General features: G+C 38.9%; 1 protein-coding gene across 10 annotated transcripts; it reads right to left on the reverse strand.

Annotated features, from left to right (window-relative positions):
• Positions 1-23,377: 23,377 nt before the first annotated feature.
• Positions 23,378-216,895, reverse strand: AHI1 (Abelson helper integration site 1). 10 transcript variants are annotated; one of them, XM_079780929.1, is made up of 25 exons: positions 215,677-216,219; positions 212,778-212,865; positions 210,490-210,576; positions 208,886-209,010; positions 205,425-205,981; positions 201,998-202,176; positions 198,881-199,103; positions 197,703-197,895; positions 194,365-194,460; positions 193,306-193,491; positions 191,227-191,379; positions 187,702-187,834; positions 183,426-183,549; positions 176,554-176,783; positions 174,466-174,572; positions 173,111-173,229; positions 169,611-169,741; positions 167,958-168,098; positions 151,279-151,475; positions 144,180-144,294; positions 125,662-125,717; positions 92,850-93,012; positions 89,070-89,170; positions 65,960-66,015; positions 23,378-23,557 (listed from the first exon to the last, which is right to left on the reverse strand). In XM_079780929.1, exons 3-25 carry the CDS (start codon positions 210,515-210,517, stop codon positions 23,485-23,487), a joined length of 3,486 nt encoding a protein of 1,161 aa, XP_079637055.1. In that variant the 5' UTR covers positions 210,518-210,576; positions 212,778-212,865; positions 215,677-216,219; the 3' UTR covers positions 23,378-23,484. The 10 variants fall into 10 exon arrangements, with proteins under 10 accessions (XP_079637055.1, XP_079637057.1, XP_079637056.1 ...); XM_079780931.1 differs by lacking the exon at positions 23,378-23,557 and adding an exon at positions 51,896-52,555; XM_079780930.1 differs by lacking the exon at positions 23,378-23,557 and adding an exon at positions 51,896-53,487.
• Between the last annotated feature and the right edge of the window lie 18,554 nt (positions 216,896-235,449).

Consider the following 235,449-nt stretch of genomic DNA (forward strand, 5'->3'; position numbering starts at 1 on the left):
TGGTGTCCTACGTTTTGTTTTGAGTTCGGCCTGACTGTTCCTTAATTCAGATGTTATGTGTTTGATCAGCATTCCCCTTGGTTTTGAAGTGTCTGGTCTCAGAACTGCCACACAGAACCTGTGTTTGCAGCTGGGCCAGAGAGACTAGGGTCCGGAGCCAGTAGCTGCCTTAACAACGTTTGGTACAAGATCACTAGCACTGAACTTTTGATACGACAATGTACTTACTGCCTTGTAGTGAAATAAAGCTGTGCCCTTATTTACTTACATTTGACTTCTGTCTTACTTGGGGTTAGTGGATGTTCTTATACTTTTTTTTTTTGTTTGTTTGTTTGTTTTTTTTTGTTCTTATACTTTTAAGAAAAGGGAATGAACTCAGAATTCTTTCTTCTGCTAATTTTCGCACCATCTGAACTTCACTTGAAAAAGCCAAGAGTCATTACTTTGAAGAAAGAACAAGAAAACCAAGTTCAGTAGTTCACAAATAAGCATGTGTGCAATGACAGCTGGGAGGACTCTTGCAGTATCAGCAGAGTTCCAGCGGCATTTGAATTGGGATAATCGGAGGGGAGTTCATTTGCAAGAGTCCTGATACCACGGATGTGAGCACGGCATAGGAGGAGTGCATGCCTAAACTGGAGAACACCACCCCGTGCAGGGGGAGAGTCATAGAAAGCAAGAGGCCTTGAGAGGACCCACAACCTTTGGGACCTTACAGGGAGATCCAAGTGGAATCCCTAACTTTCTTTCCCCTACCCCTCCTGTCTCTGCCATGGGTCCTCCTCATTGACAGAACCAAGCAGAAGTTAGAGGGCAAGGGAGCACCTCGACGTAAGGCAGCCGGCCAGCCTCCTAGGGCAGAGCCAGAGGACATCTGTCGGGGCAAGGACAGAGTGTCCCCGCCAGTCATCCTGTCCAAATCCCTGTTTTACAGATGAACTTCCACTGGCTGCCATCTCTCAGCTCAGTGTTCTTTTCACTGCTTTACAATATCCCTTGCACACGGTTCCTTATAATTTCCTTTAGTCACTCTTTTCCAACTCAGACTTGGAATTCTCATATACATGATGTACTTGGTGCTCCTGGAGCCAACGATTTGTTATTCATCTTCAAGACTGTATAGTGTTCTTTGATCATATTTCTGATAGGTGATAACATGCCATGCCAGTGTTAGAAAGCTTGTAATATTCATGCACTCTCAAAGTATTTTCCAGGTGCCACTTACTAGCATTTTGAACTTGGTTGGACAAGTCACTGACCTCTCTTGTGCCTTGTTTCTACATCTGTGAAGTGAGTTCATTCTTATAATGAACTCTTGTTAAATAATGCACTATACAAATGTTTGTTATTACATATGCCTTCCATAATTAAGTGGTGCATATCATGTTGTACGTTGAATGTTCATCTGGCTGATAATGTGCATTGTCAATTACAGAGTTAAACTCAGTGGTCATAATACAACTATTAAACTAATGGCAAGAGTGAACTCAGCATTATACAGAACTGAAGTAAATATTTACTTTTCCAACAAGTACATAACCCAATAACTAGAAACTAAAAACTTAAACTAATGAAAAAGTAGTGTAAATTTACATTTTATGTACAAATACATTCACATAACACCCATTTCACAAGCATCTGTAAAACATTTATTTGTCCTGGTCATTTTTTTTTTTTAATCCTCCTGCTTTATACAGCAGAGATTCCAATCCTAATATATAAAAAGTCAGGGGCCATCATGACTGAAACAACTGGACGGATGACCAAACAGCAGGCTGCATGGGGCAGTTGGGGTTAACCAGACCGGTGTGGGGGTGTGGGGGGGGCAGTAAGGGGTGACCAGGCCGGCAAGGGGGGCTGTTGTGGGCAACCAGGCTGGCAGTGGGGGGCAGTTGGGGGCAACCAGACCGGCAGGGGGGGAGTTAGGGGCTATCAGGCCGGTAGGCAGAGGCAGTTAGGGGTGATCAGGCTGGTGCGGGGGGAGGGGGCATCTAGGGGTGATCAGGCAGGCAGGCAGGTGAGCAATTAGGAGCCAGTGGTCCCGGAGTAAGAGGGATGTCTGACTGCCAGTTTGGGCCCAATCCCAGCAGTCCCAGATTGGAGAGGGTGCAGGCTGGGCTGAGGGGACACACCCCCCATGCATGAATTTTGTGCACTGGGCCTCTAGTAGTAAAATAAATGGAAACAGTATTACTGCTCAGAGAAATGTTACCCTTTGAGTCACTATGTGTAAAGCTTGTGTCCACATGTGCACATCAGGAGAAGAGGAGAGACACTGAGAAGACTCTGAAGTATCTCCCAGCCACTAGTGAGACTGATAACCCAAGAAGAGAATAGGTGCAGTGAGGAACTTTGTTTCTTTAGAAATTATCCAATATTAGAACTAGAAAAGACCTTAGCCATCATAAGGGGCTTATGATAAGGGGCTCGTCACATTGCTTTCTTGAAAGTAAACCCATTTTGGAGTCCAACCAGTCTTGGTTTAAATTCAGACTCTGCTCTTTACGAGCTCTGTGATTTGTATGACCTTTACTTAATCTATCTAAGCTTTGTTTACTTATATTTTACTTATATTGGAGATAAGCTCAGCCAGTGTTGCTCAGTGGTTGAGCATTGACCTATGAATTAGGAGGGCACAGTTTGATTCCCAGTCAGGGCACATGCCTGGGTTATGGGCTTGATCCACAGTGTGGGGCATGCAGTAGGCAGCCAATCAATGATTCTCTCTCATCACTGATGTTTCTATTTCTCCCTCCCCTTTTCTTACAAAAATCAATATATATATATATATATATATATATATATATATATATATATATATATAATTTTTAAAGTACATCTCAAGATTGTTGGGTGTTGTGAAGATCATGTAAGCTACTACATGCATTCTTGCATCTTTGTAAAATGTCATAATACTTGTTGATTGGGCAAGTCACTCTGATGACTTATAATCAAAGGAAAAACATGTCTGTTACTTAACAACAGAGAGGTGAATATCCCTATTGACTGTGTGCTAACTTTATTATTTGTATGAAAACTAACTTTAAATCTAAGTTAGGTCTTCTCAAAATATTCCTAATCATTCTAACATGTATTTAAATATGCGGGGAATATGGAGTATGTTTTTTCTTAAACTTGTTGGTTTCTAATTTGAAAAAGAAAAACTACTTAGTAGGTAAAATGTGATGTGCAGTTCTACTACACATTTAAATACAAGTTTTGGTGCTTATTTTTCTCTTTTTACCATTGCTACTATCTGATAAAAATCTTCCTTAATCACCACTTTTAGAGGATAGAGTTGAGGAAAGGAAGTCGGCTAAAATGCAAACCTCTTTTTTAAATTAAATTTATTGGGGTGATATTGGTTAATAAAATTATATAGATTTAAAGTGTACAATTGTATAATACATCATTTGTATATTTATTGCATTATTTGCTTACCACCCAGAGTCAAATCTCCTTCTATTGCCATATATTTGATCCCCTTTACCTTTTATGACCTCCTCCCACTCCCTTTCCCTCAGGTGACCACCACACTGTTGTCTGGCTTATTTGTTCATTTGGCAAAACTTAATAAAATGAAGTTGACTTGTACACTATCATACATAGTGACTTTGGGAACTGCAGCAAGAGGATCTGAACTATAAGTCTCAAGGAAATTGTTAGTGTTTTGGTAATAAATAGGTAAGAATTCTTTTAAAATAACATTCAATGCAAATGTTCTTGATGCTAATGTGGAAATTGGAGACATTGGCATTTGCCCTGTGGGCCATATTTCTTTTATTCAGTTAGTATATGTTCAGCACCTACTGTACGCTAAGTGCTATGTTTGAAGTTGGGGTAGAACTTGAACAACTTAGATAAGAAAGTCCTTGCCTCCTAAAACCTTATGCTCTGCTGGCAGATACTGGTAAGTAAGTGGATTACAGTGTGGTCGTAACAGAGGTAACGGAGACCAAGGAGAGCATCAGATATAGACTTGGAGGAGCAACACAGGTTTCCCACAGCGCTGGCATCCAGCAAGACTAACAGATGAAGCCAAGTTAAAGTAGGGACTGGAGTTGGAGGGCGTAGCAGGGTGAGGTTAGATTTGACATTTGCTGGAGGAAACACACCCGAATACCAGTATAATGGCTTGTCTTATTTCAAATTCATGATGACAAATTGCAAATGGCATTCAGGCAATTCTGCCTGAGGATATTCTCTAGTGTATTCTTTTCCCCATGCTCCAGACCACATTTTCACACCCCTTCCTCTCAAACCTCTCCATCGCAACTCCACCCAATTCCCAGCTGATAACCTCAATTCATTCATCAAGGAGAAAACAGAAGTATTCACCTTCCTACACCAAAGCCATTCACAGACCTGCACAGGTACTGAAGTCCTTCCCTTCCCTCTTGTTAGCATAGAAGAGCCGCACTCATTGGCCACCCCTTCCATTTGGCCTGTACAAAGCCATCCCCTTGTGTCCTTCAGGGCCTCATACTGCAGATACTATCTCTTTATCCCATGTTATAATGTCTTCCTCTCTCTGAAATGATTCTTATCTCACGAACACGGTCTATATCTCTCAGCAGTAAAATATAATCCTTTATCCCCTATCACCATCATAGGGCTCTATTTATCTGCTCCTCTTCTCAGCATAACTGCTTAAGGGATCTACGGTCGTGGTCACCACTTTCTCTCGTTGCCTCTTCCTGCAGCCCACGCTGCATGCACTTTCATTGCCCCTACTCCATCTTGCTTGCCCTTGTCAGTGTCACCAATGGCCTCCATGTGGCCAAATTCTGTGGTCACTTCTTAGGCTTCATTTTACTTCTCCTGTTTGCAGCCTTCAACAGAAGTGGCACTCCCGCTTTCTTGAGCCACTTTCAGAGCACCACTCTTGCAGTTTTCCTCCTTTCTCACTGCTTCCTCTGTTTCCTACTCCACCTCCTCTTGGCCTTGAAATGGCCATTTCCACTTTCTCTCTATATCATTTTTTTTCTGAGGGATTTCATGATTGCTGTTGCTTTAAATACCAACTCTCTCTTCAGTTCTTACCCCCTTCTGGGAATACAGACTCCTGTCTCCTATTTCATGTTAATATCCCCTCACATATGCATCTTAAATTTAGTCTAAACAAAAGAAAATTTGTAATCACTCAGTGCTTTTATTTTTCTCATTTGTAATAATTAGCTCTAATTTCTTAATTAATTTTTTTTCATTTCTCAAGCCAAAAATGTGTCATCTTTGATTTCTCCCTTTACCTTATTACCTCTCTTACACACAAGTACTCAGAAACACTTGAATACTCTGCCTTGAAAATATATTTTAAACATGTCCACTTTTCTTTATTGTCAGTAATAATATTATTAGTAATGAAACAGTATGTATTAAGTGCTTACTATATGCTGGGAAGAAGGGAGATGGGGGGAAAGTTTGAGAAGAACAATGGTGATGTCTGAGAGGTCAGAATGAGGAGTAACTGAAAGAGAAACCGGGGTGGTGTGGGGGAGATAAGAGGCTGGAGAGGGAAGCCCTATAAATGTTCTTCAAGAGTTTGAGCTTTGTCCTGAGAGATATGGGGGCCCATTAAATGGTTTTGGGCAGGGAAATAAAGTGATTAATTTATACTGGATTTATATAAATAATTTTGTTCATATCCCTTTTTCATATATAGTATATAAAATTAGACCTCAGGTTAGCAGGGCCAGATAATTGCAGAGTCTGAATTTTATACCCAGTTAATTGGATTTTACATAATACATTTCATACTGCTTCTTAATGTCAAAAGAATGTGCTTAATTCCAGAAAATCTTATTGAAACTATCCTTTGATCTGAAGTATGCAAGAGACTTTTCATGTTTTATAGTATATAAATTAGTACAGGAAGAATTGTTTGCATTAAACACTTTTCTTCTGTAAGAGCAGAATATTTCAACCAATAACCAATAATTTATCCACAACCTTCCATGTTTTCTAACCCCAAACCTTCCATTGACTTTTAAAAATGTGGCATAAGACTGCTGCAACCATTATGGAAAACAATATGGAGTTGCCTCAAAAAAATAAATATGGAACTATCCAGTGATGCCACTTCTAGGAATATATGTTAAGAAACCCAAAGCACCAATCAGAAAGAATGTATGCATCTCTATGTTCATAGCAGCACAATTTATAATAGCTAAGATCTGGAAACAGCCCAAGTGCCCATCAGTAGATGAATGGATAAAAAAGTGTGGTATATTTATACCATGGAATACTATGCAGCAGTAAAGAAGAAGAATCTCTTACCCTTTGAGACAGCATAGAGGGACCTGGAAAGTATCATGCTAAGTGAAATATGTCAGTCAGAGAAAGACAAATATCACATGATCGTACTCATATGTGGAATCTAAGTAACAAAATAAACTGATGAATGGAGAGGATCCCAGAAACATGGACGCATAGAACAGAGTGTGGAATGTCAGAGGGAAGGCAGGGGAGAGTGGGTGGGTGGGAGATAATCAACCAAAAACCTTGTATGCATATATGCATAACCTATGGACACAGACAACAGGGTGCTGAAGGCATGGGGTGGGGGGTGGGAGCAGGCTGGAGGGGGTAAATGGAGAAAAAGGGGGACATATGTAATACTTTCAACAATAAAGAATCCTATAAAATAAGAGAAGAATATGCTAATTATCCATTACACCGTGAGGCGTAACGACCGACCACATAACGACCAGATCATGGATCTGCAGGAGGGTGGGGCAGCGAACTACAAGTAGGCAGCAGAGAGCTATAGGAGGGGGCAGGGCAGCAAGCTATGGGGGAGCAGGGGGAGCTACAGGAGGGCAGGGCAGCAGGCAGAGAGCTACAGGAGGGGAGCAGAGAGCTACTGGCACACGGATTCATGCACAGGGCTACTAGTTATGAAATAAAAAAATAAATGAAAATGTGGCATAATCTTTGATTTGCCTGGTATTTTGTCCATTAAGGAATCATGCCAATATTAATTCTTGAAGGTATCTTCAGCTTTTATATTTATTTTATTTATACTCTCTAATCTAGAACACATTCTTATAGCCAAATGGTTTTCAGACTTTTGGGGGCATTAGAAGCACATTGGGAACTTGCCTAAATGGAGAGTCTTGGCTTCATCCTCAGGGATTCTAATTCATGAGTGAGGTGTAGACCTAGGAACATTTTAACAAGCTTCCAAATGATTCTCCTGCAGGTGGTCTGAGGGGACCACACTAAAATACCTGCGTTGGGAAAAATCTTTGACTCCCCCAAACCTGTGCTCTTTTTCTAACACTACCCATGTCTTTCAATTCCTGTGGAGTCCATAATTCATTATATTGCCCACCGGTCTATAGAATATTAGAAAAACATTAAACCCATAGCTATAAGTAGAGAATTTCTTAACTCTAGGAAATCATATGTTACAGATATTAACTAAGGCTAACCTTGGCCTTCAGATCCATCTTTTTCTTGATTTTTACAATATGTAAGGAAGCATATTTTTACACACAACATATCTCTTTATTGATATGGTTTTATTGCACATGATTTATCAAAAGGGAATTTATATCTCAAGAAGCTTAGCACATAAATAAACCAAAACTAAAACAATGTTTTCATCCAGAAGTCCCTGGTTCTAAACCAGTCTCTAATCAACTTGCAGAAAAACCCTTGTTCAACTCACTTTGCAGCTCTGTGCTTTGGGATGTCTATTTAAATGGAGGAAGTATTTAATCCTGTATATAGTCACAAAGCACATGGAAGTCCTCAAATCAAAGACAAAATTCAAGTTAGCCCTAAGACATTGGAATAGTTAGAATTGTGAGGTTTTCCTGCTGGAAAATATCCTTGGAAATAAATTTGTAAGTAAATAAATTACCTGTAGCCTATGGGGTAGATGTTAAGAACAGAACTAGGATTTGTTTTCATTTGGTCAATTTTCTAAAGAATGTAAATCCATCCACCTATTCTTTAATGGCCCAAAATACCTAACAATGGAAACATTCTCACTGTTCCTTCCTTGGTCAGTTTCTGAGTCAGTGACCAGGGAAAAGGCACACTAGGAAGATGATCATTGGGTAAGATAATACTTGTCTTTACTCAAGTCATCTCCAGTCAATTTCCCTCCCCTATTGCAAATCAGCCAAAATGAAAAGACATTAGAAATGTACTCTGGTTAAACATAGTGCATTGAAGACATGAATTAATGCCACTCCATCAGGAAATTCCAGCAACTGACAATGAAGGGGGAAATAAAGGGCATAAATATGTAAGTTAAAGAGAAAAAAAAATGACAGGTAAAAGATTATTTGCCAAGAACCTAACTTACTTATTCAACAAATATTTATTGAGCACTTCCCATGCAAGGCAGACTTAAACACTATACATAATTTGATACATATAATTTTTGAATTACTAGTAGAGCAATATGGTCTTGGATACCCCCAAAGTACTAAGAAAATGGCCTGTTTCAGATTTGCTGTTTTAATAACTATCTTTCTAAATCTAACATGTCCTTTTTCATGTTTTAACATTTCTGACATCAGACTGTATCTTTAACATAGCCTGACTTTTATTTGTTTGAAAATTGTTGGCCCTGGCTGGGTAGTGCAGTTGGTTAGGGCATCATCCTGATACACTAAGGTTGAGGGTTTGATCTCCAGTTAGGGCACATTCAAGAAGCAACCAATGAATGCATAAATAAGTGGAACAACAAATTAATCTCTTTCAAATCAATAAGTAAAATTTAAAAAATTGTTATTAAATCCATTGAGCCTTATAATTGATGATACCATAAAATAAAGGAAGAGCTTACAACTTATAAACATAAATTTCAGAAAGTACTCCTAGCTTTTTATTAGTAATGAAGACAACAAATGTTCAGCCCTCCACTTTCCCCAGTCACATCAGAGCCACCTGCTTAATTATTAATTATAGGTCATGGGTTGGTGTGCCTCTAAACTAATCCAGGTGGGAAGCCCATTTTTTTCTCCAGTATCTAAACCAATGCCCCACATGTGGTAGGTGCTCAAAAAGTATTTGGAAAACCCATGAAAGAATGTGAGTGAGCAACCCTACATGGTCTCATCTCCACCTATCCATGTGACTATGGTCAACCACTTCATCTCTCTTGGTCTATGTTTGCTCAGCTATAAAATGAATTTGGATAACCTCAGCTATAGATACCTTTCAGCTCTAACCATCTCTGAGTAAGTGAGGTCATTAAGACATGGAAAATGGGACATCATGGTGATTTTAGAGGATTGCTCATGAAGGTAATGCATCTGATAATTGTTATGGGCTGAATTATGCCCCCACCCCAAACTCATGTGTTGAAGTCCTAACCTCCAGTACCTCAGAATGTGATTGTATTTATAAATAGGGCCTTTAAAGAGGTAATGAAGTTAAAATGAAGCCACATAGTGGGACCTAACTCAATGTCTTATAAGAGTTTAGGACATAGACCCACACAGAGAGACAATGTGAAGATGCAAGAAGAAGACAGTCATCTATTAGTCAAGGAGAAAGGTCTTGGAAGAAACCAACCCTTCCAACACCTGGATCTCAGACTTCCAGCCTTCAGAATTGTGAGAAAATAAATTTCTGTTGTTTAAGCCACTCAGCCTGTGGTACTTTGTTATGGTAGTCCTACCAAACTAATACAATAACATTTGCTCAATACCAATTGTATAAGAAGGGAAAGGAGTTGTCACATTTCAGGGCTCCTTCCATCTCTGTCCCCAAGCCTCATAATGGCTGCTTAACTGGGAGTCCTTCTAGTTCAAAGAACTCAATACTTTATTGTAGCACTTGAAAGCTACTCAACATATGGAAGCTCTCTGTGTCTTACAGCTACTTCGAGTAACTTTACCTAACTCGACTATCCAGCTCTTTCATCATGCAAAAGTCTTAGGCAACTTACACGTATTCTCTAGCACTCTTGTGGAAAATCCATACCATAGAGCTGGGCTTGGAAAATGATGGACTTTGGCCAAATCTGGCCCACTGCCTGTATAGTAAATACAGTTTTATTGGAACACAGCCTCGCCCTTTCACTTACACATTGTCTATGGCTGGTTTCCCACTATGATAGCAGAATTGAACAGTTGCAAGAAAGACACATGGCCTGCAAAGTCTAAAATATATATTACCAGGCCTTTTGCAGAAAAAGTTTGTGAACCCAGACCTGGAGGAAGAGTAACCAAAAATCATAATAACAATTATATTATTAGTGGTGAAGATCATGGATTCTGCTTCAGTTACACAAACTAATTGAGCTTATTGATTTCTTGATATCCTCAGAACTTTTGTTAGTTACATGCCATGACTGTTTTGTTTGGGAGTTGAAAACATCTATTAGGTTAAATCATATATAATTGCCAACATTTGACAAATTTTGATCTACAACAGTGGCAACTTTATGTGACTCAACCTAATACTTTGGCCTCCTTCAGTGTGCTCAGTTTCCATATATATATATTAATATAAATTGATTAATAAATAAACAACAACATGATATAACAACAATCTGTGCACTGGGCCACTAGTATATATATATATATATATACTAGTGGCCCAGTGCACAGATTGTTGTTATATCATGTTGTTGTTTATATCATGTGTGCACAGATTGTTGTTATATCATGTTGTTGATTCCTACACATTGAAAGGAAATTAATTAGAAGAAAGATTCGTGTGGTAATTACATTACTGCAAAAAAATTACATGTCAAAATAGTATATATAATATAATATTATAAAATTAAAATACAATATATTTTAATATTTCTATTAGCCCTTTCTCTATAATAGAAGTATCAGAGATGAAAGAAAATTAGTAAAATGTATATGAAAATAATATATAAATTGATTAATAAATAAAAACATATAAAAACAACAAAGACATGATATAAAAATAATAAAAACATGATATAAAAACAACATTGATAAAAACAATGATTGATAAATTGATTAATAAATAAACAACAACAAGATATAACAACAGACATGATATAAAAACAACAAAAGCATGATATAAAAACAAAAACATGATATAAAAACAACAAAAACAAGATATAAAAACAACATTGATAAAAGCAATGACTGATAAAATTGATTAAACTTATTCTAATATCTCCCTGTACACCACATTAAGAGTAAAAACACTTTCAGAGTGCTTGACTAATTTCCCTTGTGATGAAGTATTTACAACTTTAACTTTAATGTCACACGCTCTTCGAACTTGAGTCAACGTTTGTTTTTAAATTGCCAGTGCGCGTCATATGTACCAGCTGGTCGGTCAGACAGTTGGATGGATGGTCGGTCACTTAGCCTTTTATATATAGAGATTTTTATTTTTATTGATTTCAGAGAAGAAGGGAGAGGGAGAGAAAGATGGAAACATCAATGATGAGAGAGAATCATTATCTGGCTGCTTCCTTCACACTCCCCACTGGGGATCGAGCCCTCAACCTGGGCATGTACCCTGACCAGGAATTGAACCATGACCTCCTGGTTCATAGGTTGATGCTCAACCACTGAGCCACATTGACCAGGCCAGTGTGCTCAGTTTCAATCCCATTTCCCCTTTGTAGTCTTCCTACTATCTCAGGAGTTCTCAACCTTGGCTACTTATCAGGTGGCAACATACAAGGTGATGCTTATGCTGTTGGTTCAAGATCCACACTTTGAGAAATACTGTACTATTGCCATCTTCCATGGGCACGGTGGGTGCCTAGCTCATAATGTCTTTAATGAATGTTTATTGAACATATAAATCGGAGAATTGAAACAGAAGGTAAAGCTGGTGAACTCTCTATGTTAGACACACAGCCTTTGTCTTCAAGGCAAATATGCTCTATGGAGAAATACAAAACTTCAAGGGTAAATATCAATACTGTAAAAGGGAAACAAGGAATACTTGGCAGCACACAGAAATCCCCTAGCCTAATGGTTCCCAGTCCTCTGTAAAAACCCTTTTAAATTTCATGCTGTTAAGTCCTATCATCACTAGATCAGCCGGAATTCAAAAACAGAACACTCCCTTGGGAAAAAAGATAAATAGATAGAGATGAGAGAGGGAGGGATGGGGAGAGAGAGAGAGAGAGAGAGAGAGAGAGAGAGAGAGAGAGAGGAGAGAGAATATGCTGTTTAAAAAAGAAGAAGAAGAGCAAAATGTATTTGACCAGTAGTCAGTAGTCAGATTTAGGTTCCTACTTTGGTCTTATTACCACTGCATTAGTCAGCGTGGGCTGCCATAACAAACTACTACAGACCGAGTGGCTTAACAGAAATTTATTTTCACACACTCTGGAGGCTGAAAGTCTGGGATCAGAGTGCCATCATGGTCAGGTTCTGGTGAAGATTCTCTTCCTAACTTGTAGATGGCCACTTTCTCGCTGTGTTGTCACGTGACATTTCTGTGTTGTGTGCACATGGAAGGAGCAAGAGATCTGTCTTTCTTTTCCTCTTCTTATAAGGCCACCAATCCTATCTGATTAGGACCTCACCCTTATGACCTTACTTAACCTTAATTACCTCCTAAAAAAAAGTCTTATCTCCAAATAGAGTCACGTTGAGGGTTACAGCTCCAACAAATGAATTTTAAGGGTATACAATTCAGTCCATAACAACCACTGATTATAAACATAGCCTATTAATCAACTATAAAACTATATTATCTCTAATATGTCTAGGATCCTAATACTTTCTTGGAGGAAAGACATGGAGTGTGAGAGATTACATAGCTCACCCCTCTGTTCCTCTCACACACATACAGAGAGCACCTTAGAATAAAAGGAGGTCTCCATTTTCAGTTCTTTGAGTTGCTTAAGATTAAAAGACCAAAGACACAATCAGACTTACTAGTAGGGCTTGTGGAGAGATGAGGGTTGTCTGGGATATCATGGCAGTTGTGATGCTCCAATTGCCTCAAGTAGCCTTGCATTCCCACAGCTCAGCTGCTGCTCCTCCTGTCCACTGTGGTTCTACAGCCCTTCCCACCACAAGTGCCCCTGCCAAGCCCCCGTTCATCTCTCTCTCAATGGTCACAGCCTCATACTATCTCCATAACCAATTAGGATGACATGATTGTTTTCATCTTGAGCTTAGTTTTTGAATTCTTTTCTACAAACTATTATTTGACACTCTTATTTTTCAAGCCAAGGACCAAGTAATCTTGTCCATAGGGAAATCCATAAATAATGTACAGACTTAGATGAAGTAGAATTTTTCCTAACTCTTCACACAGTTGCTTAAATGCCTCCAAAATGTCCTCTTTCCATTCCTCTGATTGCTCCCTTTTGAGTGCTCGCTAGGTAGGTGGTATCATTCTGTTAACATCTGCTTATCCCCAAATCGGGTGGCTGTGGTTCACAGGGGGAGGAGAAGTCACTGGGCTTCACTTACTGGAGAAATTCCCAGCAGCCAGAGTCAAGCAGCCACAGGACTTCCCCCACCTGATACACAAAAGCTGTTAGCAAACACTGGAATGTGTGGGGCTCCCAAACCGTTAGCTTTCAAATCCTTTGGTTCAATATTTGTATTAAGAGAGTGAGAATAAGGCATGGCATAGCATGTTCCGGGTACAGAAAATCAGTGATCGGGACACATGGTAGGCATTATGGCTTGAAACTAGTAGAGGGGCATTTCCAGGGACCCTTTTCCAGAAACCCCCTCCCACGCTCACCCTCCCATGGCACATATTGACCTCTCTTCCTTCTAACATCTATCTGTATCACTCTTCTGGGGTTGCTCGGCCTCTTCTTTCCATCACTATACCTGTTTTTTCAGTTTTCTGTGCTCAGTGACTTTACCCTTCATCTATCTGGGCACCGGGCCCCTTTGGCAGAGTCACAAGATGGTCTCCTGCCTTCTACATACCATGAGTCCATGATTCCTTCCATGTCTTATTTTTATTTTATTTATATCACAATTGAGAGGGAAGTCCCAGGCGAAAAAGGAAAAAAAAAAAGGGGGTGGGAAAGAGAGAGAGAGAGAGAGAGAGAGAGAGAGAGAGAGAGAGAGAGACCCAAAATATGACTCAGAACTGAAGCTGCAGTAAAGGAACATTCTCTGGGCCAGTGGGCAAGAGTTGCATTCTTGCCAACCCGTCTATCAGCAGGCAGGCAGTGCCTCCATTCAGACTATGCAAGTCATTTTGAAACTGACTACAGTTGGTTCTTTAATTGGCATCCTGACTTTCAGATCATCAGTGGTTTTGTCTGCAGACCCTGGTGCCAAGGTGAAGTGACAAAACTTTGCTCACAAACCAATATTCTTGACAGTGTTTTCTCCTGGGCTACTGAACTGTCTAACTAAAAGGTGAATACAGAAGAATTGGTAGATGAAGAGGAATAGGTAGATGGGTAGATGATATGATAAAGCGAGTATTGCAAATTAATGATAGAATCTAGCAGTGAGTATATAAGTGTTTGCTTTAAAAATTCTTTCAACTTTTCTGGATGTTTAAAATACTAGTAGTCACAAAATGTTGGGGGAAAAGATGAACACAATGTCAGCAGTGAGGTTAGTGGTAGATTATAAACACTTGAAAGCTGAGTGTGCAGATAAGACTGTAGAGGTTCAGTGTGTGTGTGTGTGTGTGTGTGTGTGTGTGTGTAATTAAATGACATTGTTATAGTTAATTATCTTCCTACTCAATATTTTCCAAATTAAAGACATTAATGTTATGCAAAAGGAGAAGTGATTAGCATTTTGAAGCCCTTAAATGAAACATACTATCAGATTCCAAACCACTGATCATTTTTTAACACATGGAGGAAGCATAGGTTTTGCTATCAGATGGGAAAAGGAACATGCTGTGCCTCTTCCGTGAGGCCAGATTCTCTCTGAGCCTTGGTTTTCTCATGTGTAAAATGGAGGGAGAAAACAGTGGGGAAACAGGGAGTTAGTTAAGGTTATGAGGCTTAAATGTTCTATAAAGAATAAAGTTTATAAATATTACTTATAAAAAGAATGAAACAACTTTTTTTTTTTTTAGTTATCCAGATGTTTCAGACAAACAAAGGCTCCATCCCCAGCTGCCACCCACCCCCAAATTTGACCAATGCTATGTGAATAGCACCACTGGAGCCTTTGAAAGTTTGGAGATCCAGGATACCCTCAATTAAATCCCTTCTTTTCTTCTGAAGCCCCTGAAACTCATCATACATTTAATGGTTTTCTTTTTCACTCTTAAGGGAGAAAAGATGGAAACACAATTTTGTGACATACTAGTAACTGTACTTCTCAAGTGAATTACACAAAATTTGTGTGTACCTATCACAGAAAGATAATTTGCTCATTATTGAAACAAATGAAATATGTCATGCTGGCAAAGTTCCTGTGAGAAGTCTTTGTCCCAGATCATTATTTAATGTTGCTACTAAAGAAGAGCGTGAGACTTGGCATTTTAACTTGTCCCGGAAGAGAAATGGAACTATGATAGTATAAGGCAACCCCAAACTTAGTTTCTTAAAATGACAGCCAGGAATTATTTCTTGTGAACCTGCACTTCTGCTGCTCTCAGCTGGGTTTCCTTTAAGCACCTGAAATGCTGGCTTTGGTGCAGGGTGCTGCGCTTGCTCACCTGGTGGCTCCTCAGAGCTCCAGAAGAACAGGCAGATAGGCACAGTCTCTGGAGACCAAGGCTCAATCACCTCTTTTTTTTTTTTTTTTTTTTTTAAGGATGTGTTTTATTATTGATTTTAGAGAGAGGGGAAGGGAGAGGGAGAGAGAAGCATTGATGTGAGAGAGAAACATTCATCATTTGCCTCCCGTACTGGCCCCCACTGGGGATGGAACCCGAAACCTGGGCATGTGCCCCAACTGGGTATTGAACCCATGACCCTTAAGTGCACCGGACGATGCTTCAACCAACTTAGCCATAGCAGCCAGGGCACTCAGTCACCTTTTTTGCATTCTTTGGTCAAAGCAAGCCACAAGGTCAGCCAAGAGTCAAGAGGAGGGAAAATAGGCTCCACCTTTCAATGGGAAGAGCTACAAAGTCACAATGCAAAGGGAGCCATGTTTGCAGACATTCTATCACTCACTTTTACCCCAGAAGATACTACTCAAAATGGTCCCCACATCTTCCTCTTTAAAGCAGATGTGCAGCTGTGGACCAAATCCTGTTTTAGGATCGTCCATCAAAGGTGAGAGGCCTGAAACAAAGATATTTTGTGAACTATGGAAAACCAATGTGATAATACCTGAATATTCTATATAATAAAAGGCTAATATGCAAATTGTCCCCTCAACTGGGAGTTCCACCAGGGGGCTGGGCTGGGCCGGCCAACCACCCAGAGCTCTTCCCCCCAGCCAGTCGGACCCCACCCATGCACGAATTCGTGCACTGGGCCTCTAGTTTTATAATAATACTTGGGACAGAGAATAATATAGCAACAGATAATCTATTGCCTAGTCTCTGAGTTTCTTAATTCCATGAAATTGATGTCTTGAGTTCATGGTTTATCTTTAAATAACCACAATTAGATCTAACTCTGCATTATACATGAAAGAACCTTTCCAATTTGCCAGCACCCCGACATGCATGTTATAGTGGGAGTTCTGGCAGAATCCTGATAAACGCTTCTCTTTAGTTGAGACTGTGACAGACCTGGGAGGCCTGGTCTCCACAGGCCTCACCGCCTGAGCTGCGCTGCCATGCAGTCTCTGGATTCCTTGGCTGGAAATAATCTTTCTCCCCTCTGACTTCCCAAAGCATTTTCTTCTTCTCTCTCTTTTGACACTTACGAATTTCTCCATTATCTTTACATATGTAGCTCATCTTCCTCACGAGATTTTCATGTCAGATCTTTTTGCATTTATCTTTGTATCTCCCATAGCACTTTGTAAAGTGCCAGTTAGATATTGAAGCACAGCAGGCTACTATTTATCTGCACTGGACACTCATGGCTAGCTGTACCATTGGCAAATGTGCATGTGTGCGGACACCACACACACACACACACACACACACACACACACACACATACACACACACACTTGATTAATTTATAAAGAATCAATGGACATCATTGAATCCATCATTATGGGGTCCATATACTACAAAGTACTCTCCTATTAAAACATAACTAGTTCTTGTATAAATTTGAACAAGCATGGTTTTAAATAATTTTTAGTCTAACAAGAAAGTAGGAGGAATCTCTAAGTCCCCAACGCCCCCAACTCAAAGAAGACAAGATGATGAAGCATAGCAGACAAAATCTAAATGGTAAGCAGCAAGTAACTCCAGAAGCAGAAGTTGCCCCAGGAGGAAATACTCACACCAGCCTTGGAATATGGGGGCTTCCATGTGAATATAAGACCCTCAGAGGGAACTGAAGTGCTTCTAAGTTTGATGTGTGGTAGGCATAATTCTAAAGATGCCCCTTCCCCCAAGATTTCTGCACCCTGGTTACGCAATCAAACGCTGGTCCTAGTGCTGCTAGGGAAGGATTTTGCAGCTATAGGTCCTAAGTCAGTGGACTGTAATAGAGATTCTATTGGTGGGCTTGACCCTGACAGGTAAGTCTTTTGAAGCAGAGAATTTTCTCCAGAAAGTAGAAGTGAAAGTCAGAGAGATTTGAAATGTGAAGGGGACTCACATTGTTGTCATTGAAGATGTAGGGGGTCCTCATACAAGGACCATAAAGAATCCTCTATATTCTAGAGTCTATAAGCTGAATTGTCTCTACCTAACAGCCAGCAAGAAAATGAGGACCTTAGTTCTCACCAATCACAAGGAACTGAATTCTGCCAACCGCCCGGATGAGCTTTGAGAACCTCCAGATAAAGGCTCAGTCCGGCCAACACCTTGACTTCAGCTCATGAGGCCCTGAGCAGGGAACCCAGCCAGGCCCTGCTGGATTGTGCACTAATAAATGGGTGTTGTTTGAAGCTGCTATGCTTGTGGTCATTTGTTATGCAGCAGCGTATGACTATGTAGTTAAAAGGTGTGAAGTTTAAGGAGGAGAGAGAATATGAGCAGTCTGTTCTTGAGAACTGCTTGTAAGGAAAACTGTCATCAGGCAAAACCGAGTTCCAGTTAAGGCCCAGAGATGGAGGCAGCATTCAAGTTTAACGTGTCAAAATGAGAAGCTGATGTGATTAACAGAAAGATGCCGCAGATTTCATGATCAAATACAGGGTGTTGCTTTCTTTTCTTTTTCTTTTGTAAAATCAAGGGGTATATAAACATACGTCTATATGATATAAAGATAGCTTTTCATAAAGCAGGGGATAACACAGTCTGAGGGAGGTAAAGCTTCCCAGGTTCCAGAAAGTTCCAAAGTTCCCCAAGGGATACATAGCTACAGCCGTGGACTGTACTGCCATCCTAGAGTGGGGAGTCGGCCAGGCATGAAGACCTTCCTTGTCCCCTCCTGGCTCCGGCTCCTACCTGACACTGTGAAAACCCTGCCTTCCTGCCTGCTTACCAGGGGCGGGGATCTAGTGCAAAACAATCCCAGAACATTCTCAAATGCTTGCTGTGGGATGTGAAGACAAATGTCCCAAGAGCATCCCTCAGCAGGCCGGACAGCCTAAGGTCCCACAAGAGTCCCTTCATTAGAGGGGAGCGCCTGAGGGCTCAGAGCAAGCAGTCGGAGGCTAAAAGAGGAAATGTGGGTCCTGTACATGGTGCTGCCATTCTGGGCCTGGTGATGTTAGGCCACGTAATCCTTGTGATACAATATAGTGTGTGTGAGGTGGGGACAGGGCTGCTGTGGGGTGCAGGGCAGGGAGAAGACAACAGCTCTTCCAACTCTCCTAAGAGAAATGTATTGTTTTGTTTTTCATTTAGACACATGGGGGAATTGATAAAAATACATTAAAACAGGTAGGTGAATTGTGCAGCATAAATCATGATTCTATAGATCTTGTTCCAGTGTAAACTTCCTTTTTCCTAATCAAAGAAATACTACCATCACTTAGATACGGCTCAATGTAAGATGACAGCTCAATGATACCATCTCTCCCTGTCCTGCCCACTCGTTCTCATGAACTTTCAGTTCGCGTGGACACTTATGCATCCTTGAATAGGAACTCTCTTTGACAACATACTTTTTTTTTTTTTTTTACTTCCTTATTCATTGACTTGATCAGTTGTGATTTCTAAATTGGTCACTGTGTTTATTTGGGGAAATATCCGAAACAAAAGTCCTAGTTACTATTTTTCTCAAAAATGTTTAAGAGATTACCCAGGAAGGCAAGCACAATTACGAGGAAGAGTAAAAGCCAAACTGTGAGTGGTTAATCCTCATAAAATCAGTCGTGCCCACGTAATTCTAACATAGGTGGGGCTAACAATAAAGAATTCAGGAATGTGAACTTCAGAAATGATATGCAAAGTTTTGAGTAACTGTGCTGTTTTCTTTCCATACAGAGGGTCTTCAGCCTTTGAGAGCTTTGCAGTCTCCATGACATTAGTTGGGATTTTCTTGGATGTGAATGACAGGAATCCAGTTTAACTGCCTGAATCACACCTTCTATGTCAATCACACCTTGGAAGGTTCCTGAGATGCCTCCAGGGCAGCTGGAAGCAGGGTTTTCTCTGCTGCTTTCTGTGGGTGACTTTCTTTCTCTCCAACCACCAGCAGCTGCCGGGGCACCCTGACATGCTTTCCACCTCCCAGCTCCAGGCACAAACATCTCAGGCAGAGACACTGACCCGGCTGGAGTCCATGCTGGATCGGGTCAGGTTCCCTAGGAGCAGCCCTGTGAAGAGGCTGTGTGTTCATCTTTCATAATGAAAGTGCTCTCAGGAGAAAGGGAACGGAAGAGCGGGACAGGAAAGGGGAAAGAAACCAAACCAGGGTGCTATTTAAGGTCAAGTTTCTGGCTTCAGTCTAATCCTGCAGGGAGCTCTGGAGTGCAAATGGCTCTCAGAGCTTGTCCACACACAAGGCAAGTTTGCGGCACTTTCAAACTCCCGCACCAGCTAGTCCTTGGTTGTAGGCCACCTCAAAAGCATACATTCCTCATGCTCTGATACTCGCACTTGCTGGCAGATGCCGTGGAAAGCAAAGACTCTCCCGTAGCACAAGATAGGCCTCCAAAGAGAGTCACAGATGTGAGCTCTTGCATGCAAAGCACATCAAAGCTCAGACACAGGCACTCAAAATAGATACCCGAGGGACCCGTGCAAAGAACCAAGAATGGCTTGTAGTTACACATGGCTTTTGGAGGATCAAGCATTACTAGTATATGGATCTGGAATCCTCTTCTTGGCTATAATTTATGTTGTCCTCTTAAATCCATCTCTGCTTCAGCCTGCTCATGAGCAAAAACTCATGAAACCCATTTTGGCTGAGGACATCCAATGCTAAATTATTCTAGTCACTTTATCTAGTACAAGAATTTCTCAGGTTTAAAGAAATCCCATCAAGTCCCATCACGATATTTTAAAATCTGATACCATGATTTTAAATTTCATTTCAAAGACTAGGCTAAAATATCATGTTGGTATTATTCTAGAAAATAAAAGCCTAAGAAGGGGAGTCGGCACTACACTCTATTAGCAACAATAAGTACATGTGTACAGCTGGGCTCGGACAGTTTCAACAGTAATAAGAATTTAATACATTAAAGGGAGATCTCATAAAATGACCAGGAAGGCAAGCAATAGTGGATAGTGATTAGTAATTGGAGCAGAAAATCCATTGATACCTGTATCACCCATTATATAATACAGTAAAAAAACTAAATATTTTAATTTATAGAAAAAGAGTTGAATGTTTATCAAATAATAAATGCTGAATTGCTTTATTAACCTTAGAAGAGAAAGACTAAATCACAAACTATCAGTTAATAGATTTAGCTAAAGAGTATGAAAGACTTCATATTTCCAAAAATAAAATAAAAAATCTTCTTTAACCAAAGTAAAAAAGCATATAAAAGGCGGTAAAAAGATGTATACAGAAAATATGATAAATACAGCACATCCTTTTATACAAATTGGTAAGATAAACAAACAAAATCTATTAGATATTAATGATTTGAACAAGAGGGAGCATAATTAGCAAACAGAAAGACTTAAAATTATGAACCTCCTTCAAAATAAAAAACACACCTAAAAATAATGTTATAGCAGAGGAAAAGCTAGAAAACTTCCAGGACGAGCGGAATAGGGAAATTGAGACAGATAGTTAAACAGCAGTTTGTGTCCACCTAGTACATCCTCCTTTCCCTAAACCAAGGACACTTAAGAGTAGTTTGCACTTCTCCCCAACCAGAGGGTAAATAGCTTAGATCACCCTACTCTGGGAGACAGCAGAAATCCAATTAGTGCCATTTGCCAACCACACCCAAGGACAGACAAGTTAAGAGAATAAATGTCATTTTGGTACATCAGCTTAAAAGCTGATAAATATTCTATTGATCTGCCCCTCCCCTAAGACCTCCCCTAAATTCCCATCCTTTGAAAGTCCTGAGAATTAAGGTCCCAGGGCACTCTTCCTCCAGGGAGCATGCCCATGCCATTCCCTTAACCCCTCACCTCCCCCCACAGTCATGTGTCTCCTGACCTCAAGGGACCCCATGAGACTTGCAACCAGGGGAGCAATGGGCAGCGGCAGCTCCTCCCAGGCTAATTCCCCGCCCCCTCGCCGAACCTGTCTCCAAGGCCCCCTTTTCTCTGACTTCCTAGTCTAGACTCTCATGTTGCTTATATGCTCTTCCTTGATTCGCTCTCCTAAGTATATTTTTTTGCTGTGGTCAATAAATTCTTGCTTGCTTTTCTATACTTTGTCTCTTGATTGAAATCTTTCCCTGAAAAAAAAAAAAAAAAAAAAAAAAGAACCAAGGTCTCATAGTTTCCCCTGTAACAATGAGTTTTTGTCAATTCAAACATACCTCAAGCTGTTAGGAGTAGCGTGTGGAACTTGATCCACTCATCTACAATAGTTGACTGTGTGACTTGCTACAAATATTTTGGATAACAAGTTAGCACTACATGTACAGAACAACCAACATTATCACATGTCTTGACACAATGACCTCATTTCTGGAAGCTTGGTGTAAAAAAGCCAAAATAAATAAGAAGCAGTAGAATTTATGACAGGAAGAAAGGAAGACAGAAAGGAGGGCAGGAAGTTAAGAGGTTGGAAGTAGGAAAGGAAGAAGACAATAGGATATTAATTAAATTAGGGCACAATGCAGCCATTTGAGATAATGTGTAAACTACAAAAAGCAAGTAAAGCAGGGTACATCCTTTGCACATATGAAATTAGCTACCATGCAAACATTGGGCATGACTACCATTAGCATAAGAAGGGCATTTTCAAAGGCGGAAGTAGTTGGGATTTGCTCTCTCTGTCTTCCAAATGCTCTTTACAGCTACTGTATATCCCTCACAAGAGCAGTAAAGCGCAAGCAATGCTGAAGAGAAAGCCCACACAGTCACCAACTCTTCTAGGCCAGCAGGCAGCCCTAGTCTTCTTTGTTCATAGAGACGTGAGAACAGCTTTTGATGGGCCCTGGAAGATTCCGGGAGAGGGGTAAAAAAGAAAAAAATATGTAGAAACAAAACCCCATTTTAATTTACTTATTTCTTTAAGCCAGGAGAGGCCTAAGAGCATCCACTTTCTATATGCAAATGAGAGAAGATTATGCAGGCAAATGATTATTCTCGTATTTTCACAAAAACTTCAAAAGAAGCACTTGATAACATCTCCCAGATAGGGACTGAGTTTTGAGTCACTAATGGGCATTTTGTTGTACTAATCATCACCATCAATAAACAATTAGTCCCTCTGTTGCACAGGCCACTACACTGGCCTTTATCTGATAGCCGTGCAACCACCCTAGTAACAGAAGACGTTTTTTCTAAGAAAGAGGGAAAATCTGGCCTTTGGACGGGCTTTCTCCCATGTCATCCGTCGCACATTTGTCTGAGCACTTTGGTTCCCGAGTTTGGTCAGAGAGGAGGGAGCAGAGAGACTGCCTGCCCTGCTGGTATCAGGGAACAGGCTTTCCTTTTTAATGATTAATAACAACATGGTGGGGTTTTTCTAATCTTCAATTGTCATTTCTAAGCTTTCCATTGCTGTCAGCCTGCAGCCAAAATAAAATAAAATAAAAATTAAAAAAAAAAAAAAAGCCCTCTATCAACCCCAGAAACCACGGCTCTGGCTCGGGATCAGTGGGCCGCAGAGTTTCTGAAATGACAACTTTAGGTGGAAGGGATGTCAGGGTTAGAGCCATACCTGCTTTTTTGCCTCCTGAACTGTGAAAAGCTACAAGTGCCTGTTTCCTTTTAACACCTAAGCCCCAAACTACAGCATAAGAAAAAGACTCCTACTTCCTGCCTCCCACTCCCAGAGTGGCACAACTGTCTTTTTGACATGTTATTAAAATCTTTAAAGTTGAGATGTGGGGTGTGTTTTGGATTTTTCTTTCTTTTTTTTTTTTCTTCTTCTTTTTTTTGAGCACTCACATTGACGGTTTTAGAATATCTTGAAAAGCAGGGTACGATCGAGCTTTCTGAGGACAGCGTTCAGCCGCACAGCTCTGTCCCTGGTTTCCCAGAATGCCACTGGGCCCTGAGGTGGAAATTCCAGAAAGGAGCTCTGCAGAAAGAGTTGGTTATTAGTTAGCAATAAAAATTTTATATAAATAACTAACTGTAGGCCTTAAAAATAGTTCCAGTACGGTCTGGCAGACAGCATTTGCAGATCTATGTTGTATAGGTGATATGATTTGGGTCTTGGTAAAGAATTCACTCCCTTACAGAAACTGATAATAACTGGACAGTAACTAGAACAGGGCAAGCAAGAGTCCTGACTGTCTCAGTACAGGCTGTGGCCAGGACTATTTAAAAATCCACGTACATATTCAGAGAAAAAGATGAAAAATTGTGTTTTATATGTGGAATATTGGGTGCAATTTCTTTTTAAAAAATTTGATTTTTAGAGAGAGAGGAAAGGAAAGAGACTGATAGAGAGAAATATTGATGTGAGAGCATAACATCAATCTGCTGCCTTCTGCACGCCCCTGACTCTACTGGGAATCTAGCCCACAACATGGGCATATGCCCTGACCGGGGAATCGAACGGGCAATCTTTTGGTGCACAGGGTGACACCTAACTGAGCCGCACTGGTCAGGGCTGGATGCAATTTCTTACCTGCTTCATTGAGGCAACCTATTTTTATAAAAGCGCTTTTAAAAAGTTGATTTATTGTCCTTATTGTTTATGCAAATATTTCATAACATAGCAGACACTTTTAGGCAAGAAGAAAAATTTCCAAATGGTATCGTGACACTAAAGAGAATTAAAAATGGTTTTAAGAAATCTTTAGGTCCACATAAATATTACTGCAACTTTAGACAAAAGCAGTTTAGTTGGCAGGGACTGGCTGCAGGATGTGCCCCTGACAGGACGTCTTGGCAGCCTTTACGGGTGGCTTTTTCACCGAGGGCTGATGAGTACCTGCCTTCACTTGGGACCTTGACAGCTGATACTCCGCCTTTCCAGGCTCCAAATTCTTGCTCCTGGAGCCACCCTGGCCAAGCTCTCCAAGAAGAGTATCAGGGAAGAGGCCCCAAGAGGCAGGAGTTCCCAGGATCTGCCTCACTTTAGGGCCTGTTTCATGATGGATTTATTTCCCATCTTGTTTATGTTTTTTCCTGACGTAGCCAGGTCTCAGTTTCCTCTTCTGTAAAATGATGACAATAACTCTTATTTCATGGGATGGTTTTGAGGAATAAAGATGTTCAAATGAGTAGAGTAGCTGGCACAGTGTATTGCCAATGGTAAGGACTAAACAAATGACAGCTAAAAAGAATGAAAAAACTTAAAATATCATAATCTGGTTGTGATTAACCAGTTTAGTTAGGAAATCTGATTTATATTTTCCACATGTGATAGATACAGATCCTTTTACAAATCTGGAATATAGATGCAGTAGGTTCCAATACATACATTTATTCATATATTCTATACCTAAACCTAGGATCCCTTGGATTAATATGGAAGATTATGCAAAACTATATTTTATTACCAGGGTCCATATCTCCTCTTTTCTTTTTTTCAAATGGAACTTCAGAATCCAGGAACGGCTTAAAAATACACAGAACTCTATTCACTGATGTCCATGTATTTCCCTATTTGTTTTTATTCTATCCTACAAAGTCATACAGATTTTGCATGAATAAAGGAACAAGTGGGAGTCCTCCCTTATAAACTCCATCACCCAGGCCTGGTCTCAGCTTGGAGATATGAGAGTTCCACTAAGTTTGACCTCTTTCCTACCCTTCCTGCTCTGCTAACCAAAGCTCATTCTCAGGCTCTCGCTGATAATTTATAAACTTTACAGAGCCTCTGGGATTTTAAATACCTCATTTTTTGAGGATCATTTTGATATCAAGGTTGAGTTAGATTTTAAGTAAATGAATTCTGTAGTTAGTCATTCTGTGTTTTAAACTCCTTTAGATATGTTATTTTCTCTGGAAAAGTATTATTTGGTTCACTGTCATTACATTTAAATTATCAATAGTTAATACTTAGAAAAGAGTGCAACATATAGAATGTTGAGAAATATTATTAATAGTACATATAATAATTAAACTTGTATTCATACTTCCTTGAGGTAGTTCTAGAAAGTAAACAGAGGTTAGTTAAGTTCATGTTCCCTCACCATCTAGTGGGACCCACTTGTAGGCAGAGTCCTATTTCAGTGACTGTGGGAAATCACCAAAAATGTGGGGAAAATGATCCCTGCACACAAAGTGACTCATATAAATTAAGAAGGGTGGGGACTTTCAGGAGATCTTGCTGTCTGGGTTCCCAGTTTCTAGGTATGTCTATAGTTGTGTCACTAAGTAAGTGATGTAGCTCAGTTTTCTCAAGTCTGTGGATTGGGGAACACTAGTGCTTAAGAACCATATAGGATTGCTCTGGAGTGAATGAAGCAGAGCAACTGTGTGTGTGTGTGTGTGTGTGTGTGTGTGTGTGTGTGTGTGTGTGTATAAAACACTGGACCATGATTTTATATAAATATTAGTGTTCAAGAACCATAGGATTGCTCTAGAGTGAATCAAGCAGAGTAACCCTGTGTGTGTGTGTAAAATACTTGATCATGGGTCTATATAACTTCCAGATTCTTTAGCAAAAGAACTTCCTCTCACCTCTCTGGCCTCTGGCATTAGAATTACCTGTGTGCAGACCTGCCTTGAATCAGGGGATAAACACCTTAGGAAATTAAAGGTCTGTTTTCACTGTTTGACGGACAGTGAAGAAATGTGTCAGCTGGCACAAAGGATTTGGTTTTCTGGTGAGCTCCTTAGTGGGCCCAGCAGGCCTATGGGGAGGCCAGCAGCAGGTTCTTCTAGACATCAGGCCTGAGGATGTGGAGGGGGCACTCCCAGCAAACAAGCGAAGCTTCTCCTAATGAAATGTGACAGTGTTCCTACTGGTGGGAGGCCATGGGGACAGGGCCAAGAGAGGACTGGTAGTTAGGGAAGGATTTGCATAATTACATTCACCTGAGGGGCTCCATTTACCCAACAATGAGTCTCATTGTGGTAAAGCCTGCAGCTGGCCATACTGTAGAACAATATAAGCCATGGCCTTATTCTTCCAAAACAAATGCCTGGACTCTGAAAAATGACAATTAGCATTTCAAATGCCAGACAGCTAAAATAGTACAAAATGTTAGCATGGTGTGTAATACTACAAATTTGGGGGCATGCATTGATATGTGATGCATGTATTATTTCATACCATAGCAGAAGAATTACTATTAATAATACCACCTTTACACATGCACTACCTATACTGTACATGTGCATGTATATTAAAGTGTTAATGTGTCCATGAACAGAGTGAAATGACCCTTGAAGTATACGTTTTCTCTTGATGTTTGGAAAAGAATGATGTATTAAAGGCTTTTCCTGTGTAGGGCACTTTCTGTGTTAAGTTCCGGCACAGTGTCTTTTGTTCTTTGATTCCAAAAGCTTACAAGGGATTTGAGAGATGCTAATCAGACTGAGAGAGGAGGCACTTGCTGGAAGAGGCTGCAGGCTCACACACAGCCTTGCTCCATGGCTGGAGGCATGTTTACCTAAGACTCCAAATAGACCGAGTAGAGATATGAAGACAGCAAATATTGTGCCCGGCTCATTTCCTGGTATTGCCCACATTTACATTAAAAAGGGAGGTGCAGAGGGTGGAGGTTGGCTGGTTTAGAGGCTGTTCCTTTTAGTAAGCCCAGTAATTGTTATATTTTGTCCCTCAAATTTAGAGCACAGGAAGCAATTCCAAGTGGAGAAAAACCACTAAATGGGCTTGCCTATTCTCAGCTTTAATTAAGTGCACATTTAAGATATAATTTTGTAAGCACAGCAGCATCCAAATTTCATTTCGGCGTTTTACTAGAAAGTAGGGAAATATTGGAGCACTTCAACTGGGAAGGGGAACCAGTCTCCTCTTTTGAAACTTAAAAGAAACTGTGCCTATTGACTGCAATCTCCTGACTATCTCATGAGACAGAAGCTAGAAGCTAGCAGGAGCTGGAGTAGGTCCAGTTGGCCTTGACTCTGCCCTGTCTTCCAGAGATGGTGTCCTGATCCTGATGAAAGACAAACATGCTGGCTTTTATATTCCTTCAACAACAGGCGGTGGAAATTACATGCGAAAGAGACACCTTGCAGCTACAAAAATGGTCACTGCAAGGGAGACAAGGGTAACACACAATGGCAGCACGATGACAGATGTGCACACACACACACAGGAAACCTCAAAAGACACGTGGCTCAGGCCACCATCAATTCTCATGACCAAGCCTTGCCCTCCAATGTCTGCCCCATCAACTCACCACCACCCCATCACTAAGGTGAGCTTTCTAAAGCAAACAACAACAACAACAACAACAACAACAACAACAAAAAACACATTTCCTTGAAATTCTTCTGGGGCTCATAGTCCATGGCAGTGGTCACCAGGCCTGGTGGCACATCAGAGCCATCTGGGCATGACTCCACCCCAACCTTCAGACAAGGGTAGACAGACACAACAAAGAAATCTGTATTTATACTTTTCAATTCTTCCAGCTTTTTGGAATCAGAGGTATACAGAACATCCTCAAATAACATAATTTTGTTCAAAGTCATTTCATTATAACAATGATAACGTTAAGATGTTATAGGAACTTAATTCTTGTTTGTATCAATTAGCCTGTGGCAAAATTTGGTTTCGTGAAGTCATTTCACTTGAAGTCGCAAAACCAAGGGACAATGTTAAATGAGAACTTGCTATAACTCTGACTACATGAAGGAACTCAAGCTTCCATGATATAAATTTTCAAAGGAATTTTATTTCCCTCCTAAATTCTTCTGAGGTTTCCTGGGTTAAAGGGGAGAGAGTTCTCGTATTTTCCGTGTTTTTTACTCTTCTCATTACCCAAACTTAGAACTCCTGCCTTTGACTTCTTCCTTTGATCAGTTTGGTAATCTTCCTGACTTGTCTTCATCTCACTTGACCCCAAGTCACCACTACCAGACTGATACTAATTAGTGGATAATAAGTCTTAACTAATGAAGAGAGGAAGACTAAGAAGAGTGCAAAATAGGAAACAGAGTAATATTCAATATTAGACATCACTGCTCCTAAAATGACTTGGCCCTTCCCATCATTAGATAAGTAACTGGGTGGATATCACTGTTCTTATGCCTTGACCTTACCTGCCCTCTGCCCCAGAGACCCTTTGTCCCATTTTCTCTTCCCTCCCCTCCCCCAGTTCCAAGTTCCTTCCTGCTGTCAACCGAAAGTTTCTGTCCCCCCAAATTCATATGTTGAAGTTCTAACCCCTAATGTAATGAGTATATATTTGGAGGTAGGGCCTTTGGGAGGTGATTAGGGTTAGATGAGGTTACGAGGATAGAGTCACCATGACGGGATCAGTGTCCTTATAAGAAGAGAGACTAGATTTCTCTCCCTCTCTGTCTCTTTCTCTCTCTGTTTCTCCTTCTCTCTTCCAGGCAGGAAAAACAGCAAGAGGCAATTGTCCACAAGCCAGGAACTGAATCCACTGACACCTTGATTTTAGATGTCCCAGCCTCCAGAACTACAAGAAATAAATGTCTGTTGTTTAATAAATGTCTGTAGTTTCCCCCACAATGTCAGATTTTAAAATTGCATGTATCTCCCTTGTTGAAAAGCTTTCCAGATGATTCTGATGGAGCCAATCCCCTGACCATGTCTGGGAACCATGGCTGTCCTCTCTGTGGAACATCTTTCTGGGAACATCTAACCATCTTGGAGAGTCCTGCTTACCCCAGAAGAGTCTCTCTGCTTTTTTCCTCCCAGAAGCTTTCTGTAACTTCACCCAAAGCAGCTTTTCCTTTTGTCACACCATTATACTTTGTACTTGTCAGTATGAAAGTATTCATCATGTGGTAATGGGATTTGGGTGTGTCACTTCAGACTCCCCTACTGGTCCAAGGGCACCTAGAAGATAAGTCTTGCTCATTATGGTGTCTGGAATCCAACATGCTTGATGTAGAGTGGAGTGTATTGTGGATACTGAATGAAGATGTGGAATAAGTATGGGTTGGATTAGGAAATTAGGAGGTCACTGGTGATGGTGGTCATGCCAAAAGAAATACTCACTGGGGACAGACTATACCATTTGGGCTTCAGACTGGGACCTACACCCACGTGCTTTACTGATAGGGCTGGCATGAAGGAATCATACCCACCATCCACTCTCCTCTGGCTGGTGTGCCTCAGCCCAGTGGAAGAATGCCATTTACTAGTACTTACTGATCTATCCAGAGTGTCCAATTTCTGCAGCTTGTTAGCTGGAGGCACTGCATGTTCTAGTACAGTTCCTGCTGCTGTTAGCTCCTGCCTCCTGAGAGTGGAGCCAGCGGTTGGAACCCTACTGAGTCATTTCATTCCTGTTTGTCTGTGAAGGGTGAAAACCTACCACAAAATTAATTGAAGTACTTAAGATATTTCTATAAGTACTTCAAACTGAACATGTGCAAAATGGAAGTCATCACCTCTCCTGGATGTCTTCTCTTGCATTTCCTTCAATGGGTGCATCTAGTTGCCCAAGCTAAAAGCCTTCCTGCAGTCTACTCACAGGTCCTACTATTGGGTTCACTTCAAAAAATTAATTCCAACCCTCTCCCATCCATTCTTCAGCCACTGCCCTGCTTCAGTCCATCATCTTCTCTTGATCATATTATTTCAATAGCTTCTTTTCATCTCCTGTTATCTGGTCTTTTCTCACAAGTTCATCTTCCAGATGCCCTCCAGATAATTTTCCAAAAAAAAAATTTTGTTCTCCTGCCTAATGCCCTTGCATGTCTCCCTGATACTCTCATCCCACTGGATAAGTCCAGATTCTAGTTCGGTACACAAGTCCATTCACTTCTGTTCCAACCTAGCATTCTGCCCTTTTTGCTCCATACCATGCATTAGTCAGTTTCCTAAGGGTGTCATGTTCCATCAAGCTTTCTTGGTTTGCACTTGCTGTTCCTTTAATCTGTGCCTTCCCCACCTTTTCTGTCAGATTCATCTCCAGATGAATTTGAATCCCCCTCCAAGTTCCTGGTCCTTCTCTGTATAACTGTATACTCCTATATGGAAGCACTTCATGATCAAATGAAATCATTTGTTTAATCTCCCCCACGGGAACTTGACCTTGACTTCATCAAAGGTAATGTGTCATTCATTTTTCTCACCCTGGCATTAATTAAAGTGTCTAGCACTTATTTTGTGCAAAGTAAATGTTTGTTGAATTGAAAGTCTATCAACAGAGACATCAAGAGCTCTACCATGGAATAACATGCAACCACTAAGAAGAATGAGTTGGATTCACCCATACTGATTATAGTCTTAGAATGATATATACACACCTCTATTTTTTTTGTAAAAGGTAGAAAAAATAATTCTACTTTTGTTTTTGCCTAGATGAATATGACAAAGTGGATGGAAAAAGTCCTAAATGTAATCCTTGGTTAACCCAGCAAAGAAGATTGTGTGTGTGTGTGTGTGTGTGTGTGTGTGTGTGTGTGTGGTGGTGGTGGTGGTGGTGGGGGTGATTTCCTTTATAGTTATCCAAGTTTGACTTGTCACAAAGAGCTTATCTTGCTTTGTAAAGTTGATTAAGGAAAATAAAGTAAATGGTTGATGAATGAGTAAATAAGCTCGAGGGAAGAAGTTTTCAGAAAAGAGAGAATATTGTTACTGTTGTGCAAACCCGAAGAAAATAAGAAGAAAATAAAAACATATAAATGGAGTATGATTATTCACATTGTAAAGGATTCTTCTCTCCTCCGAAAGATCTCCACAGGCTCCTTTTTTTTTTTTTTTTTAAGGCAATTCCCTGAATGCTCTTACCCATTGTTAACAGATCATTAACTGTAGTGCTTGGTGGACTGGGTGGGACAGGTGGGGCCGAGAAAGGGACAGTTTTAGGAGTCGGTGCCAATTGAAGGTCAATTAGAAAGGAAGATAAGCTACATTGATATTAGAATGTAATTATCAGGGAAATTATTACATTGAAAAAATTCAAAGGTCATAGCGTTCTTCTGGAGAAAGGGCACCCAGTGGTTCAGGGAGAAGGAAAAGCGCCTAACTTCCTGGGGTGGGGAAGATGGACAAGGCCATAAACGTGAAAGCACTACCCTCTCTTGGCAGGTAGGGCATCCAAGTCTACACCCCACTAAGAAAGCAAATCCCCTTTTAGTGTCTGCAATTAGTCACTAATGCGGAGAGGTGGGTGGTAGTGGGAGAGAAGAAATCTTTTTTTCTTTAATAAAGGAGATAAAAAGTAAATTAGACCTGGCCATTACCATGAAATAGAAGAAACTCTAAGAACACTGTGCCATTAGAATGATGTGGGCCTATCTTATACTTTTGTCATTGAAGCAGAGAACAATGAGAGCTACTGAGTCACTTTTGGTATTTAATAAAAGAAGAAAAAAAGCAACTGGGCTTGCGTTAGTGACTAATCACATGCTTGTCACCAAGGGATAATTAAATTCTTTTTCTACCAAAAGAAAGAAATCAATCTATAGGTCTCTTGGACTCCCACCCACGTTTTTATACAGTAAAAATCAACTTAAGAACAATAAGAGCAGCCTTGAGGGCGGGAGGAAGAAGGCACAGAGTGGCAATAATACATTTGACTTCTCTGAATCACATAAAACAGGGAAGGCAGACTTTTTCTGTAAAGAGCCAGATAGTAAATATTTTAGGCTTGCTGTGCCAAGGGATAAAATCTAGAATATTATGTAGGTGCTTTTATAACAAGAGGGGAAAAATACTTTTTCCACTACTTTTTTATTTATTTAAAACTTTTTTAATGGATAGTTGAATTTGAAGTTCATATTATCTTCATGTGCTACAAAATAGTATTCTTTTCAAAATGTTTTCAACCATTTGAAAATGTAAAAAGCATTCTTAGTTCTTGGGTCATACAAAAAAGGGTGGGCTAGAGTGTGCTGATCCCAGACATAGAATATTGCTGAGTCATGACAGGGTTCGCACTCAGTCAAGGCCCTAGAAGCTTAAGTTGAGTTTAAGCATGACTTCAGAATCCTTCTCAACACAGCAGGGTTGCCAGTGACAACCATAAGTAGTGGGGAAGGGCAGCCTCCCTGCCATGCAGTAGCCATTTCCTTAGTGACAACTCAAAAAACAGTTAACTCAGATATCAGCTGGGTTCTCCTTTACCTTTCAGATCTGGGAGCAAGTGACTCAGTCTTCCATCCCCAGCCTCAGGAAAGTCGAAGATTTGGGTTAGTCCTCAAGAAGCTTGCAGGCATGTGTCCATGAACATTGCTTCTACTGCATGAGGTCAGTTTATGGATTTGCTTCTTGTTTGCACTACCATTTCAACCAGAATCGGTAATTCAGTTATTAGTATCTATATTAATAAAAGGCCCATGGGTAACGCCGTCACGACCAAATGAGCAGCAGCTCTCGCAGTGGGCAGGGTGGGGCATGAGCAGCAGCTCTCGCAGTGGGCAGGGTCGGGGAGAGCTATGAGCCGCTGAGAGCTAAGAGCGGCAGAGGGAGGGTCAGCCAGCTGAGGCAAGCGGAAGCGAGCTACTAGAGGCCCAGTGTACACAATTTCGTGTACACTGGGCCTCTAGTTTTAAATATTTTTTAAGACAAACCAACAGACTTTTAGCTGAAGATCTAGGGAGACAATGATGATTAACATGGCAGCAGAAACAGTAGCTGCTCAACATCAGCATCATAGCCAACATTTCCAGACAGCTAGCTTGTTTTGTCAGACACCTTTCATACATTATCTTATTTAATCTTTCAACAATCATTGGAAATATACTATTTTAAAAACAATTATTATTCCATTTTACAAAAAAATAATGAAGCTAAAAGAGATTAAGGACTTTGTCAATCACAGAGCTAGTTATCAGTAGAGCTGAAGAGTCAGCAACCCAGATGCATGTTCCCCAGCACTTCAAGTGAACATCATACATGTTTGTCCTTGTAATTCCTTCCTCCACCTCAGACCACCTTATGGAGTATCGTGGCTTCCAGCCATTTTCCTGGCCCCCTCTCCTCACCCATGTCTTTCTTACCCCTTCTCCCAGATTGTTCCCAGGGACTTCCAGTACCTTGATACAATTCTTTAGAGTAATTAGCTCTTGTCAGCTCATATTCTCAAAATGAGCCCTAGAAAAAGTCTTTGAGAAGTGATGTCATTTTACAGGAAGAAAACCTTGATAAGCCAACTGTTGGATATGGAAAGATAAGATGTGGTCAAGGTAGAAGGAATGAAGTACATTAGGAAATTAGAAAATTAAAGAATTTTCTTTCCTTTCTGAGAGAGAGGGGCAATGAATAAACAAGAAAGAATGAGATCAGGGATTGCTGAACTGAATGGCAGAGAAGATACAGGACTTGTGTGTGTGTGTGTGTGTGTGTGTGTGTGTGTGTGTTTTAAGATTTCCTTTGTATGTAACTGTTCAGTAGATCTTTTATGCATAAAAAGGCCTTGTAAGAATATGCAGAATGTGCAAAATCAAGAAATGGAGATGGAAGGTAGAAAATGAATAAAAGCTCCTTGAGAATTTAAGGAGATTCTATAGACTTTCCATATTGGATGTTTGACATTGGATTTCCCACAGTATGTGCTAATGTTATGCAAATATTTGGAAACAGGATGAATCAACACAGTGAAGTGTCAGCCCACAGGGAAGAGGACAATTCTATCTGAGTGGGGAGTAAAGAATGTAGAAAAACATAAATGTGTAGAGGGTAAGTTAGTGTTCATCTTATAACCATCTTAAAAACCATACAAAGCGGGCCTGTATAAGGGTAGGATGGTGGGGCTGGAAAGGATGGGATAAATATGAGAGAGATGATAGCACTGGTTGAGGTTCTGGTGCAGGAAACAGTGACTTCTCTGGTATTTTAACAAGAAAGGGACATAATGTAGGAAATTGACTTCTTTCAAAATTTTTTGCAAGGGCAGAAGAACCGATTCTAGGACAACCTCTAGGAATGAGCAACAGTGTAGAGTGGCCAATGTGGGGGTTGTACCCCTGTCTCAATAAGAAAAGTGGGGAATCTAGAGGCCACCTTCAGCACTGTAGAATTCAGGAAAGGCCCACTGTACCTGTGACAGGAGCTGCAGTACCTGCAAATAGTGGCTCTATACTGTACCTGCTCCATCTACAAGAGCAAAATGTGCAAGCCCAGCCCATGATTTGCAACCCTCACTCCAGCAAGTGACTGGATGCTGGAGAACAACTATGCTTGCCAACCGAAACCAGCTTAGAAAGATACCTTCCACCTCATTTCTGCCTTTCAGACTTCACACAAATGCATCTTATTGGTGGAAACTGATTACATTAAGAACCTAGTACCATGCCAAGCCATATTGGAGATAAAGGCAAAAGAAAAGACCAGTAATATCGCATTATATTTTAATTTTTAAAAATACTCCATTAACAAAATTTATCTTAATTGCTGAGTTTTTTGGATGCACCCTTAAATTGTGTGTCTGAGGTGCCTTACTTGCCTCAACCTAATCTCTGCCCTATTAAGAACCATAGCTGCAAGGGAGTCTTAGAAATACAGCTTTTAGCTTTTCGTTTTCTGCAGTACAGAAAGCACACTGGAGAAGTTTGAGAGGGAGACTGAGAGGCATCTGTGACAGTCAGTTGAATGTGTTAACTTGGCTAGGGTATGGTACCCAGTCTAGATGTTGCTGTGGAGGTATTTTTTTAAGATGTGATTAACATTGAAATCTTTGTCTAAAGCAGATTACCCTCCATAATGGGGGTCTCTTCATCTCTTGAAAGCTTTAAGAGAAAAGACTGAGATTCCCAGAAGAAGAAATTCTGTCTCTATAATTATGTGAGCCAATTCTTTAACATAAATCTCATATATGAGTATGTGTATATCTGTTCACATATATACACATACACAGCAGCAACTCTCTAGGTATTTCAACCAGAAAGGGACATAGTGTAGGGAATTGGTTTTTTTCAAGTGTTTCTAGAAGGTCATGAGAAGCAGACTCTTACACATTCTATTAATCTCATTAGTTCCTTTCGTTGGAGAACCCTGGCTAATACACTTGGAAGAGGTAGGGATGGAGATAGAGATCAGGTCCAATAGATCTACCATTATTGAGGTAGAAGAAACAATACTCAATTATAGTGACAATGTACAGGGAGAGAAAGAGAGAAGGAGGAGACTAAGTTGATTCCCAGGTTGCCAGTGTGGATGACCAGCTGGTGCCCCTGACTGAGGTAAGGAAGACAGATACAGCACCAGATATCCCCATGAGAAAACGGAGCACATGCTCGTCATCCTTAGAAGACACAGTTAACATCTTCCAAATGCAGCCATGCTCCAGTGCATGAGATCCACCCCATACATGTCACAGGTTGCCTGGGACAGGTGTTTTGGTTGTTCCCTCATTTATTCATTCACTTTCTCATCTGTTAGATAAATACAAGGGTAGGCAAAAGTAGGCTTACAGTTGTTCATATGGAAAATAATACAATATTTAATAAATAATACTATAAGAATAAACTGGCGCACTCATAACTGTAAACCTAATTTGCCCATCCCTGTATTTCAGTGTCTACCAGTGTCTGGTACTGTTCTGAACTTAGAAGGTAATATGGTGAACTAAAGATGAGTTGGCTCCTTTCATAATGTTTTCATTCTAAATTAGGAAGATATGATAAACAAGCACACAACTAAACAAAGGACACAATTCCAGACAGTGAGATGTGCAGTGAGGACCAGGAAACGGGGCAATATGATGGAGAGTGACAGGGAGTGGGGGATACCCCGGACATGGTGATGCAAGTAGAATACACCTGGACCCCATATGGAGCTTAGGGCGAGGGGAAAGCTGAGCTGCTGTGTGTGTGACTCAGCTGGAATGAAAATAAAGAACTCCAGACTTATGTGATGAGTTATTAAAGGGATCTCAAGCACAGTACAAGTGTTTGTAATGCCTTCCTTGGTTCCCCATACTGAAATACAGTAGATGGTAACTGGATGAGCCTGTGTAAGGTGAGAGATGGCGAGCTGGACAGCAGGGTTTGGGTTCAGGGCTGAGTCTAAGAGCAGCATCTGGATTCCGACCAGAGGCTCCCCGGGGTTGTTAAATTCTCAGAATGACAGTGCTTCGGCACATGGTGGGTCCTGTATAAATATTGGTTGATGAATTAAGGAACCCCTTGACTCAAGATGGAGGGAGTGTCTATAGCCGTATCAGGAGCCTTTGCATTCTGTGTGATTTCTTCACACTTGGGAGAAGCATTTGGCTCCCTCCATAAAACAAGTCCCAGAGATGTCTCTAATTCTGTGCCTTCATTTCAGCACTTGCTATCCACCTGGGGGACTGTGACTTGCTTTTTAAAAAAATATAATTTTATTGTTTTCAGAGAGGAAGGCAGAAGGAGAGAGAGAGAAATATCAATGATGAGAGAAAATCATTGATTGGGCTGCCTCCCGGACAGCCACAACCAGGCATGTGGCCTGACCAGGAATCAAACCGTAGACCTCCTGGTTCATAGGTCGAAGCTCAACCACTGAGCCACACCCAGCTGGGCTGTGATGTGCTTTTAATGCTCCTGCCATAGTCTGGCCCCAAATCCTTTCCTTACAGTTGCCTCTTTAGTAGCTGAAGTAGCCTGGGAATTCTAGAAGACTTTCAATGTTAAGGGAGTAGAAAAGATTAGTGAACCAAGAGCACAGAGGAAGAACAAGCTATCAGGTTTATATACGCTATACAGTTTTCTGATCTTTCTAGACCTACTGGCTCTGGTACCACATACTATGTAGAAAGACTGCTCACATCCAACCCCAAAAGATGGGTACAGTTACACAAAGGACAAGACTCCACTGTAGGCCCATCTCCACAAATGGAACAAATCTTACTTCCTCTCCACACCGATGCTGGTATCAAATAGCATTACAGACCTAGCAAATAAAATTTCAGGGCACCCAGTTAAATTTGAATTTCAGATAAATAACAAAGAATTTTTTTAGTATAAGTACATTTCAAATATTGCATGTTCCAAATGTTGCATGTGACATACTTATATTAGGAATGATTTGTTTGTCTGAAATTCGAACTTAACAGGAAGGCTCCTATTTTACCTGGCAACCCTAGGTAAGACCGCGAACGAGATTTGAACCTGCCACCTGATAAGGCTTTTCCACTGGATCCTTATTCTGGGTTCCAGCCTGGGGTCTCGGGGGAGCTTTGACAGAGTCCTGGTAAGTGATTTCTCCCTTTCAGACCCTACCCACTTTCATTTCTGCATGCACAGGGGGTCCTGTCTGTCTGGATAGATTCACAGTATCTGAACAGGTCATGAGCATGTCATCCTCACCACAGGAATTACACACCCTGCCATGCTTTTATCTGGCAGCATACAAGAACTCGGTGCCTTTCGGTGGGCATACTGAACTCAGTTCCCCAGGAGCCACGCTAAAAAATCCCGAGGACAGTAAAGCTTCACGGACAGTTGGTAGATAATCAGACTAGAACACTTCCATTTCTCTTACATGTCAGGGGATTAAATAGTCAGCCAACCATATGACATGCCTAGCAGCTATTTTCAGCTCTGTTTTAACCTGTTGAACTCCGGATAGCAACTTCTGTATTTTTATCTTCCTTCGAGGCAATAAGTACGGGGCAGTCAGGTTACAAAGACATAACTAACAACTTGCAAGAAAACAATCTAAATTAAGCACCTGTGTTGTGATTATAAAAATACACAGATTTCCTTTGCTTCTGCTGGTAATGCTGGAGCCCACACATTTGTGATGTGCCCGCACGTGATGCGCGTTTACCCACACAGTTCTTTTCCATTTAACCTTTTAGGTCAGATCTGTTAGATTTCCTCCCTCCCCCGCCACCTGATTGGTGCGGGATTTCTTGCTTTCCTCACAGTGAAGCAGAGTGATAAGACTGTTTAACCCTTCATTCAAAATACAAAGGCTAATGGCCATGTGTGCTGTCACAAAAATATGCCCCCGAATGAGCTGGAATTCTTGCTCCTGGGGCTTTGGCTAACTCCGGTTGTCTAGGCAATGCTTGGAAGTGCCACCAGTCACCTCCCTTTCTCCTTGACTTGAATGGACACGAGGCTGTGCGTTCTTCCAAAGACTGCAAGTTCACCGGCACCATGACACTGTCTTGTTCATTGCCGAAATCTTTTGCTAGGGCCGCCAGGACAAAACACCACAGACTGGGTGGCTTGCGAAATAGAAATTTATGTTCTCACAGTTCTGGAGGCTGGAAGTCCAAGGTCAAGGTGCCAGCAGGTTTGGTTTCTTTTGAGGCCCGTCTCCTTGGCTTGCAGATGGCCGCCTTCTCCCTGTGTCCTCACATGGCTTTTCTCTGTGCAAGTCCTGGTGTCCCTTTGTCCAAATTTCTTCCTATGAAGACACAGTCGAATTAGCACCCACCCTAATGGCCTCATTTCTAATTTAATTACCTCTTTAAAGGCACTATCTCCAGATACAGTCATATTTCGATATTCTGGGAGTGAGGACTTCAACGTATAAATTTTGAGGAGACACAATCCAGCCCCAAACAGCCACTGTATGTCTAATCACTAATTTAGTGGCTGCCACCTGGTAGGCAATACATGCCTGTTGAATTAATACAAGAACTTTGATAATGTCATTGGCGGGGCACGTCCCTTAAGAGTTTCTTGTACGAATTAACCCAGCATCTGATTTTTAAGCTTGTGTTGTACCTGCGCATTTTACTGGTCATTTGACCGTAATCTGACCAGACTTAAAATCGGTGACATCGAGCTTCCACAGAGATGAGGCTGCATGTCAGGGCATCCCTCCCACTCCCAGGCCCAGACCTTGTCACTTCCATGTCATCTCCACCTGCTCCCCATCAGGCTGGGATGGCGGCCGACTGCAAGCGCAGTGGCAGTAATGAGGCTCCCAGCTGTCATTCCCCGGCCTCCTTTCAGCAAATGCTTGACCTCTCCCTGTGGAGGCATGCATCTCCCGCTTCCGTTATTTCCTTCCAGTTGGGAAGAAAAAATATTACTCCCCAAAGATCTCCTGTTCCTTTTCCAGGGGAGAATGGGCATCTCAACAACATACCCATTGTCTGATCTGAGCTTTGCTCTACTAGTCTTTCAGGGGGAAAAATAAGCCCCAAAACTTTGATCCCCGGGGAGGTGAAGCGGAAGTTGATCTTCACCATTAAATTTTTTTATAGATAGCAAAGTCCACGCTTCCACCTGCATCCAAAGCATAGAGGCAGGCAGCTGGCAGAACAAAGCACCAGGGAACTAGCTGGCCAGAGTCTCTTAAATTGCCCATGTACAGGTGCAGCTTGTTTTTCATCTCGGTGGCAGTCACTAGTGATTGACAATGTTTTACCCAGAGGATTTAACCCCTTTTTCTCCTAGAAGAAGCAGAGTCAAGTCTCATGATTTAGAAAACAAGTCTGTTTTAAAGAAATTTAACCCAAATGGATGGAGACCGTGTTGTGAACCAACGTTACCCTCCATGAAAAAAGGAACTAAACCATTTCAGACAAAACCTTTGAAAAATGTCCACTAGGTCTTTCCAGCTTTGTTGCCAAGGCTGATAGACACCCAGCTAGAGATGGCGCGGGAGGGATGCTCCTCTAGAATGTGAGTGACCTGGGCGTTGGATTTGCTGGATGTTCAGTAAGACGTGAAGTACCTGACCTAGAAAACCAATTCCTGTTTGCCTTCAGCTTTTTTCCATTACCATCAAACAAGCTATTTTAGAGGGTTAGCAGCAGAGAGGAGAGACACTGTCGTGCAGCCAGATTTCAAACTTTCAAAGATGGTGAACTCAGCAGTCTCTCTGGTTCTGTGCTGGTTTTTCTGTTTCTCCCCCGATGACTCCCACTGCATCTCAGGTGGGGTTCCTTTTCAGAGTTGGCACAAGGACATGAGCCATATGGGGAGTCCTCTGGAGGGGGTGAATTGATGAAGAAGTCCAGATAGGCCATTGGCCTGGTGCTCTCTCTGGCAGTCTTTGGAGCTTGCATGGGCGATGAACTGAGCGGTCAGATGGGGATGAGGGCAATCTTTAACAAATGAATGAGCAAACATCGGGAGGGTTGCATGAAAAGCTCTTAGAACCTCCACAAGAACAGCTGGAAAGAGGCCAAGTGCACAGGGGGAATTATCTCCTAAACTGGGAGCCTCGGGGAGTGAGAAGGGAAGTTGGTTACTGCTGGTTACCAGGTAGCACTTCAGGGGAAGGCTCCAGAGTCTTGGAGTGGACCCTTCGGTTCTCTGCCTCCTCAGCAGGGTCTCGAGCCAAGGGAAAGAGATTTGAATAAAGTGGTCGTAGTGTAGATAGGGTGGTCTCGTGTTCTGGTAGGTGCACTATAAATCACCTCCGCTTAGCACAAGGAACCTCACCGGTGAACACTCCTGATAATTTAAACGCCTGGAACACACTGTAGCATGAGCACAGAGTGTGGCCTCAATAACTCTCACAGCCATGGAGCAATGGTTTAATTTCTGAATGGAAAAATGACAAGCAGACAACTCCGACACTTCCTCTGAGAGTCTCAGTACATTTCCAATGACCACACATGCCCAAGGAGCCTTCCTCTCTGTATCTTTGGCTTTGACCTGGCCTTTGAAATGCTCGGTGGAGGGCATCTGTCCAGTTAATCTGGAAGTAAAATAATCAAAGGAACTCTGTGGCCTGAAAACCAGTCTACGTCATTCATAAATCAAACCTTTTGTATGTGCCTTGATATATCTACGTGGCCAAAAGCTATCGAATTTAAACATTTTGTATTTTTACTAATTGTTTTGATCTCAGACGTACATAACAGCTACTAATGGTTGTGCATGAAATAAAATACCAGGATTACTGCAGAAATTAAAGCCTCAGCGCCATAGTGATCATCTAATGAAGCGAAAGCTTGGATGCATGTCGGCTTAATCAGAACAATAGTGCTGTCAACCAGATAGGGATACTGTAGGAAGTAATGCCTCAGAAACAGCACGGTCTAGGATTGGGCAACATAGCTCCTCTCCATCTGCATTCATAGTGGGCATATGGGATATGCTTCTGCTTCGATGTGATTGACAAAACCTTGTGTGTGAGTGGTGAGAATAAATTCTAAATTCGGCTTCAATATTTACTCCTCTCACTGGCACTCGTGTCACCACCATGATCTGGAAGCAGGAACTCGCAGGCCCGGAGTGATCCCTGGGCAGCTGAATGCTGTGACTTTTTCACTTGGGTCCTTCCACGGGGGACGAACACTTCCTAATCACCACACACATTCTAACACACTAGGCACAAGGGGTAAGAGACAATGCTCTAGATTATGGATATTCTTGGCCTTGGGAAAAAAATTTATTTTCCCCTTAAAGTTTGTAAAGGTAATTACCATTATTTACAGTGCTGAGGGCAAAGCCCCACCCTGGGCTTCGGGCCAGGGGATCTCAGACTAGAGTGTAGTGAGGTGAGCCAACTCCAAGACAAAAGCACAATTATGTTCACACAAAAACCAGCACTGGTGGCAGTGGGATGGAGGAAACACCCACGCAAGGGGGAGGCGTGTGGAGGGAGGGGCTTCCTTTGAAGTTTTGCATAAATCTGGTAATTTCCCCCCTCCCCCCACAGTGCTGGGAATGGAGATTCTGGGTTTTCATCTTGGGTCTCTTATTAAGCCGTGCCATAAGGAAACGGACTTCCTCCTTACTTGATTTGCCAATTTAAAAAACTGAACTTCAAATAAAAGGATTTTGGGAGAATTAAGAAAACGGGAAATGTTGTGCAAGGTGTTGTGAAGTTTTCTTCATTTCTTGGCAGAAAGGAACTAAAGTAAAACACCAAAAAGAAGGCATCTTTGCTTTGTAAGCCCACCTCCCTTGTCAGGCACTTCACTTTCCCTTCCGTTCTGATTCACGTCCATTGTCCACTTAGGAAAGTTTCAAAGCTGTGGGGTTGGGAGAAGTGTTGCCACATACATCGGGTTCTTCCAGTCAGAAAATAATTAGCTAATAACTGCTCGCACACTTTACCTTTTTGTTATATGTTTTTCTTCCTGCCAGGATTAGGGCCAGATGATTATTTGTGCTAATGGTGTGAATCAGTGACAAGAAAAGCGTGTAATGGAAGTGTTGACATGTCTTGAGATACCTGGGCCTCACAAGGGAACCACGGGCAGTGACGGGAAGAATCGGGACCCACTGAGCACTCCCCACCTGGCCCTAGACTGGCTGAATGCCCTGGTTCCCAAAGCCCAGACTTCCAGGTCATCTATAGCTCAGTTGTTCAGGAGGAAAACCATAGCAAGTTGGATTTTCTCTTTAAGTCCGGGAGGAAATGCTCTTTGGGAAATAGATGTGGACATGTGAAGACCTTTGGCCATGACCTCGGTGAAGCCGAGGCTGAAGGTATTTTGGAGCACTAGCCTGCCTCTTACTCCTGCACAGGGCAGAGGCAGATACCTGACAGAACCCAGCAATCAGCTCCGCACACCCAACTCTCAGTTCTGGCAGCAGAGAGGAAAGGGGAATTACAGGCGGGCTGGACTTGAAACAGTGCTGTGGCCCCACCTGAATTTCAGGTGCCCCAGGGAGTGCTTTCAACCACCTGGAATGGAGGCTGTTTCAGGGTACAGATGCAATATGTGTTTGTCTTGCTTTTGTTTGCACCTGAATGCAAGTACCAGGTGGAAGCCAGAAGGTGTGGAGCATTGCAAACAATTTTGACTGTAAATAAAGAGAATGTAAGCGTTTAAAAGCCTGAGTTCTGGAGAGAGAGAGAGGTAGAGAGAGAGAGAGAAAGAAAGGAGGGGGAGGGAGGAAGAGAGAGGAAATGAGAGGGTAGGGTGGAGAGAGAAGAAAGGGGAGAGGAAATAGATTTACTATTAAAGGCAATAGGAAAATACACAGAGATTTGTAATGGTGTGATACTGCTACATATTTTCCCATGATATGTTCATATCCCTGCATACAACTCATCCTCACTTTATCTATATATAGCTAATAAGCCCTTGGACCTATGATCTGCCTTGTTCAGTACAGAATGTGCCTACTATATACCAGGCACTAAAGTAAACACTAGGAATAAATGATGAAAGATTGTCAGATAGCAAGTGAACACTTATGATGTGATGGCTGCTATGGTGATGTTCCACGGGCCATGGCAACAAAAAACCCATCTATGTATCCTTAGGACAGTGAAGGAAGACTGACGAGGAAACACATCAAAAAGGAAGATCTTACATAAACCTCTTCTTTCAGCCTCCGAAGCAACCCCAACAGATACAATTCCCACAGCCATGAAATGTGTTGGTGTTTTAGGCCTTCCTTGTGGGTAGGGCTTGTCTCTGTAGTATATCAAATTTGGAAACATAACCTTTTACTTTAATGCAAAAGGCTGATGTGAATATTTCGAGGGCAATATGAAACTTCGAGACTCATTTTTGATCATCCTATTTTGTTGAAAATTGTTCTGCAAAAGGCATTTGAAATTTGGAAAATATGAAATGTTTAGCTCTCTTATTTTTTAATAACAGAAAGTTACTTTTTGTCAACTGTGAAAGAAAAAGGCATTTTGTAAAGTAAGTCCTTGCATTTTAAAATAAAATACAGTATGTATTATGGTTAAATAGATTTTTGAGTGAGATGACCCAATAGTGCTGAAGAATAATTTACTCAATAGGATACATGTCATCCTTGCACTTCCCTGGCTATGTAGACAGTGAGTGTCACGGCGAGGTTACCCACAATGGCCTCCATTCTCAAGAACCTGACCAGGCTAATGTTTATACTCAGTGGTAGTTACACTAATCCTAAGGGGACTTATAAGATCAGAAGTTGAAAGCACATCAAGACTGAAAGTTAAAGGTGTTCAACAGCATCTCTAACATCAGTCGAACAGAAGTCTGAGTGCAAAGTGTCATGACCATAAGCAGACCTGACGGAGTTGGACCCATGCCAAGAGATGTGATCCCCATCTCTCCCTCCAGCCCGCCCAGTCTGTGTGTGGATTCCCATACCTCTGCCTCGGGGTCCTCAGGGGGCTACTGATACTTCTTATGTAAACACTACTCCACAATATTGTGTTTGCTTGTTGAACAAAGAGTTTTTTGAAGCTTTCAGACTTTTTTCCCCCCTGTAGATGATGAAAATATGGGTGATGAAAATGACTGGATTCACTTGACCGGCATGAAATACATAACCCAAAAAATCCTTAGGATTAGACACTCAGACTCAGCATGAGTGTGTCTGTGGACTTTTGTATATGAGTCTAGGAATCTTTTCTCTTAGAAAATTATGGAAATTTTAAGAAAAGAGAGTCAAGATATCCGATTCACAGACCACAGGATTCAGATGCACACATTTTAGAATGCTGTTGAAGGCTTTTTACCCTCAGATGATGGGAATGCAAAATATTATGCAAATCAGACTTAATCTTCTGAATGATTTGCCTCAATAAAAAAAGTTAAAGATGCAAAAAGAAGACTATATCCACATTTTTAGGTTGTGTTTTTTTTTTTTTTGCAAATAAAGTGTTGCTCAGAATATCTTGGGAGCTTGAGCAGAGATATCTAGTCACTACCCATGGGTCCTCCAGGTTTCCTTAGCGTGAAGAGCAGACTGAGATGAGATGAGTAATGGTTAATCTGAACTCAGTGAGTGCCACTGGCTGATGTCAGGCTAGGAAGAAGAAAAAAGGGAGTCAGAAGACAGAAGAAAAGGGGAGTGTGAAAAGGGAAGCGAATGAAAAGAGACGACAGATGTGACCATGACTAATGACATTTTCTTAGATTCCTTCCGTAAATTCCCTATTCTTGCCCGACATTTACAATTTTTAAAAAGATTATATTCCACTTGAGACATCCTTTGATATCAAGCACAAGCAGATTTATAAAAGTTATCCCAGGCACACCAGAAATGTTAACTAACACACTAACAGATTATGTGTTAATTTTTAAATACATTGATCAATAGATTGTCAGTTTCCAAGACATGTGCTCAGTGCCTTTATGAGAACACAATTACCCATCATAATTAGGAAAGGAGCCTCAGTGCATGCGACATTGGGGATGAAACTCGAGTGGCAGTATTCAACAAAGGCTTTGAGAAAAAGATTTTCAAGTCAAGGGCTTGAGTAGCCATGGTCCTGGGGGGAGAAGCATGTTCTTGCTGCAGTGGGAACAGAGGAACACCACTGCCGTCATGAATGGGGACCAGAAGCAGGGGACAGATCATGTAATCCGTTCTTTGGGCCTTCTTTCAGAGATGAAGTAAGTTTCTTAGTTTTGCTGTCATTTCCAAGGCAACTGGATTTCACCTGAGAGTTTCCTGTGGTATCAGGAAATTTATAGAAATTCTTTTTTTTTTTTGTACTTTCTAAAAATAATTTTTATTGATTTCAGAGAGGAAGGGAGAAGGAGAGAGTGAGTGGGAGAAACATCAATGATGAGAGAGAATCTTTGATTGGCTCCTTGTTGCATGCCCCCTACTGGGAATCCAGCTTGAAACCTGGGCATGTGCCCTTGACCAGAATCGAACCTGGGACCTTTCAGTATGCCGGCCGATGCTCTATCCACTGAGCCAAACTGGCTAGGGCTATAGGAATTATTCTTAAACAAAGAGTTAAAGTTCAATGGATTCAGTGGTAATGGATGGGGGCATCAGTGAAGTTCTAAGCAGGGCACGATGTGGTCAGGTTTGCATTTCAAGAAAAGTTCTGTTACTAGTATATTTGCAAGACCGTCAGTTAACTGATGAAGTTCTAGGTCAAATGGAAATTTGTTGTTCTTTAATAGAAAAAGTAATTAATTTGATGACTTGAACAATAGTCATTTGGTTTGAATATATAATGCATGAAATGATTTTGTTTTACTTGGTTTACAAGAAGTTTTGGAAAAGGGATTCTGGCATTTTCTGCAAACCTCATTCTCCTCTGTCTACAAAATAAAATTGAAATTTTTTTATATGCTGTTATTTGGATTCTGACACAACTCCACATTTGTTTCTTGTATTTTAAAAATATTTCTAAATATAGGATGGCAGCACAAACACAAATACCTTATAGTTGGCTACAGGAGCTCATAAATTACTTCCGAAAGACACACATCCAAATTAGTATTAACTTATAGTTGTCTCTTGCACAGGGAACATATATTGGCTTTCCACATATTTCTACATTTCCAACATCAGAAGAGTATTCCTGGGTGGAAAGGACACAGTGCTGGGAGGACAGCTGGACTCTGATCAATAGTTGTTGGGCAAGTCATTTAGTCTCTTTGTGATTGGTTTAAAATATGGGGTAATAATATGGCCTTTTCTAACAAAGGTTGTTATAAGCCTTAAGTTTGCTAATGTATGTGCAGGTGCTCTGGAAATCACGATAGGGTACTGGTGGCCGTTGACGTGACAATTTCAAGGTATTAGAGTAGAGGCTTCCAGTTCAATGGTCCATGTAGCTCCTGTCCAATGCTTGGCAAACAGGTATTCGATAAATAGTGTTGAATAAGTGAATATCCACGTACACGCATTTAAAAAACATTAAAAGTGTTAAAACTATTGATGATCCTGAATTATAAAAATATGTTTAAGGAAGTAGTTAATAATTCTAGCTATTGATATGTAAATAAAATCAGTCCCTATCTCAACCCAGTTTTCAATATAGTAAAAAAAAACACACACACAAAAAAAACAAAAATCAAGGCAACCCTACTCCCTCCCATGCATGCATAGAAATGTCACTTTTCCAGACCCGATGCCTTGTTTACATTTTTCCTACTTTTAACCCTAACTCATTTAAATTCATCACTTGTTTTGAATTTAAAATAAAATCACCTAGTTTTGAAGGGGAATTTATCTGAATGTAGACATGCTCCATATAGGACTTTTCCTTTTAATTGTGGATGAGGTTGAGAAAATTTATGACTTGTTTTGAGAATTAGGATTTAAGGCTGCAGCTTTCAGTTCAGTGAGAATGTTCTCTAGTAATGGCAGTAGGAGTAGAACCTGCTCCTGGTTTGTGATTCTGGAGAAGTCACTTACCTGGGGTGCAAGAATGGTCTTTGCTTTTATTTTGGAGGGACACACACACACACACACACACACACACACACACACTCCATCCTATTTCCAAGTTGTATGTAGAAGAGGTCTGAAAGGAGCATTTCAGATGGAGGGCAGTGGAAGGATATGAAGGTTTTTCTACATTCTATTGTTCATTTTTCCCTTGGGTTATTCAGTTTGGAGTCCTGCTGTTCTTTTCTTTCTTTTCTTTTTTTTAACTTAGGCCCAAGCAACAGACTGCTCAGGTTCCCTGAGAGAGGATCCATTTTCAGTAGCAAGGATAAAGAGAAAGACTATTACTAGAGAAAATACAATGAATATAAAGTGTTTACAGTTAGCCTTTAGTAACCGGGCTGGAGCCATTAGCCCTTGCCTGGCTTCTCACGTGTTTCCTTTGAGCAGGACCCAGCTTATTCTCTACCACCGGGGACCTTTCCCCTCACGCTGAAACTTCCAGATCAAGGTTCCCAGACCCCTCTGGGTCCTCCTGTCTGTGGACATTGATACAATGTAGATTTCACTTTTTAGGGGGAGGTATCTCTACCTCCCCAGCAAGAAGGAGTCTGTTTACTGTGATCCATCCTGAACATAAACCACTGTAAAACCTGTATCAAATTACACACAAGTAAACAGATCACTTTTCACACTGATATGAACTGACAAAGAACTTACTGTTATATAGAAATATCTATTCTATTTTGACCCCAAAAAAGTTACGTTTCTTTCTTTCTCTGGATTGGAAGGGGTTGGAGCAGATTTATCTGTGTTCTAAATTTGCAAAATGGCAGGACTGTTTCCAGAAGAGGAGACACAGATGGAGGAGATGGTCTTGTGAGTGTTGTTTGTAGGAAAGGATGTGTTCCAGAGGCTACCAAGAGAAGTGACCTTCAAATCTCCCTGGCGAGAACCCCGTCCTATCTAGCACTGGGCAGGCGTGCTAGGGGCTGACCAGACTCTATCAACCCCCTCCCCAGGCCCATCGCTCTTCAGGAAAAGACCACACAATCCAGAGAACAGACCAAACTCGTGGTCTCAGGCCAGGATCTTTTCTATATCCTAGATATTCTTATTTTGAAATTCAAAAGTGACAATGGGTGGGTCTGCCTTTGGCTATAGGGCAATGTAAACATAATAGTTCTATATTCATGTTTGCAAGAAAAGTCTACCTTCACTTTATGTGACTGTAGGATCTCCAGCAATAGTCTAGTATGAAAGTCTGTCGCAAGTGTATTGGATGTTTCGGTTTGCCAGACCTGTCAGGATAAATTAATTACAGGATGTTGCAGACATGGCAGAGCTCCAGCAGCATCTTGCATAGTTTAATATAGCCCCGTTTCCCCATTTCAATGTATCTGTGGTTAGATAAATCCTCAGAAATTTACAGCTGCTATAGACGAGTTTATTATGTACTCTGCCTGCACACATGATAAGTACAATAAGAATTTGTGTTCTTAAGGTGCATAGATTTTACTGACATTTCTTTACCACGATGGAAATATTTAGTTGCTAAAAGTAGCATCTGCAGATACTTTTGAACATTAACTTCTGTGTAACAGGCAGGGATGGTTAAAAACATTACCATGCTCAGCCATCTTCCCTTCACTTTAAATCGAAGAACTGTAGCTCAGAAAAAAAAATTACGTGAGCATTGATATCAAATGGTGCCGTGAACACACACCAAAAAAAGAATTACTATTAATTTTCAGTTGAAAACACTGAAAAATAACAAACTGAAGCTACCCTGCTTTTCTCCAGGGAAACTTCTTCCTTTGGTCTCATGAGTACTTTTTCACAAGCTTCAGTTGTTCATTTTTGCTCCAGCAACAAGTCATTTTCCTAATTTTCTTGCTTTTTTCTCCTTTTGGACTCTATTTTTTTCTTAACTTCATTAAGCAAGTCATGTCCATTCCAAGCATTTTAAATGATTGACAATATGTGTTTATTAGATAAATGTTGTAGAAACAAACCATTCCTACATTTTATGCTACCATATTCTTTCAAATTCTTGAAAGAATCAAGTGATGATTTAAGAAGAAATGAACTAGATTAAATAAAAATCAGATTCTTCAGTACTTTTAGAAATGACACAAGTATATACAGCTGGACAATTCTGACATAGTAGAGGTAGAACATGCATGTTATAGATATTTTTTAGACTGAGAGCAGAAATTAAAATTGTAGAATCTTAGCAGTATTATTCTAAGTTTTCAAGACAATAAAAAATAACTCATCTATAATCAGAATGAATTTGAGGTGTTAGAAGAGCAATTTCAGAAAACAGAGGGCTCATAACATATGCTTGATGTAGATTTGAAGAGCATCATTAGAAAAAAAGTATTCTTTGTGTTTACAAAACAAATGTTTTTATACTATCTAGTTCCTGCCTTAACTTAAAGTATTTCCTATTCACTTTAATAATTAGAGCAGAAGTATATGATGAATGAAGGGCCTCATTACCAAGTTTGCTTTCTGGGTCTCTGCAGAGAGTAGCTGTCTGCTTTTGCCTACTTGGTCCATTGTTAACCCTAAATGATACTGACATTCAATTCTCCTGCAGATAATTGGGTCCATCCATAGACTGAGTTTGCCAGTCAACAGAACCTTTTGATTGACATGATGCTTGATGTTTTTATTATCTTATATGACTGGAATGGCGCCCTTTGCTGCTTCTTGAATAATATGCTACTGTATATGTATTAGTTTGATTCCACAGAATCTATTTCTTAAGAAAATGTAAAAATTATAGCATGGAGTAAAGATTTATCAAAGTAATTATGAATGAACAAATTACCGGTAAAATGAGTAAACAAAATACATCGGTAAATTTTTTTTTTATTCAGATGTATTTCAATTTTTTTTAATTCAGATATATTTCACTGTTGCATTAAAGACATAATAGATGTTTCTAGTACCTGAAAGTGGCTATAGGTACATCCAAATTACTTTTTCAGTGAGTCTTGCCTGTGCTGGAGTGTCCAACTACCACCACTTGCTGGCTCACTCTACACAGCGACTGAGACCCAGCACTTCAGAGACCTCCCAGTGGACGAGTCTGACAAACCTCCACTTACAGCCAGCACTCATGTATACTGGCCAAGTGCCTTAGCCTCCAAAGTCTTGGTTTCCTTATTGGCAGGGCAAAAAAGATTTTATCTACCTCTTGGGTTTGATGTGAAGAGTAAATGAGGTCATGCACATAAATTGAAGATTTGTGGATATTTTCTGTAGTTAAGTTCAATGAAAAGTGGGATTGTTGAAAAATGTTCCCATAATTTACTTAATAGAGATGGCCCTCAGATGGAAATCATTTAAATATTTATAAAAGTGTAAGGTCACAGATTTTTGTTATAGTTTCTAGAATTTTCTAAATATCTCTGAGTTAAATAAACAACTAAAGTGATGTCATATAAAGCTATAAAATGATGTTATTTCCCAGATACAGTCCTGTTGAATTTTTTAAGGAGAAAATATCTTATAGCTTAAGAATAAAATTAATGTCAACTATTTACTTTTATGGAAAGAAACTTTACACAGAATTTCAAAAGCACCAAGTTTAAAAACACTGATTTTTGAAATGTACATTTTAAACATAAAATTGCATTTATGATATAAAATATTTCATGCTTTAATTTTTTTAAAACTTGATCTTTATTCTAGTTTTGCAAATCCAATTCATTGATAGTTTTGATACTGAATAATCTTTAATCATCAAGATAGAGTAGAATCAATAATTGGGAAACAAATTTCTAAGAATGCTTTAAAATATTATTTCGATGTAGAAAAAGTATCAAATTGTTACTTGTTTGGAGAAAAAAAAGACTTCAAAAATGGGATAAAATTCATTAATTTCAGAATGAAGATAAAATAACAACAAAAAAACCCACTTTTTTTTACTAAGAAAATGTATGGCTATCATAAATCTTCAAATGGATTATTTTATCTGATTCCTCTACTTGAGTATAATTTGGAATTATTACTCAGAGGGCATGCTTATGATCGCTCCCATCCTATCTCATCTCAGAGAATGAGGTAAAGATGTTTTTATTAACCTATCTGTGAACATAACCCAGTCTGGCTTTGTTAACAGGGACAAAAAAGGACTGGGCTTTGAGCGAAGCCAACTTTTCCTGGTGTTTGCCTCAATTGTTATTTTTGTCTTCAGTAGTTGCAATATAAAAATAACCCTTTATTTTTCTATGAACATTGAAATCTCAGTATATGTTTAGGTACCCCAACATATTATTTTACTTGGCATTATTTAAAATTGTCTACAATGTGTTGAAATTCTGTGTGATTAAAACCAAAATCAAAGAATCAATACATATTTCAAAACTATGAGCTGAAACCGTAGAGAGACTGAAACCATAGAGAGACACATGTTTTTATTTCTTAATTACCAAGGGCAGTCACAAGACAGAAAAAACAAGCTTGTCCAAGGGTGACTCAAGCTGGCTGGGCCCAGCTGTACCTGAAGCACAGACACCCACCAGAGCACTGAGGACCCAGCTACCAGAACAGACCTCTGTGCCGATCGCCGAGGCGTCAGCCGCCGTCAGTGCCACCCACCACTTTAAAAAATGCCCCCTCCCATAAGTTCTGCACAGCAGGGGCCTGTTTACCACTTTTCATGCCGCTACCACATGTGCAGAGATGAGAGCCAAATATGTTTTTACTAGAAGCTATCTCACATCGGGCATACATCTGGACAAATTCACACCTCAATGCCCAGCACTGTTTTCTCACTTCTTATTTTAATGGAATCAATTGTCTAATTTGGTAAATAAGTTTTCTAATTTTATATTAGTTTTGACCTTTTTGGGGTTAAATATTTCATTGAGAACCTGGCTGGCATGGCTCAGCGGTTGAGCTTCGACCTATGAACCAGGAGGTCACGATTCAATTCCCAGTTGGGGCACATGCCCAGGTTGCAGACTCGATTCCCAGTGTGGAGCATGAGGAGACAGCTGATCAATGATTCTCATCATTGATGTTTCTATCTCTCTCTCTCCCTCTCCCTTCCTCTCTGAAATAAATTAAAAAATATATTTAAATATTTCATTGAGAGACTTATAATTGCATAGCTGAGAAAGGAAAAGATTATAAAAAAAGGAATAAACTTTCCTATTATAACATCACACTTCAAAATATATAGTAAGTTAGTAATGAAAACCATTATTCTGAAACTTAATAAACCGTTATTCTGGAAGTAAATAAATAAATAATGCAATGTAATAATTTAAAAACAAATATTAAGACTAAAATACATATTAAACAATGTTAGCCTAGAAATCATTTATATGCTTAATTATGAAATGCTTTTTTTAAAAGTAAAGGAACACTGTTGCCAGTGTAGCCAAAAGACATTTTGGTTTATATGTATCAAGCTACATATATGACTCATTACAAAAATTTGTTCCCCTTTAATGCCTTTCTTACTGGAACCATTTTGAATGCACAATATTCTCAAACTGCTTATGTTTTTAAATAAAGTTAAATTTCAAAAGCAGATACTTCATATTCTGAGCATAACATCACACATATAATCACCTGGAAGATATAATAATATTAAACAAATACATAGTAAACATCTTAACAATGTAAACACTTTTTCTTAATATTTGCTGGGTAGTAATTATGGTTTTCACTTTACTGGTTTTGAACAGTGGTAATGTAATTTTGAGGCAATTACCAATAAATACAAGTACCAATACTTTGTTTAACAACAATCAAAATGGTTTATAACAATTAAGCTCAAAAGGCCACATTTATTTTTCCAAGCATCCCTTGCTTCTGATATTTCTAGATTCTTTCATAAGGACAAGAATACTGGATACTTTATTTCTTCCTTAGTTTCTGAAAATTCTGAATTCTGAAGAGAAATTCCACTTGTTTTAATTTGTCATTTTATTTCTGTGTATTTGGTTCTTTGTCTCTTCATTCTTCTTCAACTGTTTACTAGGAGAAAAGTACACAAAGTTTACTTAATGAACTTAATGTCTTTTGGCCACGATCAAATCTTGGCATGCCCAAGCACAATGGCACAGGTAATAAAACACACTGTGCAATGCACACACACACAACTACCCAAACATTAAACACCCATCTTCTAGTTTGCCTTGTGACCAACATTTTTTGGTATCATCGGCAATTGCTTAAAGCCTGCTCCAGCATTGGCAAGTCAATATAAGCAAAAAATACACTTCTCAAAAACAGACACTAAGTACTCCAAACCCTGGATAACTTCCAGAAATTAAGAGTAGGCAATCAGAGGCAATAATTTATAAAATTATTCATTCACTGGGAAAAAAAATTGTCATGGATCATGCTTCACAGTCAGTGACTGAAAAACATGTGGGCCATTTTATTAAATAGCATTCTTTCATTTAGTCTATGGCTGTGTTTAGTTTTACAAGTGGGCAAACTATTATATATTTTTTCAAATAAATCCAAAAACTGTTGTGTGTTATTTTCGATGGGCAAAGATAGTGATGATTAATTATGCATCTAGATGCAGCTTTGAAATAAAACAAATCATACCACTAATGGACTCCAAGAATCAATAGAGAGATGAAACAAGAAGTTGCTACTTTAGAGACACGTAGTAAGCATTCTACAACTGAGGGTGATAAACTAGTGGGGTTGAACCTGAAAACGTCAATGCAGTTATTCATACACTAGTGATGAACAGAGGTATCTGGACTTACACAAAAATGTTGTCATTTTTCTAAACAGAAAGGGCCTAACACTTGGTTGCTCTTAGAAAACAAATGGAATCCTAAGAATGATGGCATTCTGGTTAAGGTGGTCGTCAATTCCATTGATCACTCTTGATAAAAGTAAAGCCTAAAGCAACATGGCAAGACAGGGCAGGACAACTACTTCCTCGGGGCCTTCCTGGTGGCAAAGGAGGGTTAGGGAACATCTGTGCCTTTAGGGACAGACAGTTCCAGTCTTAAGTAAATGATTGCGCTATATTTTCATATGAAAAACATTTACACATGAGGGAAAAGAATCCTGTTAGTCCTTATTTCCTATTTTAAATTTGTTAAACAGAACTACCACAGATAAGCTGGTATCAGACAGAGAAGCCCAAAAACGTTTTAAGTGAAGCTCACGAAAGCAAGTGAAGTAGCGGATAAAATGGTACAGGTATGGTGTGCATAATTTTTGTCCCTGTGTGGATACAGTTCAAGTACATAACACATGGGAAAATTAGGGTCTGATAAAAATGGGAAAGACAGTAGTAAAGGCTCAAATGGATGCTGGGCACAAATCACCCAGAGACCCTACAAACATGTGCAGGGGTAGTGAGGATGGTGAGGATCTCAGAGCACCAACAAGGCACAGCAGAGGGAGAGGAAGTTCATGACAGTGGCAGGACAGAATCGAAAAGGGAAAGGGTGGGGAGAACAGCTGGAAACAGTGAATCTTGCAGGTGCAGAAAGTGTAGGGCAAGTTAAATTAACCAGGTGGAGACTGCACTGTGAGAGGTTAGTAAAGAAAGAAGCCAGGAGGACCCTTGAGGGAGGGAAGCCGAAGAGAAATTTAACTAGGAAAAGCTGAAGTAGGCAGTAAAGATAACATCTTTAAGGGAAATGAATCAGACAAGAAGAGGAAGGAAGACGGGATAGAGAATGACAAAGACTGCCCACGAAAGGGAGAAAACAAAAAGAATTAAAGGAAAACGAGAAGACATAGTCAAGTGTACACCTCTGACAACGAGGGAAAAGCAAGAGTGGCACACGTTATCAAGTAGAATGGTGACAGCATAGAGACTGGAGAGTTAAGAGGCAGATTTGCTGCAAGAGGGAAGGAATGAAAGACACAGAATAAATCCAAATCCAGTCTCCTCCTAAAGAATCCCAGTAAGCTAATGGAGGAAGAGAGTAACAAAGTCTGGGCTTCTTTTAAAGGCAAATCATATGAAAAGAAAAAGAAAAATTGAACAGCAAGATTTTGAAAATGAATATGAAACAAGGTTAGTGTTTGTGTGTATGGTGCATGGAAAAAAAGAAAATTCATAAAAATACTGGGTTCTACCCCACAAGAAATTCCATCCAATAATATTCCCTGAAGGTCTACTATTTGGCCTTCACCAGGCTAAGTACTGGGGAGAAAAGTGGGAGCATGTTCTAATCCCTGCCTGCAAGCACTCACCAGAGTTAACCAAGTAATGTGTTAGAAAAATAACCCTGTATTGCATGTAATATTATTATATTTAAAATCATTTTTTCTTGAAATATTAATGTTTATTGCATGTAACATTACTATACTTAAAATCATTTTTCTTGGGGAGAAACCAAGATGGCGGCATAGGTAAACCCCTGAAATTGCTGCCTCGCACAACCACTTCACTTCAAAACTACAACTAAAAGACAAAACGGATATTATCCAGAACCACAGGAAGGCTAGATGAGTGGAAATTCTACAACTATCAGGAAAGAGAAAAGCACACTGAGACTCAGAGGAGGTGCGGAGGTGCAGAAGTGAAGTGTGGAGGTACGGAGGTGCACACGGAAGGGGGCTGGCAACTGAGTACACTGTTGTCTTTTTCAATCGGGAGGGAGACACAAGCTCCCGACTGCTCTGAACTCCAGTTCCGGGCGAGACTCTGAGGATCCAGACTCATACGGTGAGAAACTGGACTGTCTGGCATCGGGCCGGAACACGAGGGCAGATTTCTCTCAGAGGTGCTTGCAGCGATCATTGTTCCTGCACGGTGCCGCAGGACACGAAGACCCGGGGAACTTTTTGGGGCAGGGCTGACAGTCAGCCGTTGATGTTTGCACTGCCCTGGTGATTCCATGAGACCCAACCCCACCCAATTTACAACCCCTCCCAAGCTGTGTGCAGAGGCTTTTGCATATGAATGGCCTGGCCCTTTGCAATCTAAAACCTAACATACTGTAGCTGGGTCAGATAATCCCAGAGCTTCCAAAAGAAGGCCCAAGGCTCCACAGCAGCTTGCATTGATTCACAGCTGGGCCTCATCTGGGCACCTCCAAAACCCAAACAAAGAGGAGGAATCTGCAGATCTCTCTGTAGCTCCTGCTGGGTGGCCTCAGGCAGTGGCTGACTTTGCACCTCCTTGGAGATCCAAGAGCCAGGGTACCCAGTAGTCAGAGTGAGACCATCCAGATTACAACTCTTCAGAACCATAAGAGACACACACTCAGGCGGCAGACTCAGTGAGCACCAAAGCCCCACTGAAGCAAGTCTTGCCCCATAAGGGTGTCTCTAGCACAGAAGTTCTCCCATCATAGACACAACTGATCCTCACAGTCAATTGGCCTGGAGGTCAATTCCTCCCAGTGATACCAACAACAATCAAGGCTTAACTACAACAAGACTCTGCACACAGTCCACAAAGGGATGCACCAAGAGTGTCCACCTCAGGTAACTGGGGAGGCTGAGCCACTGGGCCCTATAGGACACCTAGCACACAAAGCTACTCTATCAACTCAGGGAAGCAGCCAAAATGCAGAGACAAAGAAACAGGTCACAAATGAAAGAAATGGATGAAAGCAAACTACTGGATATAGAGTTCAAAACCACAGTTATAAGGTTACTCAAGAATCTTCTAGAAACCTCCGAGAAATTTAGTGAGACCCTCAAGGATATGAAAAAGGACCAACTAGAAATTAAGCATACACTGACTCAAATAAAGAATAATATACAGAGATCCAACAGCAGACTAGAGGGTCCCAAGAGTCAAGTCAAAGATTTGAAATACAAAGAAGCAAAAAACACCCAACTGGAAAAGCAAAAAGCAAAAAGAATCCAAAAATATGAAGATAGTGTAAGGAGCCTCTGGGACAACTTCAAGTGTACCAACATCCGAATTATGGGTTTGCCAGAAGAAGTGAGAGAGCAAGATATTGAAAACCTATTTGAAGAAATAATGACAGAAAACTTCCCCTACCTGGTGAAAGAAATAGACTTACAAGTCTAGGAAGCGCACAGAACCCCAAACAAAAGGAATCCAAAGAGGACCACACCAAGACACATCATAATTAAAATGCCAAGAGCAAAAGACAAAGAGAGAATATTAAAAGCAGCAAAAGAAAAACAGTTAGTTACCTACAAGGGAGCACCCATACGATTGTCAGCTGATTTCTCAACAGAAACTATGCAGGCCAGAAGGGAGTGGCAAGAAATATTCAAAGTGATGAATAGCAACTTACAACCAAGATTACTCTACCCAGCAAAGCTATCATTTAGAATTGAAGGTCAGATAAAGAGCTTCACAGATAAGAAAAAGCTAAAGAAGTTCATCACCGCCAAACCAGTATTATATGAAATGCTGAAGGGTATTCTTTAAGAAGAGGAAGAAGAAGAAAAAGGTAAAGATAAAAATTATGAACAACAAAGTGACAAGAAATACATATCTATCAACAAGTGAATCTAAAAATCAAGTGAATAAAAAATCTGATGAACAGAATAAACTGGTGAATATAATAGAATCAGGGGCATAGAAAGGGAGTGGACTGACAATTCTCAGGAGGAAGGGGGTGTGGGGGTGTGGGAAGAGACTGGACAAAAATTGTACACCTATGGATGAGGACAGTGGGGGGGGGGGTAAGGGCAGAGGATGAGGTGGGAACCCGGTGGAGGGGAGCTATGGGAGGAAATAAGAGGAACAACTGTAATAATCTGAACAATAATGATTTATTAAAAAAATCAAAAAATCATTTTTCTTGAAATATTAATGTTTATTGCATATACAAAACAAAAAACAAAACATAATAATAACCCTGGACATGGAGCCAGAAGATCAAGGCCTAGTTTAGGCGCATTTTAGCAGTGACTCAGACCATGATTTCTTTACAGGTAGAAAGAATAGGCTGTGGAAAATTTCTGAAATTACTTTTATTTTAAAACAAATAATCAAATAGTACATATCAAATAGGTTGGCCATGCAAACACATTTTGTCCCACTTGATTCTCTCAGTGAGAAAGTTCCCCCCTCTTGTTTCACATTCTAATCCTGTATTTCCTTAGGTCCCCTGGGACTTCCCTCTTTTCGTATACCTTCAATGTCTCCTCTCAAGGAACTCTTTCCCGTTTGTAAATATTCTTCTCATTCCCCTCTCTATAAAGACCTTCTCTATCTCCTGAGCTTTCTACTAGTTACTGCCCCGCATTTCCTTTCCTTTGAAGTCAGCTTCTTGGAGAAGCAATCTCTTCTGACGGTCTTGGTCCTTCTCTTTGGGCTGGAGACAATCTGACTCATGCTTCCAGGACTCTCCATCAAACCATCCTCTTGAAAGTCACAATTGCTGCTTCTCAGTTATCAATCCTGAAGGGCACTTTTCATTCCTGATTTAACCTCTCCTCTCTTAGGCATTTGTCACTGTTGACCATACTCTTCCAACATCTTTTCCTATCGACTCGTAACACAACTTTCTCCTAGTTTTCCTCTTACCTCTACTAGGGTGACTTTTCGGCCAGTTTGCTCATTTTTCCTCACCTGCATATCCACGGCTCTGTTCTTTGCCCACTTGAGAACTACAGGAGGGAAAGATCAGCAATAGGGAGCCAGTAAGAATGCTGCTAGCTCTTATCTAAGACAGTGGCAATGGAAATGGGAAGGAAAATCAGTGGGAGGCCCTGAGAGAAAAACATTTGACGGACTATAAGAGTGATTGTATGGGGGGTGGGGAGAGGCGAGAGACAGGGAGTTGCTCAAAATAATGCAGACATAAAACTTTAACTGGTTGGGCTCTTTCTTAACCATGACAGGGCCTTTAAGGAGGTAATTAAGTTTAAATTAGGTCATAAGGGTGGGGCTCTAATCTATAGGACTGGTATCCTTATAAGAAGAGGAAGAGATGCCAGAAATCTTTCTCTTCACACCTGCACCAAGGAAAGGTCACATGAGGACACAACGAGAAGGTGGCCACCTGAGACCCTGCTGGAATCTGGAATTTACAGCCTCCAGAACTGTGAAAACATAAATTTCTGTAGTTGAAGCCACCCAGGCTGTGGTATTGCCATGGCGGCTTGAGAACACTAATGTGGAGATGTATAGGTAAGTAAAATGAAGTCAGATGACTGAGAAGGAAAAGGTCAGAAATTATAAAGATGAAAGAATGAGTAAAGTATATTTAAGAAAAGAGTAGACTGATGAGTGAGAAAGGCTGAAAATGAGTATGACACCAGGTTAGTGTTCTAACAGCTCTGAGAAAAGGACTGATGATTTACAATCTTAATCAGTCTGAAGTCCACCCTTTCGGCCTATCTCCGGGGAACCTATGCTGTAACATTAAAGTAAACTCAAATGTCTGTGCAGGCCACAGTGTAAGGTGAATGAAGGAAGCTACAGACAATACAACAGCACTGTGACAGGCTGGAGGTGGGCGACCAGCCTCGGGAGCAGCCCACTGTCTCAGCTTCAGCTGGCGGATGTCATGGAAGAATGCACAGTGTGGATTATTTTCAAAAGAAGTCAGAAGTCTGCACTTAGACTCTTTTTATACTTGGACAACTAATGAAATGACACACATGCACAGTGGACCCAACCAAAGATACCAGGAAAGAAAACTTGAAAAGACATAAAACATCCAGACCTTTGATTGCAGCTAACAAAGTAACAGGAATCAGATTTACCTCTTGCCTAGAACAACCAAAAAAACTGGACAAAATATATGAACTAACAATTTTCAAGACACTAAATCAGAAGCAACAAAGAATAGCGTTCCCCAAGATATGGAAAATAAAGGAGATGAGCCCTATAATGGGCCAGTTTATCACATGTTTATCACATGTTTCCAGGCCATGGCACCGGGAGATGAAACCTGCATGGAGCCTGGTGAGAACATGAGTAAGAGCTGACAGTCTGGGAAAACTAAAACGGGCAGAGTTCATGAATGCCAGAGGACACAGGCTCCTGGTGAGCAAACCTGAAGACCTGCAGAGCACTGATGAGCGCATGTATCTAGAAAATTCAGGAGCAGGGCCTGTACCCACCAGCCGGCTTGGAGAGCCTCACCACTCAGAGGGCACTGGAGAGGGATCGTGTCAGTAGTGAGGAATTAAGTAGCCCTAGACCAGTGGTCGGCAAACTCATTAGTCAACAGAGCCAAATATCAACAGTACAATGATTGAAATTTCTTTTGAGCCAAATTTTTTAAACTTCTAACGCCAATTCTTCAAAATAGACTCGCCCAGGCCGTGGTCTTTTGTGGAAGAGCCACACTCAAGGGGCCAAAGAGCCGCACGTGGCTCACGAGCCGTAGTTTGCCGACCACGGCCCTAGACTAACCAAGGTTCTAGTCCCACCCTAAAGCCAAGACCTGAAAGGATTACACAGTTTTCAAGCAGCTTAACCACATTCCAGACAGAGCTCAAGAATATTTCTGGGAATACAAAAATATCTAGCAGCCAATGATAAAAATTTCAGTGTGTGGCATCCAATACAAATTTACCAGGTGTGGGGGGCAAAAACTAGAAAAATATAACCCATAATAAACACACACACACACACACACACACACACACACACACACACACACACACAGAGGGAACTAACTCAGACATGACACAGACGTGAGAATTATCAAAGACATTACCACAGTTGTAATTGTATTCCACCTGCTCTAAAGGTAAAGTAGAAACATGGAAGATATATAGAAGACCCAAACTGAATTTTTAGAGATGAAAGTTAAAATGTCTGAGATGAAAAATATTCTGGATTAAAGGCAGAGTAGATATTGCAAGGAAAAGATTAAACCACTTGGAAGACATAGCAATAGAAACAATGCAAGATGAAACACAGACAAAAAGGAGTTTAAAAAATAAACAAAGAATTAATGAGCTGTGGGACATCTTTTTAAAAAATATGCTTTTATTGATTTTTTTTTTTGAGAGAGAGAGAAACATCAATTGGCTGCTTCCTGCACGCCCCCACTGGGTACCGAGCCCATAACCCAGGCATGTGCCCTGACCAGGAATAGATCCAACAACCTCTTGGCACATGGATGACGCTCAACCAACTGAGCCACACTGGAAACATGGGGCATCTTCATATGGCTTAACATACATGTAATTGGAATCTACAAAGAAGAGGAGGGAAACAATTGGGCACAGAAAAAAAAAAAAGGCCGAAGAAAAAGTGGTTCCAAATGTTCCAAACTTAATGAAAACTATAAACCTACAGAACCAAGCTCAACTAACCCCTAGCACAAGAAATATGAAGAAAATCACAACTAAGCACATCATAATTAAAGTGCCCAAAACTAGTGATAAAGAGAAATCTTAAACATAGCCAAAGTGGGGAAAAACATGCTATGCAGAGGACCACAGATAAGCATAACAGCCTATTTCTTGCTGGTATCTTTCCAGTAACAAACAAACAAACAAACAAACAAACAAACAAACAAACAGCAAATCTTTCAACACAGAACTGTATACCAGATGAAAACAGCTTTCAAAAAGAAAGATGAAATAGACATTCGTAGACATGCAAAAAGTAAAGGTATTCATTTTTAGCTATCCAACACTACAAGATATGTTAAAGGGAATTCTTTAGGCAGAAGAAAAAAGATAGATGGAAATGTGAATCTACATAAAAGAATGAAAAACATTGGAATTGTAACAAAATGGGCGAATATGTTAGATTTTAATATTTTTTATCTCTTCAAAAGATGGCAGTTTAATCAAAAAGAAAAATAACAGTGCAGTGAGTGGCTTATAGGATATATAGAAATAAAATATATGAATACAGCAATATATACATATCTTACCTAATAATAGATAAACATGTAAATTGACTGTACCTCCACTACGCCCACAGCCAATCAGAGTGAGTATGCAAATTAGAAGGCCAAAGATGGCAGTCGCCCAGCTGCTCCAGGCGCTGAGTGGCCAGGCAGGGCAGGACGCCTGCTATGAGAGGGAGGGCGGGGGGCGGGGGGCGAAGGGATCTATAGGAGCGGAGTGTCGCAGTAAAGACAAGATTGCAGACTCTGGAGTCTGCAGCGAAGATGAAGATGGCAGACTCCAGCTGGAGTCTGCAGGGAAGCAGCGAAGATGAAGACGGCAGACTCCAGCCGGAGTCTGCAGCGAAGACGAAGAAGGCAGACTCTGGCCGGAGCGAAGGCCTGGGTCCCAGATGCTGGAGGAAAACCGGTGCTGGAAGCCAAGGGAAGGAAGGCCTATTGCACGAATCTCTTCATGCAACGGGCCTCTAGTTGCCATGTATAAAGAACTATGGGGAAATATGAGAAAACTGTCTCACCAAAAAGAGAATATCAATAAAGAAACAGAATTTACATAAGAAAGAACACCAAATCTATATAAACTATTCAAAAAAACTGAAGGGATGGGAATTATTCCCAATTCATTCCATGTGGTTAGTTTACCCTGATAACAAAACCAGACTAAAACATAACAAGGAAAAAAACTACAGACCTGTGCTCCTCAAGAACAAAATGCAAAAAATTTTAAATAAAATTTTAGAAATCAAGCCAATTCATGCTAAGAATGAAAGTTGGTTTACTATTTAAATATCTATGTAATTTACCACATTAAAAAACTCATATGGGTATCTTAACATGCAGAAAAAGCATTTGACAAAAATCCAACATCCATTCCTGATACAAACTCTTGGAAAACTAAAAAATGGAGGAAACTACCTGAAAGGGCATTTATGAAAAAAAGCTCTATAATAATATCATAATGAATGGTAATAAAAAGAGACTGGATGCTTTCCCACTCATTTTCCATAAGGTCAGGAAGAAGAATGTCTCCTCTCATGGTACTTGGGTTCAATGGACTCAGTTAAGTTAAAGAAATAGAGATGACTTTTTGGTACATACTGGGCTATAAATAGTACTCACTAGCCTATGGTTTTCAAGTCATGAGAAATGTATCTTAATTCCACCTTATTCTAAGAAACTGTGAGTACAGGGAAAGCCCAAAGGCTTTAGATGAACTGGAGCATTTAGACATATCTGAACTTCTCATGAAAACTTAGTTTCAGAAGCTCCTCAAACACTCTGTGTTCGAAAGGAGAAGGCAAGCTGCTCTGACAGCCTTGAGAAGCTGGGATGTTTGTGAGGTTTTCTGAACTTGAATCTGGAGAGTATGGCAAGGATCTCTGTATCACTTGGAAACAGGTATCCAACGTAGTCAGAGTGACTGCAGTCTTTCATTCACATATTAGGTAAAAAGTTTTAAAAACCTGTTCAAGCACACCACGAGTATTGTTCCCATGATATATTAAATGTGGTCATTTTTTGTTGTTGTTGTTGAAATAGAGTTTGTCCTTATTGTTCCAGCTTTTTTAAAAAAAAGATTTTTTATTGATTTCTAGAAAGAGAGGAAGGTCGGGGGGAGAGAGAGAGAGAGAGAGAGAGAGAGAGAGAGAGAGAGAGAGAGAGAGAGAGACAGAGAGAGAAACATCATGTGAAAGCAAAACATAAATTGGCTGCCTCGTGCACACCCCTTTTTGGGGATCGAGCCCAAAACCTGGGCATGAGCCCTGATGGGGAAATGAACTCGAAACCCTTCGGTGTATGGGATGACACTCAATCAACTGAGCCACACTGGCCAGGGCCAGTCTATATTTTCATATGTGTAATCTCTCATTGAGTATAATCTCCTCAGGGCCAGTGACTGTATTATCAACTATTATGTACAATTTCAATTATTCAGAGACTGGAACTGAAAACATACCTGAGAGATAAAAATAAAAACAAAAACCAGAAAGACCTGGGATGTGTTTGGACCTTTTGACAGATAAAAGAGGGAAAGCCTGAAAAGAAACGCAGATGAGGAAAGAGAGGGCTTATGATCTGGTACCAGATCACAGCCTCGCAGATCTTGTTTCTCCTCATGGAAAAGAGGGTTCAGAATACTGGTCTGCCTCTCTCCCAGGGCAGTGGGGAGACTCAAATGTGATAATGTCAGTGACTGTGCTCTGAAGCGATACAGGGCTGTATATAGTGAATGGATTTTCTCTGCCAAAAAGAAAGATTTTAAACTTACAGCAAAATGGTATGTTACTAAGGAGCCTGACAACACTGAATATAGTTACACACACACACACACACACACACACACACACACACCTGGGAATCAGGAGACATAGGTCTTGGTCCTAGGCTGACATAAATGTGCCCTGTGCAATTTGCACAAGACCTTTCCTATTAGTTTTCTTGATTATAAAATGGGGAATACAGAAAGAATTTCTAAGTCATCTTCTAGGTCATGATTCGGTGACTCTTTTAAATGTCATTTAAAACTCATGCTTATCTCTTGTCTATAGACTGAAATACTATCTTGTAAAATAATGCATGCTTTCATTTGATAATTCCTGTAAATTAGACTGTAATCTGAATCAGAATTTTTGAGCCGGAAGACATTATTTTTCAAAATGTCAACGTGTGTAACAGGGTTAACTTGAAAAAGTATTTCCCTGAAAGAAACGCAGCAGGGATTATCTGTGTGCATGTGTGTAAGCATTCACTCATGTGTTATGGGGGTGATGGAAGGGCATGACAGATAGCTAATTTGTTCTAGGTATGTTTGAGGTATGTGATAGTTTGCTAATAATGTGTGAGTATAAAGTTTGGGCTTAAAATTAGGTACAAAATAATCTGCAATGACAAAAATTGAGAAATATTTGGGGAATGTTTCGATGTGATTTTTTGAATTTAAAAGAGGGATTTTCTATTTATGTATTAAATGATTCAGCAAGTAGCAAATAAAAATACAAAACTTCCTAAAGATCTTTTAAAATAAATACCTCAGAAAAGATTGCTCAAATACATTAGACATTTGTAGAAAATGTACAATGGTAGTGTTCTGGGTACTACCTTTTTTTCCTTAATGCCTAAAAATAGACATTTCATAATTTTTTTTACCGCATAACCTACTTGTTTTCAGTTAATGTCATTTCAAAAGTTACTTAAACTAAGATAAATGGCAAAATGGGTCCACAGAAAGAAAACTTTAGTGTGATATTTTAACTTAATTTTATTTCTTACAACTTTTCACACACTTCCTCAACGTCCAACCATTAAAATATTCTCCTCAAAGCAGCTAAGCTCTTTTATTTTTTAATTATTTTTTTTTTGTTAATCCTCACCCGAGGATATTTTTTCATTGATTCTTAGAGAGAGTGGAAGAGAGACATCAATGTGAGAGAGACACATCGATTGGTTGCCTCCTGCACACACCCCGACAGGGGTGGTGACTGAGACTGCAACCAGGTACGTGCCTTTGGACCCACGACCCTTCAGTCCACAGGCCAATGCTCCATCCACTGAGCCAAACTGGCCAGGGCAACAGCTAAATAAACTCTTTTAAAAATCAATGATCTGAAACTTAACAAGAGTGATGTTTTGAAAAGGAAAATGAGAAATTGTCCTTAATAAAAAACAACTATTTATCACTAAATTATTTAGGAAGAGAAGTTGCTTACTGTGTCATAGATTCCGAGCCCCATCTGAAATCCTGAGATTTGTCCTTGTTGACTGACTGTTGTAAAAGAAGAAGAAAAAACAAACAAACAATAAGTCAAAAATTAGAGAATATGACCAGGTAATATTCACATGCTGAAAACCCACCAACTTGCTGAAGGAGAAGAGAGCATGCCAGGTTCTGAACACAACTAAACTAAGGTGACCAGATTTTAACATTGGTAAAGCGGGACACCATTGACCACGGGGGTGGGGGGTGAGGGGTGTTTCTTTTTTTTTTTTTAATATATTTTATTGATTTTTTACAGAGGAAGAGAGAGGGATAGAGAGTTAGAAACATCGATGAGAGAGAAACATTGATCAGCTGCCTCTTGCACACCCCCTAATGGGGATGTGCCCACAACCAAGGTACATGCCCTTGACCAGAATCGAACCTGGGACCCTTGAGTCCGCAGGCCAACGCTCTATCCACTGAGCCAAACCGGTTTCGGCCCGGGGGTGGGTTCTTGATTAAAAATTTGGTCTATATTGTAATCGCTTTTGGTTTTTTTAATAAAAGGAAATTCACTTCTTAGATCATCGTTGAATTTGCATCCTTTTTTCTTACTCATTATGTTAAAAATCTAAAAAAAATAATTTAAAATTATATTATAAATTATTACATACATATTGCTTAAAAACACAGTAGGTACATAATTACATGAACATATTTTATTGTTAGTTTATAAATTAAATTAATTTGATTGTTATAAAGTAACTATATTTTAAAAATTATTTTAATCCTATATTTCTTTCTAAATAATAACAATACTAACTTGTATTATTTTTCCTCTGAATTTGCCGTAACGTAAGTCATAAGTGTCACTTTCAAGGCCGGCGCTAGACTTTTTGCCGCCACTATAAAATATAAATAATACGAGTACTGTCTGCTAAATTGAAGAAAATTTATGTATTTATGAAATAAATAAATACATTACTTGCCTAAATTATCTGAATAGCTGATTTGTAATGACATCACTTGTTTAACTAGCTTACTAGCACGCAGTACAATGTGTATCGTCTGAGAGACAGTTACAAAATGTTTTCGTCGTTGCCAATCCCAAAAAATGCCATTGTTCATTAAGTCCAAACAATGGTGGTCGAATTCTAACAACTGATCAACAATGCGAACTTTGATAAGCAGTTCTTGATAATCAGTTCTCAAAAATTATTTGTTATTATTAAAGTTTAACATTATAAAATTAACAAAAATAATATAAAACTCATATCCTGTCAAAATAGCCACATGGCCGCCGAAAACCGTATATTCCCTTCCCATTCTCCCACCGTTCCCTAGCTTGTCGTGTATTCTTTCCAAAAATCGGGACTTTTTTAAGACGCCACGGGACGCGGGACAAATTGTTAAAAATCGGGACTGTCCCGCCAAAAGCGGGACGTCTGGTCACCTTAAACTAAACCAACAGTTCTCTTAAGTGCTCTGTAAGGAAAGCCAGCTTACAGGTGCGTGGCAAACAGAGTCCTACAGCATCAGCCTAAATCCTATCTAATAAAAGAGTAATATGCAAATTGACCGTCACTCCAAGACCCAAGATGGCCGCTCCCATGTGGTAAAAAATGGCTGCCCCCATGTGGACACAAGATGGCCACCACAAGATGGCCTGCAGGGGAGGGCAGTTGTGGGCAGTTAGGGGTGACCAGGCCAGCAGAGGAGGGCTGTTGGGGGTGACCAGGCCAGCAGATGAGGGCAGTTGGTGGAGACCAGGTCAGCAAGGGAGGGCAGTTGGGGGGGACCCAGGCTTGCAGGGGAGGGTAGTTGGGGGGGACCAGGTCTGCAGGGGAAGGCAGTTGGGGGGAAAATCAGGCCTGCAGGGGAGGGCAGTTGGGGGGGGGGGGGAACAGGCCTGCAGGGGAGGGCAGTTGTGGGTGATCAGGCAAGCAGGGAGGGCAGTTAGGGGTGACCAGGCCGGCAGAGGAGGGCAGATGGGTGAGACCAGGTCAGCAGGAGAGGGCAGTTGGTGGGGACCAGCTCTGCAGTAGAGGACAGTTGGGGGGGACCCAGGCCTGCAGGGGAGGGCAGTTGGGGGGGATGAGGCCTGCAGGGCAGGGCAGTTCGGGGGGACCAGGCCTTCAGGTGAGGGCAGTTGAGGGGGGAACAGGCCTGCAGGGGAGGGCAGTTGTGGGTGAGCAGGCCAGCAGGGAGGGCAGTTAGGGATGACTGGGCCAGCAGAGGAGGGCAGTTGGGGAGACCAGGCCAGCAGGGGAGGGCAGTTGGGGGGGACGAGGCCTGCAAGGGAGGGCAGTTGGGGGGGACTAGGCCTGCAGGGGAGGGCAGTTGTGGGTGAGCAGGCCAGCAGGGAGGGCAGTTAGGGATGACTAGGCCAGCAGAGGAGGGCAGTTGGGGGCGACCAGGCCTGCAGGGGAGGACAGTTAGGGGTGACCAGACTGGCAGGGGAGGGCAGTTAGGGGAGACCAGGCCTGCAGGAGAGGGCAGTTAGGGGCAATCCGGCTGGCTGGGGAGCAGTTAGGTGTCGATCAGGCTGGCAGATGAGTGGTTAGGGGGTGATCAAGCTGGTAGGCAGAAGCGGTTAGGGGCAATCAGGCAGAGGCAGGCAAGCAGTTGGGAGCCAGCAGTCCTGGATTGTGAGGAGGATATCCAACCACCCGTTTAGGCCCGATCCCACTGGGATCGAGTGTAAACGGGCGGTTGGACATCCCTCAAGGGGTCCCAGATTGGAGAGGGTGCAGGGGCTGGGCTGAGGGACACCCCCCGCCCCCCGTGCACGAATTTCATGAACCGGGCCTCTAGTTATTCTAATAATACTATATGGTTTGCTACTTTAGTTCATTGCATCTTGACTTTGCAATCTCTTCAGTATACTCTGTATTTTCACAGTCTACTCACTCTACTATATGCAAAATATTGAATCAGACTTCTTTGAATTTTCTAAAAAAGAGGTTCCAAGTATCTTTTATTAATGACACCACTGTGAGAAAAACAAATACGTAAGTGCTCTCAATGGTGCCGAATTATACTCTGAGTGTTAGATGGTTCCTCAAGAATATGAGCATTAATTCCAAATGCAAGTATACTGTGGGAAAAGGGTGTTTGTTGTAAGACAGTTTTTTATAAATTAACCCAATGTTGCCATAAAATAGATTGCAAATGTTTTCTATAGAAAATTCTATGTTATGAAAAGGGTCTATTTAAAATTCACATAAAAATGTAAATTGTTACTCTGTTCATGTTTTGAATTACATACAAATTAAATCTATACTAATAAAAGCCTAGATGGCATCTCGCCCTTGCGTCATCACAAGATGGCCACCCCCATGTTGTCACAAGATGGCTGCCACAAGATGGCCACCACAAGATGGCCGGCAGGGGAGTGCAGTTGTGGGCAATCAGGCCAGCAAGGGAGGGCAGTTGGGGGCGAACAGGCCATCAGAGGAGGGCAGATGGCGGCGACTAGGCCGACAGGGGAGGGCAGTTGGGGGCGACTAGGCTGGCAGGCGAGGGCAGTTGGGGGCGATCGGGCCTGCGGGCGAGAGCAGTTGGGGGTGACCGGGCCTGCGGGCGAGAGCAGTTGGGGGTGATTGGGCCAGCAGGGGAGGGCAGTTGGGGGCGATTGGGCTGGCAGGGGGGCAGTCAGGCGTCAATCAGGCCAGCAGGGGAGCGGTTAGGGGGTGATCAGGCTGGCAGGCAGAAGCGGTTAGGGGCAATCAGGCAGGCAGGCAGGTGAGCGGTTAGGAGCCTGAAGTTCCCGATTGTGAGAGAGATGTCCGACTGCCGGTGTAGGCCCAATCCCACAGGCAGTCAGACATCCCCCAAGGGGTCCCAGATTGGAGAGGGTGCAGGCTGGGCTGAGGGACAACCCCCCAGTGCACAAATTTCGTGCACCAGGCCTCTAGTTATATATAAATGAAAGAGATATGCCATATCTACTTACTTAAACAACTAAAAAACAAAACCCCAAATGAAAGAAAAGGAGTACAACCTTCTCTTTCCATTTTAACTTGTTTGAGTAACTACTGCTTTCCCAGTCTTATCTCTACTGAAGCTTGTTTTGCCTTTTTAGATTTCCTCCTTAACAATTAAATTTCTGTAAGATCATTCTTCAGCAAGAATGGATACTGAATGCCTTTAAACAAATATTACTTTTCTTATAAAAAAGGTTTTAAAAGGATATTGTGTTTTTCTGGACCATAATTATGTTATACTAGAGGCCCGGTGCATGAAATTCATGCACGGGGGGTGGGGGTGTCCCTCAGCCCAGCCTGCACCCTCTCCAATATGGGATCCCTCTCACAATCCAGGAGTGCTGGCTCCCAACTGCTCTCCTGCCTGCCTGACTGATTGCCCCTAACTGCTTCTGCCTGTCAGCCTGATCACCCCCTAACCACTCCCCTGCCAGCCTGATCGACGCCTAACTGCCTTCCCCTGCCAGCCTGGTGCCCCCCCAACTGCCCTCCCCTGCAGGCCTGGTCTCCCCTAACTGCCCTCCCCTGCAGGCCTGGTCACCCCCAACTGCCCTCCTCTGCTGGCCCAGTCACCTCTAACTGCCCTCCCCTGCAGGCCTGGTCATCCCCAACTGCCCTCCTCTTCTGGCCCAGTCACCTCTAACTGCCCTCCCCTGCAGGCCTGATTGCTCCCAACTGCCCTCCCTTGCAGGCCTGGTCCCTCCCAACTGCCCTCCCTTGCTGGCCTGGTCCCCCCCCCCCCCCCCGAACTGCCCTCCCCTGCGGCCTGGTCCCCCCAACTGTCCTCCCCTGGAGGCCTGGTCAACCCCAACTGCCCTCCCCTGCAGGCCTGATTGCCCACAACTGCCCTCCTCTGCCGGCCATCTTGTGGTGGCCATCTTGTGTCCACATGGGGGCAGCCATCTTTGACCACATCGGGGCAGCCATCTTGTGTGGTGGAGTGATGGTCAATTTGCATATTACTCTTTTATTAGATAGGATTATTGCTAGCTGTACAGCATTAAATCAAGCATATAATAAAGACAAGAATTGAAGAACAAGAAGACTTATGACGAAAGAATGTAGTAAGAGACCCAATTCCAGAGAATACTAAAAGGAACAATAATAAACACTTAGATTTTTTTCTTCCAGCGAAGATGATCCGACTCAGTTAAAATGTGTTTGAGAGGGAAAAGTACAAAAATATGAAAAATTCAAATTCAAGGAGTAATTCAGATTACAGAATAATTTGCCTGCTTTCAACCCAATAGACTAAGAAGCTAAGAAAACCATCAAAACCTAGTTCAAAAAGCATCAAATATTTCTTCAGTTTTCTATAGACTTATGGAATAAGTGCCAAAAGTAGCCATCAAATTAAAGGTAAGATACTTTATTCCTTTCGTGGTCTAAGTATTACTTCTATCTCTTTGTCCATGGCAAGATAAGCATCTTACCATAAATATACTTATTTATGTATGAAATTTTCATAAAACTACTGGATTAAAAACAAACAAACACTTAAACAATAGCTCTACTTAGAATTTGAATTAGACCAGAGGCTGAGGAGACAGAAGTCAAACTGAATTATACATCACTAAGACAACACTACTTTTAATTACTTGATGTGACCTTGACAAATGAGTATAACATACTATCATGTGCAGGTTTTACCAAACCTGCTTTTAATTGTCTGTTCATGGGAAATGGATGCTGTGCCATCCTCAGAAAGTTTGTCTTATGTAGGTTAAACATTGTCTCTGTCATCTTCCTTATTGTATTACTGCATTACTGTAACTGACATATCCAAATGTGCATGATGCAAAGGTGGCTTGTGTTCAAACCCCGTAAAACCAAATTAGTAGGGTATCCACATTACAAAGTTTTAACACTTATTTGTAAAAGGACATTTAATTACGACCAATACTTCACTTCTAAACACCTTTATTCACTCATTCCTTGGTCTCAGCAGTAGCACGCCATATAGTTAGTCATGGAGGCAGAAGGAGAGGGAAGGCGGTGTCTCTGTGAGCTGTTTTGTTTCATCACTAAACAAAAAAGCCCCCAAGGCTACAATGCCATCAGCCCATAAGCACCCCCATCATCAACAAGGCCAAGGAGCATGACTGCCCTTCTTTCCCGCCTGTCCACACAACCTCTCAGACAGTTGTTTCGTGACTTCCATTCCTCTTCATGGATACCCTGATTTGGAGAGGAAGGGATGAAGAGAGGAAGAGGAGCAAAGCAAAAGAGATGAATAAAGGGATGAGAACCTCGAGACTCCTGCTTCCCCAAACCTCTCAACTTCTTACTGATGCTTTTAAATTTAGATGCAGCGAGACTTAAACATGAAAGGAATGATTAGCAGAATGATTTTAAGTGCTCTTACTGATTACATGGAGATTAACCAAGAAGAAAATAACGCATAAATAGCTCTGTAAAAGAGAAATGGGCCATGCAAACAACTCATCCCAATATTTCTTATACACTTGAAGAATGAATGGAAAATCAAGTGTTCAATTAATGCTTGCTGTAACTAGCACACCAGCTTTATTTTAAAGCAAATTTGATATAAAAATAGTATAGCCCTAGTTTTACATGCTGTTTATATAATCCCGATATCTACCTTTTCCAAATAATTCAAATCCATAATTTGTTTATATCCACTTTGTAGGAGTTTTTTAAAAAGAGAGAGAGAAAAACAACAACAACAATCAGGGTTGGTGGTTAAATTCTAGCCTTGGTTCTGTTATTAGTCCTCTTTGTGACTGAAGTAAGCTGCTTCTCTTGGGGGTCTGTTTTTTACTTGAAAATGGACAGCAGGGGCTCAGAAGGGAAGCATGAACTATCACAGCACCATTCTCTACTTTACAGATGAGGAAGTGGAGGCCCAGAGTCACCAAGGGTATAGAAGAAGCCTGAAGGTTACGGTCCTGCCTTTCAAAATGATTTAACAGCAAAACAATTTTTCAGTACAAATTTGTTTGGAAGCCTCATATATAAACACTTAAAGGTAGAGGTACTCTAGGTAAAGCAAGGTTTGGTGGCCTGGCCCATCCTAGAGCTGAAGAATCAGGAGCTACACAGAGTTCGCAACTGGACTAGACAACTTCTTCAGGTTTCCTCTATTGCTCAAGTTGTGTTTCCAGGAGCACAGTTTTACAATTTTAAATAGTCATATAGATTTGATGTTGATTCTTTGATCTTAAAATTTATTATAATATGAGTTGTATTTCATGCTAAATCCTCCAATTGCAATGCTTTCACTTAAGGACAAAAATACTCTTCTGTATTAAGATGCAGTTTCTACAAATATACTAAAAGGTGAAGACCTTCACTGTGATGCATGATTTTGTAGTTTTGGATACTAATATTACCCATTAAACAACACATACTTGTGGAACACCACTCTACCAGTGAGGCACTGCACTGGACACCAGGGATACAAAGCCGGGAGGCTCAAGGAGCTTATACTCAAAAGGGGACAGGCATGGACACAGCTAACAAGGCAGAGGGAGATAGATGCTATGACAAAGGTGAACAGAAAATGTGTGTGGAAAAAGAACAGAAGACTTGAATTGTAACTGAGGCTTTTGAAGAAGGATTCAGAGGAAGGAGCATTTTGTTAGATCTTAAGGGATAAATTGAAATTCTGATAATTGGAGAAGCACCAAAAACTACATAGTTCGAGAAAAGGGGTTGAGCAAAGGTTTGAGGGCTGTGTCTGCAGGGCGGCATGATCAGGAGGCTGTTTTGGAGGATGAGGAAAAGTAGGTCAAAACTTCTACTGGGATCTCAAAAAATTCATGAAATTTGGACTATGTAGACAAATGTAGAGTCAACTAAGATTTCTGAGCTGGTAAGTCATGACTTGATTTCCATTTTAGGAAGGTTTCTCCAGCAGGCAGGTAAAAGGTACATTGAAGGCTGGAGCATGGAAGAATGAAGACTGCTGTGGGCAGGGATCAGGGGCTGTTTCATAGCAATGCCCTTCCCAAGCTCTTTCCCCTCCAAAAAATCTGGAATCCTTTATTGGCTTCTACTCTTTGTCCTATTCACTCTTTATACTTCATTATGCCCATGGATTCACCAGCACATTTATGCTAAGGACTTCCAAATCTATACAATGAACTCAAATCTCCTGTTTTCTTCATAATGATTTGGCAATCGTTAGTTTTCACCAAATCTTATAAACATAGTAGTTTTTCTAAAACAGCTGGATCCATAAAATTTTATCAAAAGTGCCCTGTAAGTCTGAGTTCTCTCTTTTTTTTGGCAAGAAATATATTTATTGATTTTTTTGGAGAGGAAGGGAGAGGGATAGAGAGATAGAGAGATAGAAACATCAATAATGACAGAGAATCATTGATCGGCTGCCTCCTGCAATTCCCACACTGAGGATCAAGCCCGCAACCCAGGTATATGACCGGGAATCGAACCGTGACCTCCTGGTTCATAGGTCGATGCTCAATCACTGAGCCACTCCAGCCAGGATTAAGTCTGAGTTTTCAAATCTCTCCTGAGTCCCATAGAAGCCTTTAAGAGATCTGCAATTGGCTGCTGTACATATACTCAAACTTCAACTGTCTCCAAAGTGAAGTTCTTATTTTCTTATACATAGAGGTGTTCAAATTGGAAACCTAGAATTCTCCTTTTCCTGCATGTGGATTTAGTTACCAAATCCTACTTTCTCAATGTTTGGCTTGAATTACTCAATAGCCCTTCCTGCTCTTACTTCTTGACCAGTACTGCTTTTTCCTAGTCTTTTTAGAGTTTCTAGAATGAGCTTTTGAAAGAACCAATTTGATGTCATCTTCCATGCTTTACATCAGTGGTTCCTAACCTTTTTTTGGCCATGTCCCACATAAGCATCTCTAAAATCCTGGTGTCCCCTCCCATGACATATAAATCTTATTCAAAAGTGAACTTTTATTCATGTGGAGGAAGCCTAAAAGGCCATTAACTTGGTCTAAACAAGCTTTCAAAAAACATGGCATCCATGAAAGAGAAAAATAAAAGAACAAAAGGACAAAGTACTAAGGAAGAAACCACTAAGAAATTGTTAAAAAATAATAATATGAAGTGATATGAAAAATAGCAAATAAAGTTTCAAAACATATAATAGAGAACTAAAATGCATAAATATGCCACAATATGTATTGATATCCTGTATATAAGGCTCCTAGGACCATAAGAAATGCAAAAAATTCAGTTAATAACTCATTCTTGAATTGCTCCCCTTAAAAATCAAATTGTCCCCCCTGTGGGGCATGTGTCCCATAACGGGAACCACTGCTTTACATCCTTTGTTGTCTCCCTACTGACCTTTAGGATAAAACCCAACTCTTAAACATGCCGTACAAGCACCTTCCTGATTCTGTCTACTTACTTGTTGAGGTTCAGCTCTGTTTTTAATTTTGCATCCTAAGCTTCAGCCATGATGAAATATCTGTGGTGGCCCAAGTGTATAATCCCTTAGAATATATCTGCTCAGTTTGCCTCAAAGTCACTCTCTCCTACAAAGCTCAATTTAGAAATGAACTTCTCTGGAAAGCCTTTGCTGATTTCATTATGCTTAGGTCAGGGACCATTTCATTTGTTCCCCTAGCATTTAATATAGAACTCTATCAAAACATTTCTATTATACTGTAAACCCCCCTGATGTTTGACTATCTACCTGCTATTTTAAGAGAGAATTACAGAATTACAGAAATACAGAGAAGGCAGGCATGAGAAGCTGAGGCAATTAATGTTGAGTATCTTCTCTTTAAGAAAGCATGAAGACAAAATCAAGTTGGAGTAAGAGCTTAAGAGCTTGAGAAAGGTAGACATTATTTTGACCAGCCAGGCACTATAAGGAATGGGATAGGGAGTCAGTCAGGAAGAACAATGAATGAATGGTCAAGACCATGGGCCTCATTAAGGCTGGAATCAGAAATATGACACAGACAACCAATACAATTATGTGACTTCCTTCAGCAACGATAAAATTCCAGAGTAGAAGTGAGAAAAATGGATAACTGGTTTACCCTCAGGCCTGGGGACTGGTAAGACAGGTGTGCAAAGTCACATATACCAAGCACAATGTATGCATCTGGCATCAAACAGATAAATAATTGCTTCCATGCATTTATTTCCTGGTGGTCTAAATGACCTGGTTTGAGGAGAGTGAAAACTGATTGCAGATAACCGAGAAGGCAGAAACATCAGAATACCACCCCCCCCCTTTTTTTAAAAGAATGTTTTTATTTATTTTATTTTTTAAATATATTTTATTGATTTTTTACAGAGAGGAAGAGAGAGGGATAGAGAGTTAGAAACATCGATGAGAGAGAAAGAAACATCAATCAGCTGCCTCTTGCACACCCCCTACTAGGGATGTGCCCGCAACCAAGGTACACGCCTTGACTAGAATCGAACCTGGGACCCTTGAGTCCGCAGGCCGATGCTTTATCCACTGAGCCAAATCCGTTTCGGCTGTTTTTATTTAGAGAGAAGAAGGAGAGGGGGGAGAGAGAGAGAAATATTGATTGGCAGCCTCCCACACACCCCTTACTAGGAATTGAGCCCACAACCTTGGCATGTCCACTGAACAGGAATTGAACCGTTGACCTCCCAGTGCTTGGGGTGATATTCAACCAACTTAGCCACACTGTGTAGGCCCTCCCCTCACCCCCTTTTGAATTTATGCACACTGAAGAATCATTTGGATCACCCAACTTATCTTTTAGACAGAACTATTCCCTAGAGATGGGAGATTAGGGAAGGACCTGGAGACACTGGAGGAGACCTGGCAGTTTTATGAAGTCCATTGTCACCCTCTGTGCACTGCTGAACATCTGCCTGTGTGCAACTCCATCACTGCTGATGTCCCCGACAGGGGTCAGGTCTGACATCAGTACAGCTGCTGCTATTGGTTTACCCAATCCTTTATTCAGTAAACATTTATTTATACCTGCTTTGCACCTGATCCTGGTAATTCAATTTTGAACAAAACAGCACCTGTCTTCAAGGAACTTTTAGCCCTTCTACTTCTATCCAAAAAGAAAGAAAGGAATAGAAGAAAAAAGTCATATGCATGAGCCATGGGAGGAGAAGCAATAAGTGATGCTTTTCCTTTTGACCTAATTTCCTTTACCTAATCTTTTCCTTCTTCAATCTTCATTATACTTACAGTCTGTCAGCAGTCCAATCTAAATGATTCCTTATTCTTCATCATCTCAGTATGTGTACATGTGTGTCTGTCTGTCTATCTATCCATCCATCCATCTACCTACCTATTTATATTAGCTTAAACAAAATTGTTTGGCCAGGTGGCTTTTAAATTTGTTCTTCAGTTGCCTTCTTTAACAGCTTTATATCTAAGCACAAACCATTTTGTTTTATAATATTTATAACATACAAATTTAGCAGCTATAACAGACTAACTAATTACACATGGTATTTGTGGTAATTATAAAAGTTGCAATAAAAAAACCTTAATCCTGCCAGTGAGTTTAAGGACGGGGTAATATGTAGCCTTCCTGATCTTGGAGGAATGCTTTCCCACAGTTATCCTGAGAATGATGCTGCTTTCTAGTCAGTGACTCTGAAGCTGGCTTGGCAGGGCAGAGAGCATGTTTCACAAAGGAGATGCCGACCTTTGGAGATACAGTCTACATATCTCCTTTGTGTAAGGTACACCAATGTGTAAGAGGGTGCTGCTTAAGCACACCCATAGTAATGGGGAAGCAGAAATAGGGTAAAAGGAAAGAAAAGACTCAAGTACAACAAAGCTCAGTAAAAGAGTGATAACAGCAAATCTGTTGTACTATGTTGAATGAGATCTTTTATGGTATGTGTGGATAACAGAGACACTTAAGTAAAAAAGGTTCTTCCTTTTTATGTCAACTAAAGGAGAATGGCATTAACACTAGAGGCCATTATAACACTCTCATTGTGACTGCTCAATAATAACAAGAACATTAGCATACAGTTCATTTTCAATGGCCTATGGGACGAGTAGCATACAGTTAATTTACCAAGCAAAGGAAATAAATGGTAGTCAGGAGCTATTTAATTAAGAGAGATTTTTAATATAAACTCATCATGTTGAGCCTCGCACAGCTGGCTGGATACATCTCTACGTGAATCTGCTGTTTTAAAGGAGGGCAGTCTATAGCTGCAATACAAATATTTACATATTTGCCAGTAATGAAAAACATGAAAGCAAAATTTCATGAACAGGATCTTAAAATAAGGAAAATTTTTATTTAAGGAAAAACATATATCCACACACAATATTAGGTACTTAAAAAAATTAAAATAGAACAGTTCTCAATGGTGTGTGTGTGTGTGTGTGTGTATGTGTGTGTGTGTGTGTGTGTCAGAGAGAGGTTTTGAAAATTTGGCAATGTCTGGAGGACACTTTTCAGTATTATAACTGGAGGGCGTTAGTGTTTCTGGCACCTAGTGGGTAGAGGCGGAGATGCTGCTAAACATCCTACAATGCACATTCCCCCCAAACAAAGAATTATCTAGCCCCAAATGCCAATAGTGCCAAGCTTGAGAAACCCTGAAGTGCTTGACGGAACAAGAGGACAGCAGATTAGGGTGTCCGAGAACTTCTGAAAAAAGGTCATCCTGATTGTCGAGTCAGAAGACAGGGTGACTGATAAGCATCAATTCTGCCACTATCTAAAAGGACAATTTATAACTAGGAATGACTGGTTGGAAGCTCTCCCAATAACATCTTTCACATTTTAGATCTGTGATAGATTGTGAGAGGAATTTACTCATATTTAGGTTAACCTCTGAAAATATAATCATGAAAAGCAAACACTGTATCACTTTATAAAACAACACTTACAGTCACTGTCAGAAGAGTAGTCTGAACATTGTAGAACATTGGTTTGATGCAGCACATTACTTATTTTATACTTTTTGTACACTCATTATTCAAAGAATAAAATCTATACTTGACTTCTCAGAAGAAATGTCCTACAAATACTTTCCAATGGTTTATTGGAACAATTATGAACTCTTTATTGAGAACTTATATTATTCTCTAAACTGAGTTTTCATGGAAGGTCTGTATAAGAAAACTAGAGGCTGGGCTCAGAGCCTCAAATCACCTGAATAATCAGTGGGTTGCTAAAATTGAAAACAATTTCTCTCTTTTATTTTGTAAAAATATTAAGTAACTTAAGTTAGAAAGACATCAAGGAAATGATACATACCTAGTTTTGGGATGGAGACTGAAGAGGTATTCTCTCACAGTCCATTTATTTCAGAACCACTGGCAGTTATCTAGCGCCTACCCCAGGTTAGGTAAATTGAAAAGACAAGCAGCCTGGGAAGGGGGGTTATTCAGTTTGTTGAGGGTAATGGGGTCCTGAAAACTTGGAGGGGAATTGCCCAAAGGAAACTGGAGGAAGAGACAAAGCAGGGGCAGAAGTACACATGTCAAATACAACAGCCGAGGCAAAGGTATAAAGAAGAGAATAAGTAGCAGAATTGGTTCCCAGACCTTTAAGAAAGTCAAGACCTAATGAGTTCCTTTCAGGGTAAGAGAGATTGTGAAGGCTTTTAAAGTTCCTTTGAGTAACATGGCCAATGAGGCTCAATAATTGAGCATCAACTCATGAACCAGGAGGTCACGGTTCGATTCCCCATCAGGCACATGCCTGGGTTGCGGGCTTGGTCCTCAGGAGGGGGTGTGTAGGAGGCAGCTGACTGATGTTGATGGTTCTCTCTCATTGATGTTGCTATCTCTCTCCCTCTCTCTGAAATCAATATATTGTTTAAAAGTTCCTTTGTGTAGAGCAGTTAGAGACTATACTGTTGGGATCTGTGGTGTGAGGTGATTTGAGGCTTTGCTGTCACATCACTGGGGTCCCACACACTTCCTTTGTGGGACAAATATGTTTCAAATGTAAATGACATTTTTTGAAATCAGTATTTTTTCCTCAAAATATTTATGTTATTGAAACAAATTATGGGGAAAAGAAATACATATCAGTGTTGCCTATACTGAGACTCTTTATGGGATACAAATAAATTCTTTAGTTTTACTTAAAAGATTTTGATTTTGGCCGAAACCGGTTTGGCTCAGTGGATAGAGCGTCGGCCTGCGGACTCAAGGGTCCCAGGTTCGATTCCGGTCAAGGGCATGTACCTTGGTTGCGGGCACATCCCCAGTAGGGGGTGTGCAAGAGGCAGCTGATCGATGTTTCTCTCTCATCGATGTTTCTAACTCTCTATCCCTCTCTCTTCCTCTCTGTAAAAAATCAATAAAATATAAAAAAAAAAAAGAAAAAAAGATTTTGATTTTGTCCTCTTTGGATAAAGAAAAAACATTCAATTATTCCTGAAATTTAAAAGCAAATCCAAGCATAGATTAATTTTATCTATTTAATATATCACATAACTGTTATTTTCTTTGATAAAATTACTAAACTAAAAAAGATATAAATTGATATATAAAGGAGGCAATGCTAATTATAATTGCATTTTCAATGGTTCAGTGTACATTAACTAACTTCTAGGTATTTGGAAAATCTATTTTGCCATACCAAAAATAACCACTGTCTACTATAAATTTGTTGTTGGATTTAACACAGTAATAAAATCATATTATTCCTCTGGTTAAAAATAATTTAGATGAACTCCTGGTATAAGGAACAGGAGATGGAAAAACATTTTTTTTCTATATGAAGTGATTTTTTAAGATAGTGAAATATAGCACAATTAATCCAGGCTTTAATAAACTGTCTACTTTTGAGATGAAGAGGGCAAATGAAAATTAGACATTTTGTGAACACACACATGCTTACTGTTTTTCTGAGAGGTTGACAGAATTGCCAAAGTAAAATTTTGTGTGCGTGTGTGTTTGGCTGGAAGCAAAACCACCATTGTTATCTGATCCTTTTGGGTTCTCTCCTCTTGTTCTGTACTAGACAAAAAAGCAGCTGGCCCTTAATAAGTGGAATATGCACGCTGGTTTATGAACCAGCTCTCTTTTGAATTGACCCAGCCTGTTCTCACTGACTACATGCTAAATAAAAAACTGAAAATAATTAAAACTCTTACCACATGAAGAGATAAGTTTTAATGGATATTTTTATAATTGTCTTAGAATAGCAAAACTAATAACTATTATTCATTTAGTGAGTTTTTAGATAGACATAAGCAAAAGTATCATAGGAATTTCTCTACATTCACATATATAATCTAACATTCCTGTGCATAATTATTACTATACTAGAAGCCCGGTGCACGAAATTCGTGCATGGCAGGGGGTTGTCCCTCAGCCCAGCCTGCACCCTCTCCAATCTGGGACTCTTGCAGGGATTTCCAACTGCCCGTTTAGGCCCGATCCTGGTGGGATCGGGCCTAAACGGGCAGTCGGACATCCCTCTCACAATCCAAGACTGCTGGCTCCCAACTGCTTGCCTGCCTGCCTTCCTGATTGCCCCTAACCACTTCTGCCTGCCAGCCTGATCACCCCCTAACCACTCCGCTGCCAGCCTGGTTGATGCTTAACTGCTCCCCTGCCAGCCCGATTGCCCCCAACTTCCCTCCTCTGCCAGCCTGGTCACCCCTAACTGCCCTCTCCTGCAGGGTTGATCACATCCAACTGCCCTCCCTTGCAAGCCTGGTCCCTCTCAACTGCCCTCCCTTGCAGGCCGGGTGCCTCCCAACTGCCCTCCCCTGCTGGCCATCTTGTAGTGACCATCTTGTGTCCACATGGGGGCAGGATCTTTGACCACATGGGGGCAGCTATATTGTGTGTTGCAGTGATGATCACTCTGTATATTACTTTTATTAGATAGGATAGAGGCCTGGTGCACGGGTGGGGGCCAGCTGGTTTGCCCTGAAGGGTGTCCCGAATCAGGGTGGGGTTCCCTTGGGGCGTGGGGCGGCCTGAGCGAGGCGTCTGTGGTGGTTTGCAGGCAGGCCACGCCCCCTGGCAACCCAAGCAGAGGCCTGGTATCTGGAATTTATTTTCCTTCTACAATTGAAACTTTGTAGCCTGGAGCGGAGCCAAGCCTGCTGCTCCCTCCGGGGCGGCAGCCATTTTTGTGGCAGTTAATTCACCTTCTACAATTGAAACTTTGTAGCCTTAAGTGGGTGAGTCCGGCCAGGGTGTGCGGAAAGCTTTGCTTCCCCTGTTGCCGCCGGCAACCCTGGCCTGCTCTCTCAAGCTCCATTCTGCCGCCATTTGTTTGAATTTGTTTACCTTCTATAATTGAAACTTTGTAGCTTGAGTGGAGGCTTAGGCCTGCAACGGCTATGGAAAGCTTGGCTTCCTCTGTTACCTGGGAAACCTTGCTCTCTGTGGCTGTAGCCATCTTGGATGGGGGTTAATTTGCATAGTCGCCCTGATTGGCTGGTGGGCGTGGCTTGGCTGGTGGGCGTGGCTTATGTAGCGGAGTGATGGTTAATTTGCATATTACCATTTTATTAGAGAGGATGTCTGGTATTTAAAAAAACACAACTTGGTTTTGTCAATTTTTAAACATTTATAGAAGATAGAGGGTAATTTTCTACTTGGATTTAAAAAAAATGTTTTTATTGATTTTAGAGAGAGGGAAGGAGAGGGAGAGAGAAACATCAATCGGCTGCTTCCTGCATGTCCCTACCAGGATCAAGCCAGAAACTGGGGCAACCCAGGCATGTGCCCTGACCGGGAACTGAACTGGTAACCTCTCAGTGCATGGGATCACACTCGATCAACTGAGCCACATTGCCAGGGCTGGGTTTTGTTTTTATAACAATAAAAAGAGGAAACCAAGCATTTTCAGAAATTAAAAAAAAACACCTGGGCATTTTAGGAATTAAAAAAATAAAAGAAAATTTGCCATTTTAGTAATTAAAACTGTTAAACAATTGTCTGTGCTAATAAGAAAAGATATCCAAAATATATTATGAACAAAAATCATCAGAATATTAAGTATGATTCTAGTTTCATCAAAATATAGACATGAATTAAGACATGTATATTTACATGTGCAGAGAACATTTTAAACAAGAAATGCAAATTATAGTGGACATGAATATTAGGACAGAGTTTTATTTTTTATTTACAGTATTCTTTATTGGTTGAATTTTTAAAACTATGAGCATATATTACTTTAATAGAACAACCTAAAATAATTACATTTAAAAAAAGGAATTTAACAAATTTCCTCCCCAAATAAATGAATGATATAGGTATAGCAAATGATATAGGGTAGCAAAAAATAAAAAGCTTAAAAAAATATCCTCAAAAACAACAACAAAAAATCCCCAGAGTTGTGAGCATGATACATATTTTTTAAAGCTATCCTCCCAGATAGCACAAATATTCTTCCTCCTATTAGATCCAAATTTATAGCACAGTGTGATAAAAATGTTCTGGAATGAGCCTGAGGACAAGTCTCCTACTCTCATGTCCCTGTGGTATAGACAGTTACTGATTCGTTTGGGGATTCTCTAGCCTACGGTGGAGAATCACTAACTCAAGCCTGTCCCTTCCCCCTGCAGTGGGAGAGCGAATGCTTCCATCACCCACTAACATTTCAATGAACCAGATGAAATGTTGGAAGGGACCTGGCACATTTAGCAACAGAACAGGTGTGTTCCACTTGGAAGAACTTAATAAGATCCAGCAGCTGCCAGGCTATTAAAAGGTATAATTTTACTTCTCATTCTGTAGTTTGAACAGAAATAATTTAAAAAGAAAGAAAACAATTCAAGAGGTTTCTTTCCTTTTTTCCTTAAAAGATATAAAGACTAAAATCCTAAAGACTTCCACATGAAGAAGGGTACAATTAAACAAACATAATACAGGGATGTGAAAAATCAATGTTATTCAAAACGTGGCTAGCTGTCCAGGTGACAGCTGTCGGTGACTCGGTGACTCGGTGGTGGAGGGAACAGGGCTGGCCAGAGAACATGGGGCCGAGCTCCTAGTTAGGAGTGGTGTTTTGAACGTGACTCTTACAAACCTCTTGGATCTCGATTTCCTCATCTAAAAATGAAGGGAGTTGACTAGAATCACTGGGGATGATCTTTAGGTTCCTTCTATGTCACCAATTTTCTAATTCTATGAACTTAGGACCCTCCTCCACTTTAGTCACTTTTCAGAGACAACTTTTCATGTTCTTCTTTTTTAAAAAAACATATCTTGCATATGATAATAAAAATAAAACTTACGTATGAAATTAAACATGACAGAATTTGTGGTAGGTTTATAAGGCAGGATCTTGATAAAATCAAACCATATATATTCTGATAAAGAAAATAAACTGAAGACATGCAACTGTGCCAGGTGCTGAGGAAGCCCAGTTACACATTTCTCAAGGGCTGGCTGTTTACGACATCACTCAGAGCATACCTGAGGCATTTCGAATACCTGGGACAACATTACCGGTTCTCAGGGACTTCTTTTTACATAAGTGTAGATCATTCTTTATACTTTTCCCCACAGGGAAGTAAAACATTATCAAACTCTACAAGTGGTAAATTCCTAAGAGGAAAAATATATGTAGGAGTCTATTATAATGCATGGATTCAGACAAAGCAGACCAAATCAACAAAAGAAATTATGTATCTTGAATGTTAAAAGTCCAATCTGAGTTCCATCTCCTCCATGATAACCTTTCTACTCCCTTGCCCAAATGGATCCTATCTCTGCAACTCCCTTGTGTTACCTGTTTCATGTTTTTCAATGTTTTACTTTGATATCTGTTAGAATCAGGGTTTGGACAGCAGTGGGTTAGCCTGAAGCACTCCTTAAGGGTCAAGAAGAATTGGTCTGCGGTGATATGGATATAAAGGTGTATTTTAAGCATGAAGATCAGTCTGTGAGAGGAAAAGGCACACAATACTATGATGCAGTGAGTTCTAAGTAGAGGAGTGGCATAGGCAGTGAGAATTGGGAGTCTTGGAAGCAGGTGAGAGGTCTCTATCATGGTAACACAGGAGCATCAGGAAGAGGAAAGGGCAGTGCCAACTGCAGAGGCAGCCAGTAAGAGTTCCTTATATCTCCTCTGGCTGAGTCAGAATTAGTTCAAGGCTATTGACCAGGAACACACAGTCGGGGGTTAGGTTACCCCAATGTCAAAGATCAGCATGATACAGCATCAGGGATACTGGTAAGCCACTGCACAGGAAGACTGTATCTACAGCCCTAGCCTGTCTGGCTCAGCGGATAGAGCTTCAAATTGCGGACTGAAGGGTCCCGGGTTTGATTCCGGTCATGGGTATGTACCTTGGTTGCAGGCTCCTCCCTGGCTGGGCCCTGGTCGAGGCACATGCAGAAGGCAACCAATCGATGTGTCTCTCTCACATCGATGTTTCTCTCTGTGTTTCCCTCTCTCTTCTACTCTCCCTAAAAATCAGTGGAAAAATATCCTCGGGTGAGGATTAACAAAACAAACAAACAAACAAAAAGACTGTATCTATCATAGCCTCTCATGCAGTTCCTGACATAGACTACAAATATCATTAGCTGTCTCGATGACTACGCCAATGTTATAGATATTTTGAAAATTTATAATACCATTTTCCTAAATTCTTAAATCTGGTGAATTCCAAACAGTGGATAATATTACATATATAGCATTTGACCATAGTCAAATTCCTTGCCAATCCTTTCAACATGTATCCCAGGCTGTCAGAGGCAACCATCACGATATATCCTTGCTGTATGTGAAACTGGCTTTTTATTGAGAAACCATTTTTCTTTCAGTTCCATACAGGATAGGCTGTTCATGCTCACATAATCCAACCATGAACCACTGGGACCTGGAGTTAGCCCTGGCCTCTTAGCTCTCTGTTGCTGATTTCAGGCTGTTATACATTCAAAGCACTCCTCCTTGGCTGCCTTCACACCTGGCTATAATATCCTCTATCTTTGCAGCTGTTAACCGCAGACATTGTGATTGTGGTCACTCTGATAATGGTTGTCAATGTTGGCTGCACAGCAAAATAACCTGGAAAGCTTTTGAAATCCACCCAGACCAATTAAAACAATTTGTGGGCATGGGGACAAGTACCAGCATTTTTGTTTTATTTTATTTCTTAGGCGATTTCAATGTAAAATCAAGGTTGAGACATCTGTACTACCACAAGAATTAAGGACTTCAACTCTTGGTTCACCCCAACTTTTGCAATCATTCTTGAATTTTAATATCAAAGAGAAGATCTATGCAACACTTGGTCCTAGTTCCCTGGGCAGGTCCTTCAATTTGACTTCAACTCTTACATTCAACTCCATAAATTTATCATACCCTTGAGCTGCTTAACATCTGAAACACTAATTAAGCAGGTTTCTTGACTTACAGGCCAAAGTTCCAAGGTAATTCCTTTACTGCATGACACTGCCTCCACCTGGGAATGGGTAGTTTATGGCAACCTTGCAGAGAACCCTGCTTTCTAAGTTGACCAGTCTCTCCTGATTCCACATCCTTTCTAATCCGGCTGATCTTCCATAATGTGTCACTCCAGCGACTCTCTAACCAATGATATCAAGTCTCTAATCCTCTTGGCCTCTATCACACCAACAACTCCAATTATATATCAAACCAAATTTGTCTTCTCCAGTCCTATGTCCTAGATGCTGAGCACTACTGAAGAAAACCATCCAACTACATGTAATTATGTCCTCCACATTTTCATGGTATTCAAACAGCAGCTCCCAGAACTACTCAGAAATCTCTTTATATGTCCCAAATGATCTCCTGCTCCTACTGTCCTCAAGGTATTCTAACAGTCACTATTCTTCTTCCTGCCTCACACCTTTTGCCCTCACATTTGAAGTGAACCTTCATTTCTGTTTTTGAAAACATAAAGGCATTCTTAATTTCTAGACTCCCACTTTATTAATTTATCTGCATCCTCATTCATATTTATCTGTCTCAGCGGGGTACTGCTCTAAGGCAATATTAATCTATCAACCTGTTTTTCCAGTAAAAACCTCCTGCTTTCTCCAAGATCCATGTGTGCTTTCTTTATCTGTCTCAAACCTGATCATGTCCATTGGCTTTGTCTTTTTAGAATATAATTGTATGTGTCACTCCAGTATTTAAACAGTCATTTCTGGAACCAGGTCTCCCTCCAGTCACTGCTTGACTTCTTTTAAGTGAAGCTCTGGGAAGACTTCCATGTGTTCACTTGCTGAGTCCACATTCTACTCTCCAATCCTTGTCATACTACTGATGCCAGTGCAGAGATGCCAAGGTCCTCTTCATTACCAAATGCTTAGACAACCTCAGTGATCGGCCATTTCTCATACTACGGACTATATACTCTCCTTGAACCTCTCCTCTCTCTGGCTTCCATGGCACTTTTTTTCTGGATCTTTCCTTCCCCTTTGACTATTATTTCTTAATCTTCGCTTCCTTTGATTGTCCCTTAAATACTAGTGTTCAATTGGAATTCTGTCCTTAGATTTTACTCTCAGAAGTCTACAGTGTCCACTCTATCTCCTTCATTATGAGCTTCAACTCTACTGATGCAATACACAAAGAATACACTAGCTCCTTCCCTGTTTTATTTTGAAGCCCTATCTTCTCTCAAATTCCAGTTCTGAATGTCTGGCTCCCTAGTGAATATTTGCACCTGGGAGCACTATAAAGACTATTAACATATCAAGATATCTAAAACTGAACTCATTACATCCTACTCCCTAGCATTCCTTATTTCTATCTTCCCAGATCTTCCTTATTCTTTTATTATTTCTGTGGTACCACTATCCATTTACTTATATAATAAGTCAGGGCCCTCAGCAAAATTCCTAGATTCCAATATCACTAATCACATCCAATCAATTACAAGATCCTGTCAATTATACCCTTCCCCTTTATCCCGACTAGCTCAGGCTTTTATACTTTATTTTGAACTTACTTTCTTGTCCCAGGTCTTAGCTACCTCTAATTCAATTACTATGCTGCCGCTAGAATATTTTTAACATGCAGATCTGTATATGACACTTCCTGGATTCCCTTCGCCAGGGGATCCACTTTGCCTGAAGAATACAATCTAAGCATCTTAGCAGAGTACACTGGGCTCCTACATTTCTTCTGTCCTTCTCTCCATTTGGCCCTACACTCCACAAAATAATTACACTTTATCACACCTTACTCAAGTTGTTCCCTCTGCTAGAATGCTTTTTCTAAGATCATCTACCAAGCACATACTTTTTCATCCTATAAGCCTCAGCTCAAGCATGACCTCTTACTGGACCCCCCCGCCCCCAAGGCAGATTTAGAGGGTTTCTTGCTGTGTGCATTCTCAATACACCATGCACATATCTTCACTATAGTTCCTACCATAGTCTGCTGGAATTGTCTACTTGTAGGTGTCTCACCCACCAGCCTCAAAGGCAAGTGCTTTGTCTACTCAATCTTGTTTCAGTGAGGACTAATGCTCAGCATGGAAATACTAGTAAGCATTCAATAATATAGGCTGAATGACTAATGATACATGATAGGTTCAATTGTTAAAAAACTCTATACACTACTACTTCATGTTATTAAGGAGTGAAGTTATTCCATCTAAGGCAAAAGCTAATGTCACAGAATAAAATAAGTTCAATAAGTAATATATGTGATATGGCACATTGCTTATTAAACTTTGCACCAAAGTATTACTAATATCAGAAGAATACTGACTGAGGGATCTGAAGGCCCAGGCTAAAAAAACACATGACATTTCTCTGGCAGATAATATATCCATATTCATTTTAATCTGAAAATATTTTAAATTTCTAGCAAGTAAAAGGAATGCTCCAGGAAGATAGGACATCTTTATTCTGTGGGCCCAAATGACCTTTAGCACACATGTGTACTCCTCAGGTGGGGCTAATAACAATGTCAGTATCGTCATTACAGAAACAAGTATAGGATGGAAATAGCATCACACTTGAGGTCACAAGTTCTACTCTGGATCCTTATCCCATTACTTGGACTGTGACTTGAGGTCTACTTTAATCCCCAAGCCTTCTCAGTTTCCTTATCTGGAAAATGGCTACAGTAATATTTGCCTTACATATTTCATAATATTGGTGCCAATATTACAAGAAATAATAATGTAAACAATAAAGGATATAAGCATGAAAAATAAAGTAATATTTTATCCAGAGAGAGTGAAAATCAAAGTATATATGCTATACATTTTCTTGAAAATATTTACCTTTTGAGAAGATAAAGAAGGTTTTTCCATTTTGGTGTTTTCCTTGGGGGTTAAAGGAGGGGATCGTTCCTTAATCTCTGGAGGCAGTTCTCGGTACAGTGCTGGAATTGAAAAAGAAATTCAAATAATCAAATTGAGAAGCACTATTTCATGGGGGAAAAACAAGAGTGGGGGCAGATAGAAAACCAAAGAATTTGGTGTAAAAATAAGCTACCTGATACTTACTGTTAAGGCAATTTGAAATCTTACACATTAATTATCCAAGGAACATAACTTACAATTGTAAAGTTTTGATCAGCAGGATTTCAGAAATGTAGAAGGTGTCATTTCACTTATTGTGTGGTCATGCAGATGCTTATTTCATTTTATCTTAATATACATTAATCAGGAACCTGCTATATGCATGTTATATGCTAGGTACTGATGGACGAGACACCAAGATGATCAAAACAGTCTTTGCTCTCAAGGAGCATACAATCTGGTCAGAGACAGAAGTTCACAAGGAACTATAATATAAAATAGAATGTAACATTACTTAAAAAGAGAGAATAACAAAGACAAACTCTGATGTGGGGATGGTAGATGCTTAATGGAAGAAACAGTAGGTGTGTCAGATTCTGAAGAATGGGTAGGATTTTGTCAGGTAAAGGTGTGGAAAAAGGATAATTTGGGAAGATGGTATGAAATAGATAAGCATGGGGCAAGGACTATACACAATACTGAATCTATTCAGAATGCTGAATCTGGGGTTCTTATAATGTAAAACTAGAGGCCCATTGCATGAAATTCATGCACGGGGGGTGGGGGGGTGGGGAGAGGGGGTGTCCCTCAGCCCGGACTGCACCCTCCACAATTCGGGACCGCTGGCTCCTAACCGCTCGACTGCCTGCCTGCCTGCCTGATTGCCCCCAACCGCTTCTGCCTGCTAGCCTGATTGCCCCCTAACCACTCCCCTGTCGGCCAGATCGCCCCAAACTGACCTCCCCTGATATGGCAGCCTCCTCCATGCTGTGTGGAGCCATGGGACCCCCATGCCTCACCGAGCAGAGTGACTGCCAGGCCCTGCCTCCAAAAAAAAAAAAAAAAAAGTTCCCTTGTGGCGGCCATCTTTGTGGTGGCCATCTTGTGACATCGCACTCGAGGGCATGAGGACCACCTAGGCTTTTATTAGTATAGATTATAATCTACATAATCTAGTTAGTCTATACACAGTGCAGAATCTAAAAAGTCAGGTGGGAATTTTAAAGGGCTAAAAACAAAATCTATCTTGGTTAAATGACTTGAACAACTTTGAATTGAGAGAAATTGTTCAAATACACCTAATCAAAATTCATAGATTATGAGATGTATTAACTGACTTTGTGTATGGGTTGATTTCATTATTGGCTTTCTTTATCTCTTATTGGAAAAGACGTGATTAAGCAAAGCTGATCATGCTTTTCTTCCAGTGCCTTAATATACAAGGGAAGAAGTCTTTATAATAATGGAATACCAATGTCTTCTATCGTAGTCCTTTAGCGGACCTGGCTCTCAATTGAACAGTTGGTACAGATTCTATTCAGATATGTACTCCCTTAGATCATTTGTTTTGTATATTCAGCTTTGGATAAAGATAAAGGACTTCTACTATTTTTAGAGTGAAATATGCTGTTGACAATAATTTTTTCTCTAATGTTAAAACAGCAGGCAAGATTTTCTTAAATTCAGGTAAAAGGTAGGGTAAAAGGAGAAAAAAAAGTCCCCAATGAAGTGAGAATTCAATTATATTCTCAGGTATCTGAGGATTTGTTCTGTTTGTTCTGGCATTTACAAGACTTTTCCCACAAGCAATAACTAATGCCAAAATAAAATATCAATTATTTTGGGATATAATAAGGAATTATGACAGTTGAAGAATAGTCACTATGTGAGACCATTAATTTCTGTACACATCCACTAATCATTACAGTATGCTTTAGAAGTCTCACTTGGGATATCATGGAAGAAAAATTGATTGGATTTTTAACCCACTGTAATCAAAATATCTATAACTTCTCCAGATTTGGAAGCCTAAGAGGTTATTTCTGCAAACTAATTAGATTATAAAGTTAAAGCACCTAATACCATCCTGCATGGAAATACATAATCTTTTTACATTGTCAAGTATAAAACAATTATGCTTTCATTTGTATCTGGATTAACAATGAATGGTAATATCTAGTTAAAATGATGGATATACCCCAGAATGACTTTGATTGTTTAGGTACCTCTTGATTTAAAGGCAGAAGCTGAATTCCAGGTATTGACCATGTGGGAAGGAGAGGGAAGAAACCTGGATATTATTTGAGACAATCTGGAAGTTAGAAGTGCAGATTTTTTGGGAGATGACTGGGTATTAACTTGTCCTAAAATTTCTTCTACATTGCCTGATGTTTTTTCTCCATTATGCATCTTCTTTTAAACATAAAACTATACCTGCAATAGAATTTCAGAGCTATAAGTCATTTACTGCTCAAGGAAAGAGAATTAAAACAATGGCACAGAGGAACTACAGAATTTTGTTGTGTGAGAGAGAAGTGGGTGATTTTTGAGACATTTGGAACTTTTGAGGGGAGGAGTTTGCTGAAAGCAGCAGATAAGCTGAGGAAGGAAGCTGCAATGAGACTGGGAGCCCTTGCGAGACTGGGCAGGGGAACACTGGGAACTACTAGGGTGCAGACAAGGTGGTATAAAGTGCCAAAGAAAAAATATTTTATCTGGGCTTAAGCCAGTGCCCAGTACTCAGGGAAGGAAAGAGTTCTTCCTATGCCATCTCCTTTGCTCTCAAAAATTCAGAACTTAGTTTAGGAATCAATAGTACTTTTGTTCAGCCATTGTTTGGGTTAAATGGGGTTTCACAGACTAACCTGAAAAACAACTATTATCTACAATAATTACTTCTTTGCAGAAGCAAAAGACTGAATAATTATTCAAAACAGTAATCTTTAGGCTTCCTATACTACATTTTAAATCATAACTAAATGATTTTAGTATTTTTTGGGGAAAAACTTAGCGATAACAGAGTTCAACTTTCTCACTTTATAGGAGGAAACTGAGGCACATCGGTAATAGCTGTGGAGGAGCTAGGATTAGAAATCAGTTTCCCTGACCCCTGAGCATTGTTTTTCATACCACATGATGAAGTTAACTCCTGATAAAAGGATTCTTCTGAAGAAGCATTACTGTATTTCACCCCTTCCTTCTAGTCTTTCTTCGCAAGCTCTCTGTGTTCTATTTTCATCTTTGAAGGTGAAATCTACCACTTTCAGAAACTGTATTTAGAATTCCTTCTCCAGCTCCTTTCTTTTCCCTTTCACAAATGAGGGCTTAATTTTCTTGAGAATGCAACAATCTACTGTAGGTAGGTAATAGGTAACAATTAGGCCTGCGATATATAAAGTAAAAGAATGGAAATTGGGGAACTAGAGGTTCTTAAAGTGCCTGTCAACTGAGTCACTGTGGCAAGAGAAGAGCTGACATACTAGTAATTGTGCTTGAAGGGCATGAAGCAGGTGCAGGGGAAAGGGGCTGAAGAAGAAGGTTGTAGGAAGATGGGCAGGTCCCCTGGGATGAATGTAATAGCTTCTGGTGTACTAGTGCCTCCCCTTTTATTTCTTTTGCATCATGAAAATGAAAAGCAATACCCACTGGTAAACATATGCAAAAGTTACAAAGACAGTAAATTAAAGGGTACAACATGATAAAATCTTGTACTATCAGTTATACCATTCTAGTAAACCAGGAAGGGAGCATAAAACTTACTTTCACTAGCCACATGATTAGCTGGAAAATAACCTTCCTGTCCCTTTCCTACGCTGCCATACCACCAGTCTTCATTATCTTTGAAAAACACTCGGATAATGTCTCCGCGATGGATGGTTAGTTCATCTGATCGATTCGCTGTGTAGTCATAAAGAGCCACTACCTAAGAGAGAGATAAGACCACCACAGCTTTATCACAACTGTACCACAGAGAAAACCCCCAACATTCACTTCCTCTTGCAGAAGAGCAGCTGAAACCAAAGCAGTACTTTGGTAAGTCTGAGGCGGTCTCAAGGTTTGCTAATGGGATCAAGGGTGGTGGGAACACAGCAGGAGAAGCAAGATAAAAGGCTGTGGGATTGAGAAATGGTTAAGAGCATTCAATACACTAAGATTAGCTTCAAAATAGCAGATGTTATTTTTTTAAAATAAATTACTTGTGAAGCAAATTAAAAACAAGGTCACACAACATTCACTTTCTTAGAATTGTTTTATACTACCTTTAGTTCCCATTCTCTGTGCTAAGCAGATGCATCTGGGGGAAAAAAATCCTTCAGAATGTCAACAATTTTATAAAAAGGAAAGCGCAATGGAACAACCCAATTACATAACTTCATCGTGATCACTTGTATATTGTTAGAGAGATATATTTCTCTACAAATATATGTTTCTGATATTTTATATCAACAATCGAAATCTTCTGACTGCCTTTTAAAATCTCTCATAAGCTCATTTTCACCAGACAGAAATTTAAGAGGAAAAGCCTTTCTATGAGAAATCTCTTCTCTGTGTTGTTACAATAGTCACTATATTTGATTTTTCGCCCTTTGGAAAAATCCAAATCAAAATGAATGACTACAATGGCATTTAAAAATTCCCTTATAGCAATTATAAGAAGGAAGCAGACATGCACCCATTTTAAATGTGATACATTGTATGAAGTGGCATATAATATAAAGAATAAACTACTTCTACTCTTTTCTGTTTAAATGGGATTTGAAAATTTATAGGTTATACAATAATATATGCAATAAAATTATAATATAATCCTTGCATTCAGGCAGAATACTGACTCATTTTTTTTTAATTGATTTTTTACAGAGAGGAAGGGAGAGGGATAGAGAGTTAGAAACATCAATGAGAGAGAAACATCAATCAGCTGCCTCCTGCACCCCCCCACTGGGGATGTGCCCACAACCAAGGTACATGCCCCTGACCGGAATCGAACCCGGGACCCCTCAGTCCGCAGGCCGACACTCTATCCACTGAGCCAAACCGGCCAGGGCAGAATACTGACTCATTTACTTAAGTATTTACTGAATTCCTAATGAGCCTGCTAGTGGCTAAATATACAATGATAATTTCTGGAAGGGATTACAATTAGGCTTTGCAGAAAAATAAAGGATAATCAAGAAAGAGCCAGGTGAAGAGATCAAAAGTGCATCTCAGACCCGACTTACTTGAGTCCAGAAAAGAGAAACCAAAAATAGTGCAATATGGTGGGAGCCGGGGAGTAAAGGTAAGAGCCCAGAAAGGTGGGGGAAGTTGAGGCTACGGAAGAAAGAAGTGGCCAGATCGCGCATGCTGAGAGTTCAGAAGCCTCGTAATATGGGCAACAGGAACACAGAAGACTTTTAAGCAGAGGATTCTAGAATAGTTTACAAGACTCTTTTCGGTACTTTTTAATTTATGATACAGCATTTGTGAACACATTAACCAGGAGATTTTGTTTTCTTTTGTTTTGTTAATCCTCACCCAAAGATATCCCTCTTCCCCCACTGATTTTTGGAGAGAGTGGGAGGGGGAGAGACAGAGAGAGAGAAACATGGATGTGAGAGAGACACATTGATTGGCTGCCTCCCACACACACCCTAATCAGGCTCAGGGATCAAGCCTGAAACCGAGGCGTGCCCTTGACCGGAATCGAACCCACAACCCTTTAGTCTGTGGGACAATGCTCTAACCACTGAGTCAAAGCAGCTAGGGCAACCAGTAGATTTTAATGGGTAAATTTGGAATTAACTACAGTCACTATATTGTGTAAGGGCAGTAATGATACTTTAATTCAAATGGTACAAATGCAATTCCTATTGTACTGCTTTCTTAGCACAGTCTCTAATTTACAACATACTATGCAGGATATTATTTAAAGATTACAAATCTTTTATATCTTTTAGTATATTGATTCCCAGTTACTTATGTAAAAGTGGAACTTTTAACTTTTCCCTTTGTTCTCCAAATCTCTTCTCCTTTATTCTCCTACCTGGTGCTATCATAGAAGAGGAAAGCAAATTAAAATGTTTCGAGTGCCAGCCATGTTCTATGTACCATGCTAGTTGCTTATGTAAGTTATCTCACTCAACCTTTATGACAATCCTGGCCGGGCATAAATTACTATTTCAATTTTATAAATGAGAAATTTGATGTACAGAGGAATTTAATTACTTGCCTAAAGTCAAGTAAACTAGTAAGTTGTAGAATCGGGACTTAAAGTGAGTTTTTTCCAAAACTAAACACATTTATAGGCCTTGTTTATCTAGCATCAAACAGAGGGAAGAAGCAAAAGAGAGGAAAAAAATGAGGAACAGGAAATCTTACTCACTCATGAAAGATAAGACATATTTTTGGGTAGCAGTGTTAAAGTAGTCAGCTGTGCTGAGATCAACTATCCTCAGTCACCTGCAGGCACACTGTTTTCCTTTCATGATAAAATCCATTATCAGAAAACTGGGGGTTTGTTCCTATTATTCCTCTGTCTGGATTTGGTATACTGAGACAGCACGACTTTGATGACCTTAAGCAAGTATGAGGTCAATGTATGCTTATTTATCTGGAACCAGAGGTGGCGGCTGGGAAGGAGAACAGGAGAGATCCAGCTTAGGCAACAGATTCATTCAGGAAGTCCCACATCAGGCTTAAACGCTTGTGTGGCCTACTGACAATCTGGAACTCGTCCAACTGGAGTCAGAAAACTTTTCCTGATTGCTCACCAGGCTCTGTTGAAAAGGAGCCCCTTCAGAGGTACAGGGGTCCAAAAGACCTATGACTCTACAATTTTCTTATTAAAGTATCCACTGATGATCCTTGTTACACAAATACAACACACTACTTTCACATGGCCCTTTAGTCCTTGAAAATATGTTCCATGCTCTGCGTCCCTGTCGTGGACTTAACTGTGTAACACTCCTCCCCAAATTCATAAATTGAAGCCCTAATCCCCAATGTTTTTATATTAGGAGATAGGACCTTTAAGGAGGTAATTATGATTAAGTGAAGTTATATGGGTGGGGCCCTAATCCAATAGGACTGGTGTCCCTATAAAAAGAGGAAGAGGTATCAGTACCACACATGCACAGAGGAAAAGGCCACATGAGAACACAGTGAGAAGGCAGTAGTCAGCAAGCTGAGGACAGAGGGCTCAGAAGAAACTAACCTTTCAGCTTGTAGAACTGGGTCAAACGCATTTCTGTTGTTTAAGTCTCTTATTCTATGGCATCTGGTATGTCAGTCCTGGCACCCTAATAGTCCCACAACCCGATGGTGTCAGATGAATTGCTCATTACTAGCCCATGTTAGTACTACCAATGGGCAATGCCACACTCATACCCATTATAGGTTCCCAGCTTACGTTACTGTGTTCTTCACTATTACAATGCTACCTCCTGGTACAGAAATAATGTCCTTGTCACCAAACTCCACAACCAACATCCAGAAAGGTGATAATTGGGAGGTTATATCCCCCAAAGCAAAGGAACAGTCTTGAGAGCATGTCACCATCATACCATTCCCCACATTTAAGTGCAAAACTGCTATACAATGAGGAACCAGTGTGTTTCACATGCCGACAGTCCACATCTGGCAGTGCAGTTATGACCATTCTCACCACACTGACGGAAGCCACGTGGCTCCTGAGAATCTGCTTGTATTCTAGTGTGTGTCTCATTTGAAGACCAATTAGTCTCTTCTGAGCATCACTGTACACATAGTAACTTCTTTGCTTATTTTAATTTGGCAGTGGATGCTGCATAAATCATGTCTCCCCCATCTCCAACTAGAATTTGTTGTTATCGCACTGTTTTAGGATAACTTAAAGCAACCCGTAAAATATGTGGGAAACGGCAGATGGAATTGGAACCTCTGGCTTCAGCTTGATCAGGCTTCTCTAGCATTACCTCAAAGAACAGGGAGCCCGGGTGTCCACCCTGAGGAAGTCTGCCCCATAGGACAACAGACCTGCTTGGCCCATGATGCTTGGTTCTCCCAAGACGACAAATACTCTCTGTACTGAATCATCAAGAAATGTTTTGAGGTGCTGATGACCCAGCAACCATGCCCTGTCCTTAAATTTCATTTTTGTCTTGCTGCCTGCTACCCCTCTGAGACTTTCTGAAACTAAGATCTTTGATCTGTAAATCTTGAAGCCTTCTCACCAGCCTTGCTCTTTGGAATCTGGTATCATCACCACCTTTAATCATGCTTGTGTGAGACAACTGTATTTTTTACTCACTGCCTGGTTATTAAAATGACTTGAAAGGCAAAAAAAGTTGGGAGACACAACTATTTCTATTTTCTTCTTATTCTGCTAGGTCTTGTCATAGAAAACCTGTCTTGACCATTCTCTTGATCATTATCTTCTTTATTGTATAATTCCTTGCACACAGTAGTCTAACATTGTAGGTATGACAGAATATCTTTGGCAATATGTTACAGAAATCTTTCTGCAATATAAGTTTAAAATCAAGAGTTTATGTGCCCATGTTGGTAATGACAGGTCTGGGAAATGAGATGTTCCATAAAACCCACTTGATCAAATTTTGCCCACTCTTCACATATTTGAAACAGAGTTCCTTCTCTTTCTCAAAGCTTGCCAAGTTGCTTGGGCATAATCATGGTGGAAGTGCCATTTTTTTAGACATACATTTTTCAGTCTTCCTAGTAGTGCTTGCCAGATACTATTTCTTGGTTTAACCAGGCTGACAGGCTGTTATAAGCCATTTAAGGGAATTCCTCTTTGTAATGAATGACGTTCTGAGAGATTTTTTCATCATTACAGTTATCTCTGAAGAATTCTCAATGGTTCTTGAAACTAGTGTACTGAAGGAACATTAACCAGTACTGTTCAGCAGATGTTCCCTACATGTTTATCCATAATCCAATCCAAAAATCAATATTCATAATGGCCCCAAGCCATTCAATAAGCTACATTATGTTGAATAAGCTCCTGTGTTTGGTACTTTCTCCTCCAGCACTGCTTCAGGTGGGCCCATGTGGCTGGGGAACTTCCAGTAGCCAATGCGGCATCTGGATCACACCACTTTCCCTCTGCTTTCTCCTTGCTTAACTTAATTTTAGACGCTGGCCTCCCGAGCAGTGAGAGGATAAATTTCTGTTTTAAAACACACTGTTTGTGGTAAGTTGTTACAACAGCCCTAGAAAACTAATGTAAGTGAATTTTACTTTGGTGACTGCTGGACTCTCTTGTATTCCTTAAAAGAGTGCTGGACTTTTTCTTTGGCATGTACTTGTAGTTACCTGAGATCATTTTGAACCTTTCCAGGTTTGCTTTTAAATTTTGTTAGAGCAGATTTAGAAAGACTTTCCTCCAGGATTCAATAAACCCCATTTCAAGTGTATAAATTATCCTCTTGGTTATTCTACTTGATGCCCTATATATTAGGAGGTTTTTCCATTCTGGATGTCAGGAATGTGAATTATTCCATTCTGTTGTGCAGCTTACTACTTGTTTTTTCCTTATGGAGTTTTATTCTATGCATATGCAGATCATGGCAGTGCAGTTAGGTGCACCTCATCCAAAGACTTGTTAGGTCACTACTTATGGTTATTGGCAGGATTATCAATCAATATAAGGTGAAAGAAAAAGTAACATCTTAGTAATTATTCTATGCCAGAAGCCTTGCTACAGTTTAATTCACATTAACTGAAATGTGTACACTTTTTGTGTTCATGATAAATGCAATTATAACCTTATTACACTTTTGGCATCCTTTAAGAAAGCATATTAAGGTTCAATATAGAAGTATTTGTTACACTTAACTTGTGCTCAATAATAAAACATTTGTTTATCTCATATATTTACTCCTCAGGTATGGCCCATCTCCTGTGCGCTTGGAGCAACCTTTGGTTTCGTGACTGGCCCTCTCGACATACTGGAATAGAAAGCAACTTACATACAAAAACAATTAATTGGAGAAAAAGGAGAAGCTATTTTTTGTGTGCAGATTACATAAAGACTATGCAGAAACGTGTATGGTCAAGCCAGGCAGTTCCATTTATAGCATGGTTTGTTACATTGAACATGATGTGATTGTAGTTTTTTTTTAAACTATCAAACCCTTAAGAGATCGTATACCTTCTGGTTGAGATAAAATATTTATAATAGATTGTGGTTTTAGATTCTGTTTGCTGCTTCTTGGACATTTAGAAAACATGCTTAATGAATTCTATAGAATTCTGAGGACAGCCCTCCCTCCCCCTTCAAGTTTTAAATTACTTCATTATTTATAAGAGGTCTGGGTATAACTTGTAGCATTTCGTATGCCTGCCCAGAGAAACAGACAATTTCCTTGGCCAATAATGATGTTTCTCACGCAACCAATCAACCGTTTCTACATCTTTTTTTTTTTATTATTTACTAAATAGCAATTATTTTATTAAGAGCAGTTTGATTGAATATAGGTCATGTCTGAAAATTTAGATTTAGTTATTTGTGATATGTTAATTTTAAGGTCAGATTCTAAGTTCAGTTTATTTTACATCGTTTCTACATCTTGATCCTATTTTTTCCCCTGTGTATTTCTTGAGAGTTAAAATGGTTTAGGCAGCGTCACCAAATACAGTCTTCAGTCTCTTCTGGGTTAAAGCACAAAACAGCATGCTCCTGTCTCGGAACTGTTTCTGTTCTCATTCCACACATATAGGTTTTTCTTTTATATCATTTAGTCTTGCTAAAGTTTCGGAGTCACCCCAGAGATCAATCTGAGTTGCTATTAATAAAAGAGTATATTTAGGACATATTCCTTAAATTCTGATACCTACTCCTTTTACATTGAGAAATGAGGCTAGCCTGACCACAGAGAAGCATATAAGGAAGATATCAGTCACTGGATGAGATAAAGGTCTCAGACGATTACAGTCTTCCTGTGTGATCATAATTTTCTTGTCCGGCTGTGTTCCAGAGTCCCGGGAGGTACTGCTTGACTCCTAATGGTGATGCTGATTGTGTAGCAGTGGAAGAAGGTGGGCACTTACCCCGCTGGGAAGGCATCACTGGCATTGCTCATGAGTAGCTCGTCTTGCCCACTGCCCTGTGTTGCCAACCACCACACACTAGACTAGAGGATCACTGTGCATGGCAATGAGACATGCTGCTACTGAACAGTTTCTGAGCATAGTATCTAGGCATGGTCCTAGTTCCCACCCCAGCTGTGCCTGCTCCTTGCCCCTCAGTAATTACTTAATAAGTGAAATAAAATGAACTTCAAGAAAGTCTTATTTCTCAATAATGTCAATAAAGGAATATTTTGTCTTTACTATTAAAATAGAAAAAATACAGCAAATAAAAAAGTTACTAGAAAACCAAATTTAACAATAAATCCTGAGTTGTACAAAAGACCATCAGAACATTATTAAATATTCAAATTACTCCTCTATTAGTGACACTGGGACTATATTTTATTTTACCAGAGGAATAAAGAAACATACAGCCCTATTTCTAGCATCATGTGATAGAAATATATATAGTCTCTTATAATTACTTCCATGAATACTATGTATGACGACCCTAAACATATTTATAAAAAAGAAACCAAGGTCCTGTAATTTTTAATTGATCTTATCTAGATAATAATAGATTAAGACAATAGAGATAACGAAAGTAAATAATTGCATAAAGTTTATTGTCTCTGTACCAAACTATTTGTTCTTATCCTGCTGTATAATGCTAGTATATGTGAACCTTAAACACTTCATCAAACAAATATTTGAAAATATTTTATTCCAAATACCTTTTGGTAAAGTAAATACCAAGGTTAATGGAAAGAATACCAAACTAGGAATCAAGACAGTGAGTTTCCAGTTCTGTCTGGGCCCCCAAAACTAAAGTATATCACAGAACACTCAGACTGAATGTCTGTAAACTAAAGGGAGTGCAGCAGATGGTAATTTGGTAAAAATTCGATCATACCAAGTACTCTAAAAACTATCCCACAAGAATAGCATTTATAAATTTTAAAGGAAATTCAACATTTTAACCTAGTGGATAATAGTGTGCTGTATTATCTGTAATCATAAATGAATCAGAAAAGCTAGCTTGACTGCTGCAACACTACATAGGAATACCTTGTAGCAATAATTAAAACAGTAAGGACAACGCATTTCTTCTGAATTTACCATGTGGAAACACTTCTTTCTTCTTTGACAAACAGGAATGGCCTGACCTTTGGAGATCACAAATAAGCTGCTCATTTTATGTGGTGATTAGTATCAATTAAAGCTTTTCTTACAGAAATCACAATTCACATATGATGTTATAGTGAGTTATTCGTGCTAATGTGTATCTTTATTGCTTATTTCCTTAAAAAAATCAAGACAATGATGCAGATCTTTATAGGCTAGACTATATATTTGTTTTTGTTATTAGCAAAGAAAAATGATAGTGTACTTTAATTTTTTTATTAGGAGGGTTAGTAAACAGAGGATTTTGATCACTGGTTTACATTAAAGTTAGGTTTCCAGACCACAAGTGACACATTACCTGGAAACTTGTTAGAAATGCAAATTCTTGGGCCCCATCCCAGACAAACTGAAATCATATAGTCTGAGTTTTAACAAGCCTTCCAGGTGATTCTGATACCTAAAGTTTAGTTAATACTTTATTTCAACATATTTTATAAAACATGTACATTATTTTTTGCACATATTAAGTGATGCAACTGAATGAGTAAGAAACAATTTAAAATATAAAGCCAAATCTTATAACAAATTGTTACTGGCAAAACTTAAAAGTAAACCTGTTCCTCCTTTCCTATTAGTTTTACTTGCCTTTCTTAGTTTCCCTCTTGTCTCACTGACGTGCTGACCGGCTCTAGATTTGAGTAATTTGACATCGACTTTGTCATTTTTTCAATGAGGTCATGCTCAAACTGCAACCAGGAGTCATAGTAATCATTTCTTAGGTTTTTTTTTTACAACCTCTTAAGGATTAGAAAAATTTTTTAAATAGAAAAATAAGCAAAATTGAAAAATTAAATCTGTCAATCCAGCAATAATTATTAGGTATCTATTGTATCTCAGCTACTCTTACAGGTTGGGAAGATAGTAGTGGATAATACAGACAAAAACCTCTGCCCTCAGGGAACTCCCATTTATTGGATGTTTCATTGTTTTTTGTCTGGAGGCCCTTTAAAAAAAAGCAATACCTTAAATATTTGTAGTAATTACTCTTCAGTTTCTCTACTTAAAAAAATATGTTGTTATTGATTTTAGAGAGAGAAAAACATCAATGTGAGAAACATGGATTGGTTGCCTTCCAAGTATGTGCCTTGACCAAGGATTGAACCCACAGCCCAGGTATGTGCCCTGACTGGGAATCAAACCGACAACTTTGCGGTACACAGGACAATGCTCAACCAACTGAACCACTTTGGCTGGGTTGTTTCTCTACTTTTAAGTTGACAATGAATAGTAACAGGGTGCACACTAATATTGAATATTAAAATAATTTATAAACAAAAATAAATTCAAGTATTTGCAAGTATCATATTCATAATTTGTAGATACTCAGTTTTAGTAGTTATAAATTTTATACTTCATATGCAGTGGTTCTCAACCTTTCTAATGCCACGACCCTTTAATACAGTTCCTCGTGTTGTGGTGACCCCAACCATAAAATTATTTTTGTTGCTACTTCATAACTGTAATTTTGCTACTGTTATGAATCGTAATGTAAATATCTGTGTTTTTCGATGGTCTTAGGCGACCCTGCTAGCAGTTCTCAACCTGTTGAGACCATCGGAAAACACAGATATTTACATTACAATTCATTAACAGTAGCAAAATTACAGTTATAAAGTAGCAACGAAAATAATTTTATGGTTGGGAGTCACCACAACACGAGGAACTGTATTAAAGGGTTGTGGCATTAGAAAGGTTGAGAACCACTGGTTTAAAGCAATGATTTATAGAGATTGTGCAGAGAAATATATTCCTTATAACCAATAAAAAATATATACATATGTGTGTGTGTATATATATGTATATATTTGTGTATTTATATATGTATATATATGTATATATTTATATATGTATATATGTATATTTATATATGTATATATATATGTATTTACCTTACTGCATTTATTACTTGGTTTTATTTACCTATAGATGCTACTTTCCTGGCCAGGTCTTTTCCATAGCCACAAGTGTTGTTAGAGGTAGTAAAAACTTTAAAAAAAAATATATATATATATATACATACAAATTTGTAAATATTAAAATACAAATATTGTCAATTAAAGTTGGTTAAGGATATAAACATATGAATAGATATATATTAAAAAACAAAAATAAAATATATATAGATATGTAAGTTATGGAAAGATCTTCAAAGAGATAGACTTGTGGTATTGCTACAGAACTCCTTTAGAAAAGCCCTTTCTAAAATTGAATAGGTACTTATAGGAACTAAAAAATGTCTAAATGAGTTACAATTTCCATTGTTCTCTTTTAGAGTGAGGTATGGGTCTATTTCTCTGTGGTTAAATACATAAATAATAGAGATAACAGACCTATTACTTAAAAATAACACGAGGTCTGGAGACAAGTCTTTTGAGAATAAAATTAAATTTCTCAGTTGCAACTTAGGTGGTGATACAAGATTTCCTGAAAGAGCATTCCTAATGACATTTTAAAAATGTATTAACAGAATTAATTAAAGTTATAAACAATTTATAAAAACATAAATTAACATCACATTCCTATAATAAATATCTCCAGTGTGTGCCACACATATGGCACTTCACAAAGATAGTGGGGGAAATAAAGACATAAAGAATACAGTGTGTGACCTACAGGATATAATTAAGAAAAATATGTTGTTTCAAATATTATATTCTTAAAATACTTATTCTTAAAGTTTAGCATAAATTAATACCTTTATAATTATCTGCTTTGTTTTATGAAATATTTTGTTTAAAAACATCTCATTTAGATACTTTATTCAACCAAGGTTTTAAAATACACTAGTTCTAAAACAAACATATAAATCTTAGTTTGTGTTTTTCTCAGCATCATGTACATATACTGTTATTATGTCCATACTACCCAAAACAATCTGTAGATTCAATGTAACCCCTATTAAAATACCAACAACATATTTCACAGGACTAGAAAAAATACTTCAAAAATTTATATGGAATTAAAAAAGACCCCGAATAGCCACAGTAATCTAGAGGAAGAAGAACAAAGTTGGAAGGATCATAACACCAGATATCAAGCTATACTACAAAGCCACTGTAATCAAAATAGCCTGGTACTGGCACAAGTAGAGGCATATAGATCAATGGAACAGACAGAGACTCCAGAAATCGACTCAAGCCATTATGCTCAATTAATATTGGACAAAGGAGGCAATGGAGTAAAGACAGTCTCTTCAATAAATGGTGTTGGGAAAATTGGACAGGTACATGCAAAAAAAAAGAAAGAAACCAGACCACCAACTTACACCATACACAAGAATAAACTCAAAATGGATAAAATATTTAAATGTAAGTTATGAAACCATAAAAATCCTTGAAGAAAATGTAGACAGCATATCAGACCTTTCACAGAGCAAAATTTTCACTCATACAATGCCTAGGTCAAGAGAAACGAAGGAAAAAAATAAACAAATGGGCTGCATAAAAATAAAAAGCTTCTGCACAACAAAAGAAACCATCAACAAAATGAAGAGAATTCAATGAATGGGAGAACATATTGGCCAATAATACATTTGATAAGGGGATAATTTCCAAAATATATAAGGAACTCATACAACTCAACAAAAGGAAGACAAAAAATCCAATTAAAAAATGGGCAAAGGACCTAAATAGACACTTTTCCAAAGAGGACATAAAAATGACAAAGATGCAGAGAAAAAGGAACCTAGTACACTGCTGGTGGGAATGCAGACTGGTACAGCCACTATGGAAAACAGTGTGGAGTTTCCTCAAAAATAAACAAACAAACAAACAAACAAATAAATAAATAAATAATAAAAAATGGAAGAACACTGGTCAAAATAAACTTTTTAAGAACTCTGACCATTAGCCAAAAGTTTATGATAATCCAAAGAGCAATTCAAGAAAAACAGTTAAATTTTGATAAACACAGCAAGCTCTGTGGAGTTTAAACCTGCCCTATTCTCATAACCCTCTTGCCAGATCCATGGTAGCCTTAGAAATCAACAGACTCACAACTATGGTAACTCTGAAAACCAGCAGGCTAGCAGTCACAGGAGAGGGCAGAACAGGTTCAGAATGCCCATCTCCAGAGAGGTACACTATATGACTATGTGGCAACACCTCCATTCTCAGGACTTGTCTTAAATTGATGTGACTCAGAGCCAGTTCAAAAGTACAATATTCAACAGAGTGACTAGCTCAACAGTAGTTCTGAATTGGCAGAGGAAAGAATTAGTGAAGTTTTAGGATAAGCAAATTGAGATTATCCAGTCTAAGGAACAGAGAGAAAAAAGAATGAAGAAAAAATGACAGAAGCCAACATCCTTTCCCAATAAAAACACTCAACAAAGTAAGAATACAAAAGAACTTCCTAAATCTGATAAAGGCTATACAAAGGATGGTGGATCTTGTGAAATGGCTTTCCAGGTATCTGTTGAAATTATTGTGTGAATTTTTGTGCTTAATGATTAACTGCCTATTACACTGACCAATTTTCATATATTAAATCTTCCCGTCACTCCTAGGACAAATCCTATTTGGTCATGATGTATAATCTTTTTTACATGTTATAGATTATGTTTACATGTTATAGATTATGTTAACTAGTATTTTTACTGATGTTTTATATTAGTATTCATAAGAGATTTTGGTCTGCAGTGTTCTGGTCCAGTTTTGGGATTACAGTAATGCTGATTCATAAAAGGAATTGGAAAATGTTCATTTCTCTTTTAATTTTTGGAAGAGTTTGTAAAAGATTGATGTTTTCCTTCTTTAAAACATTTGGTGCAATTCACCAATGATGCATTCTGTGCCTGGGATTTTCTTTGTGGGAAGGTTTTGCATTGCTACTTCAATCACTTTACTCTTACAAATCTACTCAGATTTCTTTTTTTCTTTTTCAGTAAGTTTTAAGTTGTTTTTTTTAAATGAATTTATGTCCCTATCATATTATTTAATAACAGCACTCCTTTATCATCCTTTTTATTTTTCTAAGGTCAAAAGTGGTATTTCCTTAATCGTTCCTGATTTTATTAATTTGAGTGTTACCTATTTCCCTTTATTGGATCAGTCTAACTAAGGGTTTGATGATTTTCTTAATCTTTCAATAATCCAACTTTTGGTTTAATTAATTTTCTCTATTCTCTTTCTATTTGCTATTTTATTTATTTCCATCTTAATAGACCTGCTAACTTCAATTACATTTCTAAAAACAAAAATTTACTTCTACATTTGATATAAACTCTGAATCCAACATATACATATATAACAGATATTTAAAAAGTATATCTAGCATATATAATTATATAGTACTAGTAAAATATAATAATTTGCAAAATTAGAAAATGGGCAAAGGATTTGAATAGATTCTCCAAAGAAGACATACAAATAGAAATTCCAAAGATGTTCACATCATTACTAACTAAGGAAATACAAAACCAAATTACCAGATACCACTCCCTTCCCACTAGGATGACTATAATAACAAAGATAATAACCAATGCTGATGAGGATGTGGAGAAACTGAAACCCTCATATTTGGCTGGTGGGATTGTAAAATGGTCCAGAGCCTCTTCAGAGGACATTTTGACAGTTCTTCAAAATGTTAAACATACATGTAACATGACACAGCAATTCCAGTACTAAATATATACCCAAGGGAACTGAAAACATGTCCACATAAAAACCTGTATGTGAATGTTCATATAGCATTATTCATAACAGCTAAAAATGGATGCAACTCAAGTACTCATCAATGGATTAAAGGATAAATAAAATGGTGTCTCTAAATAATAGAATCTTATTCAGCCATAAAAAGGAATGAAATTTTGATGAATGCTACAACATGGAGGAACTTTGAAAACATTATGCTAAGTGAAAGAAGTCAGATAACAAAAGGTCATAAATGATATGACTGCATTTATATAAAATATCCAGAACAGGCCAGTTCATATAGACAGAAAGAAGTTTAATATTTGCCAGAGGCTAAGGAGAGAAAGCAATGGAATGAGGGTGACTACTAATGAGTATGGGATTTCTTTTGGGGATCATATTTAATATGTTTTAACATTAGAGTGGTAATGGTTGCAAAACTCTGTGAATATATTAAAACCCAATGAATTGTAGACTTTAAATGGGTAAATCTGATACCATGGTGAATTATATCCAAATGAAACTATTTAAAAAAAAACATTATAGAAATCATGGCTATGAGAGGTGAAGTTGGTTATAATGAATAAAGAACACAGAAGAGACCATCTCTCCTCCAAGTCAGAGAGGAGAGCCTTGATCCCAGCTATAAAAATAGAAATATAACACAATCAGAAAGCACTATCCTATATAATAAAGAGGTAATATGCAAATTGACCCTCACACCCTCGCACAAGATGGCCACCTCCATGTAGTCAAAGATGGCCACCACAAGATGGCTGGCAGGGAAGGGTAGTTGTAGGCCATCAGGCCAGTAGTGGAGGACAGTTGGGGGTGACCAGGCCTGCAGTGGAGGGCAGGTGGGGGGGACCAGGCATGCAGGGGAGGGCAGTTAGGGATGACCAGGATGGCAGGGGAGGGCAGTTGGGGGGGGGGGACCAGGCCTGCAGGGGAGGGCAGTTGGGGGCGACCAGGCTGGCAGGGGAGGGCAGTGGGGGTGACCGGGCCAGCAGGGGAGGGCAGTTGGGGGCAATCGGGTCAGCAGGGGAGCAGTTAGGCGTCGATCAGTCTGGCCAAGGAGTGGTTAGGGGGTGATCAGGCTGGCAGGCAGGTGAGTGGTTGGGAGACAGCAGTCCTGGATTGTGAGAGGGATGTCCGACTGCCGATTGTGAGAGGGATGTCCCACAGGGATCGGGCCTAAACCAGCTGTCAGACATCCCCTGAGGGGTCCCAGATTGGAGAGGGTGCAGGTTGGGCTGAGGGACCCCTCCCCCGACCCAGTGCATGAATTTCAAGCACCAGGCCTCTAGTATAAGAGAAACAGATATACTTCACATATCACCAAGGTTGTGCTGGTAAGAACTAAGCTGCTGGTAGTACCCCTGACAGAAAATTAGAGTGGAAAGGCACAATGTAGTTCCTGGGGAAGACAGCAATTTTAATGAACTGAACTCATGTTTAGTTTCTTTGGGTTACCAAATGGTTAACAGCCTAAATGCTTATTATAAATTTGTTTTTCTAATAGAAAAAAAGAAAGAATAATTAAAATTAGAAACATCAACTGAGAAGTCATTCATACTTAGGTCAGTTGAAACTGAAGGGTATACAATGAGCTTTACAAGTAGGCTTCAAGGGAAAAGTGAGAAGCCCAATCATCTCATTCTTGGGTGATACTCAAAATTACCTTCTCATTCCTCCACTCCTGTTCTTCAAACAGCTGTCTGTGGCATGTGGGTAGAGTAGTTTGAAGTGTAGCAGGTGTTTGTAATTTCCTTTCTCAAGGTCACAGGTGACTCTGCCAGTGCACTAGAAAAACCACAGCTTCTGGGCCGCTTTCTTCCCACCAAACCCCCAAATCCCCTTCTCACATCCAGATTACTCTCTGCTACTTATGTCTTTTACTCACCTCACAGCTATTAGAATTGAAGTGCCATTACTCTTAGGATATCTACAAGATTTTATCCACTAACCTCAAAACATATCTGATTAAAATTTCTTGGTGGGTGAATGGGATATTTTCCAAGAAAAATTTTTGAAACTGGCTTTCTTAGATAATTTCCATGGCAGATCTATTAAGGGCGGGGGTGGGGGGCTGCTGCATTGGGCGATGTCCCTTCTCAAATCAAGACCTTCATGACCCTTTTCATCTGTCATTCTGGTCAGCCTTTCCAGGAGTGCTCCGTTATCTACACCCTTCATTACCACTCCCTGCCTAGCCCCATACAAGTTACAGTGATGATATAAAGATCAGAAGAGATAACATACAGTATGTAGCAAAGATTTTAAAACTATAAATTGTTTTGATAAGTGTTAATTGCTTTCAATATTACCTGAACTACTCCCAATTTCCAATGAATCTTCTTTGTTCCACTGAGTAGCATTACAGCTTAATGGTTTATTCACATAAACTAATTCTGCTTTTAGGGAGTTAATACGGTTGGCTCAGCTATTATAATGCATTAACACATTCAATTTAAATGTTTCTAAGGAGATCCTTAAAGACCTTTTGTGTTTCAGTTTCCCTACAGGGAAATGATGACACTTTTATCTTAGAGAATTATTATGACACTCAAGTGAGATAAGCTACATAAAACACTTTGCACAGTGCCTGGTACAGAGTAAGTGCCCAATAAATGTTACATGTAATTATTATTAGTCAATTCCTAAAGTTCTTTGTGTCATCATAGAGAAATGGTGCTTTGTAGTAAAATATTTATATACTAGTAAAACACTCATCACTATAAAGATGACCATATTTTCCAAACAAAATGTGGATCTAGTAACATTTAATTCTATTTCTGAAAAAAAAAATATTTCTAGTTTTGACATTGCTCTGAATAAAAAACGTGCCCTCAGAAAAGTCTGCTCAAGTTGCCATAAGATATTGCCAGACAAGAAAACTTTATGAAGTTTCATTAAAAACAGAACAAAAAGTTTCATTTCCTTCAGGAATTTCTCTCAATCGTTACGCATCATACTAACCTGTGACCCAGTTATGTGGTTATACCAGGAGGTGTCTGTGTTATTGACTGCTATCTCTGCCAAAGTCTGATCTCTGGGGACACTGAGATGATGGCAGAATCAAGAGTATCACAGAAAGAAGAAGCTGGGTGAACTCACAGACATTTATCAGGGCAGAAAAAGAATCTACGGAGCTTTAGTAGCGGCAGCTGGTAGATGTTCAACTACGCAGGAAAAACAGAGCACTAGTTTAATAACTTTTTATTAAATTTCTCCCAAAATGGATGATGAGGGTTAAAGTCTTTCTTTTCTAAATGATTGTTTTCTTCATTTTATGTCATGATCTACTCAAGTTTTAGTTTCTTCTATGGGGTATATTAATGCTTCCTTAAAGGGGTCAAATTTTATATTGATAGGCAGAAAAATTTCAAATAATCAAATCATATTTTAAAAACTATGCAAGTAAATGATTTGATAAATACAATGCCATGCAACATTGTAATAGCTTTTAAATAATAATACTCCCCAAACAAAATGACATAAAAACTTAAATTACCCACAGGTAATAAAAATTTTACTGTGTTTGGATTCACTGTTTAATATTTTTCTAGTGTTCTGAATAAAGATAATTAATAAGGGGCATTATTAAATTTGTCAATGCTACAGAGCTATTATCATACTATAAAAAAGCCAAAAAAAACCCAACTAAACAGGATTCAAAATAATTTTTACTGTCTGTATAATGAGTCAAAAATAAACTAATGAGCCCAGCTGGCATGGCTCAGTGGTTGAGCATCGATCTATGAACCAGAAGGTCACGGTTTTATTCCCAGTCAGGGCATATGCCCAAGTTGCGACTTGATCCCTAGTGTGAAGCATGCAGGAAGCAGCTGATCAATGGTTTTCTCTCATCATTGATATTTCTATCTCTTTCTCCCTCTCCCTAACTCCGTGAAGTCAATAATATATATATATATATATATATATATATATATATATATATATATATATATATATATAAAATTGATGAAACTCAACAAGGAGAAATGGACAACTTTGCACTTAGTGTTCAATAATATTAGCTGAGAGATTACTGTTAGTGTTAGACATGTACTTGAAACAACAGAACAACACTAAAAAGTAGATATTATTATTATCTCCACTCTGGAGATGAGCATACTGAGGTATAAATTTATAAAGAGTGGGAAGATATGCCTTGATAGCACATCTTCAAAACATCAAGGAGTTATGGTAGGTCAAAGTTCAATATCAGACACAGTTACCAGATTACAGGAATCAATGATAATACTACATTTTTCATATCACAATTAGATTATTAACTCCAGTTCTGGATGCCCATTTTTCAAAGAATATGAACAAACTGCAACAAAATCAACACAGATTAAGATAAGTGAATAGATATGATATAGATACTCTCAAACCTCGTAACTGCTGCATTTATGGAAGAAAAAACTGATTAGTTCTGGAAAAAGAGTAAGCTAAGATACTAATCATTTGTAGTCAAGTACAAAACCTGAGTAATTAATGAAAACAGTGTTTTAAAGTAGAACTAGTTTTTGTTTTCCAGGAAAGGAAGAATCCACAAGTAAAGGGACTTTTTCTTTAGTAACTGTTGACACATCTTTCTCTTATGTTGAAACTGAATGACTGGAAATGTGTAGAGATTAGAAATGCCTCAAAACTCTTCTAGCAATATCCCATTATTAGCAGATAATGTAGTCTTTGGAAAAGGTCTGAGGCAAATATCAAGAACTCCAGAGGCTCTTAGGTAGCATGTTAATTAAAAAAGAAAAAGAACTCCTGACACTGTGTTTATTAACTATGTGATCCTAGGCAAGCCTCTTCACTTTAGGAATAATAATACCTAGCTAAGAGTTATGCAGGTGAAAAGAAAGATATATTGGTAACATAGTAAGTATTCAATACATGTATACCATTAATCTTCGGAAAAAAACATTAATAAATTAAATAACAATTATATTATTATGATTAGCTTATTCAGGGTCGTTATAAATACTGGGACTATAAGAATGGTTAGTAATAATATATGCAATGCATTGTAGAGTGCTCAGATCACAGTGCTGAACAGGAAGGAGCATGCAAAATCCCTCTCTTGATTGAGTACACATTTTACTAGGGGAGACATTTACTGAGATCTAAAGAAAAAGAATTAGGAAGGATCACGAAGACCAAAAATGTGTCATTACAGACCAAGGCAAAGATAATCCACACCCTCATACAATTACTATGTGTAAATGAAGAAGGCTGATAGGGAAAAAATGATCCATTTGAAGTATGGCATTAGAGAAGAGCTCTATGAGTACCCTGGACCATTGGAAAGATGTACAATTGGGTCCTGGAACAAATTAAGCTTGAAACATGTCTGGAGGCGAAAATGACAAAAGCTATCCTACTTTGGGTACATCAATGAGAAGGTGGGGTTCTTTGCAAAAGACAATAATGCTAGAAAAATAGAAGGCAGCAGGAAAAAGGAAACCCAGTATGAAATGGATTGACTTAATAAAAGAAGCAACAGGCATAAATCTACAGAAGCTGAGCAGGGCTGTTAAGGACAGGACACTGTGGACATTGCTCATTCACAAGGTCATCAGGAGTTAGAACCAACTCAACAGCACATAACACACACACACACACACACACAGAGCCTTTTATGCACAAGGATGGGTATATTCCTGGCAGAGAGACCAAATGTTCACAGGTCTATGGGTGACTAGGTAACAGCTTGATGTTCAAGAAACTTAGCAGAGAGTATCATAAGGCAATACTGAAGAAGTAGGCAGAGATCAAATCATGAAGGCCCTACCGGTTCCTGGGAAAGGGTTTGGATTCTATTCTAAATGTAGGGAGAAATTATTGAAGAATGTTAAGCAGGAGGAAAACCCATTTTAAATTACATTTTAAAAAGATCAATCTGGCTGCTATGACTTATTAAATTCATGAATAAGGTGATCACATGTAGGATTGCCCATGATAGTTCTAGTTTATGCCTATTATCCTGGTGTAATTGAACTTCTGCATTGATTCCAGGCAAGAGTCAGAATATGCAATCTATATATATAAAAGCCTAAGTGACCATTACGACCGGACAACTGGACAACTGGCTGGTAGCTATGATGCACACTGACCACCAGAGGGCAGATGCTCCAAGCAGGAGCTATCCCCTGGTGGCCAGTGTGCTCCTACAGCCAACCTCCCCCCAGCCAGCAGGCCCCGATTGGGACTGAGTGAGATGGCCCCGATCGGCCCCGATCACCGGCCAGGCTGAGGGACCCCACCTATGCACGAATTTGTGCACTGGGCCTTTAGTAAATAAATAAGTGCATAATAAAACAAGCTTTATAAAATAAATAAAGAGAAAGAAATAAGGTTGGTCAAGACACAGGCAGGCCGTTGCAGCAGTCTTCATCAGATTTCCTTGTTCCTCATGTTCCTGACCTATTTGGGACCTTGGGGTCCTCCCTTTGGTTCTTGACCTAAAATATCTTCTCAGGCTTGGGCTATGTTCTTGTCCTTATTATATGGTGATCTCTTGTGATTAAGTATGTAATAATATCTACTACACAGAAATATACTGAGTGGGGTGCAATATGTCTTAACTCATCCCTTGCAACAATCCTTGAGGTAGGTATTACTATCCCCACTTACAGGAAACTGAAGCACAAAGTCACATGCAGCAAAAGTTGCCAAACCAGGACTTGAAGCCCAGTGATTTGGTTCTGCACTTAGTATTCTTAACCCCTCTTCTAATATTCCCGCTCAGTGTGAAAAACCCAGGGAACCGCAAGTAGCTCAGAGTGCAGAGTGAATATTGAGGAAGAGATGGAAATAAGTTTAGAAAGGTAGCACAAGGGTTCAAACGACATGCTAAATAGCTTACTTTTCAATAGGTAGGAGATGGGGTGCACCACAGGATCTTGAATGCATGACAATATTTATGTTTTGGATAAATAAAATAGCTATAATGGATTTGAGAGGTGAGTAGGGAGAGATTAGTTCCTGGCTCAGCTTTTTCTAAGGACTGGATATCAGCCTCCTTCCTGGATGGGGAATTTTGGATAACCCTCTTATGAAGAATCTGCTTGCTCCCACCCATGATAAACAAATGACTTCCCACAGCTGAAGCCCAAGCCTTCTCTCTACTGGGTCTCCCTTCTGCATCTATAGAGTGTGGCTTTATCAAGCATAATAAATTTATATCTTCAAACTCATCCTCTTTTCTGAGATTCCAGCCTATATTCTCAGTTCTCTGCTGGGCATTTCTATTTGTTCATGGCCTTTGGTTACCTGAAATTTAACTTCGAAAGCAGAATGTATTATTCTCTAAAAATCAGCCTTCATTCCTGTTTTGAAAAATAATGTCAATGGAGTCATCATTCAGTAACCTATGTCTGTCTGTAGTTTTGGAATACTCTTTTACTACTTTTCTTTTGAGTCCCTATTATCAGTTCTAGTCTCCAAATATTTCTCACAAATATACCTCTATTTCCATTTCCATTGCCCTTTCCTTAGTCAGACTAGTAGAACATCAAATGTAGATTATGTAGTTTCACAACTCACATTCCTCTCATCTCCATCCATCTACAGTTTCATGAGCTGCTCTTCATTATTCACAGATGACATAATATTGTACATAGAAAATCCTAAAGACTCCATCAGGAAACTACTAGACTTAATAAATGAATTCAGAAATGTAGCAGGATACAAAATCTACATCCAGAAATCAATGGCATTTTTATACACCAATAACGAACTCTCAGAAAGAGAAACTAAAAAACAAACAAACAACAACAACAAAAAAAAAACAACCAAAAAAACAAAAAACCACCCACATCCCATTTACCATTGCAACAACAACAAAGTAAGATAGCTAGGAATAAACTTAACCAAGGAGGTAAAAGATCTGTACTTGGAAAACTATAGGATATTGAAAAAAAGACATAGAGGAAGATACAAACAAATGGAATGTATACCATATTCATGGATTGGAAGAATTAACATCATTAAAATGTCCATAATACCCAAAGCAATCTATAGATTCAATGCAATCCTATTAAAATACCAAGGGCATATTTCACAGAACTAGAACAAATACTTCAAAAATTTATATGGACCATAAAAGACCCTGAATATCTGCAGCAATCCTGAGAAAGAAGAACAAAGTTGGAGGGATCACAATACCGGATATCAAACTATACCACAAAGCCACTATAATCAAAACAACCTGGTACTGGCACAAGAATAGGCATATAGACCAATGGAACAGAACAGAGACCCCAGAAATTGATCCAGATCATTATGGTCAATTAATATTTGACAAAGGAAACAAGAACATACAATGGAGTAAAGACAGTTTCTTTAACAAATGGTGTTGGGAAAACTGGAAAGACACAGGGAAAAAGATGAAACTAGACCACCAACTTACACCACGCACAAGAATAAACTCAAAATGGACAAAAGACTTAATGTAAGCCATGAAACCATAAAAATCTTAGCAGTAAAATCTCAGACATCTCACGTAGCAGAATTTTTGCTGATACATCTCCTAGGGCAAGAGAAACAAAGGAAAAAATAAACAAATGGGACTAGGTGAAAATAAAAAGTTCCTGAATAGCAAAAGAAACCATCATCTAAATTAAAAGGGAACCCACTATATGGGAGAACATACTTGCCAATGATACATCTGATAAGGGGTTAATATCCAAAATATATACAAAGTACTTATACAACTCAACAAAACGAAGACAAACAATCAAATTTAAAAAATGGGCAGAGGACCTAAATAGACACTCTCCAAAGAGGACATACAAATGGCCAAGAGGCATATGAAAAAATGTTCAAAGTCATTAATCATCAGATAAATGCAAATTAAAACCAAAATGAGATATCACTTCATACCTGCCAGAATGGCTATCATCAAAAAATCAACAAACAACAAGTGCTGGAAAGGATGCAGAGAAAAGGGAACACTAGTTCACTGTTGGTAGAAATGAAGATTGGTGCAGCCACTATGGAAAACAGTATGGCATTTCCTCCAAAAATTAAAAATGGAACTTCCGTTTGATCTAGCAATCCCACTTCTGGGAATATACCCTAAAAACCCCAAAACACCAATCAGAAAGAATTTATACACCCCTCTGTTCATAGCAGCATTATTTACAATAGCTAAGATTTGGAAACAGCCCAAGTGCCCATCAGTAGATGAATGGATAAAAAAGCTGTGGGACATTGACACAATGGAATACCATGCAGCTGTAGAAAGGAAGTATCTAATACCCTTTGGGACAGCATGGATGAACTTGGAGAATATTATGCTAAGTGAAATAAGCCAATCTGAGAAAGACAAATATCACATGATCTCACTTATTTGTGGAATCTAATGAACAAAATGAATTGACCAACAAAACGAGACCAGAAGCATGAGGGCATGGAACAGACTGACATACCTCAATGTGAAGATAGGGGACGAGAAGAGATAAACCAAAGAACTTATATATTTATATGCATAGCCCATGGACATGGGCAGCAGGGTGGTGAAGACCTGGGGGGATGGGTAGGGGCTGGGCGGAGGGAGAAAGATGGGAGACATCTGTAATACTATCAGCAGTAAAATATAAATATATATATGTGTGTGTGTGTGTGTGTGTGTGTGTGTAAGGTGGAAATGTTTTTATTTTTATTTTTTAAATATATATATTAAAAATAAAAATAAAAACATTACCACCTTACATATATATATATATATATATATATATATATATATATATATGTATGTATACACACACACACACACACACACACACACACACACACACACACACAATGGACTATTACTTGACCATAAAAAAATGAAATCTTACAATATGCAACAGCATGAATGGACCTAGAGGGTATTATGCTAAGTGAAATAAGCCAGACATAGAAAAACAAATACTATATGATTCCACTTATATGTAGAATCTAAAGAAAATAAACAAATGAACAGACTGATGGATGCCAGAGGGGAGAGCTGTTGTGTGGCAGGGTAAAATAAGGTGAAGGGATTAAGAAGTACTAATTGGTGACAACCAAAATTGTTCCAGGGATATAAGGTAAAGAAGGCATAGGGAATATAGTCAACAGTATTGTGATGACTGCCTATGGTGCCAGGTGGACTCTTGAATTATTGGAAGGAACACTTTGTAAAGTATATGAATGTCTATTTGCTGTGCTATTCATCTAAAACTAATACAAAGTAGTGTTAAATGCAAACTGTGATAGAAATATAAAATAACAAAACAACATTACCATGTTGGTCATATTCTCATGCTCAACTGCCTTACTATTGCTTATATTGACTTTATCTAAAGTCCAGTGATCTTTATAAATCATGCCCAAATTATCTTTTTCTAATCTTCTAGTTCAGTGGTTCTCAACCTTTCTAATGCCGCGACCCTTTAATACAGTTCCTCATGTTGTGGTGACCCCCAACCATAAAATTATTTTCCTTGCTACTTCATAACTGTAATTTTGCTACTGTTATGAATCGTAATGTAAATATCTGTGTTTTCCAATGGTCTTAGGTGACCCTGCTAGTGGTTCTCAACCTGTGGGTCGCGACCCACAGCTTGAAAACCACTACTGTAGAGCCTAAGACCATCAGAAAACACAGATATTTACATTACGATTCATAACAGTAGCAAAATTACAGTTATGAAGTAGCAAGGAAAATAATTTTATGGTTGGGGGTCACCACAACATGAGGAACTGTATTAAAGTGTCACGGCATTAGAAAGGTTGAGAACCATTGTTCTAGTTCATGTTCTTAAATACTCCGCTTCACTCAAACTGTCTATCCATCTGTCAATTGTGTGCATTTTCCTTTTGTGGGTCTTTGGTCACACTGTTACTCTGGTCTAAAATATCCTATTCCTTTTTAAATCACATCCGTCCTTATTATCCAGTAGCACCTTCCCAAACAGCCTTCTCTAAACAGCCTTACCAAACCACTCTAGTCCTGGGAATTCTGATAACACTCAAGGCCTAACCCACATTCCTTTACTTCAGCACAAGCTGCCTTGGTGACTGGCATCTGCTTCATATTGCTCTGAACTTTTATCCATTTCATGTATTGGGATTTTATTGTTTACAGCTAACTTTTCTAATGAGACCAAGAGCTACTCAGAGACACAAAGCATGTTTTACTTTTTTTTTTTTTAAATTTCTACTTTTCCCTCTCATACCTACCTGGTGCTTGATGCTATACTATCCTATGCATATACCTAATGTTTACTGATAATTTAGAAAATAAAATCAGATTATGCACTGTTATGTTACAGTCTTCAAGTAATCTAAAATTTTCAGCATTTTAAAAGTTTGCCAGGTGGAAAAATTTAGAATTGTCAAAAGAGAATTAAGGTGAAAAGTCTGAAATACATAAATGTTAGTGGAGTGTGTCAATGGGAAAAGTCAACATAAATTTCATAATTTACAATGTCTGGATAAACAAACCACTGTGCAGATACTTAAGAAAAATGTTATATTATGGACAACTTAGAGTGGTCTTAAAGAAGAATCTATTTTGTATTTATATTTGAATTTCAAGAGAACTGCTTTGAATTGCTACTTCATTGATAAGTGAAAACAGATTCTTTTATGGCTTAAGCCATAAAAACTTATAGTTTATCAGTTCCCTCTCCACCCTGCAATTACCTACAGGAAGAGATTGGCCTTAGGTTTCATTTTATGAGTTTTATAGGGATACATGTACCCCAATTCACATACTATGAATTCCTGGAAAATGCTACAAATTGGAGAAAATAAGTGCTTCCTTTGGATCAAAGACATTCCATTTGAACTCATGCATTTATCCATAAACAAGCTGCCCCAAATATTAAGTTAAAATGTGAAAGATATATTTTGCATGCCTACATGCATAAAGTATATTATACTAATGTGTAATAATGCAATATGGGGTAATTTGTAACCCTAGAGAGTGCGCTAAACAATAACAACCTAATAACAAATCAAAATGTGGTAGAATAGCTACAGAAATCATAAAAATTAAAGAATCTCAGATTAAATTTACAGAATTCAGATGAGTACATTTGTGAATAACGTTAGTGTTAAGGGCAAGCAACATCACAAATATCTCAGATAAATTTTCAGAATAGTAAAACACTTTAAAACGTTCAAGTTTATCATTAATGAAAAATTACATGACAAAAATTTATCTATCAAACCCTTAGAAGACCTAGAAGAAGTATAATTGCAGAATGAATGAATAGCTTGCTAATGGGTTGGTCTTATAATGAAAAAGAATAATGAATCAATATTTAAATTTCCAATCAAGCTAGGATATTTTAATTCCTAACAATTCAATACTTAGGTGAATGGCAAGAGTGTTCCAGGAGACAGCCTGGATTTTGTTTCAACCTGTTGTGGTAAAGGTGAAGGCTTCTGTGAAAATGCAAGCTGCAGTTTTATAAACTGCCAGAAAATCCACTTGTTAAAAGAAAAATTGTCCTCATTAAATGGGGGTTGTGTAATCACTGAATAAAATAAGAAAGAGTAATATTATTTAGTATTACAAGTTTGGAATTAAAGAAGCTTTACAAAAATCAGTGACTTATACAACGGGCCACACTGATGCTATTTGAATTTTATCACACCTGTTTTCATTGGAAGACATTCAAAAATAATTATCCTCAAGTCACAAATAGTTATTTATATATTCAGTATGGCTTACCATGCTTTAATTCCACCAGACAATATGAAAAGCTATGGGAACTGCTGCGCATATGGTTGAAAATTAAAGGGCAGGTATGTTTTAACTATATTCCTCATGTAATCATCTCAATTAAGAAAAGACCAAGCATGTAAGAGAAGACTTCCTTAAGCTAGTTACTATTTCTCTTTGATTTGCAAATAAGTCCTTCATTTAAGGCAAATATGGGACTCAAGCCTGTATTGACTTAACTATTAACTAACTTTTATACTGCCTTTCAGGGTTCAGACAATGTCCTCTGATTAATCTGTCTGATAATATCCTTAATTTGCTGTAGGCTATAAGCAGGTGCACAACTAGTTCTTAAAGTGGCATGTTGTAACTATTTTCATATAATCGAATATTATGATTGTTTAATGTTTTATTTGCTTTTCCTATAGTACTAAAATGTCTGAGTGAATACTATTCAGGACAAAAGTCAGGGAAAAGGAAGCCACGCATATAAACATCAGATCTGAACTAGAACATTAAGAGTGCAGAATGAAAAAAAGAGTAGTGACTGTGACTAGTAAAGAAGAAAGGTTTGCTTGTTTTTGATGGCAGGGGGCAATGCCATGTGGAGATATTTATTTTACTTTCTATCAAAGGCAAATCAAAAAAGATATGGTATTATTTATGTCAGAAAGAAAAAAATTCCACACAAAAATATTAAAGTTCATATAATAAATGAAAAGAAATGAAACAAGTAAATTAAAAAGAGAGTGAGAGAGAACACAGAATAAAGGTACAGAGGTGGTTCTGTCTTGCTATAGGATCAAACAATTCTCTGTAACCATACTTTCAGTGAAAAGTTCATCCTAACTTAGATTGTCGAGATACGCATCTTTCCCTGTTATAGAGGCTTGAGAAAGTCTCATTTCCCTCACCTGATGCGTACTTGTAGCTACCATCTCACATGCTCCTAGGCTAAGGTGACCAGATTTTAACATAGGTAAAGCGGGACAACCATTGACCGGGGGGTGGGGGGGTGTTTCTTTTTCTTTTTCTTTATTAAAAAAATATATTTTATTGATTTTTTACAGAGGAAGAGAGAGGGATAGAGTTAGAAACATCAATGAGAGAGAAACATCGATCAGCTGCCTCTTGCACACCCCCTATTGGGGATGTGCCCGCAACCAAGGTACATGCCCTTGACCGGAATCGAACCTGGGACCCTTGAGTCCGCAGGCCAACGCTCTATCCACTGAGCCAAACCGGTTTCGGCCTGGGGGTGGGTTCTTGATTAAAAATTTGGTCTATATTGTAATCACTTTTGTTTTTTTTAATAAAAGGAAATTCACTTCTTAGATCATCGTTGAATTTGCATCCTCTTTTCTTACTCATTATGTTAAAAATCTAAAAAAAATAATTTAAAATTATATTATAAATTATTATATACATATTGCTTAAAAACACAGTAAGTAGGTACATTATTACATGAACATATTTTATTGTTAGTTTATAAATTAAATTAATTTGATTGTTATAAAGTAACTATATTTTAAAAATTATTTTAATCCTATATTTCTTTCTAAATAATAACAATACTAACTTGTATTATTTTTCCTCTGAATTTGCTGTAACGTAAGTCATTAAGTGTCACTTTCAAGGCCGGCGCTAGACTTTTTGCCGCCACTATAAAATATAAATAATACGAGTACTGTCTGCTAAATTCAAGAAAATTTATATATTTATGAAATAAATAAATACATTACTTACCTAAATTATCTGAATAGCTGATTTGTAATGACACCACTTGTTTAACTAGCTTACTAGCACGCAATACGATGTGTATCGTCTGAGAGACAGTTACAAAATGTTTTCGTTGTTGCCAATCCCAAAAAATGCCATTGTTCATTAAGTCCAAACAATGGTGGTCGAATTCTAACAACTGATCAACAATGCGAACTTTGATAAGCAGTTCTCGATAATCAGTTCTCAACAATCACTTGTTATTATTAAAGTTTAACATTATAAAATTAACAAAAATAATATAAAACTCATATCCTGTCTAAATAGCCACATGGCCGCCGAAAACCGTATATTCCCTTCCCGTTCTCCCGCTGTTCCCTAGCTTGTCCTGCATTCTTTCCAAAAATTGGGACTTTTTTAAAATGCCACGGGACGCGGGACAAATTGTTAAAAATCGGGACTGTCCCGCCAAAAGCGGGACGTCTGGTCACCTTATCCTAGACCCAAGCCACTCATGGTGGTACCCGGAGCAACAGGAAAGTGGGGTGATAATGTGTAGAGAAATAAGCTGGAAATTGCTAGTTAAGTACAGGGTAAGGAAGTCACTCAGGGCCCCAGACTCAGCCATTCTGAAATCCTACTACACTCCTTTTCTATTTTTTTTCTTAGACCCCAGTAATATCTCTCTTTTTTGGGCCAATATAGTACAAAGTTTGAACTTACAAATAACCCATCTTAAATTTTTGGACAGTCTTTTTCCTATATCGTCTATCTCTAAACATTTTCTCATCTTAATCCCTTTAATGAAAATAAGAGCATATAGTACAGTCGTTCTCAACCTTTCTAATGCCGTGACCCTTTAATATAGTTCCTCATGTTGTGGTGACCCCCAACCATAAAATTATATTCCTTGCTACTTCATAACTGTAATTTTGCTACTGTTAATGAATTATAATGTAAATATCTGTGTTTTCCGATGGTCTTAGGCGACCCTGCTAGCGGTTCTCAACCTGTCGGTCGTGACCCACAGGTTGAGAACCGCTGCTGTAGGGCCTAAGACCATCGGAAAACACAGATATTTACATTACAATTCATTAACAGTAGCAAAATTACAGTTATGAAGTAGCAAGGAAAATAATTTTATGGTTGGGGGTCACCACAACATGAGGAACTGTATTAAAGGGTTGCGGCATTAGAAAGGTTGAGAACCACTGATATAGATCCAAAGGGCTGAAATTAGGTACAATTATATTTTCTGTGAAAGTGAGACTTTACTTTCCAGGACAATGGGTTATGAACACACTTGTGATCCTATTTAGAGGTTATGGAGAAAGGGACAAAGTTAACTGTCAGTAAGCAGGAGGACCCTGGGGAAGAGGGGGAGTAGAATATGCTTAATTTGCAGCAATGACAGAGGAGAAGAGTTTTAAAACACACAAAATGGAAGCTTGACTCAAGTCAAAACCGGGATAACTGAATGTTTGGGGAATGCCTGTATAGTATATTAAAACTTATTGATTGCACAGAGTGGAAATGTTATTAATAGGAACTACCATTTAATAATCCAACTGGAAAAACATAATCAAAAGACCAACAGCACCTGAACTATTATTATTAGCTACTAGAGGCTCGGTGCACAAATTCCTGCACAGCTGGGGTCCCTAGGCCTGGTCGGCAATTGGGGACCGATTGGGGCATTCTTGCTCAGTCCCAATCAGGCTGGCTGGTGGGAGGAACCGTGGGAGGTTGGCCAGCCGCATGAGGTTGGCTGTAGGAGCGCACTGACCACCAAGGGGCAGCTCCTGCATCGAGCATCTGCCCCCTGGTGGTCAGTGCATGTCATAGTGACTGGTTGACCAATCGTTCGGTCACTTAGGTTTTAATATATACACTAGAGGCCCGGTGCATGAAATTCGTGCACGGAGGGGGGGGATCCCTTAGCCCAGCCTGCACCCTCTCCAATCCAGGACACCTCAGGGGATGTCCGACTGCCTCTTGCAATCCAGGACTGCTGGCTCCTAACCGCTCACCTGCCTGCCTGCCTGATCGCCCCTAATCCCTCTGCCTGCATCCCTGATTGCCCCTAACCACCTCTGCCTGCCTGCCTGATCACCCCTAACTGCTCTCCGGCTGGCCTGATTACCCCTAACAACCTCTGCCTCGCCCCGCACCTGGGACCCAGGATTCCCTCCTCCGGCCGGTCGCAGGCACCCGGGACCTGGGCTTCCCTCCCTCTGGCCAGCTGCAGGCACCCAGGACCCAGCCCAGCTTCACCCGGGCCAGCTGCAGCCACAGGAGACCACGGGGCGGGCAGCTTGTCCCTCTCCCGGGCCGCAGCCACAGATGCTGGTGCCCAGGACTGCAGGGTGGATGGTTTGTCCCTTTCCTGGGCTGCAGGTACAGGTGTTGGTGCCCGGGACCATGGGGCGTGCAGCTTGTTCCTCTCCCAGGTCACAGCATGGCTGGTCCTCATTCTTCTCTCACGAGCTCATTTGTGCCTGGCTGGTCCCCATTTCTCTCTCACGAGCTCATTTGTGCCTGGCTGGTCCCCATTTCTCTCTCATGAGCTCATTTGTGCCTGGCTGGTCCCCATTCCTCTCTTGTGAGCTCATTTGTGCCTGGCTAGTTCCCATTCCTCTCTCCCCAGTGTTGAGTGTCTGAGCCTTTAAGGCGTGATGGTGTGACAGCAATTTGCATATTAGCTCTTTATTATATAGGATAGATTGTTCCTAATTCACTGGAGTTATTTTGAGATAACTACTGAAAAAGTTAATATCATTATTTCTCATGAGTTCATGAGAATTCAGTTCTTTTATCATTTAATTAACATAGGCATCTATAATTAGCCCACAGGTTAAGACAAAAAAACTCTGCCAGGCTGTCCTTTTCTGAGTTCCAGAATATACAAAAAACAAACAAACAAACAAACAAACAAACAAAAAAACAGAAATGTAAACACCAGTGCCACAGGAATGCCTACATGAATAACATAAATTTCAAAAGTATGAAAAATAATCCAATGATTCAAATACATTAAAATAATTTGTTTTCCATAGTTATTATCTTTAATTTTAAATGTTAAAGAATAAAATTTATAAAATGTTACTGCTACTAAAGATAATTGGAATATACACTATAATCAAGTATTTTTTATGATTACACTGATTAATTCCTAAAACACTAGTCTTTTCTGGAGCACCACATAGTTAGTCATCAAATATGTTGAATTAATCATATGGATTTATTACAAATAAAAAATGGAGTCAATTTTCCCTAGAGAAAAATATTAATTATCAATAAAACTCAGATATAGTAGAATATTATCTTCATTTTCTTAAAAAGATATTTTTAGTAGCAGAAAATGAAGAGCTGTATTGAATAGAAAGGACAAGAAGTAAGATTATGCTTTGAGAAGAGGAAGATATACTCTAGTCTATATCATCTTATAAATCTGTCTAGTGGGAACTATCAATTGATATATATTTCATATAAATATTATACTCAGATACTAATTTTAATCATCTCCTTTCTATATTATCTTCTATAATTATTTTTAATATAGTAAATGATACTGTAATTGTTAAATGCCTTTTGTTGCCTGGTAGTAATATAAGAGGGATAAAACACAGGATTTTACTTTGATAATAATAAAGCCTAGTAATATATAATAAAATGGAAGCATAATTCCACTATTACAAATCATTCACTCTAAATGATGCTAATGCTCAAAATAACATTCATTTTAAAAAGGGTGTAAATCAATTTCCATATATATATTTGCATTACTTTATCAAAAGTATAAAGTATTTTTAATATGTTTTTATTGATTTTAGAGAAAGAGGAAGGGAGAGGGATAGAGAGACAGAATGATGGATAAGAGAAAAACATCAATCGGCTGCCCCTGCACACCCCCTACTGGGGATGAAGCCCACAAGCCAGGCATGTGCCCTGACCAGAATGGAACCTATAACCTCTTGGTCAACACTCAACCACTGAGCCACACCAGCTGGGCGAAAAGTATAAAGTATTCTTAAATTAAAAAAACATTCCACATATAACATTAATATAAATAAGTACCTGTAAAAATGATACAGATCTTATTTTCCTATATCGTGGCAAAAATTAGTAAATTTTCTTCATTAATTAAAAAACACGAGGAATATAACTACTGACAAAAGGGAGGATAAGAATTTTGTACAATGACATTATTATAACCAGTATCATTGTAGCTTCTTATCAGTTTTAAAAATTCAGAAATAGACTGCCTTACCGTTGGTGCTGTATCTTCATGATGGTTACAAGGCATTCTTTCTATGTTGATAATTCCTGTGAAAAGAAAAGAGTGTGAATATCTGCTTATTATACCTACCCATTTTATTTTGAAGACATTTATGTCACAAAGACACGACTCCTACAGCTTACATATAAGAAAAAAGCCTCACTTGTATGGCAGGATCCTTTAAAGTTGTATCATGAATACTATGGTCAGAAACAGTTGGAGAGTTTTTAGCTAAGACACCTGACTCAAGGCGAGCTAAGCCAGTTTTTCCATTCCAGCAATAGAGCAAGGTGTGTCCATATCCCGCTCTAGGCTCAAAAATTATATATACCATTATCCCTGCTCTGCTGCATTTCTTCCTTGAAAGATTTATTTCTGACTTGAGGTCATCAAGTTTTCATAAAGAAGTATCACAAAGGCTAGAAAAGAATCACTTCATTTTCTCAAAAAGAATAAATAAATCTATTTGAATTTCTCTTTGACCTGGCTTCCTTCTATGACATATTGTGCTGTTTCTTCATCACCATGGAATATCTAGAAAATTAAAAATTCCCTTTGATTCTCTCCTTTAAATGATAATAGTGACTGAGAAACTTGAGAAAAATCCTTTTATCATGTGTGGATTTATCTTTTGGTTCCCAATGCACTTTACTGCATTTCTTTGTAATAAACAGTTTATAAGGATATAACCCACTGCATCTCATCTGCAAATATACTGGTTCAAAGTCAAGCTCAAGTTAAAAATGAACACAGTGTGGGTCTCATTTACTTTACAATCTCTGTTCATCAGCAAACCATTGAGTTAGGATCTCAGAAGAGTTTGTTCAAATAATTCTAAAGGCTATCACATGCAGGGCTGGTTAGAAGTGAGAACTGCAATGTACTATTGGTATCAATTAGCAAAATTCAGAGTTGAAACAAAACACTATTCCCTCTCACAGGGATTTAACTTATTTTTCTTAAAATATTATAGAGATCAACACAAAACAATCTTTTTTTTTTATCACTTTGTAACAGTATATCCAAAATGAACACAGTACCATAAAACATGATTTAAAAAAAAGTTTTTGGTTCATTTAAAAAATTCTCTCAACATCTACTTTTAGCCAGTGAAGGCCAATACTACTTTTATCCAATCAACTAATATTTATTGAATGGCTACTGAGCATTCAATAATAAAAGATAAATTATAAAGGATAAATTATGATTTCTGACCTCGAGTCTAGGAAAAAAGATATCCTTTTCTGAATAAATATCACACAGCAAATGAATAGTTTTGTCTTAAGTGTAATAAATCTTTAAAGTAATTTTGATGGGCAGACACATTTTTATACCTACATTAACATTGGCCTTGAATTAAAAAAAATTAAAAACCCAAGTAAAATATATTGTAAAATATTCAAATAATGCCAACTCTTAACGCAAGATTTTAATAATATTTTAGTATATACAACAAGTGGTGAAATTCCCACTTTCCCAGCCCCACATCTCTCTCTAGCTGCAACCATTAAGAACAGTCTGGCACGACACGCTGGCTTTTAAATGAAAGTATTCATAATGTTCAGGAATTAGCAACATCTTACATATAAGAAAAAAGCCTCACTTGTATGGCAGGATCCTTTAAAGTTGTATCATGAATAATATGTGGTACTATTGTAATCTGCTGTAAAATTAACCTAGGCTGATTACTTATTTTTAAATTCTTATCCAATTACAAAGTAACTTCAAAATGATGCAAATCAACAACAACAAAAACCCCTATTCTATTATTTTTAGTTTATAAAATTAGGGGGAAAAACCTACATATTTTACAGTTTCAATTTTGGGATGTGTTAAAAATAGGTTTTAAAAGTGGATTATCCAGCCGAAACCGGTTTGGCTCGGTGGATAGAGCGTCGGCCTGCAGACTGAAGGGTCCCAGGTTCGATTCCGGTCAAGGGCATGTACCTTGGTTGTGGGCACATCCCCGGTGGGGGGTGTGCAGGAGGCAGCTGATCGATGTTTCTCTCTCATCGATGTTTCTGGCTCTCTATTCCTCTCCCTTCCTCTCTGTAAAAAAAATCAATAAAATATATTAAAAAAAAAAAAAAAAAAAAAAAAAAAGTGGATTATCCAAAGATATAATCTTAGTATTCAATTTAGATTGCCTGTTGAAATAATATCTTTTGGAAATACAATGATAAATGTCTGTTCAAACTTTCAGTAAAGAATATACAGAAAGATATAAGTTTAAGTAAAAATAGCAGTTTTATGTAAATTTTAGCTGAAGAATCTGTATTTATCTACATTTGTACCTTATTTCACTTTTATTAAGGTGAAAGCTCATAATGAGTAGCTTGCTGTTGTAGCTATTTTTATGTGCCAACTTGACTAGGCCACAGTACCTGGATATATGGTCAAACATCTCAGATGTTCCTGTGAAGGTATTTGTTTTTTTTTACTTTATTAACATTTAAATTAATAGAGTCTGTGTAAAGCAAATTGTGCTCCACAATGTGGGTGGGTCTCATCCCAACAGTTGAAGGCCTTAAGAAACACTGACCTCCTAAAAAACAGGGAATTTTGCCATTAGACTTCTTTAGAACTTGATCTGTAACTCTTCCCTGGGTTTCCTGCCTTCCAGGCTATCTGAAAATTTTGGACTTCCTAGCCTCCACAATCCTATGAACCAATTACTTAAAATAAATCTATCTATATATACATCCTATTGGTCCTCTTTTTTTGTAGAATACTGACTGATATACTTTCTTTATGGAAAACATCCTACATAATAAAAGCCTAATATGCTAAGTGTCCGGTTGACCGGTAGGCCGTTCAACCAATCAAAGTGTAATATGCAAATGATATGCTAAGGATGCTCAACCGCTTGCTATGACATGCACTGATCACCGGGGGGCAGACAATCAACCAGTCGACCAGTTGCTAGGACGTGCACTGACCACTAGGGGCAGACACTTCAACCAGTAGGTTAGCTAGCTGCTGGGGTCCAGCCGATTGGGACTGAGTTAGAAGGGCTGGACACGCCCTGGAGCCCTCTCACAGTCCCTCCCCAGCTGGCCTTCTGCGTCCCTCCCCGGTCCCGATTGTCCCTCCCCGGCCCCAAACGTGCACTAGTGGGGTCCCTCGGTCTGGCCTGTGCCCTCTCGCAATCTGGGATCCCTCGGGGGATGTTGGAGAGCCGGTTTCAGCCCAATCCCGGAGGCCAGGCCGAGGGACCCCACTGATGCACTAATTCGTGCACCAGGCCTCTAGTTAATAAAATAAAATAAAACAATTATTTGTATTTATAGTCTAATTTAAATTTTCATTCACTAAATATATTAATAATGTGGAAGTATAGTTAAAATGTACAATTTACCCTGGGTATTTTAAAATTAGAATACCTCAAAATGAACTTAAGAATATATAATACCTATAGAGTAAATCAATCTATCATTAAATTAAATAAATAAAAAATCAGTTTCAATAAATATTTACTGCTATAGTGTCTAGTCCAGTGATGGCGAACCTATGATACGTGTGTCAGCACTGACACGCATAGCCATTTCTGATGACACGCGGCCGCTGAGGCGGCCGCATGCCGAGGATGAAACATTTGCTGCTCCTAAGGATGAAACATTTGCGAAATAATGTTTTTTCCTCAAAGTGACACACTACCCGAGTTATGCTCAGTTTTTTGGCGAAGTTTGACACACCAAGCTCAAAAGGTTGCCCATCACTGGTCTAGTCTGACAATCTGTGTGTTTTTTTTTTTTAATATATATATATTTATTGATTTCAGAGAGGAAGGGAGAGGGAGAGAGGGACAGAAACATCAATGATGAGAAAGAATCATCAATCAGCTGCCTCCTGCATGCCCCACACTGGGGATCCAGCCCGCTCCCCAGGCATGTGCCCTGACCTGGAATTGAACCATAACCTCCTGGTTCATAGGAAGTTGGATAAATATAAAATAAAAAGGTTCAATAACTGCTATACTATCTATACATATAAAAGCCTAAGTGACCAAACAACTGAATGAATGGTCGACAGGTTGCTATGACGCGCACTGACAACCAGGGGGCAGGCACTCAATGCAGGAGCTTCCCCCTGGTGGTCAGTGCGCTCCCATAGCCAACCTCCCATGGCCGGCCAACCTCTCGCGGTCCCACCCACCTGCCAACCTCCTGCGGTCCCTCCCCCCACAGCTGGCCGGCCCTGATCAGCCCAATCGCCAGCCAGGCCGAGGGACCCCACCCATGGACAAATTCGTGCACCAGGCCTCTAGTGCATTTATAATTGCCTTTAACATTGGCTTTTAAAGTGTTTTACTTTCAACTCTTTGTTAAATCTTCTCTTGAAAATACATAGATTAAAAGATGGAGATGACATTAAACATCAAGCCTCATAATGTTACTATAAAAATAAAGAAGGAAAAAAGAAAAACAAAAGACAACCTCCCTAAAGCTCCCCTCCTCCCCATGGCAAACTTTGTTGATTTTGAATTAGCCAAAATATAAAACCTATTTGGCTCACACAAAATTTAACAGCTATGAAATGTGAAAGACTCGATTCCTTTCAAAAGCGGGGTAAGTATACACAACACACACACATACACACACACACACACACACAGAGTCAGTCGCACACATGAATATGAAAGAAACTGGAGTGCTTTATAATTATTCACTCATTCCCAGAATATCAGAACACCCCTGGGAGGCAGGTTTGAAGCATGTAGCATAGTAACTAAAATTATTACAGGACTTCGGACATATTAACCTGCAACAAAATCCAGATTCCTAGTCCTAAACTATCATTTGGAGGAGTTCTAAATGGACAATATTGTTCTGTATTATGTAGACAACAAAGAATTCTGAGCAGGGACATGAAGTATAATATATTTAGTCAGATTGATTCCTTTCTCTGTGCTCTGTGTTTTGTGCTTATCTGCTATTGAACTCAACCCCATTATACTGTAACTATTTCTTTGCCTGTTGAATTCTTCAACTAGTCTGGGAGGACTTTTGAGGGCAGTCTTTCATTTTCCATTTCTCCAGGGCTTGGCTTAGTCCCTATTACATAGTAGACTCTACAGAACATTGGATGATGAATTGTATGGATTAATTTTTGATAAAGTATAAAAAGGCTTTTATTTTTTAAAGTGGGTAATAGCTTTTGTTAGGGTGCTTTTACTAAAATAAAGTAAATTTTTGGTCCTGCTAAAATAAAAGAGAGCTGGATATTAGTCAAGAATCATTTTCAATTTTTATTCCTTGCAAAATTATAGTTGAATTTTTATAGTGGAGAAATTTGAAAAAGTAAATTGCCTGAAATTAGAACAATGTTCTACTTTTTACTTAATGAACATTTACAATGCAAAAACTTCTGAAATTATTTTTAAAAATGACCAGTCACTCCATTTACTCATTTTTGTAGTTTCCATATTTATCATAAACTTTGCTCTCAAACTCATAGGCAAGTTACTAAGAGCAATACCGAGATAGATTTTTTTTACATTTTCATTCACTTTTCATTGAAGGGAGCTTCCTGCAATCACACATTTAAAATTCTGGAAAATACAAATCAACATTACCTAGTAGTCTCTATCATCACCACAAGGTCTGGTCCTTAAACCTAATTTCCATCGTTAGCTGACACTTTCAATAAGTGGTAGGTATTCATTTTCAGAAAACACTGCCAGTAAGTTCTATGATATCACAGTCTGCTCGCTCTCCAGACCAAACTGACTAAGCCACTAAACGCAAAAGCGTGCACTTAGTTAGTCCAAGGGAAACCTCAAGGCTATTCTGACCACAGTTTCAGAAAAGTATAACCTAACTAAGAGTAAATGAGAACTTGGTTTAAATAGCCCTTTCCCTCTGAATTTCCAGGGTCTTCCTCTGCATTTCTAGGGCCTTCAGGAGACACAAACCAAAAAGTTTGAAAACTAAAGTGTTTCTTGTCATAGATTTAAATTTTAAAAAGTTACTTTGGGACATAGTAATTTACAAAGAAAACAAAAATTATGATTTTTACAATATAAATGGTATTTTATTGTTCCCCTTGACCAGGGGAGGGGAACATTAAGGGCTACTTCTTTGGTTCCAAGCAATGCCCATCTGAAGCAGAATTAGTATAGAAAAAATTATTTCTAGTTTAAAAACTCGTAACTTTTCACAGAATCATAGAACTAAAGGCTAAAATGGACAGTGATTTGAAAATATATAAAGTGTTAATGTGCAAGTATATACAGGGAAGGAATGAGTATATGTGATTAATAGGGAGTAAATGTGACCTTTTATTTTAAACATGAATTAAAATATTTTTCATTATCAGAGATGTGGTCAACATTTTGATGTACATATGTATTCCTTATGCTGATAAACTAAAGGAACCATAATATTTAGCAATTGAAGAAAGGCTTCAAAATTATGGAATACTCATTTTCTTCAAGACCATATATTAAGTTATTACCAGAAAAAAAATTATGGGAAAATATATTTTAAAAACTACATATTTGGAAGTATACACTACATTAATATTTTATATGCCCAATTGTCTTAATGATTAAAAGTTGTCAATTTCAGTTTGAGATTATAAAAACAGTGAAATGCATCATATGGTTGATATTAAACAATATTAAATGTATTCTTACTCTCAAACTATAAAAACAAACAATAAAGGAGTACCTGATAAAAAATAATTTGGCCATTTTATAACCTACTCTCTCCTCTTGCCTGCTGCAGCCATGTAGTTATTGTAATTCTTCCTTTAATACTCACCTTTGAGTGAACTGACGCACTGACAGTTTCATTTTAACTTGGAGGCACAGCAGTAAATTCAAAACTTTCACTATTTTCATCATGATATAAATAATGTTCTGATAAAGACGTTGAAACCTGCAAAGTCTCGTACTTTAGAAATCTTATATAATAAAGCCCTAATGTGCAAATCGACCGAATGGGGGGAACGACCTGCTGAACGACTGGTTGCTATGACATGCACTGACCACCAGGGGGCAGATGCTCAACACAGGAGCTGCCCCGATGTTGAGCGTCCAGACCCCGAGAGGGAGGCAACCAGAGGTGGCGATGGCGGGGGGGGGGGGGGGGGGGGGGCGGGGGAGGGGGGGCAGCCAGTTGCCAGTGCCAGATCGCAGCCAAGGCGGGCGCCAGCGGGGGCTCCCTGATCACCCTGCCTGCGGTCATTCCATAGATAAGCTCTGATCACTGACCAGGCTTAGGACCCTGCCCTATATATTCTGAACAGTCTCTTAGATTTAAAAATTAAAACCTGGCAAGGCTACTCTAACACTGAAAAAACAGGATGATGCAGCGATGACATGCATGGACTCTGCTTGCACATTTTGTGGTCAGCCCTGATTCTGACACTTATAACTGTGTGACAAAGCCAATTACTTAACTTCTCTCTGCTTCAGTTTTTCCACCCATATGATAGGGAAAATGGTACTACTGCCTCAGAAGGATCATGTTATATACTACTTTTTATAATCAGGGCAAAAAATATACCTGCCCATACAACAGCAAGATGCCTTTTACCTGTATGAAAAGTATGGTCACTGGTGCATGCAGCATCCTGGATTGCGTGAGAGATGTCTGACTGCAGGTTTAGGCCCGATCCCGGCAGTCGGACATCCCCCAAGGGCACAGGCCAGGCTGAGAGACCCTCCCCCACACATGAATTTTGTGCTCGGGCCTCTAGTCTATAATAATAAAAGCACAATATGCTAATTAGACTGGACGTCCTTCCTGACGAAGCCAGGGCTGCAGCCACAAGATCGAGGCAGCTGCAATGGCTGTGAAGGAGGGATTCAGGCAGCTGCTGTGGCTGCGAAGGCCTACTCTTGTAGAATTTCGTGCATCAGGTCTCTAGTATATTATAAAAACCACTATTATCATGGAAATGCTTAGTGGTATGCTTAGAACTTACATTTTGAAAAAGAAATGCACCAGAGGAATATGGATATAAGACATTCACTAAGTTTGATTCTAAGAAGACTGTGATTTTTCTTTCTAAAATTTAGTGGGAAGTTGGATAAATTTAAAATAAAAAGGTTCAATAATTAAAATAGTCCTGCATATACTCAAAGATACTATCATTCTTATTGCATTGTAAGTCAAACACAGGTAGGTATTTGAAAACTTTCACTGGCACTAAACACTTTCCTCTATTTTCAAATGACATGCTCCCATATGAAATGACTTGCTCCCAGTCATAGCATAAGTAACAGAATCTGGATCTAAATTCAGGTGTCTCCAATTACTTGGCTAAGTGTTACTACAACATCATGTATGGCTAAGTGTTACTACAACATCATGTATTGATTTAAATACAAAAAAATAAGAAAAATTTAGAGTCCCTATTCAAGTTAAAATTGCTTTTTAATACTTCTGCACAATTATGATGCTGAAATCTGAAATCTTTTTTTAAAATATATTTTTATTGATTTCAGAGAGGAAGGGAGAGGGAGAGAGATATAGAAACATCAATGTTGAGAGAGAATCATCAATCAGCTGCCTCCTGCATGCCCCACACTGGGGAACCAGCCCGCAACCTGGGCATATGCCCTGACCAGGAATCAAACCATGACCTCCTGGTTCATAGGTCAATGCTCAACCAAGAAATCTTCAATATTATTTTGTAACTATGTATGGTGCCAGTTGTGGTACTGGAAATATCAAGGGGAACACTATGTAAATGTGACTTTCTAACCACTAAGCTGTACACCTGAAACTAATACAAAATAAAATTGAAAGGAAAAAAAAATGAGTGTGGTTAAGGAAATAGGACAACTGAGAATGTGATGTCCTGGAAACCTGTGTATTAAGAAGTGATCAAATGTGTCAAATGCTGCTAATAAGTCCAGTAAGATAAGAACAAAGAACTGAACATTGGAATGTGCAATGTGCAAGTCACTGGTGAGCCGGGAAAATAACAGATTAGAGATGGAACAAATTTATGGAAGATGAGAAGTGACTCAAAACATATCTCTGAAAACATTATGATAGGCTGCAGTAGATATAGGCTCTATCTGACAATGAAACTCAGAGTGCCTGTGGACACAGATTCAGCACTTTGGGTAGACAGCAAAACAAAACAAACCCCAGGAGAAATAACTGAAGGTCTGTATATAAAAACACGTAAGCCAAACAAGATGTAGATTCCACATAAAATGGATGATGCTGAGCATTCACCCTAGATTTTAAAAAAGTAAAAAAAAAAAAAAAAAAAAAAAAAAGTGGATGCGTCTCTAAAAATAATACTGAACAAAGCACTTGGGAAGAGTAAAGACTTCCAGAACTGTTGTCCCACTTATTCTCATTCTGACAAGTGTCCGACAGCCTAACTCATTTATCTTGCCTGTTTACCCTAAATATAAGCTGCCAGTTAATATGTCTTAGCTATATATATGAAGTTCTCAACAGACTTCCTGGTAAGGTGAACAAAACAGTGAGATTACAGAGCTACTTACACAACAAAAGAGGAACACCATATTTGTACCGGGTCCTTCATGAAAGAAAGAAAGAAAAGAAAGAAAGAAAGAAAGAAAGAAAGAAAGAAAGAAAGAAAGAAAGAAAGAAAGAAAGAAAGAAAGAAAGAAAGAAGAAGGAAGGAAGGAAGGAAGGAAGGAAGGAAGGAAGGAAGGAAGGAAGGAAGGAAGGAAGGAAGGAAGGAAGGAAGGAAGGAAGAAAGAAAAGAAAGAAAAGAAAGAAAGAAAGAAAGAAAGAAAGAAAGAAAGAAAGAAAGAAAGAAAGAAAGAAAGAAAGAAGGAAGGAAGGAAGGAAGAAAGAAAGGAAGAAAGAAAGAAAGAAGCAAGATGCCAAGGATCACCAGAAAAAAAAAAAAATCCATTGGAATGAAAGAAAAAGACAGGATACATAAACAGATGAGAAAATTGAACACAGAGGAAACATCAATTCAGAGAAAAGAACTTTACTTTGAGATTTAGAAAGATGTAATGACATCTACAAAACCATGATACTAGAAAACAGGACAAAAAAAAAACAACCATAAAGATTAAAGGGATGATTGGTGTCCTGGCTGGTGTGGATCAATGGTTAGAGAACTGGCCCAAACACCTAAGTGTCGAGGGTTTGATTTCTGGTCAAGGAAACATACCTAGATTGTAGGTTCCATCCCTGGCCCTGGTGCAGGAGGCAACCAATTGATGTTTCTCTCTCTCTCTCCCCCTCCCTCCCTGCTACTCTCTCTAGGAAATCAATGGAAAAAATATACTTGGGTGAGGATTAACAAACAAACCAACAGGATGATTGGTGAAGAGAGATTGGAAATAGTGAGAAGACTTTGAGAATGACTAGTTCAAAAAAACAAATGAGAAGGAGGAGTCAAAGATGCATCCAGTTTCCACCTGAAAGAAGGGTAATGCCATCATCAGAAATCAGAAGCGTAAAATATAGAAGCTTCTTTCAGGAAACTTAGGCTCACTCATGAAAATGATTATATTTCTGTCAGACGCAGGACAAAAAGTGGTTAGCTTATCTATCTTGCTACACAATTTTGAGGATGAATTATCGTTTCTTTGATTAGATTTCATACTTCAGAGCCATATATATGACAATAACTCTCAAAAATTTTACATTTGAGCCCTAACCGGTTTGGCTCAGTGGATAGAGTGTCGGCCTGCAGACTGAAAGGTCCCAGGTTCGATTCTGGTCAAGGGCATGTACCTTGGTTGTGGCCACATCCCCAGTAGGAGGTGTGCAGGAGGCGGCTGATCAATATTTCTCTCTCATCAATGTTTCTAACTCTCTATCCCTCTCCCTTCCTCTCTGTAAAAAATCAATAAATTATATATTTTTTAAAAGTTTACATTTGACCTTTTAAAATAAGATGCTATATGTAAATAATTCCTATAAAATTCAAAATGTAAAAAAGACAAATTAAGAAGTTGTTAAAACATCAGAATATCTCTAAAATACAAATTGAATAATCGGGCATATATTTTGGCTACATTTACATTAAACTATATAGTTTTCATATTCATTAAATTTTAGTTTATGGTTTCAGTTACATTTTTTCTTATTTTCACTGAATATGAATATAATTATTTTACTTTTAAAATTTATCTTCTGGGCAAATGCTACATATGCTTGGACAACCAAATTTAGTAGGTTCATAAACCCAACACACACACACACACACACACACACACACACACACACACACACACAACACACAGAAATGTGACTGAATAGCTTCAAGTAAGTTTACTGTGTTTAATAAATTGGAGAAAAGGGCTGAAAATTGTAAGGTTGGAACTATATATACTATATAAATATCATATAAAATAACTCCTTACAAAATAAATGGCTAGGAAATAGCAAATTTAAGCTCATTCACATCAGAAGATTAAATGAGAAAAGTTGGCATTCATATTCTCCCCTCAAAACATAATAGGTGAAATTTCGTATCTCAACGGGGACATTAATACTAAATGCATGTCCCTGTGCATGAAGAAGCATTCATTACAATTATTAATATTTAATAGAGTTGATTAAAATGATTTTTAAATTAGGGAGTAATAAATATGTAGATATACTTTATTAATAGGGCTCAGAACAATTTACTAATTCATATGACATTATTTCAGTAAATAAAAGGGCTTTTATTCCAAGTGAAGGTTTTAAACTTTAGTAAGTGAATTAACTTAGATCACTGGAGAATATTTAGAACAGTACTGATATTGGTTACTAAAATGGTACCTTATAATTTTAATTTAACAAATATCAATTTTAGATCATCTAATTATGAATGATACAAAAAAAGTTGAACAAATGAAATCTCAGTCTTTGTGGGAGGGAAATATAAAATAGTCATATGTTAAACGAAATAAATCCAGAAAATAGTCCAGAAAAATCCAAATATGAAAATAGTTCCACCTGCAGGGTTTTCATGTTGACTGGCATTTATATGGAAAACCAAAGTTTCACAAGTGGGTTCTAGTGGATTATTTAAAGTTTGAGATGCTTGTTTGAAAACTTTCCTCTTAAAATTATTTCATCTTAATGTCTTTTTTGGCATGCTTCTAAAAATCCTATGTCTATTATTTGCTTCTCTGACATGTTCTTTTTTTCTATAATAATCACTTAACATATTTTATCAAGTCATCTCTTAAGATTTCCTCCATTCTTTTGGGCACAATGCAAATTGCATAATTTCAAACTTAAAAAAAAATCAAAATAATCTCCCATAAAAATCTCATGTTGTTTAGTCTCACAATATCTTATGCATTTCAAAGTATTTAAAATATTTTTCTGATCCTCACAATTCTATGAAGTAGTAAATTCAACTTACATAGAAAATAGAGACATTATGCCTGGAGAAATAAAGTCAACTCCCAAGATAATACAGGAAGTGGCTAACTAGGACTCATGCCCAACCCTTTTGGCCTTCTGAACCCAGGTCTACTGTGTTTTCCACCATAATGCACATGTCCTCAATTCATAGTCAACAAATTCTTGCTTTTAAAAATTGCATAATAAAAATATTTTTCTGTTTAGTACCATAAAGTACATTTAAAGAGATCTGTCTATAGAAAATCAGTTAATTCTGTATTAAGTAGATTATATTTATTGTAATAAATTCATTCCTTTCACCCATCCCAATATCTACACTTACATCATGAATTTCTGGAGGTTTGAAATCAGCATTCAATAAAACATTCTTTTTCAATTAACAGTTTAAAGTTCATTACGTAATACTAACAGAACACTCTGCCAATTCTGATGCGATGAGAAAGATCTTTGAAGTTCATTTTAGCTTCCTTAAAATGGAAACCCCCTTTTAACATCAACTGTGTTTATTGAGAGTCATTCTGATTCCTAATTTTTGCCAAAATGTTTTCTTTTCTTCTTCTGAAATACAAGAATCATCTTGTTTCCAGCTTTCTTGTAATCTACCTTCTACAACTGGTTATAATCGCAGAATCTCTGGTGAAATTATGACCAAGGCAGGATTCATTTTACATTTTAGTAAATTATTTTAAAAGTTTGTACTTCCCTATAAAAATTAAATCTTAAGAAATACTGAAATGTTGAAACCAATAAAATTTAACTAGAAAAATAACTCCTAATTTTAAGAGTTAATTTTTTATTCCTGGTCAAAGGAATACACACACACACACACACACACACACACACACACACACACACACACTTGGCAAAGTAAATGGAAAAATACAGCTCTTTAAATAATATTCAAAATGTAAAAGCATGAAAGTTAACTGGACAGATCTAGTAACCAATACTGAAGTCATTAGAATGATGTTATGATGTTGTCTAAGTCAAGTGTCTTATCCATTTAGGATGTGGTAAAAGTTAGATTTAATGACTGGCTATCAAGTTTAATACCTGTTTATATGATCTAATGGAGAGTGCAAAAAATATGAAGACAGAAGCTATTGGTTGTTTTTAAAAACCATGTTACACTCTGCCTCCCCCATCAAACTCCAAGTCTACAACTAAAAAAGGTAATATGAAGATTATGCTAATAAAGTCATACTAATAAAATGATTCATTTCATTTTGTATCACTCATCTATTGAAAATGAACTGAATGTCACACAATGCTGTGAAAAGATATACCACGTTCTTAAAAATGAGACATGCTGTCCTTTAAATACAAACACGCAAAGATGATACAATTCCCCCACTGCTGGCTAATTACCTCCCGCCCCTCCCCCTATTGATTAATTATATTTTTTACTGAATAACTCACATTTAAAAATTTACTCCTATTATAAGAACTCCTGAGATGATTGAATGGGTTCTGAGATTTTGACCAGCCGTCACAGAACAAAATTCCTCTGCAGAGAACTTGAATTCATTGAAGATATAGTATAGCATGTTCACTACATGCTGATACAGTATAAGCTATAAATCACAATTTAATGTAAAATGTTAAAATTACAATTCTTTCCTTTTTCCCTAGCTTTATTAAAGTACTAGAGACCCGGAGCATGAAATTCGTGCACTGTGGGGGGGTCCTCTCAGCCCAGCCTGCGCCCTCTCGCAGTCCAGGAGCCCTCGGGGGATGTCCGACTGCCAGCTTAGGCCCACTCCCCCACCTCCCCAGCAATCATACATCTGAAGCTGGCAGTTGGACATCCTTAGCGTTGCTGCGGAGACGGGAGAGGCTTCCGCCACCACCCCTACACTCCTCAGCCATGAGCTCGGCTTCTGGCTGAGCTCCTGCGTTGAGCGTCTGCCCCTGGTGGTCAGTGCATGTCATAGCAACCAGCTGTTACGCCATTCAGTCGATTTGCATATTAGCCTTTTATTATATAGGATATTTAGAAAATAAAAGTATATAATTTTCTTTCTTATACAAATTACTCATGATAGATCGTATTTTTGCTTTTAATAGGATTAACAGATGTATTATTTTCTAATTAAGATAGTGACAGCCTAATGAACAGTTCCTAAAGTATCTCTTAAGAGTTGTATCCAGATTTTTTTCTCTCTACCCCACCCCTCATTCAGATACCAGTTGTATACTAGTATATATTTTTTTAAATCCTCACCCAAGGATATGATTTTTAAATTGACTTTAGAGAGAGAGGGAGAGAAATATTGATGTCAGAGAGAAACATCGATTGGTTGCCTCCCATACGTGTCCCAATCAGGAATTGAACCCGCAACCTTTTTGGTGCATGGGACAACGTTCCAGTCAACTAAGCAACATGACCAGGGCAGCAGCAATATTTAAAACAAAACAAAACATTTTATCATCTTTTTCATACTCATACCTTTGGAGAGTCTATATTTTTAGAGAGTAAAATGTGAATTCCTCAGCAGGGCACAATTTGACCAAACCTACCTTTGCAGATTCAGTTTTTCCTAACACATCTATCTCACCATTTCCTTCAGCTAAACTAAGACTCGAACCATTCCCCAGCTATGCCAAGCTCTCTTCCAGGCGTGTGTGCTTGGTTACCCGCTTCTTGGCTCTGTGGGCTCTCCTGAAACCCCACTTTGCTGACGAGGCCTATGATGAAGACAAAGGCAAGGCCATGGAAGGTTTTACAAGACAGGGGAAGGACTCTGGAACCCATTCTAATTGTGACAGCCATTTAAGCAGGGTGGTCACATGATCTGATTCATCTCTCAAAGAAATGTGTTGGCTCCCGTGGGGAGAATAAGCTGAGAGACAAGAGTGGAAGCAGGAAAGTGGAGGGAATTAGGAATGGGTCCTAGTTGTACCTAAACAACTGGCTAACTGTGCTCGGGCAGGGGAAGTAGAAGTGAAAGGAAGGGTTTTAGGGGCAGGAAATCAAGAGTTCTGTTTGGACATGTAAAGTCTAAGAAACCTCTTAGCTGCTCTGTCCCTCTATTCAGTGACACTTTATTTATACTGTGATTTCAGAATTTATCTCACTCTGAAATAATTTGCTGCATGCTCACTGTCTCCCCAGCCACTGTAAGCTTCCTGAGAGCAGAGACTGTAATATTTAGTCCACATTCTTAGATGAGGGCTTTAGACAAAGTAGTCACTTAATTTTAGAATGAATAAAGGTAATATTCTAGAAACTCTTACAAATACAAACCAAAGGAAGAAAATACTTTATTAGCAGTTTACACTATCTAGAACTCACCCTGAATAAGGTCAATAGTAGTTACAACAGAACACATACCATAAACCCACCTTCCTTCTAGCATATAACACACACACACACACACACACACACACACACACACACACACACACACACACATCAACCCCTGCTTTTTAAAATTTATCTTTATTGTTGAAAGTAGTACATGTATCCCCCCTTTTCCCCACATTGACCCTGTCCTCCCCACTCCCTTCCCCTCCCCAGGCCTTCACCCACTATCGTCTGTGTCCGTGGGTTATTCACATATGCATATAGCTTCCTTGGTTGACCTCCCCACCCCCCACCCCCACCGATGCCCATTTCCTCTGAGGATCCTCAGTCTGTTTCATGCTTCTATGTCTCTGGATCTATTTTGTTTGTCAGTTTATTTTGTTCATTGGATTCCACATGTAAGTGAGATCATGTGATACTTGTCTTTCTCTGACTGACTCATTTCACTTAGCATATTACTCTCCAGGTCTCTCTCAACCCCTGCTTGTAAGCCTCTAGCAAGATGGATAGTGGGCTAGCTCTATGTAAACAGCTTTTATTTATACTGTACAAAGCCAAACATCTACAGATATCACTTGAATATTTAGATGGATGTTCAAAAATAAAAATCTTACTAAAAATCTATTTCTATTCTTTGTTTTCATAATCCTATATTTAAGATTCTAATAGATTTCTTGTAGAGTTGAGAACACTTAACTACTTATCCCCTTTTAAAACTGGTTTGACTATTAAATAGAATCACAGAATTTTAAAGAGAGAAACTCACGAAATCCAGAGCCCTTATTTACCTGTAGGGATAAGAAAACTGAGGCCTGAAGGAATTACTCAATACTCTATGATAATTTAGAAATGGAGTCAGTTGTAGAAACTAGTTCATCTGTTTCCTAGTGCAAGATTTCCCCCTGAAAAGATTGGCTTTTTCATGAATAAAATTGATTAACTTGGCAATTTTGCAACAAACTACATATTCTGCTTTTATAACTTTTCTATGTGTGATATATCAATAAATTTTATAGGAAGGATATGCCTTAAAATGAGATCAGGCATATAAACAACTAAAATAAAATCAAGTGAAGTGTTGTCATCATGTATATAACATGGCTTAATGGTAATGCTTCTGAGGTAGAGAGCACATGGAGGGACATGCATGATATAAATACCCCAATGCAAGGCCTATTTGGCCAGAGAAAACTGAAGGCAAGTGGAGCCAATCCTATGGACAATGGTGAAGCTTGTAAGGCTTGTCTTTATCATACCCAGCTTTCCTTTTATTCTTTTTCTTTATTCTTTATCTGTCCCACTGATAATCCCTCTTCCATTTCAAAGGCTTTCCTATCTATCCTCTCTTCTCTTCCCCTTTACAGAAAAGAAAGAATTTCATATCTATCATTTACACCTTGTTGGCTGACAAACGTAAGACACTACTTGAATGAATTACATTAACTCAACCAAACATTTCTGTTCCATGCCTTTAATCCTAAAGTGTGGAATGAAAAATTTGTTCCCAGAAGAATTTAGATTCAGGAGAAAGATGATAGGGTTCAAGTGGTAGAAACAGATTCTCTCCCTCCTAGTCATTAAAATGACATGGTCTGAAGGCAAACCAAGTACCTAGCTAGGGTGCAGAGAAGGAGTCTACTAGGAGAGCACATGATGTGCCCCCCAATGTACATAAGAAGGACCAGCACTTTGCTCCAAATTCTAGCAGATATCTGGAACATTAGAAATTTAAAATTGCTAATGTTTGGGATAACTTAATCATTATACTGATTTGAAATTAGAGCACAATGTATTTTCAAAGCTAGCTTACATATACTCATGTTTACAGTTTAAGTATGTTATATTTGTATAGTGCCTTATGCTTACAAAGTGTTTCGTATGTGCTATGTAATTTGAACTTCAACAGAATGTAATGTAAATATCATTTCTACTTTCCAAGTGAATATTCTTAGGTTCTCAGGTAATAAGTTATAATAAAAGGCACAGCCAGGAGTGAACATAAGAATTTTTAATGCAAATATTTTCCCACCATAATATGTAACTTATAAAACAATATTAAAATAACTTGTATATGTAAACTGCAAACACTTTCAAACTAGAAAAGTAATATTGTCCCCAAATTTCTAAGTAAATTATGTCAATCTTTTCAAGCTAATGTTTCTTATTATAATCTTTTTATTGAAGATAATTAGGTGTTCTCAGTTGCCTCAATTTTTAAAACAATTCAATAATATACAAAATACTGTCAAAAACATATAGCTAGTCAATAGAAATAGCCATCTTTCCATCCCCAAAGTCACATTCTCACATAAATGCTTTATTTTTGATGTCCTTTGAAAACCTTATTCAAATTATTTTAAAACATTAGCCTAAAAATTTGCATTGTATAGTTTATTTCAACTCAGTGATTCATGTAGATTTTTACAACTAGCTCCTTTGCATATCTGATTAATTTGCCAACTTTGAAGAAACATGATATCACTGACAGGTTGGAGCCTGTTTCTGTCAAAACACATTTTACCTTGAATTCCTTGAAGCAGATTATAACATATAAAATCAATTATGGTTCTTTTACCTAAGGAAAACAGAACCAGATTTAACAGTATACATGTTTAAAACTCACGTTTTGCTATTTTTAGTTTGTTATCTGTTCAATGGAATAGAGGTTGAGAGTATTTACCATTAAAGTTACCAAGTTCAAATTTGCGTTTGAAATAAATTTAGTGATTTTGAAGAAAAAAAAAAGATGCTTGAATATAATTCAAGTGTGAAAACAGATCATTACAATGCTATGAGCTATATTTCTAAAATGAAATAAACAACACTCATGAAGAAAATAGCATGTGAACATTTAAAAGAATAGTCATAAGAAAGGGGCTCACCAGTCTGAGCGAAACCAAACTGACGCAGAGGCTGAGTGTCCAGCAAGTCTGACTGTTTTAACTTAGACTGTTGTGAGGAGGCTGATGTTGAAGTAAACGAGAGATTTTTGTTGACCTGTAATAGGAAAGGCAAATCAGAAACAAAAGCGTAATTTCCTGGGTTACTGATGCAAAAGCTGTATGAGAAAGATTTGCTTACAATGCAAACCATGACACATGGTAGGTGAAAGGGAGTGGTAATGATTTATATGCTTGATTTTCAAAGTTTACAAAACAGAATAGTATTTTTATCAAGGAAGGAAAACAATGGCAATGAAAGTGTAACTATATTAAAGTAAACCAGACTTATTAAAGAAAACAAGTTAGCTTATCATGGAACTGACATTATTCATAACGCAAAATGGAGTGGTCTTAACAGTTACGCAAAGAAATGCAAAAAATGAAAGTGACTCCTTGACAGCTTTCAATTAAGAAAGAGTTAAAATGTTTCAGACCCACATTTCTCTAGCATTTGTGAAATAGCAGGTACTTCCTTTAAAAAGCCTGCACAGAAAACACCTGTAATATTCTTGTTTATATACATCATGGTGACATAGATAACACAGCTGCAACCTAACCTGCCAAGTGAAACAATTTCCACTGCATCGAAAAGCCTTATTCTTAAGACACTATTTAAAAACAGCATTAAAGAAATGATGAAGCAATATTTCTGAAATAAAAACAATGTTCTATAAAACAAAAAAAAAACCTGAGTACAATGTTCTCACAGAAATGAAATGCATAAAAGTACGATAGTATAACTTCAGGAAAATAAGAATAGCTCACAAAAAATGTATTAAATGTTTATTAGTAAATTCATCTTATAACTTACAATTTTGGCAATGAGCTAGTTTTGTTCATTATTAATAAGTTATTCATTATATCTTTATTATTTTTATCACTTTCAAAATCACAAGAAAATGTGATCTAATTTTGAAAAATCTGAAAGTTTGAATTTCTAATTTTACTGACAAAATATAATTTATGAATTAACAAAACATTAAATGGAAGTTTATGGTATATAAATCCTTGTATATGAAAATAACTGGCTTTTTTCTCACTTTTCTTAAAAATGATCAAACCACACAGAAGACTTCCCTGTATAAGCATTAAAAATCTCCTTTTGATGTTTTGTATTAAATAGTAGATTGCGGTTACATGCCCTTTATCTGACTCATTATTTGTAAACACTTCTCTTCTTTCAAAGTGATAGTAAATGGTATTTCTTAGATTGAGATTTTCTCATGAGGCAAAGAGCTATTTACATAGTTGACAAAATAGTCAACTAATTAAGACCATATAATAATATAGACTTAAAGTTTTTAAACTCTTATGATATCATCTCATAAAAGAGAAAAATATTTTTCAAGGTAGTTAGATCAGGTCAAATACCACATCAGTGCTAAAAAATTATCCAGCTTTAAAAATTCTATCAAGCCCTGGGCAGGTGGAATGTCATCCCATACACCAAAAGGTTTTGGGTTTGATTCCCGGTCATGCCACATACAAGCAGCAACAATGAATGCATAAATAAGTGGAACAACACACCAATGTCTATGTCTCTGTCTCTGTCTCTCTCTCTCTCTCCCTCTCTCCTCCCTTGCCTCCCTCCCTCCCCCTTTTCTCTCCATCTCTAAAAAAAATAAATAAATATGAAAAAAATTAAAAATTTTATGAGGAGCCATTGAAAAAATATATTTTTATTTATTTCAGAGAGGAAAGAAGAGGGAGAGAGATATATAAACATCAATGATGAGAGAGAATCATCATCAATCTATCAGCTGCCTCCTGCACACCCCCCACTGGGGATCGAGCCTGCAAACTGGGCATGTGCCCTGACCTGACCTAGAATCAAACCGTTACCTCCTGGTTCCTAGATTGATGCTCAACCACTGAGCCATGACAGCCAGGAGGAGCCATTATCAAACACTGATCAAAGTTAATGTTGACTATTTATATTAATATCATACCTAAGGTAACAATGAAATCATCTAACATTTTTTAGGTTTGTTTTCCATCTTTAAATGGAGATAATAAAAGTAGTATGTATGCTTCAATGGGAATGTGCTGTGGAAGCAATAAAGATGAACTGGATAGAGTGCTAGTCACATATGCTAACCATAGAGCACTAGGTAACATTAGAGAAGAAATAGATTAGTCCTGGAGGTGTGGCTCAGTTGGTGGGTGTCATCCCATTTACCAAAAGGGTGCCAGTTTGATTCTTGGTCAGGGAACATGCCAGGATTTCAGCTCGATCCTCAGTGGGTGGTGTGCAGGAGGCAGCCAACTGATGCTTCTTTCTCTCTCTCCATTCCTCTCTCTTTAAAAATCAATAAAACACTTAAAAAAGAAAATAAAAGCAATGGATTGAATAGAGCATGTTGGCAAAGGAAATCATAAAGTGCTATGCAAGTGCTATATAAATATTAGTTATGAACATCACTAGAAGAGTAATGAGATACCTGTAATGCAGTATGATGATGCAGTAAATTTTCAGAGAGCTATACTTTTAAATGAAACTACTATATACAAAATGACATATTTATCACTTAATTCTTCAGTCCACTTCTCTTTTTAGAATCATTTTTCAGTTTTACTTCTGTGTTCTTGAAAATTTTTATCCTACATGGCAAACAATGCATTTTGAAATCTGGTGCAAAAGAACAGGTGTATTCTGGGGACACACACACACACACACACACACACACACACACGCTTCAATCTTCCTCTTCAGAAGTTTACTCGCGTTAAAGTAAAAAGAACACCAGGAAGCCTAGAATAGGATACTTAAATGCTTCCACTCAAACAGAAAGACTTGTCACACTTTTTAAATAAATGCTGTTTAAAAACCTCAACTATAATAAACAATTATATGTTCTTCCTAAAGCTTTTTTTTTTTTTTTTTTTTTGCTAATTCTGCTCTTTCCTGACACATTTCTTTAGAGACTATCAAGTGTTCAGGATGAGTGGCAACATCCAGCAGATAATTCATTTTTAAGGTCTGAGATAACTAAATATTATAGTGATTTGAAATTAGAGCTCAAAGTATTTTCAAAGTTAGCCTACATATATTCACTACTTCATTTAGAGGAAGAAAAGTAATAATAACCATTAAAAAGAGTGAAGCAATCTCTATTTTTGAAATACATGCTGTGGAAAAGAATTGCTTAATAATTTTACAACAACAGAAGCATTGGCTAAGATAGTCTACCCTACACCGATCTACCCTCTTTTCACAACGCACTTTTCTGCTTGCTTCATTCAAAACCACACTCTGCCAGCGTCAGTTTACCACCTCCATGTTGGGGAAACTAAAAGCATACAAATTTAATCAAATTCCCAATAGAGAAAAAGGGAAAGAGATCACCTGAACTTCTGCCAAGTTCATTACAAAACTGTTTTGCCTACTCTTTCAGGGCATAAGTACCTTTGCACCAAACATGCAAATACTAATTCTCTAGGAGGGGAATCATTTTCATGTTAAAAAGGTTAAAACATGCTAACAAGTAGTCTCTTTTTTAGTGATTAAATTTAAAAACATTTGGGAGAGATATTTCATTTTATATATACTTATGTGGGGGCTCAAAAGGTAATTTTCGTCCCACATTCTAAATCCTCCTGACTGGCTAATAATCGAAGTAACGGGAGAAAAGTGCCCACTGCACGGGCTGCCCTAAGAATGCGACCCAGAGAGGCACTGGGCAGCGGAGGCGTTATGGGCCCTTAGGGACCAAGGAGAAGGAAGCAGGGAGATGGGAGGGGAGTTCACAGGGAGCAGAACAGACCCGGCACACATTCCCAGAAACCATGCTGGACCATCCGGAGCAGCGATCCACAGGCGCCCCTTCGGCAGGAAAGGGGGAGGGTCCGAGGGTCTTCCTTCGTTTTTTGTTTCTTAATAACCAGCTAAAAATCAATAGCCCAGAAGGCACATTTTGGGTGGCAAACTTTGCTCGCCTTCACTGACAAGACTATCACTGTAGCTGACTTTAGGTAATATTTACCTGAATTTGAGTTTCTGAAGTTTCAAGCTGCAAAGAAACTTCAAATTAGTTTTAAATTTTAACGGAAAAGATGCTTATACTACCCATATAGGTAGGGTCACAAACATGTCACCCTCCCTCCAGGTGCTGTTTTCCACGTTGTTCGGAATGAGTCCATTTTGTGGCGTCGCACATGGCCGTGAGCCACGTGGGAGCCGGGCACAGCCCCTGCCACAGGAGCCAGGGAGCCCCGGGGTACAGGCCAGAGGCGAGAGGAGGGAGGAGACGTGCTTCTGCGTCAAGCATTTTCAATATTCAGTTCTGCATGCTGGCAGTGGTCGCCCTGCTCTGGCCCCTCTCACTGCCAGGCTGACTGAGGAGCAAGCACCTCCCTGTCACTCACACCTGACTGGGCATGCGCCCTGACTGACTCTGTCCCCCCTCTCGCTCACTCCGCCAGTGGGACAGCAGACTTGGAGTGCTAAATGCAGCTTTTTGGCAAAGCTGTGTAAGTGGCATGCCTATATTAGCTAGTCTTCCCTTTAATCCTTTTCTGTTAAATAGTAACCAGATTATTACAATGTTATCAAATCTACTTCCAAAATATATCCCAAATCTATGACCTGCATCTTCATTTTTACCAATGTTAAAATTAATTAAACAAGGATGCCTTAGACTGAGCGTGAGAATAAACAAGTAATCTTTTTGTCAAAGAATAGTTTAGGCAGCCGCCATTTTGGACTGCTGTGACTTGGCAGCCATGTTGGCTACATGACTTGCAGCTCCCTGGGGGCTGCCATCTTGAAATGGCAAAGGCCAACCCATCCCTTTGAATTAGCCAATCCCGAAAGACTGTGCGCCTGAGCTCCAATCAAGAGTGAGGGACAGGTCAAGTGAGTCAGGATTAAAAAGGGGAGTGGACTGGACCACCTGCTCAGTGTGCGCATGCTGCCAGACCATGTGCTGCACACCCTCCTGCAGGAGTAAAGAAATTTGCCTTGCTGCCTGGCTCCGGAGTGTGCTTTGTGGTCTACCAGGATCCCTGAATTTGGGGGCTCACCTTATTTCTTACACTGAGACAACTCTAATGCTATGACAGTCTCCATAAGCAAACCAAAATCTGGTCCTATAAATGCCTCAAGGTTACCAAACTGAACCTAAGGATAACCAATCACAAACAGCTAATTAATAATTTCTTTGCTTTGCTTACATCTTTACCCAGTTCTTGTAGGACCGCATTTAACCATTTCCTGTTTGGTGCTGCCCAATTCAAAGAGACTTTTGCTCAAATAAACTCTTAAAATGTTCAATATGCCTCAGTTTATCTTTTAACACCACCCTAGTCCAGGCTAACCTCCTCTTTCTTGGACTATATAACAGTTTGCTAATTGGTCTCTGCTTAGAAGATTCTTACTCTCCTTTAAAATCCCTGCTCACATTTTCCCCAGCCTAACTCCTCAATGGCTTGTATCTCTAATGAAAACATCCTAACTCCTTAGTGAAGGGTAGCATAATATGCCAACCACAACATGCCTCTTTGACATAAGGGTTATTTTGAGAACTTGAAGTATAAAAGTGTTTCCTCCATATTCCAATTAAATCTAAACCCAGGGCCAGAGTGTAATCTGTGCTGTGATATACCTTAAACTCTCTAACTTTCAAAGAAGCAAAGGAGAGAAATAAGAAAAGTATAGTCAGAACTAATGGTGTCTCAATGTAATTCCTTGTATATTTGGTTTAAAACTGGTCAACAACAACAAAAACTGGTCGAGTCCTATCAAAGGAGCAGGGGAAGGGATAATATTTATTAAGTGCCAGGCACTGTGCCAAAAGGTAAGAAGACAGCGAGGCACAAGCCTGCAAAGTCCCTGTCTAAGAAGCTCAATGCTAATTCTAACTAAAAGGACTATTAAGATCAAACATCATAAATATTGTTAAGGACTCAAGCTTCTCAATACATTTTATCACTTATCTTTGAGAAAGATTTTATAGTCACTTGTCACTAATAGAATACTACACTAATTTTAACCTAGCATCCTCCTCCTTATTTTCATTAACTATTTTACAGTTTTATAGGCAATACCTGGTTTCTAAAGTACTTCTATTCTTAGTAGTGAGATAGAACTTTTAAGTATGTTTATGACACATTCGAATCCACTCTTTTAGGAAGTACATGTTTCCTTTATAAGTTCTTTGTTGAAGTCTATTTCTCTTTGTTTTTACATACTAAGGCTGTTCCTTTATGTATATACTAGAGGCCCGGTGCACGAATTCATGCACAGGTGGGGGTCCCTCGTCCTGGCCAGCAATCAGGGCTGATTGGGGCCATCTCGCCCAGTCCCGATAAGGGCCGGCAGACTGGGGGGAAGGGCTGAGGAAGGTTGGCCGGCTGCAGGAAGTGGGCTGTAGGAGCGCACTGACCACCAGAGGGCAGCTCCTGCATTGAGCATCTGCCAGTCATTCAGTTGGCTGATCATAAGAGTCACTTAGGCTTTTATATATATAGATTTTCCCAGGTTAGCATTTGGTGTGTGTGTGTGATGTACATATGCACACATATACACACTGATATAGATATACATATATATTTTTAGATTGACTTTTAGAGAGGGAAGAAGAGGGGGTGAGAGAGAGAGAGAGAGAGAGAGAGACATCAATGTGAGAAGGAGACCTCAATTGGTTGCCTCCCACATGCCCCCTTACTGGGAACCAAACCTGCAGCCTGGGTATGTGCCCTGACCAGGAATTGAACCAGGGACATTTTGGTGCATGGGATGATGCTCCAACCAACTGAGCCACACAAGCCAGGGCCACACACTGATATTTTTAAATAAAGAAACACATTCTGAGCTGGTCTTTACAGAGATATCAAGTCAGGAAAACATTATCCTAAGTTCAGTCTGTTTACTGAAGTTAGTGATTTTATAACATGTACTAGAAAAAAAACTATTAAAAAAGCTTAGTTTTAGGTAAACTAACTTACTTCATTCAATTAATACTCATTGGCATGACAATGCAAAATAGGATAGAAATGGTTTTAAAAATTCCAACTTCTCAACTGCATAAAATAAACGTACTGTGACAGAATTGAGTCTTTGTATCACTTGCTGCATCTTCATGGAAGAATCTTTTGTGTGGACAGAGTCCTCAATCTGAAAAGAGCCTTGTTGAGGCATGTTAGAACAGATGCATAAAGCATCTTGACTTTGGTGTATTCCAGGGAATGGAGATGTTCCATTGTAGTGGTTGAACGTGTCAGCCTCCTGCTGGGCAACTAGAAAAATGAATCCATATTAGTTCAAATAATAATAGCAAGAGTATAATGAAACAATTAAGCCACCTACTAGTAATTGTAGCATTAAATAAATAAGAAATTGAACAATACATTTCAAATACTGGGTAATAAGACAACGTGACTGGCAAAATGTAAAATTATTAAATACTATAAAACCATAAAGAAGAAATTTCATATTATTTCAAGCCAGGCACTATTATAATTGAGCCTTGAAAGCCAGGCATTATCTTGGTCTGGTAAATATAACAATTGCATGGAAGCCTAATTTGAAATATAAGTGTATAGAAAAAAATGATACACAAAATCAAAGGCATCCTAGCTGGTTTGGAAAAGTGGATAGAGTGTCAGCCTGTGGACTGAAGGGTCGTGGGTTCGATTCTCGTCAAGGGCACATACCTTGACTGCAGGCTCAATCCTTGGCCTCAGAGCACATTGGAAGGCAACCAATGGATGTGTCTCTCTCACATCGATATTTCTCTCTTTCTGTCTCACCCTTCCCTTCCATTGTCTCTAAAAATCAATACAGAAAATATCCTTGCATGAGGATTAACAAGCACAACAAAAAGGCATACTATAACATAATTAAATAAAATGCAAAAAAAAACTTCATAAATCTATCTCCCTAAGCAAAATGGTGAAAACCATTTCTCTATCCCTCCTAATTCTAATATACATTTTATGTAAGATATTATGGCGTAAAAGTAATTTAACATTTTAACAATTTAAGTGAAAATATTTTTCATGTTTCTACAACAATGTAATAACCATTTTCATTTATTTACTTTATTAACTTTTTTAAGAGAGAGAAGGGTTGGGGGAGAGAGAGAGAGAAACACTGATTTATTGTTCCACTTATTTATGCATTTACTGGTTAAGTCTTGTATGTGTGTCCTGACCAGGAATAGAACCCACAACCTTGGGGTATTAGGACAATGCCCTAACCTACTGAACTACCCAGCCAGAGCCTATAATTACCATTTTTAAAAGCTTTACAATATCACATCTAATGAAGCAGCATAATTTATTTGTGCATTCTTCTATTATTAAATATTTACAATATTTTCTGTTTTACCTCATTACAGATCATGTGTGAATAATTACTTTCATAATTTAATTTGTTTCTTAAATAATTCTTTCTTTGGATTTAATCACTAGAGAAGAATGGCTGACTCACAGGATGGAAGTTTTTGATGATGATGATGATGATGATGATGATGATGAAAACAACACCATCTGTGTCGCACTTTATGGGTTTTAGGATGCTTCAACATATATTATCTGATCATTTAAAATAAGCTCATTTGAAAAAAATTAAATGTCTATCTATATATACAAAGGAGAAAAAATATAAAGTAACCACTTAAAAACCAATTTCCTAAATGAAAGGCATTTCTAAGTATGACATGAGAAATAAAAAAATTTTCACAATATGGAATTAACAGAAGAGCCTTCAGAGACTCTGTAGACTCTTGAAGTTACATACAGAAACATGAATGTGTGTATGTAAATGTTTCTGGAAATCAGATCCATAACTTTTATCAGATTAGCTATCAAAGGATTGCAATGAGTCAGAAAACACTAAGAATCAACAACATAAAATACTAGAGGCCCGGTGCACGAAAGTTGTTCACTATGGGGGGTGGGGGGGAGGTTGTCCCTCAGCCCAGCCTGCACCCTCTCCAATCTGAGACCCCTTGGGGGATGTCCCTGTGGGATCCGGCCTAAACCAGCAGTCGGACATCCCTCTCACAATCCGGGACTGCTGTATCCCAACTGCTCACCTGCCTGCCTGATTGATTGCCACTAACCGCTTCTGCCTGCCAGCCTGATCAACCCCTAACCACTCCCCTTCCAGCCTGATTGACGCCTAACTGCTCCCCTGCTGACCCAATTGCCCCCAACTGCCCTCCCCTGCTGGCCTGGTCACCCCTAACTGCCCTCTCCTGCAGGCCTGGTCCCCCACCCCAACTGCCCTCCCCTGCAGGCCTGGTTGCCCCCAACTGCCCTCCCCTGCAGGCCTGGTCTCCCTTAACTGCTCTCACCTGCAGGCCTGGTCGCCTCCAACTGCCCTCCCCTGAAGGCCTGGTCGCCCCCAACTGCCCTCCCTCCCCTGCTGGCCTCATCACCCCTAACTGCCCTCTCCTGCTGGCCTGATCAGCCACAACTGTCCTCCCCTGCCAGCCATCTTTGGTGGCCATCTTGTGACCACATGGGGGTGGATATCTTGTGATTACATGGGGGCAGGCATCTTGTGCAAGGGTGAGACAGTCAACTTGCATATTACCTCTTTGTTATATAGGATAGATAAGTTTTGCTACCTGAAAATTTTTAAAGTCTTCATTAACATAAAATAAAAAACTCCAGTAATCAAAATTAAAAAGCAAATGACAGGTAATCGATTTTTTTCACCCCTGGCTAAAATAGAACAAAAGGACCAGATATGCCCTCCTGCTTGAAACTACCAAAAAATGGGCAACACACAGAGGGAACAAAGCTTTCTTTCCTTATAGATATGGTTGTCTATGCAGAGATAAGACTATGCTGCGGCAAGTAAGAAATGTAAGGAAGAAAACTGAAGGAGGTATTCATTCTCAGGTCTTGGCCCCACATTTGTGTAAAAAATCTGAATGGAATCTTAAAAATAAGTCACTGGAACTAATAATTGACTTTAGCAAGATTTCAATATACATGAGAAATATACAAAAATTAATTGTATTTCCACATACAAGAAGCAAAGAAACAAATAGAAATTTTTTAAAAATGCCATTTATGGCATAAAATATGACATATTTTGGGAAATATCTGATGAAACATGTGAAAGATATGCACACTGAAAACTACAGAATGCTACTGAGCAAAACTGAAGAATCTAAATATAAAGAGATATATTGTGTTCATGGTTGGAATAGTCAATACTGTTAAGATGCCAATTCTCTCCAAAGGATCCGTATATTCAATGTAATCCCACTGAAAATTCCAGCAGGTTATTTTTTGAGGAATTGTCAAATTCTAAAAATCCAACGAAAAACCTAGAATAGACAAAACAACTTTGAAAAAAATCAAAGGGAACTTATACAACCTGACTTCAAGTCTTATTGTAAAGCTAGAGTAATCAAAACACTTTGTATTCATTTAAAGAAAGGAAATTCAGCTACTAAAAGTATGTATAGAAATATAATTATAATGATGGGAAAATTGCTCATAATGTATTATTCATTGGAAGAAAAAATAGTTTATAAAACAATATCAATATATAACAACAAAAATATAATATACAAAAGGGTGATTTTTAATTAATTTTTAATGATCAATGTTGGTTTTACCAACCATGAATTTGAGATAGCACATATAAAACATTTTAGGGTTTGTATTTTTATATTCATGTTCTACTTCATTCACACACTCTAAATGAAGACTAGCTTAATAATTAGTGTTTTCTCCATACTGATCTTGATGGTGGTATTAGAGAACATTATTGAGGGAGAAGACCTGTTTATAATCACCTTTCAATGATGCACATTCCTTAATACCAATTATTGTTCTCAGATGGAAGTGTAGCTGTTTCTACACTTAAAGACTTTTGTGGGTCTGACTACTATTTTCCAGCACGCTCAGAAAATTAATCAGAAAATTAATTTTGCCCTAGCTGGTTTGGCTCAGTGGATAGAGCGTTGGCCTGCGGAATGAAGTGTACCAGGTTCGATTCTGGCCAAGGGCACATGCCCGAGTTGTGGGCTCAATCCCCAGCAGGGGGCGTGTAGGAAGCAGCCAATCAATGATTCTCTCTCATCATTGATGTTTCTATCTCTCTCTTCCTCTCCCTTCCTCTCTGAAATCAATAATATATTTTTTAAAAATAGAAAATTAATTTTATTCTCAAATATTAAAAGATAGTTTAAAAAACAAGAGAAACTTGAAAGATATAAAAGTGACCTATGGTTTAGAATTTGGAAGGCTTAACACTAGTAGATGGGTCAGAGATGAATGAATCAACACATGAAAATCATGTTCCATGATCTTTTTTTTTCTGTACAAAATTGTCCTTTTAACATTTCATTGATTTCTGCTTCTATGAATGGAAAGTAAAGTTGAGTTTAACTATTTAGTGGCATTTTTTCACTCACTATGTTTTTGTATTTGCCAGACACATATTAGCCACGATTTCACTTTAAGCTCTGAGTGAGAAAGCATGCACAGAAGCATATATACTGATGTAAGCAATAGTTATACAGGATAGCAAGCTTTGGGTATTTATTTTATTCTTTTTGCCAAACTGTATTTCTAAGTATTATGCTATGCTAAGCATGATTTATTTATTTTATTAAGATTTTTTTAACTAGTAAAAAATAACAAAAGGCTTTTCCTAAATAGTTATGTTCCTTTATTTTTCCAGGCAATAAGATGGTTTTCAGAAAGGATTAAAATGGTCTAAGTGGATGCAGATACATAATAAACCCCAAATTATGAATATTCGTTTCCATTGTCTAAAGGGAATTTTTTATACAAAAGACATCTGACTGCATTTAAAGGAGTCAAATTAACACCCTACTCTGTCTTCAGCACCTCTCATTCTGTGACTGTGCCAAGAGAGAGAAAAAAAATCTGCAGAAATATTCACAAAGGCGGGAGATCCAAGATGGCAGCGTAGATAAACGTCTGGGCTGCTGCTGTTCACAACAATTTCCAAAACTACAACTAAAAGACAGAATGTCTATCACCGAGAACCACGGGAAAGTTGGCTGAGCGGAACCTCTACAACTAGACTGAGACGGGAGCAATCAGGGCGCAAACCCTGAAAAACTGAGGTAGAGGCGAGCGCACGTGCGAAACGGGCTGGTGGCAGAGCCCAGCTGGAGAAGGGGTTTGCTTTCTTCAATCCGAAGAGAGACAAGCCCCCGATCTCTCTGAAATCCAGTTTCTGGGGATAGATTGGGCTGTCTGCCATCGGGTTGGAGAGTGAGGATGGCTTGCTAGCAGAGCTGCGTGGAGGTAGAATTGTTGGTGGCGCCGGGCGCAAGACGCGGGGTTGTGGTTGGAGGCGGCTCACTGCCAGCCATCGCTGTTTGCCACGCCCTAGCCTAGTGATGCCCTAAGACTCCACCCCACACAATCTACAAACACACCCAAGCTCCTAGCAGCGGCTTTTGCATATGAATGGCCTTCTCTATTGCAGTTTAAACTAGTAAACTTGCAACCCGGTACAGACAGCTCTAAAGCCTCCAAGCTCCAAGCAGGGAGGAGAGGACAGCAGTTCTCCCTGTAGCTCCTGCAGGGTGGCTTCAGACAGCAGCTGAACTGCACCCCATTGGAGATCCAGAAGCCAGGATACCTAGTGGTCAGTGTGAGACACCAGATTTCAACTCCTCACATCCATAAGTGACACATTCGGGAGGCAGACTCAGTGAGCACCAAAGCCCCACTGAAACAAGCCCTGAACCATAAGCGTGACTCCAGCGCAGCAGTGCTTCCATTATAGACACAGCGGGTCCTAACAGCCAATTGGCCTGGAGGTCAATTCCTCCCAGTGTACCAACAGCAATCAAGGCTTAACTACACCAAGACTTTGCACTCAGCCCACAAAGGGGTGTACCAAGAGTGATCACCTAGGGTGATTGGGGAAGCTGAGCTACAGGCCCCTATAGGTCACTGATGACACAAAGCCACTCCATCAACACAGGGAGGCAGCCAAAATGTGGAGACACAGAAGCATGTCACGAATAGGAGAGATGGAGGAAAGTAAACTACTGGACAACACAGTGTTCAGAACCATATTTATAAGATTACTCAAGAATCTTCTAAAAACTGCTGAGAAACTTGAAGAGATCTTCAAGGACCTTAATGAGAATGCCAAAAAAGTGGAAAAGGACCAGTCAGAAATTAAGCATACACTGTATGAAATAAAGAATATACAGAAACTCAACTGTAGATCACCGTACCCCAAGAGTCAAACCGAAGATCTGGAATATGAGGAAGCAAAAAACACCCAACCAGAGAGGCGGAAAGAAAGAAGAATCCAAAAGTGTGAGGATAGCATAAGGAGCCTCTGGGACGGCTTTAAGCGTACCAACATCCGAATTTTGGGGGTGCCAGAAGAAGAGAGAGAGCAAGATACTGAAAACCTATTAGAAGAAATAATGACAGAAAACTTCCCCCACCTGGTGAAAGAAATAGAATTACAAGTTCAGGAAGCACACAGAACCCCAAACAAGAGGAATCCAAAGAGGACCACACCAAGACACATCATAATTAAAATGCCAAGGGCAAAAGATAAAGAGAGAATCTTGAAAGCAGCAAGAGAAAAACAGTTAGTTACCTACAAGGGAGTACCCATATGATTGTCAGCTGATTTCTCAACAGATACTATGCAGGCCAGATGGGAGTGGCAAGAAATATTCAAAGTGATGAACAGCAAGAACCTACAACCAAGATTACTCTACCCAGCAAAGCTATCATTCAGAATTGAAGGTCAGACGAAGAGCTTCACAGACAAGAAAAAGCTAAAGGAGTTCATCACCACCAAACCAGGATTACATGAAATGCTGAAGGGTATTCTTTAAGAGGAGGAAGAAGAAAAAAAAGGTAAAGGTAAAATTTATGAACAACAAAAAGACATCAAATACATACCTACCAACAAGTGAATCTAAAAATCAAGTGAATAAAAAATCTGAAGAACAGAATGGACTGGTGAATATAATAGAATCGGGGACATAGAAAGGGAGGGGACGGACAATTCTCAGAGGGAAGGGGGTCTGAGGGTTGCAGGAAGAGATTGGACAAAAATCGTACACCTATGCATGAAGACAGTGGCAGGGGGTAAGGGTATGGCGTGGGGTGGGGAATCAGGTGGAGGGGAGCTATTGGGGGGGAAAAAAAAGAGGAACACCTGTAATAATCTGAACAATAAAGATTTATTATATTAAAAAAAAGATGTGGCTTTGCAATCAATACCTCCTTGGGGGCTAAGTTTTTACCTGTTTTATTTATAAATCCTCAGCATCCAACAAGAGTCTTTGGCACAAATAGGAAATGTATGTTGATTAATGAGTAAACAAATGTACAAAGTTAAAAAAAATATATTCACAAAGACCTAGTTCCTCAGATACTAGAAACAAAAAGAAGCTGCTTGCTTTTGTTCTTTCATTCTCCCCCCACCCCGACATTACACAAATTATTCATCTATTTGTATAAGATCATACAGATTGTAAAAATAGGTTTTGATAGATGACTTTGGAAATTCCTTCAAGCTCTATGCATCTAACATTTCAAAGGCTTCCAAAACACTTTTACACAGGCCATGACTGGAGTATAATGTTGCAACTAAATAACTGTATTTCTTCACTATTTTCTTTTCTTTGTGCTAACTTAACTTTGTACATTTAAAACTTAGCCCTAATCTAACCTGGTATGTTTAAAACTCACAATTTTTACAGTCTCACCCCCCCCCCCCCTTTGTGGAAGTGCACTAGAGCAGGCTCTGAGAAAGCAAGGATACCAAGCCCCGCTTGGGGTCTGAATCTTTGGAGGTCAGTAAGAAATGACTGCTCTGTGCTTAGCAGCACTGCAGAGAAATGGACATGGTGGTGAGAACACAGAGGTGGCAACTACATTTGCTTAAAGGAATGTTTTATCAATCAAAATACTTCTAAAATTATCTCCATCGGCTATAATTTGGGATTCTAAATTTTACAAAATTAAAAAAAAATCTTAAAATGTCTTCTGAATTGACAATCCTTTGATTTATGTAAGTGCAGTGCTTTTGTATATCTCCTGGACTTTAAATAATTATAAACAATAACATGGTTTTCTCAGGAGATTTTTATCTTTATAAGAGGAAGAATGGAGGAAATAAGATATTTTAATCCAGTGCCCTTTGCATTTGGATTGAATCCAAGGTTTGTTATTATTACTATCTATGTATACTTACATATTAACTTTAAAATAAAGTACAACTAAAAACCAGCATATTATTTCACTTACACTACATTAAGAGTAAAATTTCCATCTAGTTCAATGTTTAATTCCTTTGTTCAAGACCTATTATTATATACTAGAGGCCCGGTACACAAATTCCTGCATGGGTGGGGTCTAGCTGGCCACCCCGATTGGGGGCAGGGTCGGCTAGCCAACCTTCTTCATCCCCTCTCCCTGGCCAGCCTGATCGGCCCCAATAGGGGTGGCTGGCCGGACCCCACCCATGCACAACTTCATGCACCGGGCCTCTAGTATGAAATAAAATTCTGTTGTTTATAAGCTGTCTGAATGAACTAAAACAAGAATGATCAAGGGCTTACAATGTTTCATATTGTATTTTACTGGGCCTGACTTGTTCCTGCTTCAGCTAATCTTAAAATACTATGCGGATGAATCCAAGAAGTTCTATTGAGTAGCACTTTAATTCTAGTAGCCTAGGTAATTTCAGGGCCTGTTAGTAATCTTGTATTTCCCTGACACATTTTATATATCAAGTAGAAATAATGATGTCATTAACCTTTTGCACTCGGATGTCGAGTGTGACTCGACAAGGTTAGCATCGGTAGCAGCTCTTTTTATACTCTTTGAATGTATCAATAATTTGAAATATAAAAAAATCCAAATAAATAAGTTTGTATGAAAAGAAACTCCAGTTTTTTATTCTACTGCCGCACTTTGTAAAATCTGGGGTATTTAAAAAATTAAATCCCAAGTAGAATAAAGGAATCGAGAAAAAAGCAAGCAAGTGCAAAGGGTTAAAAATAACTGTTCAAAAAATCATGAAAGAAAGTGTAACAGATTCATGTCTCATAGCCAACCAAATGGGAGAGCAACTAACATCATTTGTTAAATCCATTAGTTAAACACCAACATATAGTAATTATTACTAAACTAGAGGCCCAATGCATGAAGATTCGTGCAAGAATGGGCCTTCCTTCCCCTGGCTCCTGGCACTGCCTTTACTCCGGCCCGGAGCCGCCTTTCTGCCTTTTCTCTGGCCCGGAGCCGCCTTTCCACCTTCCCATGCTGCCCAGAGGCCCGGAGCGTCTGGGGCAGTGTGGAATACCTGCGTTGTCGCCATGGCGATGACACAGCATCCTACCCATGGCCGCTCGGCACCTGAGTATGCAAATTAACCCGCCATCTTTGTTGGGTTAATTTGCATACTCACTCCTGATTGGCTGGTGGGTGTTGCGAAGGTATGGTCAATTTGATTCTTTCTCTTTTATTAGTGTAGATTCCCTGAAGTACATGCTATTGTTCTTTTGTTGGTTTCCTTTTCCATTATCAACTCATTATCACACATCATGCTATTCCACTGAAAATGTGTAATGCATCTATTGCTACAGAAAATAGCTAGAATTTCTCAACTGCAGCCTCATTCATGAACTCTAACATATCTAAACTTTGTCATGCTTTGTACTTTCATTTTGTCCTTTGACAAAATAGTGAGATCAAATAGAACACGTATTATTTAAATTCAACAGGTGAATAAAACAGATGCAGAAACACTAAATTAGTTGACCAGGATCAAACAAAATGTGATGGCATTTTATCTAGAATCCCAATACTCTAACTCCTACTCAGGCCTTTCCCATCACAATGCTGTTTATTTTTGCACCACACAATGCTTCTTTCTTTGTGCACATTAACAAGTACCAATGGAAGCATAAAAAAAATGCCTGGGTAAAGAATTCAGGGCTATGGTTTATGCTCAAAGCCATTCAATTGACTGTTTTCCATGTATTCAATCCTTAAATGACATAAGCTTTCAAATCAAAGTATCCATTAGTGAAGAATATTAAAATAGATGCTTCAGGATATGATCAAGAAATAGGTAGTACAGCATGTCTTAAAATATGGCATTTTATTTTTTAATTTATCCTACTAGGCTAATAATAGATATTTAAAACTCTAACCTACAATCAATTACTTTTATTACTGCATGATCTTAAACAAGTATGACAATTATAATATCTGAGTTTGTTTTCTAATCATTCATCATTAGAATAAGAATATCATTGTTATACATAAAACTAGGGATATCAAGTTTATTTCAACTAGACATTATCTTATTGCAAAAATGTTGTTATAGTAGTTACATTAAAATTTAATGCTTCATAATAAAGAACGTTTGTATTTTGGACTACATTGAGAATGGCTTAATACATTACAATTACCACGCAAATTTGTAAAGCAGTAAACTATCTAATCTAATAATAGACAAAAATGCAAATTGACCGCACCTTCGCTACGCCCAAGACACGCCCAGCAGCCAAGCCACACCCACCAACCAATCAGGACGAATATGCAAATTATCCCAACAAAGATGGCGGCTAATATGTATATCGCGACAGCGTAGAAAGAAGCCAAGAGCTGCAGAAGGGAGCAAAGCTGCAGAGAAGCAAGCAAGCTGGGGGGGGAGGAGAAGGGAGGAGCGGAGGCGGGGCCGGGGGAGAAGGAAGTTGAGCAGGCGGGGCCGGGGGAGAAGGGCGGGGCCGGGGAAGAAGGGAGGAGCGGAGGCGGGGCCAGGGGAGAAGGGAGGAGTGGAGGCAGGGCCGGGGGAGAAGGAAGGAGAGTGGGCTGGCGGAGAAGGCGGGCCGGGGGAGAAGGGAGGAGCGGAGGCGGGCCGGGGGAGAAGGGAAAAGCAGGCAGGCTGGCGGAGAAGGCGGGCCGGGGGAGAAGGGAGGAGCGGAGGCGGGCCGGGGGAGAAGGGAAAAAGCAGGCGGGCTGGCGGAGAAGGCGGGCCGGCGGAGAAGGGAGGAGCGGAGGCGGGGCCAGGGGAGAAGGAAGGAGAGTGGGCTGGCGGAGAAGTTAGAAAAGCAGGGGGGCTTGCGGAGATCGCGGGGCGGGGGACAAGGGAGGAGAGCAGGCAGGGTGGGGTAGAGTGCAGCAGGAAACCCTATTGCAGGATTTTTCCTGCAACGGGAACGCTAGTTAACAATAATACTAGAGTAGCAAAGTTCTTTTTAATCTTAAGGGATTCTCCTAAATATTAAAAATGAAAACAAACAACACATTTCACCAGAGGAATATTTGGCTGCATTCTTAAATTACTTCAGGATACTGGAAATGCAAAGATTACACGAGTAGCTGTAACAGACAGCTTAATGGTTAAGAGCATGAGCTCTAGAGTTGAAGAGCCTAGAATCAAATGGTAGCCCAATCACCAACTGTGTGGCCTGAGGCAAATTAGTTCATTCTCCCTGTACCTCAGTTTCATCATCTGCAAAATGAGGACAGTTAATAGTATCTACCTCATGGGAGTGTGGGAGTTCTGTATTAGATAATGTATGTAAAATGCTCGTAAGAATAGGGGACATATAATAAATGCTTGATAGATGTTAGCTACTACTACCATTATTATTATTAGCCCCAAATATATTAACAACACATGCCTTTCATTCTACATTTTTATACAATTTAAGGAAATAATTCTATTTTACAGAATCCGTAATTCTTATTTCATACACTTATTGTACATCAGTAATATACCAGGTACTGTGTTACACATAGGGCATTATAAACACCATGGACTTTTGGTCAGAGAGTAAGTTAATATAGCAAAATTTTTTATAGGCGCCTGAAGGTATACATTGCCCTAAACTCTAGTAAAGCATGTCACAATGTGAAAAATAAAGCTATCGACAATGAAAATATAGGTGGTCATTAATGAATATGAATTCTATAATGAAAATAATTTTAGTGTCAATGGAAGAGAGTGCTTTTCAGTTTAACTAAAGTTTTCCCAGAGGTTTAATCAACTACTTAGGAAACACAAAGGATTGGAATAGAGCATGAAAACCTGAGTGTGATTCCTGGCATATTACAGGTGCTCAATAAAGATTTGTCTTGTCTAAGACTAGGACTGAAAAGTATCCCAGACTTAATGCTGACTCAGGAGATATTGCCACCTAGTGAAATATTAGGCTCATTACCTGAAATTATCAAGTAATGCTGAGAACTTTCCTAATTTGATAAAATACATACATGTACATTCATCACAAGTCAGTATTCAGACTAGGTAATGCACTGGTAATAAAAAGACAAATAAGCTGCTATGTCTGCTTCCTACAAACTATAGATGATACAAAGAAATCACATACTCCACAGAGAGATATAAAGTAAATGGTATTGTAGGGAATACGGGTTTGCTTAATAGATAATCAAAAGCTAACATTTCAGAAAATCTGCTCAAAAAGGCAGTTCAGTGTAGCAAATAAAATCATGGTCTCCAAATACAGACTGTATGGATCCAAGTCCTGGCTCCTGTAAAGTGGGGTAATTATAGAACCTATCTCATAAGATTATTGTGACAAATTAAATATGTGTAAAGTGCTTAAAACAGGACCACAAATACAGAAAGTGCTTTGTAAGTATTAGCTATGATTATGCTTAAATGTAGAGCAGGATCCTAGAGACTGAGGTAGATAAATATTGATTAATAACATAACATTATTGCTAAAATCTAGCCTTGTAAATGTAATTCAGTAGAAGCCGTTTCTGTGACTAGTACTCTGTTATTATGGGAATCCTTAAAGTACATTATTTGTGGTATTCTGTGACTAAATTTTGTATTACTAGATGATTAACCCTTTCAACATCAGGCAAATAAAACTGCCTTCTGAAAGTAAAAATCATATTTCTTACCAAAAAAAGCTAAAAGTCAGTAGAATGAAAGACCCAAAAGACCACAACTGAACACATGCTTAACAGGGAAAGATGCTTGCTGACTCTTCACAGATTCTGCTAGAACTGAAAGATGGATGATACATTTTGCTACTATTGTGGTCTCATTCTCAGCTTATTTAACTTGTAAAAAAAAAACAATCTTGCTCCATTTTCCTTGAAAATTACCTGAACATATCAGCAGCTCTGATAAATACTATTTAAAAGTCATGTAACTGTTCTATATCCTTCAAATTTTGTACCATCAATACGTTTATGTAAAGCTACATGTAAATTTTATTTTCAGACCAGAAAGTCTGGGCAATATATATATATATATATATATATATATATATATATATATATATATATATATATATACACACACACACATACATATATACATATATACATATATACATACATACATACATATATACGTATATATATGTATAGATATATATATGTGTATATATATCTATATATCTATATCTATATCTCTCTCTATATATATATATTAGAGGCCCGATGCATGAAATTCATCCAGGGGTGCTCAGCCCAGCCTGCACCCTCTCGCAATCCCAACCACCTGCCTGCTCGCTCCTTACCACTTGGCTCGCCACTTCTTAGTGCTGTCACGGAGGCAGGAGAGGTTCCCACCACCGCCACTGCAGCTGCACTCACCAGCCATGAGCCTGGCTTCTGGCTGAGCAGCGCTCCCTCTGTGGGAGCACATTGACCACCAGAGAAAAGCTCCTGCGTTGAGCATCTGCACCCTGGTGGTCAGTGCACGTCATAGCCACTGGTCATTAGTCAGTCTGCAGTAAGGATCGCTGGGCTTTTATTACATAGATACACACACACACACACACACACACACTATATTTTCAATAAAATATTTAAAGACTATTTGACTTGATGATTCTGGCCTGTATTTAATGAGTAAAATCTTTTAGTCTGAAAACTTTCATTTTCTAATGGATATATACCATGCACAAGAGCTGTGCTAAAACTTGGATTGCTTGAGATTATGTAACCTCTTCCTAAGCTTCCTCTTTTCAAAAATAAGCAGCAAAGAGTTGGGAAAATATATTAAAAACATTTTAAGTTTTCATTTGTTTTTAAAGGTTAGAATGTAAAAAATCATGTTCTAAATACACTGCACAAATTTTAATTTCATATGCATTATTAATCATTTAGAACTCCTTCCTCTTCCATGTTAAGATAGCGTGGATGTAACACAATGTTCTTAACTTTACACATTTATTTTCTATTACAACTGAGCTAAAAATTTACACACTCTAATAATTAAAAGGCTACCAAAAGAGCTTGTAAGAGAGGGGGGGAAAAAACCCTTTTCAATTCTATTCAATATATAGATGCTTATCAGCATATGAAAACATAAGTTGCCATAAAGTCAAGTATATATTGTTTGGATGAGTTTGATAACAACCCCCTTTACCTTTCTTTGTTTGTTTTAATCTAGTGCTTATTAATTTACAAAGTACTTTCCCAGTCCCTGTCTTATAGTATCTTCACAAATAACAGGTAGCACAGGTATTAATAGCAGGAGTACCATTTACTAGATAAGAAAATGGAGCTTTAGGAAGGCAAGAGCCTTGTGCAAGGTCACTAAAGAAACAGAACTAAGCCCAGCCAGCATGGCTTGGTGGTTGAGCGTCCACCTATGAAGCAGGAAGTCACAGTTCAATTCCTGGTCAGGGCACATGCCTGGGTGGCGACTGGATCACAAGGGCGTGCAGGAGGCAGCCGATCAATGATTCTCTCTCATCATTGATGTTTCTTTCTCTCTCCCTCTCCCTTCCTCTCTGAAATCAATAAAAAAAATTAAAAAAAGAAACAGAAATGAACCTTAAACCCTACTCTTTCTACTGGCATTTCTAGAATGAACCTCTTAGTTGGAAACCTATTGTCTAAAAGCCATATGGGCAAACCTGACTGGGCTAATGATGAAATCCTTCTATCAATGACAATAAATAAATAAATAAATAACTGAAGGAAAAAAAGAGTGGAACTTTAACTTGCATTTGAAGTGAAAATTTCAAAAGCCTAAAAAAAAAAAAATGAATGAAGACTGTTATGAAACCTCTTGAGTCTGAGGAAATAACTGTGGAGTCTATTTCCTATATAACAGTTCTAATTATAAAGTCCTTAGGTAGAGTTCTTCTCCTTTATGTGAAGATTTGGGAGAGCACATAGAAAGACCTGTTTCAGGATACAAGTTTTAACCAGACACCAGTTTTGGACACTGGCTGACTTGAGAAAGCCATTTGTCTTTTCCTATAATCAGGCAGTGTTTATTTTTGCTAATATTTGCTTGTAATAGTAAATGGTATTATGTTGTTTAACAATTCTACTACTAGTAATAGTGTTCCGTAAATCTGAACATTTTAGAGAAAATCATTATTAATTCTCTGCAAAGTAATTTAAAATAAGATAAGTCTCAATTTTACACATTATTTTCTTATATAATTTGCCTGAGAAGACATATTAAAATCCATACTATGATCAAGAACTTCAGGTTTAGAACTTAATTGTTTAATAACTTAGGACTTATCACAACCATTACCAATTCAATCTGTATTAATGCAAATAACTTAACCATTCACATTTCATTAATTTAAAACACTTTGCCCCAATAGTGCCACATTAATGTGTAAGCTATCCCAGTTTGGCAAAAACAGTGAGTGATGATACATGACATCTTAAACAAATCAAAGAAATTGAAGAAAGTTTTTAATATATAAAAAAATGAATTTTGAGAGTGACAGCACTGTCAGTACAATGCAGAACAATGACATCCTAAAATTAGGACATAAATTAAAGAAATGTATAAAAAATAGTATAAATCCATATATTCTAAGAATGCCTTGCTATTCCTGAAAAAATGTGTCTAGTCTTTATTTCCTTATCTCAGAATGATAGAACAGTGTAATTTTAGAGTAGCAAAGATATCAGATTTATAATTCTGGATCTTGTTTTCACTGACATTCGTTTTTTTGTCTTCTTTTCATGTTAAGAAACTCTACAACTTATTAAAACTATGTGCTTTAGTAAAAAACAAAAACAGAGAATAAGAAATTAACTCAATATTCAATGGAACACATTAAAGATCTATATTTCCTAAATGTTGTTTATTTATTTGTTTGTTTATTTACTTCCTCATCTGAGGATATGTTTTTATTGATTTTAAAAAGAGGAAGGGAGAGAGAGAGGAAAAGGTAGAGGGAGAAGGAGAGGGAGAGAGGGAGGGAGGGAGGGAGAGAGAGAAAAGGAAGGAAAGAAGAGAGGGAAGGAGGGAGGGAGGGAGGGAGGGAGGAATTGGTTGCCTCCCATACCCTGACCAGGGATCAAGCCTGCAATCTGGGTATGTGCCCTGACTGGGAATAGAATCTCTGACCTTTCAGTGTACAAGACGATGCTCAACCAACTGAGCCACACCAGCCAGGGCTACCTTTTAAATTTAGTTACCATTCCCAAATAATTTTAGATGCATCTTGCTTATTTAAATTGACTTATAAAGAAAAGTGATGATTACTTTTCTGAGATCCCAATGTAAGGGCACAACTATTATGTGTACTTTTGCTGATATTTAAACTCCAGAATAATAGTGCTTATGGACAAATAAAATGCTATAATACAATAATAACATAATCTATTTATGTGCATGGCTCTTACAATATGTTCAAGAGAACTTTGTTAATACAAAGAATGACAGTTGTCAGAATTCACAATTCCTGGTTCAGTATATAAATGTAAAGGTTATTTTAAATATTCTTTAATAACAAGCAGTGGACTTACCATGGAAATCATAAATATACAGAAGAACTGGCTCATTCTGCCCAAATGCACAAAATGCAACCATATTTTCAAGTGGATGATAAGAAATGTCTCGAATGGGTGACTTGAATGGCAGGTCAGAATACATTGCTACTTGTTCTCCTAAATAAAAAAAGATTCAATAATGTGTATTGCTATTTCTTATTAGAAGATTATTCTGCAACTTATTGAAAATATTTAAAGAAAGTAATATGAAGCTCATGTTTTCTACATGAAAACCTCATATACTTATAAATATTTGAGCACTACTGAATTTCATAATTATATTTATTTTTCATTCTCTTGGCCCTCCTCCTTCTACTTCTCAATCCAAACTCTTCAACAAGATTTTCAAGGCACAAAATGGACCAAGTTTGGAGGTACCTGACTCTGAGATTTGACAGGGCTGGGCAAATGCCAGCTAACAAAAAACTCTAGAGAGAACTAGGGAGGAACTGCAGGACTCTAAAACTGAAGAAACTCTCTGGTTGGGGAAGGCTTGGTGGGGATTAATTTTTTTCCAGAGGCTGTGTGAGGTACCATCTCCTTTAAAAATATATATGATTACTACTGGATAAAAGAGGCCTACAGCAGACATCTAAGAAACCTCTGAAAAGCAGAACTCAAAAAGCAAAAACTCTAGATCAATTTATTTAAGGGGAAAAGAGATTTAACATAAAATACACACACACACACACACACACACACACACACACACACACAAATACACACTTTATGGATTTCAGAGAGGAAGGGAAAGGGAGAGAGAGAGAAAGACCATTGATGAGAGAGAATCATCAATTGACTGCCTCCTGCACACCCCACACTGGGGATCGAGCCCGCAACCTGGGCATGTGCCCAGACTGGGAATCGAACCGCAACCCTATGGTTCATAGGTCAATGACCAACCACTGGGCCATGCCGGCCAGGCTTAACATTTTTGAATTTATGCTAAAATATAAAAACGCAGTAAGAAAAAAAACCTAAGGAAACTGACTAGTCAAAAATGCCTAAAGGAAACACCAACAGAATAAACAAGGGGAAATTAAATACTGTTCTTAAGAAACTATACAGTGAATTTTATAAAATTCTCTCAATTTATTGCTAAAAATGTTTATGTAGTTATAGCTTTTTTTAAATAGCAAAGGTAAGACACAAATATACCAATGTAATAGTTTATTTTATTGGAAAAGAAGTGAATTATAGTAATTCAGGTAAATTGCTACTGAGTTTCATACATCAAAAGCTTTAACAGGAATGTTTCTAATGAAAATATATTGTAGATGTTTCACCACTCTATACCTATTTATATTCCAAATTCAGCTTGTAACACTTGTATTTTACATTACAGTCCTCATTAAATACTTTTATAAGATCCACCATATCTCATTACAGACAAGGAAATAATAAACCTTAAATCATAATGTGCAATTCAAAATCCATGCATATATCAAAACAATAAAGAACAGAATTTAATGTAAATTTAGACTGCAGCTGATTTCTATTATCAGCATTCCAATTCTAGAAAACATAATGGAGAACCTGCAATCAGAACTCCCTTGAAAATTATTCCATAAAATGGTAGTTTTCACACTTCTTCAAAAATAAAAAATAAAAATTTAATAAAATATTTACCTGTTTCTGGGTTCCAAACATATACTATACCATCCTCACTTCCAGCAAAGAGAAAAGTCCCACAAGGTGTCAAAGTACTGTGAATCTTCTCCCGATAATTTGCTGCTCCTACAAATTTCCTTGCTGCTAATCTTTAAACAAAAAAGATTTTACAAATGTAAAATCTGGGTGGTAAAAAGTTTTAAATACTTGATTTGCACTGAACAGACAATTTTTGAAAATCTGCTAAGTGGGAAACATTCTATGATGGATGCAGACTAAAGAACAGTGTACCGAGCTCAGGGAGTTTAGAATTAGTAGGAAAAAGAAGGAATGCATCAATGTAATACAGTAAGTGGATATAGAAAGTGCCACATGAGAAGAAAAGAAAGAGTACTTTGTAGATTTGGGTAAGAAAAATTATTTCTAGCTATGAAAAGAAACTACATTATGGAAGTAGCATTTTAGTTGGTTACTAAAAAAAGGAACAGAATTTTTCTATTTTTTACTTGTGATGAATTTTAAAAATTACACTTGATCCTTGCAGAAACATTAGACAGCCATATTATTAAATCATCTATTAAGTATGACATACAGGCTTCTAGGCTTTTTTGCTTATGAAAAATAGCTAACACAGTTTTAATTTAATGCTTGCTATGTGCCAGTCAGGTGCTATTATCATCCCTGGTTTACAGAGAGGATATTACATACACTGCTCTGTTATCTGCTTTTTTTCTGTCAGCAAAAACTCACAAGTAATGGCCCTCCCTGTCAGAATATATAGATTATACATTATCTTTTTAATAGGTATATGTTATATCATTGTCTAAGTGTATCTTAAGACATTTTCTATTGTTGGACAACACATACTGTTTCCAGCTTTCACCTACCACGAACATGATTCCTATAACAAATATTATATATATATATATATATATAGTACTATTTTATTTATTTTTATTAAATTTATTGGCGTGACACTGGTTAATAACATTACATAAGGTTCAAGCATACAATTCTATAACAAATCATCTGTATATTCCATTGTGTGCTCACTAGCCAAAGTCTAGTCAATACCAGTATATTTGACCTCGTCTTTATCCCCCACCCCATTACTCTCTGGTAACCTTCATACTACTGTCTAATTTTTTGCACTGTTTTATATTATCTTAACATAAATTCTGAGACTTGAGGTTACAAAGTCAAACATTTCTGCAGTCCTTGCCATCCTGTATAATGAAAGCCTAATATGCGAAATGTTCGACCTTTCCTTTGACCGTTCGACCAATCCCTATGACGCACACTGACCACCAGGGAGCAGACGCTCTGACTGGTAGGTTAGCTTGCTACTGGAGTCCGGCTGATCGGGACTGGGTGAGATGGGCCAGACATGCCCTGGAGCCCTCCTGCGGTCCCTCCCCGGCGCCTATCGTGCACTGGTGGGGTCCCTTGGCCTGGCCTGCACCCTCTAGCAACCCAGGACCCCTTGTGGGATGTCAGACTGCTGGTTTCAACCCAATCCCCGCAGGCCAGGCTGAGGGACCCCACCAGTGCACGAATCCGTTCACCAGGCCTCTAGTATGCTATATTTTAAGTACTTTACATATATAAACTAGTTTATCCCCCCCCCCCCCCCCAAATCTAATGAGTATATGTACAGGCAGTCCTCGGGTTACATCGGACTCAATGTATGTCAGTAGGTCATTTCATGGTTACGTCGCCATTTCCCATTTATTTATAAAAAAAAAGTTCCGTCATTTCGACGTATGTACATATGTGCTTTATGTTTTTTATTATTTATTTACCACAAGTAAAGGTCAGGAATTGTTATCTTTCTTTTAAATTTTGTTTACTGTTTCACTTCATTACTGCTGTGTATGTGCTCCATGTGAGTGACGTAGGTGCTTACTTAGATGGGTTCCGACTCATGGCAAAAATCGCGTTATGTCGCAAAGCAGGAACGGATCTCTGACGTAACCCGAGGACCTACTGTATTATCTCTCCCATTTGAGTGATGAGAAAAGAGACACACACAGGCAAATCAGCTAGCAAGGGGTGGAAAAGGCCATTATTTTATTCTAAGTTTGCCTCCGAGACCAAGCATAACCTTAATGCTGAAAACTATATTGCTTAAAAAGAGAAAAACAAAATCATACAGACGAACTCCTTCTGCCTAGAATACAACTTATATTATCCCACCTCTAACTTTATTCCAGGCTTTTCATGTTTTCCTACTGAATACACTTCCACCTTATCCAAATTCTATCTCTTCTTCAAGATTGAGCTCAAAGGCCTGCCTCTCCATAAAGCCTATATTATAGCCACCACCTTTATTGTCATGAAAAATGTAATCCTTATATTATATATTTATATTCATTAAAAATACATACTGAGGCCCCTAGCCGATGTTGTACAGTGGTGAGAGCATCGACCCTATAACTGAAGGGTCTCAGGTTCGATTCCAGTCAAGGGCACATACCTTGGTTGCAGGCTCGATTCCTGGCCCACGTGCCAGAGGCAACCAATCGATGTGTCTCTCTCACATTGATGTTTCTCTCTCTGTGTCTCCCCCCGCTCCCTTCCACTCTCTCTAAAAAAAAAAAAATCAATGGAAAAAATATCCTCAGGTGAGGATTAACGAAAAACAACAACATACTGAGTATTTGCTATCTGCCAGGCATAGCATGGGTGCTACGTATAGAAAAAAGAATAAGCAGATTCCAGTCCTAGAAGATTTCAATTTAACCTAATTAAATGTTTTGTGTGTCATTCTGGAGGCAGTACACCCCGATTGTAAACTCCTGATGAGCTACTTCTGCAAATCCAGCAGCACCCATGCCAGTGTCCTGGACAATTCTACATAAATATTTAAGGGCTTACCTGTTAGCCCTAAAAGAATAACTGCAAAATAAACTAATATAGATTGCCACATTTGTCTTTCTAAAAGCAATAATGAAATCTGATAACAGAGCTTCCTCTCCTATGTTTTGCTGGAACTCAATACTGAAACAAAGCACACCAGAAGTCCATGCTGACTTTCCCAGAACTCTACTTCTGCCTCTTACATTAAAGGTATTTCCCTTCATTAGCCTTTTTCAGAAATAAAACAAACAAAAAACAAGGATGAATTATTCAAAAGCCCTCTCATTCAGTTATGACATTGTATCATAATACTACGCTATATCTGTATCATAGAGATAAAAGATATTCCATGACAGAAGTTCTTTTAAATTGTGAAAATAAAAACCAACTAACTACATTTCAACATCAAAACTATTCACATTTTGGGCCAGAGAATTCTTTGTTGCTGGGGGCCATCTTACGAACTATAGGATGCTTAGCAGTATCTCTGGTCTCCATCCATTAGATAAAAAACATTCAAAAATGTCCCCAGACACTACTAGATGTCCCCTGAGGGACAAAATTGTCTAGGTGAGAATCACAGCTGCATTTTATATATATGAATTAATTCATTACTTATTCTATGAGTGCTTAACCTGTCAATAGTGAAATATACTTACATTCGAAGATCCATAATTCTCAATGTACTATCTTTAGTATGGATTAACAAACGTTTTCCATTGGGATGAACCTCCAAATAATTTATTGGAATCCCCTTAAACTCACTTTCTTTAATTTCCTAAAATGATACAAAGTACAAATAAAACTGTATAACAAATGCTAAGTACAAATTCGAGAAAAGTGCTGGCAGACTTCGTGTTTGTAATATTTTCTTCCCTTTCTTTCTTTCTTTCTTTCTTTCTTTCTTTCTTTCTTTCTTTCTTTCTTTCTTTCTTTTTTCTTTCTTCCTTCCTTCCTTCCTTCCTTCCTTTCTTTCTTTTATTGTTTAAAGTATTACATATAGTATTACGCATGTCTCCTTTTTTCCTCATTGGCCACCCCCAGCCCCCAGCACATATTTTTCTTTATCATATTCTTGCTTAAACTAGAAGAGGCCTAACTGTGAAGTCCAGGTTCTGTATCAAGGCAGCGCACAGACACTTCATCTTAAAGGACAGAGGAACACAGCTTAGCATCCCTCACACTGCTGGTTGAAGAGAACCAGTAAGAAACTGCAGTCCCTGTCTTGTCCTGGGGCATTAAGTACAAAAAAAGTCCAGCTCATTTCCTAACTTTTGACTGTCTCAAATAACCACACCAGGCTGCAGATTTTCAAGGTAAATTTTCATTTTGGTTAATACAATGAGGTAAAGAAACACATGCTTTTGAACACAAATAACAGACTCTGCATTGTAGACTCAGATGATTGGAACTGGTGCCTTCAAGGACTGGCCAATCCCTCAGATATATAAGTAATTAGAATTCTTTTCAAATTGTGTGAAATTAAACTACATCATGAATCCCGAGCCATCATTCATTAATCTGATGATTTAAAATAGAATAGATGGTTTCTTAAACAGATCTGATAGACTGAAGAGACTTAACTAAAGTTCATGAAAATTCTTTTACATGTACAGTGTCTTTTTATCACACAAGGACAATTGTTATAATCTATTATGAGGAATAATAAATTGAAATATAAATTACTACTTATAGATGGTAATGTAATATAACATACACCTCATTTAAGCATAAATTTCAGTAATGAAGCACTGAATGCCACAGTGCAAATCAGAGCTCAAGAAAATTAAAGGAAAGCCTGGCCAAAATAAAGAAAATTTTCACTAAGTTACTATATCATCAATTAGCCATCAAAAAGACATGATAATTAATCAGTAATAACAGACTTTTCGGGGACTGAGAAAACCTTAATTTTTTTGAAAAGAGAGAACAGAATGTCCTGTTGCCTTATTTTAAGGCCGTGTTGTTCAATGTTTTTTCTAATTTCTTTAATTAATGAAATGTGGTTTTCTACCTTATTTACACTCCAGAGGCGCACCGAATGCTGCAAATCATTAACTTTGATGTAGGTATTCCAAACAACAATCACCCCCGTGCAGTCTCCTGAATACATATGGTGACCTATTTAAGAAAATAAAATTACTCACTGATTGTTATGCAGAGGGGTAGAGAGAAATAGCATGAAGTTGGGAAAAAGCATTCCAGTAAAACAGTCAAAGAATCCTAGGACTACCAGAAGGTATTTCAATTTAAAGAGCCAGAAAACCAAACACAACTAACACTCAAATCCCAATTATCTTTAAATGAACTTTTCAGTTCAATTATTTTTGATGACTTCTTTCCCTTTGGATTTCCCTGTTTTAATACAAAAAGAAATGAGCATCACAGTACATATGTATATTGCTCAAATTCCAAAGCCAAACAAATTATCTGAATTATCCAATACGTATCTGTATTGCTCACTTTTATCAACTTACATAATCTGTTTTATAATCCTAGAAAAGCACCTTTACTCTAATACATAATGTTAGCATAATGCCCGAGACCCAGCAGGTACTCAATGATCAGAGAATAAATAAAATAAATAACAGGTGTTCCAATTTCACATTAATTCTTTTTAAATTTTTTTATTTACTTATTTTAGAGAGAGAAAAAAAGAGGGGGGGGAGTCAGGAGAGAGATGGATAGATATTGATGTGTTGTTCCACTTATTCATGCATTCATTGGCTGATTCTTTTTTTTAAATATATTTTTATTGATTTCGGAGAGGAAGGGAGAGGGAGAGAGAGAGAGAAACATCAATGATGATAGAGAATCATTGATCGGCTGCCTCCTGCACAGCCCCCACTGGGGATCAAGCCTGCAACACGGGCATGTACCCTTCAGTCCGCAGGCCAATGCTCTATCCACTAAGCAAAACTGGCCAGGGCCATTGGCTGATTCTTGCATGTCCTTAGAGGGGATCACACCCACAATCATGGTGCACTAGGATGATGCTCTAACCAACTGAGCTGCCCGCCCAGGGCAACATTAATTCTTAAAGTCAACCCATCTTAAAGTTGAATGGAACATTAGAGACCATCAAGTTCAACTTCATGCCCACTCAGAAATATTTTACACACCATTATGAACAGACAGCCATTCAGAAACTGAATTTCATATTTTAAAAAGTAGCTTATTCAAATAATAAACTGCTCTATGTATTAGGATGCTTTTTTTTTTCTCCAATTCTGAGCAAACAAAATCTGTCTTCTGTAGCTTTGGCTTTATCTTTATCCACTGGAGCAACACAACTTAGCCAAGTAATGAAGAAATTCTTCATCTCCCTTTTATAATCTGAGCTACTTCTATAATGACCCAGTTTTCAGATACCTTTCTATCGTTGGCTGACTTTTCTGAATGTGTTCCAATGTATTAACAGCCTGAGAGTTGAACAGAGTACATTAGTAGTATAACTTTAATCTGGGCCCATACTAATTAATTATAGCTATAGTCTACATATCTAGTGTCTTAAATAATGTAAAAAAGTGACTAGATATAATACATTTCTCTATTTTTTCAGTTAATAAAATAATCTATATTTCATATCTGTAAATCACCACCTACACTATTCATATACTAAGATAAACCTTTAAATAATTGCAAATTTCCCTTCTATATGCTTCTGAATTTTAAAAAATAATAATGTTGGTACATTTAAAATTTATATTTTCAACATTCTTTTGGGATTTTCTCTTCATCTTCTTTCTACCATTTAACTTAAAAGGCCATTTTTAAAAAAGTACTGAGGGGATAATCACCAACCCAATAAAATATAGTTATGAAATTTGGAACATGACTGGTTGTTACAGCAAAGATTAGTTAAATCTAAATGTTTAGGAACTTAATGACTTCAAAATTACAAACACAACTCCTTCAGTGCCAAATCTATGCCCAGGTCTATCATATAATCTGCAAAATATGTATAAATCTCAGTATACACAAACAATCATCAATACATAAACTCCCTCTCATGCTTAAATATTTATTATCCTAGTAAGATAAAGCAAATTTTAATTCTTCATACAACTAGCTTTAATTTGGAATATGTTCACTGACATACCTTCATTATCAAAACAGAGAGAGTTGATGAAACTCTTGTGAGTGTCAAACTGCCGGATCAATATGGCAGGATCCTCTTTCATATCAACTTTCCATATCCGTACCACAGCATCGTAACATCCTGTAACCACCAGCTCTTTTGCAGCTGGGTGGAACTTAGCCGTGTAGACAAAACAAGGATGAGGTAAAAGTTTGAAAGTATTTGTATTGTTTATTTCATTTTTCCATATCCTGGAAAAAGATAAAAGTTATATATTGCTTCTAAAAGACACAAGTTTCTTTAAAAGTTTCTCTAGGAACCAGTATAGCCAATGGGATGTACGTAAGCAAGTGACAATGACAAACTAAATATAAATTTTGTAACTAAAAATTAATCTAATCACATTTTTGATGGCTGGGATTCTTTACATTTGACAAAGCTATTTCTTACAGTTATTATCAAGTGTAATGGTGAATTTGTTTACTAATTATAATCTATACTATCAAGTTAAAAACTGTATTTGTCTGTCTTTTTAAAACCTATCTACTTTTGACATTGACTAAACAAATATCCTACATAATAAAGGGGTAATATGTAAATTACCATCACTCCACTACGCCCACGATTGGGCCAGCAGGAGGCGCAGGGGGTGGGACTCGGGGTGGCCGATTGGGCTGGTGGGACGCTGAGCCATGGCTGTGCTGCGAAACAGAAGGGGCCTCTGGGGCAGCGAGCCCACATCCTGCTGCGGACCATCAAAAGCAGGGAGAGAAAGCGGGGGAGCTGTCTGTCTGTCCGCTCTGGCACCAGGCCTTTCGAAAGCCTCCGCCGTGGCTTTCGAAAGGCCTGGTGCACCAGCCGACAGCCAGCCAGCTCCCCCGCGATCGAAAGCGGGGAGCTGTGTGTCCGCTCCGGCACCAGCGGACTCCCTGCCATCAAAAGCGGGGAGCAGGCTGCTAGCAGTGTCCGTGGAGCGTGCTAGGCTTTGCGGGGCAGTGAATATGGCCTGGATGGCAGGTTAGGCCTAGGGACCCTACACGTGCATGATTTAATCATGCACTGGGCCTCTAGTACATCAAATAATTGGTAAAATATTGCATTTAATACAATATACATAAAAATAAGGGAGAAACTTTAATGATTTCTCATTTAGGTTATGATTATGCTTTTGCAAAGTGACTTACTAGTGGAGGGTTAGATAATAGGATACTCTATTAACTTTATATTAGTAATATAGATGATAAACATGAAAATCTCAAAGACCTATCAGCCATAATGAAATTACTATATAAATACTTTAGTAAAATAAGTTAAAATACCAGAAAACAGACAATTCAATATTAAGCAATCTTATTACCTCTACCTATAAATAATGGATGATTAAAAATATTAACATTATTATCATTGCTATAGTCTTGACAAAAGAGTAAACTCTGGGTTAAGCTGTTATGTCAATTCTAATCAATGTGTAAAAACAGGTAAAATCTAGCAACAGACAGGTGCTATATCAGTGTGGAATATTGCATTTTTAAAAGATTAAGTTACTAGAATTTGAAGAATACATTAACTTTTAATATGTGGATTTACAATACATCCTTTTAATTACTGCCTAAGAACTAATGAAAATTAAGTCAATAAAAGAAAAAAAATACAGTTGCTATTCAAGAATAACATTCTATGAATATTCTCAGCATCTGCTTAAATACAGAATATGATCTTCAATTACTAGGAATCCAAACTACCGATGAAGGAAGTGAAAGAACATCTTTTCAAGTATAAACAAAGTACGTGTGTCAAAATAGAAACACTTTAACCAAAGGAATACTTTCAGTGAACTTATGTTATATGAAATATAACACCTCCCCCTGCTCCTGAGGGGCGATCAGAGCCAGCAGCCACCTCTCACACTGCTGCCAGCGCCATCAGCGCATGGGAGCGGCAGCAGCGGGAGTGGGGCTGCTGGCAGATAGGGGACCGGGGGCCTCGGTGGGAGGAGCCAGGCAGGGGCGCGGAGGATGGGCCGAGACCCACCCCTGTGCCCACCACAGCCTCGTGGCCCACAGTTCCTTTCAAGGTGCACAAATTTGTGTACTGGGCCCCTACTTTTAAAATAAAAATGAAGCTTTTTATGGGAAAACAAAGCTGGTATCAAGGGTAGCTTTAGTCACCCAATCAATGATAGAATCCAAGATAAAAACAAATGTATTAATAGGTTTTGGGAAAAAATCAGGCTCATTATAGACAGAAAAGAAGGACACAGTAGGTCTTCGGGTTATGTCAGAGATCCGTTCCTACTTCGCGACCTATCGTGATTTTCGCCGTTAGTTGGAACCCACCTAACCCACAAGCACCTACATCACTCACATGGAGCACATACACAGCAGTAATGAAGTGAAACAGTAAAAAAAATTTAAAGGAAAGATAATTCCTGACCTTTACTTGTGGTAAGTAAATAATAAAAAACATAAAGCACATATATACATACGTCAAAATGACGGAACTTTTTTAAAAAAATAAATGGGAGATGGCAATGTAACCACGAAACGACATGCGTCGAGTCCGATGTAACTTGAAGACTGCCTATACATAAATTTGTAAAGACCAGATGTCTGTAACAAAAAAGTTACTACAATTGGAAAAGAAAAACTATACCAAAATTAAAACAGTATATGAAGAGAGAGAGGGTGGGCCTATTTGGGACCATTATACATGGAAAAGCCTTTGATGATTGAAGATAACTAAAAAAGGAGATTTAGATTAAATCCTTATGGCCTGAGCTATCCAGTAGGAAACAGTTACTAAAGAAATACGACTGATGACAAGTGACAGTGATCTCGAGGAAGACAAAGTAGAAGACAAGGGCAGAGTGACCCATACTGCTGCCACTTTCAAGCATCGCAACTCTAAACTCTTCCTTTCAACGTGGGCCTACTCATTGTCTATATTCCTTCCCTCTTTCAGAACCTCACTGCCTTTTTTACTCTAGCCACCATGTTTCTTTCTTCACTCAGTTAATCCTTCACAATATTTTTATGATGTAAGGAGTCCTAAATTAGTATCACTTTCAAAGCTACATAAAGAAAAAAGCTTACTCTATTACAATATATTACATGTTGTGTGGGGAAACCAAGATGGCTTCAAGAAATGGTGAAATCTGACCTGGGTTTCGAAGGATGACTATGAGCACACAATGGCTCACAAAAGGCACAGAAATGTTTATTGTGTGAGTTGGGCAGGAAGGGCATTTAAGCATAGGAAGAATAGGTAAAGTAACAGGGCATGGAGATGCCAAAGAAGATGTCAATGATATTTCAAAAGATTGTGTGGATAAGGCAGAGCATAAATGGGAAGTGCACAAGAGAGGAATGTAAAGCCAATGAGGGACAGCCTGTCATGCCATGCTAAGGAACTAGAATGTTTTCTGAAGGGCAGTGGTAATCAGAGATTTTTTTAAAATCAAGACATCATGGAAGCTGATTTTGGAGGAGGGTAAGGTAACAAGGGCTTGAATTAAGGTCACAGCAGTGAGGATAAAAAGGATGATAGAATGGTGAGCCTTTTAGGAGAAAGAACTGACAGACTTTAGTACTACTTAGATGTAGAAATAATTGGTGGAAAGAAAAGAAAAGATGAGGACTACTCTTGAGTCCCAGCCTGGGAGACAGGGTGGATAAGGCTGTCATTAAAAATATCTATATCTATATCTATATCTATATCTATATCTATATCTATATCTATATCTATATCTATATCTAGTGAATATGCAAAGTGTCCCCTCGGGAGTTCGACTGGGAGAGCAGGAGTTTGATCACTCGCTATGACATGTGCTTACCACCAGGGGGCGGCGCGGAATGAAGGAAGGCCCCACCAGCAGCTGGAAGGCCCCGGTTGGCCCTGATTACCAGCCAGTCCTAGGAACCCTACCCATGAACGAATTCTGTGCACTGGGCCTCTAGTATAGCATAAAAGGACTAAAAGAGGAAGACAGAGTTTGGTAAGTTTGGTTTTGGACTTGAGGTGCCACTGGACACAATCCAGACAGAAGTGTGTAATAGAAAGTCAATCTCAGAAAAAAGTGGGAAGTAAAGGTCATTAGCATATAAGTGGATTCAAAGCCAGGGAAGACAAGAGAGGCCAGGATAAGCACACCAAACCAGGGAAGACAATCAAGCAAAGAATCTTGAAGATAAACATCTATAAAGAATAGGCAGAGGAAAGGAACTAAAGAAAGAGAATGAGAATTAGTCGGAGTCCTAAAAAGAAAAAAAAGAAACTGTCAATAAAAGCCATAAATTGAAAATATTTCACGACTGGTCAATAATTAAATACTGTAGTGAAGGCAAGAGAGTAAGAACTAAAACTGGCCAACGGATCTGGAAATTAGCAAGTAACTTCTGACCTCCTGAAGAAGGTTTCCATAGCATGGTGGGAGTAAAAGCCAGACTAACTGGGCTGAAGTAAAGAGATAATTGTGTGTAGGGTACTCTTGATGTTGTAGAAAGAAAAATGATGTGGTATTTGGAAGGCATAAAGAGTTGAGAAAAAGATTTTTTAAAGATCAGGAGATTTGAGCATTCAGTTGACACTAGAACAACATGAAGTTTGAACTACCATGGTCCACTTACTTATACACACATTTTTAACATATTTTAAAACTGCATTTTTGATCCATGATTGGAGATCGTGTATGTGCCGTATTTCTAAGGTGATAGTACAAAATCAATATAGAGAAAAGATACTAAAGAGTCAAGAGGTGTAGGAAATAGAAGTTAACAGAATTGCAGATTAAAGGACTGAGATTAAAGGCACCCATACCTCTTTGCTAAGAGAGATGGACAGAGTAAAGGTGGGTACATTTATAGATGTTAGATGGGAAACCAGAGGGAATTATAGGAAGTTCATGCCTGGCTATTCACTGTAAATTGAAGGCAGTCATCTAATGAAAATAGGAAGATTATGGTTTGTGTAGAGAACGTGAAGCATGGTAAGGTTTAGATCTGCTACCCAGAGAAAGGTTAGCTGAATAAAGATGAGTAAAAGGACTGCTTGGGAGAGATGAAAACTCAAGTGATTTTCAGATTGACAAATCCAGTAAGGTCTTAGTAAGATTACATGTTTTTCTCTGGCATAAACTGGCATTTGACAGAACAGCTATGCCATTCTTGAGGACATTATTAAGAGTGACTAATGGTAGTAGAGTCCCAGCTAGGCAGAGAGGTAAAAATCCATTGTCACCAGTTGTCATCTATTTCATCTTTCTATATAAAAGCCTAAGCGACCATCACAACCGAACCAGGGAAGACAACCGAACAGGCTGCGTGGGGCGACCAGGCAGGCAGGGGGGGTTAGTGAGGGGCGACCAAACGACCGAGCAGCAGGCTGCGTGGGGCAACCAGGCTGGCAGGGGGGCAGTGAGGGGCGACCAAACGACCGTGGGGCGACCAGGTTGGCAGGGGGGGCAGTTGGGGGCAACCAGGCCAGCAGGGGCAGGGCAGTTGGGGGCGATCAGGCCGGCAGGCAGAGGCAGTTAGGGGTGATCAAGCCAGCAGGGGGGCAGTTAGGGGCAATCAGGCTGGCAGGCAGAGGCAGTTAAGGGTGATCAGGCAGGCAGGCAGGTGAGCGGTTAGGAGCCAGCGGTCCAGGACTGCAAGAGCGATGTCCAACTGCTAGTTTAGGCCCGATCCCGGGGAGGCTGCAGGCTGGGCTGAGAGGACCCTCCCCCTCCCCCATGCACATATTTCATGCACCAGGCCTCTAGTTTAAATATAAACAAACAGTAATGATAACATCTTAATCAATTAAACACTTTATATTGAGAAGAAAGCCGATAAGATTAGTAGAAAAAGGGACCCAGATACTAGAAGTATCTGTAAAGAGTGTATTTAAAGGAATAGGAATCTTAAGTAAGTGTGAAATCAGAGTGGATCTCAAACTGCTCTATATGTCAATTTTCTAGTCTGTAGAGATAATAAATGCCATTTGTTGGAATCAAATTTAAAGGACATATTTAAGCCTTAGCCAATTTGGCTCTGTGGTTAGAGTGTCAGCCTGCAGATTGAAGGGCCGCGGGTTCGATCCTGGTCAAGGGCAAATACCTCGGTTGCAGGCACAATCCCCACTCCGGTAGGAGTGTGAGGGAGGCAACCAATCGATGTGTCTCTCTCATAATCATGTTTCTCTCTCTCTTTCCCCCTCCCTTCCACTCTCTCTAAAAATCAATGGGGGAAAAATATCCTCAAGTGAGGATTAACAACAACAACAACAAAAAAGACATTTATAAAGGACATATTTAAAAGCATCATAAACAGCTGCCTAACAATATTTTTAGATACATCCAAGGCAGATCAAGCAGCTACAAAAAATGTAAATGTAACTTTAAAAAATAGCTATTAAAATATTCTATTGTGAAACTTATTAAATTGAAAAGGGTTATTTTAAGACTCACATTTGGAAAAATACAAATATCTGACAAATATATAAAGTTTTTAAAACATAGGTGATATTCATTTATTTACCCTACTCTATGTACTGAGCACCACTGTGTTCTGGGCTCTGTATCCAGCTAAGAGTGAACATGGAATCCCTACCATCAAGAGCTTATATTCTAGGAAATATTTCAGTTGTTTAATAACTTCATCTCAAAGCATTAATTGAAATCATTTAAAGACAGTGAGGACTAGAAATATTACATATCACATAAATAAAATGTATTTTGCAAATATGTCTTCAAGAAAAAGTTTTCACTACTACTTATTTAATTAATCAACAATCCTGATAATCCCTTGATAAACAAACATGTTTGAAGCATAAGAGTAGTTCTATCACTTTATATTCTCTTTGCTTTTCTTGATGGCAAACAGCGTACACATTGAATACTACACAAATATACTAACCTGGCAGTGCCATCAGATGATGCAGTAAGGATATAGTGATCATCCTTTGACCAGCAGAGATCATAAATGATATTGAGGTGGCCATACAATTTTCTCATGAAACGTCCCGAAGGAATTTCGTATACTAATGAAAATATTAAAAAATTAGTAGGTTTCCAGACAGAGGATCCTTAATACAGTAATATACAAATTCATAATTATAATAATTTGTAAAATAAGCACTGTCTCTAAGAATATGACCAAAGATTTTCAGCATAAATCATTTCAAAATCTACTCACAAATAGTTTTTCACTTGCTTTAGACACAAGAATTTACACATAAAATTTTATATATACTACAATTAACAATTATTCTCATTTCTCCAAAGCAATTTTCCTAATAATCTTTGATAGTAAATTAATCATATAATAAATAACATTTAAATTACAATTCAGTTAAAAGATTCTATAATTTGGGCTTTCATTAAAGAGGTATTATTTTACCTGAAAATTGATTAAATTTTATTTGAAGTAACTAAAATTTTATTTGAAGTAACAAGAAATTTAAATTGTATTATTGTCAGAAAAAAAAATCTAACACTAAAATTTTAGATTTAGTAAAGGAATTAATAGGCAACCAATTTGATAAACAGTATAGTATTGCTATATTAATGTACACAATAACATCATCTAAGACAGCAATTTTCAACCTTTTTAATCTCATGGCACAGAGAAACTAATTGCTAAAATTCTGCAGCACACCAAAAAAAGTATATTTTTTGCCTATCTGACCAAAATAATAGGTATACTTTTGATTCATTCACATTGGACTGCTATTGATGTATGGGCTGGTGTCATTTTTAAATTTCACAATCTAAGGGTAGAGAGGTCAATGCCCCTGACTAAACAGTTAGGTATTACAAGTTTTAAAAATTCTATGGGCACACAAGTTGAAAAATCACTGATCTCAGAGAATGACTTAACAGAACAAGAAAGTTTCCAAGTCTCTACTTCCGCCTAGTGGTCAAACTAATTGCACTTAAGATACTAAGCAGTACAGAGTACTTCTGGCATAAGCAAAGGCTGTGTGCGTGGAGGCTAAGGCTGACTATTGAAAGTATATTCCAATACAACACTTTCAGAACCTCTCAGCAGACGCTGTGAGACCTATAAACTCAAGGCATTTTAAAAAATCTCCCTTTAACCATTAGCTGACTACTAAACTAACCAAACAGAGACTTCAGTGGCAAAACATGACAAAGGAAAAGACTACAGAATTAAACCAGGAAGGTCATAAACAAAACAACATATCCTGATTGACTAGAGAGAGTGGGGGAATATGAATTTCAGAGCTGCCACACTTCAAAATTTAAAGTACCCAGTTTTTGACAAAAAAATTAAGGGGGTGTGAAAAGATAAAGAAAACAGAAAAGTATGACCATACACAGACAAAAAGCAGTCAAGAGAAACTGTTCATGAGGAAGCCTTAGTCTTCCCTTTAAATCCATGCTTATAAAGATGTTCAAAGATCTAAAGAAAACAACGTCTAAAGAATTAAGGTGTGAGAATTTCTCATTAATAAAGAAAAAGAAATTATAAAAACAGAACAAACAGTAATTATAGAGTTGGAAAGAACAATAACTAAAATAATTCACTGAGGGGCTCACAGCAGATTTGAACTGGCAGAAGAATCAGGACTTGAAGACAGGTCAATCGAGAGATTATGTAGTTTAAGGAACAGAAAGAAAAAGAATAAAGAAAAACAAATGAAAATGCAGAGGCTGTGGGACACCATCAAGTGTTCCAATACAGAAATTACAGGAGTCCCTGAAGAAGAGAAGAAATATAAAGAGGCAGAAAGAACACTTAAGAAATAAAGACAAAAATATTCCTAAATTTGTGAAGAACATTAATTTGCATATTCTACAAGCTAAACAAATTTTAAAGAGACATCATAATCAATCAAAAATAAAAAAAGATTCTTCTTCTGTATTTTAAGATTTAAACAGTAAGTAAAGCTAAATTTATATAGCATTTTGAACAAGATTTTTTAAGCATAAGTAGCACATATTTATCACAGAAATGTTGAAAACATATAAATCAAAATGAAAATAATTCTTCCATTACCACAAAGAATGAAATCACTATTAATATTCTGGAGTATGTTTCCTAAGAATCTTTTTTCCTCCTATGCATAAGTTTTGGTGAATTTTTAAAATAGCATAGCTGTAATCAGACTACACAAATAATTTTGTATTTTTTAAAACTATCATTATTTCATAAGGAAGAATATTTATTTAATAAATGCTAATCAAGCTGATTATAAGTCCCTGCTTTAAAAAAGCAAATCAACAAAGAAATAACTGTGTGAAGTTGAGGAATGTTCAACAGGATGTAGTGCTTAGAACAGACACCCATGAGGAGCTGAGGTAAGCTGGTTTTCATTACTAAGCAAGAAGTAAGGGAAAGTAGCAATGTCTCTAAGTCTAGAAGAGTATGATAATGCTCATTTATATATACACTAGAGGCCTGGTGCACGAAATTTGTGCACGGGGAGGGGTGGTAGGGAGAAGTGTCCCTCAGCCCAGCCTGCACCCTCTCCAATCTGGGACCACTCAAGGGATGTCCGACTGTCCGTCATCCCTCTCACAATCCAGGACTGCTGGCTCCCAACTGCTCGCCTTCCTGCCTTCCTGATTGACCCTAACCACTTCTGCCTGCCAGCCTGATCACCTTCTAACCACTCCCCTGCCAGCCTAATTGATGCCTAACTGCTCCCCTGCCAGCCTGTTTGCCCCCAACTTCCCTCCTCTGCCGGCCTGGTCACCCCTAACTGCCCTCCCCTGCAGGGCTGATCACCTCCAACTGCCCTCCCTTGCAGGCCTGGTCCCTCTCAACTGCCCTCCCTTGCAGGCCTGGTGCCTCCTAACTGCCCTCCCCTGCTGGCCAGCTTGTGGTGGCCATCTTGTGTCCACATGGATCTTTGACCACATGGGGGCAGCCATAGTGTGTGTTGGAGTGATGGTCAATCTGTATATTACTCTTTTATTAGATAAGATAGAGGCCTGGTGCATGGGTGGGGGCCAGCTGGTTTGCCCTGAAGGGTGTCCCAGATCAGGGTGGGGGTTCCCTTGGGGCGTGGGGCAGCCTGAGCGAGGGGCCTGTGGTGGTTTGCAGGCCGGCCACGCCCCCTGGCAACCCAAGGGGAGGCCCTGGTATCTGGAATTTATTTTCCTTCTACAATTGAAACTTTGTAGCCTGGAGCAGAGACAAGCCTCCTGCTTGCTCCGTGGCCGGCAGCCATTTCTGTTGGGGTTTATTTACCTTCTATAATTGAAACTTTGTAGCCTGGAGTAAGGCCTGAGCCAGCCAGGGTATGCGGAAAGCTTTGTTTCCTCCATTGCTGGGGGCAACCCTAGCCTCTTGCTCTTTCCAGCTCCATGGCTGCCGTCATTTCTGTTTGGATTTGTTTACCTTCTATAATTGAAACTTTGTAGCCTTGAGTGGAGGCTTAAGCCAGCAAGGGCAGGCGGAAAGCTTGGCTTCCTCCATTGCCTGGGAAACGTAAGCCTCCCTCCTGCTCTCTGTGGCTGTAGCCATCTTGGTTGGGTTTATTTGCATAATCGCTCTGATTGGCTGGTGGGTGTAGCTGGTGGGTGTAGTGGAGTGATGGTTAATTTGCATATTACTCTTTTATTAGGTAGGATAAAAAAATCTCTGGATATAGATATTTCTTAACACAGTTTCCTATAGTTTTTAAAGGCAAATTGAGAATGGGTTTTGGCCTTTCTGCTGACTTCTCTATCATAATAAGAAGTCTTAATTCAGGTCCTCTGAGCCAATTATTATTATTCTAATGCATTATAAATTTGAAGACTTTCATAATTCAAATTATTACTGCTATTGACTGACTATACTAGACTAAAATTCCTCCGGAAATTTATTATTCTTCTGGTTGTAAATTTGTATATTTAAAACATAAAATGCTTACAAAAATCCTCTTGCATGTTTTAAAAATAATTTACCATCCTTCAGTATACATCTGAAAACATATTGTATAGAAAAGTGTAAAATTCTACTTCTGAAAACATACTATAGAGAAAAGTGTAAAACTCTACTTGTGAAAATATATTGTCTAGGAAAGTGTAAAATTATTAAAGAGAACTGTTACTTTACTTGAAGAAATCTATTTAATTTAGTAGTGCTGGGAGATTATTCAAATTAAAGTTTCAATGAGTTTCAAAAACCAAAGACCAATAAAGACCAATAAAATTAAGCAAATAGGATTATTACTCACAAATAATTTGATATCCATCTCGGCTGGCACAAGCTGCTGCTAATATTCTTCCATTGTGAGAGAAAGAAAGACAAAAACATCCTCGTTCTCCTGCATTTAGTGAGAAGAGGTGCTTGTTTGGGATACGGCAAGCCTAAAAAACATACATTTAAAAAACAAATTAAGAAACGTTAAAATATGAAGGCTAGTTGTTAATTTCAATGACTGTAGTTGGTTTTAAGTCCCTTTACAGTGATGAAGAGGAAGAGAAAAGCAAGTAATCAGAATGATGAAAAACCACAGTAATTTATTTTACTGTCTAAAGAGAAAAATTAATTCTCCATAAAATTAACTGAATTTATACTCCATATCTAACTAGTACTTAATTCACCTAAAATGAGTAGAAAATTTCAATATCTGACACTCCAAAGTGGTCACTACCCTATAGCTTTTATATAACCACACAAAAAATGTATTTCACACTTATTCCATGACAGCAACTAATACGTGATATTTGCTGAGCCATAAACTTGTTCTGAGACCATAAATGCCTTTAGGGCCTAGCTAAAACCCAGGATGTGTAACATTCATTCTCTCTCTTTTTATCTCTTAAAATAACCATCATAGGAGCTCCAGTGGCGCAATCGGTTAGCGCGCGGTACTTATAAAATAACCATCATTTGTGGCTACCTTCCAAAATGTATTTCCAAAGTAATGAATCACTTCCTATCGGTTTCTGATTCACTAATTTATTAAAATTTCTTCAGTAATTTTTGTCTTCATTCCCTATTAGCAGATGAAACCAAAAATTTGCATGTATTAATACCTATTGTTCTAATTCTGCCTTTTCCAAACTTCAGTGAGTCTTAGTTCCTATATTTCTTATTATTCTAAAAGTTTAATTAAACATATTAGTATATTGGGCCCTTACTATATGTCAAGAATGTGGTACTTTATTACACATCTGTTTTCTTATATTCATCACAGCAACCCTATGAGTGACCATTATTACTATATATTACAAATAAGGATTATTCAGAGGGTCAAGACGGGCTTAATGAGCCTCATCAAAGACGATTAGTTCAAGCTTAAATACTGCTCTACAAAGACTATTAGTTCAAGACTATGCATTCAAGATAGGTACCAGGTTTTTCACAAGTAGTATCAAGATTTAGCAGCATTATTAGGAGGTAGCATTATGAGTAGCTACCTGGAAGGTGAAAAATTCAGTAAACATTTATTAGGTGCCTATAATGTACCAGGCACCATGCTACCCATTTCCCCCTCCATTCTCCATTTGAAAAGATGAGGTTAAAAGAGGAAAAAACTGAAGGAAAAGTCAGGAGGTTTTACAATCAGATGCTGCTGCTCCCAGGAAAACTGCCTAATCACCTAAGCTAAAATCACTAAAAGCCACTATCATTTTCTTTGTATTCCCAGGGTTTAACACTGTATTTAGAAAAGCCAATGAAAGTTTCATAGCAATAAAGGGCCTCAATATCTTTGACTCTTTCCCCTTCTTTACTATCTTGTCAGTCACTAAATTATGCTGCTCCATTCTTTCTTTCTTATATTCATCTCTTATTTTTCATTTTTGTCACCATTATCCCAAGGTTAGACTCTTTCATCTCACATCAATGATTGCAACTGCCTGCCATCTGGTAGGTTTCTCTCTTTTTGATGTATCCTACTTCAAGATCTCCTCTATGCCACTGCCAGCACTAATATGTCCTAAAACATGATTGAGACAATGCTTCTCTCCCACCCAAAAATCTTCCATTAATTTCTCACATCCCACACAATCATATATTAGGCTATCATTCAACACACTCCACAACATGGGCCTGCCTAATCTATCATACAGCCCTATTTCTTATACAAACTCTCATTTCCAGCCAGCCAAGTTTTTGAGTGCCTGATGAATATCTCAGTCCTTTCCCATCTATTTACAACTTTGCCCCCAGATGAAATACCTTTCCCTAGCCTTCTTCACCCACCCCTAATATGGCCATCCTTTAAAGTCTACCTCAAGCCCGGCCAGTGTTGCTCAGTGGTTGAGCATCAACCCATGAACCAAAAGGTCCCGGGTTCAATTCCCATTCAGGGCACATGCCTGGGTTGCAAGCTTGATCCCCATTGGAGGGTGTATGATGGGGCTCGATCCCCAGTGGAGGTGTACTCCTTTAAAATCAATAAAAAAACACCAAAACAAACACCAAAAATAACATATCTTTTATCTTTAAAATTTTTTAAAAATGATTCTTTCTCATTGATGTTTCTATCTCTTTCTCCCTCTCCCTAAAATCAATAAAAAGAAAAGAATGTCAAAAGTGATGCAAAAAACAGACAACGAGAAGGTCTGGGAAAACAATCATCCTTATGTACATACTGAATGTTTGCATAAGTTAAGATTTTACATAAACTGCATTGGTATTGGCTCAGACTTAAAATAAACCACTCCACTCTTTGTGGAAACAAGTGATTTACAAAACTGTATCAGCAATGCTTCTTGCTACTGCAAAATATACTAACCAAAGTAAGAAAAATTTAGTACAAGCTTAAATACTGCTCTACTTGTGGTAGAAGAATATACATGTACATATCTCCACCAAAATATGATTAAGGAAGGAGCCAGGGACTGCAAAAAAATTTTATGAATCCATTAAAAAACATTTTAAAATAATAAAAATCCATTAGGAGACATACCTCTTATAGACATAAAAAATGCTTTTTACTTGTTATGGGCTGAAATGTGTACCCCAAAATTCATTTGTTAAAGCCTTAGCCCCAGTACCTCAGAGTGTAACAGTATTTGGAGATAAGGTCTTTAACTAGCTCAGGAGTGAGGAACGTCCAGCCCAAAGGCCATAGAAGGCCTGTGAAATCATTTTGTTTGGTCCTGCCAAGGCATTAGGGATGAGTTAATTAAATGTTTGACCAAATATAGCAGGCTAATTTTTAAGTTGATAATTTTGCCAATGAATGATGTTATAAATATCCAAATGGCCCTTGACAGAAAAAAGGTTCCTCACCCCCTAACTAGCTGATTAAGTTAAAATAAAGTTGTTAGGGAGGGTCCTGGTTAGAAGAGGAAGAGACACAGGGATATACAGGCAAGGGGAAAAGACCATGAAAGGGCAGCAAGATGGCAGCCATCTGCCAGGCAAGAATAAGGCTTCAGAGTAAACGAACCCTGCCAATCCTCAATCTTGGGACTTCCAGTCCACAGAACTCTGAGTAAATACATTTCTGTTGTATAAGTCAAGCAGTCTGTATGTTTTTTGTGTGTTGTTGTTTTTTTTATGGCAGCTCTAGCAAACTAATAAAACTGCCCAGTTCCTAAACAAATAACCTAGATAGTGTTTTTATGCAAATGATAAACACTCTATCATTACTTGTCAAATGAATTATTGGAAAGACAATATGTGATTATAAATAAGGATAATCTGAGAGTTTTAAATAGCAACCTAATTACCCTAGGAGCAGTTGGAGTGTTTACTAGCAAAGAAGTAGATATCTAAATGAACTCAACATTAAACACTTCACCTGCCCAGGCAGTCGTTTCCACTTCACTACTTCCTTTGAATCTTCTAGTCCAGGTTCTGTGTCTACTGAACTTGACTCACGCTGCTGCTCACAACACACTGGTTTACCTTTTTCCTCCTGAAGAGCCATCACAGAACGGTAAGATGGCTTTACCTAAATATGTATAGAAAAATATATATCATGTTAATTTTTTTCTCTTTTCTAGCATAGATGGTTTTTAAAATATTGAAACAGACAATATGGAAATGTTTTCAAAATGTAATCCAGAAAAAATTTGACTTTTATTTGCACATTATTCTAAATAAAGTGAAAGTTGCTTGAAATTATTGTCCTATAAACAAAAAGCCTTAGAAGCTGGGAGAAGAGAGAAAAAAACAGAACTCAAGTGGTAACATGATACTGTTTGAATAACTCTGTTCCTTTGTTTCTGCCTCTTCACCAACACCTATCAGATGTTATGTCATGGCTCTGGTATAAGATGGTATCTCTGGCTTTAATAACTCAAAATTGATATCATTAAGATCTAAAGTTTTTTAAATCTTTCATTTCTTAAAAAATAGATTTAACTCAAATCAATGCAAACTAACTCTGTAATCACAGTTTATAATATTAACTACAGAATATGCAACTGTCCTGAAATATGTTACAGCAAGTAAGACAAAAGCAAAAGTTTCAGCTCCTTTTAGGACATATTCTTTGCTAAGATCATTATAATTTTTTAAATTAAATGTATTGGGGGTGACATTGATTAACCAGGTTTCAGGTATGGGTTTCTATGTTACAAGACCTGTATATTACAACATGTGCCCACCACCTAAAGTTAAATCCCACCATATATATTAGGACCCCATATATAATGTCACCATATATTAGGACCCCCTATATATATAAAAGCCTAAACAACCGGCCAGTAGGCCCCAGACCAACCAACAGCTATGACGCACACTGACCACCAGGGGGCAGACGCTCAACACAGGAGCTGAAACCACAGGTATGGAAACATGGGACAGACTGATGAATCTCAGAGGGAAGAGTGGAGAGGGGAGGGTGGGAAGAGATTAACCAAAGATCTTATATACATACTAGAGGCCCGGTGCACAGATTCATACACCAGTGGAGTCCCTCGGCCTGGCCTGTGGGGATCGGGCCAGAATTGGCTCTCCGACATCCCCTGAGGGGTCCCGGATTGCAAGAGGGCGCAGGCCAGGCCGAGGGACCCCACCAGTGCACGAATCTGGGCCTCTAGGAATTTTAATATATGGAAAACAGCAGCAGAAAAACTGTTTACTAACTATTTAAATAATATTGTGAAAAATGTGCCTGTAAATCATGTCTGCAAACTATGGCCCAGGTCAAATCTATCCTGCTGACTCTTTTTATAAATAAAGTTTTATTGGAACACATTTTCGAATTGTTTTGTTGTCACTTACATATGTCTATGTAGCTACTTTCATGCTACAAAGGCAAAGCTGAGTAATTGCAGCACAGACTATAAAGTCTGAAAAGCTTAAAATATTATCTGGTCCTCTATGAATAATATTTGTCAACTCCTGGTTTACGTGATTCTCTTATCTTTAATTTTTAAAAAACAGTATTATTGCCATGGCCAGCCGGGTAGCTCAGTTGGTTGGAGTAACATCCTGTACACCAAAAGGTTGCGGGTTTGATCCCTGGTTGGAACACATATGGGAAGCAACCAATTTATGTTTCTCACACCAATGTTTCTTTCTCTCTCCCTTCTACTCTCTCTAAAATCAATAAAAAGACATCAAAACAAACACCAAAAATAACATAGACTCGGGTGAGGTTTAAAAACAAACAAACAAAAACACCACAGTTTTAAAAAAAACAACACATTTTTCCTAACAATGAAAAATATATTTATTATTTAAAACTCATTTAAGTATCTTTTAAGTATAAGCTATTACAGGATGAATACATTATCTCTGAAGGTAACTTTCTATTCTACAAATTCATTAAAATAATTCTAGAGATCTTATCTTTTTAGAAATGGAAAACATGCTACCATTTAATCTCAACAAGAGGACATACGCTTGCTTACATGTGCTATTAACTTACACATTCTGGAACTTTCAATCCTCTTACAGTCACATACAATGTTGACGGATAATGATTTCTTGGACATTTTAACCACCATTCGAAAACCTCAACGACATTTACATGGGGTCGAGGCTTAGGAGGTGGATAGTACAGCTGCAAGCGAAGTTTTGAATTGATGTTTACATTTCCATTGGCTCCTAGAAGCTTAAAATAAGAATTGAAATAACACTTTATGTTCATTGACAATAAATGAATCAGATAAAACAATAGTATACAGTCACAAACTCATTTTAAAAAGATGAATATGGCCTACATTCCTTAAGGTTTACAAAGCAAAGGAAACATTGACACAGTTGGCTAACCACAGTTCCAAATCACTTTGACAAAAGGTAATCCAAATAAAGGACTTTTAAATTAAAATATTTTCCTGACAGTTATCTTTTTGCCTATACAACTTCAGATGGTTGGTAAAAAAATTTATATTTATATGCAGAACATTACTTTCCACATAGAAGGTAGTCAATATACCTTTGAGATAACAATGATAAAAATCAAATACATATTATTTAAACACAGAAAGAAATTTTCCATTTGTTTAGTATCAGTATTTTTAATGGTAAAATCTTATGGTTTTAATTTTTAAAAATTCAAAACCATTTTCAAATAGTAATTAACATGGTTAAACTTATTAAATCCATTCACTACATTTAAAAAATGTTTTAATCTACCTTCTTCAAAAGGATCTAGTTAGCCCTGGCCGGCATGACTAGAACAGTGACTGGCACACAGAAAGAGTTTAATAAATATTTGTTAAGTTGAATAAATGACAACAGAGCTGTGTGTTTCTTTTTTATGCTGTATTCTTTTACAGCCCAATCATGTACCTGGCACAAACTAAACACTCAATGAATGTTTAAGAATCTGAATGAACATCACCCAAGCTTGAATTAGTAACTCTACCACTGCAATCTTACCTTAGATCATAACTCCTTATACGAAACCAAAGTAACTTGGGGAAAAGCAACCAATCAGATTGGAAGATTATTTTAAAGTGTTTGAAACAGAATAAAAACATACCTTGAGAAATGCCCAGGCAATTTTCCGAAAGCCACATTCTTGGTTTTGAATTTCAGAGTTATTCCTAATTTCATCCATGCTTAAGAAATCAAGAATCTGTAAATAAGTATTTAAAAATTACTTCACAGAAGCCTAGGCTACCTAAAGTTTAATATTTTCTAATAATATGTTATGAAAATGGAAAAATCATTTGTTCATTTTAAAGTTTTCCTTATAGGGAGAAAAAATATTTTCATCTAATTTCATTAACCTTTAAATTAATTCATACTGTTAGTGAGGTCCATTTTTTGACCACTTTCTTTTATTAGTAAACTAGAGGCCCAGTGCATGAAATTCGTGCACTCGGGGGGCGAGGGGAACGGTCCCTCAGCCTGGCCTGCAACCTCTCGCAGTCCGGGGGCCCTCGGGGGACGTCCAACAGTTGAGGAGGTGGGAGAGGCTCCTGCCACTGCCACTGTGATCACCAGCCATGAGCCCGGCTTAGGGCTTCTGGCTGAGTGGTGCTCCACCTGTGGGAGCACACTGACCATCAGGGAGCAGCTCCTGCGTTGAGTGTCTGCCCCTTGGTGGTCAGTGCGCGTCACAGTGACCAGTCGTTCCGCCGTTCGGTCAATTTGCATATTAGCTTTTTATTATATAGGATCTTTAATTAAGATTTATTTAAAATCCAAGACAAAATACTAGTTACTTTAAATATAGTCTAGGCACAAATACTAGTACACAAGGTTTAGAATACTTAAACTTTGATCATTTTTTAATGTATGAGAGCAGACTTCGAAGAACTATTTATTCAAAAACTCATGGTCTTATTTGTCTCTGGGTCCTTCCTTGGATCATCTTCCTGAAATTGGGAATTTTCTCTGTGTATAAATGTTTTAGTTAGGCTTCTCAAGAAAATTTCTTTCACATATCTCCATCCTGTCTGGATGCCAATGCTCATGGAATTATTACCAACCTGCCACAGAGACTATCTATATTCTAGGTACTTGTCAAAATTATCACTTTGAACTTACTGGTATTTATCAAAAGTTCAGCTGAAGTAACAAATCTTTATAGAAGAATGCTTTAAAAAACAATATGGACTCCACTCATCCCTGTTCTTTATATTCTTAAACCTGTCTTCAGATGTAATACATGCTCAATGAAAAAAATACTGACAATATTTTAAAAATTACAAAGTAAAAACAACTTATAATCCAGATTCAGAGATGATCAACATTAACATCTACATATTTATGGGTTTACACATATTTAAACCTTTTTCTGTGCATTCCTAAGTACTTCTATATTACTACTACGAATCAAATGCTATTTCATAAACTATTTTGATATGCTTTATAGTGGATATCTCTTCAAGTCAATATGTACATATACCATATTACTACTAACAATCCAATGCTATTTCACAAACTATTTTGATATGGTTTATAGTGGATATCTCTTCAAGTCAATATGTACATATACCATGTATTACAAATACCATAAATTAAATAAAAAACCATAATTTATTTAAACAAACCTCTTACTGATTGAAAAGACATCTAAATTTTTTGCTATTATAAACAGTGCTTAAGTAAATACCCTTGCACATACATCTTTGTATAGTTGTCATTTTTCCCTTAGTAGAAATACCTAGAAGTGCAATAAATTTTAAATACTTCTGGTAGATATTATCAAGTTGTCCTCAAAACACCCTTAAAAAGTGGAAATCAAAAATTAGTTTTGGCCCTAGCTGGTTTGGCTCAGTGGATAAAGTGTTGGCCTGCAGACTGAAGGGTCCTGGGTTTGATTCCAGTCAAGGGCACATGCCTGGGTTGCAGGCTCGATCCCTGGTGGGGGCGGGGGTGTGTGTAGGAGGAAGCCAATCAATGATTCTCTCTCATCATTGATGTTTCCATTTCTCTCTCTCCCTTTCCCTTCCTCTCTGAAATCAATAAAAATATATTTAGGGAAAAAATTAGTTTTGTAAACAATAACACATCATACTAAAACTTAAGAAGCAACCAAAAGTGTTTATAATCCAAGAATCTTTAAATTTCATATTAGTAAAATGAATATGGAAGAATATTATAGTAACAAATGACAAATTTCTATGACAAAGAAAAAATTCCTTGACATACAAATTATATCACTTAAAAAAAATCACAGCTTTGCATAAATCATACATAATCAGATGTAAATGGTGGAATATTTGCTTCCTAAACACACATAGATCACCTAAAAGTAAAAGATCATAAAAACAAGTAACTACAAAAGCAATCATTGGTTCTGGTCATGCCTTGCTCTTCCCATGCTAAAATTCCCCATCTTGCTTAAACTGGAAAATAGGTTTTCTCAGCTTCCTTTTGCTTATGGAGAGATAACATGAATTAATTAAAAGAAATGTGGTATTTAGGTTTAAACTAGCTTCAAATACAAATTACCTGCACTTAAAATTGGAATAACTGAGAACAATCACACACTTCAAAAAATCACTTTACACTCTTTGATTTCCTTTGCAGTAAAAAATTAGAATAGCATGTCAGCTCAAAGGCCATTTACTCCATTAAGCTTTCCCTAACAGATCAGACCCTCCACTAACCTTCACATCTAAGAAGTTCTACTTCATTTGGTTATATATTACATTGTATTAGGCAAGTGATATGTGTATGTTCACCTTTTTCTTAGTAGTATACAAACTCTTAGGAGTCTGGTATTAAGTGAGTTTACACTCCGTGAAATAAGTTAAGAATGTAGAATTACATAGATACAGATTAGATTCAACACTTCAGTTAACAGTCATGGCATTGTTGTAAGGATTAAATAACAGAGTAAATCCAATGGCTAAATACTTGCACTAGTAAATGCTCAACAAATATGCTATTACTTATATCTCTTACATGTATCTCCACTGCATGTTATAACACTAAATAATAGAAACTAAATGCTCACACTACTTGGTTGTATATTAAACTACTAAAAACAATAGCTAACATTTTTGCTATGCAATTGGCCCTCTGTATCTGTGGGTTCCACATCAGAAGATTCAACTAAACGCACATCACAAATATTAAAAAAAAAAAAAATCCCAGAAATTTCCCCAAAGCAAAACTTGAATTTGCCATGCACTGAGCACTATGCTGAATCAATGTGAATGAAGTGATGTGTAGGCATACCCTGCTGCAGCCTATATGCAAATATAGCTTGTATGCAAATACTGCAACATTTAATACTATAAGGGACTTCAGCACCCACAGATTTTGGTACCTGCAGAGGGTCCTGAAACCAATCTCCTGTGGATACTGAGGGACGATTGTAATAACTAAAATTTAGTTTAAATTGCTCTATTCAATTCATACCTCAAAGAACAGGATGACTTTAGGGCTCTCATCAAAATCTCGAAGCAAATAGGGAAAGTTTTCATTAAATATAATTTGTTCTTCCCACTCTGGAAGCCTTGATTTTAACTGTTTAAAATCATATGGCTGGGTCATAATAGGAAGAATATAATCCACATTGTCTTTTTCAAAGTAAGATGAAACAGGCCGTTCACTGTTCAAAAAAAGATATTTCTATTAACACAATTCTTTATAAACTTGAGAATGTGAGAAAAAAAATATGGTATTCAAAGTGAGGCAACTAGAAATAATGAATAGCCATGATTCATAAGGAAAAATTACTTTGATTGTCCATCTAGAAAATTATAAATTTTATGAGACTCAAAAGTGGTAGTACTTCATTTTGCACTTACATACTATCAATTGGTTTCACAGAATAATTTTATTATAGAAATATAAAGTGAGAGGTATGACTATACCTTCAGCATTCAAAGCTGGAATAAAGGACCTCCTTCAGAATCTTAAATGAGTTTATCATAAATAAAATAGTACAGTACATTTAAATTAAAAAATGAACACAATAGGGTTGTAAACCTTTCAAGGTTTATATGCCCTAAGACAACTGAATAAGTGAATGACCTTTTTGATAATCCTCATGTTTCTCATCCTTGCCATCTTTCCAAGCAGATAGCTTTTTTTTTTTTTTCAAGCAGATAGCTTTTTAAATTCTAGTATAATTGTTTATTTTATTGTATTTTTTATTTGGTTCTTCAAGCACACATTAGCTATGGAAGTAATAGTAGGAATAAAATTAAATTCAAGATTCATTTATCTCACCTGAGATCCAGGTAATATAACTTCAAAACAAAATTATGAAGTTAGAAAACGAATGCATTTACAGTGCAAGGTAAAAAGATTTACAATGCTAGTTTAATGCCATAAATTAGTCATTAAGCTTGGCAGAAAGTCTCTCAACTCTCCTCCACTTAAAATGAATCACTAAATTAACAGATGCTCTCCATTTCTTCTATAAAACATACTGATCGGTGTGAATTGTTGGTGAACACCTACAACTGGTAAACTGTTCTACAATACAAATCCATAGCCCTACTCACATTGACTTTCAATGGCAGAAAAAGGACTTCTACTATAGACATTTTCAATTCAATGGGTTGGCTGTACAATAAAAAAAAAATTACCTATTATCTTTCTTGACATACTGACCAGTAATCTCATCAACCACATGAATTTTTACCATGGGGCGAGAAATCTTAAAATCTGACTTAAGTCGATCAGTTCGGTGAATGTAAACTCCCAGGACAAGGTCATCATCAAGCAAACATTTGGGATAAACTGGACTATCTCGACTTGTTATTTCATGAACACCATCATCACCATCAGTGTCTTCATTATCATCTGAAACTACAAGTATGGAAGAAAATCAACACTGCAATTCATTTTTCCCACAACAATATACTCAACAATGTAAGTTGAATTTTCATATAGCCTAATCTTAATGATTCATGGTTATTTGTCTTTGTTAATAAAGAAACTTCAAGGAAAAATCTAGACAAGCCCAGCCAGTGTGGCTTAGTTGGTTGAGCACTGTCCCATGTACCAAGAGGTCATCAGTTTGATTCCCGGTCAAGGCACATGTCCGGGTTGCAGGTTTGATCCCCAATAGAAAGCATGCAGGAGGCAGCTGATTGATGTTTCTATCTCCCTCTCCCTTCTTCTCTCTCTAAAAATCAATAAAAATATATTTAAACAACAACAAAAGAAAAAGCCAGACAATATCAGACAACACTCTAAGAGTAAAACACTGCATTTCCTAATATATTAAAATAAGGAATCTTTATTTTCCCTAACAAGGACCAACAACAAAAAAGAAAAAGAGAGCAAAGATAAAAAATAATTTTATCTAGGACTTTTCCAAGTGGAATATATATCACTCAATTCATTTATAAGTATAATTTATGCTTCTGAGCAGGATGTAGTAGGTCAATGCTTCTGGTAATAAAAAGCCAAATGAATTAAAAAGACTTTATTTTTAAAGGCATCAGAAAAGTATTTTTTAAAGGCATGAGAAAAGTACAGAAACAATGTGTGGACTAACATTCCAGGAAGGGAGAACCATTCATAGGTAAGCTGAAGGATTTGTAGCTATCCTATATAATAAAGATGGAATATGCTAATTGACCCTCATGCCATCACAAAGATGGTGGCACCCACAGCCAATAAGGAAGGAGTATGCTAATTGACTGCCCACCCTCAAAGATGGCGGTGCCCAATCCCCTCAGCCCTGCTGGGGCGGCAGGCGTGTGGCAAGGCTGGGCCCTCCCCCAGGTGGGCCTGGCCTTGCCACATGCCTGCCTCCGAAGTCCCCCAGTCCCATCAGCCCCCCAGCCGCCCAGGGCCGGCCCGAGGTGCAGGCAAGCCTCGGATGGCAGCTGCCCAGGGCTGGTCCAAGGTGCAAGCAAGCCTCGGATGGCAGCTGCCCAGCCGCCCAGGGCCAGCCTAAGGTGCAGGCAAGCCTCAGATGGCGGCTGCCCAGCCGCCCAGGGCCGCCCGAAGCTCAGGTAACCAGGGCCGGCTGAGACTTGTGCTGCCAGCAGTGGCAGCAGCAGAGGGGTGATGGGGCGTTGCCTTCCACTGATGGCTCCCGGATTGTGAGAGGGGGCATGCTGGGCTGAGGGACCCCCTTCCAGTGCATGAATTTTCATGCACTGGGCCTCTAGTATTTTTATATAAGTAAACACTAATGTCTAGCTATATAAATTATTCTCACAAATTAATAAAAAAGACAGACAATTCCATTAAAAAATACACTGAAGACTTGAACAAATTTACCAATGAAGAAATCCAAGTTGTCAAACATGAAGAAGATGCTCAACTTCACTAGTTATCATGGAAATCAAATTAAAGTCAAGATGAAATATACACAACTAAAAATGGCTAATGTTTCAAGATACTAACACCAATGTTAGTGAAGATGTAGAGCAATGGAGGCTCAAATACTGCCTGTATCAATTGGTAAACCAAGTCTGGAAAAATGGGACCTACCTATTAAAGTGAAAAGTCCACATAATCTATGACATAGTAACTCTACTCCTAAGAATATGCTCAATAAAAATGTATACATATGCTTGCCAAAAGACATGACTAGAATATTCATTACAGCTTTATTTATAACCTCCTAAAACAATCTCAAGTGTCCATCAATACAATAGGTAAATTAATTGTGCTATATTTATACAATGGATATCTATAATGTACAAAAACAGAACTGATGATGAATAAGCTTAACTACATGCAACAACAGTATAAATCTCACAAAAATAATTTTGAGTGAAAAAAGCCAGACACAAAAGAGCATAATATTTATGATTCTATTTATTTGAAAGTAGAAAAGCAGGCAAAAATAAACTATGTGTTTATTTTTTATGTCAAGACAGTGTTTATATGCCAAGATAGTGTTTACTCCTAAAGGGCAATGAACTGGAAAGGGACTTGAGAGGACTTCTAGGTGCCAATGATGTTCTGTTTTTTTATTTGGATGATGATTTTATAGACATGTTCAGTCTGTAAACATTCACTAAGCAGTGTATTTATAATATGTACACTTTTCCAAAATTTAATTACAGAAACCAAAAAAACATAATCAATTGCATAATCCAAAAAATAAGTACCATAAAGTCTTAAATTGCCTATTATAGTGCCAGTTTTTTTGGCAATTAAATAGAAACTGAAAACAACAACAACAAAAGGATGTAGGAAAAAGGAAAGAGTAATAAGTAAAGAAAATAAGAGGAAAGATATGAGTAAAGAGGAAGATCGAAAGCAAGGGGGGAAAAGGAACAATGAGAAGGACATAAGCTAAGTTAGGCTGAGGAACTGGGAAGACCCCATGTTTGACAGAAGCATGCAGCCTCAACATCTGAAATGTTTACTGGCTGTTGACCATTTATAGCTTTCAACTATGAGTCTAAATTATTTGGGGTTCTAAACTCAATGGTAGAAAGAAGAAATCTTCTATGCGATAATAGCAACTACAAAGTTAATGTCATTCTAGAGTTGAATTAAATTAAGTCAGGAATTAGAGATGACTCAAACAGATACTAACTTATCACAGAGACACATAGTCACAGATAATTAACTGTTTTAATCTAGATGAATCCAAGAACAAGTACCAAATATTCTATATTGGATTTTTTCAATTATATCTTTATAAGATTTTTAGTTTTAAGGACTGAAAGTTCTAAAATCAAGTTATTTCTACCAAGGTACACATTTTTCAATTAATCAGGATAACAAACCTGCTTTAGGCTTCTTTTTCTTTTTCCTTGGTTTGAATTTTGTCTCATCTTGCATGCTGTCTTCTATATTTTGTTCCACAGTGGTTATTTCATCATCTTGATGATTATCTGAAGTAACTGTTCCAACTAGACTTTCCTTCTTTTGTTCACCTTGAATTGTGTCATCAAAGGGCAATGTCCTACAAGTATAACCCAAGTATATGTCATTACCTATATATTATCATTATTCATACTGAAGCAAAGTGAACAGTGACTAGAGGCAAGGATAATCCTAAAATCAATATTATTTCCAACTAGGAGATACATATGCTTTCTTTTGCACTAAAATGGTTAGCTGTCAAACTGGGCATATGGATATTCCCCAGGAGTCAAATTAAACTGAGCTCTAAACTCCAGGGGAAAATGAAATTGTATTTTATGAGCAATGGATCTGTTTTTACACAGGAATGATCAAAGCATCCTCACCTTGCTGTCAAATAAAAGACCACATTTCTAAATTACTTTATTTAAAAGCAAAACATGTGTTCTAAGTTAGTTCTGTTTTCAAAAGGCTTCAGATATTCAACCTTTGATTTCTAGTTAAAAATTGCTCATTTTCTAGTTGCTGGTGTGCCACTACATTTTCAGAAGGCTGAAAATGAAAATGTGCATCATATTAACTAATAAATAGTAAAAGGGTAGCATCCCAGAAGTAAATATTGTTGTAGTGAGAAACCAGTCAGTAAAGTTTGTAATTTATCGAGTAAAAAATCTGCATCTAAATAATAAAAAATTGACTTCCATTATATATAAAATTATATTTCAAAAAAGAGGTTGAGAAATAAAAAAATTAGAGAATATTTCAATTAGTCATCTCAGAAAGCCATGATATTTTAGTACATCATCAAATACTATTACTTAAAGAGAACAATACCCTTTGCATGTCACTGTCATATCAACCATGGTTTTATTTAAAATTCATGAACTAAATTTATTTACTTATTTTATTTATTTAAAAAATATTTTTATTGATTTTTAGAAAGAGGAAGGGAGAAGGAGAGAGAGAGAGAAACACCAATGTGAGAACAAACATCAATCAGCTGCCTCCTGCACGCCTCCTACCGGGGATCAAACTGGCAACCTCTCAGTGTGCAGGTCGACAGCCAACCAACTGAGCCACACCGGCCAGGGCCATGAACTAAACTTATCTAATAGTGAATATGGCTTCCCGATTCATATGGTAGCTATGACAAGAAAATTTGTAATGTATTGTGCTAACAGCCAATGAGATGGCCCCCAATAATCCCTACCTCCTAATATTCATAGCTTTGTGTAATCCCCTTCCTTTGATACTTCTAAGTAGACAAGTGTATGACAAAAGTAATAGATGTTATGAATAGCACTAGATTCCAAAAAGACTGTGAATTCTCTCTCTGGAGAAGCAAATGCCCACTGTTGTGAGTAGCCCACATTAATAGGTCTGAATAGCAAGCCAGTCAGGACCTGAGACCTGCCAGCAGTCACATGAGTGAGCTTAGAAGTGGATCTTCCAAGCCTTCCACAGCAATGTCATTTGGCAGATCCTCCCAGACCCAGTCAAGTCTTGAGATAACTGCAGCACCAGCTGATCCTGGCTGCAGCCTGTGAGAGACCCTGAGTCAGAGACACCCAGTTAAGCCACACCCAGATTCCTAATTCACAAGACTGATTAGACAATAAATGCTTGATGTTTTAAAGTGCTAAATTCTGGAGTAGTTGTGTTTTTTTTTAAAAAATGCAGCAACTGATAACTAATAAATAATACTAACATGTCTCTCTAGCAACTCTATTTGCCCTCTTTGTTACCACTTGTTATCTAGCTTTTGATAAGAGGAGGATTATTTTTAGATGAGGACATTAGGAAAATTGCCTCTGTATGCCAGGCAATAGTTGAATACTGAATGCTCCCACTTCAAGGTGTTTACCTAAATATGGATTTACAGAAAACAAATTATGGTAGTTAAAGGACATTTTTTATTTTGTTTTCCCCAAGCAGAGACATATTTATATGAATACTAGAGGCTCGGTGCACAAAATTCATGCACAGGATGGGGGGTGTCCCTCAGCCCAGCCTGCATCCTCTCCAATCTGGGATCCCTCTCACAATCCAGGACTGCTGGCTCCCAAATGCTTGCCTACCTGCCTGCCTGATTGTCCCTAACTGCTTCTGCCTGCCAGCCTGATCAATCCCTAACCACTCCCCTGACAGCCTCATCGATGCCTAACTGCTCCCCTGCCGGCCCGATTGCCCCTAACTGCCCTCCCCTGCTGGCCTGATTGCCCCTAACTGCCCTCCCCTACAGGCCTGGTCACCCCTAACTGCCCTCCCCTGCCAGCCTGGTCACCCCTAACTGTCCTCCCCTACAGGCCTGGTCCCCCCCAACTGCCCTCCCCTACAGGCCTGGTCACTCCTAACTTTGCCCCACTGCTGGCCTGGTCCCCCAAACTGCCCTTCCTTGCAGGCCTGGTTTCCCCAACTTCCCTCCCCTGCAGGCCTGGTCCCCCCCAACTGTCCTCCCCTGCAGGCCTGGTTGCCCCCAACTGCCCTCCCCTGCAGGCCTGGTCCCCCCTAACTGCCCTCCCCTGCAGGCCTGGTCACTCCTAACTTCGCCCCGCTGCTGGCCTGGTCCCCCAAACTACCCTTCCTTGCAGGCCTGGTTTCCCCAACTGCCCTCCCCTGCAGGCCTGGTCCTCCCCAACTGCCTTCCCCTGCTGGCCTGATTGCCCAAAACTGCCCTCTCCTGCTGGCCATCTTGCGGCGGCCATCTTGTGTCCACATGGGGGCTGCCATCTTGTGTGTTGGAGTGACAGTAATTTGCATATTACTCTTTTATTAGATAGGAGGATAGGCACAACTCACACTGTATATGTAAGCAAACATATATAAGCATCATATACAGAAAAAGAGTAGAATACCAAATTGCTCATAGTGATCATCTCTGGATGATTGGATTGCTTTTATTTTCTTCTTTTTTTCTGTATGTCCTACAAGGAGCAAATGCTGTTTGTATACTAAGGGGAAAATGCTATAATCAAATATCGAAACAGGCATTTATAACTCAAAACAAAGGGGAGTAATCCAGTTTGTATTATTTAAAAAGCAGATGTGAGTAGGTAAGGGTTGTCTTTGGAGCAACACTGCTAAGGTTTTGGCTCAGCTTCTTACTGGTTCTGTGACTTAAACCCTTTAGTTTTCTCATCTACAAAAGATAATATTACTATTCCCTATAGGGTTGTTATAAGGAATAAATGAGTTAACTTCTGTAAAACATTTAGCATACGTGTACTGGCAATGTGTCCAAATGAAAGTCTTAAGAATTTTCTTTGTGAAACTACAGATATCATTTAAAGCTGAAAATAACAGGTGTTTTTTTTAAGAAGACATTTTATATTTATGACTATAAAGTACCTTGTTTCAGCTTCAGGCAGGATTGGAGATTTCTTTTTTTTCTTTCTTTTTTTTTCACTACTCAATTTGTCATCATGCAAGTAAGTATCTGAGGGAAAGTCAGTCAACTGTTCTTTAAGTTTCTTTCTTATTTTCTTCTTAATCTCCTTTGCCATTTCTTCAGCTACCTGGAGCTGGTATACTTGCTTCAGTTGTTCTTCCTCATCTAAATTATTTCCTTTTTCTTCATTTGCCTTCTCACTTCTGTGATAAGCAAAACCTGGTTCTAACCTCATCTGAACTTTCTGATGTAGAAAGTCCACCTTCTTCTCAGAAGTTTCCTGTTCCATTTCTTGTGCGGTCACCTGGCACACTGCTTTTGTAGTCTTCTTATTTGCCTGTTCTTGCTTGTCTTCCTGTACACTCCCATCATCATCTGGGTTTTCAGTTGATGACTGTGGATTGCTTGGTCTGTTTTTAATGACTCGCATGCTCTTCTTTGTGTTAATGTTAGCAGCAATTACTTCATCACTTTTAGTTTCTTTAATTTTCCGAGGATTGCTTCTAACAGTGTCAAGCTAGGGGAAGACACAATAACAAAGTTTCAGCTAAGCATAGTTTAGTTATGTAAAGATAAAACACAGTGATCAGTGCTCAATAATGTGTAATACTGTAAAAATTATATAATATTTTTACTTGAACAGTGACATCCTAGAGCACCTGATAAGCACTCTCCTAGTTCATTCTCCCAACATTAGATTGGCAATCTCTGAGGGTAGCTTCTGATCAATTAGTTAACATGTGAAAAAGTCCTTAATAACTTTTAAGAAGTTAATTGCTCAAATTTCAAATGCTATCTCCTCTTTGGCAGAATGATCCATACCCTAATGAAGAGAAGTTGGTAAAAAAGCCACTGAGCTTACTTCAGGTTCCCCATCAGAAAACATGCATAGATCATTTATCTTGCTTCATAATCACATTCTAAAACCAACAGTGTATAGCTCTAGGATCAACCTGCAATTAGTCCAAATGTATCACTGAAAATACTGCAAAGATTAAATATTACCAAGTTAAATCAAATGACAAACTAAGCACACACCAGTACCTCTTTCCCCAATCAGAAACCTTTCAGTGCTCAAACAACTGAGCCATTCTGGCCGGGCTGAAGGATATTATTAATAGCTAGAGAATCTAGAATATTTTCCACCCTTTAAAGTTAATTTAACATACAAAATAAACTTTTTAGAAATTGTCATTCATAGAAGCAGATATCACCTCAATGAAATAAGTTATAAGAATAAAATGAGATAGGAGAAACTCAAGATGATTTAGGCTAAACAGTGATAATGAACAAAACATAATTTAAATTTCCCTAAGGAATATTCCCTTTCTTTTGACCAGAAAAATATTTCTAAATATTTTTCCTAGGCTACTTATCTATGAATGAAAAGATACCTTGAATGGCCTGGCGTTTGCCAAAAGAGACTGAGTAGATTATGCTTCGTCACCTCACAATTGTCTGTCCCTCCCCAACATCTAAATTGAACTTTAGGTAAATGAACTATCCTCTGCCCATTTCCTGAGTATCCATTTAATTTAGCATATCTGGCCTGAAACACAAAAGCCAAGTTCTGACAGTGAGAGAAAATATGAGACTCTACTTTGACTGAGTCCATAAAAATATCCTGCAGACAATTGTTTCCAGCATTCTTTCTGTTTTTGACCAATGTACACCACCTTGCCCAAGGGGGAGGGCATATACCAATATGCAATGCTCCATCCCCTGAATGTTACTATTCCCTACCATCCTGTATATGGGTACCACCAGAGGAAGCACCTTCTATTTTAGGACCTCGTCTTCCCCATTCTGCCAGTAATTCTAAATTGATGTGCAGTAGAACACTGGTGTACTATGAACCTCTCGCTATGTGCGGCTGGTTTCTAGCCAATGTTAGCACTTATTGTTGCCTCACTTGAGAATACACAATGCTAGTGTACGCTGATGTCCACCAAACAGAATATTAAAATAAACAAGTCACATGACAATACAGAATAGGGTAAATTTGCTATAAGTGAAATATAGGATGTCTACAACTCATCATTAAACTACTGTCCCCCTCCAAAAAAAAACTACATACCAATTATCCGAACATGCATGAAGTGTTTATGTGTCTGTGCACATAAGAGACTGTAGTCAAAGAAGTAAAAGGTGCAAATGAAATAATGAGATAGGTTTGAAGACTAAATAGATCTGCACTAATTATGGATACTATTATAGACTACTAGAGGCCTGGTGCACAAAAATTGGTGCACTCGGGGGCGGGGGGGTCCCTCAGCCCCCGGCCTGCACCCTCTCACAATCCAGGACCCCTCGGGTAGGGTCCCTAGGCCTGGCCTGAGATCAGGGCCTATCAGGGCTTTCCTACCCTGGGCTGCAGGCAGCTGGCCCCACCCCCGTCAGTGCTTGCTATCTGTGCAGCACTGCCTCCCCTCCCCTGCCACCAGTGGCCTCCCTCTGCAGGTGACAGGCTGGGGTGCAATGGCTTGGCTGGCCTGGGTCTCCCTCTTTCTTTGCTGGGGGGTGGGGCCAGCCCTTCGAGGGGCCTACCTGATCACCTCTAACCACTCTGCCTGCCTGCCTGATTGCCCCTAACCGCTGGTCTACCTACCTGATCACCCCTAACCACTCTGCCTGCCTGCCTGATTGCCCCTAACCGCTTGCTTGGGGGTGGGGCCAGCCCAGCAAGGGGCCAACTGCCTACCTGATCACCCCTAACCACTGGTGTGCCTACCTGATCACCCCTAACCCCTCTGCCTGCCTGATTGCCCCTTACCGCTTGCTTGGGGGTGGGGCCAGCACTGACTTCCAGTTGGTCAAACTCCGGTCGTTACTGGTCGTTACAACCCATGGTTTTTATATATTAGGATTGTACCCTGGGAATCGGGTTGTAGCTAATTGCTGATTTGTTTAGTATTGCTTTGAGTTCTGTATTTTTAATCCTTCCAACTGCGCTGCCAAAAATTCTATCATTTGAAGTGTACCTCAAGTACAAAAGGATAATTAGTGCCTTAAGTTTCCATGGATTTCTCCCAGTTCTGCAGCATAAAACTTACACATATAAGTCTAAACAGAGATAAACCATTGAATATATGAAGTAAGATATTATATTCTAAGTTGTTCTGGGTTAAAGATTTTTATTTTCTTCCAATATGTGTAATATGGCTAGTTTTGATTTTCCTCATTACCCCCTTGTCACTCTCACCGGTTTGTATATGTTATTCTTGTAGGACAGCACTCAAGGCTGAACTCAATATTCCAACAGTGATGTGGATTCTAATGTAAATTTCATTTTACCACGTATTATTGCCCATGATATAAATTTATTGTTTTTAATTTCCAAAGTTCCTTAGAGTTTTAATATGAAAAGTCATAACTTTATGCAGATACATAAGTCACCATTACCAAATAATCAATTACTCACTGAGATTTTTTCTCCAGATGTGCCAACATTTTTCTTCAGTTTTTTTCTTTCGTATATTTGATTATTGTGAGTCTTAAGCAATTCCTCAAAATGAACTTCGGTTTTTACCTTGGCTTCACTCTCAACTACAAATAATAAAGACTCATGTCATTTTCTAAATAACTCTACTGTAACATACCTACATTATTAATATGTTAAAGAATACAGTCTTATAAGTACCCGCGTGCGTTCTCTAGCTACATTAGAACAACTAACCAGTCCTTTCTTCTTAAAAAAGCTTTCCTTTTGGCTTTGATGACACCACTCTCATCTGTATCCCTCTTACCTTTTGGTTTACAACCTCTAAAAGTTTCCTTTGATAAGTTAACTTTTTATTTATGATGCACAGTAGCACCTACTACTCTTAGTTATATGGCCTTAGATAAATTAGTTAACAATTCTAAATGTCTTCCTTACCTGTAATATCAGAATACTCTTATGCCAAAGATCATTTTCCATGAAAAACGGCTAACACTTGCCTAGTCAATAATCAACATTCAACAAATATTAAAAGTTGAAAGTTGCTTTTTCCTTTAAAATATAAATCAAATCCTGTTCTTCCCTTACTTAGGACCCTGTGAGTTTCCCATTTCACTTAAGACAGAAATAAAACAAGTCCTCCCTATGTGCTGCAGGATTCATACGTCCTGGCCTACCCACCTCTACAGCTTCAAATCAAGACAAATGTCCCCTGAGATCCCTACATTGTGGCCATACTGCCCTTCTAGATCCTCTGTCAGAACAAGCTCCTCCCCCATGTGAAGCTGTTTCTTGGTGGTGGATGCGTCTCACTCCCTGCATGGCTGGTATTAAGCTGCCTGTTTAATGATACCTCTAAAGTACAACTGTTAACTGACTTCATCTAATTTCTCCACTTCTCAAGCAAGCAGACGATTCTTTTCCTTCACAGCACTTAACACAACTTGAAACTGTGTAATTATTTGTGTATACCTATAAATAAATATACCATCTGTGTCTTCCACTATACTGTGTGGTTTACAACTACATCCTTAGCTACTATTATGGGGTCTGGCATGGAATGAATACTCAATCATGTATTAAATAAGTGCTGAATGAATGAATGTCCCAGAGGAGATGTTGGCAAACAAAGCCTGCACGCCAGTCACCTGTTTATGTAAATAAAGTTTTACTGGAACAAAGCCATGCCCACTCTGTTAAGAATTGTTATGGCTGCTTTAGTACTTCAATGGCAGTGTTCAGTAGTTGTAGCAGAGACCAAGCTTAAAATATCTACTGGCTTGCATTTTAAGAAAAAGTTTGCCTCTGACTGTTTAGAATAAAACATCCACTTTGATGATTAAAAATGAAATCTAACCATCTGTTTTAATTATTATTTACTTTGTCCAGTTGAGTCCTAAACTACCATCCATTGAATACATGCTAACCTTAATTACCAACATCAAGTAGAAAATAGAATATCAAACTCTCAAATATCTCTAAATGTTAATATTTGGTTGATAACATCTATCTTATTCATTAATCTGTTAAAGCACCCAATAAAGTAATCCAAACTTTAAAATAAATAAATTGTATTGTATACATACATTTTATACAAGTCTCACCAGTGGGCATAATCTCAGTTTTATGGAGAGCACTGAGTTGCAATGTAAAGTTTTAACTCACTCAGGATCCTATTAAAACAAAGAGGATTTATTTGGAATATGGAAGTTCAAAATAAAAATTATAATATACTCTTTAGGCAAAATGATGTCATCATGTTTATACCAATCTCTCTTACCTCAATCTTATGTAAATAACTTGAATACATTTCAATCAGTTTAGAGTCCAACATAAAGTGAAGCAAACTGGATCACATTTGAATAAAACAGTCACATATTTGAAATAAAAACTTAAAAAAATTGAAAGGCAATAAACATGTAACTTGGTATGTTACACTTTTATACACTTTTAATAAAGTGTTTCAAGTAAAAAACGAATATTTCAATGCACCTTTAAGAAACCAAATTCCATCTCAGGACTAACTTTCCCAAGAGCACACCCTCTTATGTTAGTCACGTATGCTTGTGGGGAGCACGTGCACAGATAATGAATTTAAAAATCGCTGAACCTGCCACTGAAAATGCTGCTACAATAGAGGTGAGCACAAGCATTCATCCCATCTTTCTCAAATAAGTATGTGGGTGTGTGATATTGTGTATCAAAACTATGGATAAATTCAGTATATATATATTTTTTTCTGAATTGCCAACTTTACTTAAAGATGGGAGTGTGTCCAAAACAAACATTAATTCCTACATTAGAACATAATATGTGCAATAGTTTTACTGATTTTTTAGAGAGAGAAGAAGGGAGAAGAGAGAAACATCGATGTGAGAACATAACATCAGTCAGCTGCCTCCTGCCAGCCTCCTACTGTGGATGGAGCTCAAAACCTGGGCATGTGCCCTGACTGCAATGGAACCAGCAACCTTTTGGTGCACGGGATGACACTGGGCCACACCAGCCAGGGCCAAGATGCAGATGTTTCTAAGAATAAAACTAAACACGCTTAAAAGAAAAGGAAAACATTACTTGAGTTGGCTCAGCAATTATCATTTTCTCCTGGCATTACGGTACTTTGGACAGAAAACTCTTGAGAAGGAATGCTTACAAAAGAAAAGAGTGATTATATAAATACACCTAATTATGTGAGTTAGGTAACAACTACGTAGTACACAGGCAAAACAAGTATCCCTATATACACATAGTAAAAACTCCTATACTTTGGTGATAAGACCCTATATTTACTTTTTAGTAAATACAGATTTAAAAGCCTCGTCATCTACTTTCCAATTGACCCCAAATTAGAAAAGAGAAAGGCTGCAAAGGCAAGTGAAATAACAAATCAGTAACTGAAACCCGGCAGCACAGAGACAGGAAAAATAGAAAGCAGAGAATTACTTAATATTTATAAAATTCCATGATCATTTAATATATAGGAAAAGAGCTGAACTATGACTAGGAGTCAGCAAAGCTTACTTATATTCAACTTAACCTGTGTTCTTTTCTCTTGAGCAGAAAATTTATGACATTTTAGAAAGATTAAATAAAAGCAACTGAAGAGGCAGGACAGAGATTCAAGGATGATTCTTATGTTTCTGGAAATAGAATAATTAGAAAATAGTACCATTACATGGAATACAGTGCATTACAGAAGTATAGTGGAGTAGTTTAAAACCTTAGGCCTGGAATTTGCCTCCAATGCCTGGAATGGTTACTTGTGATCTTAGGTAATCTGTTTCCTCATCTGTAAAATCAGTTCAACAGTACCTATTCAAAGGGTTACTGTAAGGGTTGAATGATTTAGAACAGTGTCCAGAACAAGCATCAATAAACATTAGCTAGAACTGTAATTGATACTTCTTATGGGGACACTTAGTGAGCTCAGTAGGCATGTTCAAATGGATATCTGAGAGGCACTCAGCAGCTAAAGCACTTGCTACATCGTCAGATCTCTGGATTCAAATGTTAGTTCTGCCAGTAGATTAGTCTCTGTGGACTTCCATTTCCTAATCTTTCAAATAATAGTAAACCACTGATAGCGTTTCCGTAAAGATTAAATAAGAATATGAAAGTAAAACACTTAGCACAATGCCTAGAGCATGGCAAGCCTTTAAAAAATGACAACTATTATTACTGTGTGTGTGTGTGTGTGTGTGTGTGCGCGCGCACGCGCGTGCGTGTACATGTATAATATAATCAGATTATGCTTGGTAGGCAACAGAATACAGGCATGCCTTGTTTTATTGCGTTTTCATTTACTGCGCTTCACAGATGTGTTTTTTAACAAATTAAAGACAAGACCCTCCACCAGCAAAAAGATACAACTTACTTTATTACAATGCTTGCTTTATTGTGGTGGTCTGACTGAACCTCCAAAATCTCCAAAGTATGCCTGTATAGTAATCCAGCAAGGAGATCTAGGATAAAGTTTTGGGCATCATTTATATCAGTGACGATTGCAAGAAAAAAAGTGCAGGGGAAAGCAGTTGGGGGTGATCAGGCCTGCAGGAGAGGGCAGTTGGGGGTAACCAGGCCTGCAGGGGAGGGAAGGCAGTTGGGGTGGACCAGGCCTGCAGGGAAGGGAGGGCAGTTAGGGGCGACCAGGCTGGCAGGGGAGGGCAGTTAGGGGTGACCAGGCTGGCAGGGGAGGGGAGTTGGGGGTGACTGGGCCAGCAGGGGAGGGCAGTTGGGAGCAACTAGGCCGGCAGGGGAGGGCAATTGGGAGGGACCAGGCCTACAAGGGAGGGCAGTTGGGGGCGCCCAGGCCTGCGGGGGCAGGCAGTTAGGGGCAATCAGGCTGGCAGGGGAGGGCAGTTGGGGGCAATCAGGCTGGCAGAGGAGCAGTTAGGCATCGTTCAGGCTGGCAGGGGAGTGGTTAGGGGGTGATCAGGCTGGCAGGCAGAAGCAGTTAGGAGCAATCAAGCAGGCAGGCAGGCGAGGGGTTGGGAGCCAGCAGTCCCGGATTGTGAGAGGGATGTCCGACTGCCGCCAGTTTAGGCCCGATCCAACAGGGATCGGGCCTAAACCGGCAGTCAGACATCCCTCGAGGGGTCCCAGATTGGAGAGGGTGCAGGCTGGGCTGAGGGACAACCCCCCGCTTCCAGTGCATGAATTTCATGCACCCGGCCTCTAGTAAAGATATAAAAAATAAATGAAATAAATTAAAACATATTTTAAAAAGTAAAACACATAAGAGAGATAGGTGACAAATTGGGAGAGGTAAGTAACCAAAGGGAAAAGAGTCGATCTATATTTTATGGTGCCAAGAGTTGCAGCAAGTTTTGAAGTGAGTTCACTGGATCTGCAATCAGAAAGTCACATGTGCAAAGCTGTTCATGAAGGGGAGGAAACCTGGCAGCCACAGGTGAGGAATGAATGGAGGGTGAGACCTATAGAAGAAACATGTAAATCATTGTTTCAGCAATTCTGATTCCCTCTGTCTTCCCCGCTCCTCACTCCCAAAGGCAGTGACAGGTGGCAGTAGCTTTGAGACAAAAAGACAGTGGAAATGACCCCTTGCCTTTCTTCACCTCCACTTTCTTCACTACACACATTCTGTGCTCTAGCCATGTGAAACTACTTGCAGCCCTCAAATGTGCCCAACTCTTACTTTTGTACCATTCATTACACATAAACCTCTCTCTCATGAGAAATGCCCTAGCTCCCTGTCCATCTAACAAATGTGTAGGTATCCTTTGACGCTAAATGCAATTGGTATCTCTGTAGGAGAGCACTCTAACGTTGAGGAGCGATTAAATGCTTCTCTGTGCCCCCACAGTGCCGTGATCTTCATACCTCCCTCTAGCTGGTAAATTGTTCCGTTAGCCTTTTGGAGGGCTAGACCTATGTTCTCTTCATCTTATGTATTCTCATTTTAAAAATAGGGCAGAGGTGTCAGTAAGAATGGTTCTAGGGTCAAAAAGACTCGGGCTTAAGCTCTTGTTCTGCCACTTACAGAATGTGCCTTGAGCAAGCTACTTAATATCACTAAAGCTAGCTTCTTGGTTGTTTTTTTTGTTTTTGTTTTTGTTGGTTTTTTTTGCCTGAGAAATTAAAATGGCACCAACTTTATTGTAAGGAGAAAAGGAAATACTGAAAAGCAAAGTGATCGGCACAGTAGCTGACACATTGTAGGTGCTCAAGAAAATTACTTTATGATCATTACTACAGTATTAAAATAACTATGTGATAGGTAGAATACATTAAGTAAATTACATATTTACATTATTTGCTATTTGGTATTTTAATGCACAACTGGTAAACATTAGTTAACAATGCATCAGATACATTACAGAAACAATCTAAGGGTTAACGTATACTACAGCAAATACATTATAGAATGACCAATATTTGACTAGTAACATCAATGGCAAAAATTAAAGTCAGACTTAAAAGGACATTCCTGCCGAAACCGGTTTGGCTCAGTGGATAGAGCGTCAGCCTGCTGACTGAAAGGTCCTGGGTTCGATTCCGGTCAAGGGGGCATGTACCTTGGTTGCAGGCACATCCCCAGTAGGGGGTGTGCAGGAGGCAGCTGATCGATGTTTCTCTCTCATCAATGTTTCTAACTCTCTATCCCTCTCTCTTCCTCTCAGTAAAAAATCAATAAAATATATTAAAACAAAAAAAAAAACCAAAAAAAAGGACATTCCTGAAACTCACATATGCTATTATTTTAAATCTTCTCCCTCACAACCCCTTTAACGGGTGCTATTAAGAGATACGGTATAGGAAAATTAACTGCATTATGTTTCATCTCATTGTACTTTTTCTCAAACCACCTGATTATTAGCCAATATATGACTAAAGATTAAGGGGAGAAAAAGTTGTGAGATTTGGATAACTCTGTAAAGAATTTTATAGCATAGGGGGGAAAAATAAACAAAAACCCTTTATACAAAATTCAATTAATAAATCAATGATAGTCTACCCAAATAAACAAGATTCTAAACATGGTTTAAAAATACTCTTGGTATTTGAATCATCTCAAATATCTTTTTAAAATTTACCATAGTCTTAAAAATATCTGATCTTCTTCCCGAAAGCTCAAGCAGTGACAGCAATCATTAATGCAACAGGTGAAGAAAGAGAGAGAGGCCACACACTCCAATCAGCAGATGTTTCACAGCAGAGATTCTTAGTCTACTTTTTTGCCTATATTTATACTTATCGAAAAGACCCTACTAATTAATTTGACTTTTCCCTTAAAAATGAAACGCCTCAATCACCTTTTCTCGGGTGTCATAAAAGGCATCCACAGGTTCAATATCAGCACCAGGGCGACATCCGAAAAGGGATTAAACGTACTTATTTTGAAAGCGTTTACCATAAACCAGAACCGGGGGCAGGAAAAGCAAAGACGGCACTCACTCCGTGGGGACACCGGGCTGAACCCTGCAGATCCCTGGAGCCCAGGAAGGAAGGGAGCGGGAAAGCGCGTCTCTGTCCCGAAACCACACCCGTCCGCTGGGCGGCGCTCCGCCTCAGCCTCGGTGGCGCCCCCGCGCCCCTGCGCCCACGGCCCCGAGCAGCCCCAGGCCGCCGCTCCCGGGGCGGCACGGCACAGGCCAGCCGCGTACTCACGGGGGGGAGCGCAGGGCGGCCGGCCGCCCGCCCCACTGCCTCCGACGCCGGGACGGTGCGAAGCGGCCCCGCGCGCCAGGAGGGGCGGGCTGGCAGTTTAGCGGCCACACAGGCAGCGCAGCCGCCAGAAACCCGGGCGCCGAGAGCGGGCCCGGGCCTCCGAGCGGGCATCGCGCAGCCGGCTGACGTCAGCCCTACTTCCCCGCGGTTCCCAGGACAACGGACGCGGCCCGGCCCGGCCCGCCGCCCGGCGGGGGCGCCCCTCACGGCCCCGCCCCCGCGCCTCCCACGGCCGCGCCCCAAGGTCCTGCGGGGGGGCGCGCGCCCGCCGGTCCGCGCGTCCGGAGTCGGCGGCCGGGTACGCGCTCCGAGGGCCGCGCGCCGCACCCCTGGAGCCCGCGCGGTCCTGCGAGGGAGACGTATCCGCACCCCAGAAGGCGCCGGTGCCCCGAGAGCCTGCACTCACCCCCCCCCGCCCCCTAAAAAAGCACCTCTGCGGCTCAGCTCTGTAGCCACCGCTGGGAAAAACGGGGCGGGGCGGAGCGAGCCGGGGAGGCTGCCGCGCACCCCGCGGAAGATGAGAGACCCGAATGGGGGAAAGAAACAGGCCCGCCACGGCCCCCCGCGATCGCACCCACCTGCCAGCGGGCGGAAGCAGAGTGGCGCTGCAGCCCAAAGGTTAAGGAACACATTACCCACGAATGGTTTGGCGCCGAGTTATCCGTCTGTGTTTGAAGGAGAACAAAAAGGAAGACGTCATCTTTTTCTACGCCCCGTGCCCCCTCCCACTCGGTACTTTCTGCCACCGGCGCCATCTTTAGTTCTGAGTCACCCCGGCTGGGAAAATCCCGGACAAGTCACCCCTGCACTCCAGTTTGCTGCAGCTGCAGTCACGCTGCAGACCTGTTGCTTCGGTTGTGCGGTGGGAGCGTTGAGCGTCTCTCTTTGGGAGGCTAGCTTTTTCCATTTCCATTGGCATCGCCGTCCCTTACAGAGCCTATCTCCTTTGCTTCTCCAAGTCCTGTGAGGAGGCAGAAATCACCAATCCAATGTGTCTCAAACCGAACTGTTTCCCCTTTCACGCAAACGCTTTCTGGGTTCCTATCGTGGTTTAAGCCGCCACCATCCTCCCAGTATTGTAGTCAATCACCTGTTGAGCGTCCCAAATACATCCCACACCCAAACCATGTGCATTCTACCTTTATAACACCCCCGTGTATAGCTTATCCATCTCAACGCCCACTGCCTAATGCCAGCCTTCACCGCATGTCCCAAGGATTGTTGTAAGAGGGCCTCTTTAGGAGTCCCCCTGACTCAAGTTTTGACCCCTGGAGTTCCATCTCCACGTCACTAACCAGAATGACTTCACTGAAAATGTAAATCTGATAATGCCACTCTCCTGAAAATGGTCCATGATCTGAGAAGAAAACTAGTTATTTTGCCTAGTCCCTCTGCCTGACTAGTTTCATTTCTCGTTGCCCCATTGCAATTTTGTGCTTCAGCAATGTGGAAGTAGGTGCACCACCACAGTTGATATCTTTTCATGCCCTAATTCTTGCACACTTTGTCCCCTCTCTCTGAAAATCCCTCCTTGTAAACTTCTACTGTTGCATATTTCAGCCCAAATGTTGTCCATCCTTTCACTCTTAACTAGGTTGGCTAATTCCTCTAAACACTCCTGCTGTGTGTGTGTGTGTGTGTGTGTGTGTGTGTGTGTGTGTGTATACATATATCCTGTTAAGCTTTGGACACTCATTCTATAAAATGTTTTAATTGTTTGCATTGTACTTTAATTTTTTAGCCCCAGCATCAACCATAGTATCTATCAAATAATTGGTGCTACTTCATGAACATTTGTGAATGGGTATAGATTACATATACAGGGGTGGGCAAAAGTAGGTATACAGTTGTGATTACACAAAACAGTTTATTTTTGTATTATTTATTTATTGTATTACAACTGTAAACCTGTTTTCCCACCCCTGTATTGAGCTCCTCCTAGGAGCTATGCATTATAGGTGTTTAATGTGTTTTTCATCTGTCATAACTGTGATGTAAGTACCTACTTTTACCAAGAGAGGTTATAACTCTGGTGGTGCATTCTAATTCGGGTATCCTATATAATAAAACAGACCAAACGGCAAAACAACCGAACAACCAATCAAAGCATGATATGCTAATGATATGCTAAGGCTGCTCAACCACTCGCTATGATGTGCACTGACCACGAGGGGGCAGACAATCAACCAGTCGACCAGTAGCTATGACATGCACTGACCACCAGGAGGCAGCTGCTCCAACTGGTAGGTTAGCTTGCTGCTGGGGTCCAGCTGATCGGGACTGAGGGAGATGGGCCAGACACGCCCTGGAGCCCTCCTGAAGTCCCTCCCCAGCCTGATGGTGCACCAGTGGGGTCCCTCAGCCTGGCCTGTGCCCTCTAGCAATCCGGGACCCCTCGGGAGATGTCAGCCGGTTTCAGCCGGATCCCGCAGGCCACTCCCCTTGGGAGGGCACCAGATGCAGGGGTCATGGCTGGCGAGCGCTGCTGCGGCAGCGAGAACCTCTCCCAATCGGGACTGATTGGGCGTAAGCCTGCAGCAGGCACAGTGGGGCCGGGATGACTGGGAGCGTTAGGTAGGAGCTGCAGGCGGTGTTGGACTGAGGGTTTTGGCCTGATCCCTGCAGGCCACCTAGAGGGACCTCACCCATGCACAAATTTGTGCACTGAGCCCCTAGTTATTTTAATAATACATTCCCCAGTTTATCAGACTGGCTGAGATATACACCTGTTATCATCTCTTGCCTAGACCTTTACAGCAGCTTGCAGAAGTGTAGTTGGGGTGAAGAGGTAGGGAATATTTCATAACAGGAGTGACATTTAAAAATACATGGAGTTGCCCAGGTCGGGAAGGGTTTCTGGGTAGAAAAGTTGTGGTTTAGTGCTGAGTAAAAGAAAGCTTGACATAATCTAAGAACTGAAATAAATTCAGCATGACAAAAAGTCAAGAATAAGGCTAGGGGCACTGGGAGAAAGTAAGATAAGATAAGCAAGTTATGAAGAGAGCCAGACAGTATTATTGGGTCAATGAGGTACCATTAAGGGGTTTTAATCATGGAGTAAACTGGTTAAATTTTAATTTCTGAAAGAAACTCTGGCTGCAGTGTGGAAAGTGGATGGGAAGAAAGCAAATTTAGATACAGGGATATGAGGTAAGATGCTGTTATTGTAAACCATGTAAGGGAAGTCCAAGACGAAGGTGTCAGCAGGTTGGTTTCTTCTGAGGCCTCTCTCTTTGGCTCTTATGTGGCTGCCTTCTCCCTCGTCTTCACATAGTCTTCCCTCGGTCCTTGTCTGTGGCCTAATCTCCTCTTAGCAGGACAATAGCCATGCTGGATTAGGGCCCACCCTAATGACCTCATTTTAACTAATTACCTCTTCAAGGGCATTATCTCCAAATACTACTGTCTCATTCTGAAGTACTGGGGTTAGGATTTCAACCTATGAATTTTGGGGGCACAACTCAGCCCATAACACTGCTGGAGTAGGATTTTGAAGGCAAAACAGAATGTAACCAGGGGTTCTTGTTTTGAGTCTCATTCTTCACAAACCAACTACATAAAGACATGTTGTAGGCACAGATTTTTCAGTATGGGCTATGTATTAGATATTAAGGAACCTTTGTTAATTTCTTAATAGATGAAATAATGGTATTGTGATGATGTAAAAATATGACTTTTTAAAATACATAGAATAGATTCACAAGATATCTGAGATTTGCTTTAAAATAACCTCCCCAGAAAAAAAAACAACACACAAACAAACACAACCCACACAGATTGTGGAAAGATGACACATGCATATCTAAAATTTGGTTGTGGTTGAAGCTGATTGTAGATATCTGGTATTTTATTATACTATTTTCTTTATATCCTTAGAAATTTTCAAGGTAAACAGGAATAGTAAAAGTAGGAATACTCACATTATAGAGAATTTGAAAGATATAGCACCAGGGGAAAAGGAAAAAGTACTCAGTACCAATACCCCTATTCTAAGAGAATCTCAATCAGCTTTTCTGGGGAACTTTGCAGTCTTTTTTTCATGCATATTCTAATATTGGTCATATTATATGTAAGATGTTTATTTTTGCTTTCTTGAATTAATATTATGTTGTATTTTATTTCCATGTAATTATGTATGCCATATAAATTTCATTAAAATTCTAACTTTGTTAATAATGTTCATATGTGCTCAGACTAAAAATTCCATCATCCAGATGTTTATAAAGTAGAAACTGAAAGCCTGCCATATGTTAATCACTGATAAGAATCTTTTATACATTCTTCCAGACTTTCTTTCATATATACTAAACATACTAAATTATAAAGACAGTTTCATACTCTAGTTTTTGTCTCACCACCTTTTTTTGTTTTCATCAAATGTTATTATTCTAAAAGGTTTTTTATGTTAGTAATATGTATCTATCTTAATCATTATAATGGCTTCATTCTACAGCATTTCTATACCAGGGCTTCTTTATCAATGATAATAAAAATGTCAAAAGGTGTTATGGTGGGTTTTTTAAAATTGAGAGCTTTCACATACGTCTCTCATAGTATTATTAAATTTATAATAATACTTCAACTGCTTGCTAGACATTTCCACTTAGAAGTCTGATAGGCATCTCAAACTCAGCTTTTTTGATACTGAACTCCTAATCTTGGCCTCCTCACACAAACCCCACTTGAAGCTTTCTCTATCTCACATAGTGACCATTCTGTTTTTCTAGCTACTCAAGCCAGACATCAAACATCTTGGAGTAATCTTTGACCTTTTTCCTTTCTTAAATCCCATATACAAACTATCAGGTTAGTTTAGATCTGAACCCAAGTCACATGTAAGAGGAGCTATGTTTATAATTTGGAGGGGAGATATTTTTTCCTCTACCCAAACTTTAGCCCAGATATCCAAGTCTCCTTGCATCCTTTTGCTGGTGTAGTCTCCTAAAGGTTCCAGTTTGAGGTGAAGATCTTAGTACCCACACTGAACAAGGACTCATATCCTGTACGTTGGGAGGCCATTACATTCTAGGACTACATTTGTTGTAGAAGACCGGAGAAAAACCAAGCAATGCTTTAGAGAAATGGAGTTGCACAATTTATTACGCTGGCGGACTCAGTGGAATAACTTCCCAAGTCTCAGCAAAGTAACATGCAGGGAGCTTCTCTTTTATATTTTTTCTGGGGTCTTTGTCCACCAAATATGGATTATGCTTCTGGTCCTTTCGTGGGCTTTGCAAAAAAGCCCCCAGGTGTTGGGGGTCTTATCTAATGGTCTGGCCTGGCACCAGTGCTAATACCGCCCTTTCCCCTCCGGGGGTGTGCACTGTTCATAGTTTATGGCCTCTGAAAAATGTGAGCATTTAGGTAACAGGTCTTGCAAGACCAGTTTCTGGGAAAGAGGCAGTGACTTCATTATAGGTTATCAAGAATGTACACTGGGCTTGCTGGCACAGATTCAGATTGCTAGACCCCCCAAATATCAGGGTTACATTGGAATTAGTCTTTTAGCCTTCTCACATTTAGGGTATTAGCAAATGCCTTCAGTACCTGTTTATCACTTCTTGTTTAAGTTCTCTCTTGCCTTTTGGGTGCCTGGAAATTTCTTTTCAGTAAGCTCAATGATGCAATTTAGTCATCTAAATTTTAGCTAATTTTCTGGGGAAATTTTTTTTCTGCAGAGTATCTCTTTCACATATGGCATAAAGAGGAATTTCTTCTCTTTCATGTTGTTAACGTAAAAAAAAAAAAAAAAAACCCACATTGAAACCTGTAAAGAATTTTTGTGAGTTTATTTGAGCCAAACTGTCGACATATGCTGGGAAGTAGAACCTCAACTGATTGAGGTAATGCTCCGGAGAATGGCAGGTTACATCTGTATTTATACATTGCAATCAAAGGAAAGGGACATAGGTGGGTTACATGAAATCCATTGGTGATAGACTAAAGAGGTGGGATAAAGCAAAGCAGGGAAACCCCTGGGATTGGATAAAAAGTAAAATGATAGACACATACTTAGGTGGGTGCAGGAACAATTAACATGATAATGAAGAAATTTGTGGTATCTATCCTGGCGCCCCGAACATTAGGTTGTGCCCCAAGGGGTCCAGAAAAAGGGAAGTTACAAGTTACCCAGACATTTCAAAGGGTATGTTATTATAGATGCAAAAAGACAGATAGGCTCAGTTAAGGTAAAGGTTGACCTTGTCAGTGAAGATACTAGCCTAGGATGTAACTACCCACCATAACTGCTTTTAGTTAAAGTTTAATTTCAGACCATCCTTTGTGGTTACTTTAGGTCTCTGAGTTTGCAAGACCGCCATGCAGGCCTCCCCTGAGCTTGTCAGGTCAGCATGTGGCCCCTTTCATCCACAAAGTCTTAATACTTGTTTCCAGGAATTTTATGAGTTAATAGTAATTGCCTTCACATTCAAATTTAGCAGATGACTTACTGAAATAGTTAAGCCTTCCTTATAAATTTTCTGTGGGATGACATACTAAGATACCTCAAACCTATAGATATGGATTAGGTCAGAGTTCACTGAACTTTCCACAGTGTATAAAGCTATTTATAAATTTGTTGTCTATATGAATACCATTTTATTAGGAAAATGTTTTTATTTAAGTCTCAGAAGTCTCCATAAGAAAACAACAACAACAAAAAAAACACAGGAACTGCTGCAGAGACTAAGGAATGAATTTTTAAAATTTCATTTCAACTATGCTCATTCTGGATCTTTACAGCAATGAACACTAGATGGCAGCAAATCAATATATATCATTATGGGTCCTAGACTGTCACAGTTCAAAGGTATGTAAGGCCTATTAATACAATGTGTTATGTACCCATTGTACCCATTTGTTATCTAAACCATTTAATTTACTGATGCTTAATCTACTAGTTCAAATTTATAATATTCTCTGAGCACATTTATTATTATTTTGTTTCTATTTGCATCGGAGTGAGATGCATTAAATCCCAGGACTGAAAAATACAGTTTCTACATTAATAAATACAGCATAAAATGGTGCCTGTACCACCAGAGTTTATATAGAGCACTCACAAGAATCTAGAGCCCTTTTCTGTCCTTAAAGACTACTCTCTAGACAGCTCATCTGTCGTCTATGATGAGAGGCCCTCTGATTGAACAAAAGGCATGTTTCGGGTGCTCATTGCTGTTCCTGAGTTGTAAGGCCTTTTGTGGCTGCTAATGCTTACATTTTCATCTTATTGTTCAAATGGTATGCATTTGCTAGCTTGAGAATCAGCTTCATCTCTCTTGTGAAGTGTGAGAAGAGGGGCCTCCCAAACCCTGCTATGGGTAACAACCAGGCCTACGTGTGTCTGAGAGATGCAGGCCAGATATCTCTACCACAAGTGAGAAGGGACTTTCCTTGTTTTCACATATAACATTATCTTTATGTAATGAGTATGTAAAATTAAAAATACATAATTTTTGTGTATAATTTAGCTTCACGATTCCATTTTTTTCTTCTCCTAACCTGGCATAATTTATAATTTTATGTCTTTTTAAATGTTTAGAATAAATTATAAAGTGAGACATTAATAGTACAGAAAGACTTGTAAGGGAAAATGATTAAGTCCCTGTTCACCACTTCCTTCCCAACGTGCTGCTCCTGAGAGTAAGAGAGTAATCTTCTTTAAACAGTTTCTGCTTTTGTTTCTTCTGGTGATTATTTAAAGACAAAACCACAGGCCTACAGGCCCAAAATGGTGTCACTTGTGCCAAGGCTCATGATAACAAATCTAGATTTAATACCTGACCCAACTGCTATTTTAATCTTTTTTAGAAATATAATCTTACACAAACAATCTGGGATTTTCTGGTCAAGCACTAGTAAGGTAATTAGGAACTTGGGCCCTCTCCATCCCTCATAGAAAAAAGAAGCAATCTGCATGATAAAAAAAAAAAAAAAAAAAAAAAAAAAAAAAAAAAAAAAAAACCAAAACACACCAAAAACCTAGCCTTCTCCCAAGAAAAAAATGATATCTTGGTCTAAAAATAATCCATTCTTTTCTTTTGTTAATAGCCTGGTTCATGAATCACCTAATAAAGTTAATTAGATCTTTAAAAAAATTTACTCAGCTAAATTTTGTTTTTATCACTATTTCTTAATTCATCACTTAAATATTGCCTTAGTCTACTGCTAAGAGATACAGTTTAACTCATTTGCATCACTCCTACCTTCCTTACCCATCTCTTCCCAATAAAGTCATATAAGGAGACAACAGAGCATAATAAACAAGAGCACACAGCCTGGAATCCCACTTCCTCATTTACTAGCTGTGTGACCTTAGGCAAGTTACTCAATCTCTCTGAACTTTCTTTGTAATCTGTAAAATGGGGATATTAATAGTCCATTCCTTAGAGCAGTGGTCAGCAAACTGCAGCTCACGAGCCACATGCGGCTCTTTGGCCCCTTGAGTGTGGCTCTATAAACAAAATACCACAGCCGGGGCGAGTCTATTTTGAAGAAGTGGCGTTAGAAGAAGTTTAAGTTTAAAAAATTTGGCTCTCAAAAGAAATTTCAATTGTTGTACTGTTGATATTTGTCTCTGTTGACTAATGAGTTTACCGATCACTGCCTTAGGGGATTATTATGAAGAATAGAGGCCCGGTGCACGAAATTCATGCATGGGGGGGGGGTGTCCCTCAGCCCAGCCTGCACTTTCTCCAATCTGGGACCCCTCGAGGGCTGTCCGACTGCCCGTTTAGGCCCGATCCCGGTAGGATCAGGCCTAAACAAGCAGTTGGACATCCCTCTCACAATCCAGGACTGCTGGCTCCCAATTGCTCACCTGCCTGCCTTCCTGATTGCCCCTAACCACTTCTGCCTGCCAGCCTGATCACCCCCTAACCATTCCCCTGCCAGCCTGATTGATGCCTAACTGCTCCCCTGTCAGCCTGTTTGCCCCTAACTGCCCTCCCCTGCAGGCCTGGTCACTCCTAACTGCCCTCCCCTTCAGGCCTGGTCACCCCCAACTTCCCTCCTCTGCTGGCCTGGTCACCCCTAACTGCCCTCCCCTGCAGGCTTGATCACCCCCAACTGCCCTCCCTTGCAGGCCTGGTCCCTCCCAACTGCCCTCCCCTGCTGGCCATCTTGTGGTGGCCATCTTGTGTCGACATGGGGTCAGTCATCTTTGACCACATGGGGCAGCCATCTTGTGTTGGAGTGATGGTCAATTTGCATATTATTCTTTTATTAGATTGGATTAGATAGGATAGAGGCCTGGTACACAGGTGGGGGCCAGCTGGTTTGCCCTGAAGGGTGTCCTGGATCAGGGTGGGGGTTCCCTTGGGGTGTGGAGCAGCCTGGGTGAGGGGCCTGTGGTGGTTTGCAGGCTGGCCACACCCCCCGGTGACCCAAGCAGAGTCCCTGGTATCTGGGATTTATTTATCTTCTATAATTGAAACTTTGTAGCCTTAAGCGGAGGCCATGGCAGGCCATGGCTGCGGAAACTTGGCTTCCTCCATCGCTAGGGGTAACTCAAGCCTCCAGCTCCTTGGCTGCCGCCATTTTTGTTGAGATTGATTTATCTTCTATAATTGAAACTTTGTAGCCTTAAGCAGAGGCCAAAGCAGGCCAGGGCAGGCGGAAAGCTTGGCTTCCTCCATTGCCAGGGAAACCCAAGCCTCCTGCTCTCTCCATGGCTGCAGCCATCTTGGTTGGTTAATTTGCATACTCGCTCCTGATTGACTGGTGGGTGTGGCTTGTGGGTGTGGCGGGGGGTATGGTCAATTTGCATATTACTCTTTTATTAGATAGGATAAGTGGGTCAATATATTTAAAGCACTAAACAAGTATTACATTTACTGTAGTTAATATCTCTTTTGGTTATAAGTTTATATAATATATTTACCCCTCCATTTCTGATCAACTATATATTGCATCTCTTGTCACCCCACTTTTTAGGATGAAGATATTGGCAACCTTACAATTCCCTTTCACTCTTCCCCTTTCCACACCTCAACCTCACCCCCTATATTTTCCATCTCTTAACTGGTTGTTCCATTTTCTGGGAGATTTCCTCAACTTTATCTTCTAACCAGTCATTGAACATTTTACTTTAGCAATCTGAGAGTTTTACCTGATATCTAGTGTTTATTTTTATAGAATTTTAAAGGTTCAAATTTTTATTGACTATTGTGTTATTCAGGGTCTTGTCAGAGACAAAAATGACCACACCAGTAATTTGAATGGAGAAAATAATTGTGAGCTAAGTAAAAGATGTATTAGCTACTAAAATTGGTAAAAGAGAACTCTAAGGTATACAGAGACAGTAACTGCAGAATTGAAGGAAAAGTGAATAAGAAACTAGGAACCTCCCAGGAAGGGTGCTCAGAGGGGGAGATTCAGACTTCTAAGCAGTGGGCGTGGTTGCCATACTAGCACAAAGCACTGCTGCTGAGACAAACACCGGCAGGACCCCCCTGCTGGACCATAGGAGGAAAACACCACCAGAACAAAACATGCCTCCCTTTTCAAACTTGCAGAGCCCTCTCAGTGTCCTCTGTCAGCACAGCCTACATCTAGCCAGCCATCAACGTTGATGGCAGAGCCCACTTTCAGTATCACTAGCAGGGAAAAAAGGGATGAGTTAAGTATTTATGTTCAACATTTGCCTTAGGCACAGTAGAGATCTACAAATGTTTGGTGAAAGAAACATCAATAAAAAATGTAGTAATAATGCTATGATATATAGTAATCATTATATTTTTACTTTTTACAGGTTAACTAGGGTCACCAACGCTACAGAACTGAACAGGGGGTTATTTTTCAACTCATTATTTTCTGGTGTTTTTAGCAAGGTTACTTATTCTCCTGTCCACTTTTTCTGTGGGTACAAATCCTCTTAGTTAAAAAACTCTTACCAAATAATCAAGATGCATTTTTTACTGAAATTAAATTTCCCCCCAAGTGAACTAACTTAAACAGATTTCTCTGAATGAAAATCTAGCTAAATTTTTTATATAATACTAGAGGCCCAGCGCGCACGAAATCATGCATGAGTAGCTCGCTTCCACTTGCCTCAGCTGGCCGCTCCGCCCATCACTGCTCATAGCCCTCTGCAGCTCGTAGCCCACTGCCGCTCGTAGCTCTCCTCCGCTAGTAGCTCTCGCCTCGCCCCACCTGTCGGAAGAGCCGCTGCTCATTTGGTCATGACAGCATTACGGCGTTATGGCCACAGACCTTTTATTAATACAGATTATTCATTCATACTGGTCAATATCTACCAGGTATCTCTATGTGTTTTTTATTAGGCACTAAATTACAACATACAAATATATACAAATGATGCAGAATATGTAGACTAGGACAATATAATAACAGTAATGCTTCCTTGCCTGCCATGTGGTTATGTTACATTAAAATCTCTAACATGAAAAATAAGAAAAATAGTCTATTAACAGAAATCTAAAAAAATAAACTCAGAAGTAAAGCAGAATTCTGAAATTCTGAAAACCAATATCTTTATTAATGGTCGTTGTTTTTTAATGTGGCTACTTTATAAAGGTAACAAATAGGTTAAATAGTAACTGGCAGAAAAACCAAATTTGACTTATTCTTTGAATTTGCCATATGAAGTGTTTGCTAATCAGAAAATACAAAATAATTGCTATAATGATTACTAGCTAGAACCCTGGTTCATCAGCTTAGGATCCTATCCGTGTGTGTGTGTGTGTGTGTGTGTGTGTGTGTGTGTGATGCCAATGGACACTTTCTAGATGAGTAAATTTGTTCTTCTCATCAACCAGCAATCTAGCTGGAAGATGTCCCGATTTATTTTATTACTCATTATAGATCTAAAGATATTAATGTTAACTATTAAGTAGGAAGATAATTCTTCTTATTTACTTTTTCTATGAATTCATTTATTGAACACATACCATACCTAAGGGTTTAGCTTTGATTAATCTATAATCTCTTCCCAAACTCCCTTGTGATTGGGCCCCTCACAGAGGATTATCAAATATTTGATGGGTGGTTGGAAGGTCCCTATGGACAGAAGATTCTAGGATGCCTTAGTATATTTAATACTTTATTTACATCACTCCTGATGTGTATTTATATGCAGATAAGCTCTTTTGAATATATATAACCTGATGCAATTATTAATACTTAATTGATAACTTCATGTAGTATAGCTTTTTCTAGGTTATAATAGGCCCATTGGGTCTCAGCAGGCCCATAGTATACTTACTAGACCTACAAAGAAAATGCCTTAGATTCCATTCTGGAACTGTTTTATTATGGACTATTAATAAATTACCCCACAAGAGGTCACCAAAGCTCCAATATTTTGGGAGTGTGATTTTTCAGACTTTTCATCCTTCTTGCAAAGGAATTGTCAAGGTTTTGTGTCCTGTTTTTTCCCCCCTACTCAGTAGAAAGATCTGCCAGTTTGCTCCAGCTAGACATGAAGATAAGTAACTGAAAAGCAGGGTTTATTTAGTGCCAAGGAAATTTATGGACATTTGTAGCCATATGTTGTATGGGCCATCCATCCTGTAGATAGATATCCATTGTATGAACTTAAAAGAATGGGAAACACACACAGGCACCTTCTGACCTCAATAACTAAGCTCCTTTTGCCAGAAATTAGAGCCTTTTTAAAGGCACAGTAACACTCCTCAGGCCCTGGGTTGACAATTCCAGGTGTCGCACATTCCAGAATAATAAAACAGGGACCTAAAAGGGGCTGCACTCAATAACTATCTGCTTGGGGAAGGTTGAAGAAAGAAATACCACAAGTACTCGGTGATGGGAGGATTTTTATAGTAGTCAGATGCCTGTAAAGAACCAGGTTTGCAACAAAGTGTTCTTTAAGGAACACCCTCTATTTTCTTTACAGCAAATGTGAATATTAAAAGAAAAAGAGTTAAATTATGTTTTATTAAAAAGGTAGCTTAAAATTTGAGGATATTTGCCACATCTTTATAAGCATTTCCCTCACCCTTACAAATACATTTACCCTAATATAAAAATGGAATTTGTCTTTGATTTCTCATACCTTCTAGTACCTTGAGTAGTAACATTATTGGATGTATATCTTTCTAGCCTTGGTCATTGGTTGCATTTTTTAATGGGTTCTATTATATAGGGGTACAGGGTGCAGGCAGAACATTCTCTAATGATCTTTTCACTTCCTTTCCCTAAATGGGGAATATTTAACTTAAAATATTTGTGAAGTGAAACATATATATTTTAAAAAAAGTTTTATTGTGAATCAAGTGTTTGACAAATCTTACATTTTCATATGAATAAAGAGTGTTAAGATTATAAAGAAAATTAGAATTGTAAGGATGGAAAGACCTTTAAAGATCCCAACCCTATAAACATGAAGGAATTTCAACAAGATGATTTCTATGGTCCTTTCCAAGCCCCAAATGTAAATTCTCTATTTAAATTCTCATGGTTTTGGACTGTAAACATCCATTTCTATCTCAAAGAGATTGCTTTAGGTGGAAGGCTTTTCTTATTTGAATATCTATCTTGTTATGAACCATGGTTTGGGAGTTAAAAATCAGGACCTGAAAATCTAACTAATTTTCTGTAGTTACCAAGATTTTACATGATTTCCTCAGCATTATTTCATGCATATTTCCAACTTGTGTTAATGAACATAGTGTTTCATGAAATGCTTTTGTAATATGCTAAATATAATTTCCCCCTCATTTCCTTTTGTCAGTGGAAGACTGACATACTTGTATCAGAGATGCTCATGAACTAAAAGGCCCAAGTGAATAATAATATGGGGACAATGAATTTCTATTTGACTTGAACCATCACCCAGAAAAACACAGGTTATTCAGGGCAGTGGGATTGAAAGAGTAAACCAATCATAATGTATAAAAAGGCAAATTATATCCCCAGAATCTCAAGGAATTACACAATAAATCTTTTTTTTTAGATGAACATAACTGAATTTTTAATGTTTAAATTGTTGGGGTTAGTTTAAATGTGAAATCTCGACCAACTGAACTATGACTCAAACTTCATATTGTAAGCAAGACCTTGATTTCATACATTAAGTCACACATGAAAATCTGTGCGTTGTCCAATTGCCTTGCTCTGCCTTAAATAACTGGATGAAGTCTGCCTAAATTCAAAAAATAATTCAGTCACTCAAATGCTAATTAATCTCAGTTTTGATAACAGAAAACCCTTTGGTACAACTACAATGGGACATCTATTTACTATCAGTGTGGTTAATATTTATAGTTGGAGGGTTGACCCCCATTTCTTATTTTCTTGCAAATTAATAAAATGCTTTATGAGTCTTAAGAAAGGAAAATACTTACAAATTGTGTAAGGTGTTGTGGCAGATATATGCAAAAGCTTGGCTATCACCTTGCTAAACTATGTGTGGTCTCTGGACCAAGAGCATCAGCATCACTTAGGAACTTGCTAGAAATGAAGAATTTCAGGCCCCATCCCAGACTTACAAAATCAGAATCTGCATTTTAAGAAAATGCCCTGGTGACAAAAATGCATATTCAAGTCTGAGAAATATTATCACATGCAAGCAATTCAACTAAAGGCAGGAGAAATTGCCTAATCCTTTTGAAGACATAAAAGACATTTCAAAACAAAAAGGAGTTGATGTGACCGATTCATCACGCAGAACTATCATTTGCATGTCAATCACCAATATCAGAAACTTCCTTCTCAGTTTGAGCAGCAGTTGCTTTACTTTCTGTGACAGGAGATTCAACTGAAGAAAAATTGAGACTATTAGTTGGTTAAATAAGAAGTGCTAACAAAACCCTGGGCTCTTTGATATATCTCAAAACTGCACTAAAAGAATTCTTTCAATATGTATGAAAGGAAAAGTTTTGTCTTAAGAAAGCATTGCTATAATTTTGTTGACAGCTTTTTTGTTGTTGTTGTTCCTTAGCATTCTATGAAATAATAGTGTATCTCATCATTGATAGTGTCTTAGACTTAATGTAAAGAAGTATCACATAATGTGCTAAGTGCTATAATAGCAAAAAAGCAGGGAACCGTAAAAATTTGTAGAGCAAATAGATGGTCATTTCTTGTAATCAGGGAAGGTTTATTGCCTTGAGCAAAAGTTAGTAAGGTAACAAAGGGAAAGGAGTAAAGTGCAAAGTAGAGATTTTCAATTTTGCACACTATGATCACCCCAAGGGATGCATTCCAAGGAGGAGCAATTACAAGGGCAAAGGCAACAAGACTGCTTGTCAAGAAGCAGACAGAGAAACTAAATCAATTTTTTTTATTCTAGGGGATGGGGAGTGGGGAATAGGCAAGGGATGCTGGGTTTATAGCTTTGCTTTAGCTGCAGTGTTGCAGAGCAAAGGCAAAGGGAAGAACCTCCATACCTCCAAGGAGATCCGGCCTTGCCTGGGACCAGTTTTCTGTTGAATTAAGTTCAGGGACAAAGGTTGCTCTGTCCTTGAATTTTCTTGAATGAGTGCAGCTCCCACTTAAGAAACAGGAACATTAATTTCGATAACTAAGGGTGACATTTTCAACTTTTCACACTATGATCACCCCAAGGGATGCTTGGTCCCCCCCCCCCCCCCCCCTTTACATAAATTCCTTGTTAACTCTTCGGGAGAAGCACAGGCATTGGTAATTTATTTTACCCTCCCTCTCCCCCCCTATGATACTACTGTTCATCTTATTTTAAAAACATGGGATTAGGGTTAGGGTAGATGAGCAGCTGGCCAGCTGTAAGCATGAACTTCGGTCATAAAGAGAGCATCATTCAAATCCTTGCCTTGTTTGGGTAAAGATGGTTATTTGGGCAGATAATGTGGGGGAAATGAGGAATGACTTTCTGCCACTATCTCTGAGCCCCAGGATTTACCAAATATCTTTGGTCATCTTGAAACCCTTTCATTGTAGAATGATAGATCTCTTTTCTAGCATCGTATGGTGGTCTGGGATATAAAAACTTCACATGCAGGCTCTCAGATATGCACTTCTCAGAGTAGCCCCCAGGTGGCGCTGCGAACTGGTGGTTTCTCATGGCTTGGACAGAGGGGTAGAGGCCTGGTGCTGTCTTTGACAAAGAATATGGGGCCAAAAAAAATAGGCTAACGTTGGTATCTGGTGACATCTCTGCTACCTCTTGGCACAAATATTATCCCTATTGCTCAATCCCAGCAGTGAGAAAGGCAGCTGAGTGAGGAACTTAAGCGAACGTGCACAATGCTGGCACTAGACATTTCAGCCAAAGGGTAGGATGGACATATTCCAGAAGGAAAGAAGTATGGTAATTGGTTTGCAGAGGCAGAGTGTAACATTAGGCCGCAGGTCACAGACAGCACTGTTCTCTCAACAACTTTTGTGCAGTGCTAGGGGGTGTCAGCTGGCCTCCTCTGATGATGTCTGCTTACACAGGAGTCAGCTTGGGGCAGGTGATATGTGACCTAACCATTCTTGCATTTGTTCTGCAAAGCTATTTGATGCCTTAGTTTATTATAGGCTATACTTGGAGGCTTGTTGTTTTGAAGACAGATTTGTAGTTCAACCAGTGAAATGTTCTGTGCTTGAGAGTGGAGGCGAAGACACCTAGTTTTTTAGAGAAGACATGATTTGACTCATTCTCTTAGGTCAGTGGTCAGCAAACTCATTATTAGTCAACAGAGTCAAATATCAACAGTACAAGGATTAAAATTTCTTCTGAGACAAACTCATTATTAGTCAACAGAGTCAAATATCAACAGTACAAGGATTAAAATTTCTTCTGAGAGCCAAATTTTTTAAACTTAAACTTCTTCTAACACCACTTCTTCAAAATAGACTTACCCAGGCCGTGGTATTTTGTGGAAGAGCCACACTCAAGGGGCCAAAGAGCCGCATGTGGCTTGCGAGCCGCAGTTTGCTGCCCATGGTCTTAAGTGATCATTTACCACTACTCAGAGTAAAAATCAAAGTTGGTACAATGGCCTCCAAGGCCCTTTGTGATTTGTGACCCCTTCTTGCTACTTCTCTGACTTCCACTCCTCTTACTTGCCTGCTCCCTCACTCTGCTCCAGCTAACCTCACCTCCTTAAATATGTCACACTCCTGCCCTTGCACTTGCTAGTCTCTTTGCTTAAAATAACTCTTACCCCAGATGTTTGGAGAGCTCACTCCCTCTTCTCCTTCAAACCTTTGCTTGAATGTCATCTCTGCAGTAAGGCTTTGCTTGACCACCTATTTAAAATGATACTCAACACTCCCTAACTCCTTTCTCTGTTTTCTCTATTTACTTTTAATCTATCTATATAAAAGCCTAAGCAACGGTTACAACCGGATGACCAGATGACCAGATGACCGGCTGGTAGCTATGATGTGCACTGACCACCAGAGGGCAGACGCTCAACACAGGAGCTGCCTCCTGGTGGTCAGTGTGCTCCCACAGCCAACCTCCCATGGCCCCTATCCCCAGTTGACTGGCCCCGATGGCCCTGATCAGCCCTGATCACTAGCCAGGCCAAGGGACCCACCTGTGCACAAATTTGTGCACCAGGCCTCTAGTTAATTAATAAGTTTCATGGCTTTTAAAAAAAACTTTTGTTCTCTGCTTACCCCCAGAGCCTAGAATGATGGATGGTGATCAATAACTAGTTCTTTGTTGAGTAAATGAAAGGACACAAGGATTTCCCCCAAAACATAGAATTACTTGGTGTCAATACTGGGGCTGAGCACTGACCAAGTGGTCCACATTCAGATGTGCAGAGCTATCCTGACTGGGGACTTGTGTTGCTGATGCCAGAGAAAATAAGTAAACAGTTATATGGGCTCGACCTCCTGGACAACGCTAGTGGTGAGTGGTATGGGGTAGGAGCAGCAACGAGGAGCTGAAGGTGGGCCATTCATTATACTTCTAGCTTCAGGATGAGTTCTACAAGTTCACTGGGCTATACCCTCTCAAGCCCTCATGGACTAAAATTGTGAAGCATCACAGTGCTGGGGGGGACATTTATAATGTTTGTTGCTCAGCACTCACTACCCTAATTTGCTTTGAGGGACCCACTTGGCCCTCAGTCTCAATCTATATGTTTCAAGTGAAGTGGGTCCCCTAGAGTAGGCTTTGCAAACTACTGCCCATAGACCAAATCTTGCATGCCACCTGTTTCATAAAGTCTGTGAGCTAAGAATGGATTTTACATCATTAAATGGCTGCAAAAAATAAATAAAAATCCGAAGAACAATGGCATCTCATGATATGTGAAAATTATGTAAAATTTTTACTTCAGTGTCCATAAATGAATTTTTATGGTAACATAGCTATGCTCATTCATTTATATACTAGAGGCCCAGTGCATGAATTCATGCATGGGTGGCGTCTGGCCAGCCCGGCCCCGATGGGGGCTGATTGGGGGCAGGGTGGCCGGGGGAGGGGCAGTGGGAGGTTATGGAGAGGGGGGCGATTGGGGCCCCGATCGGGCCACTTGGCCACCGCAGTGCACGTCATAGCAACCAGTTGTTCGGTCATTCCAGTGTTCCAGTCGCTTGGCTTTTATATATATAGATGGCTGTTTTGTGCCACAATAACAGAGTTGAGTAGTTGTGGCCAAGGCCACATGGCTGGCAGAGCCAGAAATATTTACTCTCTGGCTCTTTACAGAAAAAGTGTGCTGACCACTGCCCTAGACTATCAGTGTGTAATTCTATTTCCATGATTGCAGTGCATAGTTCAGCAAAAGGCCCAGGATCAAATGTCTGGGCCAGCGAGCAATTGAGGAAGCTGCCTATTCCCTCTGCTGCTGCCGGGGAGAGCCTGTGATGTCAGGAACCATCTCGCAGCCCCTAAGGATGAGGTTCTGATCAAGTTTGTATGAAGTCATTCTAGCTCTGGGATTTCCAGCTATGGGAATCAGTGCATTCTTTGTAATCTTAAGTGAGTTACAATTGGTTTCTGTTGCTTGCAGCCAAAGAAACTTCACTGTTAAAGTTGCTCGGAAGAAATCCTACTCCAGGTGTGGGGAACAGGATTAATTAGTTCCCAAGATTTTAGCCTTATGGTAGAAAAAGGAGCCGCCTGGCAGGAGACAGGAAATCTGTCTTAATAGTACCCTCTATGACCCAAATTTGTCTTGTTTGGGGAGAAATCTTAGATGCTCAGAGATGCAATTGGTGTCTAGGACTAACTTTACAACACATGTCCTATATGTTCTTTAGGTATAAATACTGAGAGACTTCAGGACTTGTGATTTTATATCCACTTATTGGAATCACCTACATAATATATGATTTATCTCTTATAAACTCTTCAATTTCTATGTACACAGTAGCAGCACTAATGAATATTTTAATTTAGATGAAATGCACAAAGGTGTTCAGGTGGGAAAAGTATCATCATATGTTTTATTATT

The sequence above is a fragment of the Cnephaeus nilssonii genome (genome assembly GCF_951640355.1).
Source record: "Cnephaeus nilssonii genome assembly, chromosome: 9".
In the NCBI taxonomy this organism is placed as follows: Eukaryota; Metazoa; Chordata; class Mammalia; order Chiroptera; family Vespertilionidae; genus Cnephaeus; species Cnephaeus nilssonii.

Bases quoted from the DNA above. Each gene is read 5' to 3' on its own strand.
- AHI1 (XM_079780928.1), bottom strand. From the start codon at position 210,517: ATGCCCACTGGTGAGACTTGTATAAAAT. The intron at 183,550-187,701 runs GTGAGTAATAAT...TATTTTCATTAG, and splicing joins AGATGGATATCAAATTATTT to TATACGAAATTCCTTCGGGA. The intron at 168,099-169,610 runs GTAAATATTTTA...TTTTTTATTTAG, and splicing joins TGTTTGGAACCCAGAAACAG to GAGAACAAGTAGCAATGTAT.